Source organism: Zalophus californianus, chromosome 6, assembly GCF_009762305.2.
Source record: "Zalophus californianus isolate mZalCal1 chromosome 6, mZalCal1.pri.v2, whole genome shotgun sequence".
NCBI classification, from domain to species: Eukaryota; Metazoa; Chordata; class Mammalia; order Carnivora; family Otariidae; genus Zalophus; species Zalophus californianus.
The window spans coordinates 12,490,046-12,774,597 of NC_045600.1; the positions used below are offsets into that span (position 1 = coordinate 12,490,046).

The following is a 284,552-nucleotide window of genomic DNA, read 5'->3' on the forward strand; positions in this document are numbered from 1 at the left end:
GCTGAGGGCTCCATTACCTTGGAGAGCTAAGTAGTGGGAGATCCTTTGGCCGCGGTGTGGGCCAGAGACCGAAAAACATAAACATTAAACATTGCAGCTGCCTCAGATTGCTGGGAATTTCAGGATGACAGACACTTCTGAAGCTGTTGCCAATTTTGAAGAGATGTTTGCCAGTAGATTCACAGAAGATGACAAGGAGTACCAGGAATACCTGAAATGCCCTCCTGAGTCCCCTCCAATCGTTGAGGAATGGAATAGCAGAGCTGGTGGGAACCAGAGAAATAGAGGCAATCGGTTGCAAGATAACAGACAGTTTAGAGGTAGGGATAGCAGACAGGGGTGGCCAAGTGACAACTGATCCAATCAGTGGCATGGATGATCCTGGGGTAACAATTACCTGCAGCACAGACAAGAACCTTACTACCCCCATCAATACAGACCCTATGGTTACAACCAACGGCCTCCCTATGGTTACTACTGATGGAAACGTCAGCAGCTTTTAGTAAAACCATTTCCTCTGTTAACATGACAAAAGTTTGTGTGTATCTTCTGTTGGTCATAGTTTTACATCTGAATTCAGAGAGTGGATTATTAATATTTTGGAAAATGAGCTCTTACTAGAGATGTGATGGTTCAGTGTGCCCTAAAAAGGTTGTGCATTATATGGCCTGACTTCTACCTCAGATTCTTCTTTGTTTCATGACTTAATAGTGCTTTGAACTTGCCGTCTGTTTTCCTTGTTTGACCTACATGGGGTTCTGTCTTTGTTTTACACAGAAATAAATATTTTGCAGTAGAAAAAAAATAATTGCTGAAAATATCCCTAACTTCAGGAAGGAAACAGACATTCAGATCCAGGAAACCAAAAAAGTTCCAAATAAGACAAATCCAAAGAGACCCACAAGACACATTATAATGGAAATGTCAAAAGTTAAAAACAAAGAAAGAATACTGAAAGCACCAAGAAGAAGAAAAAAAATTGTTGCATACAGAGGAATCCCAACAAGACTATATGCAGATTTTTCAGCAGAAGCTTTGCAGGCTAGAAGGGAGTGGCATGATACATTCAAAGTGCTAAAAGACACCTGGCTGGGGACCAAACACTACCTACAACAGGCAAAGAGAGCCTGTGCAAACAAATGAACTGAAGGGAGAAGAGGCCAGGACTCAAGAGCAGAGCATAGGCAGCACACATAGGAGACACTCCCTGAAGCACCAGCTGCTGTGGACAGGGGACACTGCACTGCAGGGCCCTACGGGACCTCTTCTCCATAAGGCCGTTACCTTCAAGAGCAAGAGATGCAGCTGACTTTTTTTTTTTTAAAGATTTTATTTATTTGAGAGACAGAGAGAGAGAGAAACAGCATGAGAGGGGAGAGGGTCAGAGGGAGAAGCAGGCTCCCCACTGAGCCGGGGGCCCAATGTGGGACTCGATCCCAGGACTCCGGGACCATGACCTGAGCCGAAGGCAGTCGCTTAACCAACTGAGCCACCCAGGCGCCCTGCAGCTGACTTTCTTAACACAAAGAAACAGACACAGAGTTAGACAAAATGAGGAGACAGAGGAATATGTCCCAAATGAAAGAATTGGACCAAACCACAGCAAGAGACTTAAGTGAAACTTAAATAAGCAATATGCCTAATAGAGAATTTAAAGTAATAATCATGAAGACACTCCCTGGACTTGAAAAAAGAGTGGAGGACATCTGGGCACCCGGTGGCTCAGTCGGTTAAGCAACTGACTCTCGATTTTGGCTCAGATCATGATCTCAGGGGTGTGAGACTGAGCCTCATGTTGGGCTCCTCGCTCATTGGGGAGTCTGCTTGAGATTCTCTTCCTCCCTCTCCCTTTACCCCTCCCCTTCCCAAGCACACACTCTAATAAGTCTATCTCTAAAAAAAAGAGTGGAGACATCAGTGAGACCCTTAAAAAAGAGATAAAAAAGAACCAGAGATGAAGAACATAATACGTGAAATTAAAAATACACTGTATTTTTAATATAGAAGGCTTCTTCACTATAGAAGGCTACAGGAAGCAGAGGAATAAATTAATGACCTGGAAGACAGAGTTATGAAAAGTAACCAAGCTGAGCAAATGAGAGAAAAAGAACTATTCAAATTGAGAATAGCCTAAGGGGACTCAAGTGACTCCATCAAGCATAATAACATTCACATTATAGGGATCCCAGAAAAGAGAGCAGAAAATTTATTTAAAGAAATAATAGCTGATGGGGTGTCTGGGTGGCATAGTGAGTTAAGTGTCTGACTCTTGGTTTTGGCTCAGGTCATGATCTCAGGGTTGTGAGACTGAGCCCCACGTCAGGCTCCACATTCAGCATGGGGTCTGCTTAAGACTCCTTCCTTCTCCCCCTGCCCCTCCTCCCTTTCTAAAATAAATAAATATTAAAAAAATAGAAAAATAATAGCTGAAAACGTCCTGTATCTGAGGAAGTAAACAGACATCCAGATCTAGGAGGCACAGATTCCCCCCACCCCCACCACCAAAATCAACCTGAAGAGGTCCACACCAAAATGGCAAAAAGTGATGACAAAGAAAAAAATTTTATTTTTATTTTTTTTAAAGATTTTATTTATTTATTTGACAGAGAGAGACACAGCAAGAGAGGGAACACAAGCAGGGGGAGTGGGAGAGGGAGAAGCAGGCTTCCCGTTGAGCAGGAAGCCTGATGTGGGGCTCAATCCCAGGACCCTGGGATCATGACCTGAGCCGAAGGCAGACGCTTAATGACTGAGCCACCCAGGCGCCCAAGAAAAAAATTTTAAATCACCAAAAGAAGACAGTTATATACAAGAGAAACCCCATGCAGCTATCAGCAGATTTGTAAGCAGAAACTTTGCAAGTCAGAAGAGAATGGCATGATATATTCAAGGTGCTGAAAGGGAAAAAAATCTACAGCCAAGATAATCTATCCAGCAAGGCTATCATTCAAAATAGAAGGAAAGAGTTTCTCAAACAAAAACTAAAGGAGTTCATGACCATTAAACTAGCCCTACAAGAAATATTAAAGGGGACCCTTTGAGTGGAAAGATCATGAGAGTATGAAAAGTATGGAACACAAAAGCAGTAAAAATAATTATTTCTGTAAAAAGTCAGTCAAGGATTCACAAAATAAAAGGATGTAAAATATGACAACATGTCGGTGGGGTGGGAAGAGGAGAAAAGAATGGGCTTGAATTTAAATGACCATTAACTTAATATAGATTGCTATATGCAGAAGACATTATATATGAATCTAATGGTAACCACAAATCAAAAACCACTGATATGCAAAGAATAAAGAGAAGGAATCCACATGTATCACTAAAGAAAACCAGCAACCATGAAAGAAAGAGAATAAAAGATCAGAGAACTACAAAAACAACCACAAAACAAGTAACAAAGTGACAATAAATATATATCAATAGTTACGTCGAACGTAAATGGATTAAATGCTCCAATCAAAAGACATAGGGTGACAGAGTAGATTGGAAAAAAAAAATACAACCCATCTATATGCTGCCTACAAGAGACTCATTTAAGACCCAAAGACACCCTCAGACTGAATGTGAGGGGATGGGAAAACATTTATCATGCAGATGGATGTCAAAAAAAGCCAGAGTAGCAATACTTACACAGACAAAACAAACTTTAAAACAGTCTGTAAAAAGAAACAAGAGAACACTGTATAATAATAAAGGGGACAATCTAACAATAACAATTGTAAATATTTAGGCACCCCACATGGGAGCACCCAAATACATAAAACAGTGAATAACAAACATAAATGAATTAATCAAGAGTAATACAATAATAGCAGGAAATTTTAACACCCAATTTATGTCAATGGACAGATCCTCTGAACAGAAAATCAACAAGGAAACAGTGGCTTTAAACGACAGTCTGGGTCAAACGGATTTAACAAAACCCCAAACCAGAAGGACAGAATAAAGATCAGAGCAGAAATAAATGATATAGGAACAAATAAAACAGATCAATGAAACCAGAAGCTGGTCCTTTGAAAAGATCAAAAATATTTATAAACTTCTAGCCAGACTCATAAGAGAGACAGAGAGAATGACCCAAAGAATCACAGATGAAAGAGGAGGAAAGACCACAGAAATAAAAATTGTAAGACAATATTATAAAAAGTTATGCCAACGAATTGGACAATCTAGAAGAAATGGATAAATTCTTAGAAATATTTAACCTACCAAAACCAAAGCAAGGAGAAATAGATAATTTGAACAGACCAATTACCAGCAATGAAATTGGATCAGTAATCAAAAAAATTCCCAACAAACAAAAGTCCAGGACCAGACAGTTTGGTGGACTCTATGAAACATTTAAAGAAGAGTTAATACCTATTCCTCTCAAACTATCCCAAAAATAGAAGAGAAAGGAAAACTTCCAAATTCATTCTGGGGCCAGTATCACCCTGTTACCAAAACCAGATAAAGGCACCACAAAAAAAAAGAGAACTACAGACCAATATCTCTGATGAACATACAACAAAAATCCTCAATGAAATACTAACAAACCAAATCCAACAATACATTAAAAAAAAAAATCATTCACAATGATCAAGTGGGATTTATCCAGGATGTAAGGATGGTTCAATTTTTGCAAGTCAATCAGTGGGATACATCACATCAGTAAGATAAAAACCCTATGAGCATTTCAACAGATGCAGAAAAAGCATTTGACAAAGTACAACATCCCTTTGTGATAAAAATTCTCAACAAAGTAGGTCTAGAGGGAACATACCTCAACAGAATAAAGCCCTTATATGAAAAACCCACAGTGTCTACCATACTCAATAGGGAAAAAACTGAAAGCTTTTCCCCTAAATTCAGGAATAAGAAAAGGGTGTCCATTCTCACCACCTTTATTCAACATAGTAGTGGAATTAAACAAGAAAAAAGAGGTAAAAGTCATCCAAAAGTAGTAAGGAAGAAGTAAATTTTCACTACTTGCAGATGATATTATATACAGAAAAGCCTAAAAACTCCACCAAAAACCTACTAGAATTGATAAATGAATTCAGTACAGTTGCAGGATACAAAATTAACATACAGAAATGTGTTGCATTCCTATATCCTAATAATGAAGCAGCAGAAAGTGAAATTAAGAAAACAATCCCATTTACAGCTGCAGCAAAAACAAAAAAATATCTAGGAAAAAACTTAACCAAAGAGTTTAAGACCTGTACTCTGAAAACTATAAAACACTGATGAAAGAAATTGAAGACAACACAAAATAGAGGGAAGATGCTCACAGATTGGGAAAAACAAATACTGTTGAAATGTCTATACTACCCAAAGAAACCTACAGATTTAATGCAATTCCTATCAAAGTACCAACAGCATTTTTTGCAGAATGAGAACAATCCTAAAATTTGTATGGAACCAAGACCCCAAATAGCCAAAGCAATCTTGAAAACAAAAACAAAAACAAAACTAGAGGTATTACAATTCCAGGCTTCAAGTTATATTTAAAGCTGGAGTAGTCAAAATACTATGGTACTGGCACAGAAATAGACACATAGATCAATGGAACAGAATAGAAAATCCAGAAATAAACCCACAATTACATGGTCAATTAATCTCCGACAAAGGAAGAAGGAACATAGAATGGGAAAAAGACAGTCTCTTCAACAAATGATGTTGGGAAAGCCAGACAGCTACATGCAAAATAATGAAATTGGACCACTTTCTTACACCATACACAAATATAAACTCAAAGTGAATTTAAAATCTAAACACGAGGCCTTAAACCATAAGAATCCTAGAAGACAGCAAAGGCAGTAATCTCTCTGACATAGGCCATAACAACATTTTCCTACTTTAAGATTTTATTTATTTATTTGACAGAGAGAGACACAGTGAGAGAGGGAACACAGGCAGGGGGAGTGGCAGAGGGAGAAGCAGGCTTCCCGCCGAGCAGGGAGCCCAATGCGGGGCTTGATCCCAGGATCCTGAGATCATGACCTGAGATGAAGGCAGGCGCTCAACGACTGAACCAACCAGGCGCCCCTCTAGATATGACTCTTGAAGCAAGGGAAATGGAAGCAAAAATAAACTATTAGGACTACATCAAAATAAAAAGCTTCTGCAAAGTGGAGGAAATAATCAAGAAAGCTAAAAGGCAACCTACAGAATGGGAGAAGATATTTGCAAATAACATATCTGATAAAGGGCTAGTATCTAAAAATATAAAGAATTTATACAACTCAACACCCCCCAAAACCAAATAATCCAATTTAAAAATGGGCAGAAGACGTGAACACACATTTCTCCGAAGAAGACATACAGATCGTCAACAGACGCATAAAAAGATGCTCAACATCACTCATCATCCGGGAAATGCAACTCAAAACTACAATGAGATATCACCTCACACCTGTCAGAATAGCTAAAATAAAAACCACAAGAAAAAACAAGTACTGGCAAGGATGTGGAGAAAAACGAACCCTTGTGCATGGTGGGTGGAAATGCAAACTGATGCAGCCTGAAGACAGTATGAAGGTTCCTCAAAAAGTTAGAAATAAAACGACCCTGAGATCCAGCAATCACACTACTGGGTATTTACCCAAAAAGTACAAAAACACTACATCAAAGGGATATATGCACCCCTATGTTTATTGCAGCATTATTTACAATAGCCAAATTACGGAAATAGGTCATGTCCATCGACTGATGGAGGAAGAAGATGTGGTGTGTATATGTATGATGGAATATTATTCAGTCATAAAAAAGAATGCGATCTTGCCATTTGCAACAGTGCAGATGGAGCTAGAGAGTATAAATGCTAAGCAAAGTAAGTCAGAGAAAAACAATTATATGATTTCACCCATATGTGGAATTTAAGAAACAAAACAAATGAACAAAGGGAAAAAAAAAGAGAGACAAACGAAGAAACGATTCTTACCTACAGAGAACAAGCTGCTGGTTACCAGTGGGGAGCGGGGTGGGAGGGTGAGTGAAACAGATGATGGGGATGAAGAACACACTTACTGTGACGAGCACTGAGTAATGTACAAAACTGTTGAATCACTATATTGTACTCCTGAAACTAATGTAACACTATATATCAACTATCCTGGATTAAAACAAAAAACTTAATTTAAAAAAAGTGCTAAAAGACACAACTTCCAACCAAAAACAATCCACCTGGAAAATTATCACTCAGGATTGAGGGAGAGAGAGAGTTTTCCAGACACGCAGAAGCTAAAGGATTTCATCATCACTAAACCAGCCCTAGAAGACACGTCAAAGGGACTTCTTTAGGCTGACTAGTAATGAGAAAACATGACAGCAGAAACCTCACTGGCAAAGGTAAATATATAGTAAAGACAGTAGATGAATCACATAAAGCTAGTATGAAGGTTAAAAGCCAAAAGTAGCAAAAATAACTATACGATAATTAGTAAAGGGATACACAACATTAAAAGATATGAGATGTGACATCAAAAACATAAAACATGGGGGGGTAGAAATGCAGAGCTTCAGAATGCCTTCAAACTTGAGTTGTTATCAATTTAAAATAGACTATTATAAATAGAAATTGTTTTAAGTAATCCTCATGGTAAGCACAAGCAAAACCTATAGCAGATAAGCAAAAGATAATGAGAAAGGAATCTAAGCACACCACTTACAAAGTTCATCAAACCACAACAGAGAGCAAGAGGAAAAGAAATAGAAGAACTACAAAATACAAACAAATGGAAGATATTCAGGCAGAGGAACTGGGCGAATATTGTTAAAATGTCCCTACGATCCCCACAAACTACAGATTCAATGCCATTCCTATCAAATTGTAATAGCATTTTTCACAGAAATAGAACAATCCTAGGGGTGCCTGCGTGGCTCAGTGGATTAAGCGTTTGCCTTCAGCTCGGGTCATGATCCTGGAGTCCCAGGATCAAGCCTCGGATCAGGCTCCCCGCTCAGAGGTGAGTCTGCTTCTCCCTCTGCCCCTCACCTCACTTGTGTGTGCGTGCTCGCTCTCAAATAAATTCTTTAAAAAAATCATTGACAACTACTAATAAATTAATGGATCCCCAAATGATGCTAATATCACAGATGTTATGTGCCTCCTGGTGGAAGTACAGACCAACTCCCATGAAATATACTTGCCAAAAAAATATCAAATCTAGGGGTGCGTGGGTGCTTCAGTCAGCTAAGTATCTGCCTTTGGCTCAGGTCATGATCTTGGGGTCCCAGGATGGAGCCCCTCATCGGGCTCCCTGCTCAGCAGGGGAGTCTGCTTCTCCCTCTCCCTCTGCCCCTCCCCCTGCTTGTGCTTTCTCTCTCTCTCCCTCTCTTTCTCTCTCCATCAAATAAAATCTTGAAAAAAAGAACAATTCTAAAATTTGTATAGAACCACCAAAGACTATGAAGAGCCAAAACAATCCTGAAAAACAACAACAAAGTGGGAAGCATCATGCTCTGATTTCAAACTACATGACAAAGCTACAGTAATCCAAACAGTATGGTAGCAGCATAACAGCAGACACACAGACCAAGGGGACAGAAGAGAGAGCCCAGAAATAAACCCATGTGTAAATGGTCAATTTACAACAAAGGAGCCAATGATACACACTGGGGAAAGGACAGCCTTCCCAGTAAATGGTACTGTGAAAACTGAACAGCCACATGTAGAAATACGAACCTGGATGAGTATCTCACGCCATACATAAAAATTAGCTCAAAAGGAATTAAAGACTTGAACATAACACCTGAAACCATAAAGCTCCTGGAAGAAAATACAGGCTGTAAGCTCCATGACATTGGTCTTGGTGCTACTTTTTAAATCTGACACCAAAAGCAAAGGCAACAAAAGCAAAAATAAAGAAATGGAACCACATCAAACTAAGATGCCTCTGCATACTAAAAGAAACCATCAGTGTGCTCGCTTCGGCAGCACATATACTAAAAGAAACCATCAGCAAAATGGAAAAGGCAGCCTAATAATTGGGAGAAAATATTTGCAAATTATGTATCTGACAAAAGGTTCATAGCCCCAATATAAAAAGAACTCATACAATGATACCAAACAAGGGGGAAAAAAAGCCCCCCAAACAATCTGATTTGGAAATGGGAAGAATATCTGAATAGACATTTTTCCAAAGAGGGGCGCCTGGATGGCTCAGTCAGTTAAGCATCTGCCTTCTGCTCAGGTCATGATCCTGGGGTCCTGGGATTGAGTTGTGTCTGGCTCCCTGCTCAGCAGGGAGTCTGCTTTACCCTCTCTCCCTGCCACTCCCCCTGCTTGTGCTCGCTTTGTCAAATAAATAAAATCTTAAAAAAAAAGACATTTTTCCAAAGAGACTTACATATGGCTGATACATGAAAAGATGCTCACAAACCACTAGGGTAAACAAATCAAAACCATGAGACATCACCTCACACCTGTTAGAATGGTTATTATCAAAAAGACAAATAATAAGTGTTGGTGAGAATGTGGAGAAAAGGGAAACTTTGTGTACTGTTGGTGGAAATGTAAATTAATGCAGCCCCTATGGAAAACAGTATGGCTCTTCCTCAAAAAATTAAAAATATAATTAACATTATGACCCAGCAACTCCACTTCTGGATACGTATCTGAAAACAAAAACATTAACTCAAAAAGATATATGCACCCCCATACCATGTTCATGGCGTTATTTACAAGAGCCAAGATATGGAAACAACCTAAGTGTCCATCAACCAATGAATGGAGAAAGAAAATGTGGTACATATGTACAATGGCATTATTCAGCCATAAAAAATAATGAAATGTTGCCATTTGCGACAACATGGATGGACCTGGAGAACACTGTGCTAAGTGAAGTCAAAGAAAAACAAATATTGTTTGATACAGTTTATATGTGGAATCTTAAAACAAACTCACAGAGAACAGTTTGGAGGTTAGCACTGGGGAGGGGGTTGTGGGGGGGTAGGGAAATAGGTGTCAAAAGGTACAAACTCCCAGTTGTAAAATAAGTCAAGGGTATATAATGTACAGCTTGGTGATATAGATAATACTGTATTGCCTATTTGAAAGTTGCTAACAGAGTAAATCTTAAAAGTTCTTAAGACAAGAAAAGAAATTTATAACCATGTACCGTGACATGTTAACTAGACTTACTGCAGTCATCACTTTACAACACAAATACTGAATAATTATGAACTATACCTGAAACTAACATGTTATTGTCTCAAAAAAAAAACCCCAAAATAAAAAAACATAGAAGAGGAGGAAACATTCCTGAACTCATTTTACGAGGTTAGCATTACCTTGATATCAAAGCCAAAAAATTCTTAGTAAAATACTCGCAAACTGAATTCAGCAGCACATTAAAAAGATCATTCACCATGATCAAATGGAATTTATCCCTGGGATGCCAGGATGATTCAATATGTACAAATCAATGTGATACATCTTATAGAATGAAAGGAAAAAAATCATCTATCATTTCAATAGACACAGAAAAAGCGTTTGACAAAATTCTACATCCATTCATGATAAAACCTCTTCACATATTAGGCGTAGAAGGAACACATCTCAACATAACAAAGGCCACATAGGACTAGCCCACAGCCAATATCCTACTCAATGGTGAAAGGTTGAAAGCCTTTGCTCTAAGATCAGAAACAAGACAAGGGTGCCCACTCTCACTACTCCTATTCAACCTAGTACTGGAAGTCCTAGCCAGAATAATTGGGCAAGAAAAATAAATATAAGGGATCAGAAATGGAAAGGAAGAAGTGAAATTTTCTCTATTTGCAGATGACATCATTTTATATATAAAAAATCCTAACTTAGATCTAATCAACAAATTCAGTAAAGTTGCAGGATACAGATTTAACATACAAAAATTCGTAGCATTTGTATACAGTAATAATGAACTATTTGAAAAAGAAAAAAAATCCTATTTATAATAGCATCAAAAATAAAATAGGAACAATTTAGCCAAGACGGTGAAAGATCTCTATACCGAAAACTATAACACATGATGAAAAAAACAGAAGATACAAATAAATGTAAAGGTATCCTGTGTTCATAGATTGGAAGAATATTGTTAAAGTGTCCATAGTACCCAAAGCCATCAATAGATTTAATGCAATCCCTATTAAGTTCCAACAGCATTTTTTAACAAGTAAAAAAAAAAAAAAAACATAAAATTTATATGGAACCACAAAAGACCCTGAATCGCTAAAGCAATTATGAGAAAGAACAAAGCAGGAGGTATCATAATCACTTCCTGATTTTAACCTATATTATAAAGCTATAGTAATCAAAATACTATATTGGCATAAAAAACATCATATAGACCAAAGGAACAGAACTAAGACCCCAGAAATAAACCCTTGCATATATGATCAACTAATATTTGACAAGGGAGCTAAGAATACTCAATGGAGAAAAGACAGTCTCTTCAATAAATGGTGCCATGAAAAAGGATATTTGTAGGTAAACGAATGAAACTAGACCCCTATCTTACACCACTCACAAAATTTAACTCCAAATGGATTTACATTTAAATATAAGACTGGAAACCATGAAAATCCTAGAAGTAAATATAGGAAAAAAAGATTCTTGACATGGGTCTTTTTTTTTAGATAGGACACCTAAAGCACAAGTGACAAAATCAGAGATAAACAAGAGGGACTACATCAAACTAAAAAGTTTCTGCACAGCAAAAGAAATGATCAACAAAATGAAAAGACAACCTACAGAATGGGAAAATATATTTGTAAACCATGTGTCTGCTAAGGGATTCATATTCAAAATACATAATGAACTCATACAACTCAATAGCAAAAGAACAAATAATCCAATTAAAAAATGGGCAAAAGGACCTGAACAGATATTTTTCCAAAGAAGATATAAGAATGGGGGTGCCTGGGTGGCTCAGTCCTTTAAGCGTCTGCCTTAGGGTCAGGTCATGATCTCAGGATCCTGGGATTGAGCCCTGCCTCAGGCTCCCTGCTCAGTGGGGGGTCTGCCCCTCCCTCCCCCCTCCCTCCCACTCCTGCATGCACTTTCTCTCCCAAAGAAATAAAATCTAAAAAAAAAAAAAAAAAAAAGACATAAGAATGGCCAATAGGTATATGAACAGATACTCAGTATCACTAATCATTAGGGAATTGCAAATCAAAACCACGACGACATGTTATCTCACACCTGTCAGAATGACCAAACAGACAAGAGATAACAAGTGTTGGCACGGATGTGGAGAAAAGGGAACCCTGGTGCACGGTTGGTGGGGATGTAAACTGGTGCAGTCACTGCAGAAAACAGTGTGGAGGTTCCTCAAGAAATTAAAAATAGAACTACATATGATCCAGCAAATCCAGTTCTGGGTATTTAACCAAAAAACCCAAAAACTAACTCAAAAAGGTATCTGCATCCCCATGTTCACAGCAGCATTATTTACAATAGCCTACACATGGAAACAACCTATGTGTCCATCCATTGATTGATGAATGGATAATTTGTGGTACACATATACAGTGGAATACTATTCAGCCACAAAAAAGACTGAAATGTTGTCATTTGCAACAACATGAATGGACCCTGAGGGCATCATGCTAAGTGAACTAAGTCAGAGAAAGACCAATACCACATGATTTCACTTTTACATGGAATCTAAAAACAAAACACAAACCAAAAAGCCCCACGCAAACTTATAGAAAATGTGGTTCCCAGAAGCAGGGGCTGAGGGGGAGAGGAAATTGGATGAAGGTGGTCTAAAGGGGAAAATTGGATGAAGATGGTCAAAAGGTACAAACTTCCAGTTACAAGATAAATTAGTACTAGGAAATGTAATGTACAACATGGTGATTCTAGTTTACACTGTGTATGAAATGATAGGTGTTAACTACTTGTGGTCATTTCACAACATGTAAGTTAAATCGTCACACCCTTTAACACTGCCGTAGTTCAATTTTACCTCAAACTGTAAAAAGAAAATTTTAAAAGCCTACTATAAAGCTACTGTAATCAAAACACTGTGGTATTAGCATAAAGACAGACGTCTAGACCAATGGAATTAAGAGTCCAGAGATAAATCTTTGCACAGGTCAAATGATTTTTGACAGAATGACAAAATGGTGCCAAGACCATTCATGGGGAACAGGCAGTCTTTTCAACAAACGATGCAGGGAAAACTGGATGACCCACATGCAGAAGAATGAAACTGAACCCTTAACTAAGACCACATACAAACATGAACTCAAAATGAATCAAATACCTACAACAATAAAACTTAGAAGAAACCGTAAGACAAAAGCTTCATGATATTGGATTTGGCAAAGAGCTCTTGGATATGATGCCACAGGCAACAAAAGAAAAACAGAGAAGTTGGACTTTGCGAATTTTAAAAATTTGTATGTCAAGGGACACTAGAGAGTAAAAAGGCAACCCATGGAATGAGAGAAGATACTTGCAAATCACTTATCTGATAATGGATTCATGTTCAGAATATATAGGGGACTCCTTAAATGTAACAACCACCAAAGACATTCAAAAATAGACATTTCTCCAAACGGGAGATATGAATGGCCAGTAAGTACACGAAAAGATGCTCAACATCACAAATCATCACGGAAATGCAAATCAAAACTATGAAATACCATCACACCCATTAGGATGGCTATCAAACCAGAAAACAAGTGTTGTGGAGGGTGTGAAGAAATCAGAACCCTTGTGCTCTGCCGGTGGGATATAGATGGTACTGCCACTGTGGAAAATAGAATGGAGGCCCCCCAAAAACTAAAAATAGCATTACCACAGGATCCAGCAATCCCACTTCTGGGTATAAACTCAAAAGAACTGAAAGCAAGGTCTCAAAGAGGTAGTTGCACACTTGTGTTTATAGCAGCATTATTCACAATAGCTAAAGCACAGAAGCAATACAGGTATCTATTGATCAGTAATGGATAAACAAAATGTGATAGATACAATGGAATATTCAGCTTTAAAAAGGAAGGAAATTCTGCAATATGGTATAACATGGATGAACCTTGAAGACATTATGTGAAGGTAAATAACAGTCACAAAAAGGCAAATACTGTCTGATTCCACTTATAGGAGGTACTCTGAATAGTCAAAATACTAAAGACAGAAAGTGGAATGGGGGTTGCCAGGGATGGGGGGGTGGGGAGGGAGAAGAGAGAGTGATGGTTTAATAGGTATAGAGTTTCAGATGTACAAAAGGAAAAGAGTGATGGGGATAAATGGTGGTGCTGGCTGCATAACAATGAGAATGTATTTAATTCTACTAAAGCTGTACACTCAATCGTTAAGATGCTTTTATGTTATATCTATTTTGATAAAATGAAATTGTTTTTAAATCATGAAAGTAATACATACTTGTTATAACAAAAAAAATCAAATATGGAGACACGTTAACAAATAGCCATTCCTCCTTCAACCCCCAAGTTGTACAAATAATTTCAGCTCCTATCAGGTAACCTAGACATGCCATTAACTTACAGTGCTGAGCCAGCATTTTCCGGGAAGGGAAGGTAAATTCCTTTTCAGAATGAAGAACATAATTAAAATAGTTCTGTCCAGGAAGCAATGTATAAAGCAGAGAAATTACTTTTTATGCAGAAAGGAGCAAGAAAAAAAATTTAAAAGAAAGAGTTAAGTCTCAGACAGAATGAAAGCCAAGGGGCATTCAGGCAGGGATGGAGGGACTCTGCTTCGTGGTTAGTAGGTGGTCTGTGTGTACGCTCCCTGAAGCTTATGCCCCACCCCAATGGAGACTTAGAGGAAACAATTCTTATTAAAGTAGTGATAGAACCCAGCAGAATATCAGGAAGATAGTCATTAAGATCTTTATAAACTGTTTTACATGCACCACCTTGACCCCCCAAAATTATAAAGTCCTATGGGGTAAAATGTTCTTATTCCAATTTTAGGGATTAAGAGGCTACTACGAAGTACCCTGTCCAGGTCGTCCAGCCCTTCAAAGCTTTTCAACCCTGTAACCCGGCCACCATCTAGTTTACCGGATCCCCTGCCTCCCATGGAACAAGGATGCTGAACTAGTTATCTCTGGTGAGGCAGGGTTGAGGCAATGAATGATGGATACATCAATGATCATGAACCAACACAGCAGCTAACTGACCTCAAATCAGAAATTCCTGACTTGGCTGTGGCCCACGGACTGCCAATATCCCCAGGGACAAATTCTCTCACCACAAGGAGAAATGCCTCACAACGGTCAGAAAGCATTCATTCGTCCAATGTGCTTCAGAGTGTGAAATAGTATGCTTATCAAATAACTTTAGTCTCTCCAAAAGAGCTGGGGTCAAATGTGAAAAACACTCTGGTTTCACAGGCATTCCATATTTTACAGAACAAGCACCTTCTAAACAAAGATGGATGTGGATACCCATCACACCTGTTTTCCAAACGATTTTATAGTAAGTGCAATTAGGGAATTAATGCATTTCTGGTGCATAAGAAAACCACTATGATAGAAATTTTAGTTCCTCCGCATTGTCCCCCTTTCCTCCCCCAGTTACCTTGACTTCCACATATCTCTTTAGGGACTCCTGATCTGCCCCCCTCGGCTCCTGGGGCCACAATGTCACCTCCTCACGAGCCCCAGATGCAGCAGAATTCGGCTGCAATACCACACTTCACCGGCAGGTGCCGCAGCCTCAACACTTGACAGCCAACTTTCAAATTACTAACACCACAACCAGCAGCCATTTAGTGCCTACTGTATACTTTTTTTTTTTTTTTTAAGTAGGCTCGCGTCTAGTATGGATTTCAACCGGGGGCTCGAACTCATTACCTTGACATCAAGACCTGAGGAGAGGCCGAGTCAGCTGCCTAATCGACTGAGTCACCCAGGAGCCTTGCCTACTGTATACTTGAAGAGCAATACATTAGGTTCTTCAGGTCAACCCCGCACCGGTTGGCTCATCCGGACAACTCGTGAGGACTAAATCGCATTAAGTGCTTTGAACAATGAACTGACCTGTAGTGTGAAATTATTACCAGCCCAAGGTGAGGTGGCAGGGACGGACGGGAACTCGGGTCCACCGCAGCTGTCTCAACAGGTCGGTCTGGGCCCAGGGCTTGCTTTCCATCCAGTTGGGACCACTGTCCTTTCTCCTGTGGCCCTCCACTAAGCTGCTGCTATGTCCTCCAACTTGGAATCCGGGAATTGGCTCTTCTACTGCAAAATGACGGTAGTTTAGAGGGTCGGGTCCCAGGTTGGGAGGGCCCAGGGCGGTTTGGCCACATCACCAGCCTCCTGCGGGAACTTCTAGAAGGCAGGTGGCGCGGTGGGACGCAAGAGGTCGCGCTCTTACGATCTAAACTCAACACTAAGTTTCCTACTTTGACCCCCGGGCTCGCGCGCCACCTGCCCGCGAGACCGACCCCCTCCCCCACATGAAGCACGCGGGCTCACGCTCTTCCGCCTCGGACCCAGGAGGCACCTGGGGGAGTGGGGAGGCTGGAGCTCCGCGCGGCGGATGGGCTACACCTGCCCTGGGCCGGCAGTCTTGGGATCCGGCTCCGCCGTGCCCTAGCGTGCGGTGGGCCGCGGACGACTCCGGCTGGCAGCTGCGCCCCAGCCTCCAGCGCGCCCCCCGGGGGAGGCAGAAGGGCGCCAGCGCCCGCGCGCTCCGCCCGCACTTGGCGTCCGGGGCCGCCGGAGGCGCACGCGCGCACGGAGGCGCCACGTGCGGGGGCCCAGAGCGCGGAGGCTGCGCTCAGCGCGGGCGCGTGGCGGCGGCCCCACGTGCGGGTTGCCGGGACGCCGCGCGGAGACGCCTCTACCCCCGCACACGTGCGGGTCGCCGCCCCCTCCTGGAGCCCCGCGCAACCGCGCCCGCGCCCGGGCTCTTGGCCCCGGCACCGCAAGGCGGCGCCCCGGCTGCCTCGGGCCGCTGAGGGGCGGGGCTGACGCCCGCATTGTTCCTCCCCGAGTGGCGGGCCCTCCCCTTCCCCCAGCCCCGGGCGGGGCGCAGGGGCCGCCGTAGCCGCGGAACGTGGGCTCGCGCCCCGCCTTTGTCTCCCGGGTGCGAGCCGCCGTAGCCCCGCGCCCGCTGTTCGCTGCCAGAGCCGCTTTGTGCCGCGGCGCTGGGGACCCGGCCGTGAAGCCGGCGGGCGCAGCCTCAGCATGGACGTGACCGTCTCGGAGCTCATGGAGCTCTTCCTGCAGAGCCCGCTGGTGACCTGGGTGAGTGCGCCCAGCTCTCTGCCCCATTGTTGGTGCACCCGCTCCTTTCCCCGCTGCCTGCGGTAGCCGTACAAGCTCCCTTCCCGGGGTCCCGGGTAGCCTCCGGGACGCGGGGGATTCAGCAAGTGCTCCTGGCGGAGGTCGAGGTCTGAGCCCTGGGGTCCGGAGGCATTTCTAACTCGGGAGCCCGCGCTCCCGGCCCGGCCAAGGGCTTAACGGGGACACCTGTTCCGACCGGGCGCTGGGCTACGTCCCCGGAGCGGACAGAGTCCGAGTAATCACCTGGGCACCCCATGGCCTGACCACTCGAGAAAAGGACTTACTCCCCAAAAATATCCTCGTGTAGTTTCTGAAGCTCTGAGACCAGCAGGTGGGTGGCGGTGGGGATTGGGGGGCTCCGAGTGAGCATGTGTACAGGCTGGGGTCGGCGCAGTCATTTTCAGTAGATTTAAGACGTGAGAAATTTATTAAAAAGTCCCTTTTGTTTTTGTTTTTGTTTTTTTTCCGCTCTGGGACACTGGAGAGTAGTGTGGGGAGGAAGTTTTCCTCTTGCTGTCTTGCGTCTGTTGCCCGGCGCGGGGTGGGGGTAGAGGCAGGGTGGGCTTGGCGCCTGCAGAAAAGTGGATGGGCGGGCGTAGGTGACCCCCTTTTTCCACGCGGGCCCTGCCTGTATTTGCCCTGGAGAGCTTTAGACAGTGCGCTTGGGGTGACTTTCCTGTCTTTCTCTCCATGCCTCTTCCTGGCAGGTGAAAACTTTTGGCTCATTCGGCAGAGGCAACCAAGACAACCTGACAATGTACATGGATTTAGCGGACGGCATCTTTTTGAACCAAATTATGTTGCAAATGTAAGTTATCTACAGGGAAGAAGGAAAGAACGATGCTTCAGAAAGTTTAAGGCTGTAGAAAATGGAGCATGGAGTTCAAACGGGAGGCTTCTTTGCCAGGGGGGCCCCTGGTGTCTCCGTATTAAGGTGACTTCTTTCCATTCGTTGGATATGAATTCCAGGACAAAGGGGTTGGCAGCTTGTTTGGTAAAGGCAATTTGGAATTGAATGACTGTCATGCATATGGTGTAGATGACACAACTGACTTCGAATTCAGATACTTGAGTGAGGTTTAGAGCAACGAAGTTAAAAAATAAAACCACCCTTTTTGGGGGCAAGGAACTGTAAGTCTGGTTACAGGAAGTGTCTAGGGTGGACCCAGAGCATCCATGTGACTCTAAAGTTTCACTGTAGGTTGGGATGCCTGTGTTTCTGAGCTCCTTTTCACTTCACCGTGAGTTTTCAGTTGCCCCGTAGCAAGTGCAATTGGTTAAGGCCCTTCTCATGACATGGATTTAAAGTTACTGTGTTAAGAGAGCCCTAGGGGTCAGAATGCTGTGGTAGTTTGTCTTGAAGCCCTGAGCTTAAACTGGGTGTTGGTGGAAGTTAAACTTTCTAGCATGTGTGTTTGACCACATCCTTTGCTGCAGCTGAATTCTCTAGAGCCTGTCTGATTGACAGCCTGCCACATGTAGGTGTTGGCTCCTACGCCTATATTCTGTTTTTAACTCAGTGCAGGGAACATATTGGAACTGTCAGTATGATTCACAGGCACTGGAAGCAAAATAAAATGTCATATTCTCTGGATCAGCTGCTTATGCTCACCTACTCACCTGCAACTAAGCAAGTTGTCCTACTTGAGAGGAACCCATTAGCTAATGAGAATCAGCTTTGTGGCCCACACAGGAGGAGCAATTAGCTTTGGCATATTCAGAAAGTGGTTTAAATAGGTCTACCTAAAAAAGGTCTGTTTTGAAAATTAACTGGGAACACTGCTTTTAATAAGTATTTGATGTCATTAGTTTTTTTTTTTTAAGGCACAACTAATCTTACCTAAATCTTGTGTTTGATTAGATCCTAAAAAGACAAACGTGTTGCCAGGTTTGGCAGCACTTGTCTGAGAACATTGATGAAAAGGAGTTTCCTGGGGTTGCCTAGTGGCATATTTAAGTCCTGGCAACTCTTCCTCCCCCCCCCGTTTTGGTGGGCCCCGAAAATCACTAGATTCCATTGGTGCAGTGACCGCTGGGTCCTTACCCAAGCCTGTTTAATTAAAAACAGCAGTATCCCCAGCCTTTTCATTCAGTTTTTACACCCAGGCACAGGGGAGTACAAAAGCCCTGGGACTGTTTCCCTCTCTTCCCTGACCTTTGGAATTCCTAAAGCATTTACCACTCGCTTGTAAATCAGGAAAGCCTGTTGGACCATTCCTTTGAGAAATGCCCACTCATCACTGGTTCACACTTGGCCCATGGCTAGATTCAGTTTGAAGGGCGTCTCCACTTGACAGTTTTTACATGTTCTCTCCTCTGTGATATGCCAAGACAATCGTCCTAGGGGTGGGAACTGAGAAGTCTGCAGCTCTTACGGCCTCAAACCGTGCTTCTGGTGCCTTCTGGCCAGGGTCAGGAGCGGATGAAGGGACAGTAGGAAGCCGTGTGGATGACTTCCCAGCTGAGGACATCAAGGAGTGAGGGGCACCAGCAGCACACAGTTTACTGATCGGATGATCAGAATAACCCTGTTCCAGGTGATAGGATAGAAATCAGAACATTGGTTGCTCCTGGAGGTGGGTGGGGATTGTCTGGAAAGGAGACACAGGTGAACTTCTGGGGGGAGGGGTGGTGATAATGTTCTGTGTATTCACTGGAGTACATCTTATTTTTCAGAGCTTATCAAGCTATAATTTAAGATCTATGCATTTCAGTCTACGTAAAGATTATCTCAATTGAAAAACAGTATGCCAAAAAAAAGTGTATTTCAGCCTTAGTATTGACAGCCTAGGTAGCCATCCTGGATACGAACTCTAGGTCTGTCTTCTGGTCAAGTGATGCTGGGCACACCACTCAACAATTTAGTTTCCTCGCCTGTACAATGGGAAGTAAAGTGCCTCCCTTAAGAGATGGTTGTGGGGATTCAAGGGGATGATGTGTTAGCAATTAGCATAGTGCTTATCACTTAATAGGTACTAGTGTCAATTATAAACACGCCGTCTTAATCCAGAAAGGATTTGAGGCACCCCATAAGAATTTTTCCAGTCTTCCTCTTTCCCACATTTTTAGTCTCCTAGATTACTGCATAATTCTTAGCCTTGGCCCTCTCTCAAGGAGAACTAGAGCAAAACTGGACTCTAGGACCCGCATCCAACACTGTACATAAGCCTCTGTGTTCACTTCCGCCAAATGGAGAAATGTCAGGCTAACTAGCAGGTCAGTGATAAGGCTCTATTCTTCCTTATCTTCTCTGCTAGTAGCTCCAGCTGTGTGCTATTATTTCAATAAATTCTCCCCAAGTTGGTAGGACATAGGAAAATTGTAGAGAGCAGTATGCTAAGTAGGTATGGAGCTCAGATAAGAGGCGTGTTACCTAACACTTCAGAGCCATATGGAGGCCGGCAGGGCTCACGTGGCTGCACCTGGGCATTGTCTCTGGCAACTGAAGAAGGCTGCGGTCAATACTCTCTTGGCCCTCGCCTCCCGGTGATATCAGTGCCTGGAAACAGGAAAGCCCTATGGGCTCAGCTTTCAGGGGAGGCCCAGGTGTAGGAGAATTCCCAGTGAAAGGCATTGAATGGCATGGACCAAGATGCACAGGGCAATCTGTTGAATCGTTCCTCTATAAATGCAGTCTTTCTGGGTGATCTGGTACCCAAGGGAAAACAAGATTTCTCGTTCACTTTGGGCACGTTTCTCACTGTCTCGTAGGAAAGATATTTAAGCACTTGGACTCTGAAAGCACCGGTCGGAGAAGCACCGGTCGGAGAAGTTCACATTCCCCTCTCTGCCACTTCTTAGTTCTGCCCCCTTGGGCAAATTACTTAAACTCTTTAAGCCTCAACTTCCTGATCCGTAATAAGGGGATGGTATTTTATACACTTGGGAGGATTAAATAAGATTATGCATCTAGAAAATGCCCAACAAACATCCATCATTGTTGGGAGCGAGGCCCGGGGCCCAGTGTGTGTGAGAGTGTGTGTTTGCGCGCTCCCAGGTGCCTGAGCCTGTGTGCATCTGTACTTTTGAGAATGGACACCTTCTGATTTGAGGCAGTGGCTGTTGAGTGCAGTTGGGAATTTGGACTTGGGCTTGAGAGCCTGTGCCTTTGCAAGGCCTGTGGTAAGTCCAGCATTATTTGCTTTGTTCAGACTTTACCCCTGGTGCTCACTGCAAAATTGAGGATGATATATTATTCAGGGGTTGGAAACATCCTCAGGTCAAATGGGAAAGCTTCCTAAATTTTTTTTTTTTTGATCTCTATACCCAATGTGGGACTTGAACTCACAACCCCAAGATCAAGAGTCGTGCACTCCACCAGCCAAGCTGGCCAGCCTCCTCGAGTTTCCTATGTTTCTAAAAAGGGTAATTTTTCCCCTAGCGTGGTGGAAGAGGAGTTCTAGTCCCATTCTGCCTATATAAAAGCTGAGGGCAAGTACTTGTTAGTTGAATGAGTTTGTGTTGGTGGAAAAGTGTTGGAACAAAAAAAATTTTTGTGAACTTACATGATTTCCTTTTTTGGCTACAGAGTATGACACTCTTCATGGGGGCTTTGAGTCCTTAAAAAAATTACACCAAAAATTTACATTGGTTGTAAGAGTGTAGGAAGAGACAGATGAGCCAAATAAAATTGCCCACGATTTTACCATGTAGAGTTAGCAATGCTATTTGTTCTGGTGTCTTCTGATGTCTATAGTATGTAGATATATGCTCCTTAAGGTATTTTTATGCAGACATGGGCTCATGCTGTTGTCTTTTAGCATCTCTGTTTTTCAACCAGTGATACATTGTGGACATGGACGTCTCTGTCACTAGATCATTTCTTGATTCGTTTTTAAATTTTGGAAGTCTTTGGAATATAACTAAAAGTTGCGGGCTGGCTTTCCCAAGGGAGGGGGGCAAGGTTGCAATAAATGTAAATCATAACTCTCTTAAAAATTCTAGGGCAAGTCGATTTGCTTTTTTCTAGTTAGAAGTTTTTGTTTCTGTTTTTTTAAAGATTTATTTGAGGGATGCTTGGGTGGCTCAGTCAGTTAAGCATCTGCCTTCAGCTCAGATCATGATCTCAGGGTCCTGGGATCGAGCTCCATATCAGGCTCCCTGCTCAGGAGGGAGTTTGTTTCTCCCTTTCCCTCTGCCTGCTGCTCTGCCTACTTGTGCTCTCTCTGCAAATCTTTAAAAAAAAAAAAAAAGATTTATTTGAGAGAGAGCCTATGTATGCATGGGGGTGGGGGGCAGAAGGGGAGAGAGAATCTCAAGCAGACTCCCTGCTGAATGAGGAACCCAACACCATGACCCCAAGATCATGACCTGAGCTGAGATCAGGAGTCAGACGCTCAACTGACTGAGCCACCCAGGCGCCCCTCTAGTTAGAAGTTTTTATAAGGAAGTGCTGAGGGCCCCACACTTTGGACTCCAAACTGTTCCTGAGTTTGGACAAGCTACCAGATGCTTGCACCCAGTGCCTCTTTCCTGTCCTCTGACCTCTCCATATGGGGCTCTTGGCCTTTTGCATTCTAGGGCTATCATGAAAAAAAGACCTTTGTTAGTAATGATGGCTTTTGGGGACCTGCAGTCGTGCAATGGTTATAGGATGTCCTCTATCCTGGGATATAGGACCAAGTACGGGTCCAAGTTTGCCGGTGCAGACCTGGCCTTCTAGAATGACAGCCTAAGGCTGGAAGGAACCTGTCATTTTGCAGATGAGCACCCAGAGAACCTTGGCCAGTCTTGTGCCCCAGACTGACATCTGTGTCTCCTACCCCATTTTCCTGCAGCACAGAAAGTGGGGGTTCCTTGGTGCTGGGAGAGTGAGGATGAGCTTTCCTTAACCGTAGTTGACTTTTGTTTCCAATTATTTCTTCAAAGCCTCTCTACCCTGAGAGCCTTCGCTAAAGGATGGAGTACTAACGATTGTGATAATTAGTCTATATTACTCCTATGGTGAATGTCGAAGTTCTTTTGGAGTGTTGTTTCAGTTGGCTGAACTGGGAGAACAAAAGCAGAGCTGGGCAGAGGCTTTTCTGTTATCTGGGGGACACACAGGTCCCCACTCCGTGTGTGTGCTGTACCTTTGCACACGCAGTGAATGTGCACCGTGTATTCCAGCACGTGTGCTGAGGCCCCCTGATTTAAAGCTGGGACTGCAGAAAAAACAAAAAGCTCTGCTTGCTAAGTTCTGTTTTAAGAAGTACTTTAGTCACTTAATAAAACAGCTTTTCCTCTTTTGAGGCATCTAAAGAGAGGAGAAGTGAGCCTTTAAGATAAATTGTTTGCCACGTTAAGTATACTTTCTAGCTAAAAATGCCTTTGTGGTTTAAATTCTGAATGCTGCCTCTATTCCTAAATTAATTTTCACTGAACTGTTAACCTTTGTTTTCTCAGTAATGAATGGCTCCAAGAGAAACGTAACGTGCAAATGGCTTGGCCAGACTCCATTACTGTGTGGGGACAATAAGAAATGTCGTCACATGATGGTTGAAAAGAGATTCCCTGGTTGCCCCAACGTGCCCATCTGATTATTTTAGGGGGTATAGGCTGGTTGAATAAAATCCGTAGCTATTACTGCTTGTTACAGGTAAAGGGCTTTGCGAACACACAGTGCAGGGTAGGGACTCCTGTTGTATATGTCAAATATTTAATGGTCAAATTCTAAACAGTTCATATTATTAAAGAAAAAAGAAGATTGTACTTCCAGTGACGTCTGAAATGATTTCTACTTGTGGATTTTTTTCTGTTTGTCAATTTTGTGTTCATTACTGGCTTTGGAATGAGCGGTGTGGCATCGAGGTTGATCTCCTTAACTGCCCACCTCCGTCTGTGCTTCTGTCCCATTGCAGGGCGATTACTGAAGAAGAGGCTGGCCCTGCCCTGGTCCCCGTCTCACAGGGCCGGGGATGACTGATGAAACTCTAAAAACAGCCCTCATTTGAATTAGTGACATGGGAGGGAGGGCTTTGTTATTAGAAGCATTGTGTGATACATGGGCAGGTAGAAGTTAAATCCAGTCTGCCCCGTCTGTTCTCTTCACGTAAGAAATATTTTGAGAAATGTCCTGGACGTGGATGAGTGGAAATACAAATCACTTGATTCAGATTTCTAGTTTCATCCCAACCAGACCTGACTTTTGCCCGAGATTGGAAAATAAATGACACCGTGGGGGTTTCCCACATGAATTATTTATATCTCTGTGCTTAGCATTTCTTGTAGGCTACGTAGGACACCATGTCACGTCACAGACTCCTGCTGTTAGTTTTTCAAGGTAGAACTGTGTTCCCGAAATGTAAATCACAGGCAGCACCAGCCCTTGACCAATCTGGTGGCAGAGGTGGGGGACCCCAGTGAGATGGAACATGAATGATTTTGATTTATTAACTCAGAAAAATGTACCTTTTTTCCCCCTTTCTTGGTATTTCCTACATTTTAGTTCAGCTTTTAATCTTTTTAATCTTGAAATCTATCTTGGGAGAGGTTACAAGTTTTTCATACAGTATCACTTTCGGTGTCTGCATTGACCTTTGGTGATGGGTTTATGGGTGCTGCTAGCAGTTGGAACGGAAATAGCGTTGACTCAGGGCCCATGATGGGTTGGTGCTGGGGGGTGGGGAAGGAGGGAGGTGATGGGGGGCCCCCCTTAAGGTCCATGGCTTGGCAGTAGTGGAATAAGGATTTGACTCGAGCCACATTGTCATAGCCTCGTAGTTACTGAGGCTGGAGGCGGACTGAGCTGGCTCTCAGCTGGGAACGGGGGTGTGTGGCAAACGCCAGGATATGCAGTTTCCATTCTCTTCCTTCTCCAGAGACCCCAGGCCAACAAATCAGCGCATCAACAAGCACGTTAACAACGATGTGAACCTCCGCATTCAGAACTTGACCATCTTAGTGAGAAACATTAAGACCTACTATCAGGTAAGGGCCGGGAACTCTGTTCCCCAGGGGTTCTGCTGTGCATCTGGTGGTATCGTCACTGAACGGTTTCCCCCACAGGAAGCCGAGAGGAAATGGTGTTCATGGTTAAGCATTTGCTTGCTCACGCTTCGTGTGTTTTCACTTGCATCCTTTTTTTTTTTTTTTGGCATTGTGGGAAGGGTGTCAGCTCTTGGATCACTTTGTCCAGCGAACGGCCTTTGAGCTTCGTGCAAAGCATTGTGCCTGGTATGGTGGGGGCCGCAGGGATGGTCCTTGATTCACAGCCATGGCCCCAAGCATGCTCTTGAATGCGGACCCTGACGTGGTGTTGCCCACAGCTGAGTGAGTCTTTGTTCAGGAGCAACTGAAAGGGTAGAGGGAAAGAAGGGACCACAGAAGGGTTCTGTTCGTGCCCCCAGCTTGTGGACAGGAGCACTGGGGTTCTCGGTGTGGAGTGACCACTTGGCAGGTGGTCCCTGTGTCTCAGCAGCAGATAGGTGATGGGTTGGGCAAGGGGGCCTGATGGGGGAAGGGCTGTTTAAATATCCATCCCAGCCTTCGGAAGGTCAGGTGAGAATCGTTGACGTTGATGGGAAATAGATTTAAACTGTGTGTCTTAGAGCCCTGGTTTTTAAACTTCTTAGCATGAACCTTTTCTCCCCCCCCCACCCCCACGCCCACCCCTGGTGCATTTTTCTTGAAACCCCAGGTGAAGCCCTAGTGACTCTGATTGACTTGGCAGTTAGGGAGTCTAGTGTTCTCTGCTCAACACCCTCCTCTCCCACTGGGGCATCTCTGTGGGTTTCCAGGACCTTCAGGGAACATGGTTTGAGAACCACTGCTCAAGAACAAATCTTTTCCAGAATTCATGCTGGGGCTTCGCTGATTCCTTGGGCAGACTCTCCCTCTGGGACCTGTTCCTAGCATCAGCTTCCTGGACTGTAACTCATCTCGGTGCTGGGGTCTAGGGGCACCTTCAGAGTGGTGAAGTCCCTGTCAACATGTGGGAGCCCCTGGGCCACTGTGTTTCACTCTCTGTCCTGATGCAGTTGTTGCTGGTTCTGAGGTCCACGGAGGCCTCATGCTGCATGCTGGGCCGGCTCCTGCCGAGGGCTGTGGTTGCTGCAGAAGCAAGCCCTCCTCCTTCTGACGCAGTACGAAGTTGAAGACGGATGGGAGGGGAAGGGGGTGGACAGTGTCCTGGGTTTTCCGAGATGGTTGTTTCCATCCTCCTCCCGTCGAGGTCGGGGTGTGTGAGAGAGGGTTACTGTGCTGGGATGCTTTCCCTGCGTGGCCGGTTCCGCAAACCCCCTGTACTCGTTGCATGGACCGTCGGTGGCCCAGCACGGTGGACTTCTTGAGCAGCCCCCGTGAGGCTTAGATCCACCCGCATCCCTTTAGTCCCACATAGATGCCAGCTGGGCTGAGGAGGGGGCCTGGGCGAGCCGGATCTGTGGGGCTGAGTGCGTTGGTTTTCCTGCCTGAGGGGCGCCACACTCGGGCCCGGGCATGTCGTAGACAGGTGGGAAGTATTTAGCGAGTGTATCCCTGGGGATGGCCATGGGCAGGGGAAGCTGAGCAAAGGCAATGGGGCTATTAGTGAACTTGGGTCTGAGCATGGCGGGGGCTGTCTGGTGTCTGGGCCGGTGGTTCAGCGTGTTCTCAGGGCTTGATCCCTATCTGCAGGCACCATTCATGGTGAGCACGTGCTTTGATGCTGTGTGCTAAGTGCAAGGGGAAGTGGGTGGTGCAGGTAGCTCAAGAGACCCCTAACCCCTGCTGCAGAGGGGTGGGGAAGGCTTCTTGGAGGAGGGGCCACCTGAGTGGAATCCTGGTAGGTGACTAAGTTTCCATGTTTGGAGGGTCATGGGAAAAAGAGAAGAGGAAAGGGGGTAGAAGTAGAGGAAGCCATGGAAGCCGGGACTGGTCTGCCCTTGATCTGTCAAGGTCCACGTTTTGTGCAGTTGCTCAGACAAAGGTCTGTTTTGTCAAGTTTCAGACGACTCCAAACTTGGGAGGATGTGAACATGAGAGAGACAGAAAATCGGAACAGGCTTGCAAGGCTGGCCAGAGCCAGTGGCGATCGCTCGACAGGTGTATCTCGGGCTGCAGGTGTGGCTGGAAGGTGGTAACCTCTCCCTGGTGGCAGCGATGAAGCTCTTGGTGGGGGTGAGCTCTCCGTGAGCAGCATGCAGCAGTCAGGCTCTTGCTGCAAGCTGTTGGCCATGCAGGGGCTGTCCTCTGCTCTTGCTGGCCCAGGGAGTCCCGCACTGGTGGTGGGCAGTGGCTCCCGACCGTCCAGATCTGGGCTGGCCCGAGGGAGCTTGACACCCCCTTGAGACCGTGTCAGTTTGGAGGCAGATTGCTGGTCTGTGTAGAGTTTCAGAAGATGAGACACGGGGGGAGGAAAAGATGTCTAGTCCATTCTCAGGGCCCAGAAAGACTCACAGGTAGAAAGGGGGACCCTGCATCCTTGTTCTGCTTCTGCGCTGTTAACTCTTTGGGGTTGGTGTGCGTTGGCAGCCCCAGCCCAGGGCAAGGGTTTGCTGCGAGCATTTATTTGCTAAAGGCTGCAGAGCCGTCCCTGCTCCTCGGTCAGTCCTCCCTGGGAGAAAGCTAGTGGGCCGCTTCCCCCTGGGCTGGCACAGGTTAGGTGTGTGGGCGGCTCTGTGTATTTTTTTCTTTCCGATTTATTATAAAATAAAGTCAAGTCCTGGTCCTGTAAGTAATAGGTGCTCTTTATGAACAGCTTGGAAAATAAGTAACAAGAAGAAAAGAACCATCCACAATCCCACCACCTAAAGACAATCCCTATTAACATTTTTACTGTTTCCTTCCAGTTTTTGCATGAATAGTTTTTGTTTTATACCGTTGTGGTCGTGCCGTACATACAATTGCATATCCTGCCTTTTCCCTGCCACTTGACATTAAAGTGTAAACATAATTGGCTATTATTTTAAGGGGTCATGAAAGAAAGTTTTCCAAGAGTACTGCCTGAGTCCCCTTGTGGAAATGGTCCCTCAGCTTGGGAGGGCTCAGGATGAAGCAAGACAAATGCTGCTCCTTACTGTTGCAGGGTGGCCTGGAAGGGCGAGAGCTTGCCCCCCGAGTAAGTGGGACTCCCGCTTGCCTGTGGCATTTTGGTGGACTCCTTGAGGTCACAGAATCCAGCCTTGGGTCTTGTTTGCCAAGCAACGGTTCTGCCCATTGGCTGTCCCCGTCTTTTCTGAGGCACCATGGGGCAGGGACAGTTAGAAAGGATGGGGACCTCTCTGGAGTAGCTCGGGGTTTATTGCATAAGGAAGCTCACATTTTGCCTCTGAAAACCTGTGGAGTTGGTGATTCTTGACCACCTTCTGGGGCAGGCAGTAGACAGTGGGTGAAAACCAGCATGGCCGGACTCAGTCTGGCCACTGGTGTGTCAGCAGGGTCTCAGGCTGCCTCCTGACCTGCTGCTTGGACTTCTCTGGGGCTGGGGCCTAGAACCTGCATTTTCAGAAGTTCCCCAGCTTTAGGTCTTACCATCCCCCCAGCAGGCTGGGGAATCAGTGGACTTCTCAAAGTGTGGTCCCCAGACCTGCAGCATCAGCATCACCTGGGAACTTGTTAGAAATGCCGATCGTCAGGCCCCTCCCCAGACCAGCTGTGGAGGTCCGGCTGGCTGTCTTCACAAGCCCTCCACGTGATTCTGATGTACACTCTCGTGGGAACCAAGGGTTAAAACTGTTTCCAGTGACCTCCAGAAGAGGAATCTTCGGCCAGGTCCCCCCAGGTGACTCCTCTTCATCACGTCCAGCGGATGAACGTCTCATCTGTCCGGGGACAGGGAAGCAGAGAAGAGAGTGCTTGGTTTAGTTGCTGTCTTTTACGGAAGAAAAGGCTGACAGCCCAAGATGGAGGTACCCGCTGCAGATGGAGGCACATCTGCTGGGAGGCCTGGAGGAAAGGCAAGCTTAGACCAGACCTGCATGCTGCCTCAAGCCACATAGCGGGCCAGCTCTGAGCCCCGCCATCACATGATGCTTGTTTTACTTGCTCAACAGCCAAACTCTTTTTCCTGAGTCTTTTTTTTTTTTTTTTAAGTTAAATTTTAGATTTATAGAATGGTTCTTTTTATAGTCAGGTTCTTGAGTGTTAAATGTATGTTGATTTGATGGTGGAGCCAGTGGAGAGTGATCTCGTAGAAGCAGAGATCCCTGGTGCAGCGGTGGCTGGTGTGTGTGTATTCCCGGGGGGTGGTGCGCGGTGCCCCACTACCGTTCCCTGCCCTGGACCCCTGCAGTTCCGTTCCTCCTCCCAGCGGTTCAGACCTTGTCACTTGAAGTTACTGAGGCTGCTTTGGCCTTATGCCGGTGGGAAGCACTTCAAACAACGACCTGGATAAATTTGGCATGTGTTGATCTTTGTTGTCAGGTATACATAGATCTCTGTCCTGAAATCGGGACCCTCAGGTGGATGTGGGGACCCACCTGCAGAGCTTACCCTGAAGTGAGAAATTTGCGGAGTTTCTCGGAGCTGCTTCCCTTCCGGATCATGTGCCAGAACAGTCTGTTTTCCTTCTCTGGGCTGGAGTTCTCATCTGTCTAGAAGAGGATGCGCCCTCACGGGCCTCAGATTCCACAGTCACACGATGGCCAGTACCAACCAAGATTTACAGGTCACTTCCAGGAAGCTTTGTTCCTTGAACTTGGCTCTTCTGAGCTCTGGTCTCTAACCATGGTCAGAAGGTCAGGACCAACCCAGAATGTCTTTTTTTTTTAAGATTTTATTTATTAGAGCATGAACAGTGGGGAGGGGTAGAGAGAGAAGGAGAAGCAGGTTCCCTGCTGAGCAGGGAGTCCAACGTGGGGCTCGATCTCAGGACCCTGAGATCATGACCTGAGCCCAAAGCAGACGCTTAACCAACTGAGCCACCGAGGCACCCCGAATATTGTTCTTTACCTCAGAAGAAATAGCAGAAGGAAGAGTCTGGGGTTGCTTTATTTTCTGTAGTCTTTTTTTTCTTTATTGCTTTGAAAAATTAAAGTAGTACAGATGTTTCTAATGAACAGTTGTGTATCTTAAAAATAAATATGAACACGTGAATATAGTTCATATCTGCTTGAGGCTTTTTTATCCCCTTAAATAAAATTTCTCTTATCAAAGTCCCCAGGATGCCTCCAATGTGTCCAGTTATCCTTCCTTTCTTCCCTGGAGATGATCCTCATTGTTAATTTTGTGGGTATCCAGTTCACATTTTTATACTCTTGCTCCATGTATATATGCCTTTTCCCTACTCAGCATGTTTTTGAGATCTGTCCATTTTTGGTGGTGGTTGTATTGGATAAGCATGGGCTGACTAGTTAAAATTAGAATTAGCTGTAGAAATATGTGCGCATAGTTTGAGAAATGAAAGACTTCTAAAGTAAGAATAGAAGGAAACGTACATTTGATATTGTTGGTAGGAACATGGAAAACTCGCATAGCTTTGTCTCATTCATGGTGGTCAGTAGGGTTCAGTTAAAGTGAAGCCTCCGTAGGTGGATGTGACCTGCTTTCATGGATAGGAATGGTGTTCAGGGGAACTTAGAACAGTCCACACAGGCCATTTCTACAGTAGCAGGGGAATTTGCTTTATGACGAGTACAGTGTATCCCGTTTGCAGGGGAGAGCTTTCGCCACTGTGTTTTTTGTTTGTTTGTTTTGTTTTTTAAGATTTGCTTATTTTAGAGCGAGAGCACGAGCAGAGGAGGAGGGGTAGGGGGAAGAGAGAGAGAAGCAGACTCCCCACTCAGCTCGGAGCCGGAAGCTGGATTCCGGATGCTGGACTCTGGACACGGTGGTTGATCTCATGACCCTGGGATCACGACCTGAGCTGAAATCAAGAGTCGGACACTTAGTTGACTGAGCCCCCCAGGTGACCCCCCATTTTTGGTTTTATAGAGGAGGGCTGTGAGGTTCCCCAGGAGGAAGATGGATATTCTTGATTTTGTAGCTTATATTTGTAGTCTGAGGGACGTAAAAAGTAGTATCTCTTATTATAAAAATATTTTCTGATTGCAGATTGGGAGAAATAAGGAAAATTAAATTCACCCATTTTCTCACCACTTAAAGATGCCATTGTTAACATTCTGGTATTTAGGCCTTCCATCTTTGTGTCTGTGTGTGCATGGGTTTCAAAGTGTGGATCACCTTGTCTATATTATGTGTAACCTGCTTTCTTATTTACTGTGTGGTGAGCATTGTCCCATGTCATTAAATGTTCCTTCATAATAGGAATTTTAGTGTCTGCATGGCAGGCCCATCATGTGGCTCTACCCTTATGGTTGATACTGAGTTACTTGTGTCTCAGAATCATAAACACTGCCACCGTGAACATACTTGGTACTTCACCCTTCCACCAAATGTTTTCATTTCCTTGGGATAAACGCCTGGTATAGAATTCCCGGGTCAAAGGGCATGAATACTCCGAGGACTTCTGTTCCTCACTGCCAGGGTGGCCTTTCTTGCCAACTCGCCCGTTCCTGCCCTTCGTGCATCGTGTTAAGGTACGCCGTGTTCTTTATTGCTGTTGAATGCATGATGAATATTTCGGTGTCTCTGCCATGTGGATGAAGGTCTGAGGTTTTTACTGTATGCCTGGGTGAGTTTCCTTGCGTTGGGAGTACTGTCAGAGGCTGGTTTGGCGTCTCCAGCAGGACACCCGGCGATGGTGGTGCGCGGTGGCGGCACGGTGGTGAGGCTGGGTGGTCTTCATCACAGAGGTCCCTGTGTCCTGTCCCCAGGTCAGCAGTGGGAGCTCTTCTTCTGCTGTGAACTTGACCCGGGAACTTTGCTGCTGCCCCGTGCCTGGGAGCTGTCCGTGTACAGTTCCAGAGGGAACCTTCCAGATTATGTTGGGAAATGAGCCCGAGAGGGACGGTGGTCTTGGTGGACCCCTCCTTTCCTCTTTCCTTCTTCTCACTTCCTGGCCCTCATTGTCTCTAGGGTAGTGATGACATGGGGGATGAGGAAGCTCTGGGAGCCCAGAGAGGTGGGTGTCCCTTGCCAGGGGCTGCCTGATTCTTTTCTCTTTCTTGATCTTAAGGTCCTTCTCCGTGTCTGAGATGCCCACATCTGGTGGTGTGGGAGAGAGGCCAGGTAAACCAGCCGCCGTAACACTTGGGTGATCAGAGCCCAAGAAGGGGTGAAGCTCATGGGGAGCTTTCTGGAGTGGGTGACACTTGCCCTGAGTCTTGGAGGATTGGCAGGGAGCTAGACTGGCAGAAAATGGGGTTCATGGGAGGATATCCATGGGAGGCACCTGCAGAGCTGTAGAGACATAAAATAGCCTGAGGGCTGATTAGGTCACTTCAAGGTGGCTAGAGGTTGGGTGTCTTTTGTGGGTGGTGATGGGTGACGCAGGAAGATGATGAGGCGCCAGGGCCGGGAGAGGGCAGTGGATGGCATGCTGATGAATTCAGACTTCATCCTGAAGGACTCCGGAGTCTTTGGGAGAATTTTTAAAAGGGAAAGTTGAACAAAGGAAATGCCACCATATCAAGAATGGATTGGTGTCAGGAGGGAGTTGGGGAGTCAGGGCAGATCATGGAGGCCTGGACCAAGGCAGGGGCAGAAGGGATGAGTTCTGAGAGATACCCATGGGGTATTGCCCACGCGGGGCTATGGACAGCAGCTTGCTAGGTGCCCCACCTAGAGCAAGCATCTGAGGGGAGGGTAAATATTTTCCCAGGCCTCGGACCTCTGAGGTCTGCAGGAGATCTGCCCCCACTCCCACCAGGGCCTCGGGGTTCAGGACCTGCCCCATGGGGCTGAGTGGCAGTGGCTCTGGGTCAGCTGGGGGGGGGGGGGTGCTGCAGGAAGGTGGCAGCTTTCAGGGCCGCTAGAATTCCCCTTTTCTACACTAAACAGAAGGCATTTGCTCCTGACCTATGACTCTCCCTGTCCTGCTGACCAGGGATGGAGCAAACAGGGCTGAGGACACCTGGTCATGTGCTTCATCACCCCAGACCTTTCCGGAGGCAGGTTTTGCTTTTGCAAAATGGGAGACCAAGTGTCAGATGGACTTGATTCCTTTGTCTTTTCTCCTTTTCGTTTTTAGAAGAAATGTCGTCAAGGCATATTGAATAGTAAGCAGGGACTTTGAAATTCAGCTTTTTGCCCCTGTCAGAAGCTTGAGAGAAGGTACCAGTGCCTCCTGGGAGCCGGGCTTAGGCACCATGGGCAAGAAGTTGCTGTCTCCATTTTACAGATTAGGAAGGTGAGGCTCATCAAGTAAGATCTAGAAACAGACCAAGAGAACTGCAGGTTTCCTAGGGTGAAACGTCTTTCTGAAAATCTGGCTTTCTGCAATCCATCATGTAGGGAGATAGCTTGGCGTTGGCAGAACCACTGTTCTGTGAAGGCGGGCGGGGCCCCCAGGATTTGCACGGACACCAGGGTGAGGGGGTTCCTGAGCCAGAAGCCTCGTGTTGTGGGCCAGGCTAGGAGTGCTGCTTCCTGAGGGTCTCCTGCTTGGGCTCCCCCTTGTTAAAAGCTAGATTTCACACTAGCCTGGAGCCCCAGAGCCCCAGAAGAAGGGACCAGATTGCTTCAGGCACCTTCTGAAGTCAGCACTTCTGGGGTTGGGCCGTGGGTGGGATTCAGGGACCAGCTGGCCTCAGGCTGCACCCCCAGAGCAGCAGGAAGCAGGGAACCAGGGCTAATTGCAGAGGGTGGGGAGGGGTGAAAGGTGGGTCTGATGTAATTAGTGGAGCTGGAACTTGGCCAGGCCATGGAGGCTGAAGGCAAGGAGGAGAGAGAGAGAGAGAGAGAGAGAGAGAGAGAGAGACACAGAGAGACACAGAGACAGAGGAGGTGGGGAGAATATGTGTCGACACCATCTTTCTGGTGTCCCGTGGGCTCCCCCTCTTGACCTTGAGTCCAGACCTTGAATCGTTGGGGCTTTCCCTCCTGGCCCTGAGCTGCCACGCTCTCCTTCCCTCCGAGGGACCGTGGGCTGCCACCTGGCTTGTGCACAGCACTGAGCCCACATGCACCATATAGGATTGGCCCACTCAGACCTTTGCATCTGCAAATCCAAACTTTGTCCTGGCTCCTCTCCTTCCTCTGAATGGCACTTCTTGCCAGAATCCTGGTCTCTCACCATGGATTTACTTCTCTATGCCTTTTGTTCAAGGTTTCTCGTAGTTTGGGGCCATGCCTTTAAGAAGTGTCATTTTTCCAGCCTGGCACAGAAGAGACCCAGGGGTGGAAGTTGGAGGAGGGGGGGTCATACCCCCCACCCCCATAGAACAAGTGGTCTGAATTTGTGCTTCCAACAGAATACTAGCTGAACCACGACTGCGAAGCGCTCAGATGCTGAGGGTGGGCTGGGGAGCTTTTAGAGGGAGTGAACTGGCCTCCTTTTCAGTTAGCTCTTGTCGGTCACACATTCAGAACCGGGCTGTGAGTGTTCAGGGGCGTGGGAATCCAGCACTGCTGGGTGAATGAAGGTAGAAACGTGTTTTGCTGTACACTAGACACCAGAGAGGTGTAGGAAGTGGGAAGAGGTTCCCATTCCTTTTGTGACGAGGAAGAGGGAAATGGATTTCTTGCTTTTAGAAAAAAAAAAAAAAAAAGTCTCTCCCTTGCCTTGGGTTTTGGTGTTCAGTGCCAAGATCAGCATGTTGGATGCTACAACCACTTTGTTGGAAGGAGTCTCCCAGGAACTTGCCTGGGCAGGCTTCGCCCCTCCATAGAGCCGCCTGCATGGCTCACCTCCAGGGTTAATAACAGTTTTTGTTATTCAGCTGTTCTTTCTGGAACGGCGGGGTTTTTCTTGCAACTGCGCTGTAGCATTCAGGGCCTTGGTTCTTTCCCTTTATGATCTTCTTTGAGTCATTTTTCTGGTCTTGAGGAAAAAGTCTAAGGAGGATGAGGAAGTGCTTGTCTGAAATCGGTGGGTTCACCAAGGGTGATGGCGGTGTTGAAGAGGCCCCCGAATCGGAGTTTGTGGTGATATTTTGAGGGCAGGTGGAGGTTTCAGAAGGCCTGCCAGCTACACCCCGCAAGGGTGCCATTGACTCAGGATTAGGTTTCTCAACAGGTTAAAGGGGGGAGGGGAGGGGGGTCTAAATAGAGGGCTGCGCTCTGAGGGAAGAGATGGGGCACGGCGCGGCCTTGGAGGGGGGAAGCCTCCCATTGCTCTGTCCACCCGGAAAAGAGGCAGGGCTGAAAAAGAACAAGGTCTTCTTCACCGGGGGTCTCAGAACTGCCATCCAGGGAGCACAGATCCCAGAGTAACCAGAAGTCTCCCGCCTGTGTGGGGAAAGCAAGGGGCTTTTATGAGAAAGAAGGGGGAATTGCATGATGTAGATTGGGGAGAGAAGAGGAAAAAAACGGCTAACTGGGGGCTGACTGGCTGAGCTGCTTCTGATTACTGTCTCATTGATTATTTTATCGATGCACCAAACAGAAGTGTCCTGGGTATGTGTTAATGAACCTTACTGACCTCCTGTGGTACAAGTGTCAGTTGGCCTGTTGAAATGTTACGAGCAATTGCCTGTAGAACTCTTGCCTCTCTGGCCCAGGTCAAGAGTTCATGCGTTGGAAAGGAAAATGGAGCTTGCAAATGGGATCTCTTCTGTCCAGAAATTGTGTACAGTTCCGTCCACACTTCACTGGCCGCCATCCGATGGGTGATGGTGTTGGCTGTGGAGGGGGAGGGGTCAGGTTTGCTTTCTCACCTGTGGGGAGGTGGTTAGACGCTGCCTCATAAAAGTGGATGTGCGAGCTCAGGGGGCGGGGGGGGGGGGGGCGTGGGGGTTGTGAAAGCCAGGGAGTCCAGGAAGGTGAAGCCAGAGGGGGAAGAACAAGATGGAAGCGTGGGGAGTGGGGGTGGAGGGCAGAAATAAGGGCAAGCCCCACTGCTTTGTCACATTGGGTCACTGAATTCTTGCAGGGGTCTAGAGACTCGTGCATCGCTGTTACTACCGTTGTGACTTAGGGTGCATCGTTTAACTTCACCTATAAAATACGGGTGACACCATATTGCAGGTTGTTGTGATGCGTCACATGAAATAATGCCAAGTTCCTTGAGGCCGTGAGTGTTAATAGCGGTAGCCCCCAGGCTGACTTTGCAGTCGGTCTGTGTCCTGCAGCTGCAAGGGCTAGGCACAGAGAGCCAGCAAGGAGCGCCCCTGCAGGCCTGTCTGCAGAGGCAGGAGGTAGAGGCGTGGGTTTCTTGGAGCTCACCGCTCACATTTGTGACCTTGGGGAGCTTCATCTCCCGAGAGTCTTTCTTAGACGAGGGTAGTAATAGTGTCTGCCTTAAGGACCGTGAGGGGGCGCTGAATGAGGGCCTTGTGCAGGTACCACGAGGGTATGATGCCCACCAGTCGGGCAGCGGGGGTCGTGAGCAGATCTGCCTCTCTGGGCGTGCTTCATTGGTTTATTAGTGGGTGGATTGAGAAAGGGCCCTTCCCTGGGGTCCACTGTGATGTGTTTGGATCAGTCCAGGAAGCATGCACATATGTGCTTGACTTGCCCTACATACACATTTTTCTCCTCTATGATCTTTTTAAGTTTACTGTGTGCTTACGGTGCACTCAGCGTCTTAGACCCATTATCTCACGATTTTATCTGCCACCAGCAGTGAAGTATCTTAAAAGTAGGCACAGCATCTTTGCGTCTCACCATACCAGCGAGGAAACGGGTCTACCAGTAGTGTGTAGTAGAGATAAGACACAACACAACAGAACCCATGACTCTGGAGTGAGTAATTCAGAAAATCAGTCAGACCTGGCATTCGGGCGACTCGTTGTTGTACGGGGCCTGGACCCCGGGTCCTGTCTCTAGGCTAGAATGGCCCTACAAAGTTGTAGACAGTGTGACTGGAGGACAGGGCCTTGCTTTATTTGTTCTGTGTCCCTTGAGTGCCTGACCTGTATCGGGGACTTAGGACCTGACAGTTGAGGAGATCAGAGATGCGGTGGGGCGGGGTGAGCTGGGGTGGCTGGAGCCTTTGAATCCCCCTCTTCCAGGGGTCCCCTGCTGCTTTCACGCCAACCTGTAGGCTTTTCATGTGGTGTTCCGCTTCGTTGGTGGAGATGCCATATGTCAGGTACTGGGGAGGCTCAGTCCCTGGGGGGTGGAAATTACGTTGATTGTTTTCAACTTTGTCTAGCCAGCGTGGCTCCCCTGAGCTTTGTAGTGTTTAGGCTTAATGACTTTAAAACTTTAAAAATGAATGCCTCCTTTCTAAACCACAGCAACCAAACAGGCTACTCCTCCTGCTGACTCCCCTTTACAGTGTGGAATTGTGGCTGCTTCAGTTATCAGAAACTCTGAAGCCAGTTCGGCACTTCTGGTGCTAAGTTGGTCTTCTAGATGCTTCTCCCCCCCCTTCCCCCTTTACAGTGAGAATTTGTGATGTTGGAATTTTATAGACTAGAGCTTACAAAATTGGACTTTTCAGACGGAAACTAAGTTGGAGCTGTGGATGTCCCAAGGTTGAGATGCCAAAACAAAGAAGAGCTGGTGGTTTCTGATAAGTCCAGGCTCTTCTTCAGCTGCCTGGGGCAGTTAATTCTGAATGGCTTGCCCACACTGTCTGAGGAAAGCACATGGGGACGGAGGTGTAGGTCACCTGGGAGGAAGAGGTGCTCAGATCTGACCTGCTTCACCCATCGTCACCTGTCACTACCCTGTTTTTTTCCTTTGGGAGGTAAACTCTGAGGCTGCCTTTACCTTGTCTGCCCCTGGCCCCTATCCTGGGGAGGCCTCTGGACAGTGTCTTCCCCACTGTTGTGCAGACAGCAGGCAGTGGGGTCTCTCCCCCCCCTGGGGCAAGCCATCTGACCCCCTCAGAGCCATTTCCTCCTTCGTCTGAGGGGGACAGCTGCCCTTGACTCCCTGGGTCAGAGAGAGTGCGCCAGGATGCAGAATGCCCAGCGTGGCACCTCCTGCAGAGCTGGAGGCTGGTGCGGGCAGACTGGACCTGTTACCAGGCTGTAAGTGCTGACTTTGCCCCCTCCGAGTCCCTACCCCCTCCCCCTACACCGCTGCGTCTTGTCTTGGCACTTTCTCCCATCGGAACACCTTCCCTTGGTCCACCTCTGTGAACCTGTGTTTAATTATTTTCCTGATCCCCATTTCAGCGCCCGCCTGCTTTCTCTGGGTCCTGCCCCAGCTTGCAGGTTTTTCCCAGGGCAGGAACTGGCAGCCTTTGTCCTCCCAGGGACTAGAGGGTTAATAAATGCTGGCTGATGGGCCACCCTCCTACTTGGTGTGATCCCAAGAGCCGTGTCTGGAAGAAGCAGCTCGGGGCCAGGCTGAGAACTGCCCCAGGCAAGCTTACATGACAGGCAGGACTCCACTGTTCCTGCTGTAGCACGTTCCCTGCATTGAGACTCTGGGTCTTTATTGACCCTGGGACTCAAAAGGTGGCATGCATTGATTTCTAAAGGCAGAGTCACTTTGAGGAGCCCTTTAGCAGGCTTTTTAAACAAAGTAATGGGAATTGTCACCAGCAGAACCTTCTTCTTTTCCCTTTGAAAGTATCCTCCTCTGGTTCTGACTGAGGTTTCCCTCCTTGCTCTTGGGAGGTCAAGGTCAGGACATGGGAGTTCCATGTTCATAACTACCCTCCACCTCTCCAAAGGGTATTGGGTTGGGGGGGGCGGGCACATGATGGAAAGGGGGTGATCCAGTGCCAAAGTTATAGGTCATTTACGTCCCCGGTGTGTTTGAGCTCCTAGGTGCAGTCTCCGGAAGGGAGAGCTTGAACCACCGGGGATAACCAGGTTGGCTGGAACATGGTCAACTGGGAACAGCTATTATGGTGGTCCTGGTGGTGGGTGCCACGCTGAGAGTCCTCAGAGGGCTGGGAGCAGCCAGATGGAGTTGGGAAGTGAATTCATGATATAACTTTGAAATTGGAGTGTATGTTCAGATTTGGATGGGAAGAGTTTAGAACGTGTAAGCAGTAACTACCAAAACAGAGAGAATATGTTCAGGAAAATTGAACTTTGAGTCTTTGAGCAGGCTGTCTGATTTTAGAAATCATCTTTGGCTTAAAAAGTGAGGAACAGCACCCACGCTCATAGAAGCATTATCCATAAAAGCCAGGGGGTAGAAGTAACCCGCGTGTCCATCTGTGGGTGGATGGGTAACAAAATACATATATGCAATGGAATATTAACCTTAAAAAGGGAATTCTGACACATCCCACAGCATGATGAACCTAGATGACCTGGTGCTCCTGAAGTAAGCCAGTCACAGAGATACAAATGCTGCATGACCCCACTTCTGTAAGGGACCTGGAGCAGTCAGATTCATTGAGATCGAAAGCAGAATGGTGGTTGCCGGGGGCTGGGGAACAGGGTGGAGGGAATGGGGAGTTACATTGGCCGATGGGCTAGAGGTAGACTTTGCAAGATGAAGAGAATTCTGGAGGTTGGTATAATTGTGAATGTACTTAACGCTACTAAACTCTACACTTGAAATCAGTTAAGATGGCAAATGTGAATGTGTATTTTATGTGGTTTTATGTTGTGTGTTCTACCATAGTTTTACCAAAAAAAAAAAAAAAAAAAAAGACTGAACCCATACCCTTTCCTTGTGGAGGCCCCAGGTCCCTCTACCTTCTGGTTCAGACTGGGGGCCCGTGACCCAGGGACAGGAAGTAGGATGTTTCCACTCCTTTCTCTGGGCTTTGGAAGAGTCCCTGTGTGGTTTTGGATTTATTTGTTTTTAACTCCTTTGGGCTCTGGGAATCCCCGTAGTAGAATGAGACCGGCTGTGTTTTTTTTTTTTTTTTTTTTAAGATTTTATTTATTTGAGACAGCAGGAGAGGGAACACAAGCAGGGGGAGTGACAGAGGGAGAAGCATTGACTCGGGGCTCGATCCCAGGACCCTGGGATCATGACCTGAGCCGAAGGCAGACGTTTAATGACTGAGCCACCCGGACACCCCTGGCTGTTGGCTTCTTTGCATATGATGCCTAGAAGTTGGCTTCAGTGACACTTTTTAGGAGGATGCTGCAGGGGTAGTTGTGGGCTTGCTAGGGTCTGGCAGTGCGGATTTGACACAGCCACTTAGAGAATCAAGAGGTTGGACTACGGCATGCTCCCAGGAGACCTATGTATCACAGTCCCAAGGATTTCTGCAGTGGGAGGGGGCCTTATTTAGAATTGACACCTGTGAGATGCCTGCATTTAGCACAGAGCTCGAGGCATGCTTTGGGTGTTGCACCGAGTTAGATGGGTCCCCACCCTCTCTAACACGGTAATGAAGTGGAGATACTGAAAGCATAAATTAAGAGAAGGTTAGAAGGTTTTTGTGGAACATGTGGCTATGTGCCAGACACTGGTCTCAAATATTTTCTGAAGGAATGAAGAGAGCATCTAATAAGAATGTCCGTGATGTTGATCATCGAGGGCTTGAAACCCCAGCCCCGGCTTAAGAGCGACGTGTGTCTGTCCCACCTAGGTGGCTGGCTAACCATGTGTGGCTAGTGGAGCAGGGTCAATCAGCATTTCTTTTATTTCCCTTTCCTTTTTCCTCCGTCTTTTCTTGTTTTTTTTTTTTTTTTTTTTTCTTGTTTGTTTTAAAAGAATAACCTTTTCACCTGGAGTCAGCATAGGGGTTTTTCCACATCAAAGCAATGAATCTGAAGATACTCCTGTGGATGATGGGATTGTCCTAGAAGATGAGGACTTTCTAGAAGCTCTTGCTTAAATCAAACCAGGCTTAAATTGTCAGACACAAAAGCATCCCTTTCCCCTTGAAGTCTTTTGGGTCTAGGTCAGTGACCTCAGCTTTGAATTTGGGATCACATCTATCTAGAGGAGCAGGCCATGACTCGCGCCCCTCCCCCCGCCGGAGAAGTAGTCCGTGACCTCCCCGCAAACCTTCCTCACGGGGAGGGTGAAGAGGGAGCTGGTCACCGAGGTAACGGCACACAGCCCCTCCTATTCCCATTTCAGTGTCTGGACTTGGAGAGTGGATGGAGCTGTTTTTCCTCCCAGTCCTCCCCCCCCCCCCCGCAACCTAGCCCTACATTGACCTATAAAGGCCCCACTGCACTTGGCTGTTGCTGCCACAGCCTTAATATGAACTAATTGGACCCTCCTCCAGGTGGAGGACAGGCATGCTCCCTGCGTTCCTCAGTCGGTCCTGGATCTGTGGTGGCCTGACATCCAGACTAATATCCTGCCTTGGGTTGGTGAACAATTGCCGGGGGAGAGGTCCTTTTCCATCTGGAAATGAGCTTTTTCCGAACCCTCCTCCCTCCCGCTCTTCCCCCTCCACGAAGGAGACCTTGGCCTGCTCTACAGAACCAGGTATCTGGATGCTTCCTTTTCTGCCGCCTTTTGTTACCACATAACAGGGTGGTAATCAGAATAAAACTTCACATGAGAAGAGAGAAGGCAGATGTCTCCCCACCGTCCTGCCATCTCAGCACATTAAAGTGGTTTGTAGTTCGCTGACCCTCCCAGCCTGCGGCTCTTCCCTGGGAAGGGAATCTCTGGCTTTCGCGGGGACAGCTGGGGGTTATTAATACACAAGGAAGTGCTTCACACAGGCCCCAAAGGGGAGGAGTGAGCATCTCTCTCCCCAAGCATGCTTCTGGGGCGCAGCCCACTGTGAGAACAGATCTCGGTCTTTATTTGGTTGAAACGTCATGTGTTAGAATGTTTCGAGCCTTTTTTAGTCCTTTGCTGCCCAAGTGGCTGACAGCTTGCCATGTGTATTTCTTGTTTACAGATCGTTTTGAGAGCTTTCTGTGAGCTGCTGAGTTATGGCCTGAGCTGCAGACACACGCACTGTCTGCTCTGAGCGGTTGCTGTAACTTGGGTCGCGCAGGAACGGCTGAAGTCCTCGGCCAGGATCTAGAGTCACGATGGCAGAGTGCGACAGACACCTGAGCCTGGGGTGTCTCTGGGGCTGGTGCCACCTGGTACCTGCCCAGACCCCAGAGTTCAGGCAGCCCAAGGATGTAGAAGCAGCGTCAAAGCTCTGGAAAGCCGTGCTGAGGCTTTTACCTGGGAAAGGGGGTCGGGGTGGGGGGAATGGAAAAGTGGGAGAAGGGCTTGGCTGTGGCCACACGGTGAGTCAGTAGCCGAGCTGGAAGTCAGCCCTTCTCCGTGACATGACCGACCTCTGCTCATACGTTGATTGGGACTCACTTACCACCCCGATCCCCTCTCTTGCTGGCCAGAGGCACGGCTGGGACCATGCCTGGGGCCTGCTAAGTGTTCCTCGGTGATGATCAGGCTCAGGAGACTGTAACGGGGGTGTTTCAAAATAAGCCCCGACGGGGTGTGGCTGGTAGTGTGAAAGCCAGAAGGGAAATGAGGAGTGGCCCAGTGCGGTGTTCTCACTCCGGAATACCCGAAGCTCCTAAAATGCAGCATGTGGACCCTCCCACCCCAAAGTGAGAGATTTGGCTTTTAGCTGGTCGGGGTGGGCTTGGGTATTAATATTGTTTAAAAGCTCTCTTCGATGCTTCTAATCAGATGATTGTGATGAGCAGCCAGCCTGAGAACCACTTGTTCTGTTCAGCCTGCTCCTTGTTTAGCCAAGTGGGGAAACAGAAGCCCAGGGCCGTGGAGTGGTTTTCTTCTGTCCCTCCAGCGATTTGGAGGCAGTGGACAGCTGAGTCCAGGACCCGAGGCCTGGCTTCTCTGTCTGCCCCCTCCTTGCCTTGTTTCCCGGTCAGGCATCAACCGGCAGATCTTCATGAGGCTGCGGAAAGTTGCCCGGGTGGCTGGCATGCTTGCGTACTTCTTGTAGACAGATCGACCTGAGAACGCCTGAGTTTGCTTCTTGGGGCCTTTTCCTAGCCTAACAAGACAGGGCAAGATGGCTCAGGTCTTTGAGTTTGCATCTGGCTTTGGAACTTCTGGGGCAGGGGTGGGGGGGGGGGGGGGGCGGGACAGAAAGCGCTCATATGCATGGGGCAGCTGTCAGTGCTGTCCCAGAGTGCTTTTGTCTAGAGTGGGGTTCTTACAGTGCATGCGGCTCAGGAGCCTTGGCCTGAGCGGGTTTCTGGGAGAGGACACAGTGGAGCCATAAACATCACCAAGCCTGTTGGCCAGGCCCGCAGGGTGCAGGCTCCTCTACCGAGTCTTCCCAGCACAGCAGCGCTTCGGAAAGCACCAGAGCTATTAAAGCAGGGACCAGGCATAGCCTCCAGGGGCTTACCTTATCAACACAGGCCCTTTGAACCAGAACTGGCTTGTCCTTGTGCCCCTAAAGATAAGGCTGGAAAACACATGCCGTTGGTGGAGACCTTGGAGGTTGTCCTTAGGCAAATGTATTGCTCCTGTTTGGGTATAATTATCTTGTTTTAAGCTTTAACCATCCGGAGGGGTTACTCCAGAGTGTCAGATGCTCTACGCCCATTTTGCTCCTTCTCCGATGGAAGGCTTTTGCAGAAAACCCCGGGTGCTTGTTGCCCCCAGTCTCGCTACTCTGCTTCAGGCTGGCTGCCTCTCAGAAAACCCTCCCTCTGCTGAGTGCCTGCTGTGTGCGCACCACTCTCCATGGCACCCCTGAGAGGGTCTGCGATGTGGGAACTGAGGGGCCCAGTGGTTCAGCAACATAACTAGACGGAGGCAGCACCTTCACCAGGTTCAGAGCCCAAACTACCCGATGGCAGATTTCACGAACAAGTTCAGTGATCTTTGTATAAATTTTTGTTTCCAGCCCCGTGGTTCATTTTCTTTCCCAGCATGTGTCCTCGTGTTAGAGGCCGCCCATTTTGACGTGAATGGTTGCACCAAAAGCTGATGTCACCTTGGGCTTGTCACTCTTACTTCTTTGTGCCTCAGTTTTTCTCGTTTGTAAAATGGGAATAGTAAGGTTGGGCTGAGGATAAATAAGTCAATATATTGAAGAGGGCCTGGCACTTAGTACCTAAGTGTTGGTAGTCACTGTCATGATTGCGTCTGAGAGTAGAGGAGGCCCAGGCCAGCCCATTGCATCGGGTTCTGGCTGCTCTCCCTGGCGGGGGGGGGGGGGGGGTCATAGGTAGCTCTAAGGCCCCTGAGCTGGTCTAGGGGCCTACACTGGCCCTCTGGGTCCCTCGGGTCGTCCTAGCACTGGGTGTGAGGAGAAAGGGTGCCTAGGGAATTGGGGAGGATCTCCTCTGGTCTGAACAGTCCTGCCCCCCCCCCACCATTTTGTGGGCATCGTAGGAAGCAGGCTGCGTGGGCAGAAAACAGATTGGCCCCTAGAACGGAAACTGTCAGCCACCAGAGCAGCGAGGAATCAGGATGTGACCATGATGAGGATGTGTGCACGCATGTGCAAATATACACAGATCCTGTTGGTTCTGGCCTGAGTCTGCTGGTTGCATTTACGTTAATTATAGGTTCATCATAGGAGAGAGAAAGAGAACACTCAGTCATCAGAGGATCTATAAAAAGTGTGTGGTGAATGGTTCAGGGATTATCATCCCCATTTTACAGGTGAGGAGATGAGGCTTTGGCTTCATTTCCATTGCCAAGTGGCTTACTCAGGGTCACAAGCAGCTCGTGGGTGTCGGACCTGAAACTGGAAACCAGGCCTTTCTGCTCCCAACGCAGTGTTCTCTGCTTCTCAGCTTCTCTGCTGTGCGGCCTCTGAAGTAAAAACGCCCGTGGGATTTTCTAGGCGATGGGAAAGGCGGGCAGAGATGTGCCACAAGCAACAAGCCTTGTACCCCATGACAAAAATGGACTTGTAAAGCCCCAGAATAGGGGCACCTGGGGGTTGAGTTGGTTAAGCCTTTGACTCTTGATTCTGGCTCAGGTCATGATCTCAGAGTCGTGAAATTGAGCCCCGGCATGGGGCTCCACACTCACTGTGCAGTCGGCTTCAGATTCTCTCTCCTCCTCCTCCCTCTGCCCCTCCCCAGCTCATGCACACATACTCCCGCCCCCCCACCCCTAAATAAATAAAATTTAAAAAACTAAAACCCCCCCGAATATCCAGACCCTTGGGCATACCCTGCACTTCCCAGGAAGGACACCAGCTCCAGGAAGGACACCAGCTTCTGGCTTCAAAGCCATCTACCAGCTGGTGACCTGAAGCCTGTCTCCAAGCCCAGGTTTCCTGGGGGCCATGGAGGGAAGGAACCCCCCCTTCACCACCACAGAGGGCCAGCAGAGTTGCAAGACACCTGGCACCCTGCAGGTTCCTGCCCTTTGGCTCCCTTTCTCCTTTGAGACTGCAGGTGGCTCCAAGCTTCATGATGCATGCCTAGAGCCTGCTGTCTGTCGGAACCGGAACCCGAGGTGGTCTGGGCCATGGGTCTGACGGGGAGGGGGTGCTGGGGAGGGTAGCCATGGGGGGCGTTGCTGGTGTTAAAGTTCCCTGTTTCAGCAGGACAAGAGAACGCTGCATATGGCAGAGATGGGAAAAAGTGTGTTGGGACTCTGGTTGGATGACATTTGTTGGTAGGCTGCTTGTTTTCCCAGTTTGTTAGAAGTATCCAGAGTCCTGTAGATAAAACAAACGCTGGCCAACAATGCTTTGGAGTTCTGATGCTCTGGAGTCTTGGAGACCCTTGAACCTTAATCTCAAAGCAGTACCAGCTTGGAGCACATGCTTCTGGTGGACTTTTTCTGTCAGAAAGGGAGAATTTGTGGGTGCCGGTCTTAACCATGTGGTTCATTAGGAAAGGCTCTGGGGATCTAAGTGCACACATTGCAGTGCTTCATGGGGAGAAGTTACTTTGTTTTTTGTGTTTTTTAAAGATTTTATTATCACAGAGGTGGGGGAGGGAGAGGGAGAAGCAGACTCCCCACTGAGCAGAGAGCCTGACCCAGGACCCTGGGATCATGATCTAAGCCGAAGGCAAACGCAACCAACTGCGAGCCACCCAGGTGCCCCAGGGAGATGTTACGTTGAAAGAAAACAAAGGAAAAGTTTATCTTTGGAGATGCTGCGTGGATGGTGACCTCAGAGCCACCCCTGTGCTGTGGGTTTGAGGCCTCACCGGATGCAGCCGTGTGTCCCCCTGTGGGGTGACCGAGGGTCCAGTGGGCCTGGATCCACATGGGCTGTGACCAGGGAGGAAGGGAAGTGAGGATTTCAGAGCCCACCCAGATGAGCCCGATTCACCAGCTGGCTGGTGGTGCCACCCGAAGTACAGGAGTGTGTGGTGGCTGGGGATGTAGTCGGGGGTAGAGGAGTAGTGGGCTGCCCTATCCTGTGCCCGCGCCTAGCTCACAGCCCAGTAGTGGGAGTCAGGTCTTTCCTCCTGCGAGTATTTGGAGGATCCCCATGGCTTGGATTTTGATGCCTTGATTCTCTCACCTTGGGCTTCCTGGAGGCACGAGAGCACCACGGTCCCCAGCTGTGGCGCTCTCTGAATGTCTCCCCAGGATGCACCAGTGCGCCGGGGTCTGCAGCTGTGGCTTTCCAGAAGGCCTTCCCTCACACGGGCTGCCGCCCTGGTCTTCATAATGGAAACGGAGGATGCTGCCATTCTGCAGGCTTCATGGTGTCACCTGTTACTGTTACTGTCTCCCCGGGAGAAAAACGGATCTCCTGTAGTTTGAGGTGATCACGTTTCGGGGGGACCTTCTCTCCACGGGTGGCTCCCATTCCCTGTCCTAGCACGCAGCTGACAATAAAGTGGTTCATGACCCGCAGGAGCGCTTGTGTCTTTTCCCAGCGCTTCATTTCTCCCCAAGAACGGCGCTGTTCCCAGGGGTGTCCGGTTTCCCACTGCCATTCACCAAGTGCGGCCTTTAAGCGGCAGAAACTAGTTTTGCAGCGTAAACTGATACTTCCGTGGGGATTCTTTCGAAGAAGGATGGGGCAGCTTAATAAGTTACTGGAGGACCTTTGAGGAGGCCAGATGACCCTGGCTCCTGGCCTTTTCCCCCACCCCCTTTTTCTCCCGCTCCTTAACACTTGAGTGCACGCGCAGAATGAGGGAGGGCCTTGCCTCTCCTGGGCATTGTGGGGGGGAAGGGCTCCATCATCATGGCCAGTCTTGCCTGGGGCCCTTCACTGTGAGGACCCCCCACTGGAGCAAGGCCAGCCTGGGCTTTAAACAGACCCCTTGGGAGGATGAGCCTTTCCGTCCACCTGACTGTTCCAAGCCGGTGAGGAGAAGGGGGCTCCTGCAGGCAGCTGTGGGCTTTTAAGTTTTTCGGTTTTTTTTTTTTTTTTTTGCAAGGTTTGGCAGGAAGGCCCTGGAGCTCGGGAGCACGCCAGGTGCTGAGAGGAGGTGCAGTGAAGCATGGGAGCCAGACAGACCCTGGGGTCCTTCAGCAGATCTCAGCCTGACCTTAGAGGCTGTAGCACGAGAAGCTGGGATGAGGGAGGGCAGCCCCAGCCTGGGAGGGTGGGGGGCAGGGATTTTAGCAGGGAGGACTTTGTTCTCTCCCTGAGGGCTTTGAGGGTAAGAGACAGGCCCCCAAACAGGGGTGGCCACCTCCTCTCCCTCCTATGGCACAGATGTTTAAAGAGGCGCAGTCAGATGAGGCCGTGTGTTCTGAGTGGGATAAATCAGGATTTAAGCCTGGTGTGGGCAAGTCTGTGCCTTGTGTCCTGGAGGGCTGTGGTCTCCCCTTGGGTTTTCTGTAGACCAGACAGTCTGTGGGACCCCGAGGAGCCTCCCCTCGTGCCTCACCCCCTTCTCAGGCCGAAGTCAGACGGGGTTTTATCCCCCAACCTTGGCGGCTGTGTCTCTTTTCTCCTCCTCTGCCCTCTCCCTTGACTGCTGAATCCCGTAGCATGTAGGGTGGATGGGGCTGGGCCCTGGGCCCCAAGGAAGGATGGAGATGGCAGACATCACCCCTGCTCGAGGAGCTTGGGGTTAAGGTACCTTCAAACACAGTGGAGGCAGAGGCTGAGCGGGAGAGGAGACCGCTTTGTCAGGGCCCTAATTTGGAGAACACTTCAGAGTCCGAATACTCCGGGGGAGGATTCCTTGTTCCTACTTTGTGCGTAGTCTTCCCTGGGTGCTGTGTATTTACAGTGTCCTTAGAAACCATCTAGCAGGGGAGTGGCAGGTGGGTTTACGCTTGGGTGCAGGGGGAGCATTGTGGCAGCCCGGAGTCCTGTGTTGAGAAGGGCTGAGAGGCTGTGACCTGGATCTGTGGGAAATGGTGCTTTAACCAGTAGCAGTGCCTGCCCCAGAGGTGGAGGAGGGAGGACAGGGGGGTGTTCCCTCTCACTTTGCAGATGAAGAAATGCAGGCCCGGAGAAGTTGTGACTAGCTCTGTGTTTAATGGTGAGTCTGGAACTAGAACCTAAGGCTGCTGAATCTCAGCCTAGGGCTCTGTCTACTGCCCAGACATTGAAGAACCCACCCTAGCTAGAGAGGCCAGACATGCAAGGGTGAAGCAGGGAGGGGAAAATAAGACTGGCCCGGATAAAATGGGCTGGTCAGAAAATATACCGAAGAAGGAATCAGAAAGGAGACTGGGAGATGGGCTTGAGCTGGGGAAGGAGGATGAGCTGGGTCTTGCAGCAGAGGGCCCATTTGGATAGAAGGCAGTTCTGCCATCCCTCCCACTAGGCAAGCCTGGCCACCTAGGGCAGAACGTGCAGAAGCTGCTGCCTTCAGCCGTCTCTTGTCTCTTGATGGGTGGGCTTTGAAGCACTGACCTTCAGTAGCAGGAGGAATGTGTAACTTCCTGGGCCATAGGGAAATGCAGTCTTAAGATAAAATCCTAAACCCAAAAGATGGTTTCCATAGTTGGCTAGCTGGTTTGTCACACCTGCTGTGTCCTCAGCACCTGTGTGTTGGTGTTTCTGAGACTTGGGGTTTTCTTCCCCCCGCCCCGCCCCCAAGTGGCCCCTTTGGTGATGTGTGATGGGTTTGGTGGGTCACAGCCCCCTTCCTAGAATAGGCGGGGGATGGGAGACTCAGACTCCCCACAGGTGCCCCTGCACCTTTAATTTCTCCCCATGTTACCACACCCCTGCATGTTGTCAGCCCCTGCCTGCCCCACCGCCCCAGTTTCACATGCTCCTTGGCCGGTGGTTAGAGTCGCAGAAGGAACAACTCTGCTTGGGCGTGCACATAGGAAACCCTCCCTGGAGCTTCTACAGGTCTCACTAGAACTATGTATCCACGCTCTCCCCACCCCTCCCCCCTCCCCCCTTCCCCCCTTCTCTCCCACTTCTGGGTTGGCCTCCAAAAATGTACAGAGTGCTTCATTTTAAGAAGCACATAGGAAAAAAAAATGAAAGCATGTCCTTGTGGTCATGTAAGAAAATGCCAGTGTTCTTTAGAGAAACGTTCGATGGGGTGAAACAACGTGATGCTGGAGTTTGTGTTAAAATAATTTTTAGAGCAAAGGGAGACATGATGAACTGGATCTTGCTCATTGTTGGAGTGATGGGTACATAGGGCTTGCTTATTGCACTGTTGTCCCCTTTTATTTACGTTTGAAAATTTCCACAATAACCTTGTGGTAAAAGTGTATAGGATTCTTCTGGAAACTTTTCGGCTTGTGTGTCATTTTTGGTGCTCTTCCATGAAACGGCTCTACCTGCTTTGAGATGCATTCTGACTCACACACTGGCACTTGGTTCTCGTGTCCTTGCTTCTGCTGCCTGTTGAAACAGATGTGCTGCTTCATGTACTGTTTTCTGAAAAGTTGGCAGAACATTCAGCCACCCCCAGGATGAACAGAATTCTATCCATAGCATTTTATAAAGGTTTTTTGTGTGCTTTTGTATAAATAGTAACGTGAGTGTTGTTTTTATTAGACAAGTATTTATTGAGCATCTATGTGTGAAGACCCAACAAATGTGAGGAAGTGACGTGGGGGAAGGGCCCTGCTAGGGTTGAGATGATGCGTGAAGCTGGAAGGTGAGGCCCCAAGAGGGAGGGAGGGAGGGTCCTAGGGCCCCATGGCATAGCGTGGAGGTGCTTTGTCCAGTCCCCAACCATCTCACCCTGGCCTGATATCCCGTAACACTTAGACTCAACCCAGACCCCTTTGCCTTTGCTTTATGTTCTCAGGGTAGACCCTTTTTCCAGTCATTAAACTACCAAAGGGCAGAGAACGTTCAGTTTTTTGTGTGTTGGATTCAAGCAGGCCCGCTATAAATGAGAACAAGGCACTCCAGTGGGAGGCCCAAGTGCCAGTGTAGGTACCTGACCTGGCCATGGAAGGCCAGTGGTTAGCTGTCACCTGTCCCTGGAGCCAAGAATGAGAGCTGGAATGGAGGAGGAGGAGGCAAGCTCAAGGGGCCAACACTTGTGTGGCCCCGTCCGCCGCCGCCTCACGTGGGCTCGCGTCGAGGAGCCCTGAGAGTCCGGGGCGGCGGATGATAGAGTTGAGAGACCTCTGGCTGTGGAAGACCAGTTAGACTAGATCTCGCAACAGCTCATCCTTAGCTCTGGGTGACAAAGGCAAGATCCCATACAGACTGGCCTGGGGTATCTAGGTTTTAGCCCTTGACATTGTCCTTGATCCTGTTGAGGTGTCTTTGATGTCATCCTCTGCCTGCAACATCATCCTTACCCTTCCAGCTTTCTCTGTCTGGCGGGAGTTGGCCTGTCAAGTGGGAGGCCTTTGTGGTTCGGGACACAGGGTCTTAGAGTCAGGCTGGCAAGGGGTCTAGACCCGGCTCTTGGCACGCATCCGGAGGTGGTTGTGCTGGGTCAGTGTTTGTTCCCAGGCTAACACGAGGCAGTTGGGAAGGATCAAAGCTCCTGGCGAACTCTTGTGTGTTGCTGTTCTGTTTGATTTTTCTGTTTCTCAGCCCCTCCTGGAGGGAGTGCATATTGGTGTAGCAACTTTGGAAAACAGTCTGGCATGAATGCCAGAAGTTCAGCATCCACATACCCTATGGTCCAGCTCATTTTACGCCTAGGTGTATACCCGAAAGAATCTCGGGTGCGTGGACTCTGGGAGACTCATACAAGAATGTTCACGGTAGTTCTGTTCACAGTGGCAAAGACCTGGAAACAGCCCAGATGCCTATCAGTACAGGAATATGGATGAATACACTGAGATGTGGCCACACAATGGAATATTAGAGAGTTGTCCAAACAGATTACCTGCAGCAACGCGCAGTGATGTAGATGAATTTTAGCAATTATCATAAATATTAGGTAAAAAGAGCATTCCCTTAGATTACATACAGCACCATTCCTTTTCTTACAACGTTAAAAGCAAAAAAAAAAATGCTTTTTAGGAATATTTACAGATGAAGTAAAGCTGTAAAAAAAAAAGGCAAGGGAATGTGCATTTGTGATTCAGGTTGGAGGTGTCCTAGATGGGAGGAGGCAGGGCGGGATGGGGGCACCATCTGGTTAGATTATTGTCAAGGTCGTAGCCTGTGTTGGGGGCTGTGGGTTTGCAGGTGGTTATTACATTGTGAAAAGTAACTAAATGAAAGTGAGCCATGTGTGACCACAGAGGAGTGTCGTGAGCCAAGGATCATGATTAATAATTAACCCAGTTCTGTGCCTGTAGGGTCCAACATACCCCCCCGCCCCCCACTGCCAAGTTAGTTTTAGTAAAGGCTGTGATGACCTGGTGTTCACGGGGAGGTGGAGGGGGGTCCGCTTTTCCAGAATTGCCCTCCCCCTGCTGCTCTCTCGCCTTCCCCCCCACCCCCCACCCCCAGCTCAGGCCTCCCTCTTCCACAATGCCTGCAGGCTGTAGCAACCTCCTTGGCTTGTTGGCTCTGTTCTTCCTTAACCACTTGTTTCCTGTATGTCGAAGTGCCTTGAAGTGCCTTGGTTAGAGACGGCCTCACCCACTAATCATTTCCACATGTGTGTGTCTTTCTAACGAGACAGCAATTTTCACGAGGCCAGAGGTCGCGTTTTATCTCTTATCTTATATGGCAGATTCCTCCCCAGCTCCTGCCCACTCTCCCCTTCTCCCTTCATTAAAGCGGCTCCAGCCTCCCCAACGCTGCTGCTTACCCCACAGGGCTTGATAGTCACCACCAGTGAGGCAGGGCCCTGGCGCCCGTGCGATGTCTGTGGGCAGCATGGAGTGCCCCTTCCGGGAAGCCCTCCTGGGAGGTAGCTGCCTGCCTTTCTAAGCAGCTTCCTCCTGCCCTTGCCTGGAATGCCCCACAGTGCCCAGGTCCCTGACACCTGGGGTGGGGTGGGGGGGCTCTCGTGGTCGACCTGGCTTCTCATGTCTTGACTCTTGGGTCCGTCACTGCTGTCAGGTCTTCGTTACTCACAGAATACTGTCATTCTTGGGGCTATTATCACGTAACCACTCCCATCTCCGTGGTTTCTAGCACTGCAAGGTGCCTCATGACTGCACCGTGAGGCCTGTGGATTGTAAAAGGTCAACGGGGTCTTAAACTGGCATTTGGGCTCCAAGGAGCTGGTGTTGGGTCCCACACTGCACTCACCCGCAGGTGACCTGGGCGTCCCTTAACCCCTCTGAACTCCGCTAGTTAATCAGCATAGACCGTCAGCCAGCTGTTGGCAACCCCGTGCGCCGGGTACTGTAACTTTCCCAGCAGCCCCACGAGCTCCGGAGCGCCGCTACAGAGGAGTAAGGTCACCGCTCGGCCTGCCCTCGGCAGCAGTGCCACTTCCCGGATGGATTCGGGGGCCCCCGTGACCCACCTGCACCTGTTGAAGGTGCTCTCTTCCCGGCCTGATGCTGCCAGCCCTCGGCGGTCACTGCGACCCCCGACTCTCTAGAGCGAGCTCGCTCTTTCAGGTGGAGGTGCTTTCTCATGGCTTCTGTTTCTCTTTATGTTCCTGTCTTCTAGCAGAGACCAGCGTCTCAGACACAGGGTGAGAGGCACTCTGTGCAGAGGGGGCAGGGGGCGATGCTAGTGGAGGGGGTGACGGCTTGTGCGTGCATGGGGCTGTAGCCAGCCAGCCCACCTACCTGGAGCCAATGGCCAGCCTCGTTTTCCGGGGTCTTAAAGGCCTGGGCAATGGCAGAGTGGCTGTGGGAGGAAAGGCTTCCCTACCTCTGCGGACCCCGGGGAGTCTGCTGCGAGCTGAGCCAGTAGTGCGGTTTACCCCTCGGCCTGTGGCCCCGGCGGGGAGGGCCCAGCACGTCCCACCTTTCTGCATCTTTCCTCTCTGCTCCTGGATGGGAGATGGGATGATTTATGACGACCAGTTGCTGGCCTTCCAGCGTTCCTTCTCTCAGTGGTGTTCATTTAGGAAGCGTTTATTTGGAGCCTTCCTCAGGCCCGAGCAGAGCCCTGTTCCTGACTCTGAGCTCGCTAGTGAGGGTGGTGGGTAAGTGGCTGGCTCCGCCATGAGTCTGCATTCACTCACCATTGCGTCCCCGACTCCCGGCACACCGCCTGGAACAGACCCGGGCTCAGAAAACACTTGTTCACTGAATTCCCTAATGAGCTTCAGAGTGAGACAGTCCATGAGTGTACAAAGCACGGGGGGACCGTGACTGAGTTTGGGAGGCAGATGCACTCCCTGCAAGCCAGATGTGAAATGGGCACCTGCCCCACTGAACACAAGATGGTGTGTGCCCACTTGGACCAGGGTGAGATGTCCTCTCTCTCCCTCTCTCTCTCTCTCTCTCTCTCTCTCTCTCTCACACACACACACACACACACACACACACCCTATCTAATGTAGGCGCCTATAGTAGGTGCTCAGTTAATGTGCATAGAGGAGTCTCATCATCTTCTGGCTTGGGCTGGGAGAGTCCACGGGCTGCGTGGCGGGACAGGCACAGACTGTCATCCTGCTTGATTTGAGCTCAGGAACAGCTGGTGCGGGTGCCTTTCTCTGCCTGAAGTGTAGGCGGTCAGCTCCCTGAGGGAAGCCAGAACAGCTGGCCTGCCTTGTGACCAGGGACTGGGGTGGGTCTGCATGCCTTCGTTTCCCCACCTCCTCCCAAATGTTCTTTGATTTTGGTGGTCCTTACACCCAACTTACCCACATCTGAAGGAAAGCTTCCCTCTTCCTTTTTAAAAGAAAAAGAAAAGGGCACTTACCCCCGCCTCCCCGCCTGCCCCACTGCAGAAAGGCCTGGTTGGTCTAATTGCAGGGCATTGTTTCTGTCCCCCTCCTGTAGGGATCCACAGTCAGGCTGTTCACACAGTGAGGACACGTGCCAGCCTAGCTCCTCTGACAAACACGGAGTGAGCCCCTTCTCGTGCCATGCCCTGGGCGGGGAGGTGGTCCAGATCCCCTCCCTGGGGAACCCACAGCCTGGTACGGAGGCTTCAGAAGTGAAGCCGGTCTAGCAGAGGAAACTTAGTCCGCAGCTTTATAATGAGTGACTCGGCATTGCTGGTCCCTTTCTGCATGTCCCCATAGCATTTTATACCACAGGCGGTTACAGCACTTTATCACACTGGGTTACACCAGGGAGTGCCCCTGTGTCTTAATTTCTAGCTCGGGCAGACATCAGTAATCGATGGTGGCACTCTCTGACTCTGAGCCCTGGCCTCGGGATCCTCAGCGCAGTGCTCCAGGACCGGTCCCCGGGGCTCGGTGTCCACAGGCTCAAAGTCTTTGTAAGCCCTGCATTCTGGTGAGTTCCTTGTGTGAGAGCTTGGGCCTCCTCAGGTTTCAGAATGGATGTCTGACCCTGGAAATGACACCGCTCTCAGCGTGCGTCGTGGCTCAGTAGGACTGCACGGCACGTTCTAGCCACAAGACTTCCCCTCTTGCTGGTGCCCGTGGCTGGCATTGTCCTATTGCACATGTCCACCTGGCTCCTGCCCTCTCTCCACTCACGTTTATCCCACCGTCGCTTCATCGGTGGGGGGGTGGGGGGGTGGGGCCGCCTTTGGCTACTTGTCTGTAATTTCTTTTTCCCTCACTCTTGTCTTGCCTGCTTATTTTCCTTAGCCCTTAGTATTTCTTGGCACATACGTATGATACACTTACCGACCTCTTCATTGCCCTCATTTACTGCAGTATATCCCCACCAACCGAAAATCGTTGTCGATCAAACAGATCTTGCATGGGCAAATAGCCAGCCAGCCAGTGGACCTGGGGTACCGCCTGCTGGTTGGGAAGGCGGGCTCATTAGTCCCTCTGACTGTTGTTCAAAAGCGAGTGTCTGTTGCCCTCTGGAAGAAGGGCGAGGCTATGTTCAGTGGCCTGAGGTCCTGGGGCCTCTGTTCTCACCAGGCCCGCCCTCCTTGTGGTCAGTGGGTTTGGTTTAGCCAGCAGTTAGTGAGTGCCTGTGGGCAGCAGGTGCAGAGGCCTGGGGTGGGGAGGGGGGATTCAGAGATGAGCACCTCACAGCAGCACCCCAAGACCCTGAGGTTCCCAGGCACCTCGAACTGACCATGGGGATACACTGTGCCGGGGCTCAGGGGGGCCCAGAGGAGGGAGTTGTTATTTCCAGCCAAGGAATTTGGGTAGGGGTTGGCATTGACGTGAGTGCTGTAGGCTGGGGAGGATTGCCTCAAGTGTTGGGGGCAAGGGGGTTGAGCCACCGCTGACCCCTTGTCCAGCTGCCTTGAAGTTGATACCATCTGTTGAGATTTTCACTTCCTGCCGAAGTGTTACTCATTACAGACCTGTCATTTCTTAACCTTCCTCCTCCCCAGTTTTTCAGCTGTGTCCTGAGCTGCCCTCCCCCGGTTTCCTGCTATAGAATACATTTTTGGTAATAGGGAGAAAAAAAAAAAAAAAAAAAAACCTTCCAGAGTTTCTTGCTCTCTAGATGAAATCTGGTCGTCAGTTGCAAACTCCCATAACGATGAGAAGTGACCAGTTCTTAACAAGATTTGTTTGCTTGTCCCATCTGTTTGTTGTCGTTGTTCCCAGGTGGGTGATCTGTATGATGGGAACGCTTCTGATGCTCAGACTCACGTGGTGACTGTGTTTTTAGAAATGCTATGCCTTTGGGGCACCTGGGTGGCTCAGTCAAACGTCTGCTTTCGGCTCGGGTCATGATCCCAGGGTCCTGGGATTGAGTCCCATGTCAGGCTCTCTGCTCAGAGAGCAGCCTGCTTCTCCCTCTGCCTGCCACTCTGCCTACTTGTGTCCTCTCTTTCTAATAAATAAATAAAATCTTTTAAAAAATGCTATGCCTTTAATAAAACGGGCTAAATACGCTCTTCCCGCTCTTACGTCACTGAACGTTGATGTGAGGATTAATTTACAGACCTGCTTGAGGAGGAAATGTGTTCTCCCCCTTCTACGATGTAGACCTTAGACTTACTTGAGTCTTTTCCCGCCGCATGCAAGGGTCCCCACACTCCTGACCCAGCGGAAGGAGTATATATCACTCTGTGGGCGCTTCTCCCTTGGTTCACAGAAATCCCTCCTCTCAGAGCCAAAAGTCACCTCTCAGTAACTTGTACCATTTGTTTCACCTGTAGCTTTGTTTTTGGAGGCGGGAGCTGGGGCGACAGAGGCCATAGTCCAGTCTTACCCAGCTCACTTCTCCACGTGGGTGGAGGCAGGCATCACTAATCAACCATGCACTCCCCCCCCCCCCCACCGCCCCCCCCGAGCCTAGGCCTGCCCTGAGCGTTTTCAGCACAGCACCCACCAGCCCTTCACTCCTCAGGCTGTCCGGTGTGCTTTTCTTCCAGAGACCGGAGGGAAAAAGAAAGTAAGAGCAAGGAAACAATGGTCAGATGGTGTTCCTGTTGGGTCCTCCCTCTCGCCTGGACCTAACTCAGGGCCATAGAGAAGGAGAAGGGGTGTGGGGTGAACCTGGGGGTAGGGAGGGTTTCCCCATTCCCGAGGACCTCCACGGTGAACCCCCACACCCAGATAGCTGTGGCTGTCTTCCATTATGGGTTCACTTCTGGTCTCTGCCAGCCGCCTGTGTGTGTGCCTCACAGAGCTGGTCTGAGTTGGGACCCTAAGCACGAGGCAGGCGTGTATATAGAACAGGTGCCATGCTCTGTCTCCTGTAGCTTAGGGGTGATGCCCACCTGCTTGCCCAGCCACCCAGCAGGGGGTTGGAGCTGAGGCCCAGCAGCAAGAGGCTGCTGGTGGATGTGGTTTGGGGACAGCAGTCATGGCTGCCACCGTGCAGTTGAGCATAGAGCACACATGCGGGACCCCAGCTCCCTGAGCAGGGAGGGGTTCTGCTGCATCTGGGACTGCGCTGGGGGGTCTGACTTCACTGCCCATGTTGGGACACATGAGGTAGGGGAGTGCCTTCTGCTGCTTCCTCTGCCTTGTTGCCTCCTTTCCCTGCTGCCAACCTGACCCTGATCCGTACTCACATGCCTGGATGGCACCTGCTCTTCTTTGTTCCACTGTAGCTCAGTGCCACCTCTTCCTGAAAGCCTTTCCGGATTAGCCTCTCCTGTTGTCCCTCAGGGCCGATGCCTCACCTTCCCCTCTGGCTAGCGGCTCTGTCCCCTGGGTCTGTCTTCCAGGCAGAGCCCAGCCCCATGCGCACACAGCCTGGGCACCCCCACTGCTTCCTGCAGGTTTGCAGAGCTTGTCTCCATATCGTAGATTTGGGGACAGAGGTCTTCTCTTTGTAACCCCACCGCGCACACACCCAGCACACCACCCGACACCCGTCAGGCACCCAGAGATACAGTGGTGTCCGTGAGAGCGATTGGCTGCCCGTCTGTTCTCCCTGCCCTGGGGAGGTGGATGTGTGGAAGCCTGGCTGACTTGGGAGTGTCGGTGCCTCGGGTCCTGCGACGCTCACTCGGTGGGGTGCTGGGATGGCCTGCCTTCCCTGCCTGCCTTTCCGGGCCCTCGCAGGTCCCAGCAGGCCGCCACGTGCAGCCGGAGGCTCCCGGGTACTCTCTGCCCCTCCTGTTCTGGCTTGTACCCTGGGAGCGAGGGAACTGCTGCGACACTGGCAGGAATGGGTGAGGGCTGCTGGGGTGTGTGCTGGGCCAGGGGAGAGCCACACCTCTCCCCCGAAGTTCTGTGGGCAGGCCCAGAGCAGCAGGCGCCCAGGAAGTCAGCCTAGGGCCCCCCACCTGCAAGTGATACAGGGGAGCAGTTTGGGTCCCTGGGACCAGGCAGCACTGGCCGCTCCTCTAGCCTTCCCCTGCACGCACGCTGCACTCCGGCCAACAGGTGGTGCTGGCTGTGAGCCCCACGCCCGCCCTCATCTACCCATCAACAGGAATGTCAACTCTTCCAAGAAGCCTGAAGAGAGGGATTCTCCAGTTGCTGGTCCACAGCTTTAAGAGCCCTCACTGCCATGAAGTGGGGTTCCTTGTGTCAATGCCAAGCACTGATGCTGATGTTCTTGCTGGGAGAAGAGCACAGGGCGTGAGCCACTCCAGGCAATGAGTCTGAGGACAGGACCCCCCCCCCCCCACCCCCTGCAGACCCTGCTGGAGCATGTTCCTGGGTGTAGGAGGCCCTCAGTAGACCCTGATGAATGGAAGTGAGCTCCTTGCTGTACTGGAGAGAGCTCTAGGACAGAGTCAGAGGAGACCTGGGTTTTCTAGAACCAGATGTGATGCTGCACCCCTGTGATTTTCCTCTCTGGGCCTCAGTTTTCCTGCTGTGTAGGTAATCTGGAAGGCTCTTTCAGATTTAAAAGCTAGTCTCACTAGCCCCCTGCTGGTGGCTGGGATCTGTTGGCAGGGCTGTGTGTCCATCTGCTGGTCCAGCTGGGACCCCTTGCCCCCTCCCCCTGCACCTGTGGTTCCTGTTCTTCCCTAGAACCCAACTTTGGCTGCTGGTGACAGGCTTGTATTTACCATGTAAAGTGGTTCCTGAAACACCATTTATGGGCGGAAATTCTTCTCAGAGGAGCTGAATGCAGTGCCCTCCCCATGCTTCTGGGGCTCCCCCACCACCGTTTTTGGTCCAGGGGCTCACAACAGGCACTTCCCAGCATCAGATAAGACCGCTGCTCCCACAGAGCCCCCCAGGCATCACACCAGCCCTAAAGGGAAGGTGACAGGCCTCTGCAGGGGCACTTGAGCATCCTCCAGCCCCCGTCCCTGTTGGGTTTCCCCTGGGTTCTTCCGGGCCGTGTGGGCATTTGCCCGGGTTCAGAGTTGGCAACCCTGAGTTAGTAACTTTGTAAAGATGTGCGTGCTCCTCCGTGCCAACACCCTGTCTCCTTCCCCACTTCCCCTCCCCCGGCTTTTGGAGGAGCCAGGCATCCCTTAGGGATGGTCCTGGTCCTGGAACAGATGAGGGTGTGGCTTGTCTGAGGTCACACTGCGAGTAGCTTTGCCTGCACACAGTGGTGATTGCGTTTCCAGGGGCTCCTTCCTACTGGTCTGCTCCTTGGTCCGCTCAGAGGAAATACTTGTTTTCCTTTCTGTGAATAAAGCATGGTCTTAGTTTTTGTGCACAGAGCCATGAGGAGAGGCAGCTGTGAACACGGGGGCAGGAGGTTTGCTCATGCCGCAGTAACCACGGATGGCCCAAGTCGGTAGCTTTAAATCACGGGTTACAGAGATGCAGTGTGGCCTGGTTAGTGGAAACCAGTGCTCTTGGGCTCGTGTGACTCAACTGGTTTCAGGCCCTGGGGACCCCAGGATTAATTGAAAGGAGTTAGAACAGATGGATTGAATCTATCAGCAGCCTTACGTGACAGCCTCTTAACATAAAAGTACTTCATTACTCATTCATTTTGCCAGGGCTCCCTGCCCCAGTCAGAGGGAATGCAGTAGGGGCCAGAGCCCCTCGTCCAGATGGAATCACAAGCACGTGGCCCCACGGGCCCAGGCTTTGAACAGGCGGCCGAGGGTAAATCATCAAACTTACATCTTCTCCCAGCAGCTCCATTAGAAACTCGTGCTCTCGGCGGTGATACCCCAGGAAGCAGGCTGGGGCACATGGTGTTGGAGTCAGGTCCCTATTGATCTCAGATGGGGTGACACTGTGGAGGGCAGGATTTTTCAGGGAGAGGGCAGCAGGCTATAAGTACCGTGAATCCCTACAGAAGGTATGAGGCCAGCATCACCAATACGGAGTGCTCCAGTTTGGGCCACGGGGCAGTTGGTGTGGCCCTGGGGAGAGCTCACCACCCAGAGTGCCGTTCCTGGCCGTCGCTCTGGACCCTGCCACCAAGCCCCATTACCAGCACTGTGCCGTGGTTCTCTCCGATTGGAAATCCCAGTGATTCTTTTCCTGACCGCCTCACGAGACTGGGGGGAGCAGGAAAGAGATGGGACCCTTGCTGCGGTCGGGTGTGTGTTTGGCAAGGCCAGGCTTTCAGGCAGTTTTTGTTTTTGACCGAGGAGTGTTGAAGGGCGTTAAGGAACCCCTCTCGGCTAGATCCAGGTGGGAGGTTTTGAGATGTGTCGTGTGGAGGACAGCTCATTGATGACATGAGCATAAACCATGTGGTGCGTGCAGAGGACCCCGGCACTACCCCAGCTCTGTGGGTCTGTGGTGCTCCGTGAGCATCTCAGCCTTGTGGAGTGCCAGAGGCGTGTCACCTGCATGAGCCCTCGCCAGTGCTGTGTACTTCCTAGCAGGCTCTTGCTGTGGGGTTTAGACATCTCTTCTCTTACGGGGCACTGGAATAGACCCTGGGAGCATTGGAATTCGGGTGATATCTTTCCTGTCAGAGTCACTTCTGTAATGTAGGAATTTTTAATGAGCCTTGTTTTGCTTTGTTTTCTCCTAGAATGATCATATTTGGGAATTAACAATGGAAAAGTACCCAGACCAGCGTTGCAAACTCAAACATGAGATGTTTTAACTTTTGTTAACATCTGCAGGCTGGTGAATCTTAAGGCATAAATATGGCTGCTGATTTTGCCAGGGTTCCAGGCGAAGAGAGTTGAGTTACTTCCAACACGGTGGTGGAGCAAAGCGGGTGGTTTTCAGGACTTGATTCCCCTGTTAGTGTGAGAGAGACAGGACACCTCTTCCAAAAAAAAAAAAAAAAAAGGTTTTTCTCTTTAAGAAGGCTCCATGCTGGGTGTGGAGCCTGACGTGGGGCTTAATTAAACTCACAACCCTGAGATCGAGACCTGAGCTGAGATCAAGAGTCGGACGCTTAATGGACTGAGCCAGCCAGGCACCCCCTTTTTTTAAAATCTTAATATAAATTTTGAGGAATCTTTTCTGATCAGTCTGATTTTGTTAGCTGTCATTGTAGCAGCTTTTTACTGCCTCTGAGTGGGGTGCTGAGTGACAAGGCAAAATGTGAGAGGACCACGGATGTGGGCAAATGAAGCGTTTAGAGTTCAGAGGAAAGAAAATGGTATGTGATTCGGGGCATCAAAGGTAGCTGCATGGAGGAGGTGATGTTTTCTATGAGCTTTGGAGGATGAATAGGATTCTAACTGGGAGGAGTGCAGGCTAGGGTGGTGGGGGGAAGAAGGTGTGCCCCAGTGGGAACTGCAGAGTGCGTATAGTACAGTGTAACCCTAGGCTTGACTTGTTGGCCCCATTTAGCAGTTCAGACATCTCTGGGCTTTCTCCTCCTGTGGGACTCCTGAGCATTCTGCATAGCCCAGCTCAGATGCTGCCTCCAGGAAGCCTTCCCAGACTTGCCTGGGCAGAGTTTGGCTGTGCTCCTTGTGTTGTGCTGCTCTGACCCCCGCCCTCTGTGCTATGATTTTCTACCCCCCCCCCCCCACCTTTCCATTCAGACTGAGAGTTCTCAGCTCACAGCATGGTGCTCAGCATGTGTCTTCTGAATATCTGAACAGCAGACGGAAAGGTGGGCAGGGTGTACACTCAAAGCCGATACCACGCGTGTTTCTGATTTTCAGTATTGACTCTGAGAACATGGCTAGGTCCACAACAAGGCTCTTTGTTTCTTTGGCTGTGTGGAAGGCACATTTCTCTGTTCGGACCATCCTGACCTCCTCGGTAACCTTCTGGATGCCTCTGCTGGGTGATTATCTTAACTTTTCGGGGATTTCCCCTCATTTACTCGGCATCAGCTCCTATCCAAACCCCTATGGAGGGTCACTCGTGGGCCCAAAAACTTGACCTTTAGCAACACTTGTTTTGTCTTCCCAGCACAGTATCAAGCCACAAAATTGAGTTTCATTTGGAGGGGAGAAAAAGAATTCATTCAGTGTCTTCATGACATCCGTGTTCTTAATCCAATAGTCGCAGCACGCGCGCGTACACACACACACGTTTCCACCCTGCAACTTCTCTAGGACCTTGCATTTCTTCCACGGGGGGAGAAAATGACCTTTCTGTTTGAGCAGGCACAGAGGTCCAGCTGGGCCCTGGCAGGATGGTGAGCCTCTTCAGTGCGGCTTCTACATTGCCCCCTGGCAGTGGATGGAACTTTTCTGGGAGCTCTGAGCCTCGCTCTTCAAGGGCCTGGGGCTCTGGAGCCCACCCCGCCCCCCAGGGCCTCCCTGTAAGTCGGCCCTGCCCCCACTCCTCGTCCGGGGTCGCCTGGGTCCTGCTGGCTGGCATCTGCTTTTCCCAGCTGGTGGGAGATGCCAGAGTGCACTTCAATTTGGGAGCAGGGGGGTGGTGTTTTAAAAAATGGTAAGGCAGTTGATTTTCCTCTTGGATACATGGTGAATTGTCTCAAAGGAAAAGATAATTTTCATGAGCCTGTCATTTCGTAGCTCAGTCGCTGGCAGACGCATGCTGCACGAGAAGCCGTGCCGCAGGGTTCGAATAGCATCATTTAAGGTGGTATGAGCACCACAGGATTGGTAGAAAATGTTGGCAAATCTTGCCCTTGTCCTGGTGGCCCTAGGAAAGAATGTGCTGTCATTGTGGTAGATGCTTTTTGAGAGTTTCTCTTTCTTTACTAACATGTCTTCGGTACGGTACATGCAATTGTGTATCCGTGTCTTAAGCATCTTTTGTAGTCTGATGAATCAGGAAGAGTGCTGGGTCTCTGAGGACCTAACCAGCTCCCAGGACCCGTTTGAAGCCACAGTGTTGAGGTGCTTCTCCTCTATCACATGCCTCATCATACTTTCATTTGTATTTTGAGGTGTTGGGGGGGTGTTTTAGGCCATCCTTTTAATGTACTGCTGTTGACAGTTGTACTGTGAGGTAGACCGTTTACTGAGTTTGGGGTACATGCACTTATGCCCAGGGGTAAGTGTGTAGGGCATTTTAAGGGGCCTGAGCTGAGTCCCCTGTTCCTAAACCAAGAGAGGAGGTCCTGGGAGAAAGCACGGGCTCATTTTGGTTCTTTCAGGACATTCAGCTGCCATGGTCGGGTGGGTACACTCTCTGTAAGTCCTGAATGGGGACTGGCCAGATTGGAATTGGGGGGCCCACCTCCCACAGGGACCTAACAATTAAACGGAGTGACTGGACAGAATGCTGAAATTGAGCTTCATTTACAAGCCCTGGGAGTTGAGGGGGTCACATCAAGTCCCTGCTGGGGTCCCTTCCGGGTCTCTCCCAGCCCCTGCTGTGCTGCCTCGGGCCTCTGACTCCCCCTCACTGTGTCCTCTTGCCTCTAGCCAGGCAGCGCTGTCCACAGGGCAGCGACAGAGCCTTCTAGATCTTTTCCTCCCGAGACTTTGCTGATGGCCGCTAAGTGCAGACGTTCGGGAAACCTTGAACGTTCCCTGAGAGGAGTGAGGATGGAGGGGGTTTGAGGAGGAGGGCTGGGGACGGGAGGGGAGCCGAGGGTGTAGCCTGGCCTGTGGCTCCAGCGCACATTGCGGCCCAGGTTTCGGAGACCAGCAGGACAAGCGTTTGGCGTCCCCGGTGGTGAAGCCATGCTCCTGGGTCCACAGTGGCCACCGGCTAAGTTGTAATCAAGTGTGAGGTGTGCGAGTAACCCGGCGCCTCTGGAATCTGCTCATCAGCACCTTCTGTCATCCTTCCTGTCACTGGCAGCGTTCCATGACCCGTGAGGCCCCAAGTGGGGCTCCCCTCCGGTGTCCTGTGTTTTCCCTCCCCCCTGAATACTTGTGTACTTGTCAGAAGAGGATTCGAATAGGAAGGGAGCTTTCTCCTTCCACTCAGCTCCCTGGTTCTGTTCTCAGAACTTCTCCCCAGCCATGACCTCTAGAGCCAGGCCACACGGGCCCTGTGTCGTCGCCCTTGGGATGCAGCTGAAATCACGAAGCTGGGAATCCGACGGGGGCGGAGGGGAGGGGCAACCCTCCAGGCTTGTTGACACCACATGCGAAAACACAGATGCGCAGCCCCTGGCACCCACCAACTGGGGCGACAGACGCTCCCGGCAGACTGTCCTGGCCGGCCCCTTCCCTCCCCCAGCATGTAGGGCTGATGGCCTGGGAGGAACTTCGGAATTCTGATAAGATCCCAGCTTCTGGATTTGCAGCCAGGCTGGTTTCAGGTGGGCTCTCTCCCCTTTTTTACATCACAGAGCACTTTCCAGCCCTCGGCCGGCCAGCCGCTGAGAATCCTATATGCCCACCCCCCTCTCATCTGTTCTTGGGAATCTTAGGTTGTTTACAGCAGTTACCAATGGGAACCTTCCAGGATGCGATTGGTGTGGCTTCGTTTATGAAAAGGAACATCTGGGGCTTCCCCAGCATCTTTTGTTAGGATCCGGTAACCCACTCAGAGGAGGGGATCAAAATCTCCCCTGGACCTCCAGATTTAACCCTTTGTCTTTCCTGCTCTCTCCAGAGGGTGAGGGTTCTGCCTCTTCCCTCCTGCCCATCAGGTCACAAGGATGTGCTGACAAGACCAAGGTTGCGTGGAGGCTCGTGTGTGCCCTTGTCCCTCATCCTTGCCTCAGCGCGTGACAGTGGCCTTGCTTTTTGCTCTTTGCAAAGGCCTGGGTTGGCACCGGGAGGGCTTGCTGGCAAATTTGAGGGCTGCTCAGAGCACACCCCTGGGCTTGTGTTTTCCTTCCTGGCTCTGTCCCACCCCACACAGCCGGCCAGGGTGTGACCAGGTGCCTGCCGAGCCGGCCGGTGTCAGCTGCGGCCTGCACAGTGGCTTTCTGTTCTGAGTCCCGGGCGGGAGGGTCTCCTCGTCAGCAACCACCTCACGTCCCCACTAGATGGAGGGCCTGGCCTGTCGCCTTGGAGGCCCTGCCACCGCGAGGGGACTGACTGTCATGTCAGGGGCATGACAGCTGCTAGGCACATGTGGCTCTCTGGGTCCTCGTGCGGCTGGTGTGACCAAGGACGTGAAATTTTAATGAAATTTGAAAACTGATGTTTGATTCAGGCATCGGAAAACTTTTAACTGTGTTGGGGACAACTGGGGGGTGTGAAGCTACTTTGTGCAGATCGAGTGTTTCCGATGAAAATTTCGCATCTGGGTTGAGATGGGCCCTGGGTATAATCCCCTCACTGGATCCCAAAGACCTTAGCCTGAGAAGAGAATGTAAAATATCTCCTTCATGATTTTATGTTAGTTATGTGGCGAAATGATGGTATTTTGGATATGTTGGCTTAACAGATTATTCGAGTATTTTCATACACACACACCTTTTTTTCCTTACCTTTTTTAGGGTGGCTACTAGAACATTTGAAATTAATATATGTCTCGCACTGTATTTCTACTGGATGGCTCTGAGACCTTGGAGCCTGCTTCTGCTGAAAACATGCTTGGTGGTTCTCTAGGGAGATGGTTAATGTCTCAGGAATGCTTTGGGCCACAGGATTAGATCTTAGACCCACGGTGGGTTTTTTTTATTTTTTTTGAAAGGAACAAATTTTAAAAATCATCTGTTCATAAAATACTACTTGATTGCACAAGGGATACATTTCTTGTGGGAAAATTAAAAGTAAAACACCCTGTTTTGGGAGAAGAATACGTGGATTTTCTAGCAATAGTTTCTAGCAGTGTTTCCAACGACATTTGCTGAGATCATCATGAGTATAAAAATGCCACCTCGTATTTTTGTATGAGCTCTTCGAGATGATTCCACGTTCTGTGTCTCCTCTATAAGTGTGAGCAGTCCCATCATAGTGCCGGTGCTCCAGACCCTTGGACAGTGAGAGAGGGAAACTAGCCCAGACTTCAAAAGGGGCTATAGCTGGTTGGACAGTAATAACAAGTAAATCTTCCAGAAGGTGGGCTGAGCACTTGAGTTTAGTGTTGAGGCAGAATAGCGACTCCGTGACCAAATGGGCTTAATCTGGCCTGGAGTCTTTCCTTTTGCTGGATGAACGAGCTGGAAAGTGGATTTTGCTGATTGTACTCTTCATGTGTGTTTTGCCCCAGGGCGAGACTGTGGAATCCTTTGGCAAGAGCATTCGGTTGAGAGACTGTTTTGTATGTGTGTTGACTTTTTTCGGGCCCCGAAGGAGGGCTGAGGTGCTCTACAGCTCACACTTGTGTCTAGCACAGGTATTTGCTAACGAAGAGTGTTTGAGAAAACATGAGCATCTCATGTGGTGACCTGCGACCCCCGATAATGAAAACGTTCGCCGGCATGGAGTGGAGAGGGGTCCGGTGTGTTTGGGTCTGCCTCCACTCCTTCCCCCACCCCATCCCCAAGCTGGTGTAGACAGGAGCCATAGACAGACACTGAGGGGGAGGATGAAATCGTTGTATATATCTTTTGAAGGTGCTGGCCTCTCCGGGCACGCTTGCCAAGGCTACCACTCTGAGCTGACGATTTGGATATCGTTCTGGGGTGTTCCCCTGGGCCCTGTGGGGTTAGAGGATTGTGTGATTGTCCCTGTTTTCTTCATCAGCGCTAGTTGGCAGTATATAGACTACAGAGATCCTCGTGTTCACGTTGTGCACTAGAGTGACACTGGAAAAAAGCTGTCTCACTGGAAACATTTTTAAAAAGGCGTAAGAGAGGGGCGCCTGGGTGGCTCAGTCATTAAGCATCTGCCTTCAGCTCAGGTCATGATCTCAAGGTCCTGGGATACAGCCCCACGTCAGGCTCGATCAGCGGGGAGTCTGCTGGTCCCTCTCCTTCTGCCCCTCTGCCCTGCTCGTGCTCTCTCTCGCTCTCTCAAACAAACAATCTTTTTAAAAAAGGCATAAGAGGAGCTTCGTTGGTGAAGAGTTTCTGTAGTGACCACTTTTGGAAGAACTTCTGTAGTGACCACTTTTGTAATATGTTAAGCCTGAGAATACTTAACAAAAACCTACGCCCTTAGACTTGTCTCGGTAAAAATGAGACTTTATCTTCTGATTGGTGAAAAACAAGGCACATCAGGGCAGGGAAGAAGACCTGTCCCGAGAAGTGTTCTGGGAAACGGTGCATCGGGGCCAGCACACTCCGCTGGGGGAGCTTGTTAAAGACCCCAGACACGGCGGGGGGGGGGGGGGGGCATGACTGATGGCTGGTGCCTGGGCCTTCTTTCAAAGCCCCTTGGTGTGAGGGCCAGAAGGCGGCTCATTTCCTCGGGCTGCCTCTAACGGGTGCAGATTAGCTGTGATTTATCCCCTCTCCCGGGGAAGCCGCTGCTGTAAATGAGAGAAGTCTCCTCATTTACAGCTTGTACCAAAGACGTGTTGAATGCTAGGATCCTGAATCATCAGGTTATAAAGACTCCGTAGCTTATCTCTCATCTTTACTCTGTATTTTTTTTTAATTGCACCAGCAAACCGTACAATAAAAATAAAGACCTGTCTTAGAAAGAAACTTACACCTAAGCCTCTATCCGACCCTGCAGAAGATCTTCTTTTTCCCAAGGTCTCTGTGCATCTGCAGGCATGATTTTTATTTGTTCATGATCAAGGCAGAAGTATAATTAACTTGGACTTTCCACGTTTATTTGTATCCTAAATATTCCTTCCTATTATAAAGGATCTTCATACTTAGCACTTAATGGCTGCACGCACGTTCATCCAGTGACTTGATAAACTGTAATTTTCTTAGTCATTCTTTAATTTTGTTTCCTGTTCTTAACGGTATCTTTCCCCCTTTGTTTCTGTAGGAAGTTCTCCAGCAGCTGATCGTAATGAATTTGCCCAATGTCTTGATGATTGGCAAAGACCCACTGTCTGGTGAGTGGAAGCTGCCCCCCCGTGGTGCCCGGGGCAGCGCCGTGGGCCCTGAGCAGCTGCCGGACGCACAGCTCTGGCGGCCAGCTCTGGGCCAGCACGTGAAAACACGTGATCGTTCCGGCGAGCTTTTTGAGGGATGGTTTATTACCCCGAGGCAGGAAGCCAAGCGTGCCTTTTTTTCACCTTAAGAATGAATCCTCCCAACCCCTCCTTTGCAAGTGCAGAGGCAGGCGAGGCCACCGCTTCCTCGGGCTTAGGGACCCAAGTCGTGTGGTGGACTTGCTGGGGGTCTCTCCTTAGTGAGCGTGGAACCCACACCATCATGGGATGTGGGAGCTATCGGCAAGAATGTCAGAATCTTTTGAGGGAACTAATGTTCCTTCCGCAGGGATCTCGCCACGCTTTCGTTCACCCCGTGCTGGATCTCTCCAGCATGTCCCGTCTTGTATCTGTTTGCACGCCTCCCGCCGGTCTCTGGCGCCCACGTGGGCAAGGTTTCTAAGTCCTAGGCTGGGACACTCGGTGTGACTTTGAAGGACTGAAAGAAATGTCCTCCTGGACACCTTCCAGAAAATCAGAGCGTTGCTCATACCTGCCAACTAACTCATCAGGTGAGTTGAAGAGGGTGGTGGATTTCTTCCCTGCCACATCTGTGTGCCTTGACCCGCACGCATGGCTCGTGGATGTCGGCGTGCATACCCCGGGGACAGCGTACTCGCCGGCTGGGACTTGTGCCGCCGGAGACCTGGTTGGCGTCAGTCTCTGGCCTCCTAGAATGGGTTAGGGTCCAGGAGTGCAGGAAGGACCCCACACAGTGGTGGCTTTTACAGAAAGGACTGAAGCTTTCCCCTGTGGCATCTCCTCACCCCCTTCCCACTGGCATCTGGCCGCCCTTGCCCCTGTTCATATGAGAGTAGCTAGTGTTGCCTCAGGACTGAAGGAGGAGAGCCCTGAGTGACCGGCCCAGGACAGTTCTCACGGAGAAGTGGTATCTGAGTGCTGTGGTCCCCAAGAGCTGCAGTAGCATCTGGAGCCACCGGGTCAGGGGCAGCGGGTGTCCTCTGGGGGCCCCGCGGGCTGGCGTGTCTGCCTTTTCTCCGTGTGAGCCGAAAGGAAGAGGTTTCTCAGGCCTCCCCTTAGTCTCTAGCATACCTGGCCGTGAGCACCCACGCCTTGCACAGCCATGGCTTTGCAGAGGCCGCGCAGGCCCACCTGGTGGCTCCTGGTGGTGAATGCCCTCCCCCCGCTTGGTGCGCTAGTAACGAGGGGAGCTTTTGGTTCGCCTTGCCCCTGGCTCTGCCTTCAGGCCATTTGTCGTCTGGCTTTATTTCAGGGTTCCCCCTCCCCGCCAGGTAGAGGATGCCAGATGCAGCCCATCCCAGCCACAGCCCTGGGCCCCAAGGGCAGTTGGCACTCTCGCGTTTCCGTAGTAACGTCAGGAAAGTGGGGGTCTGCTTTGCTGAGCAGATTTGTGCTGATTTATTCAGGGGCTGGTTTTATAGGGGTGGGGAGAGATGCCTGTGGGAGGTTGGTGGTTCAAGCTTACTTAGTTCTGCTCCTCTGTCTGCTCTGGAGACAGCCAGAGGTGTAAGGTGAGGAGCAGGCAAGGAGGATGCTCCCTCCTTGAGCCCTTGGTAAGCCCGCCACGTGCTGGGCACCGTGTATGTGTTAAAACATGGGAATGGGATCGTGCTTCTGGGGTGCAGCTGTGCCATCCCATTTATAGATGAGAAGACAGAGGCTCGTAGGGTTTAAGTGACAAGCCCTTGGTCCTGTAGCCGGTAAGCAGACCCCCGGAGCCTGAGCTCCCCATCGGTATCACATGCAGATGTGTCAGGTTGGGCCAGTATTTGACCATTTTGACCTACAGACATGGTGGTGGCGTATGGTCCAGTCTAACATCAAACACATCCACTCCCCCATCCAGCCGCCCTGTCACACTGTCGTGCTGTGTAGCTTGCCCACCCTCCTTCTGGTGGTGTCCCTTCTCTTCCCTGTCAGTGTCCCCCCCCCCTTCCTGCTGCCGTCTGGAAGCCTGTCCTCCGGAGGCCCCTTCACCAACTACCTCCATACCCCAGGACCCTGGCTCCAGCCTCCCCCTCAGCAGTGTCTCTGTCCCAGCCTCTGCACCACACGGGGCCAAGAGAGGTCCATATGCAGAGGACACAGGTCCCCACTTTAGGTCTGTTGATGAGCAGAAGCATCTGCAAGGACTGGACACTGACTTGTTTTTGAAATTGCTTTATTGAGATAGTTTCATACCATAAAATTCACCCATCCTCAGTATACAACGTAGTGATTTTTTTTTTTTTTGTCACAAAGGTATAGAATTGTGCAACCTTCACCACAATTCAGGTTTAGAACATTGTGGAGGAGCTGCTTTTGAGGCTTTGACAGGTGAATGGAGTGTCCCTAGCACCAAATAGAATCAGTACACATCTGTCAAAAAGGTGGTGTCACCAGCTCTGAAGGAGAGGCTGGGAAGAGACGGTGCACATCGGCCCGGCAGTGAGCTCGGGTTGGGGGCGTCCTCCAGGCGGGGCCTGAGTGCCGGTGGCTTGGGCACACGGAGGGCTGGGGTCGCCTCACCATGGCATCATGGCCAGGGAGCTGTGAGCTGGGTGCATGCTTGGGTAGGTTTTGACAGCGGCCCCAGGGGGCCTCTGAGAACAGGGGAGGTTGGCAAGGGAGACCCACCAGCAAGAAGACACAGAGGCATATTTATGGAATAGTGCTTTCTGTTTTAAATTTTAAAACATAGATGGGTGAAGAAGCATTTTGGGTTTCTTTTTAAATAAAGAACAAAGTTGGTTTCTTTTTTGTGTGGTTGCCTAGAAGTGGGCTTGGGAGGTAGGAGGGGTGCTGCTTTTTTACTAATTCTGCCACACATATCTTAGGAGCATGGCTCTGTGCTCTTTTTGGTTGATGTTGGCACCGTTCTGTTATTTATAACATTTCACAGTTTAGGGTTTTGTTTTGTTTTTTGGTTGTGTGGGGGGCTTTTTTTTTTTTCTTTTGGCAAATGCACCTCAATGGTGCTGGGTGCCAGGGGCGGGACAGGGCCCAGGAGAGCATCTAGACACACACACACACACGAATGTAATCTCTCATGAAGGCAGGAATCTTTGGCTTTTTTACTTTTATATTATTGCCAGTGTATTCCAAGTGTTTAGAGCAGTGCCTGGCACATAGTAGGTGCTCAATAAATAAAGCATGCATGCTGGATACACACCTTTATCTCCTCCTCTCTCCTGTCCCCACTTGTGTATTCCTTCAAGCCAGTGCTCCTGGCGAGTGTTAAACACATGCTCTCCCAGATGCAGAGGTCGAATGTCAATGGTCAGGGTCAAGTGAGAGTTGATCTCTGCCCAGGACCATGTTTGTGGTTCCGCAAGGCCCGAGATGATGCACTGGAAACTGCCCTCACCCCACCATCTTGCGCATCCATTAAGTACATTTGCGTGGTTTACCAGAGTCTGTTCTAGAAGAAGTCACGAGAACCAAGAGAGGGTGATGTCTGCTTTATCCGTAGAACGAGGGAAGGTTCTGGACTAGACGTAGACCAGCTCCCCGGTCCCTTCAAGCCCTGCTTCCTCAGCAGCCAGGCCTGTCACTACGCCACACAAAGACTAGATTTGCCTGACAGGAAGCCAGGGTGTTAGCGAATTAATTTCTCCGATGATGAATCAACAGTCTCCCTGGAAGAGAGCATGGCTTTTCTTCCAAGGTTTGTATCCAATTGTATCCAAGTGCAGCAGTGGTTTTCTGACTTGTAAATGGCTGATCCCACCTCAGATGTGGAGAACGGAAGGGAGGGAGGCAGGCACGTAGGTGCAGAAACCCAGCCCAGAGAGGAGAGGGAACTCCTTCAGAGGCACACAGTGTGATGATCCCATAGGAAAGAGACATATCTGTCACCCTAAGTTCCGCAGATGGATATATACGTGGACAGGCAGGAGGGCGGCCACCGTCATCGTTCTGTGCAGTGCTGCTTGTATTCTAGACACCTGGCGAGATTCCTGGGTCCGTGGAGGGGCTGACCCCGGACCCTGCAGAGTGCTGTCTGTGAGTACGGCTGAAACTTTGGAGGATAGCCTGGGGGAGTCCATCTATTGCTATTCAGTGGGCTTGCCCTTGGTCTTTAGTTTTCTCCATATTCTGGGGGTCCTTGAAGGGCTTCCAGTGACAGAAAGCACCTTGAGACCTCAGAGCGTCGTGTGCCCACAGATGCTATGACTGTCCTTTCTCCCACCCCATGCAAGCCTCCGTTTCAATTGCTTCTCTGGCTGAGGAGACCAGAGGGCCACTTTCCAACCCCCCCAATAGAAGACTAGAATGGCCCTGTTCCCTTCCTTTTCTGAGCAGACTACCCCGTAGCCAGAGGCCCCACAGAGAAGCTCAGTCTGTCCCTCTCCTTCAGCTTTTGTGTCAAATGCCCACCCTCTCCCGCTGGGTCCAGGGGCCCTGGAAACAAGTAGGCTGTCTCTGCTCGAGAAGCCCCCAGTCTTTTTTGGGGAAGGGACGGGAGGAAGGCAGTGTTGGTAACTACTAGACCTGTCCTAGAGTAAGAAGTGATGTAAGTGCACTTTCCACAGAGTGCAGAGCAGGTAATGCGCTCTGCCTGGGCAGGCCAGGAAAACTTCCCTGGAGGAGGTGTGTGGCAGAGCATCAGAAGGGAAGATGTCTTGGGACGGAGGAGCTCCGAGGAGTGGAACTGTGCTGGGAGTCCCATGAGGGGCATCATACTCGGGACACTGGGAGGAAGTCCCGTCACAGCCGAAGTTTACATTTCAAAGGCTGGAGGGAAACGGGAACTCCCTGAAACTCCTGGAATTTAATATTTAACCCTCTCAGCGTTTGCTTGCTCTCCTGTCAAGGGCATCGGGGAAGTGCTTTTCAGATCCCATGAAAACCTTCCCTCGTAGTCCACACGGTGTGGCTCTGTGTTTTGATGATGAACAGGAGCTTGTGCCGGGCCGGTGTGCCCGTGGAAGCCAGGAAGAGGGCCCAGAGTCTGGCTTATTAGGAACAATCTTCTTGCCCCTGAGAAGTGTGCCCTTAAAGACCACAAGGGCTGGCTTCCCTCCCCTGCCATCTTCCCGCAGTCCTGCCCCCCCCCCCCCCCACCCTGCTTGCCAAGGGACGGGGTGGCAAAAGCATCCACCGTTGGGGGTTAATGAGAGATTCTTGGGTTCTTTCTCCAAACTTTTATTTTTTTCATTTCTCCCTAACTCTGATCTTGTCTTGCATGCATACGTTTTTATTTCTGTATTTATTACAAAAACCTCATGTCTTTGAAATGAAGAGGCGAGAAGTAAGCGAACAAAGGAAAACCAACCTTGTAGCCATTCGATCCTGTTCATGCTCCCCATTCCTTCCTTGAGGGAACAGGCTCCGAAAGGCCCCCAAACCCTATTTCACATGGCAAGGCCACGTCCTGCTACTTTGCTTCTATGCTGCTGGCTAGCCTCAGAGATGAGTTTTTCAGTCCCCTCTAGAACGTGGGGGTTGCCGGGCACTTGAGCTGCCAGCCAGCACTTGGCTTTTCCTGGAACTTGAAGAGCTTGGTTAACACCAGGCCCGGGCAGGCGTTCCAGCACGGCCAAAGGCCGGCCTTCTGCACAGCCCGCGAGATCTGCCTGGATACCGGCCTTTGTTTAGTAAACTTCTTAGCGCTGGTCTAGACACAGAGACTGCTCCCGGGCTTCGGAAACCACGCCATGGCTTCCAGCGGGACTGTGCCCTGTGGCCGTGGCCGTCTGCGGAGGAGGGACGAGATGTTATTTGTGAAAGGTCTTTATGGTCACTGATAGGATGTGGGCTTTGAGTTTTCCTTCTGGTGGTTGGGAGGGACCCTGCCTCGCATCCTGTCCTGCCTGGGCTGCTACCTTCTCCCTGATAGCCCGTGCGAACGCCGGGTCTCCCGCTGAAGTCTGGTGGTCGATTCTGCTTTTTCTGGTCTTCTGGTGTTGGATGCTCGGGAGAATTAGCTCTCCCCTGCTGTGGCCTAGGCAGGCTGGGTGCGGTGGGGAGCCCTCGTGGTGGGTGATGCCGTCCGAGGGGCTTGGTGTGGCTGTTGCCGAGCTCTCAGTCACCTGGGGGCAGCTGCCTTCCGTCACCGGGCAGAGGCTTCTTGCTGCCCACACGGTGCTGCTGGGGGGTCCACGGGATGGGGGCAGGCTTGCTGTGGGTGGTGGACAGACACTGGGCTGAGGGGTCCACGGGTCAGGCTGCGCTTGGGAAGCCTCTGCCCATTTCACACGGACATGTGACTCCGTACCTGCCAGAATCCACCTGTGATAACCATTTATTTAATAATTAAATAAAGAGGTTATGTTAATGCCTGGTGGGGGCCGCGTTCTGGGTGTAAGAAAGCTAGGTAAGGGTTTCACAGGGTTTGCTCTTCAGACGGGGAGGTGGCAGGTGGAGGTGCCTGATGGAGACCACGTGGACCGGGCGGGACAGGTGTGTGGAGGGTCCCCATGGGCCCACCCGCCAGGAGTGTGCCATCCACTCTGTTCCTCGGCAGTGCCCGGGGAAGGTGACCCTGACTGTGAAAGTAGTAATAAACCGCAGTTTTTGATGTAAGCGGAGCCCCCAGGAGGGCCCCCAGAGCTGTGCCACGTGTGGGTGAGTCTCGGGGTGTCTGCACTGAGGAGACATGTACACGGGTCGTGCTCAGTGCAGTGCTAGTTTCAAATCAACGTGACAGCCCCATAATCACCCTTAGGGGATGGGTGTCTTTTTTAAATAAGAAACTGAGCAGAGCATAGTTGGTGATTGACTCTAGCACATAAGGCAGAGGAGAGCAGCATGTAGAATTAGTAAGGAAAAAATACATACGTAGGCGTGGTCTCCATCCCAGCAGGGAAGGAAAGTGAGCCTGTTCTCCGTGTTCTTCTACCCGGGGATTCGACGTGAACGGTTTAACGTGGCTCGTCCAGGCAACAGGCACTACCTGCTTACCTGGTTAACCGCCTGCACACTGGCGTGCTGGCATCACATGCTCAACCAGATAGAGCCTTGCTCTGGAAGGAACTGTGACCATTAGTAATGACAGGGATGGTAGGGAGTTAGGGCAAAGCAGGCGGTGACCAGCCCGGGACCCGATCTGAGTTCTGTGACTCCGCTTGTCTAAGCCTGTTCTTGTTTGTAAGATGGAGAGAATACTGTCCGCTGGGGATTCGGTCAAACAATCGTGTGCTCTGTGTAAGGGCAGTCATGGTCTGTAGGCATGAAGGGCATGTGGGGAGGGCAGAATTAACTCGAATGGGTACATTCTCCAGCCTGTGAGGGTTAAAACCTCAGCCTTGCTGGCAGTTTGCAGATCCTGGGCCTCTGTGGTTGTGGAGAGCGGAGTTAGCGAGACAGAGAAGACTCTGTCATTACTTTTCTCTGGTCTTAACAGGTCATCGCCGCACCTTCCGACGTCAAAGCCAGGCAGAGGGTGTGCAACTGGGGGCAGGAGGAGTTCCATCTAAGAAGGGACTGGGTGTCCCCTTGCCCAAATCCCCACCTTCATACCGAAGCGATCATTGATAGAGGACAAGCTTTATTTTCTGTATCCAGAGACCAGGAAGTGTGAACGTTCAGACGGATGCCTCTTAGAGAATCAGAGTAGAGCCACAAAGGACCCTAGAGATCATGTACCAGGCAGGGAAGATGGGTTTTGTAGCATGTGTCATCTTCCGCTGATTGGCAGTGGCTGTCATGTGCTTTGTTCAGAAGGATTCTGAGGCCTCATTCCAGGCTCAGTAAGCAGCTCATGGGAATGATGGGCCATGTGTGCCACGGACACAAGATGAGAGAGGGGATTTTCCAACCCTGATGTAATCCAGCCGCCACGTTTTAGAAGTTCATGTACTTTAATTGTCAAACTACCCTCCTATCCCCATGCCCACCCTCACCACACATGCAATATCAGATAGTTTCCCTTCTGTTTTGGGAGCTGACTGCTGCAAACATCTGTAGCTTTATATGTAGCTTAGATCAGCAGATGCTTTCTGGCTCTGCGAAGAATGGCTGCTCTGAGTTTCTCTGTGTCGAGACTTCAAGAAGCAGGTAGTAAAGTAACTAAGGTTTTTCTTAGACTCAGCCATTAGCTCAGGCTGTCATGGGATTCCCCCTGGGGTTGCGGGTAGATGCAGAGAGTGTTGGATGTTTTCAGCCCTCCCCCCCACCCCTTGGTTGCTTGTGACTCATTCAGTACAGAAATCCACATCGTTTCGTACCCTGCCCCCATTTCTCGCTCTGAAAACCTGTCCTAGTGAGCTTAACCAGGAAGCATTTATAATTTGACAAACGCCCTCTTCCCTTATCTCTGGGCCTTGCATGTGCTGATCCCCGCACCCGAAATGCTCTGGTTCTGCCTCCCACATCGCTCCTCATCCTTGGGTCTCAGCTCAGAGGTCACTTCCTTGAGGAAGCCTTGCCTGAGCCTTACTTCGAACTAGATGTCCTTCCTCTGGGTTTCCATAGCGCTTATCAGCTTTTTAAAACTGCTGGTGGTCTTGGTGTGAGCTCAGAGGACTGTGTTGATTCCAGTTCTGTGCTCAGCAAGCCCCCAGCACATAGTAGGGGCTTAGGAGGGCGTTGTCTGTAGGTCTATTTCTTTGCCTGCTTAACTGTGTCACTGAGCCAGCCTCACTGGCAGGGACCCAGTACAGAGTCTTCTGGTATGTTTTGAAACTATTCAAAACCCACAATCTGGCGGATTTATGAAAATAGCAGTAGTTCGCCTTACTGTTGAAATCTTGAGAGAAATTTGGTAGCAGCTTCCTGGGAGAAACGAGGGAACCTGTGCTCTTTTTTATTTATTTTTTTAATTGCATAGGAATCTGTGGAGGGGTAAAAAATCACAGGGTGCGTTTGTTGTAAGCAAATGTTTGTATTTGCTTCGCCTGGTGAGACTGAGCACGCACAGCATTGCTTCGTTTGAACTGAGGGCACAGGTGGGCGCCTGGGTAGCGTCTGCCTTCGGCTCAGGTCATGATCCCGGGGTCCTGGGATGGAGCCCCGCATCGGGCTCCCTGCTCAGCGGGGGGGGGGGGGGGTTGCTTCTCCCTCTTCCTCTGTGCTCTCTTTCTCTCAAATAAAATCTTAAAAAGAAATGAATGACGGCGGAGGCAAATTTCCTAGGACCCCGTTCGTCGCCGAAAAGTTAATTTTAAATAATTTTTTTCCGTGAAAATTTTTTGAAGACCCTCTCCCTTTAAACGCTTTGCCCCGACTCTGTTCTAAAATGTAGCAAACAGGAATTCCATACTTTTCTAACGGGTGCGAGCGAGTGAGTGAATGACTCACGGTTGGCATTGTGTGTGGCTGCCTGGTGCTGAGGGAACAGAACCCTTTGTTCTTTTACCGAGAAGCCACAGAATGTAGTTTGAGCCCTTTGTGTGCGTGCGCACGGGGTTTCTGGTCTCTTCCCTGCAGTCAGGTAGCTGACTGATGCTCCTGATGTTGGCATTGGGACTGTTGTTCCCGCAGTCAGTTTGCTGTTTTTATCCATCGTGAGCTGGGGAACGTGGATCATCGGAGTTTAAATTTTTATCCATCGTGAGCTGGGGAATGTGGATCATCAGAGTTTAATTTTTTATCCATCGTGAGCTGGGGAACGTGGATCATTGGAGTTTAAGTTATTCTAAAGTATGATATAATTAGGACCTTTGGGGCCTTTCCTGTGAACAGAGTATGTAAAGATTCACTGTGCGAACTCTGACTTCTGTCTGAGCCGATCTGAGACCTTCCAGGTGCTTTCCTCCTGCATGTCTGCTGCCTGCTGGTTATACATCAGGCGCGTGGCCTGTGGAAGGTGAATCATCACTGGCAACACCTGGGGGGGGGGGGCGGGTCTGCACCTTTTAGGTCCACCAAAGGCTTATGAGGGGCACTTGCCGGGTGTCTGGGGACTGACCGAGGGGACAGAGGTGAGAGCACTCACCATGGGCTGGATGCAGGACTGTGGCCAGGGAAAGATTTTGGTGAGACTGATTGCAGGCTTTGAATGTTCAGGTGGGCATTTCCTTGTTATCAAAACTAAAATCATGATTGATCGTCAGCTCAGCTTTAATGCAAAGGTTAGTCATTGTGGTCATGTATTTATTTATGTCTATGGGTTAGAACCTCTTGGGCCAAGGAAAACGCCTCCAGTTAAAAGAATTCATTAGTCTGAAAATTTTCCTGTTTCAAACATTGATAAAGTTCTGGACCTTATCAGCAAAGAGAAGTGCTTGACCATGGTACACAGATGTGCAGTGCCAACCCTTAAGCGTATTCTTAGGACTGTGGATCTGAGTGCTCTGAAGGGTCCCTGAGGCCCAGCCCCCCAACCCCTCCTGCCCACCTTCAGCCTGGAAGGTGAGAAGGGGGAGTGCAGTTTTGGTTGAGCTAATGTCCAGCCCCCACACCTGAGACTCAACCATGATCTTGGGAGAAGCTGTGTTGAGCTATTTCTCAGTTGAGAAATACCGGGACAAGATCACATGTCACTCCACATACACATTGTGCCCAGGGACTGGAAATGAACCACAACACTAATTCTTGGGACTCAAGCTCGGTTTTTTCGTCCTGGCGGTTGTTGGGGATACGCTGGGCCATATTTGCACAGAGTGAGCAGGTGCCACTAAGTCTCTCGAGAAAACCATGCTATTTGTGGCATGTTGCTTCTCTCCCAAATAGAACAGGACACAGTAAGAATTCAGGAGAGCCCTGTGGAATTTTTCACCTGCAAGCAAACTTGCACATCACCCAGTTCATCACACTGTAAGGTATGGAAACCGTTTCGTAGATACGGAGACCAAGCCTGCGAGACGAGAGTTCGGCTTGTTGGAGTCACAGCTCTTTGGGTGACCGAGCCAGTCTAGAGCCCAGTGTCTGATTCTGTTTATTTACGTGATCAAAACTGATTAGGCCGGCAGATAAGGATGCATTTGGTCTCAAGCATAATCAGAGAGACAAAGTGCAAAACGGCAAAATAAGATTTTTTTGGCCTCTCCGGCAAAACGGAGAAAGAGTGGGAAGATAGAGACGTGGGATGATGTTTTTCGGTTATGAGAAAGTAGAACGGGTAAAGCCCTTCTGCAGGGCCATTTATTAAAGAAGGAGGTAAGGATGTGCATAATTAGCCACTAAGGTGTTCCTGTAGCCGTGTTCAGATTAAAATAGCGAAAACTGGAACCTCTCAAAGAGGATTGGTTGAATAAGTTTGTGGCCTTTGTACAAAGTCAGTATGAGACCATCAAAAATGATGCATAGAGGGGCGCCTGGGTGGCTCAGTCAGTTAAGCGTCTGCCTTCGGCTCGGGTCATGATCTCGCGGTCCTGGGATGGAGTCCCCGTGTTGTGCTCTGCGCTCAGCAGGGAGTCGTCTTCTCCCTCTCTGTCTGCCCCTCTCCCCGCTCATGCTCACTCGCTCGCTCTCTCCCACTCTCTCTCTCAAATGAATAAAATCTTAAAAAAAAAAAAATGACACATACATGTTTGGGATCTTCTCTAGAACACTCCAGCCAAACACCGAGAGAACGCGGGGGAGGGGGTGAACCGATGTGCAAACTGTTGATCATGTGAAGCAGGGTGATGGGGGTGGGGGGTTGGTTCTGCTGTTCTCCCTTGTCTGTTTGACATTCTGCGTGATGGAAAGGCAGAGTTATACACAGCCTTATTTTGGAGCACTCGGTATTTCCCATGGGGATTACTCTCTCCCCTGTGCTTTGCAAAAAGAGCTGCTGGTTCTCAAGTTCATTCATTATCATGAGAGGATATTTATGCTATCTGAATGGAAAAGGGCCACAGATAGCTATGGACAGAATTCTCATTTGTTTAAAAAAATCAGCCCATACAAAGAAAACAGATGGGAGTGTGCACACCTAGATGGTTATCGCTGGACAGAAAGACTACTGTTTCTCTAGCTGGGTTTCACTTCCCCTCCCCCCTGCTGCAGACACAGATCCCTGGTGAAATTTTATGAACAGTTGAGTTTAACTAGATATGTTGCTCTTTTGGTTTAGGGAAGAGTATGGAAGAAATAAAGAAGCTGCTGCTGCTGGTACTGGGCTGTGCCGTCCAGGTAGGGATGGGGCCCGGGCCGGGGGGCGGGGGAGGGCCTGCTCTCAGCCATCGTGGGTTTGCAGTCGTCGAGGTAGGAGTTCTTGGGTTCCTGAGAGAGTGGTGGCCACCATGTCTGGCACAGGGCACCTTGGGCCAGAGGGCAGGTGGGGACCCGTGAGCCAGGATGCCATTAGCACCCTGTCCCCAGTATAGAAGCATCTTGAACTACGGCCTGTGGGCCACATTCACCTGCCACCTGTGAAGTCTTATGAACACAGCCATGCTCGCTCCTTTACATATCCTCTGTGGCTGCATTCACGCCACAGTGGCAGAGCTGAGGCCAAATGGCCCACTGGGTCTGAGATTTTTATTTCTTTTTTTTATACATTTGGCCCTTTACGGATGAAGTTTGCCAGCCCCTGGCCTAGACCGGGTGTTCCTGCTCTTGTTTAAGAATCCCCTGGAGATCTGATTAAAGTACAGACTTCAGCATCCGCCCCCCCCCCCCTCCCCAAAACTCCCCAGTGTTGTCAGTCTGGGATGAGGTTTTTCAAAATCACTCCCCAGGTGATTCTGCTATAGGTCTGATACCGGTAGTCTGAGCAACTTCTAGAGAAGCCTCCGTGGGAGGGCTGCCGGGAGGACAGGCGCTTGCTTGGTTATGAAGGAGGAAGCCGGGAGAAGGCTTGCGTGGCTGGGCAGTTCGTTTTGAAACTATTCTTTGGCAGTGGGGAGGCCCTAGGTTGCCCTCACAGAGCTTCCATTAATACCTGTAACCCTCCGCAGTGTGAGAGGAAAGAGGAATTTATTGAAAGAATCAAACAGCTGGACATTGAGACCCAAGCTGGGATCGTGGCCCATATACAGGAGGTAGGTGTGTGGCTCTGTGGGGCGTGGCTGTGGACGGCCGCTCCTGTGGCCACCCGGAGCTGGGCATGCTCCACGGGGGAAAAGCTTAAAGATCATGCTTCTGTTAGGATTCAGATGCCGCAGACACATTGATTCTATTTGGAAAGGTAACGATCAGCAAGCTAAAATGGGGTAAAAATAAAAAAAAAATTTTTTTAAACCCTCAATCAAGTCTTCTTTTGCCTCCTCTTCTTGCCTAATATGGACTCAGACTATTTTTAAGAGCTACCAAGTGGTTTAGGCTCAGAATTTGATTTACAGACCCTGAGAATGTCTTCTGGCAAATGTCACCCTCCTTCGAATGGTTGATCTTTATAGAGAGAGATTCTCTGCTTCTGTCAGTCACGTGGCAGACAAACAAGCTGCCCCTACTTGGGGAGTTAAAAACTGGCAAGTCCCAGAGGGCTTGTGCAGAGACCAAGTCTCCTGGATGGATGGGGTCAGGAGGTCTCTGCCTGAGAGCAGCCCCTCCACCATTGCCCTTAGGTGGACGTGGTTTCCCTGGAAAATGAGCCTGGAGAGGCAAGTGCCCACCTGAAAATTGCCTTCCCTGACCTCCACGCCACCCTCTCTCCAAAAGGAGCCCTGTATGCTTTAATCACCTTAGGAGATACGGTTCAGTCTCCAGTGTAATTGGACAGATGAAGTAAAGACACAAAGACAAGCGCAGGAGCTTGGAGGAGTGGGTGTCTAACTGGCAGAAGCAGCTGAGGGCAGAGCTCCCCGTGCTGGCACTGGGGATAGGCTGCTCCTGGGCTCGGGGGGGCTCCCGCGGCTGCCCAGGGCGCTGCGCGTGGGGGCAGTGAGCTCTGAGCCAGGATTTGGAGGAGATAGATGCAGCTCGTTGCAGGTAGGGAGGGGGGAAAGTCAGTAATCTAACAAATATTCTGAACTGCCCATATCAGGGGCTGACCAATGGTGAGCCTCAGAATGGTTCTGCTTTTTAATTTTCCTTGCACATCTGTGTATTTTGAAAATTGTGTTTATCCTGGGGCCTTGAGACTCGCCAGGTCTTTCCACTTTTTGCCTTTCCTGCTCAGACAGCAGGATGTTAAAAAAAAAAAAGAGCGAGAGAAGCGATGTGGCCAGAAAGGAGTCCTACATGTAGCCTCTCATGTGGTGACTGGTGGTGGGGGCCGGGCTTCACCATTAGCTGGGTGCTTCTTAAATGTTCAGGTGTGCAGAACTAGGGGAGGATGGGCACCAACCTTTAATTAAAAAGCTCCTTGGGGGACTGACGTGCTCCTGGGGTTGAGCCCCTGTGCCCCCTCCACAGAGGCCTTTCCCCAGCCTTGGTTTGGGGGCGGCCTAGGAACCCAGCCTCCGCTCCGAGTCCTGAGTGCACCCTGAACCGCGGGATGAGATTTTTCCTGATCCTTCGTGATCAGCTGAATCTCAGTGTTTCCTTTGTAAGGTGGGGGGAGGACAGGTAAGAGGGGGGTGCCTTTTGAGAAACTAAAGGGCCCTATCTTTTGTTTTTGTTTAACTGTTTTCTGTCTCCAGGTACTGCTCTGAAAAATTTAAGAACTTTTTTTGGTGTGCCTCACTGAGTGGATAGCCCTGGTTTCTTTTTATTTTCCCCTGGTTGAAGCCTGAGTCCACGAATAATTCTCTTACCAAAACTGAGACATCAGATACTCAAAATAGATCTTCTACCCCCTTGGGCAGGTCTGGAGGGGGAGGTGGCGGCAAGGTCAGGCTGGCAGAAGCCATAGAGAGGCTGCCCAGAACAGACAGAGCTGGGGGCCTCCGCTCACACCTGATGGAAGGGGGAGACCAGATGATCTTAGGTGACCTGTGGGGATGAGATACAGGCTTACCTGAAGGTCGTTTTAGATTATGACCTATTCCCCCCCAAAATAAAATTGTCATGTGCCCAGCATTCTGATAAGACTTTAACATTTGCCGTATTCACATTTGATTTGAAGTAATAACACAGGGTCCTCCGCCTCAGAGCCCCTGAGGCTTCCCTTCCTTGTGTTGGAAGTTGACGGTGCTCCAGGAACAGTATCTGAGGACTGTTTAGGGAAAGACTATATTGTAGGAGCGCTTTCTGGCATTCAAGCAAAACCCAGGTCCTCTTAAAGGCGGTGTTGAAAGCGGGAGGGGTTTTGGAAGGGAGCTTGCGGCAGAGGATTTGTCAGTAAAGGGTTGATGGTGTCGGTGGAGTGAGTCGGGCAGGACCCCACCTCGCCAAACCCGGGGAGGTGGATGCTCCCGGCCGGCCTCTGCAGTGCCTACCTGTGTGCACACAGGTGACCCACAACCAGGAGAACGTGTTCGACCTGCAGTGGCTGGAGCTCCCGGACGTGGCCCCAGAGGAGCTGGAGGCCCTCTCGAGGAACATGGTGTTTCATCTCAGGAGGCTCATCGATGAGCGAGACGAGTGCACGGAGGTGCGTCACCTGACACCTGCAGGAGAAGGTTCTAGAAATGCTTAGCTCTTGTTGGGGGGAGGCTCCTCCAGTCACACGCTCCCCACTGGATATTTCGTCTCTTCTTAAAAACTCGCACCCCCTTTCTCCTGCCTCCCTCCGTCGTGGTTTCTCGCTCCCAGCCGGCCTCTTCTCTCACTTTCTCCTTGTCTTCCGACGTGTGTGGCCACGTGTGCTGTGCGGGGTGTACTGGTGAGACCTCTGCTTTCCCCCCTCTCTCCGCCCCACCACAGCTGATCGTGGACCTGACCCAGGAGCGGGACTACCTGCAGGCACAGCACCCGCCCAGCCCGCTCAAGTCCTCCAGCGCCGAGTCCACCCCCAGCCCCACCAGCAGCCTCTCCAGTGAGGACAAGCAGCACCTGGCCGTGGAGCTGGCCGACACCAAGGCCAGGCTGCGCCGTGTCAGGCAGGAGCTGTGAGTCTCTGGTGACCCCGGGCTGCCTTTCTGCTGTTGTGGGGGGGTGTCTGTCATGCGGTCTACTTCTGTGCGGTGCAGCCGACGGGAGCGCTCTGACGTGGGCCCCGGCATCAGCGGGCTCAGCTCCGAGCGGGGTTGCTATTTGAATGTGGACTGGTCGCCCCCGTCTGGGCTCCTGCCAGTCCGGGTTACAGATTGTCTACAGAGGTAGCCTCCTGTTCACACGAGTCCAGTTGGGGACAGGAACCCTCACACGGGGATGTTTTCTTGGCTGGAGGGAGGATGCCGTTCACCCTATCGGGTAAACCTGCTGTCCCCTCTTTCCTGCAGCAGGTGAATATCACTTCACCCCATCTTGGGAGCTACCCACCTCCCCCTCGCTGCCTGCCTGGCTATGGGGAATGCATCTTTGGCCAGAGCCTCCTTACCTGCCCTGCACCCTCAGAGGGAAATCCAGCAGAGTCTGGTGGGTGGGGTTGGAGAGCAGGCTTTAAAAAGTTAAAAATGGGAAAAGCATTTGAGTAGAAACGTTTTTGCAGCCTCCATCTGCAGACTGCCCTCCTCACTCCCGGAAGTGTCCCCTTCTCTCTCCCTGCTCTGGTCTCATGAGGTGGGGGGCGGGGGTGTGTTAACTGAGGAGGCCTCACCACGGTTCCTCCAAATCGCCGCCCAGGGAGGAGAAGACAGAACAGCTTGTGGACACCAGGCACGAGGTGGACCAGCTGGTGCTGGAGCTGCAGAAAGTCAAGCAGGAGGTGAGCGGGAAGGCCTGTGCGTGTGTCCGGGGGGGGCCGGGGTGGTGCTGGTGGCTGGGACTCTCCCCAGTAACTGTGGCCTGGAGGTTTGGGAATGCAGCATCAGGAGCTTCCAGCAAAGGCCTCTGTTTCTGTCTGGCCCAAAGCAGCGCTGCCCGAGAGCCACTTGTCCTAAGAACTGCTTTGGGGGGTGACCCTGTGTCTTCGTGACAGTGTGTGGGGACCCCCCCCACACACACACACACGGACCTGCCCAGCCACCAGAACCTGGCTTCTCCTGGGACGTCCTGGAAACATTACACGGCAGGCACTTGGCTCCCTCTTCCCTCCGCAGAGGGATACCCTAAGCTGGGTTCCCCTGCCTTTTCCCACCTTCCAGAACATCCAGCTGGCAGCTGATGCCCGCTCTGCTCGTGCCTATCGAGACGAGCTGGACTCCCTGAGGGAGAAGGCCAACCGCGTGGACAGGCTGGAGATGGAACTGGTGCGCTGCAAGGAGAAGCTGCATGACGTGGACTTCTATAAGGCCCGCATGGAGGTGAGCCCGCGCCTTCCAGACGCACCTGCAGGGTTTGGGAAAAAGGGAGCCATGGCACCTCCACAGCGATGCTTTCCGCATACCTCAGCCTATCTGTGCTGCCCCAGAAGGCCCCTCTGTGCTCCTTGCCTGGCTGGACGTGTCAGAGGGGTGAGGGAGGGGAGGGAACATGGTTCTGTAATGAAGAGCTCTGATTTCTTTTAGGATTTTTCCTTCTCCTACTTCATACCACCGTGATGACCTTCTACTCAAGGATTTTTCTTCTTCTTCTTGCCGTTTTCTATGGTTAACTCTTGCCAGGACTCCATTTCTTCATCCTTAAAATAGAGATAGTCCTACCACTTCATGAGTTTTTTTCAGATGAAAGAGGCAGAATTCCTGGCACTTGGGCTAGTCCCATTATAAGCCCTCAGTCGTGGAACCCACTCGGATCCTGAGGTTCTGGGTGGATGGCAGGGAGTGGGGAGGGCATTCAGGGCTAATGGGAGACTGGAGACCAAGACCCAGGTGGGGTCACTGATACTTCAGCCCCTCACCCGGCAGCCGCAGGTTCTGGGGCCCTCTTTTCCAAAGATTTGGGGATTTTACCCCCATCACCAATCCCAGGGGCTCTGGAAGTAATTGTCACGAGCTGGTAAAATCAGGATGTCAGCGCAAACCAAATGGGCTTGTTTGGTAAGAAATAACCCCAGTTGCCACTCAGGAGGCTTTTGAGGGGACTGAACACAGGTCTGGGGAGCACGGTGGCCCTCTCCCAGCCATGCTGCTGGCAGGCATGCTTGGGGAAGGCTGTGTGGCCAAAGACCTGGACCTGCTCTCCTGCTGCAGGCAGGCCCTGCCTCTGGGCCATGGGGGGAGGGTGGGGGAGACCGTGGTGTAGGGCCTGTTTATTACCCAAGGAGTGTCTGTTCCCTGAGGAATGTGACACCCTACCTCCTGCAGAGAAGGCACCTTTGGTGCTGCGGCCTTGGCCTGAGCCAGAGGTGGGGGTGGGACTCCAGCTCTGGCTTTGTCCTGGAAACGGTCGGTTGGCCACGCTGAATTTGAAAGGCATAAATCCCCGGCACAGACAGGTTCTGGGACGTGGGCACACACCGGGGCCCCTCATCACTTACTAGAAATGCCACAGTTGGGAGAAGGACAGACAGTCTTGCACGTTTGCCCAGACTGCTGCCCTAGCAGCCCCTCCTGCACATTGCGGGGACCTTATGCAGCCCCCAGATGGGATCAGAGGCGGAGTGTGGTTCCCACCTCTCACCCCGACTCTGTCCCGTGGAGTGGGTGGGTGTCAGGATCCAGTCTCTGATCTCTGTGTTCACGCCTGGCCCTGCCCAAGCAGCCTTGCATGGTCCTCTGGATACAGCCCACTAGCACCTGTGGGGCGCCAAGGCTGCACCAGCAGCGAGGGATCTAGACGCAAGATGATGCATGCCCTGCTTCATGCAGCTCCCAGACTTTCAGGGTTTCTCCTGGGACCCCTGGGGCCTCAGATTTCTCCAGTTCTCATATTTCATGCCTCTCTGTAGTAACCGCAACATTTTTCACATTGATGAATGTCCCAGTGAAGAGTTACGGTGAGATTGGTAATGCCTTAAATTTTGCTTTAGTTTTTGTTAATCACAAGAGAAATAGTGTGTGTGCGTGAGATTTTACTTGGGGGCAGGCAGTGGCTTTGCAGCCCAGTCTGGCTGATGCAGTGGGACTGGTCCCTGGAGTCCAGGGCACTGTAGAGAAGATAAGTCTTGCTGTGTTCCGATGCCCATGATAACAGGGGTCAGCGGATGGGAGTACTTGGGCACTCATCCTTAGATTTGAAGTAGTTACATGAGCCTTGCTCACTGTCCGGAGGGGTCATCAGCCCCAGCCATGGAAGGTACATGCCATCCTCAGGAAGCGTGTTAGTGAGGGGAACAGTGTGGTTTATATTTCAGAAAGCACATTCGGGTTGCTGGGTGGGGAACAGATCACAAGGGGTGTCAGGATGCATGGGCTATGAGAAGTCTACCAGCCAGGTACTATCAGCCTGGATGGGCCCACCCCCTTCTGCTTACTCCCTGCCACAAGACCAGGAGGGGCTGAGCATTAGTAGAGCAAAAACTGTGTGCTCTCATTCATTTCTCACAGCAGCCCTGGGGACGAGCTGAGCTCGGGGCGATTGAATGGACTGTGCAGGGCCACTGGCCTCACATGCGGACCCAGGTCTGTCTTGTGTTCCGGTCTCCCTTTCTGCTGCAGGTTCCCTGACTCCCACTGGCATAGGCCCTGAGGTGGGGATTTTGTTGGCTTTGATTGTGGATATATGCTCAGCACCTAGACCAGTGGATAAACACCTGTTGAAGGAATTCTTTCTGGGGTTTTCTTGGGGCAGCATTTGCAGAGGTGGCTGCTGCTGGGCCACAGTGGGCCCCCCCTTCTCAGATCCCTGCCCAGGCTCCCCACCCCCGCCCCTGGCCAGCCGCCTACCAGAGCACTCAGGTAGGCAGGTAGGTGTGTGTTGGGAGTTAACCTGGAATGCAGCTCAGAGACCTCAAAACATGTTGCTTTGGGTTGACAGCCAGCAGTATTTGGGGCCTGCAGGGATTGAGGTGGGCCATCTGCCCTGGAATGAGGGGGGGGGTGCCTAGGCCTGGACCACTCAGTCCCCCTAGTGCTCCGTGTCAAGCGACAGCACTGCCTTGATGCACAGGTGTATTTGATGGGCCTGTGTTTGTGTTTCAGTAAACAAGGTTGCCCAGCTTTATATGGAAAGTCAGATTTTCCAGAGTGTGCTGATATCCATTTCCAAGGGATTCCCCGTAGGATTCCTGAATAATTTCTTAAGTAATTAGAAGTATGCAATGACGTACAGAAATGTGTCTGTGAATTGAGATTGACCTGCATGTGATAAAACCTGCGATTAGAAAAGAGCCAAGTGTATGATGTGTACACATCCAAAAACCAAAGACAAACTGGACAGAGAGCTGGGTAGATGGGTGGACGTGTGATAAAGCAAATAGAGCAAAACACTAATTACAGAATCTAGGTGGTATGTGTATGACGTTCAGAATACTTCAGTTTTTCGGTGTACTTTAAAATTTCCATAACAAAATACGGGGAGGGGGGTGGAAAGTGAAGAGAGAGCAGTGGGCGTTAACTCTTCTGAATAATTTGATACGTGATTAACATCAACTTAATAATGAAATAATTTAAAGTATTAATCAGTTTCAAGCTATGAAACCGCTGCTTGTGAGTGTTAGATCTCTATTTCTCAAGATGTGGTCTGTATCCACCTGTGTCCATGTCCGTTCAGGAGGCCTGTTCAAAATGCAGATTCCTGGGCACCACCCTAGATCCTGGGAATTGGACTCCCAGGAATGTGCCTTCTGTGGGCTCTCTCCCAGATGGCTCTTCTGCACTGCCAGGCATGAGGCCCCCAGTCGTAGATGGATGGGATACTTTTCTCCTTCCTGCTGGCATTTCTCGGCCAGAGGAGGGGTGGGCAGGGCTCCTGGCAGGTCTGTGGGTGGAGCTTGGCCAGAGGCTTCCTGTGTGTATCTTGAGCCCCTGAGGGCAGGGACTGGGTCTTAACTGGACTGCCTGCCTGGGGCCTGGCACTCACTAGGTACTTCTTAATCGCGCCACAAGTCAGGTAAAGCCCCATCGATCAGCAGTAGAAAGACTTAGCCTGGGGAGAAGGACGGGAAGAATCAAGAGCCTTTGTCCTCTCCCAAACAGAGTGGTGGTAGGTGTGAACAGGCCGGAGGGCAGTGTGAGGAGCATGGTTGTTGTGTTCATGCCAGTTCAGGAATACCTCCCCTGTAGGGGACCCACTTCCAGACACAGGGCGTGGCAGGTGGCCCCCGTGCCTTCCCCAAGAGCCTGGCCAGTCTCACTGCTGAGAAGCACGGTGACGCATATCACGGAGGGGCAGCGTGTTGTTAGTGCCGCATGGGAGGAAACGATAAAGGGCCTTGGAGTTCAGGGTGAGGGCAAGGTTAATTTGGGTTCGAAAAATATGGACCACAAGTTTGCATGTTTTGTTGTTAAGCTTCTGGCAGTTCTTCTGTGGCTCCTAGTCTGGTTTACTTAAGGGTTCATGTGGCAGGAGAAGACCGGCGTGGGCATCCGTACGTACAGCGGGAAGCACGGGTGGGTGCACCCGTGGTCCTTGACTTCCCTTTGCAAGCAGGTGTCCCCCCTCACTGCTGCCATCGGGCCGTGTGGGAGGACAATGGAGGCAGGGAGGCTGCCTGGAGGTTCCTCTGGTCCCGTGTTTTGTTCCTGGCTGAAATTCCCAACAGCACAGGGCAGGTGCCTTGCTGCTGTCTGTGTCCTAAGCAGGGTGAAGGTGAGACGGGCCTTATCCTCACTCCTCTGAGATTTATGGCTTTCTAGGCAGCCCTGGCTCCAAAGTAAACATAGTCTGAGGGGGGAGACCGAGCAGGGCACAGTCCTAGTTGCCACACCCCTTGCTGGGTGTTGGGTGAGGCTTGCCCCCATCTGTAAAAGGGGGTGCCTGGCATTGTGCATGGCATAGGAGCGTGTTTCCCGTGAGCTTATCCTAGCGAGACATGGAGCCGATCGTGCAGCGAGGGGTGGGATGGGTTGTTGGCAAGGCAGCTGGGAGCTAGGTTCATGATCAGTCCACCCTGTCCCCGCCCGGCCCCCGGGGCTCCCCATCCTCCAGAGCGCGTTTCCCCACCTGCCAGATGTCTCCCCGCTGCTGCCCAAAGGCAGGTTGAAGAGTGAGTGAGGGCCTCTGCCTGCCTTCTCTGTTGTTGCTCATTGACCCCAGGGCCTGCACACAGGGTGCCGTCCATAAGCATCTGAACTGGCCATTCAGCCTCCATCTGTCGTCGTTCACATCCCCCTGTCCTGCCACCACAGTGACCCCTTCTAAGAGTTCCTCGGGCACCAGTGCATTGCTCTTGGGATAAAATCCACACTCTGCCCCTTGTTCAGCACTCATCCACTTCTGGTCCCCCATGGGACTCTCTGCTCTGGCCATACTGAGTCCCCTTCAGGTCCCCCAGTGCCCTCCTGAGGCCTCCTGGGCCCAGCCCATCTCCCCCAGCAGGGCCAGATGAGGAGAGGATAGGCCAAGCTCTGCGGGCCGCATCCCAGGGCCTTCTGAAGCTTCACATTTCCTGTAGGCCCCTTGCACATGCCCAGCAGTGTTCATCCTGTGCGGCTGTGACGATGTGTGTTCCTATGTCCCACCCACACCGGGACCTCCTGGAAGCCTGGGTCTGTGCCTCACTGACCTGGAGCTTGAGTCCTCGAGCATGTTGTGTAGCTTGGGGATGGCCAAACTCCAGTCCATCCAAGGGTGAAATCCAGCCCCCCATGCATTCTTGTAAGCATAAAGGTTTATTGGAACGTCGCCGTGTCCATCCATGCACGTGTTTTCTGTGGCTGCTTTTGGTACACCTGCAGAGTTGAGGAGTTGCAACAGAAACTGATGACCTGAAAAGCCAAAAATACGGAGCTGTGGTCTGGCACAGGGTAGGTGCGCGCAAGGTTTTTAGATGAGCAGTAAGAACTGTATTTATGGAGCTTTTTCTGCCTGCCAGGAATGGCTAAGTTCCAGCCACATCATCACACATAAACCTCATGGTGGCCCACGAGGTTTAGTGGCCACTGCAGGTTCCCCTCCTTTGTTCCAGAAGAGAAAGCCGAGGATTCATTCATACCTTGTGCAGCTTTTCCTGTCAGTAAGGAGGCGGACCTGGCATTGAAACATGTCTGCCTGCAGGGCCTCAGCCTTGAAGAGGAAGGAAATAAGGGAGGGGGCTCACAGAGACTAAGGGGGTGCAGGGGAGAGGTGAAATGGGGGATTTGGGGAAGGGGGTGACGGTGGAAGGGCAGAAGGGGGCCCCGCCTCCAGCAGTCCATGCGGGAAATTGGACATCAGTGCTGTAAGCAGGGAATGTTCGTACTCAGGGAATGGAGTGAGAACCTTGGAGCCTTGATGTTCTTTCCACCTGAGACTTTGTGTTTCTTTGTGTATTTTTTTTTTTAAAGATTTTATTTATTTATTTATTTGAGAGAGAGAATGAGAGAGAGAGAGAGCGCATGAGAGGGGGGAAGGTCAGAGGGAGAAGCAGACTCCCCGCTGAGCAGGGAGCCCGATGTGGGACTCGATCCCGGGACTCCGGGATCATGACCCGAGCCGAAGGCAGTCGCTGAACCAACTGAGCCACCCAGGCGCCCTCTTTGTGTATTTTAATGGACTGGCTTTCAGTCGCTCTAGATGCCTGAGAGATGCACTGGGTGCTGCGGTCTGAGCACGGTGGGGAGGAACCGGTCGTGTCTTCAATTCCACATTCCCAACCCCCTTCCAGCCCACCCCGCCACCACCACCTCTGATGTTTGGCGCTCTTTGGGGGTCAAGGCGACCCCATGGAAATAAACCAACCTGCTCACTGGGCCTCAGGTGCTCTGGACGGAGTACTTCACGGGCATTATTGCATCTCATTCCATATCAGCCCCGTCAGGGTGCCCGTTGTAGAAAGGGAGGGATCCCCGATGGAGGGAATGTGCACTTGCTTCACGTCCCCCAGCTAACAGTGCGCTGGCAGGCCTGGGAACCAGAGCCTGTCAGCCACATCCTCAGTCACTGCTCCCGGTCACTGGGCCAGATTAGCAGTGGCAGCTTTCGAGCTTTTGGGGGACAGCCATCAGGCCTGGCCTGTGACTTCCTAAATGTGGCCCCTCAGCTGTTCACAGGGCTGGGTCAGGCCTTTGAATAGCCTCTCGGTTCAGTTGAAGTCAGGTCTGCAGGGGTGGCTTCGGGCAGCTGCCCAGGCAGGAATAAGGATTCTCAGGCCTCCAGGCTGAGCCCTTGGCTTGCTGTAGGAGCTTGGGCACAACTTCGTGCAGATCTGGTTTCTTGCTCCTGAGGTAGTGGGGTGTACAAGGCAAGCTGAGGTATTTCTGTTGCCTTGTATATGGTGGAGGTTGAGGTGGAGGCCAGAAGATGCAGATGTATTTGAATAGTAGTTAGAAATCATCGTGTTCCATGCTGTATTTCACTCCTGGACACCTTTATTCATTTCTGCCTGTTGGAAGTCACTGAGTCCTTCAGGACCCATGTCACATGCCCTCTAACTGCTCCCCCTCATGGCATGATTCAGCCAACAGGTGTTATTGAACACATCTCTGAGGCCCACAAGAGCAGAAATGGAAAAACCCTACCCTGAAGAGTTTATGGTCTAGGGGAGAAGGGCAGGCCATGTTGCCTCACGGGGTGTCCCGGGCCCTCTGGGAGCCCAAGTACCTGGCTCAGCAGGAAGGACAGAGTGAATTTGCAAGCATTTCTCAGGGGGCAACTGAGGCTGGGTTTTGCAGGCTGATTAGGCGTTGGTTGTGGGGCTGAAGGGACAGCCTGTGCTGCGGGAGCTGAGGGCCTGGCAGTGAGGTGATAGTGGGGAGTGCTGGTGGGCGGGTCTCCTGGAACTCAGGGTGTGAACAGTGGGGGCAGTGGCCAGAGAGGGAGGGCCAAGGCTTCTTGTGCTTGAAACCCCCCTGTGTTGTCTGGCTCACCTCATTATTGCTGGTTGGGGCTTCTCTCCCCCATGAGCCCGTTGAGGATGGGTTGCAGGCAGCTGAGGGCAGTGGAGAGAACACAAGTCTGGAGCTCTTGGGCCAGAATTCAAGTCTCAGCTTCGCCCCTTGCCAGCCTTGTGACTTTGGGCTCATTCCTTAATTTACCCAAGTAAGCCTCTTCATCTTACTGAGAGGGACAGGGAGGGACTGTCCCTGCCTCCCTCTTGGGGCTTTTGGGATGAGTGAGGGAGGTAGGGACAGGGAGCGCCCAGCACAGGGCCAGCCGCACAGTGGACAGGGTCTCTGAGAGAGAGGGGGCACTTAGGTAATCCTGAGTCTTAAACCCTTCACAGCCACCAGCCTTTGATCAGAACAGTGACCACTGACCAGGAGGCACGTGGTTTCCCCTCTACCGAGAATCTTTGATGCAGGGAAAATGAACATGCAGTGCGGGGGTGGGGGGGGGGGCAGGCCTTTGAAAACTGCCACTGGGAAAAGTAGGCACATCCCCACATGTATGTGTTTGTACACCGTGAAGGCATTTGGGGACACTCAGTCCCCCCAACATACTGAGTGGTGCTGGAAGGGCTCCGGGGAGAGGAGAGACCAAGAAGTCCCATAACTGGGGTGGGGAGGGGAGGAGAAATGGGGTGAATGAGCTGAACCCCACCTGGTGCAGGTGTAAGTATCCAGCGGCCCCTCACGCATGAAGGGGCTCTGCAAGGAAATGGCCACCACGTTCCACACCCGGCATGTGCCTAACACTTAGAGTGCATGGTATGTACTTGTGGGGTTCCCATTTGTTTGTGACTTAAGTCTCAGAGACTCCCCCTTTCCAGGAAGCTGCTGAGAACCGTTGCTCGTCCAGGAGTACGTATGTAAAATGATCTGGGTATGGAACGAAAGCTGATCTCGATAGCTCCTTTCTCCCAGGACCCTGATCACGAAATACGTGTTGAATCTGGAGGACTAGAATCAGCTCTCGAGCCTGGGACCGTTTCTCAGCCCCACCTCTTCCTGCTTAAGGAAACAGGGCTCGGCAAGGTCCCGTGTCTGTCGGCAGTGGCCGCTTGTCTGCCCGGATGAGGTTATAAATGCCGAGCGCCTTCCTACCACGGGCGGCATGAAGTAGACACTGAGGAAGTGTCCGCTGGAGGAGATACCGAATTCAGACATCTTCCTGATGCGTGGATTTTCTCTTTCAGTAGATGAACGCCTTTCTGGCCTGGCATAGTGGGAAAGGTGAAGGTGCTGAGAGGTGGGGCCCTGCCCCCCACCCCCACCCCCCAGTGCAGTGGCCTCACCCCTGCAGCGTGTGTTTGGGGCCTCGAGCCCTTGTCATGAACTAGGTGCCTTCATCTCATGGTTCTCGCATGTGTCTTTGCGGAGCAGGAGCTGAGGGAAGACAACATCATTTTAATCGAGACCAAGGCCATGCTGGAGGAGCAGCTGACCGCGGCCCGAGCCCGGGGCGATAAGGTTCATGAGCTGGAGAAAGAGAACCTGCAGCTGAAGTCCAAGCTCCACGACCTGGAACTGGTACCGCCGGCTCCTGTCATCACATCCCACACAGATTGGGGCGCTTTCAGGTGGCCCGGGGGGCCGTGGAGGGGGCTGCAGTTGACCGCTCATGCCTTCCTGTAAAGATGGATGTACGGGTGTGTCTGTTGCAAGAAGGGTCTCGGCTGGCCTTCGCGGTGTGTGGGCTGAGCTGTGATTCGTGAGCCTCTTCAAGGCGAGTTGGGCCCGCTCGAGGGCCCCAAAGCCGCCCGTCCTCACGGTACTTGCTTTAAAGCCCTGCTTTGTCCAGACAGCATTCGGTTAGAGATCTCAGGGCTCTGTTCGTCACCTAGGTCACCGGGGCAGGGTAACTTTTAGTGGCTGTAACTCTCACAGCTGGCTGTGGGGTTGGAGACATTTCCTTGCAGCTGTGTGGGTTTTTTTGTTGGTGTTTTTTTTTTTTTTTTTTTGGCGGTGAGCAGGTGCATGGAGTCCCTTAGTCCTGGTGGAAGGAGGGCAGGTGCCTGGGGCTTGGGGCCTCACTCCCTTCCCTCTTTCTGCACCAGGACCGGGACACAGACAAGAAGCGAATTGAGGAGCTGCTAGAGGAAAACATGGTGCTCGAGATAGCCCAGAAGCAGAGCATGAACGAGTCCGCCCACCTTGGCTGGGAGCTGGAGCAGCTATCCAAGAACGCAGAGCTGTCTGACGGTGGGTAGCGCTCGGTGTCTCCAGCCAGCCTGGCTGCAGCTTCTTCCTCAGCCGGGGAGCTGAATGCTTGGCTCAGACTCTTCCATGTCCGTCTGTCCTTTCGCCCCGAGTAAATAGGAGTTCCTTCAAGTGCCATTTGGAACGGTTTCATTACAGTTCTCCCCAAGGAGAACATGAGGTGTCTGGCAGCTCAGTGTCAGGACACGAGAAGCAAATTAAGTGTTGCCCCAGCTTTCTCATTTCCCATATGGACCGTCCTAGGAGCTTCCAGATTACAGCATGCTGACCCCCAGAGGACATCTTAGGCCTATCTGTGGATGGTTGAAAGCTCTGGATGGCAGGTGACATCCCCAGTGGTCATTAATCTCCACTGTAGATGGACCCCCGGCATCATTTCCTCTGTTCATTTGCATAATTGGGCAAGATGGATGCAGTCTGTTTTCTGTCTCTCTGGGTGGGGGTCGCTAAGTGGCGGCTCTTCCTCTCCCCACTGTGCTTGCGCGGCCGCCACTGCCCAGCACCCCACACGAGGTGCTGGCCCGGGGAAGGTGGGTGCGGCCGGAGTCAGCCCTGCAGCAGGAAACTCCAGCACTGGGCAAACAATAAGCCAGTTCCTTTGTTCAAAAATAGTACTCATGCACCTGATAGTGCAGTTAATGTTTACTTAGAACTTAGAACTTTACATTGGTAGGGCATTTGGCTGGTTTAGGGGTGGCTTTTTCGATTCTAATAAACATCTAAGCATCATGGAAAGCTTGCTGAGAGCAGCTGGGTATTTCTCGTCTTCCGGCTGTGAACCAAAAATCAGTTGAGTAAACTATTAATCTGTGTGAGAAGTTAGTTCCGTCTGTGCTTTGGTGCCCCAGTGCTGTGAGGGGGGAGCGGGTCACACGCATCCCCTGCTCTGGGAGCTGAGGTCCACTGGGGAGGACCGCTGCCCCCTGGTGGAGCAGAGAAGTGGTGCGGGCTGCCTAGGACAGTCTCAGACCAGACGCGAGTGTTCCGGTGAGAGAGCAGGGAGTCTGATGGGGTCGGAAGCCTCACCGACTCAGACTAAGTATGTTTGTGAGCCCTTTCAGGTCAAGGATGACGGTTTATTCTTGGTGGTCCCAACTCCTAGTGCTTAGCCGGGGGCTAATGGGCGTTGGTTTGAATGGCGGCATAATGGGAACAAAGCCAGAATGTACTTGTGCGTGTGTGCTGTGGTGGCTTCTCGAGTCAGAACTAGTTGGCTAGATGACCTCCTTTAAACCTCAGTTTCCTTACCTGCAAAATGGGGGTGATGAAGCCGCCTCACAGGATTGCCGTGAATTTCCAGTGACAGGAGGCGTGAAGCCTTACACTGTACCTGGCCCACAGGCACTCTGTAAAGGGCAGCTTTCCTCTTGTCATATCAAAACCCATCCCCCCACGCACATACACATATGCACACGCACATGCGCACACACGCGCACACACACGTGCACACACACGCATCCCTTTCCCACGCCTCCCGATTGCTGGGGGTGCTAATGAGCGTAGCACTCGGTGACAAGCCATTGGTTGTTTTTTTTTTTTTTTTTTCTGAGAAACTCTTGGGTCCTCATGGTCTCTGAGGCCCTGCCTTTCACTGAAGAGGAAGTGAGGCTTGTAATCAGTTCCATTGTTTAACTCGTGGAACCTTCACATTGATGCTGTGAGCACAGAGCTTCAGTTTGGGATGATGACAAAGTCTGGAGGTGGATGGCAGTGACTGTTGCAGGACAGTGAGAATGTATTTAATGCCACAGAGCTGTACGCGGAGGATGATTAAAATGGTAAATTTTATGTTTTCTGTATTTGACCACAGTTTAAAAATGTGATTTTTTCCCTTCGATGCTACAGAGGTTCTGTCCGAGTGATCATAGGTTCTGAGTCACTGGGGCCTCTGGTCAGGCTCGTTGCATTTGTAGCGCGGTCGAGGCTGAGCCCTCCATGCGTGTGTGTCGGCGCTGGGATGGTCAGCCCTGCGCACGCTCCATCCACCTCCTCTGCTGCATGCCTGTTGTTGCTTGGGGTCTGTAGGACACTCTGGCTTTTTGGGTCTGTCCTGCTGTTCTCGGTGGATAAGGAGAACTTAAAGAGGGATACGGGGGCGCCTGGGTGGCTCAGTCGTTACGCGTCTGCCTTCAGCTCAGGTCACGGTCCCGGGGTCCTGGGATCGAGTCCCACATCGGGCTCCCTGCTCCGCAGGAGGCCTGCTTCTCCCTCTCCCACTCCCCCTGCTTGTGTTCTCTCTCTCGCTGTGTCTCTCTCTGTCAAATAAATAAAATCTTTAAATAAAAAATAAAGAGGGATACAGATGCCTCTGGTTCTTATGATCAGGCAGAGGATCTGAACACACACATTTTGTGTCCAGCTTGATGTGCTTGCTAGGAAAGCCATCCCCTCTATGTACCTCCGGCCCCTGGCGTGATGAATAAGAAGCAGGTGGGGGAGGCTGTGTTAGCAACCACAGTGTGGTAAGGCTCCCAGAGCTGAACCTGTAGGTACTGTTCATGGGACAGATGAGGATGGGACAACCCTGATCCCTTCTTTCCTTTTTTTTTCTTTTAAGGTTTTCTTTATTTATTTGAGAGAGAGAGAAAGGATAAGCAGGGGGAGGGGCAGAGAGAGAGGGAGAAGCAGACTCCGTGCTGAGCAGGGAGCCCAACGAGGGGCTAGATCCCAGGACCCTGTGATCATGACCTGAGCTGAAGGCAGATGCTTAACCGACTGAGCCACCCAGGCGCCACCGCCACCCCTCCGCGGTCCCTTCTTTCAAGGGCTTTCACGTACATTCCTTTTTCCTTTCCAAAAAAGCCCCCCCCCCCCGAGTTACCTAATGTCATTCACCTGCTTGTGGCAGGAGGGGGCCAAGAACTCCAGTTTGTAACTCCTAGGTCTGGGCCCCCTTCTTCATTTGTATTTGAACTGTTTCAAAGCAGAGTAGATAATCTTTTTTAGGTCTTTAACTCACATTTTCATCTCACTTAGAATTTTAAACCAATTTACGTATATCATCTCATTTTTTTCCAATACAGTTGTGAAATTACAAAATCTCTGTCCGAAGGATGGCACGTACTGGGCATACATACCCACATAGCCACCTTACCACTCATGGCAGACATAACTAGTCGATTGCCGTGCCCCTCCTGCTGAGCCTCCCAGAGCTGGCACAGAAATGTCACCGATTTGCCATCTCTGTTGGTCTCTACAGTCCTTGAGCTGCCCAGTCAGGTTAGCAGCTTGGTAAAGACGGTTCCCATCTGTCAGCCTGTAACTTTTGCATTGCCTTCTTCACCATGACCTGCTCTCTCTTTTTAAGCTCTGGGTTGCTCCCCTAATAGGCCCCAGCTGAGCCGCAGGACACCCGGTCGGGTGTCCGGCTGTCTGTCCCGCCCCAGGTGCTGCCAGCATCATGTACTGAGGCTGCATTGGTTGGGGAGGAGCTCAGGCTGCAGGCCGGAGACGGGGTTCCCCGGTCCTGGCTCTGCGGGCACTTCCTGTTGGGGTGAGGCTCGGTGGGGGGGACGGTCTCTCCAGTCCCCTCTGGGGGCCTCCCAGGCTCCATCACTCACCGTCCTTGCACCTCAGAAGCATCGTGTGCCCCTGCAGCGTGGCAGGTGCTAGGTAGTTTGTCTCCCGGAGGACAATGGAAAGCTCCCCCTCTCGAGTTATAGAAGGACTATAACTGCCTGAGGGTCTCTCAGGTGCTGGCCATGACAGCACCACATGAACTGGTGATGAGACACCCAGCTGAACCCTGGGAGCCCCTCTCGGGCCCCACAAATGTAGGGTATGGGGGCTGATGGTCTCATTTCAGGGCTGGGGGTAGACAGTGGAAGCAGAGGCTCCTGGAACCTGGCCTCTGACCCGACTTTGTGCTTTAGCCTCCAGGAAGTCGTTTGTGTTTGAGCTGAACGAATGTGCCTCCAGCCGCATCCTGAAGCTAGAGAAGGAGAACCAGAGCCTCCAGAGCACCATCCAGGGGCTGCGGGATGCGTCGCTGGCCTTGGAGGAGAACAGCCTGAAGTGCGGGGAGCTGGAGAAGGAGAACCACCAGCTCAGCAAGAAGGTAACCCCAGCCAGGTGTGGGTGACCTTCTCCCCCAGCCCTTGTCTGTAATATACAGCTGGGCAGAGCATTTAGGTGTCAGCGAGCATGCGCAGCCTGGGAGAAATGCGGGCTCCCGTGCAGCCACCGTTAATTATAATAGAGGGACGGGAGGATCACTGAGGAGAGTTAAGAGGCGGTGAGCCTCCTCCCTGTACCACTGCTTTGAGGCTCTGACCCATGTGTGACTTGACCTCTATGTGCCTTATTGTCTTTATCTGTGAAAGGGGGTTAATGGGGGTTGTAAGGATGATACGAGTTACTTTAGGTCAAGGGTCTGGCACGGAATAAATGCACTATTAGAAAGCACAGGATGGGGCGTGGGGGTGAGGGAGCAGCGACGTAAGTCGCACATATGTGTGCCTGTGTACAGGACACTGGTGGATGGTTTTAGGGCATTGCTGGTGGTAAAACCAGGTCAGAGCTCACTTCTTTCTCGTGGTTTGTGGGATGAGGAAGAAGAGATGGCTGAATTGTATTTGCCTTTCAGAACAACCGCTGAGTCTTCGATTTAGTAGTAGAACCCAGACCTCTGGGAGGACAGACAGAGGCTTGCAAACTATCTCTGCTCTGTGGTGGCGAGGACTCCCGTTCGTACAGGGGATGCAGCCTCAGGTGCACGAGGGGGCCCTCGAGAGCTAGGGATTGCCACCACGTGTGGGCCCCGGGGCTTCGGGACACCCCACCCACACCGGACGGCACAGTTGCACCGTGGGCTCTGAACACACCAGCTGCCAGATCCCACCTGAGGGACAGGGCAGGAGCGCTCTTGCTTGCCGAGCACCACACAGGACGGACGGCCGGGTGTCCGGCTCTCTGTCCCGCCCCAGGTGCTGCCAGCATCATGTACTGAGGCTGCATTGGTGGGGGAGGAGCTCAGGCTGCAGGCCGGAGACTGGGTTCCCCTGGTCCTGGCTCTGCGGGCACTTCCTGTTGGGGTGAGGCTCAGAGCGGGGGGAACGGTCTCTCCAGTCCCCTCTGGGGGCCTCCCAGGCTCCATCACTCACTGTCCTCGCACCTCAGAAGCATCGTGTGCCCCTGCAGCGTGGCAGGTGCTAGGTAGTTTGTCTCCCGGAGGACAGTGGAAAGCTCCCCCTCTCGAGCCCTGGCTCCTGAGCAGCAAGTGGAAGGCACCTAGATGGTTTGGGGTTTTAGATTCACAGGGGCCTAGCACAGGAAACGTCTTTATAAATGGCAGTCTGATCTCAGCCAAGATTTAAAAAAAAAAGTGACCTTTAGAGAGATGAGAACCTTTGACTCTGCAGATCTTCACGGTCTGCCATAGGAAGCAGCCATGCAATCTCACTGGCCCAGCTCCCAGCTGGCCTCACAGGTGACCACTCACACTTTGCCCTGCCCTCGGGGTCTGCCCTGGCCCCTCCTCTACAGATAGGACTGGCATTGGGTGCTGCCTCCCCAACATTACTCCTGAGCCCCCGTCTCTCAGCGCCCCCACCCCCCGCTTCCTCTCTGCATCAGTTCTCCAGGGGGACACCCGCCCTCCCCTGCCACAGGCGTGTCTTGGCACAGCATTCCTGGTCAAAGGGAGGTGCCGCTGTTCCCAGACCGGAGCCATCCTGTGTCCGGTGCCCGGAGCCCTGGGAAGAAGGTCCTCCTGCCTCTTTTCCCGGTCCTGTTCAGCCTGCCCAGGGCCTGGCTGGTTCTCTTCTGACCGGCACGGGTGGTTATGCTTTCTGCCCCTCAGCCTGGCACACAACACTGGCGGGATGAGCCCCTCAGCTCACCCTGAATTTCCTTTCCCCAGCCTTGGTCACCTCACTCTGCTCTTCTCTCTGCGGGGTGTGTCTCAGCCACCAGCTGCCGTTTCTTGGTCAGTAGGTGAACCACCAACCCAGCAGAAGCCCACAGGCGACACGGCTTTGACACTGACTTTCATAGAGTAAGGGCGGGCACAGCCTTGGGACAAGTCCTCGCAGCATAGCCACTCTAGGAGGTGTCGGCCAGGGAGGGACAATGGCCAGCCGGGACACAGCGACCTGGAGGCCCAGACTCCCTGGTGCCAGCCTGGCTCTCCCACCATCCTGAGTGTAGCCCAGGCTATAAACTTGCTTAGGTTTGCAGTGTCTGTGGGAACCATCATTCCCCAAAGTTAATATCTGCTCTCTAACTTACGGAACTTCTGTGGACCTTAGAGAAACTGCCTCCCACTCGTGACTGTAACTTTGTGTTGATGTCGTGAGAGTTCATGCCTTGAGCCAAGAGGTAAAGAATCCTTATGTTCAGAGGAAGGAGGGCAACCCTTTGGGGGTGCATGCAGCCCCAGGGCTGAGAGGAAGGTCCCTGGTACCCACGTACTCTGGGAGCCCACAGCCTGAGCCAGGTGCTTAAGGAAGGACAGAAAGCCCTCTCTGGGTTAGCAGGCTGGCGGCCGGCTCACAGCTGAGCCCCATGAGCTCCCCCAGGGTCGCTGCGGTCCCTCGGGGCTGAATAAGAATCGGGGCTCCAGTTCTGTGGCAGAAAGAACCAGAAGGGGAGAGAGCTGACGGTGAGCATCCAGCAGTGATAGATGGGATGTGGGGAAATCATGTCTTCAGACTAGAAGCCTTTCTCTGGAAGAGAAGGGACAGAGGAGTAAAAGGTTAACAGTGAGGTCAGGGGGTGAGCTAGGAAGGCAGGGGGTGCACGCCACAGACCCCCCGACTGTGCACCAGAGCAGGGCTGGGGTGGCCCACTGGCGTGTGTTCTAGCTCTGCTTTATGCTTACTGTAAGGCCCTGAGCGAATCACGTAGCTCCTCTGGCCCCAGAGTCGCCCTCTGTGCCATGATCAGTAATATCTGCCAGCTTACTCTCAGGGAGGTCAGTAATGCTGGCGCACCCGACGCCTGCCAGGTGTGTGAGGAGCGCTCCGTGCTGACAGAAGCTCATGAAGATGGACACTGTTGGTCCCATGTCAGAGAAACTTGCTCGCAGTCCTGTTGCTAGTAGCAAGGGACCAGACTCTGAACTTTTGTTCCTCTCACACCAGTCACTGCCCTTTTCCCAACTCCTGCCCACAGTGAGAAGGAGTTTGGTGTTGGCAGGAAGGGACAGTAGCCCCCTTGAAGCCCTCGTGCTGCAAACAGCAACATGGGCATTGCCTCACCCTGCTGAGTCAGCATCTGCACCTACCACGCTCTCTGGGCATCGGGCACAATAAAGTGCGAGAACCCCTGAGCTAGGTAGTTCATGTTTATTAGGAAGCCTGGGTGCTGGTGGGGCCCAGCAGGAGAGCTTGGTGCTCGGGAGGGCTTTGGGTGGTTGACCAGGCAAGATGGAACATGGTCTGGCCTGGGTCAGGCAAATGGGCATGTGGGGGGTGGGGGCACAGGTAGGACGTGGGGACGAACTTACTTGGAGGGCGCAAGAGGAAGGAGCGATGCATCAGAAGAGCGCTCCGAGCAGCTGGGTGAACAGGAGCGTCACCATCCAAGGTGGCAGGTGTGGAGGGGAGGGGAGGGAGGTGGGTGAGTGGGAGGTCCCCGCAGGGCATCCAGCAGTGGTGGCTGCTGGCCGCTGGAGCGTGTGGTCCGACCCTCGTGTGGGTGGACAAGGCCTAAGACGAGAGACCTGGAGGTGGTTGAGAACATGGCAGTGAGGATGAGGAGGGCTTGGCGCCTAGGACCTTCCCCTCCTCCCTGAGCTGGAAGTGCAAGGTGTGCGCTAAGGACTGAGGTCGCTACGGAACGCCATCCGGATGTTTTTTCCTCGAGAAGAGACCTAGTAAAGTATTCTGTGAAGCTGACAGGTTTTTGGTTGGTCTTAAAAGGTAGTTCACCTTGTGAATCTGACTTTTGCATGGGCTGGGTCTTTGGGCTCTACAGATTGAGAAGTTACAGACCCAGCTGGAGAGAGAAAAGCAGAGCAACCAAGATTTGGAGACCCTCAGTGAGGAGCTGATCAAAGAGAAGGAACAGCTGCAGAGTGACATGGAGAGCCTGAAGGCTGACAGAGCCAGGCAGGTAGGTGCCTCCAGAACGAACGAATGCTCCCACCTGCAAGAGGGAGTGTCCAGGACTATGGCCATTTCCTGGTACTGGGTGAATGATACATGAGTTACTGCTTGCCCAGTTACTGCACCTCAAACCAGCAGTTCTCAACCGACCGTGGAGGAACAGGGGGGTCAGATTTCGCCTCCCAGGGGACATCGGCAGGCCTGGTTTTGATTGTCGTAATTTGGAGGAGGAGGAGAGAGAGAAGGTGCTCATGGCATGTGGGTAGAGGTCAGAACTGCTACCAGATGTCCTGCACTGCGCAGGACAGCCCCGCAGGACGAGGAACTAATCCAGCTGCAAATGTCCACCGTGTCCTAGCAGAGAGCCCTGGCCAGCCTCCAGGCTTTGTTTGGCTCACACTACGAGAAGTCCCAGGGTGGGCTGCCCAGTCCTGGTGCAGTGGCTCAGGGATGCCAGCCAGAAGGCAGGCTTCCTTCTTCCTGCTCTGCCACCTCCAAGCTGCGGGCAGCAAGAAGGTCATGATGACCAGGGACAGTATCCTGCGGGGTGCCAGGCATGTTAGAGTCACGGAGCTGACACTCGCCCTGAGCCCTGAAGGATGAGGAGTACCCAGGGATGCTGAAGGTCAGTGGGAGGGGCAAGGGGGGAGGATGGTGAGTGTTCAAGGCAGAGGGAAGATCACCTGCAGTGTCTGCTGGGGGAGAGTGGTGTAAGGGGGGGAGGCCACAGGTGGATGGGCCCAGGTCATGGGGGTCCTGCCGGCCAGGGTGAAAAGTACCAGGGAAGTCTCTTCTGTTCTTTTGACTCCGAGGGAGAGCTGGGGCTTATGTTTCTGATTCACTGTGGCTGCTGTGGATGTGTTTTGGCTTGAACTAAGGCATGAGTGCCCCTTACCTGGTATCCATACCAGGCCCCTAGGAAGCAGTGGGACGGCTCTGGGTGCTCTCTCGGGGGCCTACACGTTCGTCTCCCAGTTTGGATCCAGATCACTGGATGACATCCCTGCAGCCGCTCTGTCGTGCCCATTCTGTTTCTCTGCAGATCAAGGATCTTGAGCAAGAGAAGGATCATCTCAACCAGGCAGTGTGGTCTCTGCGGGAGAGGTCGCAGGTCAACAGTGAGGCCCGTGCAAAGGACATCGAGAAGGAGAACAAAGCCCTCCACCAGACGGTGACGGAGACCAGCAGCAGACTTAGCAAGCTGGAATTCGAGAAGCAGCAGTTGCACAAGGACTTCGAGCAGGTGAAGGAGAAGGTGGAGCGGGTTGAGGAGCTGGAGAAGGAGCTGCACCGGCTGGAGAAGGAGAACGAGAAGCTGGCCCAGAAAGTGACCTCCCTGAACACTGCCACCGAGAAGGTGGACGCCCTGGAGCGCGAGAGTCGGGGCCTGGCGCTGGAGAACCGGAAGCTGAGGAAGTCGCTGGACACCCTGCAGAACGTGTCGGTGCAGCTCGAGGGTCTGGAGCGGGACAACAAGCAGCTGGACGAGGAGAACCTGGAGCTGCGCCGGATGGTGGAGACCATGCGCTTCACTGGCGCCAAGATGGCGCAGATCGAGCGGGAGAATGAGGAGCTCGAGCGGGAAAAGGAGGAGCTGAGGAAAAACGTGGAGCTGCTGAAGGCCCTGAGCAAGAAGTCCGAGCGCCTGGAGCTCAGCTACCAGGGCGTGAGCGCCGAGAACCTGCGGCTGCAGCAGACGCTAGAGGGCAGCAACCAGAAGGCCCAGGCCTTGGAACAGGAGCTCAGGGAGCTGGAGGCCGAGAACCAGGCCTTGCAGCGCAACCTGGAGGCCCTCCGGCTCGCCAACAAGCAGCTGGAGGGGTCGGGGAAGGACAGGAAGGCCCTGGAGCAGGAGGTGGCCCAGTTGGAGAAAGACAAGAAGCTGCTGGAGAAGGAGGCCCAGAGGCTGTGGCAGCAGGTGGAGCTCAAGGATGCGGTCTTGGACGACAGTACTGCCAAGCTGTCCGCCGCCGAGAAGGAGAGCCGCGCCCTGGACAAGGAGCTGGCCCGCTGCAGGGACGCGGCCAGCAAGCTGAAGGAGCTGGAGAGGGACAACAGGGACCTCACCAAGCAAGTCACCATGCATACGCGGACGCTGACTACCCTGCGAGAGGTGAGTGGCTGTGGGCAGGGCCCCCCACGGTGAGGGGCTTGGCGGCGCGGGGTTGGCGCCTGGACCCCAAGTCGCACGGGCGTGCTGGGTGGTGCGCCTCCCAAACGGAAGCGGGCCTGTGCGTGTCCTCCCTGATTCTGCACAGGTTGGTGTCTGCAGGGATGAAGAACGAAGGGCACAGCCCCTGTTACGGTCTCCCTGCCCAGAGATAACCACCACTCACGGTGTGGCTCGTTTTGTCCCATCACTTGCAGTGTGCCTTTGTACGTGTACATGCTTGGCATCCTCCTCTGCTGCATCCTAAGCTCTTCTGCTTTTTACTTACTGTACCTTTTACTTTTTCTCATCATAGCAAGTAAGATTTAAGCCGCGGCTTTCTAATGGCTGCAAGGTATTAATCCAGTAGATCCTGTAGATTTACTGCAATTACTTTTTGGACATTTAGGTGGTTTTCCAGTTTTTTTCATTATTTTAAATAACACCGGACATCCTTGCACACACCTCTCTCTGTTTTCAGGCTGTATTCCTGGAAGTGAAACTATAGGATCTAAGGGCATGAATATTTTACTTTATTTTTTGAAGATTTTTTTATTTTTTATTTGACAGAGAGTACAAGCAGGGGGAGCGGCAGGCAGAGGGAGAGGGAGAAGCAGGCTTCCTGCGGAGCAGGGAGCCCGATGTCGGGCTCGATCCCAGGACCCCAGGATCACGACCCGAGCCGAAGCCTGACGCTTAACCATCTGAGCCACCCAGGCACCCTGGGCGTGAACATTTTAAAGTTTCTCGCGAAGTGTATGTCCTCCTTTTTCCCTAGTATTTATGGCATGGGTCGTCTGAGCATTCCTTCAGTATTTGGCGGGGGCAGAGGGGCGGGGGGAGCAGGGAATAAACTGCTTTCAGAACTAACTTGAACATCTGAATGGCCCAGCACGGCATTCGGGTCCTGCGCACGTAGGAGCCCAGCGTGGCTGTTCACGGGCAGCCGTAAATGCAGTGAGTCAGGCTCCTGGCTTCTGCCACCCTGTGGCTCGGCCATCCCATGGCAGCAGCTGGATGAGGGAGAGTGTGAGTGAGAGGGACCACAGTGCCCTGTGCAGAACTCGGTCACACAGCCGCATCTAGCTGCAGGTGAGCCGGGAAAATGTAAGTTAGCTGCGTGCCAGGGAAGAAAAGGGAAGAGATTTGGTGACCACACAGCCGTCTCTGTGTCCTAAAAGGCGTACAGATGATGGTGCAGGCAGATCCGTGTGCTGTCGGGGGGAGACGCAAACCAGGAGTAACCACCCCTGGTCCCTGTCTCTGTGAGCTTCACATCGGTTACACCATGGTCACAGACAACCCCAGAATCGTAGCGGCTCCTCACACCCATGGCTGACTTCTCACTCACGAGAGTCCAGGTGGACTCCCGGGGACCCTGCCATCTGTGCTGTGACTCTGCAGTTCCCCCCTGCCCCAGCACGGGGCCTGGCCAGTCGCCGTGGCAGGAGAGAGACAGCCGGGAGGTCACACGCGGGCTCTTCTGTGCTGCAGCCGGAAGTGGCCCACGGCACGTCCACCCGCGGCCCACTGGCCAGAACCGCCCACCAACTGCAGGGGGGCTGGGAAATATGGGGGGAGAAGATGGAATGTTTGGCGAGCCCCACTCTGTCACACTGCCACGGCAGGCCTGAGGATTTGGTGGGGGGTCGGCTCTCATGCCGATAGCCGTGGCCCTAGGCAGAGCGCGGTACCTGCCTGGGGAGCTCCCAAGACGTGTGGGAAGAAGGTGGGCCTCCAGGAAGTGACCCACCTGAAGGAGAGCACCCGCTTGTGCAAAGCAAACCAGAACCAGGGCTTAAAGTAACATCTTCTTTCTCCTTGTACTCCTTGCAGAGAATTCACTACAGAAAAAAGTATTTCATTACATTACTCCACTGAAAAGGCAATCCTGTCTGAATCCAGGCCTCCTACTCAAAGGCCAACGTACAGGGTGTTGCAGACACACGTCCTGGACACGTTGCCGTGTAGTCTGGTCACCTTCGGTGCTGGGAGGCTGGGAACGTGTGTCTCTCCCCTGACCTTTGGAGGACATCCCTGGGGTTCACCTGTCCCCGTTGAACTGCCTGCTCAGCCCTCAGGACACCTGAGTCAGCTATGACCCAGGAAGGCAGCTGCTCAGCCTTGAGAAAGGCCTGTGCCAGGCCTTCCCTGCTGGGCTCCCATCCCAGCCCTGTCCTCTCCCTGTCCTGGCAGGACCTGGTGCTGGAGAAGCTCAAGAGCCAGCAGCTGAGCAGCGAGCTGGACAAACTGAGCCAGGGGTTGGAGAAGGTCGGCCTCCACAAGGAGCTACTGCTGCAGGACGAAAGCAGCCATGGCGACACGTGAGCACCTCCCTGCTGGGGTCTGTGGGCTCTCACAGCGCATACCCGTGGCCACGCGCTGCACGCCCCCAGCTCCAGAGCTCGGTTCTTTCTGCGCAGCTCGGGGCTGCTTGTCACGTGGTCTCTGGAAAGGGCTGGTGTCCTTTATGGGATGGGGCTTCTTCCTGGAGATTCCCAGGGAAGAGTGAAAGGAGAGTCTCTTGTGCAGTGGAAAGGCTTCTTAATTGTTTTAAAATAGATTTTTTAGAGCCAGTTTTAAGTTCAAAGCAAAATTAAGGGGAAGGTACAGAGAGTTCCTGAATGCCCTCTGCCTCCCGCCCCAGGCACAGCCTCCCCCATATCAGATTCTCCCACCAGAGTGGTGCATGTGTTACACTCGATGTGCCCCCACTGACCCATCATCACCCCGAACCCACAGTTGACAGTAGAGTTCACTCCTGATGCTGTACATCCGCGGGTGTTGACACTTGTGTGATGACCTGTATCTACTTACAGGATCCTACAGACTAGTTTCACTGCCCTACACATCCTCTGCCCTCCACCTACCTGTTTGTTTCTCTCCCCTGTCCCCAAAATTTAACCATTGTGATCTTTACCTGCAATTCTTTCCAAAATGATCTCATTTTTCAAGGAAATCCAGTATCATGGACTTCTGCTGGACTTGTAGCTGACAAGATCCACATGACGGATACCGTGACACCCTGTCGGTGTGGCAGAAAGGCCATGCAGACTGACCACTTACCTAGCTCACGCTGCGATCTTGGGCACATTGCTTAACCTTTCTGAGACTCAGTTTCCCCATCTGTGAAATGGCCACAATAATCCCTCCCTAAGACTATGCTTATAAAACTGCAGCAGTCGTGTTTCATTTGAAGGTGTCACGGGTGTGTCTCTGCGGGGAGCCCTGGGGAGGGTTCTGGGTGATGGGTTGTGGCTCGTACGGTTCTTCTGGGCCAAATGCTGCAGAGTTACAAAGGAAACCGGCTCAGTGGGGGAGACAGGTGTTGGAAGCTGGGAGATTGGGAGCTTGTGGGCAGAAGAGACAGATAAATACTACTGTATATTTGTATTTTTCAGAAAATTCAGTATTTCGGAGAGCAGAAATGAGTCAGCGTTAAAAACAACATTAGCCATGAAAGAAGAAAAGATTGTGTTCTTAGAAGCACAGATGGAAGAGAAAGCCAGCCTGAACCACCAGTTACAGAATGAACTGCAGGTGGTAAGATGTGATCCCTTTCGGGGCCAACTGTGAGTCCCAGCCGTTGAGGTCCCCACTGCACCTTCTCCAGCCCCTCACCTGGGTAGCAGAGGGGCCGCTGGATGCCCGTTTCCTGGAGCAGATGTGCTGACCCACGGGGTTCTGATGGGGGCTACCATCAGAGTCCTATGCACCGGGGCTGGACGGAACCAGAGTGAGTCAGAGGCCTGAGGGCAGAGGAGGCCACATCCAGAGCTATGTTTAGTCTGATAGGCAGGGTCTGGGACACTAATGAGAACACATGTGAGATTGTGAGCATCAGGACCAAGCAGAGGCCTAGAGTCTCCTGGGCACCCTCAAATGGGACGGGCATGGGTGCATAGGGGCTCGGTCAGGATGTCCACTCCTGGCACATACATGCTTTCCAGCTCTTCTTTTTGAAGCACTGGCACATTTCTTGGCTGTGTGATTGAATAAGGAAATCTCAAAAAAAAGCAGTTCTCGAGCTGGAAGGGTCTTTATAACATCCCCTGGTCCGTATTCACCAGGCTCGCCTCCGTTTTATGGAGTAGGCAGCTGAGGCTCAGGGAAATGAGAAGACTTGCCAGGGTCATGTGGCTGAAGTTGGGACTGAGGCCGATTTCTGGAAGGATGGGGGAGCGCAGGATGGGTTCTGTGCATTCCTCACAGAGCAAAAGCCGGGTGTTGGGCTCATCCCTAGTGCCGCGTGAGGGTTTAGGGATGCTGAGGAGTCAGATTTGCTGCAGGGCCGTCCTCTAGCCGTGAACAGGGAGCTCTGAGCTGGCCTCTTCCTGCGCCAAGTCCGCTTTCCTGTTCCCACACCCTGCAGCTGAAGACAGAGTGTGAGACCCTCAGGCAGAACCGGGAGGAAGGGAAGCACTTACAGAACTCTTTCAAACACCCTGTGGAGACTTTGGTCACTGGTCACCAGGGGAAGGAGTCCTGGGGGCCCAGCCACAAGGAGGCCACCATGGAGCTGCTCCGAGTGAAGGACCGGGCCATCGAGCTGGAGCGGAATGTGAGTGGGCTGCCCCTGCTGCCTTTGCTCAGAGAGAGGGAGCGAGCGAGCCAGTGTGCCCTATTGATTGTCCCGTTGATAGGCCACCATTTGGGTAAAGGACCCAGGATGCCACAATCTGCTGAGATTTATCCAGATCTAGTTGAATGCTTTTTTTTTTTTTTTTTTTAAGATTTTGTTTATTTATTTGACATAGAGCACAAACAGGCGGAGAGGCAGAGGAGAAGCAGGCTCCCTGCTGAGCAAGGAGCCCGATGCGGGACTGGATCCTAGGACCCCAGGATCATGACCTGAGCTGAAGGCAGATGCTTAACTGACTGAGCCACCCAGGCGCCCTTTCTTTAGTTGAATACTTCTTAAGTTGTTCTGGCAAGTCCTACAAGCTCCTTTTCATTGGAGATCTCTTCGCCCTGTCTAGCGGAAAGGGGTGGATTCACGTTTTCTCCACGGCGAATCCATCTGCCTGCCCATCAAACTTGGCCTGTAGTTTGTACACCAGTCCTCTGTCTCCACAGTGTTTTCCCAGGGGTTGACAAACCATGGCCCGCCGCCTCTTTTTGTCAATAAAGTTTTATTGGACCAGAAACACGCCTTTTGTTTACATACTGTGTGGGGTTGTCTTCCCACCATAGTGGTGGCAGAGGTAACTGGTTGGAATGACACCCACATGCCTGGCAAACCCCCAAATTCGATCTGTCCCTTTACAGAAGATGTTTGTCAGTGCATGTTTAATCCCCTGAATTTATTTGACTCTGCCAACAACCTTGTGAAGCAGATAGTGAGGATTTTCACCATTTGACAGCTGAGAAAGCGGAGACAGAGTTTAAGAGACTCGATCCTATGGGGTGCCTGGGTGGCTCAGGTGGTTAAGCATCTGCCTTCAGTTCAGGCCATGATCTCCAGGTCCTGGGATAGAGCCCCATGTCGGGCTCCCAGCTCAATGCGGAGTTTGTCTCTCCCTCTGCCTCTCCCCCTGCTTGTGCTCTCTCTCTCAAATTAAAAAATCTTTAAAAAAAAGCAAGAAAGACTTAACCCTACCTCCCATGCTAGCAACAGACAGCACCAGGCTACAGCCCACATGTCCTGGCCCCGTTGGTGGCATATTTTACACAGTAGTCTTTATCAGTCTCATGAAACAACTCATTTATTCTACCTGCTGTCACTCCTGAGCAGGGTGAGGTGTGGTCACAGTCTTTGACTCCCTGTCCAGTGGGAGAAGCTCACAGAAATGCACTCTTGGGGTGTTCAACAGAAAGCATTAAACAGAAGCATTAAAGAGAGAAGAGATGCCTTGGCTTTAACCCCAGCTCACCTTGGCCTTGCACTCAGATGCTCAGGTTGGAAGCAGTGTCCCCATTACGTGCATGCATTTCTGTCTGGAAAGCACATACCAAAAAAAGTAGTTCTCTCCTCCTACCCCTACAATTCTGTTGGTCGTCTTTTCCAAGAGAGAAACATGTTACTTCTCTTAACCTGTGGACTCTGGCTTTAGACCCCAAAGTGTCAACTCTTCAAGGTTCTTTACAGCCCCCGTGCCTGGGACCGGTGAGCATTGACCGAGCTGGTGTCTGATGGGCCTTCTGCTTCTGCCTCTCCTAGAATGCGGCCCTGCAGGCTGAGAAGCAGCTGCTCAAGGAACAGCTACAGCACTTGGAGACCCAGAACGTGGCTTTCAGCACTCAGATCCTGACGCTGCAGAAGCAGAGCGCCTTCCTGCAGGAGCACAACACCACACTGCAGACCCAGACGGCCAAGCTGCAGGTGAGCGCTGTGCCTCGGGCCCTGGTAGGGGGCGGTGGCAGGGGGGGGGGGGTTCTCTGCGTCTCCTGGAGACCAGCCCCAGCATGCTGGCTCCTCAGGAAGCCAGGCTACGCATGGGAGGATGTGCAGTTTTGTTTTGTGTTTCATAGGCTTATTGGAAACGGGGGTGCCTAGCCTCAGGATCTTTGAAGGTAGTTCTGGTGTGTAGCTGTTTCCATGACTGAGCGTGTGAGGGCAGGGCTGGGGACTCGGTTTCTCTGCTTTGCCTTGTAGGGTTGCCTGTTTCCCAGAGTCTGTTCCTTGAGATTTTACTAGGAATGTCTTGGAAAAGAGATCCTGGGCTCAGATACATTGAGCTCAACAGAGTTAACCAGGTTCATTTACTATAAAACCTGGCAGAGCCTTTTTTTAAGCTGATGGGAATTTTGAATCTCCATGAGGGAAGTAGGGGAGGAAGTGGCTGCCAGGCTGTTGGGAGCTTCTAGCAAAACTCACGTCCCGTGCCATCTATTTGAGGATGTTGGTTTTTATTTACAGTTAACAGATTGTGGGGAAATGAATTAATCCTTCGTTAATGCTGTTTGTGAGAAAAGTGTTTGAAAATGTGCAACGTGGGTCAGGACAGTAAACAGGAAACTATTTGGCAAAGCGGCTGTGGTTGGTTCTATTAAAATAACAGACTAGGAGACTGGTTCATGGTTTTGGTGGTGGTGGTGGTGGTGGTGGTGGTGGTGGTGGTGGTGGTGGTGGTGGTGGTGGTGGTGGTTATGCCTTTGTCTGGTTTTGCAGTTGGTCATTCTGGCCCCACAGTGAATTAGGCAGTGCTCCCTGCTCGGTTTTCTGATGGTTTGGGATGTTGTTGGGCGGTGGTTCTGTAAACATCCGTTAGGTGAGGGTGGCTGGTGGTGGTGTTCACGTGTTCTCTATCGTTACTGATTTTCTACTTGTCCTAGAAATAGATGTTTTGAAAGTGGTCAAAGAGGGCGCCCCAGGAGCTTCTCCTGAGAAAGGACATAATTTGCCCCAAAAGGTCACCATTGGGGAGGGGTGCAGGACAGAGCCCCGTGTGACGGTCTGATGAGCCTCTTCCCAGAGCAGTTCCTGCAGTTGAGAGAGAGCCATCTTGGCGGCGGGGTGTCGCCTGCCCTGAGGGTCCCTGGGGTCTTGGTGTCCACCTCCGGTGTTGGCGCGGTCGCCGCGCGTGGGGATGCTGGGTCTGTGAGGCAGCCTCTTTTCCCTCTCGGCAGGTGGAGAACTCCACTCTGAGCTCCCAGAGCGCCGCGCTCACCGCGCAGTACACGCTGCTCCAGAACCAGCAGACGGCCAAGGAGAGCGAGAACGAGACCCTGCAGCGGCAGCAGGAGCGGCTGACGGCAGCCTACGAGGCCCTGCTGCAGGACCACGAGCACCTGGCCGCGCTGCACGAGCGCCAGTCCTCGGAGTACGAGGCTCTCATCCACCAGCACAGCTGCCTCAAGACGCTGCATCGCAACCTGGAGCTGGAGCACAAGGAGCTCCGCGAGAGGTGCGTGTGGGCATCTGGGGCACCCCTGGGGCTCGCATCCCTGCCCGGGAGCCTTCCCCGCCTTCCCACGTTGTCCGGGGATCCCCGAACTTTCCCGAAGGGAGGTAAAATCGGGAGTCACGCTCAGCGGTTGAGAGTGTGTGCAGTTGGAGCCTGAGTGACAGGAGAGTCCCTCTGTGGAGAAGGCGGTGCCACGGCGAATCCCTGCTTCCCTGAGGACCCCCGCCACCTCCCTCCTCCTCTCCAGATCGGGCATAAGGAGGACGTCCACCACCACCACGGCCAGTCCACTGTGACGTGCTTACTTGGGCTTCCCGGGCCTTGGTTTCCCTATCCAGCTGTGGGACGCTGGCTTTCCAGCCTTCAATTGTGGCAGCTTTTGAATATATAGAAAGCAAACAGAACAGTAGAGTGAAACCCCCAGGTCGGTTTCAGCCATACCCCTCTCTCTCCACCTGCCTGCCTGCCTTTCGTTTTTTAATCTAAAATTTGCATACGTTGAAATGGCCAGATCTTCACTTGTGTGCTCTTGACAAATCCAGTCTCGTGGGTGTCTAGTAAGTTCGGTCAGCTCAGGTTGCCTGAGCTCCTGCCCCGGGCAGGCCCCTGATGGCCCCTGGCCCCCCAGGCAGCTGTGGCAGGACCCGGAGTCTGGTGGGAGGGGGAGGGATGGTGTGCACCTGACTTGGACACAGGAGGGAGCCGTGTCTCTGCAAAGGGGCTCGGGCATACGGCTCAGGCGCAGCGTAGGAGGGAGCGATTTACCCATGTCCTGTGCCTGTCAGGTGTCCCTGCAGGCGGCCTTTCCCTTGGCTCATCTGGATCACTGGGCCGGCAGAGCGCTGTGAGGGCGTCTGATGAGGCCGAGGGCACGGGGGGGGTGGGTGATGTTCATTAATTCACTCACCCACTGCTTCCTTTTTGCCTCTGTCTGGGCTCCTCTACCTGCTTTACCCACCCAGATCTCCTTCCTTCAGGGGCTGTTGAGGCACCTGCTCCTAGGAAGCCAAAATCAGTATCTTCTGCATCCAGGCATCTCCATCTCCACCCTTCTCCAGAGCCTGTCCCAGGTTCATGCGACACGTAGCATGTACTATGTGCATGATGCTGTGTCTGGACGTGGCAGGGGTCCTCTCCGGTTGGCTCAGGAAGTGGAGCAAACAGCATTCACTGAGCTCTGAAACGAGCTCCATGCCCACCACTCACCAGGCCACCTACGTGTCTTACAGTAACATTCTCTTATATGTTAGGATACTGCCTCATGATATTCTTAGTGTCCGTTTAGAAGGGGGAGGGTTTTGCAGGTGGAATGTGGACCAGCTTGAGGGAGGAGTTGAGCGTTGTTTTCCGTCTTGTTCCTGGTCAAAACAGTGGGCTGAACTACTGTGGTACTTGAATTTTCAAGTTGGTGGGACAGATGTCTGGAGGCCCCTTTGGTCTGTCTGCAGCAGGGCTGTGGGTTTGGAAATGTAGGTACCTGGAACACAGTGGTGATGGCTCTGTATTCACTTTATTTGACACTTAAATTAGATGCTCATTTCCTAATCCCCTTCATAAATATTTGCTGAGTGCCATGCCTCATACCTGGGACTCGCTGGTGAGCGAGACACACAGTTTCTGTCCTGCACTTGGGTGGTTACTAGTGGTTACAGTTATCCCTGGTCAGTGGGCTTTTCTAAGACATTACAGTAGGGAAGCAGGATTTGGGGAACCCCAATCATTTGCCCGTGGCCCTCATTTGTCAAACCTGGATGACTTGACACCACCTGAAAAGCTAGACAGGACCTCCACTTCCAGCTGTACACCTGTCCACATTGGGGCAGCCTCTGCCCTGTGGCTAAAGACCGCATGAAAGTTTGTCCTTGAACAGCTGCCAGAGCACGTTTCTGAGTTTGACTCCCCGACAAGTCCTGGCTCCAGTCAGACGGTTCGAGTGCGGCTGCTGTGGGGGTGGGGGGCCAGGGGTGGAGGTGTGCAGACCGGTTGGGCACCCTGGTCCTACTGTCTATGAGTGTGAACAGCTCAGACAAGGAAGGGGGTCTGGAAAAGAGGGTTTCCCTGAACAGGGACAGCTGAAAGGTGGTTCGGCAGTCACTGCCTTGGACTTGAGGGAGATCGTGAGTCCTGTGTGGACACGGATGTTTCCAGCAGGCAGGAGGGACAGCCCGGGCTGGTCAGGAGCTCATCCTCCTGTGCTCTGCTGCCCTCCAGAGCCGGCTGTGCAGTAACCACGGAGACGGGGGCTGGAGAAGGAGAGAAAAGTCTAAGCAGAGGGGGAAGAGGGAGGGCTGTGGTTGGGGCTCCTGAGAAGGGGGGGGTGTGCACGTGTGTGTGTGTGTGGACGGACACACACATGCGCACGTGCATGCATGAAAAACTGGCCTCTGGCAACTGCGAGGCCCCCTCCAGGCAAGCCTCTGTCCCCGCAACCAGGACAGACCAAGAACAAGGAGACTCAGTTCTCAAGGGGAGGAGGGGGGAGGGCCTACCCAGCCCCCAGTGAAGAGGGATTAACTGCTGTGTGTGGTGGAATTCGCCTGTTTATTTTGTGGTTTCTTTTAGATCTGTTTGTGCTTAGTGAACCACCTAGTAATATATTTATAACTCCCCAAGTGAAGGGCTCCAAGTGCAGAAAACAGAGTCTTGGTGTGCCCAGGTGGCCAAGGGAGGGAGGGCTGCTTTGGCAGGGAATCCAAGGGACCTTGGAGACTTGTCGGGTGGGAAGAGGAGGACTCTGCTGTGGGGCTAGAGGAGACCCCTGGCCCAGACAGCTCTCCCAGCCTCCATTCTCCGGTTCTTCTGCCCTGCCTCTCGCCCCGTCTGTTCCCTGCCCCGTCCCCCTCCACTTTGCAAAGAGAAGCCGCCAGAGGAACCCCATTTTCTATGGGAGGCTTCATAGTCTTCCAGGGAGTTCGCTCACTGGAGGAAAAGAAGGCCCCAGGCAAGCTCCGAGCGGGTGTGTTCCCCTCCAACAGGCATGACGGCATGCTGAAGCGCAAGGCAGAGCTGGATGAGCTGGAGAAGGTTTTAAACGCCGAGAGGGAGGCTCTGCAGCAGGAGCAGAGGACAGGCGCCATGGCCGTGGGTGAGAACCAGCGGCTGCGGGGCGAGCTGGACAGGTAAGCACCGGGAATCCCACCCGGCCCCGTGCAGGACGGCCGCCGTCTGGGATCTCCTGTGGGCCAGCCCAGCCCCACCGCGAGAAGGCCCGCAGAATCCCCTGGCAGTCGTGTGTTTTTACAAACCCTGTTGTGTTCATAGCTGGGGGGCACAGGCTCAGAGGGGCCTCTCACCGGTGGCTGGGATGGAAGGACCCAAGGGACCCCTGGAGACGGCGCCTTGTATCCAGCATGGACCCTCCTCTGATGCTGGCCACACGGGCGATCTCATGAAGGACACACTGTTGATCCACATTATTCACACATTCTCTATTCGTGAATTCACCTGCTTGCTAAAATCGCCTATTTGCTAAAATCATCCCCAGATTGATACTCATGGTGCTTTCACATACGTGCCCAGGGTGGTCTGACTCTTGAGTCCCCCGGAGACGTGTTTCCAGCTGAGGGCAAACAAGGGTGCTCTGCCTTCTCACTGTAGTTTTCATACTGCGAAGAAGCATATTTTTGTAGTCTATTTGGTGCCATGGTGTTTTCATATTTTTGTGCTTTTTGGTGGCAATTTCGCTATTTTTTAAAGATTTTATTTATTTGAGAGCACAAGCAGGGGGAGAGGCAGAGGGAGAGGGAGAAGCAGGCTCCCCGCCGAGCGGGGAAGCCCGATGCGGGGCTGGATCCCAGGACCCCGGGATCATGACCTGAGCTGAAGGCAGATGCTTAACTGACTGGGGCACCTGGGTGGCTCAGTCTAGGGCTCCTCGTGCAAGGCCGTGACAGCCTTCTGGAGAAAGTACACATTCGAGAAGCTCCATTCAGGCATGAGCTACGGTGCTATGGCCATGAGTATATTGTAAGAGGTGTCTTTAAACAGAAACCCCGATAAAATAAGGAATGTCTTGATCCCTTTGACTAAAATGTAACCAGCGCTTGCAGGAACGTATACCCTGTGCTTTTCCAAGAAGCCATGGTTCGGTATCCGCTAGTCCAGTGATCATGGGGACTCTATAGAGCATTACTACCTCGAATAACAAGAATCCACTGTACAACTGGTATCCCACCCACCCAGCCCCCTTTTTTTAATAATAGATAAGGAAACAGGCTCAGGGATGAACTAACCTGTTCAAAGTCAGTGCTTCTAGTGAATGGCAGAGTCAGGATGTGAATCAGGTCCTGTCTCATCACAAAGGCATGACCGTATGAAGTTGTTTCCTCTCCACATCCTTGCGTGAATGTGCACACTCGGGGGCCTCCAGTGACCCAGGAGGCCGGGCTCACGGGTGAGGGAGTGCTGGTGACAGGCCAGACGGGGACATGGGGAATACACACCAGCCGAAGGCTGTCAGCCGGCAGGCAGGCCGGAGCTTTCCAGGTCATTCTTTCATCTTATGCTTTTTTCTTAAGAGAAACTGGACATCTGAGTGTTGATGTGAGACCTTCAGGTTTTTAAATGTTGGCACACTGACCCATTTAAAAGAAGTGTATAGGGCAAACAAGACACATCTGTGTCCAGATGAAGTCCATGAGCCTCTGATAATTTGAGCTTTCGGATACAAATCTTTCCCCTAAGAAGCCCTGGTTGGATGATAGTTATGATTATGATAAATTTAGTGGATTTCCATAATACCCTGGCATCTCATACTTTATTCATCTCAGGAGTTGAAATTAGAAAGGAGCTTGAAATTGGGAAGAAGAGCTGGATGTAGACACATGATTTTGAAGCAAAAATGTCCTGCTTCGTTGTTTTTTTGTTTTTTGTTTTTTTTTAGATACATTGGCTAAGCAAAATAGCTTATTAAAATGAAAAAAAAAAAAAGGTTAAAGCCGAACCCTTTTTTCCAAGTACATATGCAAATACGCCAAAACTTTAAATGTAAAAGAGATCATCACAGTGATGCTCTGTGGGAGCAGGTGTCTGAGCCTGCCCACGCTGTCTCCCCCAGCCCAGCGTGGGGCATCAGGGGGACCCTCACAGGACCCCAAAGAACACAGTTGGAAAACTCATTTTGTTCAACCCTCTCCTTTTACACCTGAAAAACCTGAGGCCCAGGGAGGCTGCCCTCTTGTGTCAGGTTGCACAGCGGGGGGCAGAGCCTGCCATGCCCTTCAGCCCTTGGCCTGTGGCTCTCCGCCCCCAGGGTCAATTTCCTGCACCACCAGCTGAAGGGGGAGTACGAGGAGCTGCACTCCCACACCAAGGAGCTGAAAACCTCCCTGAACAACTCACAGCTGGAGCTGAACCGTTGGCAGGCCCGGTTTGATGAGCTGAAGGAGCAGCACCAGAACATGGACATCTCGCTGACCAAGCTGGACAACCACTGTGAGGTGAGGCCCCGGGACGTGGACGAGAGCCCTGGGCCCAGTGGGGTGGTGATGGGTCCTCGTTGGTGTTGGCGCTCGAAGACCATGTGGAAGGTGGTACAGGGGCTGGGAGGGAACAGAGGCATTTGAAGGGGAGACGGACACCATGATTGGCAGGGATGTGTCAGAAGAGAGCTTTCCATCTGCCCTTTGCTTCTCGCAGGGTCAGGGAAGTACATGAGAACAGCAGAGGACGGTCTTCTGTCCGTCCCCTCGGCTGTGTCTACACTTGTCTCTCGTCTTTGCAGTTCAGTATCCACACTGTTCTAGAGAAGTGGCATGAATGGCTGACTTGGGCTCCGGATCCCGGGGCAGCTCGGATGGAGCTCACCTGGGAGCGCCCCAATTTCCGGACAGGCAGAGCTATCCCTTGTGGTGTGTGAGGTTGGAAATTGTCTTCTTAATAAGCAGCAGAACCATCTCAGTTGAGATCATAAGCAGATCCCAGGACAGAGAGGACGGGAAGAGTGCCTTGGTCCCAACCCCCTTCAGGACGCCTCAGGGACAGCAGCGTCCCCAGGACACAGCTCCTCTTGCCTCTCGTTTGTCCAGAAACCGTCTCAGAGGCCTTGTTCTTTGAGCTCCTGGTAGCCGTGTGGGACATCAGAGCTGAGGAGACCGAGGCCCGGGGTGCACAGATGCCCCCCGTCCCCGCTGGGCTGGGGCCGGGGGCGTGTGGAGGAGGGGAGGGTCGGACTCTTGGGCAGAGGAAGCCTCAGCCACCGCGGGCTCTGTTGTCACAGGGAGGTGCTTTAGGATTTCTGAGGAGGCCCCAGACCGGGGGGCCTCCAGTCGTGGGTGGGAACTCGGGCTGTGTGAAGCCCAAGCTTGGGATTTTCCTGCTACCTCAGCCGTGATGATATTCTGGGGCAGGAGCTGGAAGCCCTTAGCCCTCGAGTCAGTCAAGTCCAGCCCACTGCCTGTTTTCGTACAGCTGTGAACTAAGATGGTCTTTTACATTTTTAGTGGTTGGGAGAAATCTCAGAAGAACGATAGTTTGTGGCAAGTGGAAATGATCGGAAATTTAAGTGTCCGTGATTGGGATGTAGCTGCACCCGTATGTTTGCATGCCATCCCTGGCTGTTCCCCGGTGGTGGTGGTGGTGGTGGCGGCCGCCAAGTCGGGACCATTGCAACAGACACCCCCCCCATGCAGCCTGGAAGGCCTGAAATACTTAAGTGTCGGGCCCTTCACAGAAAAGGTGTGCCCACCCTCTTCAAGAACAGAGCTGCCCAATGGAAAGCTAATGCAGGCCACCTACCTAAGTTAATGTTTTCTAGTAACCGTGTTAAAAAAGTAAAAACGGAGGATTCATTTTAATAAGTTATTTTGTTTAGCCAACGTATCTTAAAATATGACCATTTTGACATGTGACCCCCAAAAAACCTTAATGAGATATTTTATGCTCTCTTCTTTATTATTATGAAGTCTTCAGAATCTTTGTATATTTTGGCACATCTCGGCGCAGACTGGCTGCATCGTAAGTGCTCCGTGGCCGCACTTTGTTGGCGGCCGCCAGATCGGACAGGGCAGGTGCAGAGGGACTTCGGCTCTCCCCAGGCCGCTGACTCTCTCAGTCCTTGCAGGTTCTCACCGGCAGAGGAGTGGTGCACATCTCTGTGCCCGTGACCCTTTCCTTGGAAGCTGGATTCCCAGCAGTGAAATCCTGGGATCACACAGTGTTTGAAACGTTGATTTGATTTGTGTTTTAGCTGCTGTCCCGTCTCAAGGGGAACTTGGAGGAAGAAAATCATCACTTGCTGAGCCAGATCCAGCTGCTGAGCCAGCAGAACCAGATGCTCCTAGAGCAGAACATGGAGAGTAAGGAGCAATACCATGAGGAGCAGAAGCAGTACATGTAAGGACTCGTGTGGGAGCGATGCCTGTAGACAGAGGGACTCTGGCTTCCCCGGCCCCGTGCCAGGACCGGTGACATTCTGGGCAAGGAATGGCCCCTGGACCCATTGGTGTCCTGAGGGCATGGGGACAGACCATCTTACCAGCACATCCTTCTCTTGACGTCTGTGGAATGGTTCTAGGTTTGTGCACGTGTGGTGGTTGGCTCTTGTTTGCTCTTCAGAGACAGTGCCTACCACTAGAAGCTTTGGAATCTGCTTTTGGAATTAAGCTTACTTTTAAAAATAGGACCGTGCCAACAAGAAGTATCTCAGGGAAAGAACTCAAATGGAAGGCTGAGCACGGGTGCCATAACTGGCATCTGTTATCTCTTTGTTCCCCTGGATTACTGGAAAGTGGGTTATTGTCCTCCCTCGGCTGGGGTTAGTGAAGTGCCCGCTCTGGCATGAGCCCCGTGAGGTGCACAGAACCTGTCCCCTGGGAGCCAGGAATGGGTAGGGGTGGTGGGGTGTGTGGGGGGCGTGTCCGTGCCCAGCAGCTGTTGAGCTACATGGAAGGCAACATGGTGATGGGAGCTGGGGCTCTGTTGCTGACATGGGATGGGGAGAAGGCAGGCAGGTAGGGGGACCCGAAGGTGGAGCCCAGCGGTGGTCTGGGTGCTGAGAACATCAGGAGAGAAGGCTGGAGAAGGAGGCGGGCGCTCAGCTGACGAAGGCTTCTGTGCCCAGCTCATGAGTTGGGATTCACCAGGAAGTGTTAAAGGATGCTGGTCTAGCAGGGCCTAGGAAGCTGCCAGAAACAAGAGGTCAGGAGGAAGAGCCCCGGTACAGGAAGCTTTGTGGTTTGGGAGTCAAGTCATTCAAGATACATCTCATGGATCCAGGGTGATGTTTAAGCCTCGTGCTGTGGTGGTTGGACTGTCCTTCCTCATGAGTGGGGCCGGCGGACCAGCACTGGGAAGGCCAGGGGAGACGTGCTGGCAGAGGGACATGGTGCAGTGAAGGCCAGTAGCCCGCTGGCCATGCTCCCCAATGTAACAGTGCTTCTTCGTCAGTTTTCTGGCTTCACCTGCTCTTGTAGAGGTGCCGGCTTACCACTGACTGGACGATGGTTTACACTGAAAACCATGGGGTAGTGAATCTGGGGTAGATACAACCTTTGAAGTTGGCTCTCTCAAATCCAGCTGATAAAAACTGCCTGCAGGGGTTGGGCATGTGCTAGCGAGGAGAGTAGGAGTCTGGTACCCACGGGGGATGATTGGATGATGGTTTTGCATTAAACAGTGGAGAACGCCAGGAAGTTGGCATAAGAGCACCATTCCGGGCCCTGGGAGGGGTGCAATGCCAGCTCTCTGTGAGTTAATGTGCACTTCTGGGTCCAGAGAGCCACGAAAGCATGCAGAAGGTAAGGCCAAGCAGAGTGGGGTTTCATGGTCGGGGCCAGAGGTTCACAGAACTGTCACTCTTCATGGAGGTGTGCATGTGTGGCAGACTCAGCCCCCCGTTCGGCTGGAACCCCAGCAGCCTCACAGCAGAGAGGCCTGAGCACTTACCTCTGGTTCAGAGGCCTCCTTTTTGGATGAGGAGACCAGGGGGTGGTGGTGGCCTTTGGGCGGTGCTGATGGAGTGCTCCACCCCCGTGACTCCCTGAGATAAAGCAGAAGCACGCTTTTCCTATCAGGAAGGCCAGGCTCTCTCGGGAAGCCCAGGCGCCCTCTGGCAGCCTCGGGGTCAGAGGTGTCTTGATCCTTTCTGTGTTTTTGAAAACATGAACTCGTTCCCGACATTTAGAAATCAGGAGATTTGTCTTCGTAACCTAGGTCTCCCGGCTTCTCTGAAAAAATTGGCGGATCTGCCCTGCAGGCCTCGCGCGTGGCCGCCTGACAGCGAGCTGCCAGACCTACAGCCCCCACTGGTCCCCTGCTCTTTCCAGGCCTGCTTTGCTCCTTATCTTCCCTGTCTGGCCCCCAAAAGCTTTCGAGTTTGCCCCTGTGGAAGTGTTATCAGAAACCCGGCGTCGGAGTGGGTCCAGGTCAGAGGCCTGACTTTGCAGAGCTGACTCTTTCAACCTTCCCATCCAGCTCCCTGAGGGCACACCTCTCCCCCTCACCAAAGGTATTACTAACACACAAGCCCCGTGGCTGACCCCGAATGCCCAGTGTCCCGAATGACCTGGCCAGTGAGTCCTTGAGGCTTCTGGAAGCACGTAAGTTTTCAGATGGTTAGGGGTTTGCTCCCTTGAGTTGACTTGCACCCAGACCCTGAGTGCTCCAGCCCAACTCCTCAGGGTATCAGGGCTTCCTGGACCCATGCCAGACGTTTCCATTCACACATCCCCGACTTCGTGATCATGACGGTCGTGAGCACGATGATGTCCGAATCCCAGAAAAGGTCCCGGGCTGGGCTGACAAGTAAGTTCATGGTTTTTATTTAAAACTGGATTGAGAACCTTCCTTTCCTCTCTCTTCACAGAGACAAATTAAATGCCCTGCGGAGACATAAGGAGAAACTGGAAGAAAAAATCATGGACCAGTACAAGTTCTATGATCCTGCTCCAAAGAAGTGAGTTGATTTAAGTGTCAGGGACGTAAGCCCAGGGCAGAGAGCTTCCTCGTGCGTGAGTGGAGTGGAACCGGCTCCCATCTAGATCAGCACCCAGCTTGGAGGGCCCGTGCCTCCCGCTCTGCGGAGGTCCTCTATGTGCAGGCCGCCCCCATGACTGAAGGAATTAGATTTTCAGCCCCGTACTCTCTACTCTGGCTTGTCCTGGGAGGGTCAGCGAATGCCAGCTGACCCTGATGAGACACGGGCTTAATTTAGCCACAGCCCTCTGCAAAGGGAGGAGAGTCTGTGGTGTGGGAGCCATTAAAGTGGGACAGAAGGGTGGCCGTATCAGATTCTGTCCCATGATTTAATAGGACACTGGAAATCACATTCCTGTTTTGGGGACAGAAGCTGGTGTACCCGGGCTCTTTAAACACGGGAACCTCTGGGCCTCACACAGATTCTTCTGGATGCCCTGAACCCCAGGGCAGCTTCACAAACTCAGTCCTTTCTCCAGGGAGAAGCAACCCCCCCCGGTGGTGGGGCCGGCTCAGTCCCTGGGGACTGCCAGCCTGGTGCCGCAGGGCCTTCCCCTGGTCCAGGCCTGAGCCCCAGGAGCCGGCTGTTTCTGTGTCCTGTCCCAGCCCAGTCTCAAAGTCAGGATCACCTTGGGTTCTCTGGTGAAACACAGAATTTCTGAACCCCGGTCCTCGTCCCTCTGTCTGGCAGAAGTGGAGGCCCAAATGAGGAGACCAAGTGATTTGTGCAAACACGGTGCTATCTAGTTTCAGAGCCAATTTTTTTGGTGATATCAGAACACCCCCATTTCCAGTCAGCTGCAACTCTGTCGCTTACTCTTGAAATTCACTGGTTTTAATTTAAACGGCCCACTCTTCCCTCCCCTCCCCTCCCCTCGCTCTCCCAGACTCTTCCGTGCCAGAGACTGGTTGAAGAATGTCAGCTTATTCCACTTACTATTAACTTTAGCAGAAAAAGAGGAGGTCTGTGGCTCAGTTCCAAAATGGCATTTTGACAGAAAAATTGCCGACGGACGTGGCTTTGTTTTGCACACATAATGAGGAGTTTGGAGTTTGCATCATGTTTGAAGTTCTGTTTCCCCAAGAGGCTAGTGTGGATTTCTGCCACAATGCACACTTCTGCCATCCCTGGGCCCCAAATCCGATGATCATGGTGATGGTGAGGAGTGCCATCATTCTGAACCCCAAATTAATGGCTTGTGATAGAAAGCTTGGCTCACGTCAGGGCACCCTGTGACCTGCTGGTGGGGCAGCGGGGGTTGGTTGTGTCCTACTAACAATCGGCTTCTCACTAGGAAAAACCACTGGATTGGCGCCAAAGCCTTAGTCAAGCTCATCAAACCAAAGAAAGAAGGTTCCAGAGAACGACTGAAGTCAACCGCAGAGAGCCCTCCTTGGCAGGTGGAGTCCCTGGACCCAGCCTCGCCATCTCCTCAGCTCCTCAGATTGCAACCAGAGAACCCCGAGGCCACCCCGTCTGCCTCCAGCAGTGCGGAAGAGCGGGACACCCTCAACGGGCCTGTGGGTAAAGGTAGGAGCGGCTGACCAGGCTGCGGTCAAGCTACGAAAGGGGTGCTCTGAGGGGCTCTGCCTGGATGGGGTAGAATGCGAGACGGTGTGTGGATGTGCACGTGTGTATGTAGGAGCGTGAAGAGGGTGTGCTGCTTGCACACAGATCTGCCTCCTTGTGTGTGTTAGCAACCCAGTAGAGAATACAAATTCCCATCAGCAGCTCTGTCCCGTGACAGTTCCATTGTTGTAGAACGAGAAGCGTCCCGCATCATGTAGGCTGTGGTAGCGTCCAGGGCTGATAGTTACGCAGGTGCTGTAGAGACGGGCTCGGGAGTGTATGTTTGGGGGCTGTGTGTGTCAAAGATTCAGAGGCAGATGTTTCTGTAGGGAGATCCCAGGGGCATCTGACCCGATCTGTACATACTCGGGATCTTCAGGAAGTCCCTGAGTCCTCCCAGCCATGGGGCACGGCTTACCTTTTTACTTACGGCTGTCACTTGGAGTTTGCCAGACGTTCTGACGTCGATTCCTAGTCGTATATGCTGTGTTTCCTCAAATCTAAGAGGCTGTCAGCAATACACTGCGTAATTACTTTATATGCCGCCAGGAAAAGCACGGACATTCCAAGAGGGCTGTGCTCTACAGACTTAGATCGTTGTACCCAGACATAAGGGGAAAAGAGTGCAGCACATGGGGCGTGGCAGTGACCATTTTGTCTGAGGTGCCTCCTGGCCAGTGGTGACCAACAGACCTCGTCGAAGCTGCGTCCAGATTTCAGAGCCGTGAAGGAATGGGGGAAAGCGTGTACCTCAGAATCAACTATTGTTTTCAGATTTACTTCTAAAATATAATTTTGAGGGTTCTTTACCCATAAACCTGCCAGGCATGCACCCTGAGTAATTTAAATTTTTATGAAGGACACTAGGACTTTCTGAAGACCGGGCCTAGGCCTGGGAGCCCTGTGCCCCCGGGGGCTGACGTTACAGTGCTGAGGGCCGGTGGCGACAAGCTGCCCTGTGAGTGTGATACGTGCACAAGCCTTCTGGGGGTGCCATTCAGTAGGTCCTGTTGTGTCACTTCCGAATGCAGAGAAGAAAACGTGCGCATGCACACGTTGGGGACGAATGCTTGCATTCCTGTTCTTTACAGGAGATCAGATTAGGTAAACGGCTCAGGTGCAGCTTAGCAATGATGGGGCTGAACCTTTGTTTCTGTCTAGCAGCGCTCTCTCCCCTCGGGTTTGCATGTTGGCTGTTTAAAGTTGTTGGCCTCTATCCCTTCAACTTGGATTATTCTCTAAACTGACTTAATTAACTACCATCGGCCTAATGAGCTAGGAAAACTTGGAGAGGAAAGAAACACTTGACTGGTCCAGGCTGCTGTGCTGATCAATGGACGAGCAGATCAGGGAAAATTCTTCATAGCAGCAGCTGTATATGTCCTGGGCATTCCTTCCTGGCTCCTTTTAGCTAATTGACATGCTTTATGCCTGTCTCCTGGAGCCTACCTACCACCTGAGGTGGGCACGATTAGTCATGCCTTCTCAGAGTTTAAACACTCGCCAGTGTAATCAGTGGTGGAACTGGGATCCACACACGGGTCTGTGGGGCTGCTGAGCTGGAGCTCCTCACCACTGTGTGCAGGTAAAGCCGTTGACAAAACGTGCTGCAGAGCCTGGGGCCCCTTGTTCTGTGGCAGGAGCACTGGCCACCAGGTGGCGCTGTGGAGGCAGAAATAAGCAAGGGAGTGGTATCTGCTCTAATCCTAAATCGGAAATCCCTTAACTCTGCAGCAAGAGTTAGACTTGCAAGTAAGTCTGAGTGTCTGCTCTGACAAGCCATGAAGTATAAGATTGGAGTAGAGGTTGTGCAGGCGATCTTAAAGGAAACAATTTTTGGTGTGGCGGGGTTTGCCGGTACAAAAAGAGGTATTTTCATTATTTTTAAATGTGTACTGCCAAAAGAGGTTATTTTAGATAGACAGAATCATTGGTGAATACTTCAGTAGACTGTGGTCTCATGACCTCAGGCCAGAAACATACTGTTAGGTGTTTGCAAGGCCTTTGAGCAGGAATGGGAGTGGAGTGTGCACCTGATCGTCAGGGGGCCTGTCATTAAAATGGATGAGTAAGAGAAGCCAGGTCCTAAATTAATAAACATCCTTATTTAATAATTTAACACATTGAAATTGAAAAAAGTCTCAGCCATTGGCTCCTTGAGCAATACATAATTCTCCTCCCGGGCAGAGTCAAGCGTTGGCACTAAGACACCCCTAAATTAATCACCTTGAGTCAGAGCATAAATGATTCACCGAGTCCTGGTTCTGGGCTTGTCCTGGGTATTGTTCCCGTCTTTCCTGGGTCGGACGGGATTCTGATCTCCGGCCTACATTTAGCTAATTTAGAGTCATTTGTTATTATTCACTTCATTTATTTGTTGTTTTTTTTTTTTTCTCCTTCCTCTCTTGGGTTATCCGGGGAATAACAATTTAGCAACTCAGCGCAAAAAGAGTCCCTTTTTGAGAAGCAAAAGCAAGGACAAAGACAAGTCTCCAACGGCCCACCCAGCTCTCTCTAAACGCCTGCGGTTCTGGTCTTCCTCTGACATCCCATCCTCTCCTAACGAGCCTGTCCCTTTTTCAGAAATTGGAGATTTCTAATCCTTTTCCTTTATCATGTGTTTTCATCATATATCCTCCTTCATTTCTGAAATCCAAACAAACCAAAAAAAAAAAAAAAAGTACCTAAAGGCCTGATGACCCCCAGTGGACCCCTCCTCCTGATCCCAATTCCAAGCCAAGTTTAAAGTAGCCAGCGTGGATTCTGATTTCAAAAGAGAAGATGAGTTGTCACACCCTCTGGACCATTTCTCCAGCACAGCACAGTTGTAGGGGAGCCTCGGGACATCCATGCACAGGTCCGTGGGCCAGGATGTCCGTGCTAAGTAAGTCCGGCGGCCGGGTGCCGCCTCCCCACGCTTGCACCTGCAGGCTTGTGTCGTGCCCGTGTGTAAAAGCAGAACTGGTTGGTTGTCGCTTTGCTTCCTAAAATAGACGGCCTCTGTCAAGTGAGATTTTTTTGTGTGTGTGTGTGAGATTTATTTTTTAAGACTTATTTTTAGCAGCTAAATTTAAAGCTGCTGACCTTTCCTCCTCCTCTGTCAGAGCACCGAGTTGTTGGCTTTTGCTGACAAGGCCCTTTGTAGACGTGCTCTGTGTCCCAAAGGATTTATTGCTCCATTCAAGCATTTTGTATAATTGGATCGCTGTTGTCAAGCCAGAGGTCAGCCCAGAATGGAGTCTTATGACCGTGCGGTGGCTCTCTGACCTCTCGGACGCGGACGTTAAAACGGGAGCGGACAGAAAGACCGTCAGCACACCGGTCACGCCCAGAGCGGGGGGCACGCTGGTCCACAGAGGCCTTTAGCTACTGCGCTGTCTGCTGTCATTCTCGTGCCATCTTCCTGAGTTTTGCCATATCTTTTTATCCACCTGTGTGGATCATGTACATGTTTTCCCTTGAACTGACTCACCGTTGCCACTTAAATTTATTTTAAATTAAAGGGAAAGATTATTATCAGTGTCGTCTCTGGAAAACCCATATCCCCGCAAAAACAAGGTAACCGTACAAACAAGGACACACCTGTTAAGCTGTTGGAGTCGGTCAGTGCGGCACTGACTTCACGTCACACGCTCCGCCGCGGGGACCCCGGGCCGCCGTGCCCCCGGTGCTCGGGGACCCTGTCTCGCCAGCATGCTGTCGGCCTTGTCCTGTTCTCTGTCCGCTCCCCTCCGCTCACGTTAACTGCACCTACGGGATGCTTGTCCCCATTCATTCCACCAGCCTTGAATCTTGCTTCTCATCAAGGGTATCTTTCAGAATCCAAATTTTGCCTTGGTTTCGAGTTGTAAGATTTGGGCACTGAATACTTCCCAGGGAGTCCAGACCCCCGAGTGGCCGCGGGGCCTGCGGGGTCAGCCCCGAGGGAGGGCGTGCCTCTGGGTCCCGGCCGTGGGGTGCCTGGAGGGGGACATGTGCCAAGCAGCGCTGTCGTCATGCTCTCAGGAGGTCCGGCCGCACGCATGTTTATCTTCCATTTAGAGAGCCCGGCCCCTTTCCTACTACTAGGTAGTGCTAGGGTGGGTTTTTTTTTGTTGTTGTTTTCTTTTTTTTAATGTTTTTATAGAGGTTGTGTTTAGCGGGAATATGTGTTTGGGGTAGAAAATGTAGCGACTGCAGACAAGCACAAGATACAAGAGAGAAGTCCCTCTTACAGAGTCTTAAATGATCGTTAGTGTAGGAGTAAGCTGCTTTCTCAAATCCTAAGTGAAGCCAGTTGGCAGGATGCATGTCCGTCCGTCCGTCCATCCTGGACCTTCGGGGCCTTGGCTGCAGGCCTGGAGTGATCCTGAGCAGATGTCGTCAGGATCTTTTGAAATCGGGCATCTGAGTTACGTGTCACATTGTTACACAGCAGGCGTGCCCATAGCTCACGTGCTGACCTTCTGGCAACGGTTCATCCTCTTGAGTGCCTTCTCTTGTCGCAGCCTTTCAGGGCTCGCAGTCTGACCCACACGTCGAGCCAGGGCCAGCCTCTCTGCACGCGCCGCCCCCCCCCCCCCCGCCCCCGGCCAGGCCTGTAGCCAGGGCCCTCCCGCTAACACCGCAGCCCAGCTTCTGTCCTGATGGTCCGTGCGCCCTGGTGCCCCTGCTTCTAGGCCTCAGTGTGGTAGCCCAGCCTTGGCACAGGATTTTGCCGCCCCGTTTCTCAATGTCCTTCTCTGCCCCAGGCCCTGGGGACCTAAAACCAAAGCAAGGGTCCCCGCACAGAGGCAGCCTTGACCGCACGGATGCCTCCGCTGACCCAGCCATGAAGCTCTGGCCCTTGGAGCTGAGCTCACGGACCTGTTTGACCTCAGCCATCACTACAACCCCTTCCAGCTCCACCCCCCTCGCCCGGCACCCAGGCCGCACCAAAGGTGAGTCGTGGGCCCCTCCGGAAGAAAAGGGATGTGCGCCTAGGGTCCTTCCTGAAGACCCCCAGGCTCGCAGAGACAGGCGGTAAGCAAGGCGCTGGGGCTATAGACGAGCTTTGCCATCACGGAGGCACGGCTTTGGCCTGTCAGCTGTGTGATGTGGGGCAGACAACCTCACCCCCTAGAGGCCCGATCCTAAGCCGCTCTCACCACCACTGTTCAGGAATTGGGGGCAGCCAGTAGCTTCAGAAGGGGGGGGTGAACCGCAGTTTGGGCTAAAAGCAGTCAATGCCCTCACCCCACGTTGGCAGGAGTTCGGGGGTTATTCTCTATGGAAGAAATGTGAGAGTGTCTCTGAACCTGGAGGTGGCTTGGGAGAGCGGGAGGCGGGTCTCCTTTGCTGAGAACAAGGGGATTCGGGGAAGGATTTACACAGCGAACCTCTCCCAGGGGGCCAGTAGCCATGCGTGGTCACGGCTTTAGACGTGAGACTAAGATGTCCTTCAAGCCATCTGATAAGCTTGAGAAATTCCCCGCAGAACGAATAGCTCAGTCAGATCTTGTCAAGTGAAGCCTCTGGAAGTTCGGGGATCCCCGGACCCCTGAGGAGATCCTCCACCAGTAGTCCAGGATAGGTGAGGTGGTTCTCCCCACGAAACAGGAACAGGATGCTGTAAAAGAGAGCAGTTAAGGGAAAGGCACTTGGAAATCTAAACGACATAAACAGAAAGGAAGATAAAGCCTAAAACTAAAAAAAAAAACTGTTCTACTTGTAACTTAGAAACATGAGAATATCTGAAGCAATACCTGGCAGAGCCGGAAGGGGGGTGCCTCTCGGGTGTTGGGACTCGGAGAGAACTGGGAAGGATGATCATGTTTTGTCATCGCCCCACCCACTCGACCCTTGAAACCTGGCTGTGCAGAACCTTGCTTGGACAGGCAAAGCACACAGGGTTGCCACCCTCAGGGTGCACCTGGGTTGGCGTCATGACCTTGCTCACGAGTCACAAATACCCCTGGGGAGAGGAGAGGAGCGAGCACAAGGCGGCCAGGCAGTCCCTGTCCACTCCTGGCCAGACCCTGGGAGCGGCAGTCGCTTTCTGCTGGAGGTCAGGGGAACGGTGCGGCGTGCCGCCTGGGACGGGCAGGCAGTAGTGGCCCCCCCCCCCCCCCCGCCCACCACCAGCCCCTTCTCCCGGGCTTGGGGTGCAGAAGCCCTGCCTGGTCTCAGAGAGGGGGCTGAGGACTCCCATCTCCCCTCGGACTTCAGCGGCCTGTGTGGCTCAAGGTCCAGCCCTTCAGACTAAGTCACGGGCCGTGTGAGCGTAGATCCCATTCATAAACCAGAGTCCGTGCCCCAAAACACCTCTGGCCGTCCCTACACCTGTGGAGCCCCACGGGAAGGTCGGTCACTGCTGCAGACCCTGCCCCGGCCACACGATTTCCTGGCAGCATGTTCCCACACTCCCATGTTCATGGCCACAGTGGGCACATAGCCAGCTTCAAATGGAAGGAAACCCCCTTAGAGTCAGCCATTTCTTGAAGTCCCTCTGGTTTCTTTTAGAGCCGAATTTAACAAACAGGGTCTGGGCCCTACGGAGTTGCCTTTGCTTCCAGGTCCTTTCAGTAAAGGAAGATAGGACACATACATATCACTGGTTTGTGTCAATATTTCCAATTCAGATTTAACATTACAGGGATTTCATATTTGCGTGTCCTTTTCTTTACCGGGACACTTGTTTCCTGAAACACTGATTCCCCCCCCCCAAAAAAATATGCAATAATGGTTTAAAAAGTAATCCTACCAGTGCTGCCAGTCACCGTAAACCCAGCAAGCAGTGTTTTCTCTGTAGCTCTTAGTCCTTAGATTATATTTCACTAAGGACGCTCTCACAGAGTTTTGCACTCAGAGTTCACTGCAGATCAGTGTTTCTCCTTGTGTGATAATGCTAACAATCTGACGCAGTAAGGTTTGTTTCTGTTTCCAGTTTTAGACTTTTTTCTTCGTAAATTAAACCCTGTGTGTTTTAATGTGTAAAATAGATGAAAAAAACCTGAATTATGTGAAAAGCTGTGCTTGGGTGCTCTAGGCCCCCTCTCCCCCTCAGTCCCCCCGCCTCCATTCCCAAACTACCCTCTGGTTAACCTTTCTTCTTAGTTCCTTGTTTATACACCTGGTGTTTCTTTCTGCAAAAATAAGCCAGAATAGGGGCACCTGGGTGACTCAGTTGGTTAAGCATCTGACTCTCGGTTTCAGCTCAGGTCTTGATCTCAAGGTTGTGAGTTCAACCCCATGTTGGGTTCCATGCTGGGCGTGGAGCCTACTTAAAAGCACACACGCACATAAATAAACAAATAAAAATCTACACACGTTGTTTTTTTTTCCTACCTGGGCATACATCATGGAGATCTTTCTCCGTCTCTTTATAGCTCTGTACTGACGAAAATGGCGTGATCTTTTCAGCGTTGATTCCTAGAAGTAGGAGTGTCATGCCAAAGGACAGATAAAAATATGCTTTTCCTAAATAAGAGTCTGTAGTTGTCCCAAGTGTTCCAGAAAACCCTATCTTAATAACCAGTGGCCTTCCACCGTAGGCTATAGTTCAGACGACAGCTTCTGTGACCCGTCCCTGGAGCTGGACTTCAACCACCGGCAATACGGTGAGTCCTCAGTGTGTCGCGCCCTTGGGCCTGGCTTCTCCGACTGGTTTTCACCAACAGTACTTTTCCTTCAAGCTCAGCCCCCAGTGGAAAACAGGTAGATGTGAAGTTGTGTTGAAGCGGGAATGGGGCACGGGTGGGGAAGGGGGGCGCCGCGGTTCCTCCAGGCTCCTTCCCGCCCTCCCCAGGGGCCTGGGCATGTGACTTCTGCTTCCATACCTCCATGACAGGGAAGTCACCACCTGCAGAGTGTCCCACCTCGATAGGCTCCAACTCCACTTGTTTGAAAGTGCCCCTCAGGTTTGCCGGGACACTCTGCTGACCCCCGCCGGGAGCACTGATTGCAGGCAGGCCTCTCACTGTCCTGACTTGGATTTTAGTTGTCCAGAGTAGCTCTGAGTTGTGTGTGGCCTTAGAAATTGTTAGAAGCACTTGGTCATTTGACTTAGATATGTTGTAAGTTTCTACAGAAGGGAAACAGTGAATTATACCAGGCTTCTTAAAAATTAAAAGCTGCTTTGGGCTTTTATAATTTTTTGAAAAACAAAAATCCTAGAAGAGTGGGAAAATAATTCTTAAAAAAAAAACAAACCTCAAAAGCTCACAGTGAGCTCTGTTTACTTCTAATCAACAATAAATGTGGGAGCTAGCATAATCTGCCTTAGTCATTCGTTTTTTGTTTTTTTTTTTTAAAGATTTTGAGAGTGAGAGCAGGATCTGTGGGGGTGGTAGGGCAGAAGGAGAGGAAGAGAGAATCCCAAGCAGACTCCCAGCTGAGCACAGAGCCCAACTTGGGGCACCGTGTCACGACCCTGAGATCACGACCTGAGCCGAAATCAAGAGTCGGACGCTTAACCGACTGAGCCACGCAGGTGCCCCTCCTAGTCATTGTCGTAAACGTTTTATGATGCTGATACTCATACGGATACAGACACTGGCACTGGGCGTGAGAAAATACAGGCTCTGTGGCAGAACAGTTTAACGCACGGGCCCTCGTGTCTTAACACCAAGGGGAGGGACACACCAGGGGGTATTGGCCGCGATGCTTTGTTAAGGCGAGCTGAGGAGCCAGATCAATGCTATAATAGGTGACCGCCGAGGGGTTTTCTTCCTAAGTACTCGTTTTTTTTTTTTTTTAAGATTTTATTTATTCATTTGAGATAGAGCATGAGGCGGGGGAGAGGGAGAAGCAGGCCCACCACTGAGCCAGGAGCCTGATGCGGGGCTCGATCCCAGGACTCTGGGATCATGACCCGAGCTGAAGGCAGATGCCTAACCATCTGGGCCACCCAGGCCCCCCCCTAAGTACTCTTAAGCACTCTGATTCCTCCAGCTTTTCTCAGCAGGAAAAAGAAGGAAAAGCAGTTTTCAAAGTGGTACCTGAATAAACAAAAGTACTTTGGGGGCTAGGGGACTCCTGGGTGGCTCAGTCGGTTAAACGTCTGCCTTTGGCTCAGGTCATGATCTCAGGGGCCTGGGATTGAGCCCCGTGTCAGGCTCCCTGCTCAGTGGGGAGTCTGCTTCTCCCTCGGCTTCCCTACCCCCCCCCTCACGCTCTCCTTTCTCTCTCTCTCTCTCAAATACTTTTTTTAAAAAAAAAGTACTTGGGGTCCTAGTGATTTGCATTACAGTTTTAATGAAACTTCATTCTTTTTCAAAGAGAGATGTGCATTTTTCATGTCAGTTTTTCCCTTCTCGAAGAGGGGACTTACTCTGCTTTTACGCTTTTTGCGAAAACCAAGTATTTTTTGGCTCCTCCCCAAACCCCGTTTGCAAATAAGAGTTTTCCAGATGCCTGCTATTTGCAGAGCGCACCAGCCCTTGGGAACCGGATGCCCTATAGACCCAATCCAAAGGAAAGTGTCCCCGAGGGTGCGATGAGCGGAGCACCTCCCAGCGAATCTCCAGTTCTTGGTGCAGTTCAGCTCCACAGCCGCTGTGTGCTAAGAGGGATGCTGGGAAGATGGAAGTGCAGTTCCTGTGCCCAGGGCTCTGTGGTCCAGCGGGACAGATGCTGGTGCGGGGCCGGCTGGCAGGGCTCCTGCAAGAGTGGACCGGGAGAAGCAGGTCTGCAGGCCTTGAAGGGGCAGCTGCCCTTTGCAGGGGTGAAGCCACCCCTCCTGCTGCCGGGCTCAGTCTGCGACCTGAGAGCTGCCACACACCTCCTCGGGCAGGTACTGGCAGCAGCCGTGAGGGCTAGTTCCTCCGGCCCTTGTCATTGTATGGCTCAATTTTTCCCTTGGGGGTAGATGTGACTTTGAGACGGGAAGCAAGGAGCTGACGGACCACAGATGACCAGGGAAAGCCGGCTCTCCTCCTCTGGGTCCCAGCACTGCTCCTGTGGATCACCAGAGTGACAGGGCCCTGTACGCAGGCGCACGCCCCCCCGTACACATGTACCCCGGTGCACCCTGCTGTTTCCCGGCTCCCACCCTCACCAGGTCTCACACGGGTTCCAGAAAGCTCTATGCAGTCATAGGAGTGGGTACTCCCACCCCAGCCACTGGCTTACCCCGAGCCACCCTCCTTTTCGGTCTGCTTGCTGTACTAGAGTCGGTATGGGATTTAAGTCCTAGCCCTAGACCTAATAAAAACAATGCTAGTTGTCATTTCTGGATCGCCTACTGGATGCTGTGCCTCGCACCCAAGTTGGCGAAGCTAGATCTCTTGATGGGAGAACACAGAGAATCCCAAAGTCCATCCTTCCTGAGGACGTCTGCCTTAACTTTGGCATAGAGCAGCTTCGTTATGCAGCCTTTCTCAGATTAGACGGTTCAGTCTGGGGCATACCTGCCCCCTGACCGTTTAGGCTGGGTGTCCCTTCCTTTCAGTGTCCCGGCCAGACAGCTTGGAGAGCAGTCGGAATGCGTCCAGCGACAGCTCGCCTCTTAACCTGAAAGGTAGGTCAGCCTTGGCTTCCATGCACATTTCGTTGTATATGGGTCTTTGGTTCTGGGCTCATTTATTTTTAGAGTTAAAGTGGTAACATGGGATTCTCTGCTGCATCATGCATTTGCATGTGTAGTCCACATCATGCGGTTTCAGGCACAGACCTGGGCGTTTGAATCCCTTTACCCCCAGAGACTAGCCCAGAGCACCCGGGCACAGCACCCATGCTCTGAATCCAAGCTACCTCATCTTTAGAATGGGTGTAGGGACCGTAGTTCCGTCTGTGGTGGCCAGAGAGCACAGCTGGACAACTTTGATTCTTTTACATGTTTTAACTTTGTTTTATAGTTTGTTTTATAGTGCACAATATCAACAGTCTGAATGAACATTTCTGTGCATTTGAAAAGAATGTGTATGTTGTCTCAAGACTAGAAACTTTTCGGAGATTTTTTTCTCTTAGCATGCATATGACCAGCCCCTAGAAGACCCTAGCATGTAACAGGCAGTAAATAAGCTTTTAATGAATGGATGACACCTAGTGTGTGTGGTGCCTTATAGCAATTAATATTAAATAATAATTTGAACTTCACTCAAAGCTTTCCACTTTTATCTCAAGTTATTTTATTTTTAAATGCCAGACTGAGAAAGGGGAAGCCTCCCTCCTACACTGTTGGTGGGAATGCAAGCTGGTGCAGCCAGTCTGGAAAACAGTGTGGAGGTTCCTCAAAAAGTTAAAAATAGAGCTACCCTACGACCCAGCAATTGCACTATTAGGTATTTACGCCATAGATACAAAGGCAGTGATCTGAAGGGGTACGTGCACCCCAATGTTTATAGCAGCAATGTCCACAATAGCCAAACTATGCAAAGAGCCAGGATGTCCATCGACGGATGAATGGATAAAGAAGATGCAGTATATATATATGTACAATGGAATATTATGCAGCCATCAAAAATTGAAATCTTGCCATTTGCAATGATGTGAATAGAACTAGAAGGTATTATGCTAAGCAAAGTAAGTCATCAGAGAAAGACAATTATGATTTCACTCATACGTGGAATTTAAGAAACAAAACAGGAGCATTGGGGAAGTGAGGGAAAAATAAAACAAGATGAAATCAGAGAGGGAGGCAAACCATAAGAGACTCTTAACCATAGGACACAAACTGAGGGTTGCTGGAGGGGAGGGAGGTGGGGCTATGGGGCAACTGGGTGATGGACATTAAGGAGAGCATGTGATGTAATGAGCACTGGGTATTATATACAACTGATGAATCACTGAATTCTACCTCTGAAGGTAATAATATACTATATGTTAATTGAATTTAAATAAAAATAATACCACACTGAAATTCTGAAGCTCTCAAAAAAAAAAAAAAAAGCTCCACACGCAGTGTAGAGCCTAATGCAGGGCTTGAACTCACAACCTTGAGATCGAGACCTGCCTGAGCTGAGCTCAAGATCAAGAGTCGGACGCTTAACCAACTGAGTCACCCAGGTGCCCCTTTCCAAAATGTTCTCAACCTCAAAATCCCAGCCTGGGAGAAGTGCGCCTGGGTTCTCTCTGTTGTGGGTGAAAGCAAGGCAGCACAGAGCCCCCCCCCCCCCACCCCTGGAGGCAGGTGAGCCGGGGAGGGAGACTCAGGTGTGTTCCTCTGTACCGCCCCGCCCCACCACCCAGGTTCCTCCGACCAGCTCCACGGCAGGTCCGAGAGCTTCAGCAGCGAAGACCTGATCCCCAGCAGGGACACGGCCACTCTGCCGCGGGATGCCAGCACCCCGGGACGCACCGCCCTCAGCCGCCATGAGTACCCCCCACCCCAGAACGGGCCTCTCCCCCAGGACGGCGTCCAGAAGAGAGGCGCCGCCCAGCCCCACGCAGGAGGCCGGCCCTGCTCTGCCTCCCCGAGCAGTGAGATGGTCACCCTGGAGGAGTTTCTGGAGGAGAGCAACCGGAGCTCCCCCACCCCTGTGAGTGGCCTAGGCCTTGGACACGGCGTGCCTCTCTTCCCCCGCCCTCTTGCTGCTTTAGGCACCCCGGACAGAGACCTTGGCAGCAGAGTCACAGAAGGGGGTGGGCGGGGTGGCGCGGCCTGGGTGTAGACCTGGCGTGGGGGGAGGGGGGGATGCCCACTGTGGGGCAAGCCACGGCGTCCTGGCAGCCAACCCCGCACCTCAGGGGCTGTTTGCTCCGTCTGTGGCGTGAGCGGGCAGGAATTTGTTGCCGGCATGGAGGACAGGGATGGGGTGGTGTGCCCACCCCTGGGAGCTTCTGTCAAGCTAGGGCCAGCGCCCAACTTGGCAGGGTGATGATCCCACAATAGCTTCCGTGATGGAACCCTGAGTTACCCACTCGCCCTGAGCCTTCACCAGCAGAGGTCGGTGGACTGTTTCTGGAAAGGGCCGGCTAGTAAATGTCTTCGGCATTCGGGGCCATACAGTCTCTAGGCAAGCTCTCAGCTCTGCCATTTCAGTGAGAACACAGACGGAGTCCATCTATTGGCGAACGGGCATGGCGGCGGGCCCACAAAACTACTCACGGACAGTGACATTTTGAATTTCGTATGATTTTCATGTGTCACATAAGGCTGTTAGTTTTTTTTTTTTTTTTAAATTTCATTGATCATTTAAAAATGTAAAAACTATTCTTAGCTCATAGGCCGTGCAAGAACTCATGGCAAACTGAGATTGCGCCACGGCTGGAGTTTGCTGACCTGCCTTCTGCACCTCTGACCCCCAGATGCCCCGGGCATAAGGGTCCCCTCCTCTGTCCCCTTTCCAGGGGCTCAGGTCAGCTTTCTGAAGCTCCAGGCGTGTCTTTTGCACACTCTGCCTGACTTCAGTTGTGTGAGCCGTTGGCTTACTAGACACGTGAACATGTTCTCTTGCGGTTGAGATCTTGTAAGGATGTTTAATGCTTCCTGGATGCCATCTCATTCTCCTTAAACAGTTGAACTTTCCTTAGCCACATGGTAAGCTCTGCGACCCACATTAGTAGGCCATGGTGGAATGTACAGTCTAGTTCAGTAGATGTTCACTGAGCACCTACTATGTGTTACGCAGCATGCCTATAGTGCCTGTTCCCGAAAAACAAAGCAAACCAGGGAATGGCAGGCTTTTCTGGCACACTCGCTGGTGCCGAGTCTCCTGGTTGGCCCTGAAAGGAATTGGAAAACGTGGTCCCTGCCCTCCCTCCGTTTATATTTCCGTCTGGCAAGCACTTACTCCATGCCCTGGGAGTTGGAGAAGCCAGACAGACGCCCTGCTGCTTTCAGGAAGTTTATGGAAGTTTATGGTCTGCTCGGCGCCTCCCAGACTCACCTGGCGGCCTTGCCAGGACACAGGCGGCCCCCTGGAGCTTCAGGCTGCGTGGGTCTGAGGTGGGGCTCCCTGAGGATCTGCAGCCATACTGGCTTCCCAGATGATGCTCTGGCCGTCAGCGTGTGTCCAGGCATCCACACTGAGAAGCCCTGATTCGGTGGAATAAATGAGAGTAGTCCAGAAAGCAGGGCTGCCTGCAATTGGGAGGCTTTCTCCCCACCCTTTTCTGACTATGTACCTGTCACAGTGAGTTTCTTTTCCCTTTGCAGATTTCGGGGGGGGAGGGGGCGGGGTTCCTGTGCAAGCGACAGGGCCCTGTCGTGCTCCATGCAGACCTGTCCCTCGTAGTCATCGTTCCTCACTCACGTGCCATATCCTCACCTGTCCCTTTTCAGCCTAAACAAGCCCGAAATAATCTCACTGCAGCAGTTCGTGCTGGGAGCTGACGTGTGGCCCTGGAGGGCCAGGCTTACCTCTCCGCCTGCCCGGGATATGCGCCCCCTGCCAACCCCACGCACCTGACCCCTCCCACCCTCCCCTGACCAGCCCCAGAGAAGTCACAGCCTGCCCCACCCATGCCTGCACTCCCTGAGTATTGATGATCCTTTGGGGGGGGGGGTGTCTCAAAATGTGCCCCCTGAGGGTGCACATCCAAGAATTAAAAACTCACCGCAGGGACCCAGGGACCTAGCCAGACAGCAGTAGGTGTTCATCCCTAGTCTGCTCTCTAGATGCAGGACCTGTTGGAAACCCTATGGTTTCAGCTTCCTTACCTATTAAAAGATTGTTTTAGTCCAACCTTAAACAGCCTTGCAAGGTTGCTTTGAAAATGAAGGGAGGTTTTGGTTTCTTGGTGATGACACCTGTGGTTCTTAGCACAGTGCCTGGCACGCAGGAAGCACTCGAGAAATGGTTACTGTCAGTGTTAACATCGCAAGGTCTTACCACATTCTCCACCAAAATCTGTGGCTTTGAAGGAGTATCCAGTAGCAGTGTGTGTCTCTGTCAAGTTGAGCATCCAGCTGTTCCAGGGGCCAGGAGCTGTTGGCAGGTGCAGACGGCTTCTGAGCTCTGCTCCGCGCCCCCCCCCCCCCCACTCCCACCTGCCCCGTGAATGTATTTCCTTTCCCGGTTTGGCAGGGTCCATCACCCTAAGGAGGAACCTCCGTGTGGCTCCTCCAGGCTCTGAGGCCCTGACAGAAGGCTGAAGTTACCGAGCAGCATCACAGACCCCGGCCTGTGGTGGCTCTGTGTGTCTGCAGGGTGGTGGCCGGGGCGGGAGACGGTGCCTTGAGGGGAGCAGGCTGGTGGGCCGGGCCATCCCATGCCCTCCAGGCAGCCTCACTGTCCCGGGCAGTCTGCCCCCGTGCCTGCCTCTCACGTGTGGCAGTGGTCTGAGCGGCAGGCGGCGTTCCGGCCTTTTAGGAGCTGCTGCTGTTCTCCTTCCTCCGTGGCCCGAGACAAAGCCCTTGCGGTGTGTCTGAGCGCGGTGGGCTGGGCGAAGCAGGCGCAGGGCTGCCGGTCAGCTTCTGCTTCCTGCCGTGCCAGGTAGAACAGCAAGAGCCGATGGGAACGGTTGGCTGTGGTCGGGCTTACGGCCCCGACCTTGTCGTGGCGTGGATGAGCTTTGCGGGAAGTCCTTTTCTTCTCAGATGTGTTTTCCTGTTTATAAAGTTAGGGGGTTGCCACAGTGGCGTCTGGGGTTCTCTCCCTGCTGATCCACGTATTGCCCCCCCCCCAGTCCTGACTAGGGGCGGGTGTCTGTGTGGTGGGGCAACGTTTTACCTCGAAGAGGCCGAGCAGGAGCAGGAGATCTCAGTCCTGGCCACCTGTGCTGCCCAGGGGACATCCTGGGATGGGGGCTGCGGGGAGGGCTGTCCCAGCACCGGCCTGGCCCTCATGCCTACCTCTCACTTCTTCCTCTCTTCCCTGTAGGACACTCCCGGTTGCCGGGATGACCTGCTAAGTGACTACTTCAGAAAGGCCAGCGATCTCCCAGCCATTGGAGGCCAGCCAGGACCACCTACCAGGAAAGAAGGGGCCAAGATGCCCACCAGCTTCGTGGCCCCTACCATCAAGATGGCCGTCAACACCTCTGAGGGGAAGCTGCTGAAGCCTGGGCAGTATGTGAAACCAAACTTCAGACCCGCTGAGGCCGAGGCTCTGCCCATTGTCCCCCCGAGACAGGTCCAGCCTCCCCAGAGCCTGTCTCTGGGCAGACCCCGGCAGGCCACGATGCCCCCAACGTCCCACACGCCTGCCAGCCGGAGCACGTCCCTGAGCCGGGCCTTCAGCCTCGCCTCCGCCGACCTTCTCCGGGCCAGTGGGCCAGAAGCTTGCAAACAGGAAGCCCCTCAGAAACTGGGGGGTCCTGACAGCTCAGGGGGCAGAGAAACAGGCAGCCATGTCCTGCAAAGCCCCACACCCCCCAGCTCCCACAGCCTGGCCAGGGAGCGGACTCCACTTGTGGGAAAGACTGGCGGCTCTGGTCAGGGCCCAGCCCCCCGAAGCCGGCCCCCGGACATGAGGCGCTTCTCACTGGCTCCCCCAAAGGAGGAGAGACTGGGCCCCCTGCAGCAGTCCGCCACAGCCCCAGCCATCGCCACTGGGGGTGGCGGTCCCTGCAGCAGCAGCAGCTCCCAGACCCAGCACTTCCCAGCGGCCGCAGCACCGGCCACCAGGACCAAACCCCAGACGCCACCGCACGCAGTGGAGGTGGCCACCATCGCCCCTGTCCGGGGGCCGCTCAGCCTCTCAGAGGGTGATGGGGTCCCCAGGCAAGGTCACAGTGAGGGGCTCCCTGCCAAGAGCCCGGGTAGGTCTCCTGACTTGGCTCCCCACGTGAGCCGGGCCCCTGAGGACTTCAGCCGCGGAAGCAGCTTGAAGAGCACGCCCGCGTCCCCCGAGCCCGGTGGGGACCAGCAGACGGTGTGGTATGAGTACGGCTGCGTGTGACTCATCTGGCCCGGCAGCTCCTGGACCTTCAAACTACTGACTCACCTTCTAATTATGATGGCCTTCTCTTCTGTCTGCCTGTGGTGCCGGGAAAGGGTTTTCATGCGGACAGGGGTTCCTGGGCATCTGTCCTGCTTGTTTTGTTAACAAAAACACTGTGCCAAGCCCTAAGAGGATTACACTTTGTGTGTGTGTGTGTGTCCGTGTGTCCGTGTCCGTGTCCGTCCGTCCTGTATCTGTAGCCTCCAGCAACTGCTGTCTTTTGAACAAATCCAGCGTGGGGACACTCAGAGTACAGTGACGGAACTGACCACAGAGTCGACACTATTTGAGCGTGTCCCAGCAGAACGCTCGTTTGCAACTTGACCTCTCTCAAAGCATGCGTGTGTGTATGTGCGTGTGTGCAAACACACAGGTTCACGTGGCCAAGCCCTCGTGGCTCTGGAAACTCCCTGCCCTCTTCCTAAAAGCCGTTCGACCCTAGGAGAAGTCCAGACTGGCCAAACTACAAAGAGCTTGCGGACCTTGGGGAGACCCCAGAATGAGGATTGCTGCTGAAAACCGGGAGTGTGGCCACGCCATTCCTGGGGGTCCCAAGCAATTCCCTTTTACCCCAGGGCCGAGGTCCCCTTCCAGGCAGGTGGCAGGTGGCCTCGGGCTTTGGCCACCCGCCTGCTGCCGGTTCCTGGGCTCTGCACGGGTGGGCTCTGGGGGCCCCACGGAGCCCTGCCTTCCCTGGCTCGCTCTTCTACGAACACTGGATCTGCTGGGGCTGGGGGCCAGGGCAGAGAGAAGCACCTGCCTCAGCCCCCTCCCAGCAAGTGTGTCGTGTACAGAGGGGAAGTGTGTGCGGGAGCAGGGTGCAAGCTTGCCTAGTAACGTGGCTGCAGCCTCTGCACTTCCCCAATCTCGGATGAGAGACTGATTTATTACTTCTGAATAACTTCTTGGGGTAGAAACCAAATTTCTTTTAATATATTACATATATACGTACACACTCCTGGGAAATCTATGTACTTTGAGGGGGATCTATTTATGTTCCACTGGGAGTCTCTCAGGAATCTTATCTGCTGCTTTGTGTATTTGGTCAGATTCCTGACAGACGTTTTGTTTTCTGTTTAGTAAAGGTGCTCTTTCTGGGATGTACTAAACCTGGTGGTTTTTTTTTTTTTTTTTGAGGGTTTTTTTTTCTTTTCTTTTGATTTAATATACTGAGAAAGAAATGGGACTGTTAAGATCAGTTGTAGGAGTGCTTTGGGTTGTGTGTTAAGCAGCCGTTCATTCTGGAGCACAAGGGCAGGGTGGTAATAAAATGCAACGGCAGAGAATCGAGTCCTGGTTTTTCTCACCGGGCGGTGCTGGCGGCATGGGACCGGCCGCCAGGGGCTCTCCCGGCACCCCGCTTCACCTCAGAGAGTCTTCCCGGCCATCGGAACCCACCGCTCCCTTTGCCCCCAGGTCAGAGGACACAAAAGAGCAAGGTTTTCGTGCTCACCATGCAACGGCTTTTTCCCAGACTTGCGTTTATGTTCAGCTGGTAAGAGTTGGACCCCATTTTGGTGTGGCATTCATCCCGTGACAGCAGCTCAGCTTCAGCTGGTCCTTTGGGTTTTCTCAAGGCTACTCAACTAGGAAGGGCCAGATCTGGAATTTAGAGCTCCGGGACCTCAGTTCAGAAGCTTAGGTCAGATGGAGGGAGGGAGGCCGGCATAGACATACCCACACATGACAAGATCTTTCTTCAAATGCTTCTCTGTCTAGCGGCTTCCTCAGTGTCTCCTCCCTCCCTCCCTGAACTTTAAGAGTCCCCCTCCTGCCCCCTCGCCCGTCCTTTCTGGAGCTCTGCAACCTGGGGCGTGTGACCGCTCAGTGGGAGCTGCCATCCGCCACGCCTGGGCCCAACTGAGCAGCGGCGTCCTCCTGTGCCAGGGTCTGACACCTGGCCAGTTACTCCTTGAACTTAGCCTGTGAATCTCTGCCCTCTGGAACGTCTCTTCAGTGCTCACACTTGCCAGCCCTTCATTCATTCACTCATTCCTTCCACAGACTCATTGAAAGCGAAGGTGTGGAATATTAGCCATCGGGAAAAAAATGAAATCTTGGGGCACCTGGGTGGCTCGGTCGGTTAGGCGTCTGCCTTCAGCTCAGGTCATGATCCCGGGGTCCTGGGATCGAGTCCCGCGTCGGGCTCCCTGCTCCACAGGGAGCCTGCTTCTCCTCATGCTTCTCCCTTTCCTCCTCCCCTGTTCCCGCTCTCTCTCCATCTGTCAAATAAATCTTTAAAAAATGAAATCTTGCCATTTGCAATGACGTGGATGGAACTAGAGAGGGTATTATGCTAAGCGAAATAAGTCAGAAGGACAAGTATATGATTTCACGCATATGTGGAATTTAAGAAAACAGGAGCAGAGAGGAAGGGAGGGAAAAATAAAACGACAAAATCAGAGAGGGAGACAAACCATAAGAGACTCTTAACCACAGAAAACAAACAGGGTTGCTGGAGGGGAGAGGGTTGGGGGGATGGGGTAACTGGGTGACAGGCATCAAGGAGGACACGTGATATGATGAGCACTGGGTGTTCTGTGCAACTGATGAATCACTGACCTTTACCTCTGAAAGTAATACACTATATGTTAATTGTACATAAAATTTAAAAGAAAGAAAAAGCTAAGGCGCTAGGTCCTAGAGGCTTCCCTTTCCACGCACCCCCAGGGCTAGCCGAGTGTTAGCCACTCCTGAGCTTGAGGCCTGAAGTCACACCTGCTGCCCGATCCCCCTACCTGGGCCCGCAGGCCTCGGCTTCTCTGCCTGGCCGCCCCCACCCCTCCGGCTCCCCTAGCGCATCCAAGGGCAAGCTGTCCTGCAATCACAAAGATCAGAAGCCTATGATGCAGGCTTGGCCTGCGTCCTTCCCCTCTCTCCGCACCCCACATGTTATAGGTCACAGCCTGGGCTGAGAATGGGTCTGGAATCCGCACCTCCCCCCTTTATCTCGGCCAGCTCTTCTCATCCCGGGTCACACACACACCTGGCCCTGGGGTTTGGCCGTAGCTGCCTGCCTCAGAAAACTTAGCCTTCATGGCACCTCTCAGGGCCTTCACCCCAGGTGACCTTTTGGACCCTTACCCCCCTGCCTACCTCCACACTAGCCACGCCCAGCCCGTTGTGGCCTCGGTGCTCTCTGCATGGCTCATTTGAGGTGCACCCAGCCCTCATATCATTCCCTCCTCTCTCCCCAGACAGGCTCATGCACATCCACAATTTTAATTACAGTCTGTTCCCAGAAGGCTCCAGACATCTCCAGCCCCAGCCTCTCCTTGGAACCTCCAGACCTGACTTGTGTTTCCAGCTTGGATGCCCCAAAGACGCCTCCCACTCAGAACGCTCAACATGCAGGTCACCGTCCTCCCCAACCAAAGTCTCTAGGTTCCCCATCTTGTCCTGTCCCCTGACATCTAGACGGTACTCGGTATCCCCTTCCTTCCCCATGTCCTACCCGTCACTTCATCAGCTGGTTCCAGCTCGGACACCTCGCTCACATTCACAGCCAACCCCAGGCAATGGTTCCCCCTGGGCAGCACCACAGGGTCCTGCTGCTGAGCGGGGCATCCCAAATCATGCACCTCCCGAGCTCCAGGCCCCCACCCTCTGCACTGGCCTGGGAGATGTGTGACCTGGTGTGACCTGGAAGGAGCCAACTGACAGCTGGTATTCATGCCCCTAGCTCAGGGGTGAGGTCTGCCTGGAAAGAGATGTGGGATCATCTCTGGGACAAGAGGGGCTCACCCTGGGTAGAACACCAAAGTGAGAAAATGAGAGAGCATAGGACAAACCTTGGGAAGCATCCGGCCAGTGTTAAATATCCAGCCAAATATTTATCAACCAACTGGGGAAAGAGGAGAGAATGTGTGTGTGTGTATAAAGTTTTGCTGATATAAAGATGTGTAACAAAATTTACAAATAATAATAAAATGTAACACAATCCACACAGCCAATTGCTTCTCTTAGAAAGCTCTCAATGATTTTTGCCAAACTGGTGTATTTACAGCCAACCTCTGCTGGTGACTGACGGATACGTGTAGTTCCGGCAGGAATGTTGGTTCGTATTTGCCTTTGTGAACCAGTAAGAACAAAGTGAAACAAGCCAAAGATGCGAGAGTCAGAACTTCACTCCCTTGTGGATGACAGGGTGACTGCTCCGTCATGCAGTAGTTCTGAAGGCAGTACGAGAGAATTTCCTCAGTCTCCCCACTGTTCACATTGTGTTGGCTACAAACACAGCTTACCCGCCATTATATGCACCCCAGACCCACTTTTACGTTTAATCTTCACTCTTAACATTTTCTCCATCATTTTCTTAAGTCTAGACACTAGACACTGAAGAAAACATACATCAAGGCTTGATTGGGAATATTTGCCAGTTTCTGGGGAGTAAATACTCTCACCCCAGCCGATTCCAAGCTGCTGACATGACCTCCGGAAGCTCGGCCTTGGGAAGGGATGTGCAAAACCTCCCCCCCCACACACACACACCTATAGAGTGGGTGTAAATAACCTCAAGAGTATAGGAAACAGTAAAATAATTACGAAGTGGCAAATTTTATGTATTTATTATCTTTGCTTTTAAAATATAGTATTTAATCATAGGTGTACAGAAGTCAGTTTTCAGTGATGACTATTTAACAAAGGGCTTGCAAAATCCCTGCACACCACCTGTTTAGGGATGCACTGAAAAAGCAGAGACAGAACAACTGAGAAGTGACCAAAGGAGAAGGAGGAACCTGTGAACAGCTGACCACCTACTCCCCATTGGCATGTGTGGACCCTCTTCTTCCTGCACCGGGCGCACTGAGCCCCCGCTGGAGGCTGGAAACTCTGCCCCGGGCCGCTGGCTCTCCTCCCATCCCCACTCCTTGCCCTTCTGCGGGCGCGGGGGGGGGGGGGGGGGGGGTTTGCAGAGGGAACGAGTGGGCCTGGGGAAAGCGCATCACCTCTGCCTCTGTCTAGTGGCGCGGTGAACACCCTGAGGTCAGGCAGGAGCCCGAAGGGTCGAGGTAGCACTCAGACCCGTCCTCCCCTTCCCAAACTCTGGCTTCTTGGCCCAGCCCACTGAGGTTAAGTTTACGGGGGAATCACATGGCCCCGGCCAAGCCGGCCACCTGCCACCCCCGCCCCCCATCCCCTCTCCCAAGAGACCCCTAATGAAGAGAGGGGAGGAAGGCTCTGGGCCCCGCGAGACTGGGAGCGCAGTGGCTCTGGAGCAATGGGTCTGGAAGCCGCCCCTCCGAGCCCCCGCCCCCTCCACCTCCTCCCGAGGCGGCGCGCCAGCGGGAGCAGGTGCGCAGGGCCGCCCGCCCCACGCCCCCCCGTCCGTCCCCGGCGTCCTCCCCCCCCCCCGCCCCCCCCGCCCCGGGCCTCCGCTCCTGCCCGCCGCGGTCCGCGCTCAGCCGCGGCCCGGCTTCCTGCGCCCGGGACCCGAGAGAGGTGAGTGCGCCGGGGCCGCTGGGGTTTGGGCCGGGGTTAGCGGGGCAGGTAGTGCGGGCATGGCCGGTCGAGGGGACCGCTGGACCTTCAGCAAGGCCGGCTCCCGGACATCTCCTGCGGCGGAAAATTCAAAATCCGGTCTCCGGATAAAGGCCTTTGTGGGGAGTGGAGGAGGAGAAGGGCTGGGAATTAGGTCCCTGTCATTCCAAGGTCCATACTGATAGTGCTCTGGGGCCCAGGGACCTACCACCCAGAAGGTGTGTCACGAGGGTGGCATTTGGGGAGGTGGGCAGCAGGCCAGAGGGGGCTGCCCTGCCGAGGGGTCCCTGGGGTGGGGGCAAATCTCAAAAGGCCAACACCATTCACGTCCTCTGGGGACATGCCCTGACCCTGTATATCTGCTGCTAAGGTGTCCCCCCCCCCGGCCCCTCCCCCCCCCCCGCTCCCCAAGAGCGCTGGGGGCCGAGTCCAAGGACCAGGTCCCAGGCTGGAGACTTTGCTGATGGGGAGGTGGGAGAGAGCAAACTAACACCTACCAAATGCTTGCTGGTGCTAGTGCCTCTCCGGCAGCATCTCCCACCTGTCTCAACCGCTCCCCCGCTCCATTCCTTATCACTCATTCAGCAAATGGGCCCTCTGCCAGGCTGAAACCCAGGATGGAGGGAGCTGGTCCCTGCCCATCCAACTCACACTCTAGCTGGGGAGACAGGCTATAATTCAAGGAGTAACTGGCAGAAAGTCCACCATGCTTCTCTTTCCTGCCCTAAATGATCAGAATCTAAGGCAATATTATCCCTGCACTGATGAGAAATTCTTAAGACCACACCATCAGTACTCCCAGGACCCCTTCTGTATCGACAGCACCATACACACCAGTCACTGGGAGGATTCCCAGGATGCCGCCTCATCCCCTTGTGGGTTTCAGTTTAAAAGTCACCTCTTCCAGGAAGGCTACCCGGACTGCCCTCCTCTTGATCAGGTACTCTGGCCTTCCCTGCCCATCAGCCGCTACTCACAGGTGTTATCAGAGTATTGTCATTGCTGTGTCAATCCTAGCTTTCCCTCCGAACTCAGCCACTCAAGTTCCATTTTATTATACACATCATATTTTTATTGAATATTTTTACTTTGGAAACTGGATTATGGCAGAACCTCTATTCGTGAAACAGGCACTTGAAACCTAATCTCTTGCTATCACTATTTTCAGATCTTCCCCTAGGCTGCTTCACAGCTTCTCCGGCAGAGTCCATCAATTTTTTTGGTACCTTGGGCACAAGCCCTGACACCCCAGAATGACCCCTGGGGCCCCTGGCTGAGGACAAAGAGAACCTATATTCTGAAGAGAGGACAGGGACCAGGGCCCCCTCCTTCTCCACTCCCTCCAGGGCCTGACGCCCTCACTGTGTTGGGGGCAGGAGGGAGACCGGCATCTTGGTCCCATCATGCAGCCGTCCCCCAGCCATGTCCCCTCACTGTTGGTCATCTCTTCTCTCTGGCCAGCCTGCACTGGCCCTGATGGTGCCTGATGGGTGGCCCCTCGGGGGTACAATGCAAAAGGTCCTCTGGGGCCTCCCCACTGTCCGGATCCCTGACACGGGTGCCTTGGCTCCAGTACCATCTCCTTGTGCCCCCTTGGCTCCGGCCCCACCAGACAGCCCTCTGGGAACTTAGCTCCTGTCCGCCACGCCAGCTTGCATGACACACGGAGGACGTGCAGGCCACTCACTGCCCCCTGGCTGGCTCCTGCCTCTCCCCAGGCTTCTTTTCTGCCCGACCAAAAAGGCACACTGAGCCCAGGAGCATGCCCCTGCCTGAGGAGATGGACTGCTGGGCTCCTCGCCCTGGAGCAGCCCAACCGCACTCCATGAGAATTCGCTTGGAGAATCTCAGCCTCCCGGTGGCTCACCCTCTGATCCCAGTTCCTGCTTGTCCTCCCCAGCACTGCAGATGTGGGTCAGGGGCTGTAGAACGGGAAGTGGAAGTCCTAAGGAACAGTCAGGCCCATTGCTTCGGGGCACCCTGGGTGCCCCTCTTTGTCTTCAACTGGGCCCCAGTGCTCAACTCCAGGAGGGGGAACCCCCCTCCCACTCATGGTTCTATGACACTTAAATACCCTTATTTTTAAAAAAGGAAATTGTGTTCCACTTGCAGAAGTGGAAAATCAGTACCCTCTGCCACAAAAGTAAGGTAATTAAACAAATAAAAACAAGGAAAACCAAGCAGTGTTGGTTCTAAACTTAGATCAGCACCTACTGCTTGCAGAACACACCTGAGGCTAGCTTACAAAGGGAGATTAACAAGAGTTAAGAACTAAAGGCACACTAACACCCAGCTGAGACTTTCTCCTTAGTGCAGTAAAACAGGTTAAGAGAGAATTAGATAAGGAATAACAAAATACATGGCTAAACTTCTATCAGTCGGCACCTACTGAGTACAGAGCATCACACAGAGCCTGAAGTGATGCAGAACAAGCCTTCAGTTTATCTATCCCTGAAGGGCCACTTCCTCCAGGAAGCCCACCCAGATGTGCCTGTACCTCTCCCGTTGTTAGGGTTGTCATGCTTTACTGTAATGGGGTATTGGCTTCCACTCCCAAGTATAAGTTGCGTAAGAGCCACCACCAGGTCTGTCTCACTTTACCATCCAGGTGTTGGGTCTGGAGCACGGGTGTTGAACAGATGAATGAATAATGAATGAATAACTGGGTTGACCTCCCTGACTTTGGTCTTGCTGGGCCCCCTCCAGCAATGCCTTTCCTTCCTCCTCCTCCTCCCTGCACAAAACTCCACACCTTCCATCCTTCAAGGCCCTGCTTGAGAGTCCAGCTTTTCCAGGAGGCCTTTTTCAAGCCACTGAGCCCCCCCCCCCCCGGGGTTCTCCTGCCCTTGAATATTCAGTGCCTAGCAGTGCCTGTGCCCAGGGGACATTCAGTTCCGTGGTCCAGTGTGTTCCCCACACCTGCACGGGACAAGCAGTATGGGTGACACCACAGAGGCTTCTTACCCACTGTGGAGTGACTCAGCATGGTCCCGCCTTCAGGGATGCTGCTGTGTTGGGTCTGGGCCGCTTGCCGTATGGTCCCCTGTGCTGCCGTAACAATCCCTATAAGCTTAGCGGCTTAAAACAGAAATTTAAACTTACAATTCTGGAGGTCGGAAATGGGTCTCGAGCTGTCAGCACAGTGGAGTTCCTTTATGGAGGCTCTAGGAGAGAATCCATCTCATTTCCTTTTTCAGCTTCTAGTAGCCGCCTGCATTTCTTGACTGATGGCCAACTCCCATCCTCAAAGCTGACTATTGCTGGTTGTGTCTTTCCCACCCATGGAAAATCCAGGATACTCTCCTCATCGCAAGATCCTTAAATTAATCACACCTGCAAAGTCTCCTTTCCAAAAAAAAAGATACATCTATTCATTTGAGAGAGCGAACTCGTGAGAGTGGGGGGAGGGGCAGAAGGAGAGAATCTCAAGCAGATCCACACCCTGCTGAGCGTGGAGCCAGACACAGGGCTCGATCCCGCCACCCATGAGACCTTGACCTGAGCTGAGCTGCCCAGGCGCCCCTGCAAGGTCCCTTCTGCCATGAAAGGCAACATATGCACAGGTCCCAGGGATTGGAACATTGGACATCTTTGAGGAGGGGCATTATTCAGGCTGCCGTAACAGCTGTCCCTGATAGTCAGAGGCCGCTGTGGCCGGTGGTATATTAATAACAACTGATGTTTACTGAACATTTACTCTGGGCCAGGGACCATTCTGAGCACATTCTCCCAACACTCTGAGGTGGGTGCCACTGTTATTACCCTCACTGAACAGGGGAGGCGCTGAGAGATTAAATAACTTGGCACATGGCAGAGCTGGGATTTGAACCCAGGCACTCTGGCTCCCCCGTGTGCATCCTCCTAACCTTGGGGCCTCACCTCCAGGATCCCAGCCCACAGCCTGGGAGAGGCCGGGCAGGGTCTGAAGCCCAACACAGAGGGAGAATTTTCACTGAGATTTTCTGGGCGAGGCTCCATCTGGGTCACAAATTCTCTGCCAGTCCCCTCCCGTGTCAGCCCTTCGTCGACCCCATTAGAGGCACCTAAGCCTATCCCGGGGAGCAGCAGGGAGCTTCCAGTGGTTCTTGTTAGGGGCTCCAGACAGGTGAGCTCGGAAGAGCTCCTGGATGCCACCTACCAGTCAGATTCACCTCTGCCCTGCCCCCACACTCACACCCCAATCATATGATCCCCACAGGAAAACAAAGAAACAAACCAAAGAAAGTAAACCACATTTCCCTAGCTCGCCATAATGAAGAAGCCTGCCTGCATACCCGAGCCAGAGGGGAACACACAAGCCTTCCACAGGCACTGGATGGAGAGGGGTGCCCTAACACCTATTGAGGAGGCAGTGGGGCAGGCATATTTCTAAGAGTTTTTATACTCATTGACTGCAACAACCCTGTGAGGTACTGTTATTATCCCCATTTTACAGATAAGGGAACTGGGGCAGAGAGCAGTCATGTAACTTTCCGAGGTCACGCAGCCAGTATGGAGAGCCACGATTTGATCCATTCTCCATAAGCAGGCGAACCAAGGGCAGAGACTGGTCAGGGCTGGTTGAGCAGTCGCAGCCTGACCCACTCTACGTCAGTCAGCCTAGCCCCCTTTTGTGCCTTCCCAGCATAACCTGCTCTCTTTGCACCTGCTAGGCTGGGCCCCTGGTTTCTAGGTCAATGGATTTCTTGAGAGCACTTTTATATTTCATGCTTACAGCGATCTTCATTATTACACCCATATTTAAAGGAGGAAACACAGGCTGCAGGGAGGCTGAAACACTTGGCAGAGCACTCCCAACCAGAAAGCAACAGGTTTGGGATTTGAACCCAGACCTTCAGATGCTACCCCCTCTCCAAACTGCCTGAGCTTGAGCAAGCCTCGCCTGAAGGCCTCTTCCAGAAGTCTGCAGCCCAGCCAGGCACGCAACAGGGTTTCCCCAGCGTGCCAGATGTATGTGCTCACACTTCGTCTGGACTTGCACTCCCTCTCCACCAGACTCAAGAGTTTCCTGCCTTCGGGTGGCCACATTAGTCACACTCTGTCTGAGAGCCCAAGGATTATCTGAGTGGGAGCGGAAACAGCAGTTGTGTTCATCAGGTCACTCTGATTAATCAGTTCAGGCCCAAACCTGCTGGAGTGTGGTTGATGCCAGGGAAAGAGAATTCTCAGAAAAACCATCTTCTTGCTGCTTGAAACTGTCCAGGGACGAGCTTGACTCTGCAGTGGCAAGCATTTCTCAAAAAGAAAGTCAGACACACCAAAATGAGCAGCTAGGGGGCTCACAGCGACAGGAAGCACAGGGCCAGGGAGTCTGCAAGAGGCAGAGGAAGCAGAGGCTCATTCTGTTATTCAGGGGGCTAAAGACAGATTTCCTCTGAGGCTGGCCAGCTGTGCTAAGTGGAAGAAGGAACTGGAAAAAACAGTAATTTTTTTTTAAAGTAGATAATCTGTGCACATTCTAAGCTATGCGCATATTCTTCCATTAGTGCGAGTTTACAGTGAAGACGCCTCTGGTCCAGTCAGAGCCTTGGCAGGAAGAAGAGGCACCGTCAGGCAGGGTGACCAAGGAGAGGTTAACCCAGGCATGGTTTTTCAAAGGTGTGGGTACCCGGGCCCAGCTTCTCGGGGGAGCTGTCCCTACCCCAGGCTGGAGGAAGAAGAGGGAGGAGCCACACAGGACAAGGGCTCCAGCTGCAGCTAAAGGCAGGCAGCCAGCCTGGCAGGTGAGGGATACTCCCTCCTCACTCTCCTGCTGCCCTCTGATCGCAGTTGGTGCCTCCCATTGGCCAAACCCAACAGAAGCCTCCCATTGGCCAAACCCAACAGAAGCCTCCCATTGGCCAAACCCAACAGAAGCCTCCCATTGGCCAAACCCAACAGAAGCCAGAGGGCAAGGGAGGCCAGTGATCCAATCCATGGAGTTAGGACAGAGACAGGCAGAGAGTGGATGTGGATGGGCTGATAAAAAGTCCTCGGCACACTTCTGGCCCTGGTATGACAATCTCTTTCCTCCATCCCCTCTACTGCCATTTCTGAGCACCTACGGGCCTTCCCTAACCAGACACTGGGAAAATGCAAAGGCCAAGACCGAAAAACCCAGGGGAGGCTGGAAAAGAAGCAATGGACGTCAATGTCACTTATGCCAGGTATGGAGAAATTCTGCCCACGTCTCTGGAGTCCAGCCCATTGTGGGAGATGATTGCTGTGGGCAAGAAAGACAGTTAATTAGTGCAGTGTCTCAAATCAGCATTCTAGGAGCATGGGCCATAATTTGCCATCCCCTAGAACCAGGAAGGTTCTGGAAAACAATGCATGCTTCATTTTAACTTAGTGAGCTGTTTGTTGTTTACAAGGCCAATGCCAGGTTTTATTTACAAAAGAACAAATTCTGCTGCCCCTGCCAAGGACTGGATATCTTAACACCGAGAAGCACAGCAGAAGGTGACACTGTAGGCAGCACGATGAATCTCTTTGCTTCTCCAAATCTAGCATCTTCTTAGGGAGAGCATGGCCAGAGATGCCAACCCTTTTTCCACTGGCCAATTCTGGATCTTCAAGTAACTAGTATAGGTGCCATGCTGTTCTAGCTCTAAAAAGTGAAGCACGAGTCCAAACGGAGCTTGTTTTAATTGAAGAGTATTTACACTTGTAAAAGGTTCTGGGTTTAGAGATCCATAAACAGAGAACAGAGACTGCATGCTAGAAAGAGATAGGCAGGGAGAGAGGGGGCCACCATCTGAGAAGTTACAGTGTGTATGCCACCCCCCCAACTGTGAATCTGGCAGCCCCCACAAGATTCACTTTGTAACAAACTTTCTACATGGCATGCATTGTTTGTACCCTTGGGAGCCAGAATCCTGGATCTGGCAACTGAAGATGGGGCTTTAAAACACCCCACTTCTCTCCTGGGGGGACAGGATGAGGCAGATCATAGTTGCTGCAAGCAGCAGCTTCAGTTAGGACTCTATTCAAGTCCTGGTTCAGACACTCAGCACTGAGTGGCCTCGGGCAATTCACTGAACCTCAGTTTCCTGATCTGTAAAATGGAAGAAGAAAACTACTTGTTGGGATTCAAAGAGACCATTCATAAGCACTAGGGACACAGTAAGTGTTCAAAAGATAAGAGCCATATATAAGAGGGCATGCGGCGGGGGCAGTAACAGCGAACATCCATTGAGCCCTAATATCTGCTGGGTGGCGAGCTAAGGGCTTTGCCTGATTTAATCATGAAATCACCTCAACTCCCTTTTGAAGCAGTGTCCCCATTTCACACATGAGGAACTAGGCACAGAGAGTTTGAGGGATTTATCCAAGGTCGTCCTACTAGTAGGTAGCAGAGCTGGGGCTCCAACCCTAGACACTCTGGCTTTTGAAGGCAGACTCTGATGTGCATTTTTATGGCATGCATAATTAATCCAGACAACTCCATTTGTGAACATTTTGCAAGAAGGAGGAATTTCAAAATGAGGACAGCCTCTGAGAAGAGCTTGCCAGGAGGTTCTTGCTGCCCTCTGCTCTCCCTGCCCCGCCCCCAGCCAGGGTATCTTCCCCCCCTTGTCCAGGTCCATCTCCCTCCAGAGACTCACCGAGGGGCCCAGTCACAAAGCAGGCAGTTTTGAGTCACCCGGAGGGCTTAGCCGAAGGTGAGACATCGACTTCTCTCTTTACCTCTCTGCCTGCTCCATCCTAACCCCCCGACCACGGGTCCTAACGACCATAACGGCACAAGATTCCGCAGACGCCCGCAGGGACCACTCCCAGACATTCATTTCACAAATAGGAATGGGGTGCTCTCCTCTGAGCCAAGCGCTGGGCCAGGAGTGAGTGTCCTGCAGAGAGACAGCTGGGTGCCAGTGACCCCAGTGGATGGTGCGAAAGATGCTGGGAAGGGAGCCAAGCGAGCACCGCACAACTGAGAGCCAAGAAGGCTTGACAGGGGAAGTGACCTTTGGGTCTCAAAACTGGGGCTGGAGTTCAGGAGATGGGGACAGGAGTTCTTTTGAGTGGAGAGGGACACAGAGTTAAGATCTGCGGGTATGAAAGAGCAGAGGTGCTGAAGGAACAGCTAAGCGTAGCTTGGGGAAGGATGCTGGCTCCGGACTCACCTGCCTGGGTTCGAATGTCAGTGCCTCCACTTACTACCTGTGTGACCTCGGGCTCATTAGTTGACCTCTCTGTGCCTCACCCCCCCCCCCGCCACGTGCAAAATGGGGATGATAACAGTAGGTACCTAGTAGAGTGGCGAGGATCTGACGAGTTCCGTGCATCTAAGTGCTTGGCACAATGCCTGGCACACAGTGAGTGCTCAACCCTGCAAAGCTCTGGCTACTGTTACTGCTGTTCTAGGGTGTTTGGGGCAGGCGGGAAGGCAGGTGGCCTTAATGCCTCCTTGAATTCCCAACAAAACCAGCAGGAGGTCCTCCTCTGTGTCGTGCATGGCCACCCATGACTCAGGCACACTCAGGCGGGGGGGACGGGGGAGGGGGGGAGGAAACACCAGGGCTGGGATTCAGGAGGCAGCAAACCTAGGCTGGGCCGCTGGGACTGAGGTCAGGGGAGCTGGAGAGAGGCTCGGGGCAGCAGCGGCGGGATTGCACTTCCTGAGTGGCTACCGATGTGCTGGCGCCGCGGATAAGGACGTGAAAAGTACAGAAAGGTGCTTGCCGGGCTCTTGTCTCAGCTTACCCAGGGATGTGGCGGAGAAGGACCCTTGTCCTTTTGCAGGCAAGGCCAGTCTGAGCCCACACTCGGGGACACAATGGTAGTGGGGGTGGGGAGTGCTGTACCTCTAGGACAGGTCTGAGCGACTGTGGTTCTTCCCGGCAGGCGCCTAGCCTGTGGCCTGTGGTCAGTGACGGGCAGGGCAAGGACCCGCAGGACTGGGTGCGCCCGACGGGGGTGAGGAGGGGAAGGGGGAGAGGATGGGGAAAATCGGGGCACCACGAGGAGGAGGGCCTGGCCAGGAAATGGACCCGCCAGCGTTCCCAGACCACCTCTGCCAGCAACCGGAGGACGCAGCGCCCACCTTGCTTGCTGCGCGCTGGCCCTAGGAGCGGGCGCGGACAACGCGCGGGGTAACTGCGACCGGCACCCTGGCCCTTCACCGCGCAGGTATGTGTCCCCCGGAGCCAGGCCTCTTCCTCTCGCCACGGTCGGGGTCGGTCGGTCGTGGGGTCCCTGGCGCACCAGGAAACCGCCTGCGCACAGGCGAGCGGAGCGGACCGGGTCCTGGGCACTGGCAGCCGGGTCTGCGCCTTCCCCCGCACGGGCCCGTGGGGGCCACGTGTACGTGCGCGGGGCGCAGCGGCCCAGTGCGGGAGCGACGGCGTGCGCGCGTGTGTGCGCGGGCCAGGGGGGGCCAGCGCGGGAGCGGCCGCGTGTGCGCGCGCGCGCGGGGCCAGGCGGAGGCGGCCAAGTGCGGGCGCGCCCCGGACGAGCACGGCGGGTGCCTAGCGGAAGAGGGCAGACGCGGCTGCGGCCAGGCCGGCCTGGTGTCCAACCCCCGCGCGCCGCGGGCGCGTCCCGGTCCCTCTCTGGGGTAGAAATGTCTCTGCCCCGCGGTTGCTGCCTGCTTTGGCAGCCACCCCCTCGGCTGGCTCTGTGGCCACCTGGTAATTACACACACACACACACACACACACAGCTGACCTTTCCCAGATCGCGGCAGGCAGCACAGTGACACAAAGATTCGCCAGGTTTTCCTTTCCTTCCCCCGAAACTGCTCGGTGTCTCTTGAGTGAAGGGCAGGTGTCCGGCCCAGGGAAAGCTTGCCTGCGATTGGCCGAAGGAACGCCGGATGGGGTTGGCAAGGCCTCCTGCCTGGCAGTCGGTGGGCCCAGATTATCCTCAAGCTGGAGAACAGTGATATGGTGACCAAACGGCACAGGAAGACACTTTTGGATTTAGGAGGAGGGAGCACAGTCTTGGAGCCAGAGGCTCTGTGACTTCGGGCAGGTCACTTTCTGTGGCTGGGCCTCCGTGAAACAAATAACTATTAGCCATGGCCACCACATAGAGGGTCGTGAGGACAAAAGAGATGTGAGAATGGTCCAAATCTGAGGTGATGCGATTGTGTCTTCTGGCACAGGGAAGCTTTCAAAGAAAAGAAGGCAGGGAAAATTCCTGAACTTAACAGAGGAAGTGGGGCTTTAGCAGTGTGGATGCCATAGACTAGGGCATCTGCCGCTCAGAGCCCCGTTCCAGAGCTAAAGGACTATGGTCCACATCTCGGCTCTTCCTCTTATTAGACCTATTACCTTAGGCAGATCAGCTACCCTGTTTTTAAGCCTCGGTGTCACTTTCTGTGAAATGGGCATGATAATAGAGCCTGCTTCCTAGGGTGGTCGTGAGATCATGCAGCTGAAGATCTTGCCTTGAAAGCTTTTCAGTGCCCCCTAGACGTTAGCTATGAATATTGTTATTACCATTATGCTGCACCCTTCTGGGTACAGTGCACACTGTAGGGAGGGAAGACTCATCCAACAGCCAACAGTGGAAAACGGGTTTTATCCTTCCGAGCTGGTTGGTCTCAAACAAGATACCTTCCCTCTCCGAGCCTTAGTAGTTCATGGGGAAAATGATGATTATTATATCCACCCACAAAGTTGTTATAAAAATTAAAATAACCATATGAATGAATCCAGCACATGATAAGCCCTCACCTGATTTTGGAGAAAGATAATACTTGTCTCCCACCTATCTACTGCTGCATAACAAACCACTTCAAAGACAGCTGCTTAAAGTAACGGCATTCATCTGCCTTGCTCAGGAATCCACGATTGGGGCAGGGTTTGGTGGGGATGGTGTAACTCTGCTCCTTGCAGCATCTGCTGATGGGGCCCAGCTGGGGCAAGAGAATCTTCTTCCAAGATCACACACTCGTGTGATAGGCCAGTTGATGCTGGCCCTCAGCTGGGACCGTCGTTTAGGGTCTGGGTTCCTGTCAATGTGGGCCCCCTCCCAGCATGGTAGCCAGGTTTTAAGGGCAACTATCCCAAGTGATAGGAAGTGGAAGCTTCCAGTCTCTTCAGAGTTGGCCTCAGGAGTAACAGCCCACCGAGATTCAAGGAGAGGGGACTTAGACCCCGTCTCTCAATGAGAAAAGCATCAAATAATTTCCAACTATCTTGAATCTACCACAACTTGAAAACCTTCCTTTTGCTTTTTTTACTTTTCCTGGGTGCCATGGTGACAAATTAATTCAACTTTGCAAAGAAGACCAGCAGAGATCCAGATACCCATAACTAGGGTCTTACCACAGAGCCTGTTTTGGTCCAGATCTCTTTCTCTGGGCCTGATTCCGGGCTGAAGGAACAGACATCCTATATAGTGGCCTCTCTAGTATCCGTTTCCTTGGAACCTCCGGGGCTTCAGTCCCCAGCTCCGCCAACCCCTTGTCTTTAAAACAAGAGGGGGAAGCCAGGGAGAGGGTAATTGGGGTTCAGAAAAGCAGATTTTTCACAGGTGGCCCAGGCTGAGTATAATGAGCATCGATGTAGCTCTCAGGTCCCTGGAGAAACCTGTTTGTTTTTCAAGAGGGTTGCTGCCTGGGTGTTTGGAGTGACTGTTGTCCTACATTATTAGGTTATTAGCTGATGGGTTGAAGTGCCGTGGGCGGGGAGGGCAGGAGGCCAGAGAGGGCAGCAGGCCCCGGGAGTCGCTATGGCAACCTTCAGGTCTGTGGTTTGTGCTTTGGCTCCAAGCCGGAAGGATGTCCGAGACAGTTGAGACCTTCTCAGAGAGACCACAGATTCTCCAAAGAGAGACCAAAGTCTCTCTTTCAGCAGTAGGTTTCCACTGTAATGTATTTTCACACATGGCCACCCACCCATGTCCTCAGAGTCAAAACCAACCCTCCTCCGGTTGCCTCCTCCCAGAGTCTGACTGTCTGCCCCAGTCTGTTATTTCCCGACTTCAATTTCAGCCACACTGGGCTGCAGAAAGAAATGGATTTTAGATTCATGTATTCATTCACACGTTCAACATATTGTTGTTGTGCATTTATTTTGGGCCAAACTACCTTCTTTCTCTCTGAGAGAGAACAAAACAGACCCAGCTCCTCCTTCCTCCTGGGGCTTACTCTCTAGAAGGGGAGATGGGCATGAGCAAATAATCATCCAAATTCCCACGCACTGCATTGTTAATTATTAGAACATAATTAATTTAGACCTGACTTGAACCCCAGCACTGCCATGAGCCAGCTCTGTGACCTTGGTGTCTTCGGTGGTGAAGCCAGGATAATAATATTTACCTTACAGGGTTGCTGTGAGGCATCATCAAGGCACGCTCTGGGATGCACAGCATCTCGCATGTAGCAGTAACTCCAAGCATGTAAGCACCCACCCGGCGTCCCTTTGTCCATGGCCTATCTGTCGTCTGGAACTCACCGGCCACCTTCTCTCTGTTTGAGGAGCCCTGGTCCCCCCCAGCTCTCTGGCAGTCACAGCAGTAAAACACCCAGACCTCACCTTTCAGAAGTTTCAAGTCGGCCAAGGAAAGACAAAAAGAACCCAAGGAGGGATGTGTGGAGGAGGGTGGCATCTGAACTGGGCCTTAAAGCTCTGGTGCTCAGACTTTGGTGTGTGTCAGAAAAACCAAAAGGAATTGCTCAAAGGCCAGACTCTTGGACCTCATCCTGAAGTGATTCTGATTCAGTGAATCCAGGGCAGGGCCTGGGAACACTGGTGCGGGCTTCCTAAAGCTCATCTGGGAGACGCTGCCTTGAAGACCGGAGGGGGGATTTGACCTTGAATAGTAGGGAGAAGAAGCCAGGAAGTGGGTGGGCCGCGAGAGCAAGGGCTGATGGGGCCTCCTCCCTGCCTTCACACTTCAGCCACCTTCTGCCCATCTTGCCCGCCCTCCACTCCGGGGGCACAGCTAGCTCCAAGGCCATCCCTGCCCAGAGGCTCTGTCATAACCCCCCACACCTCTGATTGGGCCCCATGGCTTTGGTTCCATCACACTCCCTTCTTGCTCGCTGTTAGACTTTGTCCTGGAGTCGGGGTGGGCGTGGGCGACAATGCCCAGCTATTTATTTCCTTCCTTACCTCCTCCACTTCCCAGCCCCTCACCCCAGCTGCCCCCCTCTTTGGTTATCAAGCATTTATTAGTGCCAGACCCTCGGGCAGTATGGTACTAATAAATGAGGCTACAAAAGAGAGAAAGGCCGGCCCGGCTCAGGGGCCTGGGAGCTTGTTAGACGGACGTGCTCAGCCTCACCCCAGGCCTACCGAACCAGATTCTGCACGTAAACGCGATTCCTGGGAGATTCACGTCGACATTTGTGAAGCACTGCTCGGTAGGGTTTTTAATAAGGGCAATATGGTGGCACAGAATAAGGACCCCCAAATGATGTCCCGTTCATAGTCCCTGGAGCCCATGAATATGTTACTTTACGTGACATTAAGGGAGATTAAGGTAGCAGGTAGAATCAAGCTTGCTAATCAGCTGACCTTTAAAGGAGACTGTCCTGGTTTATCTGGGTGGACCCAGCATGATCACAAAGGTCTTTAAAAGTGGAGGAGGGGGGCAGCAGGGTCAGAGTCAGAGAAGGAGATGTGAGGCTGGGAGCAGAGACCAGAGTGACACAGTGTGACACGGGCTCAACCCACCACTGCTGTCTTGGAAGCTGAAAGGGGGCTGAAAGCCAAGGAATGCTGGAAGCCCCTAGAAGCTCGAAAAGGCAAGGAAAGGGATTTTTCCTTAGAACTTCCAGAAGGAAAGCAGGCCTGCCAATACTTTGCTTTCAGCTCAGTGAAACTAATGTCAGACTTCTGACCACTAGACTCTAAGACAAGAAATTTATGTTGTCTTATGCCACTAAGCTGGTGGCAGTTTTTTTCCAGCAGCAACCAGAAACTCATACAGTGGTCAAGAGTCTTTGGAGTCAAACAGTTCTGCTCTTTCCTAGCGATGGGACCCTGGGCAAGTTGCTGGCACTCTTGAGTCTCCATTACCCTACCTAGAAGACAGGGATAACCCTGCCTCACAGGACTGGTACAGAAGTTAAAACAGGAAGCATCTGAAAGGTGCTCAGACCAGGTACTAAGCACATACTCCCCAAATGGCAATGACTGCCCTCCTTGATCCTAAGTTGCTCCCACCTCTTCCCTGACTCCACCAGGGCCATGGTGCCAGGCACTCTGGGAGGTTCTCTGCTGGTTCTTTTCTTGGTCCTTGAAGCCATCTTAACTTCACTCCTGGCCACCTTTGAACCTGCAACAATATTGCACCTTGCATCAGCTCCTGTGATGTAAGCCTGGGCGAAAGCAGGAGGCCTGGGGAAGGTCAAGGCCGGCCTTCAAGATACAAGTCAGCGAAGGTCCCTGCAGTCAAATAGCAGATGGCTCATGATAAGACACTTGTACTTGTCAGAGCCTTCAGGGAGCCTCCGAGGTCTTTACCCCAACTAGCCCCAAATCGGTAGAGTAGCCAGGGGAAACCAGGTAGTGCACCATAACAAACACCTCACCGAGCTGGCCTGCTCACCCTCCACTCTTCCTGGGGTAAATCAGACCATGGGGCAGGACCTTCTACCCTGTTTCCACCATCATCATCATCCCCATCATCACTGTATCCTGACTAACATCAAGGGACCTATTAGGCGCCAGGCACTTGCTGGACCTCATCCCCTTTGGGGGGACTCATAAAAGTTCATTGGTCAGCAAGGTCTGCGGTTTCTCAAGGTCACACAGCCAGACAGTGGCAGCACGGGGATTGAGAGAGACCCCCACGGTCTGGCCCCTCCACGGTCTGGCCCGGCGCCTCTGCTCTTAACCTTCATCCCGTGCCCTTGGGCTCGCTGCCACGTGCTGGAGGTCTTGCATGGTGCCACCGGCTCAGAGCCGACTCCATGGTCCTCCCTATGGTGATTCTCAGATTGCCTGGACTTCTAGGGGCCAGTGGGTGCCCAAGAGCCTTGTGGCCTATGGTGCTGTTGCCCTCAAAATAATAGGCTCAGAGGGGCTCAGAAAAGTCCACCAGCCCTTCAGAGTCAAGGTTCTTGGAGGAGATGTTTATGCTGGGGGCAGACAGGGAGGCCCAGGGCTCAGTCTGACCTTCTGGGGCTGCTGTTCTCGTGAGGGCCTACAATGCTTCCTGACTGCTGTCCCCAAGGGCTGAGAGCAGGAGACCGTGATTTCGGGTGGCAGGCCGGGCACAGTTTAGGCCCTAGGTCTTTCCAGGATGGAAGGAGCTGCAGAGGTGGACCCTGGCAGCCCCTGGGAGGTCACTGTGCCCCACCTAGCTCAGGCACTCTTTTTTTATTTTTATTTTTTTAATTTTTGAAAAAGATTTTATTTATTAATTTGACAGAGAGAGAGAGAGAGAGAGCAGGAACACAAGCAGGGGGAGTGGGAGAGGGAGAGGGAGAAGCAGGCCTCCCGCTGAGCAGAGAGCCTGATGTGGGGCTCGATCCCAGGACCCTGGGATCATGACCTGAGCCGAAGGCAGACGCTTAACGACTGAGCCACCCAGGTGCCCTAGCTCAGGCATTCTTGCCCTTCACTGAATTCTCCAGCAGCAGCTCCAAGATACTGTCACTTTGGGCTGAAGGACAGATTATGAATGGGGGGAGGCAGGCCAGGGGCTTCTCTTGAGACTATGTTTCTATTACAAACTCATTACTTTGCACTTAGTTGTAGGTTTATTGAGTGAGGTTTGGGGGAGTCGAAGTGATGGGGTCCCCAGGACCCCTCAAGCCCCTGCCTGATGCTTGGTGTCCCCACAGTTTCTAGTCCTTCTTTTCCGTTCTAGGTTAAGGACAAAATCCTGGCACCAAAGTAGAACACAGCACAGGCTCCTTTTTCTCTTCCTGAGTGGGTGTCTCAGAAGATGTGGGCTCAGCTGATTTGAGTTCAACTAAAGTAAGAATCACCCCTCCACCTGCAGTCCCAAAGGCCCACTGGGGAGGAAGAGGGGATCTCTGGCCCTGGAGAAAGGAAGACTCCCCACTGCAGGGGAGATATGGTGTCTTTTGGCTGCAGAGGGGGCTGGGCAGCCTGCGGGCAGCTCCTGGGAGGGGAGGGTCCTGGGGCGGGGGAGGGGACGTGGTACCATCCGTGGTTTCCACAGGTATAGACAGTCTGCGGGTCTATGCCCTGTTAGGCTGGGCCAGCCTGTAGAGAGAGACTTTTCTCTGGCCTGTGTGTCCCCTGGGTAGCCAGGCATTCACTACGAAGTTGACCGTGCTCTCCTCACCCACCCGCTCCTTCCTGTGACATGAGGGAAGACCAGCCACACTTCTGCGGCTCGGGGAGGGGGAGAAACATCTGGGTCTAAACCTGCACTACCACTCCATCACGAGATGCAGACTTTTGCAGCAGCTGACATAGAAGCTTTTGCTTGGAGGGCCCAGGCCCCATGGGAGGGGATTTTTTTTTCTGACATCCCTACCAAAATAGTCCCCCCAAAAGATTATAATAGTGATTCATCCTCTGGAGAAGATGAGTCCCACAGATCACCCAATAGGGCAGAGAGACTGCACTTTCTCAGTGACCCCCAAGCACAGTGGACGTTGGCTTTCTGGCTCCAGCAGTGCCTCCTTTGAGCCCCTTCCAAGGTGATCACGTCAAAGGGAGGAGGCTCTGCCAACACAGCATGGCACCTGCAGTCAGCAGCACGTTCTGAGAATCGCTGCTCTCTCATTTAGCTCTGGGGCCCTGGTCTAGACCCTTGGCCTCTGTGTGCCTGAGTTTCCCCATTTGTAAACTGAGGGGGCTGAGCTGGGTAACCTCCAGGGGTTCTTTCAGTCCTGCGGCGCTGAGGAAGTTTAGTAAATGCCGCTGAGAGACAGAAGACCCCATGAAGCCAGAGCCCAGTGCCGGCTCCCTGCTCGGGGCCAGGCTACTTTAAAACACTGCTGTTTCCCTTATAGCCCAGAACCTTCCTCTGTTGCCCTGGCTCTGTTGGTCCGCAAAACAGGACCCAACTTGCTTCCACCCCATCAGCACTGCTGCACGTGGCTGCCCACTGGAGTTGTCCAGAGACCTTTAAAACCCTGGTGCTCGCACCTCCCCTCCAGAAAGGATGATTTCATCCATCTGAGGTAGGGCATGGCCATTGGCATTCTTTTTTATAAGCTCCGCAGGTGTTTTCTTAGGTGAGGTGTGACCCACTGACCCAGATGTCACTTGTGAGCCGCCGAAGGGTGACAGGCCGGGGATGGGCATGGAACTAACCATCCTCCCTACTCCTTGCCTGTTATCCCATTGTCCTTGCCGGTCCGTGTCCACAGTATATTCTAGTTGCTGGAGCACTGGCCTGTCTGAATGGCTCAAGCAAGAACCCCTGGGGCAGGGGTTCAACCTCCTGCACCCCTTCTCCTGGTCTCCTGCAGGTGCTCAGGGTGGTTTGATGGGTAGAATTAGTGCACTCGGCTCCCCCCGCAGCTCCCCCCCCCCCAGACTCCCCAAGGCCCCCTGCCCCTAACTCAGGCTTGAACAGTCCCGGTGAGGTTTCTCCCTGCCACCCCCTGGGGTGTGTGGCAAGCATTTGGAGGATGCGTGGAGGGAGCCGTCCCCCCACCCCACTCTCATCCTTGGCTGGGGAGTGTTCCTCGGCAACCGCCCAGCCTGATACCAGATCGGAGTTCACATGATTCTGCCTCAGCTCAGGAATGGGCAGCCTCCAGCTGGGATTTTCTAGACCGAGCTGGGAGGTGTGGTCTGTGGAAAATCTCCGGAGGGGAAGCGCAGGTCCTGGCTGCAGGGTGGTCTGCCTGGGGCGTCCCCCGGGCCCGGCAAGGTGGGTCCAGTCTCCTCCCCCAGGCCTCTCCAGAGCGGCTGGAGGAAGCCCGGGGTCTTTGAGGTTTGAGGGCACAGCTCAGCCCGGTGGACAGTCAGAGAAGACCCAGCTTCCCCCTTTGCTGCCGCTCACTCCCTGCCTGCTCTCACCTGGCGGCAGAGACCGTCATCACCTTCCTGGAGTCTGGAGGCTGAGCAAGGCAGGGGATCAGTCCAGCTGCTTCGAAACAGAGGATGGCGACTCATTAGTGGGTCAAGAAATCAATTTAGTAGCTAATGAGCTGCATTTCGAAAACCAAGTAGAAATGATCAGAGTGCGTCGCAAGTCCTAGGGTAAGTATTGCTTTGGGGAAGTTTGTTTCTCACTGTGCAAGCATGCCTGTGTATAATGTCTGTGCGTGCTTGGTTACAATGTCAAGTACGTTCTTGCTGTGGCTTGTGGTCGAAAGAGCTTAAAAGGCAGCAAATTTGTGCCGTGATGCCGGGTTCTGCATTCAGATCCACCTGACTTACTATATGAACTTGAGCCACTGGGTTAGGCTCTCTGGGGTTCAGGGTCTGTGAATGGGGATAGCAGTGCCAGCCAAGCTGCCTCAGAGGGACAGCCTGAGCCGCGAGGCCCCCCCTGCCCCCCATGGGACTGAACTTCGAAACAGTTGCAAGGGCTTTAGAAATGACACTGTCTCTTTGTTGTTGGTGCGGGAGTGAGGATATTTGGGAGCCAGATGGGACCAAGGAAGACTGCGGCCTGATTTCTACTTGTGTCCCAGAGGGAAATGTCAGCCTCCGAAAGCATGCGGAGGTTTGACCGCTCAAGGGAAGGGAAGCTGGGCCTGCAGGAAACTCCCCGCTCCGTGGGCTCGGGGCTCCGTGAGTAACTGTCTGTGTGCGTGCCTGAGTGCAGCACACGGAAGAGACGCGAAGATTAGATCACTGTTTATGCACCAGCTCAATGCCAGCATCAAGCACCTCTGCCTCCTGGCTGGGAATGTGCAGGAGACTCTCAGCTTGCGTCAAAGAGGCGCTTCCTTCCTCTCAGGGCTAGTTTCTCATGGTCATTAAAGTCCTCGGAGACCTCCGTGCTGTTGGGCATTTGTGTAAAGATTTGCTTTTAGGTGTTGGGTTATTTTGTGTAGTCTCTGGGTTTCTTAGCTGGATGATGAAGTGTTTGAGGCAGACGCAGGGGCTCCCCAATGTTGGTTCTTCGTCTCGATCCCCACCCCTTGGGCAACCACGGACTGGGCGCACCTTGGATTTTCCTCAGTGGGTGTTGAGGAAACAGTTGACCTGGTAGAGCACCTGCCAGGTGCAGGGGACCAGCCCAGGACTAAGCCTGGGGGCCCTCGTGGTGGCATCCGAGGACTGGGGCTCAGTGAAGCCTGGAGGTAGAGGGTGGTTGCTCAGTGATAATCGTGACGGACAGAAAGAGAATGTGATGCAGAAGAAAGTGTGGGCCGATCTGAGTTCAAAACCTGGCCTGCCACATCGTGACTGTGGAATCTTGAGCAGGTTGGTTCATCTCTCTGAGCCTCAGTTTTTTCGTCTGTAAAGTGAGCCCAGATAAGACTGGTGTTGAAAGAGAGTGAATGTACGGAAACGTTCCTGGCAGGTGGAGGGCTCTCCGCTGATGTGGCTTGGTTCTGCCACTCTGTCTACGTTTTTCCATTTACAGATCACTTTTGCATCCACTGTGTCCCCTGATTTTTGAGGAGCAAGTTTCCTATGGAGAACAGGTACAGAAAGGACACTCCTGGCAGGGTGTAGTTTCCATCTGGGGGTACGTGTCCTCAGGAACCAGTAGGGGAGGCTGGCTGGGATTAGTCCCTAGGAGAAAAAGCTGGAGCCTCTGACCAGCTCTGGAGGCTTGAGCAGATGCCCAGCTGCTAGAGTGCAGGCTACCGTAAATCTTCTTTCTTACCTTTCTGTTTCTATTGATGACATCCCCACTGTCCCAGCACCCAACCTCAAACCCATCTACCTATCCAGTCACCCATTCATCCATCTCTCTACCCATTAACCCATCCATCTATCCGTCTACCCCTCGCCCATCTAGCTGTTTACACATTCATCTACCATCCACCCACCCGTCCATCTCTCTACCCATTCGCTCACTCATCTATCCATCTACCTTCATGCATTCATTCACTCATCCACCTGCCCCCCATCTATAGGTGGCTATTCATCTATCCACCCACCCACCCACCTACCTCTCCACCTCTCCATCCATCTACCAAGTAATTTTTGAGAGCTTATAAGGACCAAGCACTGAGGAACATCTCAGATTTGCCCGACTCAGATTTGTCCATCTCCCTTCTCATTACTTGTCAGTTGCTACAGCTTCTTCTTGTCTCCCCTCTGGCCATGCTTCCTCATACCTAGACCCTGTCATGTCGGGCTACTCTCAGTTCCCCAAAAGTGCCCATTATCTCTCATAGTTGGCTTGTTGCACACATTGTTTCCACAGACAGAAACTCCCCTCTGCTTGGGCAGCCCTTCCCCCTTCTGCTGTCTTAGCCTAACTTGCTGCTCAGGAAGGCTTTTTGGGCTGGGTCAGGTTACCTCCTATGAACTCCCTTAAAATCCTGTGCTCTCTTTAGGAGCTGGATTCACCTGTCTTCTTCACTGTCCCATGAGAGTAAATGCAACTTGAGTTACACTAAGTGACAGTGTCTAGTGCAGTGGCTTCCATACAATAGATACTCAGTAAGTATCTGTTGTGTGAATGGATAAGTGAATGGATGGATGGATGGATGGATGGATGGATGGATGAAAGATTGGAGGGCCATTGAAGGATTTGAAGTAGGAATGATTATGTTAGATTTGTATTTTAGAGGATGGCCTTAAGGGTGGTAAAATGGAGCCAAGAAATCCAATAGGAAGCCACTGCACTGATTCTGGGGATGAAGTCTTGACCAAGCCAGTCTAGAGCACTGGTGAGGAAACTGAAGAGGAAGAGACTGATGTGGGAAATATTTAGGAGCTGAAAATGGTAGAACTGGGTAATTAACTGGATGCTTTGGATGAAGATGCGGAAAGAAGCTGAAGGCCCTTCAGCTGGGCAGGTAGAGATGCCCCTTCCAAGAGCAGATTCATGCAGAAATGAGGGAAGTGGGGTGGCCTGACTGACCATGTCTGGTGAGGCAGCGGGACACCGGTTATGTCCACCGTCCACCTGGTGGGAGGTCTGGGAGTCGTCAGAGTGCAGATGGGGTTGAAACCAGAGAGGGATGCTGTCCCCCAGAGGATGTGTGTCGTGTGAAAAGAACAAACCAACTTTAAATTTGAGCGTGAGGGATGCTCACAGCACCACCATACACTGCCCCCAGGTGAGAGAAATGTATGCCTGTGAGATTGGAGGCTCCTTGAGGGTGGGAGAAACGCAGAGGAACTGGACTCTTGGGCAAGCCACTCCATCTCTCTGGGCCTCAGTTGCCTCACCCCTCAAATGGGGGCAATAACAGGGCCTTTGTGAAGGTGGGGGGGAGCAGATACGAAATGCTCTGCAAACTGTAAAAGATTTTGCAAATACGAGGTGTAAGTACCCCGACAGATCCAGTCACTGTTTGTCAAGAGATTGAATCAGGCTATTGATCTTGCATGGGCTGTATCCTGGTTCTGCCCGTGAGGTCCTGCTGCATCCTAAATTTCCCTTCCAGCCACCCCTGCTCCCCAGCTTGGGAACTCGTGTTATCTGGGTGCTTATCCTGCCACTTATCAGGAACCAAATCCCAGACGTTCCAGACCTTTGAGCGCCTTGCTACACAAGAGTGTGCTTCGTGGGTCAGCTGCACCAACATCACCTTAGGAACAAGCCCCACCTCAGACCCACTGACTTAGAAACACTGAAGGTGAGGCTCAATAATCTGTTTTAAACAAATCTTCCAGGGCACTCTTTAATGCACCTAAATTGAAAACCACTGCTCTTAGAACACCCTTTTTGCTACAAGGGAACGTAGGAGGTGCTTTAATCTAAACATAGTAAATGTTTCTTCTTTGCCCTGCAGGCTTGAATATTTTTGACTCTGGTTGCCAGATTTCGATTATTGTTGGCCTAGGAAAGAGGAAGGGACACGCCGTTGCCCGAGCGCCGCCCCGTCCCCCACACCCCTGCCCCCCACACAGATATACTCTCACCGCTAGGAAACAATAGGCTTCAGCCTGGTGACTCTCAGTGAATTCCTAAGACCTGACAGGATGTGTTTTTCGCTATGGCTTCGTTTGCCCTGGGTGAGTGCTCCTGGGGACAGCTCGGGGCCCTGGACTGCTGTCCACTTCTCATATGGAAGCCAGCCGAACCGTTTGGCCCCACAGGTGTGGGCTTGGGATTCAGGGATAGGAGGGCTGGCAAGAGGAAGGTGAACGGAGCCACAGTTTGACACACTGGGCAGAGTTTCGGGGTCACAGGCCTCAGCTGCCCCTTTCCCCTTCTTCTCACCATCAAAACATATAAGCAAAACCAAAACACACAAAAAGCAAAAAAACCCAAGAAAATGCCCTTGTGCACCATTGGTGGGCATGTAAAATGGTGCAGCTGCTGTGGAAAACAGAGTGGCAGTTCCTCAAAAAATTAAAAATAGAACTACCATCTGATCCAGTAATTCCACTTCTGGGTATCTACCCAGAAGAGCTGAAAGCAGGGACGCGAATAGATAACCATACATCCATGTTCATAGCAGCATTATTCCCAAAAGCCAACGGGTAGGGCAGAAACAAGTGTTCGCTGACAAATGAATGGAAAAACCAAATATAGTAAATACACACAATAGAATATTATTCAGCCTTAAAAAGGAAGGAAATTCTGCAATATGCTACAGCATGAATGAATCTGGGGGACATTTTGCTAAGTGAAATAAGCCAGTCACCAAAAGACAAACCCTGAACGATTTCTCTTGGACGAGGACCACAGAATAGTCACATTCACAGGGACAGAGAGAGTAGAATGGTAGGTGCCAGGGCCTGGGGTGGGGGGCAGAGGGGCATGGGGAGTTCAGTTAGCGTTTCATGGGGACAGAGTTTCAGTTTGGGAAGACGAAAAAGTTCTGGAGACGGATGGTGGTCCTGGTTGCACGACAGTGTGACTAATCAACTGTACATTTTTTAAAATGCTTACCGTGGTAAATTGTATGTTATATATATATATATGTAACCACCACTGAAAACACCAAGAAGCACTCCCCTCCACCACCATCACTGAGATTCCAGGCTTGTGTAGGATGGAGAGCTGACCCCGACCGGGCGTCCTCGTCTTCTGGAGACTGAGATTTTGGGAGTGAGTCTCAGCTGGAGACTGGCTGTCAGGAGGCAGGGAGGTGGGACATGCAGCAGGGAGACCCAGGCTTCCTTCCTCAGTCCGGCTTCAGGCGACCTCAGTTTCCTCACCTGTGAGATGGGGCGGTGGCATTCACTTATTCCTTCCAGAAGTGTTCGTGAGTGCCTGTGAAGTGCCAGGCACAGTTCAAGGCGTACCTGGCCTCTGGCCTCTTGGAATTCACATCCCGTGGAGGAGACAGATCAGCAGCCGCAGTCAAGTTAACCGACAAGAGCAATCTCGGATGCTGCTGGGGGCTCTGAGGAGCAGTCAAGCAGGAGGTGTGAGGGTGGCCGGGGAGGGGGCTGCTTATGTGGGGTGGTCAGCTGAGATCTTGCAGAAAAGGAGCCAGCCCTGCCGTGGAGGGGGAGGTTGGGGGGGGCGGGGGCAGGGGACAGCTCTCCTGAGAGACAATGGCTTATGCAGCCAAGGCGTGAGGCCTGAGCCACAGACAGCTCATTTTTGTGGCTAATGCATGACGGTGGTGGGCGAGGCCGAGGGAGCCGGGGCCAGATCACGCTGGGCTTTGTAGGTCCTATCCGGAGTTGGGGTTTTACTGTAGGTGTGATGAGAAGCCATCTCAGTGGCTTTTAAGCAAGGAAGAAGAGGACCTGGTTTTATTCTAGAAAGAGGACTGTGGCTTCTATGTGGGTCATGGGCGGGGGACGAATGGGAGAGCTGGGGTGGGGGAGGGAGCCCACGTGAGGAGGGTAGCTTTGGTAGAACCATCTCTTGCCCGTCTAGAGACCCTTATGAAGGCTACAGGGTACTTTCCCAGGAAGAATGCCCATACTTACTTATTTACAAGATTGAGCAGGGCGTTGCAGGGGCATCCCTCAAGTTTACCCTCCATGCACCCCAGGACTGGAACTGCTGGGCTGGGTGTCTCTGAGCCCTTCCCCTGCATGCTGCACCCGCTTCCAGGCTGAGCCCTGGCTCCTGGGGCCACGGGGCCAGGCAAGAGCCACAACAGAGCTGCAGTGGTGAGGCGGTGGAGGGAGGGTCCGTGGTCAGCAGGTGGTGAGGTGGCTGCCCGGCACACTCTGAGCGGGTCTCCCTTTTGGGTCCCTGAGTCGCAGCTTGACTATGGTGGAGAGACTATGCAAGGGGCAGGGTGGATCTGCTGATACTTCCAAACAGCTTAATTCAAACCTCACTCGTTCAGAATTTACAACCATATAGACTGTACCTGCTCAAGGCGGGGGGTGAAATTGGTTCTTGGGTGGGGTGAAAAAAAAAATCTTACCTATTACAATGATTTGTCACCCTTCAAAGGGCCACAGTACACAAACAGATGTGCAATATATTTGGGGTATTAAAATTTCACGGAAAGGGGGCCGTCAGGGGAAAAGAGTGGCTAATGAGGCTCTCTGGGAGGATGATTCTTACACAAACAAAAAATTAGAAGTCCTGATTTAGAAACAGTGAGATTTTTCAGTGGGGCCGGAAGAGTTCAATCAGTAGAGTAGCTCAGGCCTTTCGCTTCGATATATTAATTTATAAAGTGGGCTTACCACAGAAATCTTTGTTCTATCTTGTTCAAATGTATCTGTACACATAGCAGTAGCATTTTTGTTGTTGTTGTTAAATTCTCAACAATATAAGCTTTTCACCAGTGTTAAGACTTACCATATTTTACTCTGCCTCTTTGCCTCTGGCAAAACAATGCTGTGGATTTTGGCATCCGTCGATTTACGTGGCCCTGATACTGACCCGAGGACAGGTGTTTCGGCGCCCACCTTACAGATGAGGACACTGACACTCAGAGAGGGGAAATCACTCGCACAGCCTGTAAGCGGCTGACCCTGGCCTGGCACTCATTTCTGTTGGTTCCTTGTGCTGTTTCCTGCGCTGGGTCCTCAATTCCACGGAGAGGAGGTGAAGTAGCACCTCCTGATGAGCACCCAGGAATCCAGGCAATGCCCTGTGGGAAGGGTGGTCTTTGTTTCTCGCCAGAGCACAATAGGACGAGTCAAGGTTGGGCCCCTTCCGGGCTGTCTGGAAAGGCCCCCAGAAGGGGCTGTGGCCTCAGTGCTAACTGACCTGGTACGTTCTTGGGAGCAAGTAGGAAAACTGTGAATGATGCATAGTGCTGTCGGAGGGAGGGTGGCCGGGGCCCTCGCTGTTATGTGCGGGTTGGAATTGATCTTTACCTTGAGCGTCCCTTGGAGAGCGGGGCTTGGGATGAGTCTGTGCTCACAAGAGCTCCTAGCCTTCCTTGCTGCCCCTGAGAGACCAGGAAAATAAATAAGGGACAGGAAGCCAGGGAGTGGGGATAGGGAGGCACAAACCACCATTTAGTGTCTTGGTGCGTGACCAAGGTAGTCAACTAGATAGTCGAGCTGAGTTGAGGTTGGTCCAACCTTCTCCATTAAGTGAGGCGCTTAAAACGGTACTTGACACCCAGTAGGCGCTACATAAACATTAGCTGCTATCATCCTAAGCCTTTCCTGCCTTTACCTTTCAGGGGCTTAGCCACCACGGAGGAGGCCCAGCTTTTGATACAGCTGGAGCCACACCCGGCGAACAAGATGGCTGCAGAGAGACGGGCCCATTCCCTGAGCCCGTGAGGGTCGAGGCGCCCTGAGGCCCAAAGATGGGGAACGTCACTGCGGAGAACGGCTCACTGTGCGCCATCGACCACACCATCCACCAGACTCTGGCCCCGGTGGTCTACATCGTGGTGCTGGTGGTGGGCTTCCCGGCCAACTGCCTGTCCCTCTACTTCGGCTACCTGCAGATCAAGGCCCGGAACGAGTTGGGCGTGTACCTGTGCAACCTGACCATGGCCGACCTCTTCTACATCTGCTCGCTGCCCTTCTGGCTGCAGTACGTGCTGCAGCACGACCACTGGTCGCACGGGGACCTGTCCTGCCAGGTGTGCGGCATCCTTCTCTACGAGAACATCTACATCAGCGTGGGCTTCCTCTGCTGCATCTCCATTGACCGCTACCTGGCCGTGGCCCACCCCTTCCGCTTCCACCAGTTCCGCACGCTCAAGGCGGCCGTGGCCATCAGCGCGCTCGTCTGGACCAAGGAGCTGCTGAGCAGCGTCTACTTCCTCATGCACAAGGAGGTGGTGGAGGACAAGGACCGGCACCGCGTCTGCTTCGAGCACTACCCCCTGGAGCCATCGCAGCGGGGCATCAACTACTACCGCTTCCTCGTGGGCTTCCTCTTCCCGCTCTGCCTGCTGCTGGCCTCCTACCGGGGCATCCTGCGGGCCGTGTGCCGGAGCCACGGCACCCAGAAGAGCCGCAAGGACCAGATCCAGCGGCTCGTGCTCAGCACCGTGGTCATCTTCCTGGCCTGCTTCCTGCCCTACCACGCTCTGCTGCTCGTGCGCAGCCTCTGGGAGGCCAGCTGCCAGTTCGCCAAGGCCGTCTTCAACGCCTACCACTTCTCCCTGCTCCTCACCAGCTTCAACTGCGTGGCCGACCCCGTGCTGTACTGCTTCGTCAGCGAGTCCACGCACCGGGACCTGGGCCGCCTCCGGGGGGCCTGCCTGGCCTTCCTCAGCTGCGCGGGCCCCGGCCGCGCCCGGGAGGCCTACCCGCTGGGTGCCGCCCAGGCCTCGGGGAAAAGCGACGAGCCCGAGCTGTTGGCCAGGCTCCACTCGACCTTCCAGACCCCGAACTCGCCCGGAGCCGGGGGATCCACCGCGGGTGGCTTGGCCTAGCCGGGCTCTCGCCGTGGGGGGCCGGGTGAGGCCCGAGCTCGCTGTCCGGGCTGCCGCCGCCGGCCTCCCGGCTCTGCCACGGGCAGGTGCCTCCTTCTGCCGGAGGGAACCAGGGGCCGCGCCCCGCGGCAGGACCCCTCTGGTCCCGGGGAGCCCGCTCCAGCTTGCTGGGCCCAGCCGGGGAGGGGGCCCCATCGGCTCCTGGGTGTTGTCTGTGTGGGTGGGGCTTCTGGGGAGGGGAAGACGGCCAACTGACACCTCCACGGGGTTCTCGAAGGGAAGCTGCGGGGGCGGGGGGGTGTGCAGAGTGTGCGGACATGGAGGCGGGGGTGGGGGGTGCAGAGTGTGCGGACATGGAGGCGGGGGTGGGGGGAGGCGGGGGTGGGGCACCTGGGGGCACACGTGCCAGGACCTTCCAGTGCCATTGTCACGGATGACACCTCTCCAAATGCATCAGTGCCTCCTGGGGACACGACACATGAAGCTGTGTTGTCATCATTATCACTCGGGACCCACCCATTTGTGGGAAGAGGACCTGCCAGGAGGAGGTCGGTCAGGGAGAAGGGAGGTGGGGAGGCTTTTGGGCACCGGGGGTGCATGGTGGGGGACAGTGAAGGGAGTGACAGGAGGAGAGACCCCAGCTCCAGGCATGTCTCACGTTCAGAGGGAGAGTTGAGCGGATTCCCCCAGCCCCGGGACTGATAGAAGACAAACCCCAGGCCTCCCCGGGGCTTCCTGGGGCCATGTCTGTGTCCTTTCAAACAGGCGGTACTGAAAGCTCCGTGTCAGGACAGAGTTCCCAACACACAGAGTCCTCCTAGTTAGTTTTCTGTTTCCATCTGCCCAGAAGCACCGGGCACGGAAGCCGGGGCTTGTGTGTGAGCGCGTGTGTGTGCGTGCGTTAAAATGCCAGGGTCTCCATGAGAGCTCTGTGCCAAGACACTGAGGCTGGGGTTATGTGAGTGCTGGTGGTGTTTCCCGCCCCCCCCCCCCCATACCGTCCCCTGCCACACACCCTGTGGAGTGTCTAGCAGTCTCAGGAGCATGACATGCTCTCCGTGTTCTCAGATACAACAAAGCAAAACAGAGACACCTTCTCTAGCATCTCTCAGCCCAAAGGCCTGGGGTTAAACTCCACAACGGTTTCAATAGCCCCTAGGACAAGGAGAGGAGGGGGCCCCTGGGCTCGTCCCGCCCCTTTGTTCTGCAGCACTGCTCCTTTGCCAGATGTCCCACGTCTCCACCTGGAGAGTGATAGTGGGCCCCAGGGGCCGCAGGTAGCCGAGCGTACTGGCGGCCATCTCTCTGCCATCATCTTCTGTCCCAGAAGGCTTGGTATGGTTCTCATCCCTCCTACAACTTTGTGCCCAACCATGTTGAGCCTCCACGCTGGTGAACACAACCAAGGACCAGAAGAACTTCTTGCTGCTCCGAGGATCTGGCCACCTTTGCAGAAATGCTAGCCCTTCAGATTTCCTGGTCAGTGGGCTGGGGCCAGCTCTGACTTCCCTCAGAGTTCTGGATTCAAGCTCCCCACACCCAAGGGGCTAGGAGGACTCAAGCCTTGAGAGGGACCAGGGATGGGGAGATACAAGCTGGCATCCACAGAACATTTCTGGAATCTGCTAAAAGGAGGGCCAAGGAGAATATCTTCAATCTCTCTTCCCCTCTCCTCCCGTCCTTCTCTAAGAGGCAGATTTATCCTGAATCTCTTACCCTCCAATCAGGGGTACCCAGAGGCAGATACCCCAGGTTGGAAGTGGCTTTGGCTTTGACTGGGTAGCCCTACTGTAGCTCCTTGTGGAGGGCCTCCCATAACCTGGGGGTGCCTCTCTTCCCCTTTCTGAAGGAGGAAGTGACTGGATCTGAAGGTGGCAGAAATGGCCACACTGCCAAGAAGAGTCTACCCAGTCCCAGCCCAGAATCTTACTGGGGCGATGGCACTGGTTGAGGCCTCCATGCCTCCTCACCCCAAATTTCCCCCTATTTTGACCTTAAACATGGGCATTTCCGCTGGGATGGACTGGGATGAGCTGGGGGCGGTTCCTTTTACTATCAAGAGTTGTATTTTTGTATTGTCTTCTCTTTTATGCCAAGTATGTGTGTGTTGGACTGGGCAATGGATTTATATAGCAAACTTGAGTCTGCAAATAAAGCAAAGTAGCCAGCCACAGCTGGAGTGTGCTGCAGTCCTTATGGGGAAGGAGGATCTTTCAACACCAGGGGGATCTAGAGGGCTCTTGAAATACCCAGCAGAGTCAGGATTGGCTTTCTTAGAGAAAGCTCAGAGAAATGAGGGTATTTGCCCTTGGTCACCCAGCAGTGACCAAAAAGGATGGAGCCTTCAAGTGAAGTTGGGTCTTCTCTCCCTCCTCTGGAGATTCATAAAGTATCTTCAACTCTTAGGCACATTGTTGCAAATCCACTCTGGGACTTAATTTGGCCCCCTCCCTTTTGAGGACAGAGTCCAGCCCTGTGATTTGGAGAATTATCACTCTGTCCTTGGACACATGATCCCTTCTACCCTCCAGGGTCTGTTCCCCACAGTGAGGAAAGGCTTGATCAGACCGACCACCCTCCTCACTATCGAAGATTGCCAAAGTAGAAAGACCTGTTGGAGTCATCTCTTGGGGCTCTCCTCACTGCTTGGGCTTTCTTTGGGGAGGCTTACATTTGTTGGCCAGCCCTTTTAGGTTTTAGCATCTTCTCAACAGTGACAGGCTACATGTTTATTGCTCAAGATCAACTGCATAATTTTAAAAACGTAGATTTGGTTTTGGTTACTTAATCCTTCTCTGGGTCAGATTCCTGGAGTCCTGAAGAATTCTGCAAGAATTGATCCTTCTTCCAAACAGATTAAGTGAAGACATCATTGAGGATTAAGACTCCTTTCTCTCCTGAGAGAATGGATGGAGGAAAAGGCCCATCTGGTTTGGACAGAAGATGACAGAGTCATTAGATTCCTTTCTTTTTTTTTTCTTTTTCTTTTTTTTTTTTTTTTAAGATTTTATTTATTTGACGGAGACACAGCAAGAGAGGGAACACAAGCAGGGGGAGTGGGAGAGGGAGAAGCAGGCTCCCCGCTGAGCAGGGAGCCCGATGCGGGGCTCGATCCCAGGACCCTGGGATTGTGACCTGAGCCGAAGGCAGACGCTTAACGACTGAGTCACCCAGGCGCCCCTAGATTCCTTTCTTACTCACCAGTGTTGCTTAGCAAGATGAGGGCTCATCTTCCTGTTTATATACACTGGTCTGTGGGTTGGCCAGACAAGGGTGGGAGAAATTGCCAGCACAGAATACATCCCCATCTGCTGCTTTCCTCTGAATGGTATAACCAAGGGAGCCAGAAGGTGGTCTGCTTGGTTCAGTGCTTTTCTGAAAAACCTGCTTCTTGAAGCTGGTGATCCCATAGCCTCCATGCCTGGAACTCATCTAGCAAGACAATGGCTTTTGATGGCAGTTATCCTGAGGTCACAATGGTACCCAATGACCAGGAGAAATGGTAGGATTTCAATTCCATCTGCTTTAATTCAACAACTATCAGGACAGTGCTAGAGTAGACATTAGATCGCAGTGCTGGAATGTACCATAGAGGTCATGATATCCAATTTTTTCTCCATTGAATTATCCCAGCTATATCCCCTCCCCCCCAAACGATGGTCCAGTTTCTGAACAAATACCGCTAATGACACCAATTTGCTACTAACCAGGGTAAGTTATTCCAGGATTGGGGCTGGCCGTCAGCAGGGCCTGCTCAAAGAGGGGCAGGAAATGAATTCAGAGGAATGTCTTGCCCAGATGAGCAATGGGATGGCCTTTGACCAGAGGACAGCGGGGGGGGGGGGGGTTTAAGGAACCCTGACCCCATTAGCTGGCTGGCTTGCCTTTGAGTCCCACCTCCTGCAGGGTCTACAGGGCTTGTGCTCTTCGGTGTGCCCAACATCTCCAGGCTGCCCTTGAACACCCAAAGAGCACCTCAGACCCAGCTTGCCAGGAGCCCTCCTAACATTCCTGGAAATGCCCAGAGATGTTCACCTGCCCCACAAATCCATCCTGCTGGTGGCCCAGCCCATCTCTTCCCCTGGGCCGCCCCGCCATTCCCTATAGGACACTCTTGTCCCGCTGTAACTGGCTTCTCCAGGCCAGAGCCATGCTCACCGTGATACCCCAGACGCGGACACAGCCGAGACGAGGACGAACTTGAGCAAAACTTGACTGAAGACTTGACCAGGAATCCTACTGCAGAATGGAAACACAAGAAAACCGGATCCTGGAGCTCAGAGCTCCAGTGGTCCCTGGGCTGGACCCTGCCAAGGGGTCTACTCCTGGCTCTCTCTTGCACCTTTGACCATTTCTCCCTGCAGAGGGGCCTTTGGGTGCCTCACTCCAGAGTGAGGACCCCCCCACTCTCAGCCTTCTCTGGGCTCCACCCGGGTCTCTTTCCCAAACAACTTCGTCTCCCCATAAACTTCTGGCCACAGTACAGATAACCTATTACACAGTCCTGCCTTAAACTGCTCCACGCCAGAACAGAACTCTGTTATTACTATTGCAAAACCCAAAGCCCATTAGTGTCTTCCCCCAAAATATGAATCAGAGGAGTGATGGCAGCTTTACCGACATGAGGTTTTCTCTCCCCTAGGCATCGAGACTTCAAAAATATCAGGGGGTGCTCTCAGAGGCCCCGCAGGACATGGAGCTCTGCAGTCGCAAGTCAGGGACCAAAACTGTCACTGGAGGATCCCCGGCCCATGAAGCTTGGGGCCGGGAGGGACTCGGTGAGCTGTGAGGAGCTGCAGATGGAGGGAGCGTGGGCTCATCACAATGAGCACATCAGCCCTGAGCCCATGCCAGCCGAAGCACAGACCTGTAGGTGGGGACTTCCGGCCACAATGACAAGGGGAGGTCTGGACGGTCCCCACCCCGGCTGTCTTCTGGCCAGGGGCTTGGCCATGCCAAGGCGTAGTGAATCCCTGATTGCTTACTCTGCACTTCGGCTTTAACTTCTACTGTTGAGCAGACAATTTAGAGTAGCAAGTGCTCCATGCTTTACAACTAATGTCCCTTAAAGAACTGAAGTAGACATGCTTAAGGAAATAAAACAAAGCAGAAGCAGTCCCAGTAAGCATCTGGGGCTGCAGCTGGGAAGCCGGTCTCTTCCATCTGGATGAGTCAGCCATCACTCAGCCGTGAAGTAGCACAGGATACCGTCCTCGTTCGATACAGGGGTGTAATTGGGATCTGGTCAGTGACTCTGCTTCTAATTTTGTTGGGAAATGTGCCACGGAAGATCGTGAAGGAGATGCGGGCGAGCTGACTACTGTTGTCCAGAAGGATCCTGTCCAGAAGCCACCTGGGCCCAACACCATCCAGACCCCCCACCCCCAAGCTCCAGGAGTGTGCCTGCCCTCCTACATGGGGAGGCCAAAGCCTCCGGCTCTGGGCTGGGGCTGAGCATATGGGGAGGGAGTGGGAGAAGTGTCAGGCTCCTAGGGGTGGGGGGTGTCAGGACCTGTGGGAGTGAAGAGGGGGCGGGGCCAGACAGAAGGTGATGGTGATAAATGTAAGGTTTGAAGGCCCACGTAAACAAAACGTTGTTTGAAAAAGAAAGCATTTCAGAGGTATAAATATTTTGGTGCTGGTGGTAAAGTCCCAGAGCTTCGTAAATAGACACTACATATTTGTACATTTTACTATTTCTTAGTTAGCCTGGAGGATTATTCACGGCCCTGGTCGTGCCTGCTCTTCTGTCTGCCTGGCAAGGAATATTTTTGTGGGTGTCCCCATGCGCGGTTGGTCAGACGACTCTCACCGTGTGGGTGCCCCGAAGAAACCAGGAGGAGGAGGGTTGAAATCAAAGCCTCTAAGCACTTAGGAAGAAAAGAAAAAACCCCAAAGAAACGTTCTCCTTGGTCTGTATCATCCGCACGGCCCCGTCCCAGGCAGTGGTCCTGCAGGGTCCCGGGGCCAGTGTTTATGTGCACAGCTGTCGTGGAAAGAAGCCGGGGGCCCTCGGGGAACTCCTCCCGAGGTCCAGGCACGGCCCTCTGGTATGTGGTCCACAAGCACAGTCACACACACACACCGTGGCGACATCCACCAGCTTCCGGATCGTCTGGGCGTGGGTGCCGTGGAAGGGCAGCCTGTCCACCTCCATGCCCACGACGCCCGAGACTCCACTCCGAACTTTGTGCCGCGCCAGGATGCCCAACATCTTTTCTTCCTGGAAAAAAAATGAGGACAGAGACAGAAGGGGTGGAGGGGGAGGGGAAAGAAAGAGATGCACACATTTATAAGCGGAGGAAGGGTGTTTGACTCGGCATGGTCTCTTTCCTAAAAATAAAATTTCGCGTAAACATACAAATGCCACTGGGAGACTCATCATGAAGAATAGGTGGTCTACGTCATGCCCCGCCTGCCCCAAACGCACTCCTCAGAACCAGCAACTTCAGACAGTTTGGGGTGTTTCTTCGGGGAATTATGGTCATGTAACTAAATGTGGTTTTGATGGAAAACTGCATTTAATGCTCGTTCAAAAAACCCGAAAGATTCACTTCTGCGGGCACAGCGTGGGCTACTTCCTGCAACCTGGCCCCTGCTCAGCTCCGGTCATCTGCCAGTGTGGGCCATGTCCCATCTCCTGCTGCAGGTGTCCTCTCCTCCAGTGTGGATGTGGGAGGCTCTGGAGGGAGCAGAGCCCTGCACAAAATGCAGCCTGATCCTGGGCCCAGCAGGCAGGGTTTGGGATCAGACAGCTCTGACGTGGGTCTTTCCTGGCAGGTGTTTTAACCTCTCTGTGCCTCAGTGTCCTCATCTGTATAATGGGGATGTTGATGATACTAATAGTAATAATGTCTCCTGAGTGGGTTTTTGTAAGGATTAAATTAGATAATGCAAATAAAGCACCTAGTGTGGTCCTTGGCACACAGTAGGTGCTCATGAAACGAGGTAAGTTATTATCGGCAGCACTGGGTCCCCTGGCCTCTAGCCCAGGGCTTTTCTCCTTGGACATACTTGCTGATTTTTTTAAAAAGTGATTCGATTCTCTTCCTCTCTTCCCTTCAAAAGTAAGGTCCCAAAGAACTACTTGTCCACTTGCCCATTACGCATCTCTCTCTGGTTGAAAAGTTCTGATCCCCCCTGAGGAAGGTGGGTCTTAGGTGAAGACACAAGGAGAGAGGATGGTGCCCGAGGGTTGGAAGTCCTGCACCTCCTCTTCCTCCTCCTCCACCAGCAGAGGAGGGGGAATGGGTGGAGGAGACCAAGGACTCTACAACAGGAAGGTTAGGATGGGTCTGAGAAGGGCTCTCCCCTTCCTCCCCGGGCACCTGCTCATTCATCCCACCCCCCATCAAAGTTTTCTTGAGCACCTGCTACGTGCCAGGCCCTGAACCAGGGATACAGTGGTGAGTGGGACGCAGTCCCTGCCCTGGGGGGTTCGCGGTCTAGATGAGTGATCAGGCAGGCGTGTGGCGAGCACGGCACAGGGGAGGGGCATCCCCCACCCCATTTATCAGAGTGGCTCAGGGAAGACTTTCTGGAGGAGGGGCAGCTAGGACCACAGGTGACCGAAGAGCCGGAAGGAGCCAAGCCAGGGGCTAGGAGGAGCACTCACTGAAAACTTGCTGGCAAAGGTCACATGGGAACCGCCTCTATTCTCAGCTGGCCCGAGAGCCTGCACCCAAAGGGCATTTCCTGGCATCTCTTTGTCCACCAGCCCCCTTCCCAGAGGCTGCCCAGCCCAGAATGCCATTTCCTGATGTTTGTTTGGGTTTTATTCTTCCATTTCTCTCTCCATTGGGTCATATCCTATCTTTACGGGGGAGTGCTGCTTCTGGGACCTGGGAGTGGGGGTGGGGGAGCGTTTCCTCCCAGCACACTGCCTGCTGGCACCATTCCCATCCTTCTGGGCCCCAGGGAGGACCTTGGGGTGTCAGAGTGCATGGGATCCGTCAGCAGCTTAGGAACGGGCTGGCACTCAGCCTCTAGAAGAGCCACGAGGAAGAGCTGCGCCAACAGGGACTGCCTGCAAATTTCCAGGAATCACTGAACCACCACAGCATCTTCCAAGAGACCCCACCAAGTGGAGGAGGTGACAGAAAGAGAGGAGAACTAAGCTGGAGGCAGAACACCTGGAGGCCATGAACCCAGGCCAGGCGGAGACAGTGTGGCATGACAGGAGGGACAGAGGCCTGAAGTGAGACAGAGGGAACAGGGTTTGGGGCCCAGTGCATTGTGAGCAGGGAAAGAGGCCCAGATGACTTCTGGGCTTGGAGGCTGAGCGTAGAGGGTGGTCACCGGGGCTCACACGGGGAGCCTGGCAGGCTGATATTCATGGGAGGCTGATATTCATCAAGAGTGATGGCGCTCTTCGAAGTGGGACGGGAGAAAGCGGCCTTCTGGGAAGTGAGGACTGTTCTGTGTCATGACCTCGGCACTGGCTGCATGGATGTGTACATATGTAAAAACTCATCTACTGTTTGTGCACGTCTTTATTCTATGTAACTCGGTGTTTAAAAGCTAGAAAGAGAAGTGGAGAGGGATGGGAGTGCTGGGAGAGAACAGGAGCCCAGGAGGAAACCATGTTCCCGCCTCTCTGTGTTATCCGTCCATCCATCCGTCCGTCCATCCTTAGTCCCTCCTATAAGGTGTCGTCAATCAGCTCGTAGCCCCTGACAAGGTCTGAGGAATGCCCTCAGAACTCTTGGGCACAGCAAAAGCCCAGAGCAGGCAGGATGTGCCCTAGATGGTGGCGGCCGCCTTCCCTGGGATCCTCCGCATGGTGCCCACACCTGCTACAGTCAAGGTCAGATCAGACCCCTGAATACGGGAGGCCCCGCTTACAAGCAACTCGCAGAGCAGAGGTGAGGAACATTCCTCACCCCCCTAGCCAATCAAGCTGCACCATCCGCTCAGGCCACAGCTCTGCCCAGCACTTCTCCATGACTCAGGGATGCCTAGGGAGTGACCTACAGAGCCCTAGTATGATGATTCCAGTTCTTTCTCCTGCACGCTGCATTTCTTCATGTGCCTGCACCTTTGCTTTGTGGGTCTTGCTGCCTGGAGGCCGTTCCCACCCTTTCTTACCTGGTTACTTAGAGCCTACTCACCTTCCAAGGCCCAGCCCAGCACCCTCTCCTCCAGGCAGCCTTTCTTGAGCCCTCGGAGTGAGCTAAGGGCCTGTTCTCTGTCCCCACGGCAGCTTGCCCTGCACACTTCCATCCTTCCATCTTCCATGGAAGGGGATCCCGAGCTCCTTCCATCTTCCATCCCTCAAGGGATCCCGAGTTCCCTACTCAGGGGCTGGGTCTGACCCCTCATTGTCTTCCAGAGCAAAGCTGGTCTGGCCCGGAGGAGTGGCTCAACACACATGTGCTTATACTTTTGCTTTGAAAATGTTCCCTTTTATTTTCCTTACAAGGGTGATACATTATTAATGTATTTATGAAGGACTGTGTGGAAACCCGAAAGGAGAATTTTCCATCCCTGGAGGGTAAGTGTTTGGGTTGTATGAATTTGTCTGGCTGGGTTCATTCTTTGGTGTCTGTGTGAATCAGGAATCATGTGTGAGGCAGCCCCCTGAGGCTTTTTTTCCAGTTCAGATCCAGGAAATGCAAAGAAAGCACCCAAGGCCCTCTGGGCCCCACTGGGGCAGACCATTTCCCCTGAAAATGTCACTTCAGCTGCTCTAGTGCCCCCCACCCCACATGGCACCCTGGCATTACCAGGAACCGGGAAACTTCTGAGCCATGGAAAGAGCCCAGAGAATGGAGTCAGAGACCCAGGCTCTGGTCCCAGCGCCACCTCTTAGCTGGGTGTGTTGGGCAAGCCACCTCCCCTGTTGGAATCCCAGCTCCCTCATCTGTAAAGTGGGCACAGCATCAATCCAGAGAGGTGTTGGAGAGAAACGGGGTGGCAGGAGGGAGAAAGAGACAGAGAAACAGAGGGAGAGACAGGGCTCTGGATGCACCTGCTTCTCAGAAGATGCACCTGCTTCTCAAAAGTGAGGGGCTCTGGGCCTCAGCCACTGGCTGCCTGGGGACTCATCACAACCACTCCCCCCATCCAAGCTGCTATGTCCAGGCTCAACGCTCAGGAACGTTCCTGCCCTCAGACTGCATTTCTATCTCCCCAGACCAAGCCTCTAATCCAGGGTCTCCCAGTGTGGTCAGCCAGAACGCGTCAGAGATGCTGCTTGTCCAGGCTACCTCAGGCCAACTGAGTCAGGAAGCCTGGGGTCGGCTTTGCAACTCTGTGGTTCAAGATGCCCCCGAGGTGATTCTGAAGTTGGAGAACTGCTGCCCTAAGAAGGCACTGCGTCCATCCATCTACCCGTGCATTCATTTATTCATTCATTCTACAAGAATTTACCAAGCACCCTGTTTCCCTCTGCCGGTTGCTGGAAAAGCAGACACAAAAGACCCGGTTCCTGGTTTTGCGTTTAGCAGTCTAGACCTCTGGGGGACCAGACTGGGAAAGTGAGGCTGGAAGTTGCAGGAGACTGTTCTGAACTGCTTAGGAGTGGTCGTGGGGTCAGTGGCCCAGCCTGACCTAGCACGGAACCCCTCCCCCAACGTGGACTGGGCCTTTGTCAGAGGCTTCCTCCTCACAGCAGCGTTGGGCAGCTCTGCAGAAGGCAAGCTCTTCCTTTCAGTGAATCGGTGAACCGTAGCCTGCTCTTGTGACCTCTGCCCTTCAGCCAGCTTTTGTCTCTCAGATGGCCGAGGGCGTGGTCTGTCTCCTCCCCCAGGACGCCATTCAGGTGTGAGGCCTCAGGACCCCCAGCGTCCCCCCCTCCAGGCTGCACACCCCAGCTCCCTCCACTGATTCTCAGGCTTTGCAGCCCTGTCAGCCTCCCGCCTGCTCTCAGGTGAAGGGGAAGCTCAGGTGAAGCTGCAGCTCACCGGGGAAGTCACTTCAGGCCTGGGATTTCGACATAAAATCAGGGCTTTGGCGCCAATTTCTCATGATCCAAATTACTCTGGACAATTCCGCCAGAAGGTGCTCCGGGCTCTGGGAGGAGCAGGGGATGAGGAGGTGAGTTTGAGTCTGGAATCAGTGTCAGTGGGTGGGGCCGTGGGAACTGAGGCCCAAAGAGGCGATGGCAGAGTCATTGAGTCCTTCTGTTTTTTTAAAATAATCAGCCTAAAATAATTCACATGCCAAAGAGCCACATTGTGTGGTGGCAAATTCTGCTCCTCTACAGAGGCAGGCTCTGCTTCTGGCTGCTGACAGGCAGCAGTGTGGTGCTGGCCCTCGGTTTATAGCCTGGAACCCTCAGCTTATAGCCTGGAACCCTCGGTTTATAGCCAGGAACCCTCGGTTTATAGCCAGGAACCCTCGGCATATAGCCTGGAACCCTCGGTTTATAGCCAGGAATCCTCGGCTTATAGCCTGGAACCCTCGGTTTATAGCCAGGAACCCTCGGTTTATAGCCTGGAACCCTCGGTTTATAGCCTGGAACCCTTGGCTTATAGCCTGGAACCCTCGGTTTATAGCCAGGAACCCTCGGTTTATAGCCTGGAACCCTCGGTTTATAGCCTGGAACCCTCGTTTATAGCCAGGAACCCTCGGTTTATAGCCAGGAACCCTCGGTTTATAGCCTGGAACCCTCGGTTTATAGCCTGGAACCCTTGGCTTATAGCCTGGAACCCTCGGTTTATAGCCAGGAACCCTCGGTTTATAGCCTGGAACCCTTGGCTTATAGCCTGGAACCCTCGGTTTATAGCCAGGAACCCTCGGTTTATAGCCTGGAACCCTCATTTATAGCCAGGAACCCTCGGTTTATAGCCAGGAACCCTCGGTTTATAGCCTGGAACCCTCAGCTTATAGCCTGGAACCCTTGGTTTATAGCCAGGAACCCTCAGTTTATAGCCAGGAGCCCTTGGCTTATAGCCTGGAACAGGCCTCACACAGGCGTGGCCGGCTAGGTGTGTTACCTTGGCAATGGATGGAAGGGCCTGAGTCCAGTTCTGTTCCCCGGGCACTCTGGAGGGCCCAACTGCCTTCCTTAGGTAACGTTGGTGGACCTCACATGAGTTTAGGATGTACAGTGCACGGGCCAAGGCATAGCCTCCCCCGTTAGAAACACCTAGAACAAAAAAAGATTCTATCATAGAAATGGAAAGGTGATGGCATCCATCACCCTGCCTCTAAGCAGCAGAACTCATCTCAAAGGATGGCCCCAAGGTCAGTGGCACCCATGGCACCGGAGAACTTGTGAGAAACAGATTCTTGGGCCCCAGTGCAGACCTACTTCATCAGAAACTCGGCAGGAAGACAGGGAGCACATAAGCTCTCCAGGTGATGCTGATTCAAGTTAAAGGTTGAGAGTCACTGCTCTAAACCAACTGGGTTACGTACTGTTACCAACTGACTGACCGACCATCAGAGAAGAAGATTTAGGGGCGCCTGGGTGGTTCAGTCATTGAGTGTCTGCCTTTGGCTCAGGTCATGATCCCAGGGTCCTGGGATCGAGCCCTGCACTGGGCTCCCTGCTCAGCGGGAAGCCTGCTTCTCCCTCTCCCACTCCCCCTGCTTGTGTTCCCTCTCTCGCTGTGTCTCTCTGTCAAATAAATAAATAAAATCTAAAAAAAAAAAAAAAGAGAGAGAGAGAGAGAGGGAGAGGAGAAGATTTAGGCTCTACCCCTAGGAAGCCTTTGCAGAGCTTCCAACATTAAGAAACTCTCTGCGTGGCTGACCTGGATCCATCTTGCTACGTGGAAGCCGGTCCTCCGAGGAGCTAGCTGACTGTGCAGCATCGCCTCTTCCTTGCTTGCAGAACGCTCCTAAGTCAGCCAGCCCCAAGGTGCCTATTCCCCAGTTTGGGGACGACCTCACTGGCTTTTGTCTGAAACCTGCCTGAGTTCTCCATTCAACTGAAGAAGGAATGATTAAGGACCTGCTAGACTCTAGGTGTCAGAGCTAAAAAACGAAGAGGAACTCCAACCCAGGGGAGAGAGGGACTGTGCGCACAGCCAACGAGCCGAGAGGGAGGGAGGTGCTCACAGAGGATGATGGGAGCACTCAGGAGGGGCCACTCATCCTGCCTGTTTTGGGAAAAATTCACAGAAAAGGGGTCATTTCATATGGGCTTTGTAGGCTGGGCAGGATTTGCCAGAGGAAGGGTGGAGAGGGGGGGCATTTCAGGTAGGAAAAAAATGGAAACATACAGTGAGTACAAAGGTGTGTGGCACATAAATACAAGGCATATATCAGAATGAGGCAGGTGAGGACCATGCGAGCCACGGGAGGGGGTTGTGGGGGACAGGCAGAGGGAGAGGGAGAGAGAATCTTAGGCAGACTTCACGCCCAGCATGGAGCCCAACACGGGGCTCGATCTCACGACCCTGATATCATCACCTGAGCCGAAGTCAAGAGTCAGATGCTTAACCCACCGAGCCGCCCAGGTGCCCCTCAATTATTTCCAGTTAGTTGATGGTGTTGCTGATTTCAACTAAGTCCTTACTAATTTTCTGCCTACTGGATCTGTCCCTTTCTGATAGAGGGCTATTAAAGTCTCCATAGATATTAGAGTGGATACACCCATTTCTCCTTGTACTTCTACCAGTTTTTGTCACCTATTTGACACTCTGTTTTAGGAGCATATGCATGAAGAATTTTATGTCTTGGGGTGCCTGGGTGGCTCAGTTGGTTGGGTGTCCAACTCTTGGTTTTCACTCGGGTGGCGGTCTTGGGGTCATGGGATTGAGCCCCGCAGAGTCTGCTTGGGATTCTCTCCTTCCCCTTCTGCCCCTCCCCTTGCTCACGCTCACACACACTGTCTCTCTAAAAATAAATGAATAAATAAAAACTTTTAAAAAATTGTTATGTCTTTGGGGCTCCTGGCTGGCTCAGTCAGAAAAGCATGTGACTCTTGACCTTGGGGTTGTGAGTTCAAGTCCCACACTGGGTGTAGAGATTACTTAAATAAAACTTGAAAAAAAAGAATTGTTATGTCTTCAAAAGCAAGCAAACAAAAAGGATTGTTATATCTTCTTGGAGTATTGACCCCTTTACGTTATGGACTGCCCCGTTTGACCCTGATAACTTTCCCTTCTCTGACGTCTGCTCTGAGATTAATATAGCAATGTATACTTTCTTTTGGTTACTGTTAGCCTGGTATATTTTTCTCCATCCATCCACTTTTAATCTATGTGTGTCTTTACATTTAAAGTGGGTTTCTGGGCGCCTGGGTGGCTCAGTTGGTTAAGCGACTGCCTTCGGCTCAGGTCATGATCCTGGAGTCCCGGGATCGAGTCCTGCATCGGGCTCCCTGCTCAGCAGGGAGTCTGCTTCTCCCTCTGACCCTCTTCCCTCTCGTGCTCTCTCTCATTCTCTCTCTCTCAAATAAATAAATAAAATCTTTAAAAAAAAATAAAGTGGGTTTCTTACAGACTATAGTTGGGTCTTGTTTTTTTATCCACTCTGACCATCTCTGCCTTTTAATTGGGGTATTTAGACCACTGACATTTAAGGTGGTTAGTGATATGGCTGTAGCAATATCTGCCACATTTTTACTGTTTTCTGTTTGTTGCCCTAGCTCTTTTTCCCCTCCTATTTTTGTCTTCCACCCTTTTTCTGCCTGTTGTGGTTTTAATTGAGCACTTCATAGGATTTTATTTTCTCTCATTTCTTAGCATATCAATAATACCTCTTAAAAAATTTTTTTTTAGTGGTTGCCCTAGAGTTTGCAATATACATTTACAACAAATCCAAGCTCACGTTCAAACAACCATTTCACAGGGAGAACACCTTAGACAAAATATTCCTCATTCTTCCCTCCCATCCCTTGGATGATTGCTGTCGTCCACCTCACTTATATACATGAGCATTAATTGAAGAGTCATTGCTCTTATTATTTTGAACAAAGTGTGATCTGTTACATCAATTCAGAACAAGAAAAATAAAGATTATTTTACCTTCATTTATTTATTCTCCAATGCCCTTCTTGGTGTAGATCTGAGTTTCTAACCTATCCTTCTCCCTGAAGAATTTCTTTTAATGTTTCCTGCAAGGCCAATCTATTAGCAACAAATGCCCTGTTTGAGAAATTCTTTCTTTCTCTTTCACTTTTGAAGGATAATTTCACAGGGCACGGAATTCTAGGTTGGTGGTTTTTTTCCGTCAACACTTTAAATATTTCATGCCACCCTACTGGCTTGTGTGATTTCTGAGGAGAAGTTGGATGTAATTCCTATCTTTGCTCCTCATTTATCCTGCTTGGTGTTCTCTGAGCTTCCTGGATCTATGGTTTGGTGTCTGACATTAATCTAGGGGGAAAATCTCAGTCATTATTGCTTTGAATATTGCTTTTCTTCCTTTCTTTCTTCTCCTTCTGATATTCCCATTACACGTAACAATTCTTGGATATTCTATTCTGTTCCATCCAGTCTTTTTCTCCTAGCTTTCTAGTTTTAGAAGTTCCTATTGTCATATCTTCAAGGTCAGAGGTGATTTTTCTCAGCTGTGTCCAGGCTGCTGATGGGTCCATTAAAGGCATTCTTCATTTCTGTTGCAGTGTTTTTGCTTTCTGACATCTCTTTATTTTTTCCTTAGATTTTCCATGTCTCTGCTTATATTATCATCTGTTGTTGCATGTTGACTATTTTTGGGTATTTCCCTCCCCCAGGTAGGTTAGGCTCTGGTAAAACGGTTTCTCCTGAGGGCAGGCCTTGTTAAGAATGGAGTGCTCTTGGGGGCACCTGAGTGGTTCAGTGGGTTGAGCTGGGGCCTTCAGCTCAGGTCATGATCTCAGGGTCCTGCGATCAAGCCCTGCACGGGGCGGAGGGGGTTCCTGCTTGGTTGGGAGTCTGCTTCTCCCTCTGCCCCTCCCCCCACTTGTGCTCTCTCTCTCTCTCTTTCTCTCTCTCTCTCAAATAAATAAATTAAATCTTAAAAAAAAAAAAAGGATGGAGGGCTCTGATATATTTCAAAATGGTTTCTTCCCTCTACCCCCTAAAGCACAAGGGGACTTTTCTCTGATATCCATGGTGTGGACTGAGTAGAGCTAATGGGGGTAGAAGTCACCAAAGTGTGGGGTCCCCCTGTGACCGGGGCCCCCTGGAGTTTTGAACTCTCAAACTTGTCCACACTGAGCCTCCAGCCATTCATCAGGTGCAGGTTTTCCTGCCCTAGCACTAATCCCCTCCGGGATTCCTGTTCATCTACAGGCTCTGTTTGGAGGAGGAAATGGGAGAGCCTTTCTTGGGTATCTGTCAAAATCCCTGAAACTTGTGGTGCAGTCCAGGGAGGAGAGCTGGGGCCTCGAAGGACCTGGGACACGGGAAAGGTTGGTCCTGATGGGGAAGGGAGGGGCAGCCTGCGGTGGAGGTAAGTTTGAAGGGAGGTGGGAAGCCTTTTGCCCCCTCCAAACGTTTACCAGACTGTTCTCTTCCTTTCCACCCTGCAGGAGGCACAGAGGAAAGCATGGGTGACCCCTCTTCAGCGAGGCCTTCCCTGACCACTGATCTAAAGTGGCCTGCCTGTCCCTGTCTTCCATCTTCCTCTTAGCACTGTTTAGCATAAGCTGGTGTATTTCTTTCTTAGGGCTCCTTGTCTGTCTGCCCGGGGGAGCCCGACCCTTGCCACATTAACTCCAGGACCAATGTTTGTTGGATGACTGAATGAGAGGCCAAAGGCTGAGAACCAGGTCCCTTTCTTGCCCTGGTGCCCTGGAGACTCCACTCACAGAGGAGGGGAGCTTCTGGCCGGATAGGCCTCCAGGCCTCCAGGTGCCTCCTCCTGGGTAGCTGGGCCTGACTGGCCTGCCATCCGAGCACTCACCAGTGATGACAGCAAAGTCAGCCTCCACGTCACAGGCGATCACATTCCCATTTTGTATGTGTCTCTTCACAGCCTCCTTGACTTTGCCCATGCCAAGCTCATTTCCCCCGTCACCAACTCCTGAAGGGAAAGGGAAGTGAGTCAGTCAGTGTACAGGATCAGGCAGAATGAGGGTGGTGGCTTGGGGGCAGGGCAGCCCCTCCACATGTGTTGTGATGCCTCAGGGAGGGGAAAAGTGTTGGCTCGGGGTCTATTTTCAGACAACCAGGAGATGTACTTCTCCTTCAGTTCTTCTAGAGACTTTTCTCGTTAAAAGTGAGTTGAAGTTTGGAACTCACCAGTGTGTGGCCATGTCCCTTACTGAGTCACACTCTCTAGTCACAGATGGGGCACCCCCTATGCTGGTGCTACCAGGCCCATGGGAGAAGGGGTGTGGCTCCTGCTCAGGGATGGGCTACAAGGCCGTGAGCCCCATCTGTGTGTCGGGGAACTGGTAGAGATGGTTAAGGCCAATTCTGTAATTTACTTTAAAGGCTTCTGGTGAAAACGTACGAAATATATGTGTGTCAGTTCATCTACGTCTACACCAGAAGGGTGCCCAGCGCCCTGTGAAGTAGCCGAATCAGGAATACAAACCACAGTGGTAGTTGGTTAGCATGTGAAAGAGACCAGGTCTAAAGGCCAGTCTGAGCGTCAGCACCTGAGGGTTTGTTGATTCACATAATAAATGCTAGAACAAACATGTTAGAATAAATCAGTGTTGGAAATTATTTAACTCTCCGGTGAAATGAATGGTGTTGAAGACAGGTGAGTTGGTTAAAAATAATTACCAGGCAGCTCCAACCTCGCAGCCATAAGATGAAAAAAAATCTAGCCAACCCCGCAGCCCGTCGCCCTCATGGGTGGTGCTGGAGGAGCACCATTTGGTCCTGTGTCCCGATGTTTCTGGAAGATTCTGTAGGTCAGAGGTCAGCTGCCTCAAGATTACAGCTCACCCAAGGCCCTGGTCCAAGGCACGGTTGCATGGCTGTTTCTGTGTGGGTTTCTACACATGGAAGAGATCCACCTGAGGCCAGCATTCACTATGAGGTGGTGGACGGGACTAGAGCTACCCCACCTCGAGCACCGGAGACCTGGGCGCAGCCGAAAGAAGCAGACGGTTGCTATGGCCTGGTGCCTCCTGTTCATCAGATTCAGATGAACGGACGCACATCATTTTCTAGACCCACGACAGCCAGCTGAATGAAGGGGAATAATATCAAAGCCAACATTGGTGTTTGTCTTCTTCTGTCTCTGCTCTTTTGCACTTTATGAATTTCGTCTTGTTTGCTCCTCACATCAGTCTTGCCCGTGGCCTGATTTTCCTCACTCAAGGGCACTCCCAGGGTCTCCGAGAGGGGTGGGACCTGGGTGCTAAGTGGAAGGTCAGTGCTATGTCCATGACAAGCCAGCTGCCTGTGGAAACTGAGGAACGGGGTGTCGATGGAGCAGGAGAGAAAAGACAGGGGTGGCCCTGCTGGGCAGGGGGTCATAGGGACCACAAGAGAAGCCTGTGCTCCTGAGGGTAAGAGAAGGCTCCAGAGGTCCACAGAGGGAGCAGTTTGAAGGTGCAAACAGCCAGCTCTACCTGCTTCCTCTGGGGTCTTGGGGGCATCCTTGGGGGGATCAGCAAAGATTGGGGGTCCATGTGGTGGGGGAAGAAGAGTTCCTTTGGATCCTGATCGCCCCTTTGACTTGGAGACCCCTTCCTTCTCCACTCTGGCCATGCCTTCCTCCAGCCCTCAAGTCCTCAGCCTGTCCAGCCCAGAGAGACAGGAAGCTGAAGCCAAGTGTGCTGTGGGTGCCACACCCAAGGCCTCTTCTGGGAAAGACCAGGCGCTTTGCAGAAACTTTCTTCTCAACCAGGAAGACTTTCATTGTCTCATCAAAACCTCAGAAGCCAAAGGTGACTAATGAGTCTGGGAAACACTCTGAAGTGTTCGAAGGAAGAGAACAATTAAACACAGAACAAGAAACTTGCCTTCATTACCCGAGGGTGTATGCCTACCCCCAGGGGAGGGGAACGCTGTTCTGGGAGTTGTATCAACCTTTCAGAAATTCATTAAGGCAACATGATTCCATGAAAAGCATGTCGAAAGGGGTCCTGGGAGTCTGGACTCCTAATTCTACCAGCAACACTAATGGGCTACGTGACCTCAAGGAACATCCTGGGCTCATTTTTGGACACTCTGCCTGCCTTATCTACTTGCCAGGGTTTTAAAGAGGCTTCAAAAATATATGGGTGTTTGAAACCTCTTTGAAAAAGATAAAGTTCTGTACAAACACAAAGGGTCACATTATTATATTATTAGCAATCAAAATATCGCATTAATCACGTATTGAAGTTATACTTACAAATTAATGCATTCATAAGATGAAACATAGTATACATTGTACATTTGTCCTGTATGACCAATAGAATATACCATGCCTCAATTTTATTATTGTTATTATTTTGGTATTAGTTTTAATGTTTTAGAGCTGGGTGAGTAGAACACGCTCGATTAAGCAGCATTTCCCTTTCTTGCTTGTGGGAATGTTGGATTTCTAAGTGACGGTGTCTTTATCGTCTATACCAACCATAATAAACAACATCTCTGGACCAGAAAACTACGGTCCCCATAGAACACTTTCTTGTCGTGTGTTGCATGGTCAATAAAAAGGCAGTTAGTGCTGACACATTCTTGTTGAATTCTCAGTGCTCCCTACTTACAGTTGATGAGATTCCAGGAACCTTCTGTGTTGCAAGGAAAAGGTCGTCAATGGGGTCAGCCAAGTGCTTGATGTTCATCGTCCTCGTGTTATAGTGATTGCCATAGGAAGCCCTTCTTGCCCATTCTATTGCCACCAGATGGTCAAATCTGCCAGGAAGCAGGGCATAGGGGCCTTATGGAGAGGGTGACTGCCTTGTTGGGTCATGTGTTTGTGTGAAGGACCCTTGTATTCTTTCTCGGATTCCTTCATTCCTACAGAATTTGGCTAAGCATTTAGGTGTAAGTGCCAGGGCCTGTGCTGGGGGCTAGTCTATCCAACCATTTAAAAAAATATCATCAGGATCTTGGGGCGCCTGGATGGCTCAGTGGGTTGAGCATCTGACTCTTGATTTTGGCTCAGGTCTGATCTCCGGGTCGTGAGATTGAGCCCCGCGACTGGCTCCATGCTCAGCACAGAGTCTGCTTGAGATTCTCTCTCTCCCTCTGCCCCTCCCCACTGTGCGAATGCACTCTCTCTTAAATAAATAAAATCTATTAAAAGATAAAAATGTCACCAGACTCTTCAGCAGTTCATTAGAGTCAGAGGCTGTGAGATTAAGAAGGTTGACGGTCAGGGTCACGTGCTAGATGCTGCCAGTGTCCTAGCCCGATCTCCACTAGCCAGGGGCACCAGCACCCAGAGGTTTGAGTGAGGGCTGCTATTGGCGCACCCCTGGTTTCTTCCAGGATCTTGTTCCATTTATGTACACAAGCCGACTTAAAAAGAGTTGAAATGGAAGACGAATCTAATGCAAGACAGAGATTAGGTAAGAGGCACGCATAGTGGCAGTAAGCCTGTGGGCTGTGGAATCAGATAGTGTAGACTCCAGTCCAGACCCTCACACTCCTGGCCGTGGCCAAGTGCTTAGCCTCTCTGACCCACATTTGCTACATCTGATGACCCGACAGAGACCCTCCCTGGGCCTCATTTTTGGACGCTGCATTATCTACTTCAGAGAGTTTTTTTATTTTTTTAAGATTTTATTTATTTTTTTGACAGAGAGACACAGCGAGAGAGGGAACACAAGCAGGGGGGTGGGAGAGGGAGAAGCGGGCTTCCCCCTGAGCAGGGAGCCAAAGGCAGACGCTTAATGGCTGAACCACCCAGGCGCCCCTACTTCAGAGAGTTTTAAAGAGGCTTCAACAATATAGTGGAGAAAATGCACAAGAGGTACTTTGCAGACAGCCCTGTACCTACCCAGTGCACAGGAAGTGGTAGTATTTGTGGTTGCTATCGTTATTAGGAGGAATCTTGTCTTGATAATCCAACTTAAAAATATGGAAATTGCACTTTTATTTCTCTCTAAACTCCCCCCGATGGAGTTTTTTATTTTTTTGTAAGATTTAGTTATTTATTTTAGAGAGAGTGAGCGAGCGAGAGAGAGAGAGAGCGTGGGCGGGGGTGGGGGAGGGGCAGAGGGAGAGGGGGAATCTCAGGCAGGGATCCCCACTGAGCATGAAGTTTGAAGCTGGGCTCGATCTTACGACCCTGGGATCATGACCCAAGCCGAAATTAAGAGTCAAGTGCTTGACTGACTGAGTCACCCAGGCGCCCCATGATAGAGTACATTAAAATCTTTGCTATGGAAAACTGTGTGGCGGTTCCTCAAAAAATGTGAAATAGAATTACCACGAGATCCAGCAATTCCACCCCTGGGTATGCAGCCCAAAGATTTGAAAGCAGGGTCTCAAGGAGATACTTGGACACCCTTGTTCACAGCAGCATTATTCACACTAGGCAAAAGGGATGAACACCAACAGATGAACAAAGAGGCAGAGTATGGTATGTACATACAAGGGAGTATTATCTAGCCTTAGAAAGGAAGGAAATTATGACATACGCTACAACGTGGATGAATCTTGAGGATAATTCGCTAACTGAAGTAAGCCAGTCATGCAAGGACAAATACTATATGGTCCATATGGTTATATGAGGTACTACAGCAGTCGATTCGTAGAGGCAGAAAGTAGGGGCTGGGGTCGAGGCGGAATGGAAAGTCACTGTTTATGGGTAGAGCATTCCCGTTTGGGAAGATAAAAACGTTCTGGAGATGGATGGTGGGGATGATTGCCCAGCAATGCAGGTAGACCTTAATGCCACTGAACCACATGCTTAAAATGGTTAAAATGGTGAAATTTATGTTATGTATATTTTACCATAATAATAAAAAAATCTGAACTCTGAATGCCTGGGTATGCCCCTTGGTTGTGTAGAATGTGGTGGCATCATAGATGCTTGGAATCAGGCCACTGAGTAGGTTTTGGAAAGTAATCCTGAGGCTCCACACCCAGGGCAGAAAAAAGCAGCCATTGAGAAGCAGAGTCAACAGGAGGAAGGAACTTTGACCTTGAATTTCCCCTAGACCTATATTCATGGTGATGAAAAGCCTCTTTAGAACAGTACCTCCAACTGGGATCAATATGTTCTCTGTTCTGCAGGGAGAACACCACTTCTGGACCTTCCCCCCAGGAGAATTTCAGTTATATACCTAATGAAGGTATATAACCAATTTATCCATTTGGTCCATTTATGCTCAAGACGGGGAAGAAATGACTAAGCTTTTTTTTTTTTAGGCCAGCAGGATCCATTTAGTTACAATGGGAAGTAATTCACTCCTGGGAAGCCGGCTTCCTGGAAAGAGTTAACGCATCTTCTCCAAAGAGAGCACAAGCCTCTCTCCCCACAATCAGATCTGCCCGGTCTCCCTCCACTCAGCAAATAGAGCAGCACCTGTGTTAACTGGCATCAGGGATCCCACACAAGAGAATTTTCTAGCTTCTCCCCGAAGATCCAGAGCTTTGTTTATATGTCAACCATTTGGAGAATATAAACATCTCTAATATGAACCACACATGTTTCTGCCGCTTTAAATAACATATGGGATCCATGATTGAACTTTTTCTTGGTGACTCAGGGTCCTCATTATGATCATCAAGTTCTGCTGTGAGCTGCAGAACAGCTATGCCCACCAGGCCTATTAAAGCAGTGTTTTTAAGTTCTAACTGGACACTCATTAGTGGGTTGTGAAATAAATTTATTAGGCCAGGTGAGCATTTCCAGAAAAGTAGAACACTAGAATAGAATAGAATAGATTGGAATAGAAAACGTCAGAATATATTGCACATAGCAAGAGTAAATACTGTTTTTTGAATCTTCGTTTAGTTGTGGGTGTGGGTACGCGGGCGTGTGTGCATACTGGTTTGCAATGCAGAAGGTATCACTGTTGTCAAAAAAGTTTTAGAAACGCTGTATTAAAAATGATAAGATCTGAAATACATCCCTACATACAATAAAGATGTATTTTTCAAAATGTCTGATCACGACACACAGTGAAAAAACATACACACTTGCACAAAATTTTGCGAGAGAGTACTTACTATTACCACACAGGACGTACAATGGTATTTGTTTCTCATTCCCCTTGCAAACGTGCCGGTTACCCCACTGAAATGACTCACTGCTCTCTAATGGGTCATGACCCAGTTTGAGAAACTGCTAGTTTTGGTTTTTATAATTTTCCTATCTTCTTCCTCTATCAGGAGGTAATGCCATGCCCAGAAATGCTTTGTGAAGCCCCCAGGACTCCTTGAAACCCAGGAGCCTGGCCTGTCAGAACCCCTGGGCACATGGCTCTGTTCTCGCTGGAGTCAGCAAAGTGAATAGAGCATGGGCTTTGCCACCGTCACCCGCTTACGCTGGGATGGGATGCACATACCTCGGTGACTTGGGGTCCGCATCTTTGCAGAGAAATGCCTGAGGGGATGCACATACCTCGGTGACTTGGGGTCCGCATCTTTGCAGAGAAATGCCTGAGTGGTTCCTGCTGATTCACCTTGGAAAGTTAATAAGGGGATCGGTGTCTTCAGAACACCTTGAAAATAAAGGCAAAGGGTTGACACATCAGCCCTCGTGTTGCACTTTGGAAATTCACGTTGGCTTTTCAGAAGCTTCTTTGGAAAGTATCACTATCATTACCTACCTGTCGAATATTTTGTTAGGAAGGCCAAGACCTCAACACGAGAATGAGAATACTTGTTTACTTATAGTCCTTAGTAAACCCTCGGTTGGTAGAGTGTGTGACCCTGAGTGGCGTGGAATTGGGCTAGTGTCACCACTATTGGGGGCTAGCAAATACGCTGCCTGTAGATGTCCATAAGACCCCGTGAACGGAGGCCTATTCTGGCTCACTGCCATCGTGAGTGCTGGGGACACGTGGCGCCCATGGTGACAGGGAGCTAGCCCTCTGCTAAGCACCTGACATGCATGCTCTCACTTGTCACAACAATTCTATGTGATAAGAACCATTATTAACCCCATTTTACAGAAAAGGAAAACTGAGGTTCAGAGGTGCTATGTAAGTCAGGTGAAGCCAAGGATGGAGGTCAGTGTTACGACCCCAGTTTCCACCCCAAGTTCTCATCTGCTCCCCCCCCTCCCCTCCCTGCATACCTTCAGGGAAGTTCTAGAACAACAGTGAAGAGGTCCCAGAGTCTGGGTGTGGAATTAGCTACTGGTATTGGAGTGATTGCCAAAGTGATTTTGACTCTCAAAAATAGCACCTTCTCTAATTACAATTAAGAATACGCGTTAACGTAGAATATGTGGGAAGCACACACAAATCCCAAATTAAAATAAAAGTGACTTGGTTGTCATTAATGAATCCACCTCCTAGCAGGTGGAGGTAGAATGCTTGTGCATTCACTGGCCCAGGATGAGATCTCCATGCGGAGCTTGAGATGGCGAACAGGGGGCCTGCGACAGGGATGGACCTAGCACTTATGGTCCCACTGGTTCTGCAGGACCCCCCGGCCCACTCTGGGGACCAGAGGGGCTGCCATAATCTCCATCATCAGCCCCTCACACACGTCACATAAACCCAGCCCAAGTAAGCACCCTGTCCACGTTAAAACCACATGCTTGTTTTATAAATGTGGCTGCTTCCCACCTCAGCTTCACCATATGGCTGTCCCAAGCCCTTTGGGAGCTGCCACCAACCCCCTCCCTCAGTGGGTAGAGAAGCCAGAATCATTGGCAGAGACCCTAAGGGACCCCCAGTGTGGCTCCCTCCAACATCCCCCCCGCAGGCCCACCCCATGTCTAAGGGGGAGAGACAAGGAGAGGACAGTCAGTCCATCAAGGGGTACTCACCGAGCACATTCCACGTGGGACAAGCCAGGGGACGGGGGTGGGGTGGGGTGGGGGTTGTGGTCACAACAAGCTGAAAGACCCAGCCTCTTTCTGTGCTGTGAGGATCAGCCCGGTGACCCAGCAAGGGGACTGACTACAACCAAACAACATTCCTAGCTGTGTAACCTTGGACAAACCACAGAAACTCCCTTAGCTGTGGTTTCCTCCTCTGCAAAATGGGGTTAGTCATGTCTCCCTTGACCCAGGATTGCTGTGAATGCAATGATGTGATATGGGCCAAACACTGAGCTGGGGGTCTTGCATGTAGTAGGTGCTAAGTTAAGGCTGGTGCTTTCTTACTTCCTGACATTGGATCAAGGATACAGGATACTAGTAAGAAGGGGCACCGGGGAGCCAAACAGGGCAGGGAACCTAACATAGCCCCTCAGAGGGGCACACACAGAGAAAGAGTCTCTGCAAAGGAATGTCAGGGAAAGATATGAACCCACACCTGAGCTGCAAAGAACCAATTTATCTATTTGGTCCATTTATGCTCAAGACAAGGAAGAAATGACTAAGCTTTATCTTCTTTAAACATGTGCAGTCTTTGGTTATAAAAAGAACTGAACTAATTTTCATTAAAAGGCCAAATCTCTTTCCCTTTCTTCGTCCACATGTCACAAAAGTTCTGCAAAATCGAATAGAGCAGATGCTACCTTCTAAACCGCCTCGTGGGTGAGCCCCAGTTCCGAGCTCCCAAGCAGCTGGAGCCTCTGAGCCAGGCCAGCAGGTGAGCTGCGAGGGCAGAGCTGCCTCTGGGAAAGTGGGCAGCTAAAAATATCCAAGCCACTTGTCAGATGGGGGAGGCTGCCAGCCTGTTGGCAGCGGCTGGGACTGTGGCCCACCCGTCCTCCTTGTTCACAACATGGTCCTTCAGTGTTCCTTGGTTCTCTGTGCAGTTCCTTCCCAGCCTCCCCGGTGGCTCCCCCTCTCCTCCTTGACCTTTCAATGTGGAGCATCCCAGGGTATAATCCTGGGACCTTCTCTCTGTCTCTTATTCCCTGGGTGATCTCACCCTGTGTCTGGACTTAAAATGCCATCAATATGCCAACCGGTCTCCGATTTCTCTTTCCAGCCCAGACGGCTCTCCTGAACTTGACTCGTAGATCTGTCTACTTGACGTCTCCACTTGTGTGGCTAACAGATTGCTCACACCGAGGCTCAGACCTGCACTCTTTTGAATTTTTCTAAAAAAATTATAATTGTGGTAAAATACATAGTGTGACTTTTACTTCCTTAGCCATTTCTAAGCGTACAGGTCTCTGGCGTTGAGTACGTTCACACTGTAGTGCCACCAGCACCACCCTATGTCTCCAGAACTTTCTCAACTGGAATTCTGTCCCTAATAAACACTCCCCAGCCCCCCAGCCCCCAGAACCACCGTTCTTCTTTCTGTCCCTATGACAGTAGTTGCTCTCGATCCCTTGTGTAAGTGGAGTCCTACAGTATTTTGTCCTTTGTGACCGGCTTATTTCAATCAGCATGATGTCTTCCAGGTTCATCCATCAGTCAGAATTTCCGTCCTTTTTAAGGCTGAAGGACATATTCCGTTGTCTGTCTATACTGCGTTTTGTTTATCGGTTCATCTGCGGACAGACCCTTGGCTTGTCTCTGGTGAATAACGCTGCCGCGAACGCGGATGTACAAGTATCTGTTTGCGTCCCTACTTTTGGTTCTTTTGGGGTAGATACCCAGAAGTGAGATTGCTGAATCATGGGCGATTTTCTACATTTTTTGAGGAACCGCCACACTGGTTTCCACAGCGGCCACACTGTTGGATGTTCCCAGGAGCAGTGTCTCCGTGGTGTGGGCCCCCGGCAGCTGTGCCCTCTCCGACACCCTGCTCACACCCGCGTCCAGTCCACCCGGAATCATGACTCTCCCTTCAAAATACAGACAGAGCTGTCTACTTCTCGAAACCTCCACCTGCACCGTTCATCGGTTTGGGGTTCTCTGAAACCAGAATCTGACACAAAGCCTCGGGTGCAGGTGGTTTATTTGGGAGACGACCCCAGGGGGCAGGTGGGAGGGGCAGAAAGTGAGGGCAGGAAGGAGGAAAAACCAACAGGAGGGGACGTGCGCTTCTGAGGTCACTGTTCCAGGCAGTGGGGTCCCAGTTCCACGGGGACCTGCCTGTCTCTGAAAGACAAGAGGCAAGGCTCCTGTGCCCTGTGCCCCCCTGGTTGAGGGGCTCCCGGAGACATCAGTCCCCTTACTTGTGGACTGAGTGGTTTTGCACAGCTTTGAAGAAACTCCGAAATGCATTTTCAGGGACACAGAGACATAGGCAACGGGAAGTAGGTCAGAGCACCTGGCTCCGCGCCAATGCCCGCACAACCCTAGTGGAAAGAGGAGAGGTGAAGAGCCGCTGCCCACAGTGCACCCCAGCCGATCCTGGCACGCGGACAGCGGCACGGCCTCACGCCAGCGTCACCTGCAGCTCTTAGGCACCTGCGTGCTCCAGGAGCCTGTGCGGCACGGGGCATCCCCGCCTAGCTGGCCCGGGAGGGACACTGCCACCTCTGGTTTCGACTATCGCACCTCCAACCCCGGAGGGTCGGGGGGTGGGGTCCAGGGCTGGCCTGGGTTGCTGAGTCCCCTGCAGGTCACACAGGGAGGGAAGCAGATGCACAGCAGGACCCTGGGCTCTGGAGCCTGGAGGACCCGGGTTTGAACTCGAGCTCACCATTCCCACCCAGGCAACTCACCTGGACCCCTCAGAGACAGCCTCTTCATCCATAAAATGGGGCTAATGCTGCTGATACCAGAGAGGTTTCGAACAGGAAGGAAAACGTGCCCTGTCCAGTGCATAGCCCTGCGCTGGGTGCTTGGCAGGAGCGCCACATATCCCGCCCCCCCTCCCCCAGCCCCACAGCCTCTGCCCTCAAAGGCCCGTTTGGGGGAAATGGACTATCTTCATCTCACTCCTCACCTTGCTCAATAGCTTCTTCCACAAGCCTCTCGAACAAACTCAAGGCTCTCCGGTCAACGATCATGGAGACTCCCTTCCCCAAGGCCTGCAGGAAGGCCGCCAGGGCCATGGCTCCTGGAGGGCCGTCCGTCTCTTCCGGGGGCTGGTGGTTGAAGTGTGTGGAGAAGCCGGTGGTGACGAGCACCGAGCGGGCGTGCGACAGCGACAGGGAGACTTGCAGCAGCTCATCTCTGCAGAGCAGGTGTCCGATCCCCTGTTGGCCTAAAATTATTTTCAGATTTATTTATTCACTTGAGGGAAAGAGAGAAGGCGGTGTGGGGGGGGGGGCAGAGGGAGAGAGATAGAGAGAGAGAGAGAGAGAGAGAGAGAAACAGACTCCGCACTGAGCGGGGAGCCCGATGCGGGGCTCAATCTCATGACCCTGAGATCACGACCTGAGCTGAAACCAAGAGTCGGTGACCCAACCGACTGAGCCACCCAGGTGCCCCATTATTTTTTTTTTTAAAGTCATAAGATTAAAAAAAAAAAGTCGTAAGATAACGTCATGTGTTTCAAGTAGAAACTTATGTAAACAGCAGTTTGGTTTTTTATTTACTCTTGTTTCTGAAGCGGATTTGAGGGGATGTGGCAGAGACTGCGGGTTGTTCCCCGGAATGCCTTCTCCGCCCCCGCTCCCAGGCATGAAGGGGAGCCAGTCCGTGGCTGACCAGCAGCTCTTCCGGTTAGGGGTTCCAGTCTTCCACGAGCCTAGGTCCTCTCTGCCACATCCGGAGAGCAGCCAAAGGGACGAGGAGTGGAAGTCATTTGCGCCCCCTCTGGGCCTGCCACCCCCCCACCCCTGCCTTCCTCCGTTCCCAGCTGTTGACAACCAGCACCTCCTGGGGGTCACAGGGTGTCATGGCAGAGGTTCTGGCCGGAGCAGGTCCCCCTTTCCCGCTGAACACCCACACTCACCAGGGAAGGCCTGCTCTGGATGGTTGCGTGAGAGGCACACACTCATACTGTATTTGAGGAAAGCATCTTGGGGTTAATTTGTTCTAGCGGTCTAGCAGACTCTGACTGACACAGGAATGTTGAAGGAGAGGCAACGGTACTGCCCTAGTGGGGGAGTCACCAGAAGAAGGCCCTCAGACAAGCACTTGGGTGCAGGTATTTCTACGGAAAGTGAGCCCAGGAACACTAAGTCAGAAGATGGAGGAAGTGTGAAAAAAGGGAGAAAAGCTCCTGAAGAATGAATGTGTGAGTGAGCAAATTAACTACAAAGGGAACTGGGCCACAGTCCTGCTTGAACTGCTCTAGGAAACTGTGGGGTCCACACCTCAGGGCTATCCTGCCAGAGGACAGGGGGACCGGGCATTGATGCACCTGCTCCCGTCCCCTGTTGGGTGCAGGGGAGACAGGCAGGGCACCAGCGTAATCGGCCCTAATGCCCTCCAGTGGCTGCCAACCTGGTCCCAGCTGGACAGCACAGCCCCCTAGGGCTGCTGGTTGTGCCCCTGTCCCTACTCAGGTCACCCCCAAGCATATCTGGGCCTGGTGAAGGCAGGATGTGACTCAGAACTTCTCCCCCAGCTGTGGCTAAAATGAGAGGTAGACCGAGGGATGTGGCCTGAAGGTGTCAGATTGCCCTTGAGGTGCATGGAGAACATGGAGGGACACAGGGTTGGGGTTCCTGTTGTGGAGGGACAGTTCCAGACTTGGAATTCAGAAACTTACGTTCAAGCCCAAAGTAGCTGTCAGAACTTGGCCTCGTCCCTGGATTGCTCTGGGCCTCCGTTTTCCTACGTGGAGCATGGGGAGGGGGTCCAGGCAGAGGGAGGCTGCAGGAAAGGGCCCTGCACATGCCTGCAGTGGGGTTGGAGACTGGAACATTTGTCTGGAGGGTGATTTGTGCTCAGCTTTGTACGTGCCACTTGTACCAGGTATGAACGTCCAGGAATTTATCCTGATAAAGGGATCGTGGGGATGTACACACACATAGTCAGAGGGTGGTGATTGCAGTCTTGTATATGGTGTCAAATGATGGATGTTAATAAAAATGGTGGACCGTCCATAAAATGGAATTCTATGCGAACATTAAAAAGGATGTCGTAGAAGACTAATGACATGGAAGGATGTTCACAATCTACTAGGAAGGGAAATATATATATATATACACATAAAGAATATATATTCTTTTTTCAGTCTTACAGGCTTAAGACTGAAGAAAAGGACTTTAAGGGCAAATATTGAACTGTTTGTGAATAACGGTTAATTGTGATGGGATTCTGGTTATTTTCACTGCCTTTTTACGTTCGTATATTTTCTGATGTTTCTACACCAAACGCGGATTGCTGTTGGTGAAAGGGGAGAAGAATAACATTTTTAAAGAAAAAAACTGGAAAGTAACCTATTTCATAGGATGTGATAAACATCAAAAGAGAGAGGAGGGCAGAGAGAACTTTTTCAAATTTAGAGCAGTCGATGAGCTCATCATTTATGATGGTTTTAACATGAGAGCAAACATCGTCACTATAAACTTTGCGTTCCTTCTTATTCTCCAGGCACCTCAAATGCAAGCCTATGTCCTCTCAAAAATGACTGAGTGGCTCTATTATTAAGCCCAGTGAGCAATGCTCAGTATACTGCCATTAATCTTATATCTGCTTATTTAATATAGTAGGAATCAAAAGCATCTGTTGTTCTTGAGGATTAACGGTGCTCCTTCATAGACAGTATTGGCACATCGGACAGTCATAAATCTGCCTTTCCCCTGTGCCTCATGCTTCAAACCTAGACACAGTCTGCACAATCACCAAAGGGGGGTTTTGTGGATGACCTCCCGGGTCATTTTTATTAAGCTGGGGTGCGCCGAGTCTGCCGTAAATTTACTTACCACTTACTTTGTTATCTGAGCTAATGGCAGAGTTAATATTTCATCTTCCCTCACAACCCCTGTGCTGAATGGAAGGGCTGTTAGCCTGGGTAAGAATGTTTGTGAGGGAGAAAGTATTGCAGAAATTAAAAAGAAATATCCACCCAGGAGATCAGCCTATGTAAGAGGCTCTATGTACACACAGCCACGAGCTTCCATCTCTATATATGCATGTGTCTGTCCTAGAAGGGGCATCGGGGGTAGGCATTGATCCCAAATTTACTATGGGTTTATGTGCAAAAGAAACCAGACCCTCCGCCGAAAGAATGAATGAATGAACACCCCAACAGACAAAATATCAAAAAGCTAGGCCTTGTAGTTTTGAAGGAAGTTTTGCTATGCTCACCTTTGGTCCCAAGCCCAGGGGAGAGAGCAGACATTTTGAAGGCCATTCTGCACTGTTTGATTCTTGGCCACGGTATTAGTTCACACAAAATGGCACCCAGCTTGGTGGCTCTATGACTCCGCCCAGGCGCTGTTCTCTATCCCAGTGTCACTGTAATCAGCTCTTTCTGGGTGCTGCGACTTCGGCCAGGAGGCTCGACCTCTCCAGGCTGACCTCACCCCTCTGCTTTCCACAGGGACCCCAGCACCATCTATTCAGATATCTGGCAAACAGGGGTCTGATGGGCCAACAGGGAGACCATGTACACCTCCTCCAGACCTTCAAAGTACAAAGAGCACCCAGGTCAAGAATCACAGCCCATGAGAAGGTATGAGCCAGCAGAGGCCGGAGCACTCTTTTAACTGGCCCGGTGGGACTGTGATATACCATGTAAACTCAGATTCCAATTTATCCAACCCTTATTGATCGTGGGCCTTGGAGTCAGTGGGTGCGGATTCAACGTCTGCCCCCACCATGTACCAGCTATGTGGACTCGGGCAAGTTTCTTAACCCTCTATGCCTCAGTCTCCTCATCTGTTAAAGGCAGTTAGTAGTAGCTGCCTCATAGGGTCAGTGGAAGAATCTAAGATGAAATGTGCTAAAGCTTTGAGCGCACGCCTGGCCCAAGGTAAAATTCAGTAGATGATAGTTGTCATTCTTATTACCTATCACACCCCACAAAAATGAGGTCTAGTTGTTATTTCTCCTGTTATACTGATTAGAAACTGAGGCAGAGAGCCCCAGGGAAGGCTGAACCTTCATTCTCTCTGGCACCTTTGCGGGCAAATGGATTGAATTTCTGTGCACATCTGCGCCCTCTGATGGCCACCTTGGATTAGACATGCGGCTCTTCAATGACCGTGCAGGGGGATGTTGAAGCGTCACTCTAACATTGTTTTTGAGGTTTATGCTTCAGAATGACCTTATAGGTGAAAACTTGACCCTCATTGGATGAAGTCTCAATTTCCATAATTTAGTGAAAAATGTTATAGTCTAGTAGCCTGACATTAAGGCTATGCCTACTTTCTGGATAAAATAGCAATCTCTTCTCTTTGGTAGTGTTAGCTAAATAAAGAGGAATACATTCTTCTCTCTCTCTCTCTTTTTTTTAAACCCATACTGTAGATGCATGTAGTTTGCATGCTGCCTTTTTCACTGACCATTACACCAGTGATGAATTGCTCCAGGTCATTAAGGTGAGAACGCTTTGTTTCTTACCTGGGTCTACGGCAATTATAGTCTCCAGCTCTCTAATCCTCTGAACAGCTGAAGCCAATGCCATGCTGTAGTGTAAAGGATCTTGGGAAATGCAATGGACCTCTGGAATTCCCTCAGGGGTAAGACAACGGGCTGGAGCCTCTGTATCCTTCAGGTTGGTCATGACTGTGCAACCCGGTACACCGGTGAAAGCCAGTGGGGTCTCTAAAACACACAACGGGAGGGACTGAGAGCACTCACTTCATTCTCATCTAGCCCACGATTGATGGGCACGATGGTACCGGGCCTCGGCTCTGCCAGCAGCGCTCCTTACATGGCTTGCTGCACCACATCAGAAAAAAACTAGCTGATGGCTAAATCAAGCCCCACTTAAACAGGTGCCTCCAATGTTTAGGAAAGTAAAGATGAGATGCGTGTGGGAACAGAAGGGACGGGCAGCCCAGCCACAGATAGGAATTGCCATCAACTGAATCCCATGGGTATCAGAAAGTACTTACTGAACTCTTACAGATGCATGAAGCCACCTTCCTCCACTTGGCTAATAAATACCTCTCTCTGAACATAGTGTCTATTTTTCCCACGGCACTTTTATTTTGCTTTGGTGTCTAATGTCGCTCTTTAAAAAAACTCTCCCGTACCAAATTCCGGGCAATGTGAAACACTCTAGCATCGTTATTAAGAACATGGCTTTCCTGTGCCAAACAGAGTTTGAGATGAGACTTTGTCCTCTCTAAACCTGTTTCCTCAACTATAAAATGATAATGCTTCAGATGGTTGTTGTCAGAGCTAAACTGGAAAATGCACATAAAAGTGTTTTCGCAAAGTGGTTCAGAGTGAGCCCTGGGTAAGTGATGGTTTGCATTACTGAATCAGGTACTCTATCTCACTCGCTTGATGTCCTTGTGCCTGGCCCATTAGGGGCTTCATACTTTACTTAATTTACATCGTCTGCTTTCTTCAGTGTCATTATTATCCTTGGGTACTTTAATCCTACTCAGCTGTATGTTCCCAAAGAAGAGGACCGTTGCTCATTGATCTCAGAATCCCACATAGTACCTTACACGTAAAAGGGGCTCCGTGTGAATTGGTGTGAATTGAGTCCATAACAACGTCTTGGATGTCACAGAAAACAGTTACATTTTTTTTTCCAAATTCAACAGAAAGCCAAAGTTAACACTTCAAAAGGAAAACCTACTGATAATTTCATGAAGCATTTTTTTAAAGATTGTATTTATTTATTTGAGAGAGACAGAGATAGCGAGAAAGAACATGAGTGCGGAGGAGAGGGAGAAGCAGACTCCCCGCTGAGCAAGGAGCCTGACGAAGGACTCGATCCCAGGACCCTGGGATCACGACCCGATTTTGAGGAATGCAATCACTGTTTTTCTGTGTTTTGGACAGCATCTACAACGGGTCAGTTTAATGCCAGGTCTACACCAGACTAGTCAGCTCAGAGTGTGACACAGACTTCTGCCCCATCAGCAGTGAGGTGTGTAGCAACTAGTCTATCTTTAATTGAAGTTTATTTATTTATTATTTATCTTTAAAAAGATTTTACTTACTTGTTTGAGAGAGAGAAAGACAGAATGAGCAGGGGGAGGGGCAGAGGGAGAAGCAGAAGCAGACTCCCGGCTGAGCACGGAGCCCGATCGCAGGACCCTGAGATCATGACCCGAGCCAAAGGCAGACGCTTAACCAACTGAGCCACCCTGGTGCCCTGCTAGTAGAAGTTTAAATATTGAAGTTTGAGCATGATTTTTTAGAAGATTTATTTATTTATTTTTAGAGAGAGAGAGAGAGAGAGAGAGCGCTAGCGGGGGAAGGAGCAGAGGGAGAAGGAGAGAGAGAAGCAGACTCCCCGCTGAGCATAGAGCCTGACATGGGGCTCGATCTCACGACCCTGAGATCACGACCTGAGCCGAAATCAAGAGTCAGATGCCCAACCAACTGAGCCACCCAGGAGCCACCGCATGATTTTTGTAAAATTAGAAATATTCAAGGTCGTCCTTAAGCCAATGATGTCATTTGGCCTCATTTACAAATCAGGTGTGCTATTTCAAGCCAGAGCTAATGCGCTGGGATGCTCGTGGCAGTGAGCTCTCCTCTGCAGCGCATCCCCTGTGGCTGGTGGCAGGAGAGGGGCGACGCCATCGTGCTGGACAATATTTACCACATGTGTGTGGATGTGTGAACACACATGAGCACACACACTCAGAGATGACCACAAAGTCCCTGAGAACTGCATCTTATCTCATGCAGCATTTTATTCCCCAAATCTGGGTCCATGCCTGGCACATAGTAGTGCCCAATACATTTAATATTAAATAAACAAAGGAATGGGGTGCCTGGGTGGTTCAGTGGGTTAAGCGTCTGCTTTCAGCTCAGGTCACGATCCCAGGGTCCTGGGATCCAGTCCCGCATCGGGCTCCCTGCTCAGCGGAGAGCCTGCTTCTCCCTCTCCCTTTGCCTGCCGCTCCCCCTGCTTGTGTTCTCTCTCTGAGTCAAATAAATAAATAAATAGATAAATAAAATCTTAAAAAAATAAATGAATAAAATTCCATGAATCTTGGCATTTATGCCTCATCGCTATATTAGAAATAATCTTCCCCTATCGTGAGGCCATTCTGATAGCTAAATTTATATGAATGCTTTCAAAAAAAATTTAAGGTAACATTAAATTGTGATTTGTAGTGCCAGTGTGGCTGACCTGGCTAGAATTTTCTGGTGTCTACGAAATGGGCTGCCATAGTTAAGGTTTCTAGCACATCCCTACCTTACTGTGAGCTGGTTAGGGCGCCCTCGTGTGTCTCTTCATTGTAATATCACCCTGTGTCTTTGAAAAAAATAAACCGACCGTATTGCTTTAAAATGCAGAGGTCCCCCCCTTATCAAGATATGTTCCAAGACCCCCCAGTGCACATGAAACCCTGCATAGCACTGAACCCCATATAGACTATGTTTTTTCAACCCTGCATAGCATTGAACCGTATATAGACTGTTTTTTCCTATCCGTACATCCCTATGATGAAGTTTAATTTATACATTAGGCACAGTAAGAGATTAACAGCAATAACTAATAATAAAATAGAGCAATTATAAAATATACTGATAAAAGGGTTGTGAATGTGGTCTCCCTTTCTAAAAATACCTCACTGTGTTGTCCTCACCCTTCTTCTTGTGACGATGTGAGATGAAAAATGCCCATGTGATGAGAGGAAGTGAGGGGAGAGGGCATGTGACGTAGCATGAGGCCATGATTCGTCAGAAGGAGGCTCATCTGCTTCTGGACTGCAGCTGACTGCGGGCAAGAGACCTCAGAAAGCAGAACTGCGGGGAAAGGGGGACCACTGTACCCTGAAAATACCACGTGAAATGGAGTGTTTAGTGGTGCTGTTTGCCTTCACTCTTGTTTTCAAAGCCCTACCAACCTTCAATATGTCTCAGAAAGTCAAGCTAAATATTGGTCTTTCTATTAGAATGGACTGAACTGGGAGCCTTCTGCAGATGGAAATATGTTTAATCAAAACGTACAAGCTGCTGGTGAGACCCAGCCCTGGGAGATCTGTATGTTTTATATTTTGTTCTGTGGCTCGGTTTTTTAAGTCACTGCCTGCAAGCCTATGCTTCCAAGAACTAGAGACCCACCCTTTTCCATCCTGGGTCATAGTCATAGCCCCCTTTAAGCCCAACGTACTGCAGCTGCTGACGGCTTCGAGTACTTCGAGCTGCTGGCCAGTCTCGATCATCTGAGAAGTCCACTGGGACGTCCCCTGGCTGACACACCACAGGGTCCCCATAGTCAGGTTTGGAAAGATCTTTGATTCCCAACCATTCTGCAAATGGAAAAAGAAAAGGAATTCCTGCGTGTCCCATCCTGGTAGGTCCCATCCAGGTTAAACACGTCGAGTAGTTTATGTTTCTTTCTCCCAGAAAAAAACTCTAGCCATAGGATTGCTGTCAATGGGACTGGAGAAAAGGACTTGGGACTTTAAAAACCCAGGTCACTGGCTAGCTTCCAGTCCATTCTGAGTAGTACCGTTTCAGAACACGGAACCTCAGACACCTGCTGTGATTGCTGGAGGAGCCCCAGGTGCACTCAGCCTAACACCCGGTGCAGATTGCTGACCCAAACCAGCATTTGTGAGCCAGCATTTATCTCGGTGCAGGCTGAGTCACATAACACAGACCTAAACTCTGTTGCTTGACCGCCAACAGCGTCCCTATCCCTGGCCCAGCATCAGAAGGCTCATGAGGACAGCAAAGATGGATGTGTTGGGCCCACCCCAGCTCCACTAAAGAGAAGACAATTCAATGATTCAGCAAAGCACTTTGCTTTGGGTGGTCCTGAGATCTTTCTGTGAGGGAGGGGGCCAGTGCTGATTGCATCATTACAGAACGCAGGCTTTGTCTGATTCTGCTTGTTGCACGGCTGAGCGAGTTCAGGTACGCCGAGCTTCAACTCTCACCTGAGACCCAATCCCAAGCTTTCATCGGGCTCTCTGAGAACCACAAAGAGGCCTAGACAGCTGCCAAGCTTGGATCTGCTCACTCACTCTCAGACTGAGTTAATACGCCCGGGATCGGTTCAAGTTAACATTTGGAACAAAGCCCTCCCCTGCCCAAATAGGGCTACTGCACAACAGCCCAGATTAGAGGTGGCTCTGAGCTCAAGTTCCAGGACAAATAGCTCTGCTGCTGCCCTCTACCACCTGCTCCTTCCACCCCAGGTTCACCTGAAGGTCACAGGAGACAATGGGTCAGGCTGGCTATTCTGCCAAGGGCGGCACTTTTAAACCTGAGGGGCCTCTGTAAACCCAGCCCGAACGTTGCTGCGGGAGTCTGAGCCTTGTCCAGGACCCCCGGGGAACCGTGGGGAAGATGGGGACAAGCCGGGGGAGTTCAGGAACACTGAAGCTCAAGAGTGGCTGTCAGAATCACGAATGAGGGGCGCCTGGGTGGCTCAGTCGTTAAGCGTCTGCCTTTGGCTCGGGTCATGATCCCGGGGTCCTGGGATCGAACCCCACATTGGGTCCCCTGCTCTGCGGGAAGCCTGCTTCTCCCTCTCCCACTCCCCCTGCTTGTGTTCCCTCTCTCGCTGTGTCTCTCTCTCTCTCTGTCAAATACATTTAAAAAACTTAAAAAAAAAAGAATCATGAATGAGAGTGGACGTTCACCTGGGTCACCGATATGAATGGGTTGTCTCTTATTTCCCAAGGAGCAACTGGCCTGCACCAGCCTTTCCAGCTTGTCCTCGGGGATGGGCCTCATTGTGACCACCAGGGGGCAGCAAAAGCCAGCCATGGCGACACAAGGCACTGTTGTCCGAAAAGATGTTGAAAAACACAGTTGACCCAGATGGGAACCCTGAGCACCAAGAGTTCAGGGCAGCTGAATGAAGGAGGGGGTCCAAGTATCATAAAAATACAGCTTCTACTTTTATGTGACATAGAAATGAGAAAGTCTGCTGGTAATGATTGGTTTAAAACAGAGAACCTTCACTTTGTACGTGCTTCTGGTAGTCTGGTGCAGCTACAGACCCCCACTCCAAGTAAAGTTTCTAATTGCGTAAGAGGAAATGCATAGGTTTACAAAGGAAACCAATTATATTGCAAGTGCGGTTATCAGATTATGAAAAAATGTGATACAGTGATATGTAGGCTCCATTAACAGCTTAAGGAACAAGATGACAGATGGACCATTATCAATATGAAGTAGTGATCAACATATAGGATATTTCTGAGATATCAGGAAGAACTGCCATGGGACAGGAAAATATCCGGGAGTCCTTTGGGCAGCCGCAAAGTCACAGGGTCTGCTCATACAACAGCAGTTTGCTGTCGGCGTTTGGAATGGAAGGAAATGCTCAGTTTCAGTTTGAGGCCATGACAATCAAAAGGTAATTTTTTTTTCATCCAATTCCACGGGCCTCTGAATTTTCTCCGCGGACTTCAAGGGGCCCGTGGACCACAGGTGAAGACCTCGGGGAGAGTCAGACGCAGAGCTACCCAAGGGCAAAGGATCTCGCAGGAGGCACTGGGGTCTGCTCAGCCCCCTGAGCCCACACAGGGGGTGTGGGTCTGTGTCCAGACCCCATCGAGCCCTGCCTTGCTCCTCCTGCCTTGGGATGGCCTGCGTGAATTTCTCTGGTGGTGGTGTTTTCTCCCCTAAATGGTTTCTGGTCGCCACAGTGGGGCTTACATGGCCAGGATGGTGATCGGCACGGACAGTCTTGGCTACTGCCGAAGGGCTTGCTGTTGGCACTGAGGGGGAAAATACACCACCCCCAAATACACAAGTTCGGCATACTGGTTATTTTGAATTAAAGTTCCTTGGGAAACCTCCAGGGCAAGAAAAACATTCTGACATCCCTTCCCCTCCCCCGACCGTGAAAAGCAGGAAATAAATCTCCCGCGTGGAGGTACCCTCCCTGTACCAGGAGGGTAGAAGCCACCCTTATCACCAGCGATGGGAAATCCAAGGCCCAGAGGGCTCTCTCAACAAACCTTGCGACTTCCTCACTAATCTACCACCCCAAGCCCGAGCTTCTCTGTCTTGTCAGTCCTTCACAAATTCATTGTTTGTCTGAGAGGCACAAAAGCCGCCTGCTTTGGTCACTTCTTGGAGCCTCACACCTTTGGGTCTCCTGTAGGTACGACGCTAAATTTGTTTTTCTCCTGTTAATCCTTCTCACGTCAATTTAAGTAGGAGACCCGCCGAAGGACGTCGAAGGGAAGAAGGGACAGGTTTCCCTCCCCTGCAGCACGCTGGTGGTGTCTGCCTGGTTGGCGTGTGAATCACAGCACTTGGGAAGGGACACAGGTCGGGGACTTTCACAGGGGACAGGCAGGGCTCCCCTCAGGGCCAACACTGAATACAGGAGGGCTGGCTGGTCTTTTTGGATAGAGCCCCGGGCCAGACGGGACCACGCTGAACCAAAGCCGTTGGTTAGGTGCGGTGTCACGGGGAAAGGATGGCTCTGCGGAGCGCCCACTAGGGGCAGTGACAAGCACTCGGTGCCAAGCATCCTTTCCTCATCACACCCCCACCGGTGACACTTTACAGACAGGAGCCGGGGGTCCTGGGTTCCAGGCTGGCTTTGGGATGTGGCCAAGTCCTCTTCCCTCTCCAGGCTTTAAGTTCCTCGTCTAAATGAAGGGTTGCACGTGATGTACCTGCTGCAAATGGCCATGTGTTTGGGGGGGCCAGACCCTGCCTGGGACCCCCATCCCACCCCAGTAGCTATACTTCTGCCCCCGCCCTCCCCTGCCCTGCGAAAACCGCCCAGGCACATACTTCACACATGAAAATTGCTTCTCGGGGCGCCTGGCTGGCTCAGTTGGTTAAGCATCCAACTCTTGGTTTCAGCTTAGGTCATGATCCTGCGGTCATGGGATCGAGCCCCGCATCAGGCTCTGCACTCAGCATGGAATCGGCTTCTGATTCTCTTTCCCTCTCCTTCACCCTCACTTACTCTCTCTCTCTCAAATAAATAAATAAAATCTTAAAAAAAAGAAAAGAAAAGAAAATTGCTTCTCATCAGAAGCAGCTCAGGCCTCCCTGGCAGGAGCCCACACCGGGCAAATTTTAATAAGCGCCCGGGAGCCCAGGACCACATCTGCAGTCTGAGGCCTCCACAGACAGACCCGCAGCCGACCGACCACCCCTCCAGCATGGTGGCCCCTCGGGCTTCACACAGCCATCCTGGGAGGGGTCAGCGGCCTGAGGGAATCTGGTTCTCTCCCCTTGACCAGGAGTGGCTGACGTGGAACCGCAGCGACACAGCAGGGGGGCGACCCCCAACAGGGCGAGGGTCTCGGAGAGGCGACCACCAGGCGCCACCGTGGGCTGAGAACACGACCCAGCTCTCCTGACAGAAACCCAACGGGCTGGCCGAGGCTCCTCCACAACTCCCCGGGGCCTTTCACCGGCCAGGCACGCTCTCCCCGAAGCCAGCATGCTGGAGCCAAGGAGGATTTTCAAAAAGCCCACTGAGATGCTCTGAGTTAAAGGAGCCAGACCAAACTCCAAACTGGTTTGGTTTACACAGCAGCAACGATCGGTCTGTAAGGACTTGACTCCCACGTTCAAGGCCACCCAGGGCTCATCCCATTTTCCAGCTGAGGGGACAAGCTCAGGGAGGCTGCCCTACCTGGGCTGCACACCTAGCAGTGGCTGAGCTGGGGCCACGTCAGTCTCCTTTCTCCCATGTCAGTGTTCTCCGAACCACGAGAAAACACAGGGTGCCCCACCTGTTCAAGTCATTGTCAATTGTGTCCTTACTTTGTAGGCCCCCACGAGACCGTGGCGGGCCGAATCTCCTCTGGGGAGCCCCACCTTCTCCAGAGCTGCTTCCGGGAGAAGCCGCAGTCCACGAAGAAGGCCACCATGTCCTCCAGGGGCTCCGTGTAGTCCTCCAGCAAGGTCAGGCTGCCCGCGCAGGCACTGAACTCGTACTTCTGGAACTGGGGGCAGCCCGTCCTGAGGACACAGGGGAAAGCTCACAGGCCCCAGGCCCAAGATGGCCCCTGACCATGCACTGTTTGAAAGGGTAGGGGAGAGTGAAGCGGATGTCTGGAGCTGAAGTTTCAGGCACCTTGCTGGCATCCTTCAAATCATGCCAGATTGGAAACCAATAAATCAGCGTGCATATAATGTACTCCCTGCTCCCACCCCATTACACTTTCTATAACCTCAGCCCAACACCAGCCAAACCAGCAAGAAAAACAAAACAAAAACAAAAATAATGGCGCCCTCTCTGCCATTGAGGCAGGGCCGGCAGACCAAAGGGACAGAGGGCACACCTCTCAAGAAGTTTCCAGCGCTAGCAGTGGGTGAGGCCTTTCTCTTTCCTGAAAGGAACTTTTCCATAGAGTTGAAAGATTCTGGTTATAAGCCTATTCTTCATTCACTCCAAAATCATTTTGCTCAGCCATTCCTTCATGCCAGGCACAAGCCAGGTGATGGGCCAATACTGATAGAGGGATCACCGGCCCAGCCCTGAAGCAGCATGCAATCCTGCACTGGCGACACAAAATACTTGCAACACAGAGCAGTTAGTGTTAACAGTCCAGGTAGAGGAGTGACCCAGAGAAGAGAGAAATCCATTCTCTCCCACAAAGGGGACGGTGCTGGAGCTGGGTCCTGAGGGATGAACAGGAGTTCACCAGCCGCACAAGGAGGAAAGCACATCCTAGGCAGAGGGAACGGTATGTGAACAGCATGGAGGCATCAAACATGTGACCCACTGGGCGATGATCTGCTCTAGGAGTCCCCGAGAAGGCAGCATGGGGTGTTAGGAAAAAACATAAGGACCTGACCTTGGGTCTAGATGGGGTTTCTGAGGGACGCTCCCACCCTAGAGCCCACAAAAAGATAAAAGCAGAATGTTATTGAGAAGCTTTCTCTTTGGGGAGAGGACTGGGGATGGCTGGAGGGTCAGGAGTGGGGGAGGACCCTCAGCTAGGGCCAGGTCACTACAGGTTGTTTTTTTTTTTTTTTTTAAGATTTTATTTTATTTGTTTGAGAGAGATTGAGAGCACACACATGTGTGTGAGCAGGGAGAGGGGGAGAGGGAGAAAAACAGACTCCCTGCCGAACGCAGAGCCCAACATGGGACTCGATCTCACGACCCTGAGATCATCACCTGAGCTGAAATCAAGAGTCAGACGCGCAACCGACAGAGCTACCCAGGCGCCCCGCACAGGTCTTGCTGTCAGGCTGAGGTGCAAGGCACGGGAAGGTGCTGAAGATTGAAATAGGGAAAGTCGCTCTGGGGGTCGAGTGGGAGACAGAGAAGATGCAAGCCTGAGCTGGGGCGGTGGGAGCAATGTGGGATCCCTGCAATGCTTCTGTGGAAGCAGGCAGTGGGGCCATGACGCAATATGTTCTGTTCCTAAGTCTGGAGGACACACTGCACAGTGTCAATAGTGCTGTCTCTGGGCCTGGTTCATACGAGAGTTTTTATTTTCTTCCTCGTGCTGTGCGGACGGGTTTCTGGCCTGGGTGATGAAGTGGGTGGGTGACGGCACCAGCAACATTTCTGCAGCCGGGAAGGAACTTTCTGGGTGATCCCCAAGATTTTTCCCAGGGCAGGGGCATGGGACAGGAGCAGGGGTAGGGATGGGAATGGAGGGGAGGACAGCTCGTTCCTGAGTGAGTCATGAGCGAGGCTCTGTGCTGGGCACGGAGGGTCCCCGTGGCTGGACACAGAGGTCCCTGTTGACGCTCCCAAGCATTTTACGTGGGGTCCGGGACACCGTTTGGGGCAGGCGAGGGCCACGTGCCTGGCTCACGGAGGCCCAGCAGGGGCAGAGGGCCACTGTTGGCTTGGCAGAACTTTTCAAAGGCTGGAGCCAGGGACCGGTGCAGGACCATCACGCTACCCGGTCGCCGCCCTGGGTTTGGCTAGAGAAGAGACACATGCTTGGTCAGTTGCTTCTTGGTAGAACCTTTTCATTTAACTCTTTCTTGCAGCACAGCACAGAAAAATGCCCGTAAGCATACAGCTTGGTGAATTTTCAGGAATCGAACACACCCAGGTCACCAGCACTTAGGTCAAGAAACAGAACATTATGAACGTCCCAGAATCCCTTTGGGCCCCTTATGGTCATCACCCCAGCCCCCACGGTAGACACTACCTGGACTTCTACAGATTCCTTTTGCCTGTGCTTCATCTGATGGAATCATACACGTGAGCCTTTAGCGTCTGGTTTCTGTCACTCAGCCATACGTTTAGGAGATCCATCCATACTGCAGTGTTTGACAGCAGCTGGTTCATCCTGGTTGCTGTGTGATATACTCATTATCACAACATACTTACCCAGCCCTGTTGCAGATGGACATTAACAAAACAGTGTGTTTGGCATATTCTCCTTTTCATAAAATTGATGAGAGAAAGAGCTAGAAGGAAATACATCTACATGTTAATCCTGGTTCTCTCCGGCGACAAGACTGGGTGATTTTTTTATGTTCTCTTTTGTGCTTTTCTCAATATTCCCAAATTTATGTAATAAATAGGTAGCATTCTGTAACTGGAGAGAAAACAAACAAGAAAAGTTATGGTTTTTTCTTTTAAAAAAGGATTATTTCCTTTAAAAAGACCATCCCAAAGAAAAACATAATTATGCTGTTTTGGAGAAATAAGCTTGGTGACAATTCTAAATGCTCAATTTGCTGTATCAACATGTGGACATCTCTTTTCCACAATGATACTGTCAGCTAATACTTTCGGGGTGCTTATTACATGCCAGGCTGTCTGTGGGAAGTAATTTATAGATGTAATCACTTGTATTTTATACACGAGGAGAACAAGGCTCGAAGGGATGAAGTGACATTGTGCAGCTGGTGCAAGGCACAGCCAGGATTTAAGCGTGAGATGGGGGGACCCCTGAGTCTCTCTCAGGTCACCACGGGGCTGCAGGCACCGGGCCTCCCTAGGGTGGATCCACCACCCCCTCTGTCACCTTCCTCCTTGGGGATGGTAGAATGAAGCAGCTGCGACCATCCGCAGGGAAAGTTCTAGAACCACCTTCTGCTCTAACGGCCTGGAACTGACCTCAAACCCTCAGTGCCTGCCAACGCTACAGATTTTCAAAACGAGGGCAGACTGGACACTTCCAGCCCCTGAAAGCCCAAGGAAGCTAACTGCACATCTCGAGCAAGCCCAGCGTGTCTCCAGAAAATCTGGAGTGAGGTGGAAGGGAATTCAGCCAGCCTAGAAGCCTAGCTTTCCTTAGCTGCCCCTTTCTCACCTCCAAAGCCTGTTGGGAGAGCAAACTGGATTTTTAACACCACAAATCAGACAGGTTATTATGTACACAAAGCTTCTTTGTTTCCCTTTTAATTAAATGTACTTCAGAGGGCACCATGTTTTGGGTTTGTTCATCTCCACTGCTGATTGGAGAGAGTCCCCCGGTTGTCCCCCTTAGCAACAGGACACCAAGAGAGGGCTCTGTGGCGGGTGGCTTTTTGGAACGGGTGGTAGACACGTGAGGGGAGGGTCTGAAGTGATTGCTGCATACCCTGGGTCTCTTGAGCTCTATCTAAGGTTGTGATGGCTTTTTTTCTTTGTGAAGAGAAATGAAGCGAGTCTTCTAAGGCCTTTTACCTCAACGCAATGTTTTTCTTTTCTTTTTTTTTTAATTTAATGATGAGAGAGAGAGAGAGAAAGAGAGAAGCCCCTTTAACATTCCTAATCTGATGTAAACCCCTGGGGAAGGACTATGGAAGACATAGTCCCAAACTGGGGTGTCCAGCTGTTCTGAAGAATGAGCGTCTTTCCTTGTGGCGCTTTCCATGACAGCAGCCAACCTGGATTGACCGTCTTACCCACACGAGCTCAATTACTCCTCCCGACAGCTCCTTAGGGAGGATTATATTGTTATGTCCAGTTTCCAGGTGAGCCCACAGCTATGGCCAGTAAAGGGCCAAGCAGGGACTCGCACCCAGGCTCTCTGATGTGCTCGGCTCTCTTGGCTCCCCAAAGTTCTAGCGAGCAATGGGGTTCAGCAGGTGTTTGTTGGTATGTTGTGTGTACGACGGGTTGTGGGAGACCATTACCTTGGTGGCTTTCAATAAAGCACATTTGCCCGTGTTCACAGCGCTGACTGGCCCCTTCCCTGTTGACTCTGTCCTTGGCTGCATGCCTTGCTTTGACAATGGGACATTAAGAAGTATGACATAAGCAGGGGTTTGATATGTGCTAACTAATTACAGCTTGTCCTCCTGGAGCCCTGAGCTACCTTGTAAAGAAGTTTGGCTACCACTGCTGGGGAGGCTCCATGGCAAGAAAGAAGCATTAGGTCAGCCCTGGGCTGCTCCAGATCCTCCCAGTGGACACTCCAGACACATGAGGAAGGAGCCATCATAGATGGTCCAGCCCCAGCAGACAGGACACCACATGAAGCAGAAGAACCACCCCACTAAGCACAGCCTCATTGCAGAATATGGTTTAAGCTGCTAAGTTTGGGGGTGCTTTGTTATGAACAATGGATAATTCTACTGGCCCAGAAATAGCAACAGAGCCGGACGTGTCAATCAACAATGAGAACTGTCCTGCTCTAGCACTTTTTAAAAAAATTTTTTTATTGTTATGTTAATCACCATACATTACATCATTAGTTTTTGATGTCTGCTCTAGCACTTTAAACCACGCTACTGGCTCTCCCTCTGGTGATCCCCATTACCAGAAAAGTCTTCCTTGTCATGAAATTTTGCTGGGACTTGGGTCAGTAACAACCTGGATGTCTGTTTTCCCTCACAGGACCTTTCTGAGCCTTGCGTGTCACGCGTCACTCCGGGAAGAGACTGGGGAGATGGTGCAGAGGAGACCAAAACAGGGGTACTTGGTCTAAATCGAAGCCAGCTTAAAATGCAGTGTAGTCTGGGGGCACCTTTCCCCGGAGGGATAACCCACTGCATCATCTGAGGCCAGTGGTGCTTCTCCCCGTGGAGGTGGGGTGACCGAGCAGAACTGTTGGTGCTGAGCCGTCTGATAAGGTTTTCACGCCTGAGTCTTCTGGCCCAAGTGCGAGACCTCCTTCTGCGAAGTTAAGTAGCGACCAGAAGTAATATCCTCCTGCCCTTACTTCCTGTTTCCCAAGCCGAAGCTAGAAATCTCAGGAATTCCTGGGCCCGGCACAGCTGGTATATCTAGGGATATTTTTCTTTCTTTTTTTTTAAGCATCTGGCACCACTTACCCCCAGCCATGCCGGACACATTCTTATGTTTGGTTTCTTTTGTAGAATCAGGGTCCTAATGGCAGGGGGAAGGTAGGACTTCAGGTGGAGTGTGAAGGTTATCATGCCGTCCTTGAAGGGGCCAGAGTCTGGGTGAAGGAAAGAAGGGGGACAAAATGAGAAGCACAGCTTTCCCAAAGGTGGCAGATTTGGTGTCAAGTACTTACCACCTCCCCTCTGGCCCTTCCTGGTCCTGCCCCGAGTGGGCATTGTTTGGAGCAAATTCTCCCCCTACCCCTGCCCACATTCCCAGTCCCTTCATTGTCTCAGTTGCTTGCTTTCTTCTTCTTCTTTTTTTTTTTAAAGATTTTATTTATTCATTTTGAGAGAGGGGGGGGAGGGGCAGAGGGAGAGGGAGAGACTCTCAAGCAGGAGCCTTCCCCCGCCCCTCACCGGGCAAGCGCGCAGTCAATGCAGGGCTCCATCTCACGCCCCTGAGATCATGACCTGAGCCGAAACCTAGAGCCAGATGAACCACCCAGGCACCCCCTCATGTCTCAGTTTCTAATGAGAAATTCCCAAAACTTCAAGACCTTCGCTCAAGCCCCTCCCCTGGCCTGGAACGTCCTCCATCCCTCCTTCCTGAAGACCATCCCATTCCTCAAAACTGGTTGGAAGCTTCCCCATCTAGGCAGCAACCCCTAGGCCCACCCTGGCTGCTGCTGGGCCTCAGCGTCCCCAAAGTGTTCTTTGAGCCACTGACTTTGGCCTGATGTTTTCCTTGACTCTGAACGCCCCCTTTCTCTTTCCCAGGGAGACCCCCAAGTACCTGGAGAGCAGGGCCACCTCCTGGGCCTCGCCCAGGGCTTACACAGCTGAAGCACACAGCACACCAACAACACTTATGCTCCAATGAACAGACAACAGCATGCCACGTGTACTCACAAATGAAACAAGAGGCCAGACTTTCTGTCTACGTGTGACTCCTGTCATTTAGATTTGGGTGCCCAGAAGAAACGGATTTTATGTTTTCTGCTTTATAATCCCTGCCGCACCCCCCTACGACTCTAGGTACAGGGCCTCACAGAGATTTTTGGTGTATGAATAAAATCCTGTAGATTTTTAAATATAGAGATTGTGTCAAAGCTCCAGGAAATTGCACTCAGAAAGGAATCCTCTGTGTTGACTTCCTGTGAAAATTAATAAAAGGAAACTAGTTTATTTCAGTTTATAGTTTAGTTTAAAAAAAAAAAAAATGGAGCTGGGAGGCCAGCAGGGGGCGCTCTCGCGCCCTGCCCCTGGGCCTACCCAACAGAAGACCTACACCTGGCAAGTCCCATACTACTTCAGCTACTATTTTACTGCCCTAGCAGGAGGAAGGAAGGTTTCCTCCTCTCCCACAACACCCCGGTCAATGACAGTCACCGCTCAGCCAGCAAGGACCCACTTACACGTCGAACCCCCAGTTTACTCCAACGGACTTTTTTGTTTCTCTAACAGCCCTCCCAACCTCCCCCTTTTCTCTGGAAAGGAGCTCCCTCTCTTTTGTTCCCCAGACTTGCCTCTGGACTTGCCTATGGTTTGACCCCAGCTTGCTTGTCCTGAATTGCAATTCTCTGCTATCTCCAAATAAACCCATTTTTGCTGGTAAAATAGCTGGCAGTTTTATTTTTAAGTTTAACACGCTCTAGAAAGAGGTTTTGATGCGTCAGCAGAATCTAGGGCTAGGTAGATGAAGAAAGGAAAAAAATGACAGAGAAGAAAAGTGTAGCATAGCGAATATGGTCAATAACATCGCAATCCTTTTGCGTGGTCAACAGGTGGTGACTATCATTATCATGGTGAGCACTGAGTAATGCATAGTTATCAAATCAGTATTTGTACACCTGAAACTAATATAACATTTTATGTCACCTATACTTCAATTACACACAAAAAATCTAGGGCTAGACAGTCACATCGTGTCAGCCTCCAAGGCACAGCCCAAGTCTTCTTCATCCCGATATACCACACGCCTAGCACCATGCCTGACACAAAAGTGGGAGTTCAGTGTTTGTTGAATGACTAGCTGACTGCAGAATGGATGAAAGCAGGAATCTAGGACAGTGTCCACAGTGAAGGTTCTGGACAAGCAAGGTTTTCCCCAATGCTTTCTGTTTTTTTCTTAAAGATTTATTTATTTATTTGAGAGAGAGAGAGAAAGAGTGAGAGAGAGAGAGAAAACACAAGCCAGGGGTAGGGGCAGAGGGAAGGGGAGAAGCAGAATGTCCGCTGAGCAGGGAGCCCGATGCGTGGCTTGATCCCGATCCCAGGACTCCAGTGTCATGACCTGAGCCAAAGGCAGATGCTTAACGGACTGAGCCACCCAGGCGCCCCTCCACAACCCTTTCTATCTAGAGAAGAACCCAATGAGATTCCAAACCACCAATGTATGTTTTCAACTCCAAGTTTATAGATAGAAAACCGGGCAAACCCCAAAGCCATTTTAATGGAGAATTTGAGATTGTATGAAAACTCTAACAAACAAAAGGTAAGAAATAATTGCCCTGGAAAGGGTAGAAATGTATTTTAAACCGACGGTGAGTGCTTTAATAGCCACAGAACAGACTGCTTCGGGGGCACGGAGGAGAGAACAGTTGGTCCCACAGGGCTTGAGGGGGTTGTGTGCCTGGAGGGTCAGGGGAGGTAGGATTCCATTCCCCAGTTGAAGATACTGAGGATTAAAGCAGCTGCTTTGGCAGGTCAAGCCTGAGCTTGCCTGCTGGCCTGAGAAAGCCCTCCTGGACGTGGCAGGCCTGACTTCTTGGCCAAGCATCCAAGGCACCCCCTGAAGTCCTGATGTCTGTGGTTCCCCAGGGCCACAGCAGAAGGCTTAGCACCTCAGCCAGGCACTCAACAAAGGTCAAAGAGAGAGCCATTCCATAACCGTGTGGGGACGGTGGCCAGACCCCTCTGATAATGGCCTTCACTTCATATCTGTAGGAGAGAATGGATTTTACCCCAAACCTACCGAAATGAGAGACCCCAGGGGTGCCTGTTAACCCTTGCCCCTCATTATTATTACTCAATAAGACAGCAGGTGGGCGTGGGGTGCTGGTTTGCCAATAAATTGTAGCCCAAGCGCAAAAACCTGAGGGTGATTGCCTTTCCTTTCTTTTATTTATTTATTGCTTTAATATAAATTTAAGTGGATCTAGGTCATTCCTGTAATAATGTTGCTTTCCCGGCCTGGAGATAAACGACTGTAGCTTGAAATTCTGCCCTGTGAAATGCACACTGGGAGTGTGCCAGGCACGTGGATATCACCCACTGTGCATGTCAGGAGGGAAAGAAGGCTGAGAACCCCCACCTTACAGAATCATTCCCCCTTGAAGCAGGGGTCAAATAGAGCATGAAGGGCAGGCTCACTGGCTCCTGCCAAAGAAGTGCCTTCGGTACACCACCTGGAGAATACGCAATCACGTAACAAATGATAGCAGTTACCACCCCACCACATATGAGACCCACTGTGTGCCAGGCACTGTGCCAGACCCTTTTCCCTCATTGGTTTATGACCATTGGTTCCTCACCACTGCTCCACAAAGAACATTGTTACCCCCATCATGGATGTTAACCCCATCACGGACAAGGAATGGGTCTTGCGGAGATCAAAGAAGCTCCCTAAAATCCCATAACTAGTAAATGGTAGAGCTCAACCCCAAGAACAAAGTCTAAGTTCATGCTTATTTGACTGATATCTACCTTTCTATGTCTATGTGTATATGTATCCAGCCAGCCAGCCCGCCCGCCATCCATCTTCTGGTGTTAATAGGAATCACACCCTGGGGCACTTGGGTGGCGCAGTCACTTAAGTATCTGCCTCTTCGTTTTGGCTCAGGTCACAATCTCAGGATCGTGAGATCAAGCCCCATGTCAGGCTCCACGCTCGGTGCAGTCTGCTTCAGATTCTCTCTCCCTCTCCCTCTGCCCCTCCTGCTCATGCTCTCTCTCTCTAAAATAATAAATAAGTAAATCTAAAGAAAAAAAAAAAAGAATCAGATCCTCAGTAGGAATACTGAGGGTATTCCTTCCCCTTTTCCTGCACAAGGTGATTCCAGAGCCAGAGTCTCTTGAGTCCATATGTTCCTTTGGGAACTGAACCCAAAGGTAGAGCATGGGTTCAAACCGTGTAGACCAAACCGACTGAAGTTTCCCAGGCTTTCCACCAGGGCCTCCAGCGAATTCACCGCTGAGTGGCCCTGAGGGGCCCAGGGGCCTCAATGCCCAGTGAGGTCTTACTCTAAGTAAGGGATCTAATCAATAAGCACTGGATGGATCCCAAGAAGCTATCTTTCCACTGCGAATTCTCTTCTCTTTAGAGAGTAACAAACTTCAAGCCCACAAATATCATTCCCTAGCCTCGAATATACCAGAAAGGGGCCCACAGCCCACCAATTCCTTAGAGGCATCTGACACAGCCCAAAGCTCAGTGTAAAAATATCTCAAGTATGCCTGTCACAGATGACTGAAATTCCACCATTAGAAAGTCATTTCTCTGCTTTACCCAAGCAATCCAGTTGTAGGAAGGCATGCTCCAGATGTGCTCAAATAGTGGGGCTGAATGATGGGAGCACATAGCAGCCCTATTTGTAATAGGAACAATTCAGAGACAACCTACAGAGGTTGATCAACTACACGGAGGAATGGTTAAATAGAAGAGTATCTAAACTATGGCATATCCATATCATACAATGAGATACTATGTAAACATTAAAAAGAATGAGGCTACTCTATACACCTCATATGAACCAATTTCCCAAAGACATAAAATGAACAATGGAAAATGAGTAAAATGAATAATGTAAGGTAAAGGTATTCTCTGTTGAGTAACACACCCATGATGCATTCAAATCCATGTAGACTGTCTCTGGAAGGTTGCAGAAGAGCTGTGCCTGCAGAGCGGGAAAGTAGGTGGATGGGGCCCTCAGCCGGAGTGTGGCTACCACACTGTATTTTATGCAAATGGCACCCTCTGGAGTTGTGCCATGCGGTGGCCCTGAGGGAAGAGGAATTTTCTGTGTTTATCCCTTCTGCACCTTTGAGTGGGACAAAGTGGAAGTATTATGTAATTTAAAAATGGAATTTAATGTAAACATATATAAGGAAGTTAGAATCAGATCCTTTTTAAGTAATCTCTATACCCGACGTGGGGCTTGAACTCACAACCTTGAGACCCAGGGTCACAGGCTCTGCCAACCGACCTGCCTGGGTACCCCAGGATTAGGTCCTTTTTAAAGAAATAAAACATGATAAAATAAGTCATTCCTGGGGGGCCTTGGTGGCTCAGTTGGGTAAGTGTCTCTCTTTTTTTAAAAAATGTATTTATTTGTGTATTTATGTATTTATTTATTTGAGAGAGAGAGAGAAAGAGAACGAGTTGGGGGAAGGACAGAGGGAGAAGCAGACTCCCTACTGAGCAGGGAGCCCGATGCAGGGCTCGATCCCAGGACCCTGAGATCATGACGTGAGCCGAAGGCAGATTCTTAACCGACTGAGACACCCAGGCGCCCACACATCTGACTCTTGATTTCAGCTCAGGTTATGATCTCAAGGACCGTGAGACTGAGCCCTCTGTATGGCTCCATGCTGGACATGAAGCTTCCTTAAGATTGTCTCTCTCCCTCTCCTTCTGCCCTTCTCCCCCAGCCCCCCTCTCCCTCTCTAAAAATAATAATAATGGGCGCCTGGGTGGCTCAGTTGGTTAAGTGACTGCCTTCGGCTCAGGTCATGATCCTGGAGTCCCGGGATCGAGTCCCACATCGGGCTCCCTGCTCGGCGAGGAGCCTGCTTCTCCCTCTGACCCTCCCCCTTCTCATGTACTCTCTCTCTCTCTCTCTCTCATTCTCACTCTCTCAAAATAAATAAATAAATCTAAAAAAAAATAAATAAATAAAAATAAAAAAAATAATAATAAATAAGTCATTCCTTATACTTTCATCACAAGTTTTTCATTCATTTGGGAAATATTTATTTAGTCCCTACTGCATGGGGTGCACTGAGCACACAGAGGTGAGTAAAGCAGAACTCATCCCCATTTAAAAGTCCTGCACGCAGTCAAGTGTGGACACCACGGTGCTAACAACAGCTCTCACTTTCTGGGTGCCTGCTAGGTGCCGAGAGTCCAGACACAATCCATCCTCCATCCATCATTCAACAGGCACATTGCAGGAGAGAGCCCAGATCGGGGGGCAGGGGGGCTGTCAGGATTCCAAACCTGCCTCTACACTCGGCAGGGAATCATTGACCTCCCCGTGCCTACCTTCTCCTCTGTAAACAGGGGCTAATAGCAATATGTACCCCACTCAGTGGTGGGAAGAATCCAAGGAGCTGACACATGTGACGGTCTTAGAACAACAGTTCTTGGCCGGGTCCACACTTAGCACCCTGGAAGCGCTGCCTGTTTGCCACTTGGCACTCAGCATGCGGCACGGACTGCAGGGAGTGAGACAGCCACAGCCCACGCTCACGGGGGGTTTACCATCCCCGGAGACAGACATGAAGCACATAATTACTGCTGTCTCTGGCTTCAGTAGCTGTAACACCATGTGCTGAGCACTCGCGGGCCACGTGGATGGGGAGTGGAGGAGGAAAAGAAGCTGGGTCTACCAGGAGGAGTAGGGGTCAGACCCGCGGACGGGCGGGGAGGGGGCTCTCCAGGCCAGGGGACAGCATGAGCAAAAGCAGGGAGGCATGTGAAGGGAACTGGCTTCCTGTGTTGCTGGAATATTTGAGTGGGGGAGCAGGGGCTGGGAGGGCAAGCAGAAGCCAGCTCCTGAGCGATCCAAGAGCAAGGGGGAGTCAGGGTGTTCTGCGGTAGAAGGACTCGGTAAGACTTGCCTTTTGCGTAGAAGAATCTGGGGGCAGGTGGGGGACTGGACTGCAGGGCAGGCAAAGTAGGAGGCTGGCAGAGGAGAGGGGAGACCTGCTGAAGGATGAGCATACAGAAAGTCTCCCGCCTAGACAAGAACCTTGAAGGAGAGCTTCGTTGGCTGGGCTGGACCAGCCAGTGCTTAACATGCTTCCGGGGAGCCGCAGTGGTTACTCCTCTGAAACCGGATAAGAAATCACACACACACACACACACACACACACACACACACACACACACACACACACACACACACACACACACTCACACCCAGGAAGGCTTTCTGTTTCCCTTCAGTTCTGCCAGGGAAGGATTTCTGATCTGCTTTATTCCTTGCTGTATCTCCAATACCTACAACAGTGCCTGACACCTGGAAAACACCCAATAAATGTCCACTGTTGGGGGAGACAGACAGAGAAAGTGATATGCACAAAGACAACCATGACGAGAGAGCCAGGCAAGCAGGAGAGAAACCACATGGCTCAAAAGCCCAGGGAAGCAATTATTGCAAGGAGGAATTTGTAATCATGGAGGTCAAGGAGGCTAAAGCCCAACAAGCATCCATCGGCGCCTTACTGCCGTAATGAAGTCATCATGGTTCTGTCGGTTAACAAGCACGGGGAGCACCTGCGCCAGAAGCAGGATTGGGCTTAGCACCTGACCTTGAGGAGTACAAAAAAAATAGTAGGAGACCCAGTTAATTTCCTTGATGTTCACAGTCTGGCCAGGAAGACCTCACTTATTCACAAGCATAAGCAAATTCACAGTAATACAAAACTCCATTTCTGGTTTCTGTCGAGGTCCCCTGGATCCCTTGTGCAGAATCCTACAGCTTGATAATGGAAGAATAGAATAAGTAGGTGTACAGACCTTGTCTTCACTCATTAATTTTTGGGGTGGGAGTTGCTCAACGTTTGCCAAGAGAGTGGCTGGTGACAGCCTAAATACAATGGCACATTTGCAAAATAGATGTTGCTGTAAGGAAGAAGCCCATCCTAACTGTATAAATATTTCATAAAAATTTCTTCACTACAATAACAGAGACAAAAGATTAGGGAAAATGCCGGCAGTCATGTTTAGTATTGTTTACCTAATAGTTGAGATACACATGCTCCCAATAAGCAAAAAGATTGTTAACGAAACACGTATCTTCAATCAAAGCCAATAGTGGTCCCTTTTACTTCCCCTTCCTAAACAATTCAGTCCTAAAGTTATCAGGTAGAGCTGAGTGAGGTAGGAGTCCATGGTGAGGGAGGGAGGGCAGGAGCCACGGTGGCCCAAAGCACGGGATTGGAGATTCAAGTGATGAGGAGGACATCCCCAGGGAGGGTGGTCTGGCCTGTGGTGTCACCGCCTGATCAGGGCAAGGAGGGATGCTGCCTATGGTCAGAGAATGGCAGCCTGGCATATACTATCAGAGGGTAAGGAGCGTACCCACGTGTGCGTGTACCTGTGTGTGTGTGCATATGCACATGCACACGTGTGCGCACACACACACACATACACACAGGGAAACATATACTCCTTAGCTCTGCCTGGGAGCAGCAACATTTCAATAGGCATGTGTACATCTGGTGCCCAAATCTTGGATTCTAAATACCATCTTCCATTAAAATGAATCAAGAGTCCTTGGAAAAATGGTTGATTCCACAACTGGGGCCCAGAAGTCAGAAGGCGAGCCTAGAACATCTTGTGCTAGAAAGTAAGGGTGCTCTCAAAGAATTATGGGGCCATACAGAAAGGACACAGGATGAAAGAACTCTTCAGCAGTCAAACTAGGGACAATGTGAGCTTTAAGTTAAATAATGATGGAAATGGATATAACCCACTAACTTATATAGGAATCCATACACTCATGTGGAGATAAAAAAATAATTAAAGTTGATGAGGAAGGAGATATTTACACAGTTTCAAAGTAGCTCCCCATAAAATACCTATCCATTATGAAGAGGAAAAGACTAGTTTTATAGTGAAGAAACCTGGGAGACCCAACCTTAATCATGTGATCAAAGTATAGGAGCAAACCAAAATGGCGGATCCCTTGGTAGGGTACAAGGAGAAGGCAGTATCTCTGTTATGATATTCCCGCCACAATGCACAACTTGAATCTGATCTTAACTGAGGGACGTTCTACAATGTCTGTGATCTTTCAAAGTGTCAAGGTCATGAAAGTCAAGGAGACCCTGAGGAGCTGTACTTCTAGACTGAAGGAGGCTAAACAGGCACACCTAAATCCAAGAGGCATTCCAAACTGGATCCTCTTGTGATAAAAGACATGACTGCAATAACTGGCGACCCTTGTTTCCTGGTTTTGATGGCTGTGTTGTGGTGAGGTGGGGAAGTGTCTTTGTCTGTAGGAAAAACACAGGAAAGTATTGGAAGATGGTGGAGTATCAGAACAACTTATTCCCAAGAAGTTCAAGAAAAAAAGGGTGTTTTTGTTGTGCTTTTTTTTTTTTTTCTACCATCCTCGCAATTTTTCTGTCACTTTGTGATTGTTTCAAAATTTAAAAACGATGAGGAACAGGTAGGGAAAAATAAAATTGTAAATTCACAAAATGTGGCATATACCCACAATGGAATATTATTTAGTCTTTAAAAGGAGGGGCATTCTAACAGATGCTGTGGCGTGGATGATGCTAAAAGACATTATGGTAAGTGGGGCAACTGGGTAGTGTAGTTGACTGAGCGTCCGACTTGGTTTTGGCTCAGGTTGTGATCTCAGGGTTGTGGGATCAAGCCCCGTGTTGGGATCCACGCTCAGTGCAGAGTCTGCTTGGGATTCTCTCTCCCTCTCCCTCTGCCCCTCCTGCTCATACTCTCTCTCTCTCTCAAATAAATAAATAAATCTTCGGGGAAAAAAGGCATTATGATAAGCAAAATAAGCCCATCACAAGGGACAAATATACCTGGAACAGTCAAATTCATAGAGACAGAAAGGAGAAGGGTGGTTGCCAGGGGCTGGGATGGGGGCAACCGGAAGTTAGTGTCTAGTGGGAACAGATTATAAATTTGGGATGACGTAAGGTTCTGGAGAGGGAGGGTGGGATGGTTGTACACCTGTATGGATGTATTCAATGCCACTGAACTGTACATTTAAAACTGGTTACAATAGCAAATTTTATGTTCTATCAGTTTTACCACAACATAAAATTTAAATTAAACAAAGGAAACTGATTGTTAAGGTGCATCAAATATTTAGTTTCAGATTGTTGTTGTGAAAAGTGACACTGGCGTTGGTGTGTGTCTTGAATTCGATATCAAATATTCTCTAGCTCGGGGTTCCTGTTTCAGCTCCACGAAAAGGAGCTTATTTTGGAAAAGGAAAATTTTTGTGTATATGCTTCACACGGCCAAACACTAACTTTAAGACTGTGGAAATTTAGGAAAAACTCTCTGCCAAACGTGGCTGTGAATGTCCATTCTTAGAGAGTTACAGAGTATTTGAGAGTTCATTCTTCAAAGCAGATCTGCTTTTGGTTACTTAGCTAAATAAAGCAATCCAACCTAGTGGCAAAACTCCAAGGTATGACATTGCTATGGGCAAATGGGGTTTGCTAAGGTTTGCTAAGGCAAACCCTTCTGTTTCATGGTTTGCTTGGCCTATAAAACTAGAGCACGTGTGTTTGCATATTTAATACAGAGGTACTGGAATGCTCTGTCAGAGCACTGAAACGTGACACAGGCATCCAGATGGAGGTTAAGCGTATGACGTTACCAACAGTAAATGCTGTCCTGTAGTTCTATGGGTGAGTCCTAGGGATAAACCCAACAGTTGCTTTAATGTCTAGCTACCCTTCACTGCATAGCTCAACCAATGGCTTGACCTACAAGCCTACTTCAGGGTCATGGTGAGCACCACTCTCCGGTTGCAGGAACCAGAGGCTCCATGCACTTTCACCACTGGGAAATGTCTTGTGTAGTGGTAATAGTCTGCACGACATAGAAGATACGGTGAGCCAAACAGAAAAGCACTTTGACTCTTCGGGCCATGGTCCTTTGTGTCAAATGCTAGATATGCCAGGATAGACATTTTTTTTTTAAGATTTTGTTTATTATTTATTTATTTGAGAGAGAGAGAGAGAGCGAGCCAACGTGCGAGCCTGAGCAGGGGGAGATGCAGAGAAAAAGAGAAAGGGAGAAGCAGACTCTCCGCTGAGCAGGGAGCCCGATGTGGGGCTCGATCCCATGCCCCTGGGATCATGACCTGAGCCGAAGGCAGATGCTTAACTGGCTGAGCCACCCAGGTGCTCCAGGACAGAAATTTCTCTAGTGCCTTCCAGTTCTATGGTTTTCATAATTTGTAACTACTATTAGGCAATAGTTTATGAGTTGATGGTAGTATTGATTATTAAAGTTTTTTTTTTTTAATTCCTTTGTTAGGGGCATGTGTGTGTGTGTGTGTTTCTTTGAGAGTAAAATTAACTCTTAGTTGGTCAGTTCTGGAATTATTGGTCTCAGAACTGTACGTTAGTCCAGAATTACACTTGCCCTACCCTGAAGGAAGTATGCCACTCGATATATAATTGTATGGCAACATATATATATATAGTAATAGAGCCCCATTCCAGAAGTAGATACTGTGGGGCAGATATAATGACCCAAGCCCGTTAGACTTAATCCTCTTAGGCCAGACCTAAAATAATTCAAGGTTAAAGGGCATATGCATCTATGGGTCACATTTCAGAAGATACCGTAATTGGTCTAAACCCAAATAAAAATGAGCTAAACTTGGACCCATTCATTTATATACATCTATCGACAGCTGTAGGGAGACAGTGGTGTGAATGCTCTGTGAAGGCCTGGGCAGTTGTTTCAAAGGGTCTTTCAGTCCTGTTAAGCCTGCGTCCAAAAATAGCTAAGGCCCGGGCCTCCGCCCCAACGGCTTGAGCTTTCACAATCGGAAACCCACGCTCTCAGACATGATGATGTCCTTCCCCGTTCTGAGTTCTGGTTGAGATTCTCTGAGGTTTCCTCTTATGAGGATTCCTGACCACCAGCTGTTTGGGACCCAGAGCCCGCCCCGCAAGCTCCTTGTCACCCATTGCGGGACACCATGTTTCATGCCGATTCCACATGTGGGCCGGATGGGGACAATGGAAGGGACGGAGTGCCGGGTGTTAAGTTCAGAGGTTTGCCTCGATGCCCGCCATGCTGGGCAAAGTCCCAGCCCCCGAAGAGAGTTCCGTTGGGAGGCCCCAGAGAGAAGGCCCCCTCGGGTGCTGTTGGAGGGATGCCAGCAGAGGCCTCGGACGGTCACCGGGAGAAAGTTAGGGCCAACCTTCCATGGCACCTTCTCCCCTGACCGAGCAGCTGGCAGGTGTGAGGAGCCCGGGGGGTCCTGCCGTGCACAGTCTCTGAAGCCCGGGCTCTCCCTAGCCCTCGGTGCATCTCCATGGGGACGGTTCGGCAGCCCCACATGAGGCGGGTGCTCCCTCTATTTCTATGACATCTATCACCATGGCACCTACTTGCTCTGAAAAACACAGGCTAAAAACAGAACCTGAAGGAAAGGGGGGCAATCCACTTCTCCACAGTCACCTTCTCCTGCAGCTTGTTACACCTTACGCGTGCTCACGTGGACCTCCAGCCTTCCCAGTTTCTGTGTTTTTGTTGGAGGTGGCTTTAAAAAATGGAAAGCCTACTCTCAGCATCCGCCTCATCTTGGGGGTGATGCGGCCCGAGGCTCTGGGGAGTTTGCACTCCGCTTGCCGCGGGTATAAAATTCCCAGGCACAGGGAGCCCCTCCGAAGTGGCTACTCCTGGGGTTTGTTGCGGGGGGAGGGGGCTCCTGGGAGGTGTTTGGGGGAGTGGGGGAAAGTGAGGAGGAGGGGAGAGGGATGGTGACATCAGCGTACACAGACGACCCAAGAAAGGACCCGCATTTATTCCAACAAAGTGGATCACGAGCTTCTCTGGGAGCACGTGGGACACTCTCTCCCGGGGGAGATCCACGAGGCCAAATAGTTTCCCTGAAGGTTTTCCCTAAGTTACGGGCCACCCTTTCCAGCACAGCCTGTAAGCCAGGCTCTGGAGTCGGGCAGAGCATGAGTTTGAATCCTGACGCGGGCACTTGCCAGCCCTGTGACATCCGTGGGCCACCTCTGAGCAGTGGGTTAATGTGCTCATGTATGACATGGGGATGAGAAGACACAACCCTCAGGGATGAGCACTTCCTGTGACCTCGGCCTTCACGATCGTTCCTTGATTTGCCCAGCTGTAAAATGGGGGCAGTAGCCAGCCTTGAAAGAGCTCTGTGACTATGAGGAGACACTCTACATAAAGCACTGAGCAGAGAATGCACAGTGGCTCGAGAGGAAGCTGTGAGGAGGCGGACAGTGACAATGGCCAGGACAGGGTGCTCAGGCTGCCCTGTTTCTCCGGGGCCTGACCTCCTGCCTTCATCCTGGTGGGGCATGTATGAATAGGGCCCCCGGGCATGAGTCGCCCCCTGCCTCCAGACTCCCACCTTCCTCAGCGTCCTTGGGTACAAACTTGGCTGAGGACAAGCTCATGCTCCACAGCAGGAGTCACCATGAAGAAGGGTCATCAGCCTGGTGTTTGCTGTGACACACAGGACAATGAAATTCTCATGAACTGGAGAAAATCCCAACTCACTTCTCTGCTTGTGGGCTTTTGGAGTCAAGCAGCCCTGGGGACTCAAATCTCCCCTCTGCTTATCTGTTGACTGAGTGACTCACCTCCCCTTCCCTTTCCTTCCCCATCTGTGAAATGGGGTCATGCTTCCTGTCTCAGAGGGAGGTTGGTGCATTAGAGGAGAAGATGCAGGAACAGCCTCCAGCCCAGGGTCAGTACCTAGTGGGCTCCCCTCTTCTCTATTCCCCCACTGAATGTTTTAAGGAGGAGTAAATTCTCTATTTAATGGATTAAGTGTTAGCCTTTATAATAGAAGGAAACCGGCGTGTTTCCTGAATTTGCTGAGGTGCTGGTAGATGCTGGTAAATGCTGACACTCCCAAGCTCACACAAGGCCAGGCCTGGGGTTGGCATGGCTGGCTCCAGGGCCTCCGCTCTCCTCTCACTACTCCCTCTCAAGAACACTCTGCCATACAAGACAGTGGGCTCGCTCTCACACATGGCTTACTCGTTCCTTTTTTTTTTTTTTTAAGATTATTTATTCACTTGAGAGAGAGAGAGAGAGAGAGAGGGGAGGGGCAGAGGGAGAGAGAAAATCTTCAAGCAGACTCCCTGCATGGGGCTCGATCTCACGACCGTGAGATCATGACCTGAGCCGAAATCAAGAGTCAGGTGCTTCACCGACTGAGCCACCCAGGTGCCCCTACTTGTCCCTTTTTATTTTATAAAAGTAATTACCCTGATGTGAGCACGTGGCTATCTCCCTCCCAAGTCCCACCCCGCAAGAGGGCCCGCTTTCCACTCGAGGACTCATGTGCTTCCAAGAAACTGGACTCTCCTCCAAGGTGCTGGGGACGGAACCTGTGGCCCGAGCCAAGCCAATCACATAACTCCATCCCCTTCTTGCAGGGAGTGGTTCATGGGGCCTCCGTGGGTCCACTCAGAATGTTCCCTGGGACTGTCCTGTGAACGGGGAACAAAAGGTCTGCAGGGGCTGTAGATGTGAGGCCTGGACTGCTTCAGCCAGTCAACTATCATAAGCAAGACCAGCCTCTGGGCAAAGCAGACACACGAAGGGTAACTGCCAAAGCCCCACCCAGACCCATCGCTGGTGCCATGATGGCTTTAGAACCCCTGGATCACACTGCGTCCCAGACTGGCTCCGCCTCTGACTCTCTTGGGTCTGTGAGTCAATAAATCCCATTTGTGTTTAAACCAACTGGAGTTGGGTTTTCCGTAACGTGAGGAAAAATGCACCAGGAGCATGATTTCCTCTTGAGAGTTCCAAAGCCCCCATCACCTTCAGACCTCAGTTCCCAAGCTAGCTCTTGAAGAAAGCCCAAGGAATCCTATTACCTCCTTTCCCCTCAGCTCCTGTGTGCTGTTTATTTAGGACTCGACCACGCATGTGAGCCTCACAATAAAATTGGTAGTGTCTCCATTTTCCCCCCGAGGATAGCGAGGCCCCAGTGAGGTTTTCTCCATGGCTACCCATTTATTAGTTGGTAAGATTGGGACTAGAAATGAGGACCCTATGTGATAAGGAGGCTATTAATAAGCTTCTATTCCTTTTTCTAAATATGAAATTATTTTAATTCCCCAAGAGGATTCTAACAACTTTCTTGAGTCCAAAGCTGTTTTTTCTTCCTCTTTCGACCATCCCTTTTAGTCCCGTGAGATGTGTTTGTTACCCAGTGGCCAAGGGAACCTCCTATAGCCAGGAACACCCTGGTCAGGGGCCTGACGATGCCCGGAGGTCTGCCAAGTAGTTTAAGAAGTACCAGGCGCTGGGCAAAGTGCTTGACTTATGTATTCTCATTTTTAAAAAATGGCCCATTGTATTTACATTATTCTTCGGCCTGAGGGCAAGTGGTCTTTTGCCAAGGCCTGTGAGAAGAACTCGTTTGGACTGGAAGTGCAAGATCTATCCCGAAGAACAAACACGGAGGGCAGGGTCCCTTACTGTGGCACATGGCTGTGTGGCAGGGGTCAGGACTCTGGGTTCCATTCCTGGTTCTACTTATTACCTGGGTGGTCTTGGGCAAGTTACTTTGTGTATTTGTGCCTCAGTTGTCTCATCTGTCAAATGAAGACCTAATGCCAACACCTCTGTGGGCTGCGGGAAGATCCCATCGTCTCGAGCACCCAGAGCAATGCCTGGCATCCTTCTTGTTCTGTCCCTGCTATGTTTCTTCTTTGCTGGGCACAAACCCATGGCCGGCCCCCACAGGCGTGTGCCCCACACCCCTGCTCCACAGATGCTGGCCAACCCCACCCAGGAGCCAAGGAGACATAGAGAAACATTGGCCACCAGGTGGGGAGGAGTTTCCATCCCCTTCCTTGCCAAACATAGATTTGCAGCTGGAAAGCTAGAGCGCGCCAAGGAATGGTTGTGGCCCAAGCCACTTTGTTTCATGGCAAGTTCATTGTGTTTGGATTATAACAAATTGTTTTTCCTTTTGTCTCTGCCCAGCAAGCCGTGAACAGTTCCAGATCCCACAGCCTGAGCCCCCCGGGGTCTAACTTATTAAAGAAAGGAAAGGGGATTTGCTGGGTGGTTCAGTCTGTATTTTTCCCTTAAGATGTGACACTGTTCCTCGGAGCAGTCAGGCTCCCCCTCCGATTTTGAGCATTCTCCTATAACCAGTATACACTTGCTCAGGGCTCTTTGTCAGCCCAAGGGGAATGTTCTACATCTTTTGGTAAATGTGACTGAGCTGCCCTCCTCTGTGGCTGAGGCGGGGAGTGGGGCAGGGAAGCCAGAGGGACAGGAAGAGATAAGATGCCTTACATTTTATCACTTCTTCTCATCTCCTCTTGTATTCAAAGAAGGCGGTTCGGCCCAGCATTTCATTCCACCGCACCATGAGGCTTCTGGTGTTAAATAGTTCTAGGTTTCTGCAGTTCCGTGTCTATTTATGGGAGGCAGCGTTCTCAAAGCATAGCTCTTCAGGACACCTGCTTCAGACTCCTGGAGTGCTTGATAAAATTGCAAATTTCTGGCTCTGTAGGATTCCCACTGATTTAGACGCTACCAAAGATCGAGAACCTTGGTTAGCAGGTGAAGAGCGTGGGTTTTAGAGTCAGATCAGTATGGACTGAACTCCAAGCTCCAGCTCCACTACCTACTAGCTGTGGCCCTTGGCCAAGTTATGTAATCTCTTTGGGTCTCAATTTCATCACCTGTACAAGGGGAATGCTGAACAATCAAGAGGGATGGCGCCCATGTGGTTGTTACAAGGATGAAGTGAAATAATGCTTGTTTAACCATGCTTGACATATAGTAAACATTCACTACATGCTAACTCTTCTTTTTACATAATACCTGCGCTCAAAAGGTCCCAGGACATTATTATGTACAAGAAATGATAAACTTGGCCATCACAGCCAGTGTTAAGTGTCCTGCTGGTACTTTCCACTTGCACAGGCTTTGACCAGCAACCAGACCTGGAGGTATCATGAGCCACAGGAACTCCCCCAGGACTCATAGCGAATTCTCAACAACGAGCCAGCCAGGAGAGGGCAGCAAGAGAGAGCCAGAGTCTAACTGAGTGTTCACCATCGAGTCACAACGTCTTGAGTGTTAGAGGCATTTGGTGTTGTCCAGATTGGTACTAGTTTGAAAAGACGCCAGATCTGGTGGGTGGAGATACGGCAGTACGGATTTCACGCAGGGTGGTGTACATTAGTGTGGTGGGTGGTGACTGTGGCTCTGACTCAGCACTCCCAAAGATATTTACTTTAAGAAATTACACGGGCAGGGCGCCTGGGTGGCTCAGTCGTTAAGGGTCTGCCTTCGGCTCAGATCATGATGCCGGGGTCCTGGGATCGAGCCCCGCATCGAGCCCCGCATCGGGCTCCCTGCTCAGCGGGAAGCCTGCTTCTCCTTCTCCCACTCCCCCTGCTTGTGTTCCCTCTCTGGCTGTGTCTCTCTCTGCCAAATAAATAAAATCTTAAAAAAAAAAACCACTTAAAAAAAAGAAATTACACAGGCATCACTATATTGTAGGAAACCGCGAAACTTCATTGAGATCAGGGGTGGGGGATGGGGGGAGGTAATCTAAACCAGGGATCGGCAAGTTCTTTTTTATAGCCTGTGAGCTAAGAAAGGCTTTCATATTTTTAAAGCATTGCTAAAAAAGAGGAGGAGAGGAACAATATCAATAGCAAATAACAAAATAAAAATAATAAAATAGACAAGTAACAAAACCAAGAATATTGTGATAGTTAATTTTTTCTGTCAACTTGACTGGGTCATGGTGTGCCCAGATTGTTGGTTAAACATTATTTCTGGTGTGTCTGTGAGGGTGTTTCCAGATGAGATTAGCGTTTGAATCAGTGGGCTGAGTAAAGCAGATGGCCCTCCACCCATGGGTGGGCATGATCCAATTCATGGAGGGCCTGAATAGAGCAAGAAAGCAGAGGAAGGGAGATCTGCCTTCCGCCTGACAGTTTGAACTGAGACATTGGTCTTCGCCTGCCTTCTAATTAGGACCTCCACCACTGGCACTCCCGGTTCTCAGGACTCTGGACTCGCTCAGACTCAAAGTTCACCACTGGCTTCCTTGGGTTTCTGGCTTTCAGATATCAGACTGTGGGACTTCTCAGACTCCACGATCCTGCGAGCAATTTCTTCTATATTATATATGAGATACAATAGATAGGGGTACCTGGGTGGCTCAGTCGGTTAAGTGGCTGCCTTCGGCTCAGGTCATGATTCCAGGATCCTGGGATAGAGTCCCGCATCGGGCTCCCTGCTCAGCGGAGAGCCTGCTTCTCCCTCCCCCTCTGCCTGCTACTCTGCCTATGTGTGCTCTCTATCTCTCTGTCAAAGAAATAAATTAAAAAAAAATTTAAAAAGATACAATAGGTAATATAACTCAATCTCCTATTGATTCTGTTTCTCAAGACAAGAAAAAAGAACAAAAAAACCCACACCATACCTAATGATGAAATGTTGAAAGCACTCCCTTTGAGATCTGGAACAAGGCCTAGAAGTCCCATTATCACTGCATTATACTGGCCAGTGTACTAGAACAGGGGGGAAAAGACAAATCAAAATGTGTAAGGATTGGAAAGGAAGGAAAAATAACCTTGCATCTCTTATGATTGTCTGGATGCAAAACCCAGCATTATCTACAAATAAATTATTAAAATAGGTACAAGAGTTCAGGAAGTTTTCTGGATACAAAAGCAACATGTAAAAGTTAATTGCATTTCTATTTACCGGTAACTGTTGGAAAATGTAATTTAAAAAGATACCATCTATAAGAGCATGAGCAAATATCAATACTCAAGAGTAAATCTAACAAAACATGTGAAAGCCGTTATGGAGAAAATTGTAAAACTTTACTGAAAGACTTTAAAGGACCTAAGTGAGTGGAGAGACAGCATGCTCATGACAGAAAGATTCAACACTGTAAATATTATCAGTTATCCCCAAATTGATGTACATATTTTAGGCAATTCCAATCAAAATCCAAACAGGATTTTTTTTAAAAAGAAACTCAACAAACTGATTCCAAAGTTTATTTGGAAGAGCAAAGGGCCAAGAAATGCCAAATCATTTTTAAAGAACAGACACATATGTGTCTATTTGGTGGTAGGGTACATTTCCCTGACCAGATATCAAGACTTCTTATAAAACCCATAGCAATTAAGATTAAATAAAAGAACTCCCACAACTCAACAGCAAAAACAAACAAACTAAAAACAAAAAAAACCTCAACCCAATGAAATAATGAGAAAGGACTTGACTAGACATTTCTCCAAAGAATGTATACAAAGGGCTATCAGGCACATGAAAAGATGCTCAAATCACTAATCATTACAGAAATGCAAAGCAAAACCACAATAAAATACCACTTCAGGGGTGCCTGGGTGGTGCAGTCAGTTGAGCGTCCAAACATGGTACACACGTGCAATGGAATATTCCAAAAAGGAAGGACATTCTGACACATGCTACCTGGATGAACCTTGACAACACTATGCTTGTGAAGTATGCCAGACACAAATACCATATGATTCCACTTATCTGAGCCACCGGAGATAGTAAATCAATAAAGACAAGAGTAGAATGGTGGTTACTAGGGCTAGGAAGCGTTGGGGGGGGGGGGTCAGGGGGGAAAGGGAATTATTGTTTAATAAGGACAGAGGTTCAGTTTGGGATTCTGAAAACGTTCCAGAGATGGATGGTGTTGATGGTTGTATATTAAGTGAATGTACTTAATGCCATTGAAATGTATACTTCAAAATGGTTAAGATGGTAAATTTGAAGTTATGGATATTTTACCACATTTTTTAAAAAAGATTGGGTGAGGGGCACCTGGGTACCCAGTCGGTTGGGCAACTGGCTCTTGGTTTTGGTTCGGGTCGTGGTCTTGGGGTCGTAGGATCGAGCCCCACATCGGGCTCCACTCAGCACGGAGTCAGCTTGAGATGTTCTCTCTCCTTCTCCCTCTGCCCCTCCCCCTGCTTGCATTATCTCTCTCTCTCTCTCTCTCTCTGGTAAATAAATAAAGTCTTTTTAAAAAGTCTAAAAAAAAAAGATTGGGTGACATTAGAGCAGGAATAAACAAACATAACAGTAGAGCAGAACAGAGTAACACTACTCAAAGTATAGTCTGAACACTGTTTGTCATCTTTGAACTGTTTGTCAGGCCCAGGATCAGTACAAACATGAACAGTAAGCCTTTGGAAACTTGGATAGAAATTTGACAGAGTAAGTTGAAGTTTGCTGAATCTAATAATAAAAACTTGGGACCTTTATTTTGTGTATCTTTTTAAATATCGTTTTTCTAGTAATTGATTTTTATTGTATTTATAAAACTATTGATCTGCAATGGATTATGGGAAAAACTGGCGCTCAACACAGAAAGTTTGGGAGCTCGGAGGGAAAAAACAAGCCCTCACACATGGAAAGTTGATTTCTGATGGAGAGGACATTGCAAATCAGTGGGGAAGAAAGTAAAACCGGAGCCGACCATCTTATAGCAATCACAAAAATCAAATCCAGGTAGATTAAATACTTAAAACATGAACAATTTAACACTTAAAATATGAAAGACAAAATAAATTCTGAGAAGATAATATTGGGAAATATCTTTATGACCCCAGCTTGTTAAAGGTGTCTTGGACAAGAAAAATTTCACATGAAAATGAACAGTTTCTGTTCAAGTCACCATAAATAAAACGCAAAGGCAATCCCAAACTGCAGGTAGATATCTGAATGTACAGAACTGATACTAGATTATAATCCTATAAACCCATAAAGAGCTCTTATGAATCAATAAAAAAAAAATACCAACAGCCCATTTGAAAATAGGCGAAAGACATAAACAGGCATTTCACAGCAGCGGAAAAGCAGATGGTTCAGAGACCATGGAACGAATCTCCACATCAAGGTAAGCAAATACATACGAATTACAATCCACAGGGAGCCACAGACCACGCCCATGAGACTGACAAAAATTAGAGTTGACAAGAATGAGGTAAACCAAAACACTATCATTGATCACTAGTAGAAGCATATATTATTACAATCTCTTGGCGGGGGCGGGGGGGGGGGGATTAGCATCATCCAGGAGACTTGAGGGTGTGAGTGCCCTTCAAACTGGCAATTCCACGCATAGGTATACACTCGAAAGAAGAGATACACTCAGTGTGGGATACTCCCACAGGGGACTAGTATGAAGCAGTAAAAATGAACTACAGTGACTTGCATCAACATAAATGAATCTCAAAAATGTAATGTTGGATGAAAGAAGTCACAGAAGAATATATATTGTATTCTTTTTTTTTTTAAGATTTTATTTATTTATTTGACAGGGAGAGACACAGTGAGAGAGGGAACACAAGCAGGGGGAGTGGGAGAGGGAGAAGCAGGCTTCCCGCTGAGCAGGGAGCCTGATGCAGGGCTCGATCCCAGGACCCTGGGATCACGACCTGAGCTGAAGGCAGATGCTTAACGACTGAGCCACCCAGGTGCCCCTATATATTGTATTCCTAAATATAGCATTTAAATAGGCATCCATGCTCTGCAAGACCAAATAACATACTGCTTAGAGATTTAAGTGTGTGCGTGCGTGTGTGTACACGTGTGTGCGTGTGCTCCCATGCGTGTGTGGTAAAACTATAAAGAAAAGCAGGGCTGATGAATTCTGTATAGGTTCTCTCTGATAGAGAGAGGAGTATTGACTGCGGAGGGACATTCGGAGGTTTCTAAGAAACTCACACTGTTCTATTTCTTAACTTGGGAGGTCGGGATGCAGGTGTTTGTTTTACTATTCTTTAAGCTGAACATATGGCTTATAGGTATGCATGATACATTTCACAATTACAGAAAAAGTTAACATAAAGGATAAAAAGCCTCTCCATAGTGGTTAAGGATGCAGGAGAAAGGTCAAATCACCTGACAGTGCGTGCAAAGGCTGGGCAGGCTGTCATACTCTGGTCCAATAGGACAATGCAGATCAATAACCTGCTTAGAGGCCTAACTTCTGAACATTTATTTTTGCCTCTCAAGCGTTTTCTCCTTTCAGAAACTGCCTTTCCGTGAAACCCAGAGGGGCTGTCTGGTGGGCATGTGACTCAGGACAGTTAATCAGGGTACCTCCTCTTGTCTGGCCTCAGTGGTTAATACAGGGATGAACAGAGGTCCCAAGCCAGCCCAGTCAGAGCCGTCCATGTCCGTCTGTTGGAACAATCAAGAAAGAGGTAATATTGCTATATGTAAATGCATGGCAAGCCTAGAGCTCCATGAAATCAGCCTGAAAATGAAGCCAGCAGAGAGAAAAGCAGAAACAAGGACTGGGGAGTCATGGAGGGTAGAGAGAGAGGTGAGAGACAGACAAAGTCCTCTCCTATCATTTGAGTGTCTTGATCCAACTATTCCTGATTCCCGTTACGTAGACAATTGCGGATCCAGTTGCGACAAAAAAAATGTGCTGTGTAGCATAGAATTCTGTATCAGAGCAGGGCTTTGCAAGTGACAAGCCCTAATATGTGGCACTGGCCGTGTTGGGGTGGCGAGCGGGGCAGTGGGGAGCTTCCCATCCCTGACCAGGAAGTGAGCAATATCTGTTAAGTGGAGCAAAGCTGCTAAACTCTGTTGAGTGTTGAGTTTGGGGATTCAAACTACATGCCCAGTGAGTGTGGAAATTCAAAAAATCTGTTAAAAAAAAAAAAAAGCCAGGTTATGGGTGTGTGGTGGCTACTTCTTCAGTCTTTTTTCTTTTTTAAAGATTTATTTATTTATTTGAGAGAGAGAGAGAGAAAGCGCACAAGCCAGGGGAAGGGCAGAGAAGCAGACTCCCCACTGAGCAGGGAGCCCGATGCGGGACTCGATCCGAGGACCCTGAGATCATGACCTGAACCCAAGGCAGACGTTTCACTGACTGAGCCACCCAGGCGCCCTTCTTCAGCCTTTAGTGAGGTACTCTAACAAAAAGAAACACTTGAATCTCAGCTGGCCTTTCTGAAAGCCAGGAAATGGGAAAACAGAGCCACGAGATCCTCCTTCAGCCTGTGGCCAGTAATTCAACTGAGCTGAGAGCCAGAACATCATCTTTCGGGATTGCAAAAGTCAAATCCCTGCCTGGAGCTAAGTTTTGTGCCCGCACAGTCTGGGAGAAGGAAAACACAGTGGGAGGTAAGAGAGGAAGCCTGGAGAGGGCTTCTTCCCCTCCAGCAGCTCTTGCTGGACCCTCCCAAGCCTGGCCAAAGTGGCAATTGCCCCTGCTGTAGAACAACATCCATTGGGAAAGAACCTGAGGGCAAGTGGGCCGATTAGCCCTAGCCTGGTGCCTCCCCCCGCCCCCCCCCCCCCACCAGTGTGTCCAGGACAGAGGCCAAATGGCTCTAAGTCTAAATGAAAGCTAGGGGACGGCAGAGCACAGAGATGATGTTAGCAGACAGACACGGTGAGGACAGGGTCCAGATTCCAGAGCGTGACTTGACCGGGCTCCAGCTCCAGTTGCCAGCTCACAGAGTTATCAGAAAACTCACTGCCCAGCAACTGTCTCAAAGTTTAGAGAGTCATACTGCCAGAGACACGCCAGTCTAGCAAACCACAGCATGAGATTGCTCAACTGCTGGGGCCAGGCCCAGACCTCGGTACTTAGATCCTCATAAAGGGGCCTGTTCGAGTATACAGTTTCCAGAAGGCACATTCTCTCTGATGTCACTGGCAGGGGTAATGAGCAAGGGAGAGTCTTCCAGAGAGCAGAACCCCAAGCACCCATGGATGATGGAGGAACTTCTATCTTCCAGTAGATATGAAGTGGAATTGCCAATCCTCTTCTGCAGCATGTTGGCCAAGTGACCATAATATGCTGTTTCCCTTATTCCCTTTATTCAATGCCAAGTGGTTTTTCTTCCAACTGTCTTATTTTGTTTCCTCCACCATTAAATGCTGGGGTGTTGAACTTGATCAGTTAGCTGTCAGTGACAGATTCTTAAGAGTAACATCCAGACCCGACCAAGAAGAATGCACAGCCACCAGCTTTGCTTACGTGTGGGCAGCCTGTACCATGCTGGGGTGGTGCATTTCTGAAATTGTTTGTATGGGGAAAAAGTGTTTGTATGGTGGTGCACTTCTGAAATTGTTTATATGCTAGGCAGTCAAGGGGTACAGTGTTGTGGCTATCTATTACTTTCTTTCTGCCCTATAATTAGTTTAATTATGCGCCCCCCCCCAAAAAGATACATCTAAATCCTAAATCCCAGCAACTGTGAATACGAATTTATTCGGGAAAAGGGTCTTTGCAGATGTAATTAAGTGAAGGATCTCAAGATGAGATCATTATGGATTAGTCAAGTGGATCCTGAATTCAATGATGAGTATCTTTACAGGAGGACGAGACACAGAACAAGAGAAACACAGAAGGAGCCACCACAGGACGGTGGAGGCAGAGACTGGGATCAAACAGCTGTAAACCAGCAACGCCGAGGACTGCCTGGGGCCAGAGAAGCTGGATGAGGCAAGGAAGGATTATTCCCTAGAGTCTTTGCAGGGAATGCGGCCCCGCTGACACCTTGCTTTCAAGCTTCTGCCCTCCCGAACTGTGAAATGATACGTTTCTGTTGTTTTTAGCCACCAAATTGTGGTAATTTATTGTGGCTGCCCTGAGAAACTCATACATGCCCAGACATTTTGACTGTCCCTCCCCCGGTGGGGCTGTCAGTCACTCTCTCAGACCCAGGTGATCAATCAAAATACCCCATCCCCCAAGAGCACGTTGGTTGGTTTGGGGATGGTCACTGCAACGGACTATTTATCTGTCCCCAAAATTCACATATTGGAATCCTAGCCCCCAGTGTGATTGTATCAGAAGACGGGCCTCTGGGAGGTGATGACGTCATGAGGGTGGAGCCCTCATGAACGGGATTAGTGCTTTTATAGAAGAGACCCCACAGAGCTTCCTTTCCCCTTCTGCCTTGTGAGGTCAGCCAGGAAGTGGGCTCTATCCAGACACCAAATCTGCCCACACCTTGATCTTGAACTTCCCAGCCTTCAGAACTGTGAGAAATAAATGTATGTTGTTTAAGCCCCACCCCCCCGCCCCGGGTCTGGGGTATTTTTGTTTTAGCAGCCCAAACAGACTCAGATAGTCACATGACCCAGAATAGGCAATCGAAGTTACCTTTTGAATTTGTATAGCTGTTGGGAAAGAAGAGTTTCTTGCCCTGAAATCGCTAGATGCAAGGACAATTTCTGTCCCTCCATAGAGGGGGCTGGCCCGAGAAAGGAGGCAGCTGAGAGGGAAGCAGAGCCAAGGGGTATGAAGGGAGAGGCATGGCTTGATGATGCTATCCCTGACCCTACAAACAAGCATAGCTAAATACAGATCTCCCTCTGGGCCTTTTCGGCCAGTAAATTCATCTTTCTTGCATAAGTCATAAATTGGGACTGTCACTTGCAAACCCGGGGTCCTGATCTGCACATTCTCTGATGTATCTCATCCCAGCCAATCTCCTCAGCCATGGGGAGCCCAGACTTGGGGGCGAGCAGCAGCAGTAGAGGTCTCCTCTGGTGACAGGGATGAGGCTCCCGGCCTCTCTGGCTTTCATGGTCTGGGCCACTGGACCGGTCCTGGTCCACACAGCTGGGCAGCCAGCCAGTGCCTTATCTGAAGTGCTGAGGTGATTCACAGACAGAATCCCAGCCATTCCAGAGAACAGATTTGGCGGCAAGTAAAGTTCAAGTACAGAGGTAAAATCGCATCATAACAAACAATGAAAGTTTCTGTAAAATGTGAAGATTTGCTTCTACTGAACCACAGAATCCAAGTGAGATGCCAACAATGACTCTGGAGCACAAGGCTTTCCCCGGCCTGGGCGGCATCACCTTCCACTGATGCTTTCTCCAAGCCTTCTGTGCTCCTGGCTGAGGGAGGTCACTGCTCACAGAAAGTCCAATCCACCATGAATTCACAAGCAGCTACCCCCACAGAGACCCTGTTTCCTACCCGAAGCCTTAAATCCCGCTGAACTGTCAGCCCCCTAGGCCGAATGCCATAATTGAAGGAATTCAGAAACCCCAGAGAATAAAGAACCCCAGGGCAAATGCAAAAATACCGTGTATTCTGACAGCCCAGAGGAAAGACAGAGAGGGAGGAGGGACAGCAGTGCTTCTTCCTTTTGCTTAGCGCCTTGGGGGGTGAATTAGCTCTGCCCTCAGCTGACTGGCTGTGCAGCTTCTAAATGTCTATCAAGGCCAAACTGTGCTTCCATTAAAAAAAAAATCCGATACACCCTGAAGAGTTTTACAATGAACCTTAAGCTGATGCTTCAGGCTTCCTGAGTGAGAGAAGTTTCTGAAAAAAAAAATAATAATCCATTCCTTTACCTTCTGTAGAGCACCTTCTATGTGCCGATGACGTGCTTCAGCCCTGGAGCCGCTGATGGGGAAATTGGTGAGTGAAACTGGGAGAGCAGTGCCAGGCAGTCGTGGCCTGTGAGATGCTGCCTGAGCTGAGTTTTGCCACACAACTGGAAATTAGCCCAAGGAGGGAGGTAGAAGAAGGCCCTGCTGGTGAAGGCATGTCCCGAGGCATGAACCTGCAGCCCCCTGAGTGGTGGGCACACTTGGAGTCAAGATGGAGAGGGGCTGGAAAGGTAGGCAAGGAATTACTCAGGAAGGGTCATGTGATTAACTAAAGGCACGTGAACTTTATCGGAGATCGTTGGGAGCACTGCAGAGCAGGAGGATGCCCCGAGCCAACGGCGTTAGAGGGATAACTGTGGGGGTACTCCAACGGAGGACAGAAGTAGAGGCAGTCCCTCGAGGGTCCTTTGCCATAAGTAATAAAGGCTTTCCCCAATGGTAGGGGCATGAGGGGGGAAGGGGGATTACAGGAGTTGGAAGAGCTAGATTCACCAGAATATGACACCTGATTGAAAGCAAAAGATGCAATGGGAACTGGGATTCCAAGGTAATGACTAGATTCCTTTGTTCTGCCATGGGCAGCTGGGGTAGTGGCACCATTCCTGAAAATAAGGGACATTAGAAGATGGGTAAGTCTTGGAAGAGCCTGATAAGGAGTCTGGCTTTAGAATGCTAAGTGGGAGGAGCCTGGGAACAGCCACAGCAGCTGTCCATGAGAAACGGGACATTCAGGACCAGATGTCAGGAGGGAGAGTGGGGAGGACACCAAGGACACCAAGGGAGAGGGCGAGAAGAGCAGTGGGTGAGACACAGAGGCCCAGGGGACATTCAGGAAACGAGTGGACAAGGAGGTCTCCATAAGGAGACCATAAGGAGATGGAAAACGATGTCCAGCAAAGTAAGGTGGAAACCTAGAGAGCAGAGACACCTGCTAGCTAGGCACCTCTCCCCTAGAGAGAGGGGCTCAAAATGTGGGGGTGTGCAATAGTACCAACATTCTAGAAAGATAAAGTCACCTCAGGGAAGAAAAACACCAGCTGGACCTGGAGAATGGCTGTCTTTTGTGACATCAGTCTGGGCATTTGATCATGGGAACATACACCAGATCACAATGGGTGATGGAGCACTGAATGTGCAGGTGGGCAGTGTCGACAGCCAGGGTAGGCAATTCTTTCAAGAAGCTTGGCTGTGAAGGGAGAGAGAAAGGGAAACTAAAGGGAGAAGTTAGACAGAAATATGAGATCAAGAAGAGAGTACTGTTCAGACTGGAGAGGCTGATGAGAATGTCAGTAGACAAGAGGCTGATGATGTGAGCAAGAGAACACAGTGACTGGAGGGGGCCTCCAGGGGAGGTGGGAGGGAGTCTGCAGCACACAGAGAAGATCAGCCAGGAGCAGGAGCACACCCCTTCCCTGGTATGGGAGGAGTGGAGAAGCAGAGTAGGAGACACACCTGGGGACGGCCAGGGAGGACTTTGAGAATTTCTTTAGCCCTAAATTTTGTTTAGTTTTATCAGTGGACAAGGATGGATACTCCATCATGATAATGGCAGACAATGAAATGGAGGTTCAAACAGAGGTTGATGGAAGAGGAATAGTCAGGAGGAGGCACCAATGACCAAATGGGACAGGGGAGGGTCTAGGGACACTTGGAAAGGTTTCCTGGCAGCCTAATGGTCCAGATGATGTGGTGGACAATCCTCCTCCAGCAATCAGAGCCCCAGGAAGGAGCAGGGATGGGTGCACACAAAAGGATAAGTGGGCGACAGGGATGAGAGAGAGAGATGTGGGTTAAACCGAAAACCCAACTACCACAATCAAGTGAAGCCAAGCCCTCAGTTAATAGCTGTCACTGGTTCAGGTGTTTAGCACAAGGGGCCAGGTCATGTCTGTGTATAAGCTAGAGTCCCTCTTCAGCAAGGACAGTGTCTGGAGGCAGATGAAATAAAAATGGAAAGAGCAGGAATTTTAGAATCAGGCAGACATGGAGTTAAAACCGTCCCTACCATTTCCTTCTCTGAGCTCACATTTTTGGTCCACAAAATATGAAATATACATGCTTCGTGGATTGTACAAGGATTAAATGAGATGGTTAATGCGGAGCACCCCTGCTAGGCTGTAGACTCCATCAGGTGCCTGTTTTGTTACTCAGGGCTCTGACTTCTGCCTTGAGCGGGTGCTTGGCACATGGCAGGCCCTCAACAAATACATATTTCCCTCTTCATCTCTTGGGCAGTATACATCAAAGTACCTTCTCTGTACCTGGAGTAACCTCCCCCAGACAATTGGTATTCCCTTTTGTGGCCCATCCAACCTCAGTTACTTGCAATGATAAGAATGGAATGTTGATCTACACTTCCTTTCATTGAGCCAGGTTGTTATTTAACTTAGTGCTTTCAGAAACATAGGCACCATGGAGGTTGAACTCTAAGACCACAGAGCTGCAGGACCACATGGCTGAGAAACCACCCACCGAAAATGTGGCTTGATTTCCTTATTACACGCCTGTGGGCTCGTAGGTGATCTTTGATGAGGTGGGGAGAAGGTTCCCTCTTTAACACATGCAAGGATGGACTCCAGGAGAATGGTAGGAGCAGGGACCTTTCCTTAATTAGCCACCCCGGACTCAAGATCACACTCTCTGGAGGCAACCTATGGAGGATGGAATTTACATTGCAGGTTGGGGAAGCTGTCAAAAGATCCAGAAGAAAACAAACAGAGCCAATGCCACCCTTGCTAGGAGGTGTGGGTGGTAAGGGGACAGGCTGCCCAACCCAATGGACAGTCAGTCTGGCGAGCCCACAGGAGATAACCATGCCGCCACCAGGGGCATTTATCTGAAACATGGAGCCAAGAGCTGTCCCTGGATTTTACTAAAGAAGAAATCCAAGAGTAAATCAGGCATCCAATAGGAAGTAGAGCTCAGGTGGGCTGAGAAGCCGGCAGCCTGAGCAGGCACTAACCACTCCAGATTCAGGCCCAAAGCGCACATCTGGGACAGTATGGCCCTACAACCATGACCAACAGGCCAATTTCTGCCCTCCCTTTCTTCCTTTTAGTAAGAGAACTCCTGCCTGTTAGTTGGGCATATTTAGTTGGCCCAGCTACAGACTACATTTCCCAGACTCACCTGCAGCTCAGTTTCCCCGAGTTCTGGTCAATGAGCGATCTGAGCAGATGGGCCTGAGCAGCTTCTGAGTCACAGCACCGAGAAGGGGGCAGAAGGTGGACGTGTTTGAGCAGCTACAACTAGGCAGAAGAGGGGGATACCCTAGGCCCCTAAGGGCTGGGAAGGAACACAGTTCAAGGAACCTGGGTTCCTGAATGACCCTGTGGAGCAGAGTTGTTTCCCTGTCTTGCACTGACCATCTACCTCCTGGCCAGTAGGTGAAAGAGAAATACACTTCTATCCTTCTGGAGCCAATGTATTTTGGGGTCTTTTTGTTACAACTTAGCCTGTGCCCTAAGTCATACAGAATGTTTCCCACAGGTACAGATACTAGTAGTCTGAGTACTGATGGTGATATTTATTAAAACCTTACAGTGTACCAGGCACTGTTCTAGATACTCTGCCTATGTTGTCTCATTTAATCCACACAATGCTCCCTAGAAAAGGGCTGTTATCCCCATTTTACAGAAAGAGGCACTGGGAGATTCAGTTCTTTGTCTGAAGATGCACAGCTACTGAGTGGCCTAACCAGTGGTCAAACCAGTACTCGGGATGGAAATCCTACCCTTAGTCACTATGCTTTTCAAAGCAGAATGTTTTACAGTTCCATGCACTGTGAACGACACAGCTTACTCTTACTAACTTTTCTTCAAAATTACTGCAGGACCAAGGCAAGTCATTTGGTTTCTCTGCTGCCGGTTTTCTCCAAGAGAGCACAGGAAGGGGACCCAAACTATCGATCTCACGGAACTGCTGGAAGGAGAAGATGAATTCACCATGTTTAAGAAATGCTTTCAAAGCTATTAACTGTAGCATACATGAAATAGCTCCTTAATGCAGGCTGGGAAATACTTAAAATCAAAATAGGAAAATGCACTCAATTTTTTAAATGCAAATGTCATCTAGCAATTTGGCAGATCGCCTGGAAAGGCTGCGGAATCTGTTAAGGAGAGGGGTATGTCTGGTTTTGTGCATCTGTCACCCTCAACCGAAAAGGGGAGAGATTAATTGAAATTCATTGAAAGAGAGCACACCTGTGTGCCTGGCATGCATGCGCGTGCACACACACACTGGCTCACGCACGCGCACACTCAATAGAAGGCTCGATAGAAGAAAATCATTATTACCAAGACCAGGAGTAACAGCCAGTTGCAATGCCCATGGGAACTGGGTAGGTACAGAGGTTGCGGAGTGGCGTGGGGCAGGCAAAATGCGTGCGTGTGAGTGGGGACTGCCGTGTAAGGCTGACGTCCAGGCCTTTCAGAGTCATACATGAAATCTCCCCATTTTCCAAAGATGCTCAAATTAGTAAATAAATAAAACACTTCAGGGGCTAGCAATTGATCTCTGTGATCTAGCCCTGCCGCCGGTTGTCATATCTCGCTCCTTCAGATGCTTCATCATCATTTTGGACAAGCCACAGTTCAGCGTTCTCTCTGCTAACCCCACCCTGCCCTGCCCTTCACCCCAGGCCACCTTCCTCTTCCTTCTTCCTCATCTTCACTCCACCCGCTGGTAAAGCCAGCTTTCTCTTTGCTCCCTACTCTTAAACCTCCCCTTCCCTTCCTTTTAGCATGTACCCAGTGATCTTGAAGACACAAAGTAGCTTCCCTCCTCTGCGTGCCAATCAATGCCAACCTTCTCCTTTCTGTCAACATAATCTCAACCTGCTACCCGCCCCCAACGCATGACAATTTTTGCACGCAGTCTCAGGAAGTAAGGCGGATTATAGTTAGCTCTCAACTGTCCCTAATGAAGGAGGCGGGCAGGGAGGCACAGGTAACATGAGAGAAGAGACACCCCAAAGTCACAAGGCTTTGCCTTCAGCGTTTGGTGGCACACGGGTCCCAAGCGAGTCACTGCATGTGCTAAGTTGGTCGTGGTCCCCCAGTGGAGACAGAGACAGACCCACTCACGGCCTGGAGAGAGCCTGGAATAGGATTCACAGTTCTCTGTCTCCAGGCAAGGTGGAGGTGATGATCTGGTTGCTGCCTCCCCTCCACTTTTCCCTCCTCAAAGGGCCCGCGGGTGCCAGGGAAGCTTTGCAGGCCGAGTGCCTGGTGCCGGCCACAGCCCCCTTGGCCACCCCCGCTGCGGCCCTCAGCTTCATTGCCTCTTCCTAGGCAAGCTCGCGGCCCCAAGACCGACAGTTACACCAACAGATTTCAGTTTTACTTTCTCTGCTCTCACAGGACCTCGGCGTTCTCGGGGGCAGAAGCATGGACCACAAGGCCCCTGCAGGAGCGGGGACAGAGTGGAGAAACGCCACCCACACCTGAGGTGTTGTCAGGTAGCCCCTGTCTGAGCTGAGCCCTGACTTCCAGAGGGCCTCCCCCCCCCCCCCCGATGGAGAAAGAATTTCAGGGAAGAGCCCCTGGGCGGGGGTCTGCAGAGCTTGTGGCTCCACGCTCCACGGCTGCAGGTGGGGTGGGTGTGTGTGCTGTCCTGGGGCACGGGAGGGGCTGTGCCGTGTTCTGTGCCCTCCTGACTTACTGTTGGTTTGGGATGTTGGGACTAGGGCTATAAACAGTTCCTCTCTTTGTTTCCACGGCCTCGCAGAATGTGTGCTTTCCCCAAAAAGGCATAAAGGTCCCCTTTCTTCGGCTCGCCCGCGCTACCGCCGCTGGGGCTGTTCGCGGGGCTCAGGTCTGCAAGCCCAGGCCAGCCCCAGGCTGACTGTGGCGGCCTGCAGCCCGTGCTCACGTGGCCTGGTGCAATGGCGGGGTGGCCTCCTGTGGCCTCCTGGGCAGGCAGCCAGCTCCAGTTCTTAAAGCTGCGGAGCCTCTGGTGTCTGGGTGCCCGGTCCTTCCTGCGGGAGTCAGCCTGCCCTCCCTGGAAAGGGGGACACAGAATGCAAGGGGTTTGGGGATACTTTGAAAAGTCCTGATGCTTGGAGTGGCAGCCCCAGAAATTCTGATGTAGAGAGTAGAGTAGAGAGTAGAGCCGGAGCACTGTCCGGGAGATTCTAATATGCACTGAGTCTTGGGAATCACCCTAGTGCTTCTCAGACCTCGGTGTGCTCAGGAACCCCTTGCAGATCCTGTTAAAAGGCAGAGTTTGATCCAGAAGGTATAGGGCCAAGGTTCTGCATTTCCAACCAGCTCCCAGGAGATACAATTCCCTCTGTTCCACAGACCACCTTGAATAGCAGAGGTGATGGTTGTATCAGCACCCTGCCAGGCCCGTTTGGGGGGCCTTGGTAAGTTTCTCTCTGGACCTCATCACCCATCTTGGTCAGCTGTTGTGAGGGTTAACTGAGGTAAGCAGCACCCAGCCCTCGGAAGGGGCTCAGTAGATGTTGGCTCCCTCAAGGGTAGAACAGGACCTGCTTTCTTCTCCTACTTCAAAGCCATCCGACTTCTCTTTTGCCCCAGGATGAAGCCTAAATGCCACCCGAGTTCCCTCACCACATGGTCCCTGCCCACACCTGTGGCTTCACCTCCCACCTCAAAACACAAGTCACACACACATAAGCCAACTGTTGGTCCTCCCTTTCATCTCTGGGCCCTTGTGTGCCCCTCCCGGGCCTGGTGCACCCTTTCCATCCTCTGCTCCACTGGCTAAATTCTTCCCTTCCCCAGGGACTTGGCACAGGTGCGAACTTCCTCCAGACAGCCTTTCCTGACTCCCAAGTACAGGGGAGGTGCCTCCTCTGGGTTCCCACAGCACACCATGCTTCTTCTCCTGAAACCCTTACCTTTAGGCTTCGTCAGTGTTGATTTTTTTGTCTTTCTGCCTCTAATGGATGGAAGCTCAGGGCGGTCTGAGCTCATGACTGTATTAAATAATATTGGAACGAATGAGTGAGAGAACAATAGAATGAGTGGGTTTAACTAATTGAATGAATGAATGAATGAAAGTTCTCTTGTATTATAGAAGCTGAAACCCCATGTTGAGCAATCCCACCCAACCAGGGTGCTATCTCTGACCAGCCAGACCCTCCCATGTAGCTCTGCCAAGGTCCACAGTGACCATAGATACTCCTCCTTCACCGTCCCTCGCCCCAGCTTTGCCTGCAGAGCCCTGGTGTGGGAAGTTGCTCTGATTGACATCTTGTTTCTAGAGGATAAACTGAAGTAAAAGTAGTTGTTACATTGGTCCTAAGTCACAGAGGAGCCAAATCCTATGTATTACATTAAACTTTATTAGACACTAGCCCAAAGATGGAAATAACCCAAGTCTCCACCAACAGATGAATGGATAAACAACATGTGGGATAAAGACACACAATGGTCTAAAAAAGGATGAAAGTCTATACACGCCACAACACAGACGAACCTTGAAGACATCACGCTAAGTGAAAGAAGTCAGACACCAAAGGACAAGTATTATCTGATTCTACTTATATGAGGTGCTTAGAAGAGTCAAATTCGTAGAGTCAGAGAATAGGTGAGTGGCTCCAGGGGCCGGAGGAGCGGAGAATGGGGAGCTACTGTTTAATGGGTACAGAGCTTCTGTTTGGGATGATGACAAAGTTCTGGAAATGGATAGTGCTGAAGGCTGCATGACACTGTGAATGTAGTTGACGCCACAGAATCGTACACTTAAACATGGTGAAAATGGTAAATTCTACGTGTCTGTATTTGACCAAACACACACAAAAGGCTTTATTAGGAACCTAAGCTACAGCAACACCGTAACTAACATGCATCCCTCAAGCGGTGACTATTTATCAAGAGGCAGAGCTTCAGGTCCTGGAACACACCCCGGCCTTTTCTTTCATTTTTCTTTGAGGCTTTAAAGCTGAAATGGAGAGCCCTAGAAGGTCGGACTGCAGGGACTTCCAGAGGTGCGAGGAATGTCAAATATTTACAGTTGGTTTCTTCAGTGGGTGAGATCCGGCAAAACTGCTAGGGCAGGGAACCAGTACAATGTTCCGATAGCGTCAGAGCATGCTTTGGAGAAGAAGCAGTTGCTTGTGTCAAAAGAATTTAGGAGTATAATCAAGCTATTGTTGGAGATTGCTTGGCTAAAATGAGTCCCCCTCAAAAAAAAAAAAAAAAAATTTAAACCCAGGTGACTATTGTATGCCAGGTAATTGAAACTATTCCAAAGTTAAGAAAAGGGAAGGCCATGGAAGGGATTGAGTGGGTGACAGAAATAGGAATTCGAGATGCTTTTCCCAGCCTGAATTAGATGCGAAGCTTCCAGAAGTGGCTGTCCCTGACAGTCGTGGGGCTGAGGGATCAGTCCTCAAAAGTGGATCTGGCCTCCGGTGAGAACTGAGGTTTCTGCCAACTGCTGAAGGGAGATCAAAGTCCATGTCTTGTCCTGGCACCACGGAGACCTCGAGGAGAAACCACACGCCCTCCATCCACAGCCAGCACCCCTCAGCTTCGTTTCACTCATTTTCCATCAGCCCGGGAAATGTAGGGTAGGCAAGAAACACGCAAGTCCCTGTCTGCTGAGTCCTCAGGGGTAGCCGGGAAGGATTTGGATGCTGGGTGCCGGCTCTCTCCCGTCCGGGCCGGGTCTCCAGCTGCGAGTCTGCCTTCTCGGGCATCATACAACTTCCCCTTTCTGCAAAGTGCACCTGTTACTCTGATCTTCAGTCAGCCAGACCTCCCAAACGGAAAGCAGGGAGGGCGATCCCTGAGTATTACAATCTGCACCTTACACCTGGCGGAGGGGGCCCCCAGAGTATAGAGGAGCGGAGGTGCAAAGACCTCCAGGCGTCAGAGGCCCGCAGGTCCAGGGAGGGACATAGGGCAGACTTCATCACTTTCCTCAACTGCAGATCTCAAATCAACCTGTGCTTCCTCCAGAAGTGTCCCTGGCACCTTCTATTATAAGTTCTCATAACTGCCAGATTTTTCCTTCAATTCACTTTAGGGAACTAACTCTAAATTTATAAAATTATTTGATTGTCTGATGCTCCCACCAGACATTAAGCTGCATGAGAGTGGGAAGTGTGCCTGTTTGGCTGGCTGCCAGGTCCCCTGTTCCTAACAAAGTAGCACATAGTAGGTGCTCCATCAGTGCTTGACTGAGTCAGTCGACAGGAGCCAGAGGAGAGTTCTGAAGGATTTCATTGGGGTCCTGAAATTTGACTTGCTCCCGTGTTTATTGCACTTTATTCCAAAGTTATGTGCTAATAGCTACCATTTCCAACCATAGCAGTAATTATAGTAACCGTCTATTGAGTTCTTACTATTTGCCACGTTTTATCTTATGTAGGGGTTTGTCTCTTTTGATCCCGACAACTATGCTCTGGAGTGGGCACTATAGTAATGCCCCTATCAACGATGAGAACACCGAAGTTCCAAAGGGCTAAGTGTCTGGCCCACTGTCCTCTGGACATCACGTGGCAGAACAGGGATTTGACTATTGCTGGGTTTTGTCCTGTAAACTCCATGAAGGAACTGAGGCTCAGAGAGGTCAAACAACCTGCACAAGGTTACACAGCTAGGAAGCCACAGAGTCAGGTTTCCAACTGGACCCTGATTCCAAAAGACTACTCTGCAAAAGAACGTCATCGTGGCCTAGTAAAAAAAAGTCATTTTAGACAATGACCAGAGAAGTCCCAGGCAGTCCACCAGGGTTAATCAGAGCCAGGAATTCCAATTCCACTGAATAGGGACTAGAAGTTCCTGCTGAAGGGACTGGTGTCCCGACTCCAGCTTGGGGCCCACGGCACATTCCTGTCTGCCTCTGTTTCCAAGAATTACCTTACCTCTGAGTTTCCGCAGCCTCGGATTGAATGGTGTATGTAGGACCAAAGCCTGAGGCAGGGAGGGTTTCCTGTGACCTCCCTATAAATCTCCCTGCCTTCACAGGGCCCGGCTGGCCCAGAGCCAGCCCCTCTCCTTTGCGGTGCCAGGGCCCCACGCGGCTGGGAGTTCCTGAAAGGCTTAAGGAGCCCCGTCCCCCGTCTTAGGAACAGAGCAGCTCTTGAGTTGATTCCTGGCAGAGAAGGGGGAAATCGTGGCCCCTGTTGGAAAGCTGCCCACCCGACAGGAGGTTCCATAAGCACGGCTGACCTACAGCGCAAGGGACCGATGGTTTTTAGAGTTCTCGAAAGTACGTTTCTCAGCCACAAACAATGCCATTGTCACAGCAGAACTTCCTGTTTTGCACAAATCGACCATATTAAACACAGAAAGAGGCAAGAGCCTGGCATTCATTGTGTCTGCTCAGTTGCTTGACTTCTGGGGGTAGTTTAGGGGCAGGCAAAAACACACAAAGGGCATTGGGCCACCAGGCTTCCTTTTCACTGCCTACTGTTCCAAATTCACACTATGTTTCCCCGACTGGTTCTGGTGCTCTGGGCATTTCTGCTCTTTGTCCAGCCGGCTTGCAGACCAATAGCCCCCAGGGGGTATTTTTGGTCACATCATCTATTTGCTTTTGACCCTCCAGTGCCCTCTCCAAAGACACAGAGTAAAGTCTGAAGACTTAGCCAGGCTTCTTGGCCCTCCTGTCATGACCCTGATCACATTTACACAGACCCAGATTCTGGGGCTGAAACCGGGGTGTGAAATTTAAGAGGGCACCAAAGAACTCAGTAACCAAAAGTACTGATTTAAAAAAAAATATCAAAATTAATGCAAAAAAATCCATGATGAGCAAAACACCAAAATCTCATATAAAGACAGGGTCAGCTCCTGCACTTGTATGACCCCTCACTGGCCTGTTCCCTGTCTCCCACCCACCCTCTCCCTCGCCATGCTCCTGACCCCTTGCCGTCTGCTTTTGTTTTTCCCAGCACTTCTCACCATCTGATGCATCCTCCTGTTTATTTCTCTCCAGTTACTGCACTGGAATCTAAGCTTTGTGAGAGCAGGGCCTGATGTCTGTTTGTTCATGGCTGAATCCCAGAGCCTGAAATGAGGCCCAGTGTGTGGCACATACTCAATCAATATTTGTCAAATTAAATCTCTTCAAGCTAACTCCTATGTGCAACCTCAACATATAAGGCAGATAAATGAAGGTTTTTAGTTAGTATGAAATAATATTCTACATTCAAATTTATATAATTACTTAGAAAGACAGCAGAAGAAATATTTTGGTTCACTTGAACATAAAAATTTGAAAACTGATATTATGGACACTTGTGGGCATCAGCCCACAGCATCCTCATTTTACTTTCGTGTTATTGCATTTTTTTTAAAGATTTTTAAAATTTATTTATTTGACAGAGAGAGACTTAGCGAGAGAGGGACACAAGCAGGGGGAGTGGGAGAGGGAGAAGCAGGCTTCCCGCGGAGCAGGGAGCCTGATGCAGGGCTCGATCCCAGGACCCTGGGGTCATGACCTGAGCCGAAGGCAGACGCTTAACGACTGAGCCACCCAGGTGCCCCTGCATTTCTTTTTTTTTAAAAAAAGATTTATTTATTTATTTTAGAGAGAGAGAGAGAGAGAGCGTAAGTGGGAGAGGCAGAGGGAGAGGGAGAGAGAATCTCAAGTAGACTTCATGCTCAGTGTGGAGCCCAATGTGGGGCTCCATCTCATGACCCTGCAATCACAACCTGAGCCTAAACCAAGAGTCATATGCTTAACTGACTGCATCACCCAGGTGCCCCTATTGCATTTTCTTTGTACAATCTCAAGAGAATCTGATTCACCAAGATAAGCACTTGCAAAGTATAACTATTAAAAAAAAAAAACAACTCAAGCTTTAAATGGGTGAATTGTACGGTATGAGAACTATAACTCCAAAAAAGCTGTTAAACAAAATAGTTCCTCTTGCAACTCTTCTCTAGATGAATGAAGATTTTCTTTTATGAAAGAGATGGAAGGAGACACGTACTTCTTCAGTCTGCATGAAAATCTGTCACCCTGAAACAAAACTCAATGCTCTCTACCATCTTGAAATTTAGCCCACAACCCGTTCATAAGTGCGTTCTTCTTATTACAACTTTAAAATAGTTTGAATGAAGGATGCCTTGGCTGGCTCAGTCGGTGGAGCATGTGACTCTTGATCTCGGGGTCATGAGTTCAAGCCCCACGTTGAGTGTAGAGACTACTTAAAATAAATAGATAAATAAAAACTCTAAAACATCTTAATTTAAAAAATAGTCTAAAGTATATCTCAAAATAGGAATTTGAATATGAAATCATTACGCTGTACACCTAAAACTAATATGTTATGTGTCAGTAATATCTCAATAAAAAAAAACAGATTGGAATTTAAAAGTTTGAGGACCTACCTGAAGCATCTTTGACGAATCCGTTTCATGGAATTCTGTTTGAAAATCATGGTCTTCGGTAATTGGGCGCCCAGCCTATGCTAGCTATCACTTCCTTGTACTTTTCTATGTGTGTTTCCTGTGTACTCACTGCAAGTAAGCTCTCCGGGGCAGGAATTCCTAGCCTGAGGACTGTGCCTGGCACACAGCTCATGCTCAAGCTGTGTTTCTGTTTTGTTTTATTTGGAATTAGATTGAAATTGACCCCTGTCTTGATTTGATCTGGTGAGTCCTCAGCATCTATCTGTTTTTGAGCTCTCTGGTAAAAAGGAAAAAGACATGCAATTTTCATGTCATAGAGTCAGAAACACCAATAATAACAATTAGTGTGCATCTAAACTCTGTTGAGTTTTACTTGGTTTTCCTCATTCAGCGATTACAACTTGGTGCAATAAGGGCTATTATCCCCATTTTACTGAAGAAGAGACTAAGGCTGCCCAGTAACCAAGAAAAGATTGTTACTATGGTCACACAGCTGGGAAGCTGAGAGCTGGCATCCAAACCAGACAGGCTGGCTCCAGAGCCTGCGTGCGAATGATAGGAAGCCACTGGATGGGCCACTTAGGAAGAGAGGGGTAAGAGAAATATGAGAAGAAAGCCCAGGACTGAGTCAGGTATACGGGGAATGTACAAAGGGATGGCCCAAATCATAGGTGGAAAACCAAGAGGGAGAAGCGTCACAGAATCCAAGAGAGAAGGGCTGGGTATGTTGAGCATGGAAAATAGTTGCTCAGACTTGGCGTCATGGGAGCTCTTGGGAACCTTGACAAGAGCAGTCTCGGAAGCAGGGGTCTCAACAGCTGCTCTATTGACATTCATGGCCAAATAGTTCTCTGCTGTGGGGGGCTGTCCTGTGCTCTGTAGATTGTTAAGCAGCATCCCTGGACTCCACCTGCTAGGGGCCAGTGGACCCCTCCCCTAAGTCGTGGTGACCAAAAATGTTTCCAGACTTTGCCAAATGTCTCCCGAGGGGCAAAAATGCGCCAGGTTGAGAACTACCGCTCTGTGGAGTGGTGGGAACAGAAGCTAGATGGGAGGGAGGAGAGGAGAGAAAGGGAGGTACAAGGAGAGAGCCAGGAATGAGGAGGGACACAGCGCCAAGGGGGATATCTGTTGTTGTCTTTAAGACTCACATATACTTATGAGTTGTATGCAGTTGTGTATGTACATAGATGTGCACATGCGCACGTACACACATGCATGTATACCTGAGTTTTATTTTTACACATGTATATTATATTATTATTCTTATTTTTTAAAGTTTAAAAACTCTCTATATACGTATGAGACAGAGCAGAGAAGATCTATAGGTTGATGGCAATGATCTGGGGGAGAGTGCAAATTCGCTGAGGAAGGAGAGAGAGAGAGAGAGAGAGAGAGAGAGGATGTGATTTTCTGGGACAGGCAAAAAGAAGCAGGAGCCAGACCACGGGTTGAGGGATTTGCCTTTGGAAGGAGTAGAAACACTTGCTCCAGTGTAAGAAGAAAGAGAAGAGTATTGCCGAAGTAGATGTAGGAAGATGTGTACGCTTGATGGTGGCAAAAGGAGGGAGTTTCCATATGTTGGCTTCTATTTGCCCGACCAAACACGAGGCCTCGGTCAGCAGCAGAAGCTGGGATGGAGAGCGGGGAGGAGGAGGGAGGAAAAGGCACAATACTTGTGTTGGAGCAAAGCAAAGCAAGCCAACAGGAGAAGAGGTGGTGTTGATAGCCCATTTGCAGTCTGAGACCAGGAATTTGACATGAAGCCAGCCAATGTGGTGTGAGGATTTTCCCCAGGAGCTTCATCTGTGGTGGTGTCAGCACAGAGCAGGTGGATGAAGCCTCTAGTGACTGGTGGCGGCACCCCCTAGGCAGCCTTCAGGAACCAAGCCCCAACTTTTGGTGGTTCTTCCTTTAGCAGGAGGGAAACGTGCACCTTCAAGATCAAGAACCAGTGGCCACAGCACCCTCTCATCCCCAGGAGCAGATGCACAAATCTCCCAGCCCATCCCTCATCCTCTAAGTCCACACTCTGTGCATGCACCTGTGAGCCCAACTCTACTCCACCAAGCTGTAACCAAAGTCCACTGACCCTCCACGTTCTGCCAATGATGCCCCTGCTCCTCTGTAAGTCATGCCTGCCTCCCACCTCCAAGGACGCCTTCCTTTTTTTAAGATTTTATTTATTTGACAGAGAGCACAAGCCGGGGGAGCAGCAGAGGCAGAGGGAGAAGGAGGCTCCCCGCTGAGCAAGGAGCCCAACACGAGGCTCGATCCCAGGACCCTGGGATCATGACCTGAGCCGAAGGCAGACTCTTAACCGACTGAGCCACCCAGGCGCCCCATGGACGCTTTCCTTTTGCCTACTGTTCCCAGTCCCAGAGAGAGGGACAGCAAGTCTGAGCAATGATTCCATATAGAAATCAACATGCAAAATTCTATGCCTTATGACCTGCTCATCTTCAAATGAGGCAAGTCCTCTCCTAGACATGAGGCAAAAGGAAATTCAAATGATAGAAATTTCAATTCACTCCAACACCTCCTTCTGGAATCCATCCATCTTCTCTCAGAGAGCACCCAGAATTCTGGAGTGCTGATCACTTTTTTTGGAGCCAGGAAGTCAAGTTAGAAAAACCATCTCTGGCAGCTTATTTTGACTTGACTCAAGCATGCTTCAATAAGCCAACTTTAGGATTTCTGTGGCATTTGGAACACCCCTAAAGTGTTAAGATGTTACCCCCTATCCAGGGAGTGGATGGTTTTCAAATGTCCTGGTCATATCATTGTAAGGATATCGGAAATGTTGGCTTTCTGAGGATCCCCACGATGTGACTGCTGACCAAGCTACTGGCAAGGGGCAGTCTACCACCATACGGGAATTCTCAAACGCCATGAGCATCAGAATCCCCTGGAGGGCTTTCTGGGTCTCACCCCCAGACTTCTTGATTCAGTAGACCTAGGGAATTTGCATACTTAAGCTCCCAGAGGATGTTGCTTCTCCTGCTCTGGGGACCATACTTTATAGCCACTGGCATGGTGGAAGAAGACAGGTGTTGGTTGGCATCAGATTCGAGTTTGAATCCTGGTCCCATTGAGCTATGGAAGCCTGGGCAAGTTACTTCACTGCTCACTTATAAAATGGGGATCTTACTGCACACTTTGAGAGCTTGTTTTGCAAATCAGAGAGAATCGAGGCAAGTCCACGGCCCTTAGTAGGCAGTCAGTAAAGGAAAGTGGCAACTATTTTCAATCACTCTTCTAACACACCTGCACAACCCCTAGCTCTTTGGATTAGGCATTCAAGACAAGCATCGACTTGGCCTCAGAAGTCGTGAGGAGGTTACTGAATTGGTAATCTCTCCACCCTCTCTTCCTCCTCTTCCGAGCATCCAGGCACCAAAATAGCCCCCCCCCCACGCCCACCACTGCACTTCCAGCGATGACACTGCCAAGCGGAGGAGATAACTGATCACTTTCACATTTTGTAATATTTTAAGTATATTATCTTTAAAATCTAGGTCAGGATGAAAACTGAACTTGGGCTCATAAAATGTTAGAGCTGAGAAGAAACTTTAGAACCAACTAATTTTCTTGTTAAAGATGGGAGAGCTAGAGGCGAGGAAACTGAGACCTGGAGCCAGGCGGGACGGGGTGGGGCGGGGCGGTGACCTGTGAAGGCGGCACAGCGTCAGGGAACAGGTGCATCCCCGGGAGCCAGGTGTGCCGCCTGCCCGCCCGGGGCTGTCTATCACCTCCTGATTCTGATTCTCGGCCTGGGGGGTGAGCATGGGGAGGGGTCATTGAAAAAAACAGCTCACCCGACCAAAAATGTCCCACTTTCATAAATGCAATTGCAAATCCCCCGGGCTGGTGGGGAGACCCAGGAGTTCTGAGTGTGAGAGGTTGGCATCCAAAGGCAACGGTTATATTTCCTAGGGGGACAGATCACAACCTTTGGGGAAAAGGGGGGCATTTTTATGCTTATCAGTGAAGGGCATGTGTTAAAAAGAGTTTGGAAACACTGACCCTATGCCATGTCACCTCCCTGCTTAATTTTTCATTCTCTTTAGTAGGTCAGAAGGCAGGCCAGTTTCTTTGCCTTAATTCTTTTAAAACTATTTCCTGCACACAGATTACTTCTACTCTTCTTCATCTTCCCTCATCGTCCTTTAACATTACCCCCCAAATGCAGAGAGACCTTGCTTGGTGCGCAGTGAAGACCAGGCATCTTTCACTTTGACTTACCTTATAAAAATGAATAGGTTAAAGACCTATTTGCATTAATTTTTCTCTTATTCCATTATTTTCCACTGTTCAGAAGCCTCTTATTTGCCAAGCACTCTTTAACTGCTGTGGTGGTTCAAAGACAACCCCTTGCTGTCAGTCAGCAATTATGTGCTGAGCATGCCTCCCACCTGCTGGCCACCGAGCCCCACACATGATGCGATGATCAACAAGATTGGCGCTGTCCCTGCTCTTGAGAGTGTCCAGGCTGCCTTCTAGGAAATGCTGTCTTTCCAGCAAAGGGGCAGGCATGGCCAGCATGAGACAGGTGGGATGTTGGAGCTGGCTCACATAAGCTTGTAGGAGGCGATTGTTAAATTTTCAGGGATTTCGTGAGCCGCTGGTTAAACACAGCCATTATTTAAAATTAAGTTATATAAACGTACAACTAAGTAAACTGAAGATAAATGTACACACTCAAAACTCATCCCAAAGGTGATGGAAACACACTCCAAGGGGATATGCACTCAAAAGTCATCCCTTCCCAATCATTTTTCGATGTTTTACTGTGATCCTGAGGTTATTTACATCTATATGGTAGAAGTGTTACCTAATGGTGCCCTGCTAGGCACTTCCCAACTCTGCTTCAGCTGTCAGGCAGGTAGCTTGACATTGGCCAAGGGATTGTCCCCCCTACAGAGCTGGTTGTTAGACATGTTAGTAGCACACTGCTGCATCCCAGACATAGAAGAACCAAATGAATAACTAAGAACATTTGGAGGGGGTGGCTCTAATTGGTCCTTGAATGCTAAGTAGAGAGAAATAGGGTGAGGGCAATGGTGGGTAAATCTGTCTACATACCTGTCTTGAGGGCATTGTCAATGTTGAATTGTCTTTGGAGAAAGAGATGAGGCTATTTGTTTCAACCATAGTTTTATTGAGATGTAATCCATATACTTATGGAAGTTGCCTATTCGAAGTGCACAACGCAATGACTTCTTAGTATATTCATAGTTGTGCAACCATCACCACAATTAACTTTAGAACATTTTCATCACCCTGAAGAGAAACCCTGGTACCTACTAGGAGACACTCCTCATTTCGCCCCCAACTCCCCTCCCCACCCACAGTCTTAGGCAACCACTAATCTGCTTTCTGCCTTTAGAGATTTAAGGCAGTTTTTTTTGTTTGTTTGTTTTTGTTTTTTAAAGCTGACACAGAAACCAGAAATTGTATGAATTAATCTTGGAGAATATGTCATGGGTTGCATGCCCTGTGCCAGTCAGTAATTTACCCAGTTTCCCCAGTGCGAACTTGACAAAATGGCCTCCTGACTGTTGCTGACCCACCCCCCTCCCAGTGGGCCAACTAGATTCCCTAGGAAGAAGCAAGGAGGAAAAGTTGATAGAGGGGAGCTGAGTTGCCATTTGAGCTGGCCCCAGGCTGAAGGTGCGAGCCGCAATCGTGACAGTTGAGGAATTCAGAGAAGCAAGCCAGGGGGCTGTGCACCGCAGCAGTGGCCCGATGTGACTGTAGACCCAGAGCCTTCCAAGGACAGACAAGCCTCTCTGAAGAACTGCTTTCTGAGAAAGCCCAAAGTGTTTGGGCTCCATCATTGACTTGGTGTTCCCAGGAGGGTGCACACTGCTCCACCATTGACTTGGTGGCCCCAGGAGGAACGGAAAGAGAGTCTCACTCCCCAGTTTTCAACAGTGCATTGCTCCAGTGGTTCAAGTGGTCAGCTGGGCAGTATAACTTGAGGGCATGATGAAGACCTCACCTATCACAAAATAAATGCCCACCTCCAGCCAACAATAGTGCCTGAAGTCCCTGACATTCCTCTGAGTTACACCATCATCCCCAGAGGCTACAGGTAAGATTCTTGTGATGTGGGCTTGGGTCAGGTGGTCCAGGCCAGCAAGATGTTATCTTGGGGAGCAGGGACTGGATCCTGGGTGCAGTGGGACATTGAGATGTGAGGTTTGGATTGAGGTGGTGAGCAGTAGTGATCATTCTAGATTGTAAAGATAAGAGGGTGTATTTGGGGAAAAGGTAGACCCAGATGAGAAACTGTAGAGGGTAGCATAGGCCATTGAAGAGTACCACTGAAGAGATATAGAAAGGAGAGGGTCCCAACACTTGAGGAAAAAGCTGGGGTGTTTGCTCCATCCCACCTGGTTCCCTCAGCCACCATCTTCTCTCTGCTCTTTGCACAGTCTTCTTCCTCTCCTCCCAACCCATACAACAAATAATTGCAAGTCTTTGTCCTTTGCCTCTGATCTCCAGCTGTTGCCACATATCTGAACTGAATAAAGCTTCTCTTTTGAAGTGCACAAAAGAAATTGATTGAACTATGTGTATTTTTTTTTTTTTAAAGGCTGTACTCCGTTAGGAGAAAAACACTCCCTTGGAAAAGAAAAGAACATGGAGTGCATCAAATGTTCACTTTCCCTCCCGTGCAAAGATGTAGCAGGGAGCACACTCTTACTGGCCACTTGCCTTGCTGGGGCAGGAGGTGAGATCAACAAGAGCAGGCTAGAAGGAGAGCTGCACCCTATGAGGATCCTGAGAACAGCCCCGCTCCCTCCTGGGCTCTCGGAGGCTCTTTGGGCAGGGGTGGGTTAATTTCTTAGCAATAGTGACTCTTTTTGTGATCCCAAGGGCTCCCACCTGGTGTCTACTGGCTCCCCAAGTGCTCTTTCTGAAGGGTCACCCTGTCTCTGGGATCCTGTCTCCACGTGGGCTGTTGTGCTATTTTTGTGTGTTTTGTTGTCATCGCTGTAAATTGTGGTAAAATGCACATAACATAAAATTTGCCCCTTTTTTATTTTTTTAAGATTTTATTTATTTATTTGAGAGAGAGAGGATGAGAGATAGAGAACACGAGAGGGAAGTGGGTCAGAGGGAGAAGCAGACTCCCTGCTGAGCAGGGAGCCCGATGTGGGACTCGATCCTCGGACTCCAGGATCGTGACCTGAGCTGAAGGCAGTCGCTTAACCAACTGAGCCACCCAGGCGCCCAAAACTTGCCACTTTTAAAGTGTACACTTCAGCGGCATTAAGTGTACGCAGTATTGTGAAACCACTAACTAGCTCTATCTACTTCCAGAATGTTCCCTCACTCTAAACGGAAGCCTCATACCTATTGAGCAGTTACTTCCCACTTCCCCGCCTCCTCACAGCTTCTGGCAACCGCTAATCTGCTTTCTCTCCCTTTGGATTTACCTATTCTGGACATTTCATATAAAGAGAGTCATACAATATGTGGCCTTTTGTGTCTGGGCTTCCTTCATTTAGCATAATACTTCAAAGTTTATCCACGTTCTAGTATGAATTAGCCCTTCATTCCATTGTTTATGGCTAAATAATATTCTATTGCATGGATAGACCATACTTTACATATCTGTTGTTGTTGCTGTTCTGCACCTTATCTACCCAAATGCAAAGCTTGGCTCCTTCCTCCATTTCCACAATGACCCCCCACTCACCGTTTCCTCCTGGGAATAATGATGCTTCATAGCATCCTGGGAGGGTTATATCATACATAACAAATAAAGTGACCCAAAGCACTCGGCAAACAGTGCTCAATAATAACATCATTAGGAGTATATGAATTTCTCCTAACCCCTTTTTCTGTTGTATCTATCCATTTGTTTTACAAAATAGCTTAAATAACATCAGGTTTTGACAGCAGAGAGGGAAGATGCCTGGATTAAGTACCTCCAGGCATCGTGTTGAATGCATCCCCCCATGGTCCCCAGTCTGGGGATCATGAAGCCTTGGGGGTCTCTACTACACAGTTACGGCAAGGAGTTCCTGAACCAAGTCTGCAGCAAACATTCTCCAGTGCCCGGTGGCTGTTCTTAGTGTCCTGTGCACACAGGCATGACTCTTTCTCACGTGTGGGTAGTCGCTGTCGGGATGAATAAAAGCGAAGGCCTCCAAAGCCTTCATCATCATGTGCTTCCTCAGTCCAGCAAATACTCAGACTACCACTCGTCTCAGGTGGAGATCTTCAACTCTGAAAAGGTTAGAAGCACACAATGACACTGAAAGAATCTGAAGTATTTCTGCTCAGTCTGGATCTCAAACCATTCACAGGAGCTGATTAAACATCAATGACGAGTTTGGCACTCTCCTGAGCACCATGGTGGGGGAGTAGGAATATGAATAAGTAAGCAGAGGGTAGTTTCTGTCCTGCACACTCTGAAACTGAGAAGACCAGATCCACTGGCCAGTGCACTAGAAAATGTGTCTGCACCAGATTGCAGGGATGGAAAAAGGCATTTTCTGCCACTCTTCCAGGTTCTTGGCTGAGACACCCTCAGCAATGGGAGAGAGATTAACAGGAAAACAAACAAACAAACAAATTTGATTTAATTTGTATGTACTGGGGCCCCAAAGATAAGAGGCCCAAAAAAGTGACCAAAGCAGATAGCTTCTATACCTTTTAGACAAACAATAACTTTGTGAAGAGTTGACAAGAACAACAAGTTTGGGTTTGGTGTAGTAAGTTAACAAAGAAGTAACAGGCTTGTTTGTACAGCCTTCTCGGCCCTGAATTCCCTATTTCTGGCGATAAGGATGCCTTCTACCCTCCAGGTGCAGAGAAAGTACACTTTGCCTGGGGAATTTATTTTCTGCTTTCATGGGGACAGAGGAAAGTCAGAGGGTCCTTTCTACACTGGCTGTTTCCTAAGTAACTTTAATTCAAAATAATTAATATGCCAGAGTGGCATACCTTGGGGCAGCGTGCCCTGAACCCCATCAAAATCAACTGTTAAATTAGCCTCGTGGATAATAAACGAGATCAGTGGGGGCTGAAATGCTCAGGAAAGGCTTTAAGGAAGAGTCTGATTTAAAGAAAGGAAAAGTTTGAAAGGGGCAGGGAGCTCTATGCCAGGGAGAGAGAGGGACGAGTAAGGAGTATAGGAGGCTAGGTATTGGCTTGCCTGGAGTCCAGGGTCTGATTTGGGAGACATGGTCAGTCCCTATGATGAGGAGGCCAGAGGTCAGAGCCCCAGAGTTGCAAAGGTGATGGATGGGCAGCCAAAGCCTTGACGTTGTAGTGCAGTAGATGGTTGAATGAAAGGTATGTCCCAGTCAACTCAGCCTGGCTGGAGCCGGAGAGCCTGGAGCCAGGGATGGGTTCTGGGGAGTCAGGGACCTTTATTCCAGACTGCAATTATTACAGACATGCCACCGGGGATGAAACAGGGGTCTGTACTCACAGTGGTCTCCTATGACAGCAACTGGGTGTGTTCGCCCTCTCTACAAACCCTCTTCTGCTCTGACGTGCAAATTTGAATTGCCCAGACGGGCTATGGACTTTTGCCTAGTTGCCAGTTTTTGCATTATTTCAAGGTTCAGGGAAAGGCCTATGCCCCCTGGGAATGGACAATTGGACTGGAAATTTGCCATGCTGGTTTTATAGATATCTTCCCCATCTCGACACCCCTAGAAGCTACAGCCCTTCACGTGGCAAAGTCCACGTGGGCCACACCTTTCTTGTTGAGGGCAAAGGGTGGAAGACCAAGAGGGAGGGATGTTTTGAGAAGCGAGAGTACTGGTGAATTTACACCCGGGGAGGCAGCCTCTGGGGCTAACCCTTGATAGTCCCTGATGGCTCATCCTAAGTGACCCTGGGGGACCGGCTGTCACCACCCTCAGTGTGCACATTTCCCGGGATTCGGACCAGAACAGCATAGAGGAAACAGCCTGGCTCCACGGGAAGCTGTGGGCATCTCCCTCTTCCTACTTGTCCTGAGAGCTGACCTGTGTGATTCCTCAAATGGCATCAGAGGAGTTTGGGAGATCAGGGGCGGGGCTGGGTCATGCGCCCCACGGCCATCAGTGGACTCTTTCTTACCACCAACAAGCTCCTGCCGGTGGCTCCTAGTTTCCTCACTAGGACTGGCTTCCCCCAGAGCCTGGGCAGGAGACACTGCCCCACCCTCAGGAACTCCTTGTCGTCCTCAGCCCAGATGAGGAGGGCTGCTCATGGTCAAAGTAACCTGGGAGGGGAAGTCTGAAAAAAGTCCCAGGCAGGTGGTAGCTCAGAGGGCTGTGACGTCTGCAACAGGAGCGCAGAGCCCATGGGGACAGCACTGCTGCCATTCAACAGTTTCCTTTCCCCTCCCCGGGATGCACGGAGGAGAGTGTGTGATCTTCACCGAGATTCACAGCTAGAACGGGGACTGGTCCAGCTCCTGATCTGTGGAGTTCTCCCCGCAAGAACCCCATGCGGTTTTGGAACAAGGCTCGGACACGGTGCTTTCCTCTGTGTGTTCTAGTGACAGTGTGGCCAGGCAGAGGGGAGGGAGGAAAAGCTAGCTGAGCACATCTGGGCAGCTGCCGGCTCCATACCTACCCTGTCAGGTATTCCCTCCATGTTCATGGCCGCACCCGTTACACCCTGATGCCGGACTGATTGATCTCCCGCATCACTGTGTGATGGAACCTGGACTGGATCGCCTGACGGAAGAACCAAGCGGCACCGGAGATCTTGGAGGATAAGGAGGTTTATTTAACGCAGCGGGCAGGCTCAGAGGAGAGTGGTCTCCAAAAGTCTGAGTCCCCAGTACAAACGAAGGGAGCGATTTATACACTTCTACTTCTGCATACGGGGCCCTTTTGGCGCATGCGCGAAGCAGGGCAGGGCGAAGAACCCGGAAAGGCCCCGGGGCAAGGACTGGGTCCCGCTGGCTCGGTGGGCCACCTTACGACACAGATTTTCCTTAACAACTATATTGGTGGGTTATAGGGGAGGATCTGTCCCAGGTTACGTCTATTGTCCCAGAGTAATATTACTAGTGACCTCTTTCATTCTTAAAATGTCCTGGTTTGGACAACACATTACTTGGTCATCCTAGTTAGGAGGGAGAGACTTACATAACGCACACGAAGCAGCTTAAGCAAAGGGAGGTTCTGTGGTCACATCCACAGGACAGTCAGATACAGTGGGACCCAGGGACTTGCACCCCACATGACCCCTCGCTGTCCATCCTTTCTGCTTCTCTTTGGTGCCTTTTCTCTCTGCACCACCGTCCTTGTCTTTGTGACAGAGCTGCCCCAGCCCCCGAGTTGTACATTGGACAGCTTCTGTCATCTAAGAGACGTTGCCTTTGTCCGCTGCAAGTGCACAACTATCCCAAGGAAGGGGCTTGCGGCCGCATTGTAGGCAGGAGGGCCAGGGGGCTGCAGAATGTCATGGCTCTCCAGGGAGCAGAGGCAAGGAAGGAAGAGGCAGTTTTTAGAAGGGAAAGGGGTGTAGAATGGACAATCCCTTCCACGTCCAACACAGTCAACATCACGTGGTTATTGGGTGACCCCTGTGGCATTTATCTGACTACTTGGCTGTTACTGACCTACCAGAGAGGAGTCCTATTCCTTCTTAGTCCCCACAGAGAGTCCTGGAGCAAGAGAGGGAGGGGCTTCCTTGCTCAAGGGCAGGATTCCCGAGAAATAGATGCTGGTTCCCAGAACGCATGTGGGTTTAGGCTGGGAGTTCCCTGCCCCCGAGGGGGTGTGTGTGTGTGGGTGTGGGTGTGTGTGTGTGTCTTCGCAGGACCTGAGGCACTGGGGGTTGAGGTCCACTGTGGCCCATAGCATCGCCCGCTGAGGGTGACCCTATGGAAAGAAGGCCTCTTCCCTTCACCTCTCCCTGACTACTGACCACATCTCTATCCTCAAAGCATTTTCTGCCCTGGATGAGTTCTGCCCCGGGCTCCCATGGGTCAGCAGAAGCACTGCTGGAAGCCGCAATAACAGTGTAGAACACAACCCCGGGAGCTCCTCAGCTTTTCTGATTTTTCTCTCCAAAAGCCAGAGTCACTAGGATGCCCTCATGGACTGAAGAGGGCCCTGGGATTGTGGGATTTATAGAGGCGCCCCCAAGAAGGGAGGAATGCATTCTCAAAACAATGGCATGGGGGCTCAGAAGCACATTCAAACTGCCATTTTCTTGTAGCACCTGGCTGGCTCAGTCGGTAGAGCATGTGACTCTTGATCTCAGGGTGGTGAGTTGAAGCCCCACGTGGGCATAGAGCTTACTTAAAAAAAGAGAGAGTATAAATTGTCATTTTATTAAGCAACCCCTGGAGGGGCATCCGGCTGGCTCAGTCAGTAGAGCATGTGACTCTTAATCTTGGAGTTGTGAGTTCAAGCCCCACGTTGGGTGTGGGGCCTACTTAAAAAAAAAAAAAGGTACCTTCTGAAGAGGTGAAGCTGAGCATAATGCTCTGAATTGTTATTTATTTCACTTTTCATGTATCTTTTTTAAAGATTTTCTTTTAAAGGTTTTATTTATTTGAGAGAGAGAGAAAGCACCAGACGAGGGAGTGGGAGAAGCAGACTCCCCCCTGAGCAGGGAGCCCGATGCAGAGCTCGATCCCAGAACCCTGGGATCATGACCCGAGCCGCAGGCAGATGCTTAACCAACTGAGCCACCCAGGCACCCCTTCACGTATCTTTTACCGTAAATTCCTTGAGGGCAGGATCTCTGTTGTCTACTTCGTTTTCACCCCGGAGCTGGGAACAGCACTACTTGGCACATACACTGAATTCTCAGTAATTTCAGTAATTACTTGCAGTTCCCAATGGGGCCCTGTTCTGCCTGGCTTCTGGCTTGCCTAGAACATCTTCTTCTGGACCTTTGCCTGCCTAACCCCTCCTTGTCCTTAGAGACCCCATTCAGATGTCCCCTCTGTAAGACACCTCCTCCAGTTCCCAGGCTGGGCGAGTGGCTCCTCCCGTGGGCTGTCTCATGGCACAGTCACCATACTGCACTATTGGGGCTGGTTGTGGGTCTGTCACCCCCACCAGACAGGGGCCTTCTGGAGTGCAACACAATTCCTGGCACACAGTAGGGGACCAATACATCTTTTTGAATGGACAAAGATGATTTTGTAAGCAATGTTTGATGCTAGGCACAGGTCAGATGAATAACACATTGGTGGAGTCCCTTGAACTTCTTCGGGGATTGACTTTCTCAATCTGTAACGAGGAAACTAGGGGACAAGATCAGTTTACATTAACATTGTGGCAAATTGCTAGACTCCATCTGTGTCTCTGACTTTCAAAGATGGGTCCTGGGAACTGCCCCTGCTTTGGACCCTGGGATCAGTCCCGTCCTCAGTCAGGGGGAATTTAAGGAAGCATAGGTTCTTTATTTAAAAATGTTTACTGAGTGTTATGGACCGAATGTTTGCACAAATTTTCCTGTCTTCCTCCCTGCGCCCCATACACTGAAGATGGGGCTTTGGGGAAGGAATTAGGTCTAGATGAGCTCATGTGGGTAGGACCCTGGTCTGATGGGATTAGTGTCCTTATGAGAGACACCAGAGAGCTTGCACTCTCTCTTTTTCTACCGTGTAAAGACATAGTAAGAAGGTGGACACCACCAGCCAGGAAGAGAGTTCCTACCCAAACCTGACCATGCTGGCATGCTGATCTCAGACTTCTAGCCTCCAGAACTATGAGAACATAAAATTCTGTTGTTAAAGACACTCAGTCCATGGTATTTTGTTATGGCGGCCTGAGCTGACTAAGTAAGATACTGACTGACTGCCTCGCCTTCAAGGGCGACCCAGTCTGATGGGGAAACTGAACAAGTACAAAATAATTACCGGTCAGAGCTGTGGACACAGTGCTATGGAGCTTAGGGAGTGGGCAGTTAGTTCTGCTGAGGAAGAAGAAAAATATGTGGGCAGGCCTCACAGAAGTGCCCTTTGAACTGGTCCACCAAGAGAAGCACGGGTTTCCTAAGCACAGATCCAGAGGGAGCACCCGTGTGGGTGAAGGCAGGGCAGACGGCTGAGATTTCACAACGTCTTTAGGAGGCAGAGCAATCGACAGCTTCCGTAACTTGGAAAATCACACCCTAGTCTCCTTGATAAACACAAAATCTCAGGCCCTCCCCTAACAACATTTGATTAAAAAAAAAAAAAAAAGTAAATATTGTGAGTATAGAACAAAGCAAAGTTAGGGCGAGAAAGCACAGCTTTGCTTTCAGTGTGCACAGCCCCATCCTTACTCCCACCTCCAATTCCAATGTAGTCACCCGGGGATGCTTCTCTCTGCCACTGGACAGCACAGTGATTTGCACGGAGTGGCAGTGAAGGTGCGGCTTACAAATGGGGAAGCACAAGGAACACTTGGTGGCAAGGTGGGATGGAGACTGAGGCAGAGAGAGCAGTTAGGACCATTACCATTGTCTTAAGGGCTGAACATTAGTGCTGGTGTTAGGGAAGACGGAGAGGAAGAGAGGAACTCAAGATGGGTGGTGGAGGAGAGAACCGTTCCAACGTGGAATTGAGTAGATGTGGGGCAAGCAGGAGCTCAGGGCCTCGATCCAGAGAGTACGACTCACTCATCTGACAATATGCACCACGAGTCCTACTGTGTGCCAGAGACGCTGCTGAGCACGGGGCATTCAGCAAAGACCAGCACAAGGAATCCTCCAATTTCCACGGAACTTGCATTCTAGAAGGGGGAAGATGGGCAGCAAACAAGCAAATAAATACATGAACAAGGCCATCTGGTTAGCAGTCGACGCTGGGAAGACAATACAGTGGGGTGAAGAGATGGGGGTGAGGCAATGCTTTAGCAGAGAGCTGTGGGAAGACCTGGAGGCAGTGCATCGAGGGCTCCAGGGCAGGAACACATATTTCTTACATATTAAAAAAAAAAATTTTTTTTTAAAAGAATGAACATTGCTGGTATCCTGTTCTTAAGTTAACATAGAAGCAAGGAGACATGCCCCACTCCCCGGGAAAGAACTTCACAGAACATAATCCCCTTCACCTTCTCTTCTTGCTTGCCCATGACTGGACGCCTGGAGACTCACTCTTTGCTGGGTCTTTCTCTCTTTGTTCTATGAGTGAGGCAGACCACAATCCCCAGTGTGGCAGAGGTGTAAATGTGCTCAGAGCAGGCCCACAAATGCGGTTCCCCTATGTTGTTCCCAACGTACAGATTTAGGGTTGAAAATAGGGGCAGGGCACACAGTGCCTGCCGATCTTTCTGAACAAAGTATGCATACCTGTATCTCCGACAAAGTTAACCAAAAGCCTGTGTTGGGGATGATGGAGTCTATATGAAGCATGATCTTCCCTGGAGTCCTTAGGTCTGCCTTAAACTGGTTTCCAACACTGAAGGGAAGACGGGTGATTAACTGGCACCATCAAACCTCTAAGATCGGGCCTCAATCTTATAGAATACCAGAGTTCCATGTTGAGGGCTGAGAAATATTGAATTACAGGAATCACAACCTCAACAGGTCAAATGTAGGCCATATGCTCAAAAGAATTCCTGGTCTCCCCGACACTGAGACCTAAGAAATATTTCCCCTCCTAAAGGGTGTGATGAGGTGCACCTGGTTCTCAAGTGACCACAATAACAAGTTCTATGTGGCCGTTTCTTAGAAGGTCCCTAAAGCACAAGGCCAAGAGCAACTGGTAGAAGCAAAGCAGTTTAGTCAGAATGGTGGCTGGGAACATTGCATGGGCCACACCTGGCTCATGTACCTCTTTCATGAGAAGAGGTTGCCTGTCTCACATTTCATCTTGGAATTCCTCTCAAATATGAAATGGTGTTTGCATGCTGGCAGTCAAACTGACGAGTACCCTTTACACGCTCTTTCTAGCACAGTTTCCCTCTTCTCTGCTTCTCCAAATCCTACCCAGCTGTGGTACGCTGAATAATGAATCGCAAAGATGTCCACAATCTAATTGCTGTAACCTGTGACTACGTCATTCCCTCACCTAAAGGGGACCTCGAAGACGAGATTAAGTTAAGAATCTTGAGATGGGGAGATTATCCCCGAATTTCTGGGCGGGCCCAATGTAATCACAGGGTCCTTATAAGAAGGAGGCATCAGGGTCAGAGAGAAGAGGGGAGATGCGACCGCTTTGACGGATAGTGTTTGAAGACTGGAGGAAGGGACCATGGGCCAAGGAATGCAGATGGCCTTTAGCATCTGGAAAGGACAAGGAAAAGATTCGCACTTAGAGCCTCCAGAAGGAACAGAGCTTTGCCAACATCTTGACTGGAGCCCCTAAGCCCCATCTCAGACTTGTGACTTCCGGAACTGTAAGATAATAAATGTGTGTTGTTTTAAGCCACAAAATATGTGACAGCGTATTACAACAACAAAAGGAAACTAACACACCAGCTAAAATCTTCCAAACTTTGGAAAAGTTATGTAGGCCCAGACCTGAGGACTGTTCTAGTTTATAATGCCTCTTACTTGCTATTTAGTCATTTGAAAGTTAAAACTATATATAGCTACCGGATATGCCTCCTGTTTTCTTTTGGAACATTTCCCTTGGTTTAGTTGACAAGGCATTTGCAGAACAGAGAGCAGGGCTTTACCCATCATGGTGTTTTCTTTCTTTTTTTTTTTTTTAAGATTTTATTTATTTATTTGAGAGAGAGAATGAGAGAGAGAGCACATGAGAGGGGGGAGGGTCAGAGGGAGAAGCAGACTCCCCGCTGAGCAGGGAGCCCGATGTGGGACTCGATCCTGGGACTCCAGGATCATGACCTGAGCCGAGGGCGGTCGCTTAACCAACTGAGCCACCCAGGTGCCCCCATCATGGTGTTTTCTAAGTAGATGCTTTTGAATAAGAGAATGAAAAACAAATGATCTCTTCCCTAGACTTCTTTATATTTCTCAGAAGAATGAACACTGCACGAAGCACAAAAAAGGTATTCATATAGCTATTGATCCTTTTCCGAAAATTTAAAGCATGCCTACATTTTCACCAGGACACCCCCCCCCCCTTTTGTACTGGTTTCACATTTATAGTTGGCGGCTTTTTATATGAATTTGGGACTGGTTGGATAAAATGGGGGAAACCATTAAAAATGGCAACACCTTCTTTAAACATTTCTTTTAATTTATATAAATGTGTAAACATTCACCAAATTTTGATGCATTGACCAAGGACTTGGAGTATGTGCTAATAGGAGTTCCTTCTAGTCACTTTTGTCTAAATAACATGCAAACCTCATCTGTAATTTCCAGTTTTGGTCTCTATAAAATGGTATGATGTTCCTTAAAAAGTTAAACATAAAATCATCTATTTCCAAGTGTATAAAAGAATTGAAAGCAGAGAGTAAGCCACATGTACACCTATGTGCATAACAGCATTGTTCACGATAGTCAAAAGGGGGGAAACAACCTAAATGTTTATCAACAGATAAGTGGATAAACAAAATGTGTGGTATATACACCCAATGGAACACCACTTGGCGATAAAAACAGAATGAAAATTTGTTGGATGGCCCTTGAAAACATCATGCAAAAGTGAAATAAGCCAGTAACAGAAGGGAGATTATCATATGATTCCACTTATATGAAGTCCCCAGAAGAGACAAATTCATAAAGATAGAAAGTAGAGGTTACCAGTGGTGGGGGAACAGGACATGTGGGGTTATTGCAGAGTGGGTATGGAGTTTACATTGGGGATGATGAAATGTTTTGGGTACAGATAGTGGTGATGTTATTCCAACATGGTGAATGGGGTTAAGCCATCGAACAGCACACTTACAAATGGTTACAATGATACATATTAGGTTTTATATATTTTACCACAACTTTTAAAAGTTGTAAAAAACATTTGAACCTCTTCTCTGAATCTATTCTAGTGCAATAATATAAAATGCAGGCATTTTTTTTTTTTTTTTTGCAGAAGGCTCTTCACCACAATGTTGTTTCTAGTTATGAAATATTCCACAGAACTTAAAAGTCTATTAGCTGGTGATTTGTTAGGCTACTAATATATATCCACATTACGGACAGCCATTAGAAATCATGCTCGCAAAGAGATTTTACTAAATGTTAGTTTTATGAACATTATATTATAATATATGTTATGATTTAAAAAAAAGGCAGGGTATACCGCTGTGCTTTGTATGATTTCCAGGTATGTTAAAAATAAAAAACCTAGAGGCGTCTGTCACGCTCAGTTGGCGGAGCGTGTGACTCTTGATCTTAGGGTTGTGAGTTTGAGCCCCACGTTGGGTGTAGAGATCACTTAAAAAAAATAAAATCTTTAAAAAAATTTAAAAAAAATTTAAAAACCTAGGATAAAAATATTAGGAGAAAGTATCCCAAAACAGTAGCAGAGGTTGCCCCTACCTGTTTGGGGAGAAGATTACTTTCCCCCATTTCTTTATTACTTCCCTGTGTTCTCCAGTTTTCTTCAGAAAACATGTATTACTTTTATTTATTTATTTATTTTTTAATTTTTTTTTTTTTTTAAAGATTTTATTTATTTATTTGACAGAGACAAAGCGAGAGAGGGAACACAAGCAGGGGGAGTGGGAGAGGGAAAAGCAGGCTTCCTGCTGAGCAGGGACCTGAGCCGAAGGCAGACGCTTAACGACTGAGCCACCCAGGTGCCCCAAACATGTATTACTTTTAAAGACCAAAAGCCAAAACCCAAAAATGTCCCAAACCCCAAATCTTCAGTGCAGCATATTTGTTGCTTATTTGAGGCTGCCACATCCTCCCGGGTACAAGACTATCTTCTTTTCTGACAACTGCTACTTTAATCCTAGTTGTTGAGGTCAATCTAGCATTTTCACAAAGAGGCACAGGCTTGTCCACAGAAACGCACGCAGATGAACGAGTCAGTGAATGAATGAGTGAAAAGACTCTAAGGAGGAGACCAGCTGGGGTGGGGAGGAGTGTTTCATTCTCCCCCACTGTAACCTCACCATGAAAAATTAGGTTCTAAAACCACCGGTTTCCGTTTTCAGGATAAAAGCAGATGACCAAGTCCCTTGAAAGTAAATGTAAGGTCAAGGTATTAAGTTCAGTTTTTGAGGTGAGTGCAATTTAATTGCTCCCTAGCATACCATCCAAAGTAGATTTATTGACGTTGATCCTGCCTTTAAAAATAATTAAAACAAAATAGCTTCTTCTTTTTTTAAAAAAAAAAAAAGCCTGCCAATGTGTATTGCACCAGAAAGACCCGGTAAGCAGGGTCTGTTTGTCAGGGTGTTATTAAAAAGAAATTTATGTTACTCGGCCATCAGTGATTTCTCAGCTCCTGCGGAGTTGCCATGGCCGCATGGCTTGGCATGTGACCCCCTCCCCGCCTGTAGCCTCATGATTCTGGGCATTTGCAGTCCCTGGTACTTCCTGGGCTGTGTTGTGCCTTTTTGTTTTTATTCTTACTGCTCTGTCTGCCTGGAATGCCTTCTCCATCCCTTGCCCGCACCCACACATCTTTCAATACTTAACCCTACCATGGCTATCCCTGTGAGTTTTCCCCTCCCCGCCTCTCCTAGTGGGCTTGAGCTTCTCGCCCCTTTTGACTTCCACTAGGTTCCTATCAGAACCCCCAAGACACTATTGCACACACTCGTTCCCGGGTCTGTCTCCTCTTGCCGTGAGCTTCCTGAGTGGAGGCCTGCTTGGGATTCAGGTTTATAACCCCCGTAAGTGGCCTCGGCATACAGAAAGCTTCGCCTCGGGAAGGACTGTTGAATGAATGAGAAAACCACCCAATTGCTTCTTTGGTGGTGTTGAGAACTGACTTAAAAGGGGATATTACAAGATGCATTTGGTCAGGAGGAAGGGGCAGCCCTGACTCCATTTCTCTGTTCCCACGTTGGCCAGCTCCAAAGTCAGGCCATCCTGTCTCTGAGACTCAATGAATTGCCTCCTAATTCGTCCCCCTGTCACCTGCCTCTGTGCCCTGACAAGCCACCCTAATCGCCCGTGGTCCGTTCCGTGCACACCCCAGGGGTGATGAGAGAGATCACGTGAGCATGCCCCGGAGAACAATTTAGGACTTTGATTATCATCCCCTCGTTTTAAATTCTTCTTTGTTGTGCACAAATGATAATACAATGTTTGTACCATTATTAATAACTCTTGTCATTTCAGGGATTGTTCTAAGCACTTTACATCTATTCACTAATTTAATTCTTGCAACTACCCAATAAAATAGATACTATTTTTATCCCCATTTTTCAGAGGCGGAAACTGAAGCACAAGGGCTAGGAAATTTGTCTAATGTCATAAAGCCAGTAAGGGGCAGGTCTGGGATATGAACTCAGGCAATTTGACTTGCTAGCTCTAACTATATTCGTAGTGCTGACTATGCTGTTTGTAGACATTAGTAATATAGTGTGCAATAAATATTAAATAATATGTACATACAGGACATGCATGCCCCAATTTTTTACTGGTGAGAGTGTATGCAATAAAATAATTATACTCCGTGACTTTTTTAAGATTTTATTTATTTATTTGACAGAGCGACACAAGTCAGAGAGGGAACACAAGCAGGGGGAGTGGGAGAGGGAGAAGCAGGCTTCCCGCAGAGCAGGGAGCCCGATGTGGGGCTCGATCCCAGGCCCCCAGGATCACGACCCGAGCCGAAGGCAGATGCTTAACAGCTGAGCCACCCAGGCGCCCCACTCTGTGACTTTTTTCAATCACTGATTATGCCAGAGGTTGGCACCATTTTTCTGTAAAGGGCCAGATAGTAAATATTTTAGGCTGTAGGCCAAGAGGCAAAATCAAGAACATTATATAGAGAATCAGAGAACAAATTTTCACACATTTTTATTGAAGTCAAAATATAATAGTAATTGAATATTTTATTGTATCGGTCTACCAATGAGAAGAGTGGAATTATTTTCTATGGGGTATGTGGGGTTCAAAGTTCGTCAGATCGATGGTGAATGTTCACCTGTAAAAACCGTTCTTAACTCATGGCCCAAAAACAGTGAGCAGATTCTGCCTACAGGCCACATGTGGCCCATCCCTCTGCCACTGTTGCCCAAATTAGTGCAACCTCCTCCACAATACAGCCCCAAGGATCTTTCCAGCTTTGACTATTGCTATTCCCCTGATGATTTTTTTCCATCCAACTGGATTACTGGTGTTCCTCGGACGTTCTCTGGTTTCTACTGAAAGGCCTCGTGGTCCAGCAGAACAAGCAGAAGTAAAGAAGACCTGAGTTCACATCTGGATTCTGTCACTTTACAGCTCTATGCCTTTGAGCAGGTGATTTAACCTCTCAGTGCCTCAGTTTTCCCATCTGTATGTAACCTGGTTTTAAAGCCTCAACATATTGTGGGTAAAGATGGAGTCACCAGTTTTCCTGGTATTCATCCCCACCTTCTCATTTAGGGTCCTTGGTCCCTGTTGAAGCTTCCCTCATGACTTCTAGGGGTCCCACCCCTATAAGCCCATACCTGTTGGGCACCACCATTGTCCAGCCAAGGCACCATGGACTCTTCTGGTGCCCTGGGTCCAGACCCCACCAATGATACCAGAGTGATATGGTGGGTCATCTGGGATGACTTGGGAGGGAGGTTGCCTTGTCCTGTCTATAGTTCACTGTTAGAGGGGCGCCAGAGCAATCTACTTACGGCTCAATATTTAAGAGTTTCTGGTGAAATAATCCTTCCATGTCAGCCTCTACTCTACAGAACTCTCCTGGAGCCTGAGCCAGGAGAAGCCTCAAAGGCCCAGTCCAGAGACTAACGTCAGAACCACCCTATTTCTCCAATGACCCTGACATTCTTATCAGAGAAATCTCTCTGTGCCTGGTTGGGTTACTTTTTCTCCTGGGATGTTCACTTTTGAAGGCTTTTTAGCTCCTCTGAAAATGGTCTTCTGTTGAGCTTATCCAACCCATTCCCTTGGACTTGAGGTAACACCTCCTCCCCTCCAAACATTACACGTCCCAGGGTGAAGAATAACAGCAATGACTTATTGCAACTTTCTTTTGCATTAAATAACAGCTTAGAATAAGCATACAGAGCTACATTTCCGCTGATACACACACTGCTGAGTTCCTCTTAGATCTTTCGTTCCATGTTCTGGTGACCTGGCTCCTCTCACTCCAGATGACATAGCTGATGGTCGCAGTGTCCCCACATGCAGCCTTCTCAGCAAATGTCTACTAATGGCTTCTGGGGGGGTGGTTCCCAGATGCAAGTGTGCACAGGTTATGCAGGGTCTGTAGCATCCATTTCCCCTCGAAGGCTCCAGATGTGTCTGCCTGGGGTGAACAGCATCACCTCTGACAGGTGCAGCCCTCACCTGTCTGTAGGCTGCAGATACTTAACAGCACTGCACAGCTGTGCTGCATTATTTAAAGTCACGATTCCGTGTGGTCTCAGCTGGCTTGTACTGGATAGAAGTGGATGTTCCCAGCCTGCTTCGGACCGGTCCCCAGAACTACATCTGTATTGCTACCATTCCCCCATAGGAACCACTGTGCAAATATACTTTGAATAGCTGCCTAATCTTTCATCATAAAAATATGTTTTATTTAACCATTGTCTTATTGTTAAGCAAGTATGTTGTTTTCAAATGGTTTGCTCTTGTAAAAATTGCTTCAGTGAACATATTCGTGCCTGAATCTTTGTTTCATTCAGTATGAAATATACACAATAAAGATGAAACTGAATGACAGAGCAGACACTGTTTGAGTGTTGGTCATAATCTCCCAACCAAAAGAAATTTAGAAGTCCCTGCTCTCCTGATGGCTGGGTTGACTTAGAACTCAGTGTGGCCACACCACAATTCTCCGTTAGTTCCCCAAAAGACTGTAATTGTAAAAGGGATTCTTCGGGAGGAAGGAGACCAGCACGTAAACAGAGTTCTTGAAAACTTAAGGAGAATCCATGTGTTCTAGAAATGGTCTTTGCACATCATCATTTGGATATGGAGAGTCAGCATATTCCAAGGACTTCCGATGACAGGCTCACTTTCTTTTCCAAAGTATCTTGTTATTTCAAGTGCCTTGTTATTTAAAGAAGTTTAATTATATAAAATAAACTGCAGTCCATTGCATCAGATGGGATGACATCAACCCTGAAATGACTGGAAATTTCATCACTGAGTAACCTTGGGATATTTCTGAGATTTGTTTCCTGCCCCCACCTGGTACAATCCAAATGCATGCTTAATTTCTCCAGCAGAGGTGAGACTGTGTTTGCAATCACAATACCGCCACTTTGCGCATTATCTCAGTTGATTCTCGGAACAATACTCTGAAGTACAAACAGCTATTTTTATTATCTCAGTTTAATAGTGGCAGAAGCTCAGACTCAATGATGATAAAATGTTTCTGGTCCATTTCCCAGTTTCCAGGCAGGCCTCTGGCTAAAAACCACCCCTTGTCACCAGAGTATGCAAACTGAGCGGAGAAGCTACTCAAGCACTAAATCACTCCTGGGGTTTCTTTTTATTTATTTTATTTTATTTTATTTTATTTTATTTTATTTTATTTTATTTTATTTAGAAAGAGAATGCAAGCAGGGGGAGGGGCAGAGGGAGAGAGAATCTCAAGCAGACTCCTCACCGAGTGCGGAGCCCAACATGGGGCTCAATCTCAAGACCCCGACATCATGACCTGAGCTGAAACCAAGAGTCTAACACTCAACTGACTATGCCACCCAGACACCCTGGAGCTTCACTCTTAATTAAGAATGGACAATGAAGAATCTCCAGATACTTCAGGAAAAGACTCCATAATAAAAGAGGGAAACTAAAGTAATCAGAAAAAAAATGGGTGTTAGCCAAAACTACTGTGGTCCTCATTTCACAGGACATGTAAATCAAACCATCACACTGTATGCCTTAAACTTATACAGTGATTATTTCTCAATAAAACCAGAACAAAAGTAAAAGTAAACAGGAAAAACACAAAAACCTTGGAGGAAACAATTATTGGAGGATGAGAACATAAATCAAAGCAAACTGAACTAAAAAGCTCCAATTAATATATTCAGAAAGACTCATGAAGCTATTTCATCTATAAAAGAACAGGATGCTGTGGCAAAGAACAAACAAGATGAGTTCCTATAAATTAAAAATATGCCTGTTAAAGTCATAAAAGAATCAGTAGAAAGTGTGAACATTAAATTATGGTATTCTCTCTGAAAGTAGAACCAAAAGACAGAGATTTTTTTAAAAAGTAAGAGGGGCACCTGGGTGGCTCAGTCGGGTAAGTGTCTGCCTTCAGCTCAGGTCATCATCCCAGGGTCCTGGGCTCAAGCCCCATGTCTGGCTCCCTGCTCAGTAGAGAACCTTCTTCTCCCTCTCCCTTGGCCCCTCCTCCCTGCTCATGCTTTCTCTCTCCCTCTCTCAAATAAATAAATAAAGTCTTTAAAGAATTATAAATAGGCAAGAAAGAAGACATATAAAATAAATACAGGAGGTCCAATATCCAATTAATAGTAGACTCAGAAAGAGAGAGCAGAGAAAACCAAGGAAGAGAACAGTAGCAAAGAAACACGACAGAGTAATTTTTCAGCACTGAAGCCCATACATCTTTAGACGGAAAAGGCCCACTGATTGGTAAACACAGAGTTTGAAAAAAAAGATCCACTTAGTCACATAATCTGATTTTATTTTATTTTTTTAATAAAGATTTTTATTTATTTATTGAGAGAGAGAATGGTAGAGAGAGAGAGCATGAGAGGGAAGAAGGTCAGACGGAGAGGCAGACTCCCTGCTGAGCAGGGAGCCCGATGCGGGACTCGATCCCGGGACTCCTGGATCATGACCTGAGCTGAAGGCAGTTGCTTAACCAACTGAGCCACCCAGGCACCCCATAATCTGATTTTAAAACATTAAAGTTAAAGAGAACAATGGAAGCTCCCCCCAAAATAAAAATTTCATCTACAAAGGAGTGAAAGTAAAACAGATATCTCATGGGCAACCCTGGATACTAGAAGGCAAAGGGTAATGCCTTCAGTATTCTATAGGAAAATGATTTTACCTCTAATGTCATACTCAGCCAAACTATCATCCAAGTATGAATGTAGAATAAAGATCTTTTGGGACAAACAGGGCTCAGAAAATTGACTTCTTGCACACCATTTCTTAGGAAGATATGTGAAAATGTGCTGCAGCAAAACAAAGGCATAATCTAAGAAGTAGGAAGATGTGGATCTTGGAAAGTCTGGAATTGACCCAGGAAAACCATCAAGAGAAATTCCATCATGTCAGCTATACAGCAGGAGGATGGTGGGCCTCAGATGGGAGGATTTAAAAACTCCACAGAATATCTGATTGGATGAAGAAGCTTGGGGGAATACAGAGCAATAATAAAGGAAAATGCCACAAGATAAAAGAAAGACAAATGGAAAATCCAAAGGAACAGAAAGTTGTACCACGAAAAGAAGAACAATTTTCATAAACATTTTGCCTCTTCAGAACACAATATTTAAAAAGCCACAACAATGTAAATGCTGTATAAATGATTTTCATTATTTATGATCAGTTTATGGGAGAGTTAGCTATCAAGAAGATAATGTAAATATTCTTTATCCTTAAAATTGTATATGGCAGAGATTGAGAGGTAGACACAAACGATAAGTGTGGTGTTACCTTCATCTTTTTTGTGAGCAGTCAAGAGATAATTGCCCTTAGTTGACAGAATAAGAAATCAAAGGAAACCTATAAAAAACAAAATTTCGCGTAACCTTATAAAGAGGAGAGAGGGTGTTGGTGAAAATCATTAAATCCTCATTTATCATGTAAGGAGGAAACAAGATAAGGTACAAAATATTTCAAGCAATAGCGATAAAAGCAAATTACTTAAGCTATAGAGGTGACACCAGAAGAAATACCTAAAAGAGATAAAAATGATTGTTTCTGAGGACTGGGAGAAAGAGGAGGTGGGGCAGAAATATGTTCACTATGCTTGTGTATTCAGTCCTGCACCATGTTGCTGTCCTATTCACTACTCACCCATTCCCACCCTGTCTCCTTCATCTCGAGCTTTCCAGCCCTATCTTGTCTCTTTGTTCATTTAGAACCTTTGTTTGTTTGATTGGTTGTTTGGTTGGTTGGTTGGTTGGTTGGTTTAAAAAGTCAACTAGTACAAAAGGCATAACCTGACTCCAAGTCTCCACGAACATCTGATCCCAAACTAGAGTCTTCTAGCTGTTAACACGAAATGGTCCGTTTTTTCACGGAGTATGTAGGAACATCTGGGGATGTTCTGAGCTCTGCAGACAGAGGAATAAGGACTTGCAGCAGGGTGAGGATGGCCCAGGCAAGATGAGGTAATGATGATGATGATTCTGATTCTGTGTGTCTGGCATGAAGAAAAAATGTTTACTACCTTTTTTTAGTTTTCTATGCTGTGTAACAAATGACCGTGACCTTAAGCAGCTTAAAACAACATCCATTTAGTATTTCACAGTTCTGTAGGTCAGAACTTGCCAGATCAAATGGGGTCCCTGGTAGGGTTTCACAAAGTTGCAGCTGAGGTGTAGGCCAGGTGGGGCTCCTGTCTGGGGGCGCTGGCAAAGAATCTACTTCCTAGTTCATTCAGGGCGGGGGCTGAATTTAGGTCCTTGTGGTAGGGCTGAGGGCCCTGTCTTCTTGTTGATTTTTGACAAAGGGTTGCTCTTAGCTCCTAGAGGCTGCTCTCAGGTCCTTTCTATAGGGCCCCCTTCATTTTAAAGCCAGGACCAGAATATCTCTCTTGAATGGGAGACTTTTTACACTTCTAATCTCTGTGACTTCGGCTGCCAGCTAGAGAA

At 50.7% G+C, this 284,552-nt stretch overlaps 4 protein-coding genes and 1 long non-coding RNA gene across 11 annotated transcripts; 3 read left to right on the plus strand and 2 right to left on the minus strand.

Annotated features, from left to right (window-relative positions):
* The first annotated feature begins 117 nt into the window (after positions 1–117).
* Positions 118–481, plus strand: LOC113908887 (RNA guanine-N7 methyltransferase activating subunit-like). Its single transcript, XM_035727922.1, is given in 1 exon segment — positions 118–481. A coding segment is annotated over 1 exon segment (357 nt). The 5' UTR covers positions 118–124.
* A 16,465-nt stretch (positions 482–16,946) lies between these two features.
* CCDC88C (coiled-coil domain containing 88C) lies at positions 16,947–142,249 on the plus strand. Of its 3 annotated transcripts, XM_027569470.2 has the most exons (30): positions 16,948–17,195; positions 17,942–18,042; positions 25,034–25,142; positions 67,729–67,798; positions 79,803–79,861; positions 80,629–80,712; positions 83,007–83,147; positions 83,420–83,604; positions 84,281–84,362; positions 84,742–84,900; positions 93,820–93,966; positions 94,494–94,638; positions 98,529–98,713; positions 102,574–102,711; positions 103,747–104,817; positions 107,050–107,177; positions 108,255–108,396; positions 109,226–109,414; positions 111,014–111,175; positions 112,423–112,700; positions 115,676–115,819; positions 117,952–118,138; positions 119,887–120,032; positions 122,503–122,592; positions 123,908–124,143; positions 128,913–129,101; positions 131,694–131,759; positions 134,591–134,659; positions 136,330–136,619; positions 139,905–142,249. In XM_027569470.2, exons 1-30 carry the CDS (start codon positions 17,136–17,138, stop codon positions 140,922–140,924), a joined length of 6,072 nt encoding a protein of 2,023 aa, XP_027425271.1. In that variant the 5' UTR covers positions 16,948–17,135; the 3' UTR covers positions 140,925–142,249. The 3 variants fall into 3 exon arrangements, with proteins under 3 accessions (XP_027425272.1, XP_027425271.1, XP_027425273.1); XM_027569471.2 differs by lacking the exon at positions 109,226–109,414 and having other exon boundaries at positions 16,947–17,195; XM_027569472.1 differs by lacking the exons at positions 16,948–17,195; positions 17,942–18,042; positions 25,034–25,142 and adding an exon at positions 48,001–48,340.
* Positions 142,250–146,344: 4,095 nt separating this feature from the next.
* Positions 146,345–155,603, minus strand: LOC113908888. Its single transcript, XR_003515632.1, has 3 exons — positions 155,473–155,603; positions 149,550–149,792; positions 146,345–146,562 (listed from the first exon to the last, which is right to left on the minus strand). It is a non-coding gene; the product is annotated as an uncharacterized LOC113908888 (long non-coding RNA).
* GPR68 (G protein-coupled receptor 68) lies at positions 149,863–173,473 on the plus strand. Of its 5 annotated transcripts, XM_027569491.2 has the most exons (4): positions 154,935–155,558; positions 162,201–162,310; positions 164,349–164,521; positions 171,964–173,473. In XM_027569491.2, the coding sequence occupies exon 4, from the start codon at positions 172,093–172,095 to the stop codon at positions 173,173–173,175; it is 1,083 nt and encodes a 360-aa protein (XP_027425292.1). In that variant the 5' UTR covers positions 154,935–155,558; positions 162,201–162,310; positions 164,349–164,521; positions 171,964–172,092; the 3' UTR covers positions 173,176–173,473. The 5 variants fall into 5 exon arrangements, with proteins under 5 accessions (XP_027425294.1, XP_027425292.1, XP_027425291.1 ...); XM_027569493.1 differs by lacking the exons at positions 154,935–155,558; positions 162,201–162,310; positions 164,349–164,521 and adding an exon at positions 149,863–152,593; XM_027569490.2 differs by lacking the exons at positions 162,201–162,310; positions 164,349–164,521.
* Positions 173,474–177,370: 3,897 nt separating this feature from the next.
* DGLUCY (D-glutamate cyclase) lies at positions 177,371–219,192 on the minus strand. Its single transcript, XM_027570382.1, is given in 20 exon segments — positions 177,371–177,414; positions 177,793–179,398; positions 185,115–185,266; positions 189,961–190,077; positions 192,709–192,860; positions 196,525–196,624; positions 200,873–201,133; positions 205,390–205,593; positions 209,084–209,118; positions 209,120–209,222; positions 210,564–210,721; positions 211,096–211,115; positions 211,118–211,189; positions 211,192–211,223; positions 213,138–213,234; positions 213,670–213,746; positions 213,749–213,867; positions 215,630–215,783; positions 219,088–219,108; positions 219,111–219,192. Coding segments are annotated over 19 exon segments (2,205 nt in total). The 3' UTR covers positions 177,371–177,414; positions 177,793–179,149.
* Between the last annotated feature and the right edge of the window lie 65,360 nt (positions 219,193–284,552).

Coding starts and splice junctions, on each gene's coding strand:
- CCDC88C (XM_027569470.2), top strand. CDS start 17,136: ATGGACGTGACCGTCTCGGAGCTCATGGAGCTCTTCCTGCAGAGCCCG. Junction 80,713..83,006: donor TCGTGGCCCATATACAGGAG/GTAGGTGTGTGG, acceptor GTGTGCACACAG/GTGACCCACAACCAGGAGAA. Junction 122,593..123,907: donor TATGATCCTGCTCCAAAGAA/GTGAGTTGATTT, acceptor GCTTCTCACTAG/GAAAAACCACTGGATTGGCG.
- GPR68 (XM_027569493.1), top strand. CDS start 172,093: ATGGGGAACGTCACTGCGGAGAACGGCTCACTGTGCGCCATCGACCAC.